Here is a 288,358-nt window from a genome sequence, read left to right on the forward strand (position 1 = left end):
ACTGTCTAGGTTTGTCGTAGTTTTCCTGCCAGTAAGCAAAGATCTGATTTATTGGCTGCAGTCACCATCCACAGGGATTTTAGAGTCCAAGAAGAGGAAATAGAGGGGGGAAAGTGGAAGTAATTTTTCATATACCACATGCTTATTTGAGGATATTTTATTTAGTTGGGGTGGACTTACTCAGTTTTCTTTAGTGACTTATTTTGGGAGGATTTTTAGCAGCAAAAAATGGATTGTGTTTCTGTAGGGGAAAGAGCCCAGTGTACCCTGTTTCTTTTCGCTGGATACTTGGTTTCTGCTTCTGCATTCCTCCTTTTCTTCCACTGCCTTGTTCTCTGGATGCAGTGCTTCATCAGAGCTGCCGCATCCAGCCCCTGCAACTCATGCTGTGAGCTTTCTATCAAGTACCCACCTGTGCTCAGAGTCTTGGCCTTTAATGTTGCACTTTCTCTTTCTAGAGATGATTTTATTGTTGCTTTTTCCAAGTCCTCTTTTCCTTTCTGCTCGTTTTCAGAGACTCTTAAACTTCCCCTTACCTGCTCTCCTGGCTCACAGGCTTGCCAACAGCAGGAGAGAAGTGAGAACTGTCAGATTTTTCCTCTCTACTCACTGGTAATTTGAAAGTTGTGGCGTTCGCTGTCTCCTAGCTACACTGAAGGCGTAAATCAGCTAACATTTCATTTACTCTTATTGAATCTGTCATTTCAATTAGGATATCAAATGCCTTTTAGGATATTAAGAATCAGATGGCCACTGTTGTTCTCCAAACCTGGCATTTCCTTTCTCAGTTTTTCCAGTAATTTTGCTGGTTTGTGAAGTCCCCAATTCCTGAAACCTATGGATTAAAAGACTCGGGTTTGGAGGTGAATGAAGACTCCGTGTTTAAGGAGGCAGGCTTCACTGAGAGGCTGTGGACTAGCTCAGTCCTTCCAGTCGCCTTCCTCTACAGGCAGCACTGGTAGGAAGTCAGCTTCTCATCTTGCTCTGGTCTTGGCACACTTGCTGTTATCTTGCAGGTTAGCAGTGGGAGACAGTTTTCTATTCTGAGAAAGTTCTAAGTGGCATACTCATGTTGGCTAAACTGGGATATTCCTGGGCTTCAAATTAAGCAATTATGTGTCTGAAAAGTCCAAAGGTCATTTCCAGCCCTCCAATGAGCTATGCAGACCAACTGTGATAAATGTAAAAGCATGCATTTTGAGTAAAACTTAGTGTTATTAATGAGGAGTAGGCCCAGCAGAATCAGTCTACCCTGGCTGTCATGAAATATCATAGACTGCATGGCTTATACAACAAAATTTCATTTTCTCACAGATTTGGAGGCTGGAAGGCTAAGATCAGCAACAGAAAAGAGGATCAGCAAAGAGAATGCTGGGAAAACTGTTGAACTTCAGCTATGTTAAGGAAGACCTAAGATAGATGGTCTCATTTGCCAAAATTAATACTAAAGGAGGGAGGGAACCCATGAAAGAAACACACAAGAATTTAAAAATGAATTTGCATACCATGCCTTTCAACTACAAGAAATAAGCAGAAGGGAAATGTTCTGAAGATGATTCTAAATAACATTACCTTGTAAATGTGCTAAAGTGTTTCACTCAGCATGAAATAATCAAGATATTTGTTTTGTTTTGTAAAGATGCTAAATAAGAGAACAGAATGCTTCAGAAATGATGTCTTATCACCTGGCACAATGCATGAAAAGCTACAAGTTATCAACAGGATATTATACTAAATGGAATTTGAAAAAAGAAATTATATAGATTGAATTCCAAATGAAATGAAGATTTAAGGTGGGGGCAATTATAGCAATCTATTTCACCTATTTTCTTGATCGACATTTATATTTGACCTCTTTTATAATGTTTATGCATTTCTCTTTTCTATTACATATTTTCCAGAAATTGTTTTAGAGCATTTTTATGATTTTGACAGTTTGACATTTATATTCCAAGCAGAAGTGCTAAGCTTTTTCAAGCATGTGTTACTAAGGTCTTTGAGAAAATAAACCCAGTCATTTGATACCACTGCAGGGAAATAGCAGTCATCTTTCTAAATCACATCAGCTATTCATAACAGCATATTTAATATCTCATTTCATCTACAACTACCCTACAGGGTCTGGCTTTGCGAATATAGTTGGAAAATTATTCTCCGAATACCATTATACTTATCAGCATATTTCTTATTTTCCTCTTTTTTTGATGGTACACACAAGCCCCCCATGAGTTACTTCCTCCAGACTCTATCCTTGAAGGAAACTGCTCCATTCATGGTCATTGCTAAAGAAAAGGGATCTTGGCTATTTCAATGTGACATTTCCCATCTACACTGATTGGAACAGGGGTGGAAACCTTATCCAAGGACAAAAATTACTGGGACTGGCTTTTGAGATAGCTGTTCTGTAGTACGTCTCTGCTCAACCATGGCCACTACAGCCAGGCCACTTCAATCTTGCTCTAAATTCTAAGCTAGGTAATTCTGAAAGTCAGCTGACCATGGGAAAGGAAATTAAAATGATACAATGAAGCTATAAAGCAGAAGAAGCACATACCAGCCCACGGTAGGAGGAAGCAGAAAGGATGAGGTGGAGAAAACCAATCAGAGGATAAATTGTCTGTAGTGGAAAAGTAGGTGTAGAAACAAAAATAAACAGCAGAATCACTCAAGTTACATTTAGCTGAAAATTCAATTGACTGCTATTGAGAGAAAATAATCCAATTCTCAGCCCTACTTTGGTTCTAGAATGACCTTTCAGTACTGCATCAAACTTTGCTCTGCCTTGCAGATATATCTCAGAGATATTGCAGGTTCAATTCCAGATCACCACAATAAAGCAAGTTTTTTTCATTTCCCAATGTATATAAAAGTTACGTTTATACTATACTGTAGCCTAGTAAGTGCACCATAGCTTTATGTCTAAAAGACAACGCACATGCTTTAATTAAAAAATACTTTAGTGCTAAAAGTGCTAGCCATCATCTGAGCCTTTGAAAGATGAAACTGTTAGTCATTCAGTCATGTCTGACTCTTCTGTGACTACATGCACTATAGCCTGCCAGGCTCCTCTGGCCATGGAATTCTCCAGGCAATAATACTGGAGTGGGTGGTCACTTTCTTCTCCAGAGGATCTTCCTGACCCAGGGATCGAACTGCGATCTCCTGCATTGCAAGCAGATTGTTTACCGTCTGAACCACCAGGGAAGCCCATGTGAGCCTTTGAGTTGTAATCTTTTTGCAATAGTAATATCACAGATAACTGATTATAGATGACCATAACAAATACAATAACAATGAAAAAATTTAAAATATAAAAATTACTGAAATGTGTCATGAAGATGCAAAATGAGAGATGCTACTGGAAAATTTGCTTGACACAGGGTTGCCACAAACCTTCATTTTATAAAACGTACAATATCTGTGAAGCATAGTAAAACAAGGTATGCCAGTAATTCCTTACTTCTTGAGGGGTGCCCAATATTTCTCTCTCTTTTAGTCATATCATGTAACAAATCCCCATTGCTTGGTTGTCGGAGTGAGCCTGGTTCTTACAACCCATATAGCCTGACCTACATTGCCTAATAGTAGTGTTTAAGTAGCTCTATTCGTGAAGCATTGGAATTTAAGTACTCAATTTTCTTAACCTATTATTCTCTTTTAATTTCTCTATTCCCCTCCCCCCACCTCTTTTTTTTTTCCTCCCCTGTAAGTTACCACTGAAGTAAAAGCTCTGTTTGTGAAGTACTGGTATTTAGGTACTCATTTATTTTTCTTGGAGAAGGAGATGGCAACCCACTCCAGTATTCTTGCCTGGAAAAATCTCATGGACGGAGGAGCCTGGTAGGCTACAGTCCATGGGGTCGCAAGGAGTCGGACACGACTGAGCGACTTCACTTCACTTTATTTTCTTAACACATTATTCTCTTTTAATTTCTCCATTCCCTCCTTTTTCTTTTTTTTTCGCTGATAAATCACCACTGAGGTAAAGGGAGGAAAAGAAGGTTGCCGGGGGCCAGCGTGAGGAATCCTGCCCGTGACAAGGTCATGCGGAAGGAAGCCTGACAAAACGCAAGGACGTGATTGGCTTCAGGGGTTCCCCCTGGAATTTCCTGAGCATCCACCCCCCAAGACCAGAATCTGCCTGCTTAACTGTGTTATGCTTTCCTCCTCCTCTTCTGTCATTAACAGGGGGCTGTCCCCACACCACCTTTTTCTGGAAAAAATTAGAGCTTTTAGATAATAAATCTCCTGAACATAATATGAGTGTTTCAATCCAAAAACCCCTCTGATGGCTTTCTAGCCTGCCTGCAGGACTCGTACAGCTGCGCATGTGATTGTTTGAGGCCTCCCAACTGCGACTGTGGGAGGCACAGGAAGCTTAAAACATCCTAGGAATATAGGGGCTTCCGAGGAGTCAAAATTATTAGAATAGGACTGATTAAAGGTTTCATTTGTTGAGCCAATGCTTGCTGCCAAATTTTCATATCTTTTATTTATAGATATAGTTGGTATATAGAAAAACAGGTAGTAGACCTGGTTTTAGCAACATTAGATCTTTGAGTTAAGTACTTTCTTTGTTATAACCCACTGCACCTTTGTTCTACAGGAATGTGACTTTATTTAGTACTTTGAGGGTGATGCAGAGTAAAGAAAAAACACTTCTAGGGAAAAGGAGTTTTCTGGTTGATAGACAATTACCCAGGAAGAGAGCCATAAAAATGTTAACAGGCCTCTTGGCCAGAAGATAATGTAAACCACCTGAGACCTTTTGTATACGGGAGGGTATGCAAAAAGAAAGCCTGGTCTCAAAGAGGGTCAGGACTGCTGCCCCTGCATAACTCTGCATATTCTATTATTTCTTTATGTACAACTTGGGGTATATAAGCTGATTTTGAAAAATAGTTTTTGAAGTCTTGCACCGATGCTGGGCTTCCCCATGTCGTCCTTTTCTCCCCTTTTCGGCTGAATTCCCATCTGAGGCATGGAGGCTCGCCATGTCTACTTACTTGCTCCAGCTTCTAAGATCCGTGAGAGAGGGAGCCCAAGGCGGGGCACTCTCTGATATTCAAACGGACGCCGGTGGCCTAACGTAGATGGTGCAAGCTCCTTGTCTGGAATTTTATTGGCTCTCCACGTATACCAAGTTATTCAGCCTTTTTTCTCCACTTAATTTTCCTACTATACTATTTCTTCCTAATCTAATCTTATATCTCTAAATTAATAAGTTTTTCCTCGCCAACGCCGTCCCTGCTTCAAATTCCCTGGATCCACCGGGGCTGGACCCTGGCAGAAGGTGGGCTGATCTGGAGAGTTATCAGCTGTAGAAGTCTCCTGACTAGTCAGAATTTCTTTTTAATTTAGAAAAGAATGGTCCCTCAATTGTACTTACCACTCTCAAATAAAAGACAACTAGATTTCTAAAAACTGTTTCTCATTTTTTCTTTTCTACCTAAGAGAAAAAAAAAATACAACAGGTACCTCCCAGGTAACAGAAATAGCACAAAGGAAAAACAATCCCCACCTGTTCCTTTGCCTCTTGTGTGTTCAAAAATACAGAAAGTGGAAAAATATGGGAAAATGATTTCAGGTGTTACTTATCTGTGATGAGTGGTCGGAAGGCTGATGTACATCATCCTCTCACCTTGATCTCCCTCCTTCCTCCCTTGAATCCATCATTCCCAAATTCAAAATGCCCAAGGAAACACTCCAACACTCATAGCTGCTTCTTGATTGGACACCCCAGTTATCTGGTCCTCAGAAACCTAGGTTCAAAGTCTAAAGCTGCACTTGTTGCTTCTAACCTTGTGTATTCTCTAGTATTTTCTAACAAGGCGAATGGTGTTATCATCTTCCCAATTGTATCTATTAAGAACATTAGGCTTCCGAGATGGTGCTAGTGGCAAGGAATATGCCTGCTAATGCAGGAGACATAAGAGACACGAGTTCAGTCCCTGGGTCGGGAAGATTCCCTGGAGGAGGACATGGCAACCCACTCCAATATTCTTGCCTGGAGAATCCCATGGACAGAGGAACCCGGCAGGTTACAATCCGTGGAGTTACACAGAATCGGACACAACTGAAGCAACTTAGTGTGCACGCACACATTAAGAACATACTAGTTTGCGAGTAGCAACAGGAGGGTTTTTTTTTTGTTTGATATAATAAGACTGTTTTTTTTTTTTAGAAGGCAGTTGCTGATGTTGGTTAAGTGACAACACGAGATTTTTGAAGTGGTTCCTTCAGTTGCTTCAGTGGTGGAGTCCAGACTCAGGGCAGGATGAAAAGAAGAGGGGTTGCCTTTCCTATTTTATCATGTAAAACAAGAACCTTTCCACGGCCCTGACAGTCTTCTACCTATAGTTTCATTGACCAGAATTATGTCATTGTGTCATGTGGTCATCTCTGCCTGCGAGGGAGTCTGGGAAAACAACCTGTCTTGCCTTGTGTTGGGTACGAATTTCTTCTCTTTGTAAAGGGGATTCTCTTAGCAAGAAAGGGACAAGGAAAGAATGTTGAGGTCCTTGCAAGATGGTGAGAAAAAATTTACACCTGGTTCAGTGGCTTTTTCAAGCCTCGAAATGTCTTGCATTTGACCTTTTTTAGAATTGCTCTTGCCACATTAACTCTAGGATTTACAGGGAGTTTATGTATCCTGGACCTAAGAAAAATGAGTTTCTAAGGACTGTAACAGTTCAAGCACCTGTACTTGTGTTGTGCTTGGTCACTCAGTCATATCCCACTCTTTGGGATCCCATGGACTGTAGCCCCCCAGACTCCTCTGTTCATGTAATTCTCCAGACAAGACTACTGGAGTGGGTAGTCATGCCCTCCTCCAGGGGATCTTCCCAACGCAAGGATCAAACCCAGGTCTCCTGCATTGCAGGCAGATTATTTCCAATTTGAACCACCAAGGAAGTTGCAAATGACTTTGTAAATGACTTTGGAGAAATTAATAACCAGTACTATGAGATGCAGGCTGTGCTGGAGAGTGGGCACCTGGGTTGGAGGAGGATGCTGGGTGACTCCTAACTGTAAAAACTGAAGTGACCCCAAAGTCAATGGCTTCCTTGAATGAAAATGGACACTCAGCTGGGCATCGGTGGGCACTTCCCCTAGCTCAGGCTCAAATCCTGAAATTTGCTCTTTGTCTGAAAAAAATTTAAAGCTACAGAGTTGTAAGAATTACGCAATAACATATGTCTATGTATCAATTTAATTGTTAATGTAACAATTTAGAATTGTTATATAATATATGATCATTATTGTTGAGTCAGTTGCAAACATTACAAGCATCATGACCCTTATCCTCAATACATCAATCACCATGTATCTCTAAGAGTAAATACATTCTCTTACATAACCACAGGTCAGTTATCAAATTCGGAAAATTTCGTATTGATTCCTATTTCTTAACAGACGGTCCATATTTAAACGTTGCCTCTCCTCCCCGTGCTGTTCCCTCCCTTCACACAACCCCGATTCGAGGGGCCAGTCAGGGATTATGAGTTGCATGGAGCTGCCTCATATCTTCAGTCTCAGTGATTATCTTTTCATGACACTGATATTTTTTGAAGATGGTGGGCTGTATGGAATTCTGTTGATTTGGGTATGTCTGATTGTTTGTTCATGAACAGACTCAGGTCTGCATTTGGCAGGGATGTTGTGGGAGTGATGCTGTGTCCTCGGCACATCGCACCCAGATGCACATGGTGTCAGTGGGTCCCATTGTTGGCCATGGTAACTCCGATAACTTACTCCCCTGCAAGGTACCCCTTTGCCTTGTGCAATATAAGTAATCTGTGGGAAATACACCTTGAAATTGTGTAAATATTTTATTTTTTAAGAATATTTAATCAACTGATCTTTTCCTGAATCAATTATTAATAAAGTTGGTTATAAAATAGTGATTTTTTAACTCTATCAAAATTTACGTCTTTTTATACCCTCCCTGTCCTGTTCCTTCCTTTCATCCTTCCCTTCCTCCCTCCCTCCCCTGTTTCCTTCTTTCTACTTTCTTTATATATATATGAATATACATATATTTGTGTCAGTATAGAATAATGGACCATTCTTGAAAGGTCTCTGTTACCCATTCTTCTCATTGTTCATTTTGTTGCTTAGATTGACCCCAATTTGGCCAGTGTGAGTCCCTTTATGCCTTCTCCTATTTCTTTTTTTATGTGTCTCATTTTTAAAGCATTTTTTTAAAACTTTCTAGCAAACAAGATACCCAAGGTTTATCTTGTACTGCTTCTTTCCTGGCTCAGAAATCATTTACTTCTCCAAAGAGAATGGTATTTAGAAGTGAAGGCCTAGGCGAGATGTGCTTATTGCATTTGCGATGTTTCAGCAGTCAGAGCTGGGAATTAAGTTCGTGTGTGTTTGTGTGTGTGTGTGTGTGTGTGTGTGTGTGTGTGATTAGTTTATATTTTTATCTTCTAATTCCAATGCAATATTATAGAATTCTTCTTGGCCATGTTTGTATCTCCCTTCTGCTACAAAGAAAATCCTGATTCCTAACAAAATCAGTGTTCATTTATTGGTGCCACCCTGCAGTAAACACAAAATAGTTTTAAAATAACTGAAATCCATGTCACTGCTATCAAGAAAACTATTGTTCAAGATACTTTGTAGTTCTGTTTGTCCTTCAGTCAGTCAGTTCAGTCGCTCAATCGTGTCCCACTCTTTGCGACCTCATGAATTGCAGCATGCCAGGCCTCCCTGTCCATCACCAACTCCAGGAGTTCACCCAGACTCACGTCCACTGAGTCAGTGATGCCATCCAGCCATCTCATCCTCGGTTGTCCCCTTCTCCTCCTGCCCCCAATCCCTCCCAGCATCAGAGTCTTTTCCAATGAGTCAACTCTTCACATGAGGTGGCCAAAGTACTGGAGTTTCAGCTTCAGCATCATTCCTTCCAAAGAACAGCCAGGGCTGATCTCCTTTAGAATGGACTTGTTGGATCTCCTTGCAGTCCAAGGGACTCTCAAGAGTCTTCTCCAACACCAGTTCAAAAGCATTAATTCTTTGGTGCTCAGCTTTCTTCACAGTCCAACTCTCACATCCATACATAACTACTGGGAAAACCATAGCCTTGACTAGACGGACCTTTGTTGGCAAAGTAATGTCTCTGCTTTTCAATATGCTATCTAGGTTGATCATAACTGTCTTTCCAAGGAGTAAGCGTCTTTTAATTTCATGGCTGCAGTCACCATTTGCAGTGATTTTGGAGCCCAAAAAAATAAAGTCTGACACTGTTTCCACTGTTTCCCCATCTATTTCCCATGAAGTGATGAGACCAGATGCCATGATCTTCATTTTCTGAATGTTGAGCTTTAAGCCAACTTTTTCAGTCTCCACTTTCACTTTCATCAAGAGGCTTTTTAGTTCCTCTTCACTTTCTGAGAAGGCAATGGCACCCCAGTCCAGTACTCTTGCCTGGAAAATCCCATGGATGGAGCAGCCTGGAAGGCTGCAGTCCATGGGGTCACTGAGAGTCAGACATGACTGAGTGACTTTACTTTCACTTTCACTTTTCACCTTCTGCCATAAGGGTGGTGTCATCTGCATATCTGAGGTTATTGATATTTCTCCTGGCAATCTTTATTCCAGCTTGTGCTTCTTCCAGCCCAGCGTTTCTCATGATGTACTCTGCATATTAGTTAAATAAGCAAGGCTGTATATGTGACAATATACAGCCTTGACATATTCTTTTGCCTATTTGGAACCAGTCTGTTGTTCCATGTCCAGTTCTAACTCTTGCTTCCTGACCTGCATATAGTTTTCTCAAGAGGCAGGTCAGGTGGTCTGGTATTCCCATCTCTTTCAGAATTTTCCACAGTTTATTGGGATCCACACAGTCAAAGGCTTTGGCATAGACGTAATATAGTCAAAGTCCTGTGCTCAAAGATTCCTTGGGCTTGTTCTGTTTTTGTTTTCCCCGTAGTTATGTTTTATCTTTGGTTAAGTTCACTTGTTTCTATTTGTTTTGAATTTTAGTTCTGCCCACCTCTTATTTAATTAGTTATATTTTTAAATATTTAAACTATTAAAGTAGTTTCTGAAATCTAAACCATATAATAAGATTTCAGAATTGTGCCGATGGTTATCCTGGATTTTTCTCTCCTCCGCAGTTATTGGATACTCTCTGTTGTATTTCTGATACTTTTCTGGGAAAAAATAAAAGCCATCATCAGCTCTCAGCTTCATTTCCTCAGTTGCCTCCTAGCTGATCTTGCCTCCTTTTGATACAGTAGTTCTGAGTCTTAGTTGTACAATCTTAGAATGGAATCATCTGAGGAACTCTAAAAATTACTGATGACTAGATTCCACCTCCAGAGACTGTAAATAATTATTCTGAAGAGGAACTTGGGCATTGGATTTTTAAAAGCTACCAGATCACTTAAAAACCACCAAGATGAGAGCCACTGGGCATCAGTGGTCTTCCATAAATGCACATCTCACCATGTTACATCCTCTGCTTAAAATTTTCCGTAACTCCACTGCCCACAGCATGAACACCTGACTCCCCAGCAGGGTGCTTATGATCTGGTCCAGCTTACCTCTCCAGCCAGATTTCTGTCCCTTCCCTCAGCCCTCCTTCCCTATGCTGTATGAGCCATCCAGACTAAATTGTTTTTATCCCCAGGAATCCACCACGAACTCAGTCGTCTCCAGACCTTGGCTGTTTCTTCTATTTAAACTCCCTTCATCTTATTCTTTATCTGGCTAATACTTACTCATCATTTGGGAGCCATCATAACTATAACTTTTTTCAATAACACTTTCCTTTCCCATTCTTTCCAACTCTGTTAGAAGCGCCTGCATGTTCTTCCTTGAATCCACCTCTTACTCTATTGACTTGTAAACTTTATGAGAGTCGGAGCCAGTCTGACTTCATCACTTGATAGCACCAGTACCTTGCACTATGTTTGGGCCACTCTGTCAATCACTATATGGTGAAATGAATGACTGAGTGAATAAGCAAATCCATTTGAAATGTATTGTTTTGAGAGAATCCTTTTGCGATAATCAAAAGCTGAAATCTCCACTGCTAATCCAGTGAGAGAAACAGGTAGTCTTGGGGTGAGAGTGTGGCAGGTGGGCAGATGCTTGACTGACAGGTCCCATTAGTTAGTCCGTATGATAATTTATCATAAAAAAGTATTTATGATGTCAAAAGACATGCCTTGGCTACTGTGGGTAAACATGAAATAATAATACCTGGGACATGGAATATTTTCTTTTCTGCAGAGCTCACAGGGTTCTTATGTACCAGCTCCCCAACCACCACTTCTTAAAATTAGGTAATAGAGGAAACTTTTAAAGATTATATGACTTAATCTTTTAATTTTACAGATGAAGATTCTGAAACCGGAAAAGTTGAGTAACTTCCCCAAAGTCATGCAGCTGGTTATGATCATAGATTTCTATCATTTTTCTGCTTAGTTGAAAATCTGACTCACTTCTCTAAATTTAGCATCCCACTTGGTAAATCTGTGTTCCTGACCATTACCACAGCTATATTTTCCCAATAGGTGGATGAGATTTTTCCTGATCTAACTGGCCCCCTAACACACACATCTGTAGAAATATGAACACAGTAATCAAGCCCTCTTGCCATCTGCTCTGAACATGCCCAACTCCCTGTCTCAATCCAGAGTGCATTTTTAAAGCTTTCTTTGAAAGGGCCTCGTGTTTTTTTCAGACATTGTCAAGAATTCATCTTGAAAATTACAAAACCAAAATATGTTGAGTAAATTAAGATCCATTTTCTCTGACAGCATTTGGTCTAGGCAATGATTGCAAAAGTTCCATCTGCATTTTATAAGATGCTTTTCTATGAGTACAGTTTCAATGACTTAATTTAGGAGTGTACTTCCGACGTGAATTTGACCATTGCTGTTTCTGCCGCAGACATATAGAGGCCTGTGGTCTTCAGGGCTTTTCATCAGAGCACCACGTCAGAGAGCATTCCTTTCTGTGAGAAATATTTGTTGTGGCAGTGTTCTCTCTCTTGGGATCATAGCTTTCAATCTTTTAAAGTGCAGTTTGTCTCAGAACTTTCATTTTTACAAGTTTTGAATTCCTTTTTATTGCCTTTTTTTATTTCTTTACTTTCCTAGACAGAATTTCTTGGAGTAAACACAGGGGAAATGGCAGCATTTTTCATAGGAGTGTGGATTTTTCATTTTTTTTTGCATGTGTGATAAGTAAAGGGTTGGCCTGGAAAGGAAAAGAAAGTATGAAACAGATAAAAAATACATATATTTGATGCCAATCTATTCCTGTTTCTGTGATCTCCCTTGTATTTATTAAAATATTCATTCAATAAGTATTTATTTGGTGCCAAGTGTGTGCCAAACACTGTGCTAGGTGCTTAATATTATATAATAGTATATTACATAATATACTATTGTAAAATCTGTCCATGGGATTTCCCAGGCCACAGTACTAGAGTGGGTTGCCATTTCCTCCTCTGGGAGATCTTCCCGAACAAAGGATCGAACTTGGTTTCTTGCATTGCAGGCAAATTCTTTATTGATTGAGCCACCAGGGAATCCCACATAAAATATAATCAGTTCAGTTCAGTTGCTCAGTCATGTCCAACTCTTTGTGACCCCATGAACTGAAGAATGCCAGGATTACCTGTCCATCACCAACTCCTGGAGCTTGCTCAAACTCATGTCTATCGAGTCTGTGATGCTATCCAACCATGTCTCTCTGTCGTCTCCTTATCCTCCTGCCTTCAATCTTTCCCAGCATCAGGGTCTTTTAGTACCATATTATTGTATTATAAAGATTGTATTTACATTTTATTAATTTAATAATAATAGTAAATATGTTAATAACACATTTCTATACATAAACTGTCTTTCTTGTATTACCATATAAACAACTGTATGAATTTCCAAGGGCTGCCATAACAAATTACTACAGACTGAGTGGCTTCATTAAACAACAGAAATGTACTGTCTGACAGTTCTGGAGGCTGGAAGTCCAAAATCGAAGTGACAGCAGGCATGTTCCCTCTACAAGCCCTAAGAAAAGATCTGCTCCAGGCCTCACTTGCTTCCAGCTTCTTCTAGTTCCTTAGCTTGTAGCAGAGTAACTAAAATGCCATTGTGTGTGTGTGTGTGTGTTTATGTACAAATTTTCTCTTTTTATAAGGACACCAGTCATACTGGATTAGGGGCCCACACTACTTCAGTATGTTCTGCTGTTCCTGCATGCATGCATGCTCAGTTGCTTCAGTCATGGCCAACTCTTTGTCGTCCCATGTATAGCCCCCATGGAGATTCTCCAGGCAAGAATATTGGAGTGAGTTGTCATGCTCATCTCCAGGAGATCTTCCCAACCCAGGGACTGAACCCAGGTCTCCTGCATTGCAGGCAGATTCTCTACATTAACACTGAGCCAACTGGGAAGCCACCTCATCTTAATTTAACTGATTGCCTCTGCAATGACCCTGTTCCAAATAAGGTTACATTCTGAGGCATCAGGGGTTAAGATCATATGAATTTGGGGAATACATAATACAAGCCATAACACCAAGTTCAATGCCACCTCTTTTAAGGCTATCTTTGCTCTATCCACAGTGCCCCCTAAATATATGTAAGCAACCTCTTTCTTTACCACTTCCACATGGTGCTTCATCTATAACGCTCATTTTACCTGAATGGATCATTTTGTAGACTTCATGTCCTTTACTGTTAGGACCCATGACTGATAACCATGGGTATCAGGACAGTGATACCTTGCACATGTTGGCACAGAAATATTATAAAATGAATGAATGAATCAACAACAAATACATATTCACATAGCTCTCTCCAGTTGGCAAATGTTTTCACCTATGTTGTCCCCTTTGAGCCTTAAAGTGAGTCTTTGAAGTAGGCACATAGGAATTACTATCTCCATTTATAACTGTAGAAAACTGAAGCCCAGAGGTAAATATCCAGTCTTACGTGGAATAGTGGAACTACATTAAAATCCTGGTCTCCTGACTCTGACTTAGAGCTTCTTGTCTCCTTATATTTTATCTCTTCTGGATATTTTTGTCTCCTCTGAATATTTTTATCTCTGAATCACACCTGGTTAGTGATCAGTGCTCACCCAAAGGCTATGGTTGCCCACGACTGTCCCTTGCTTTTGAGGCAACTCATCTAGAAGCTCCCAAAGTTACACTCTTAAACATGTCTCCTCCACTCTCTCTCTCTCTCTATGCATACGTATGTGTTTACATTTATGTATACATATCCTTCCTTGAGGTTAAGCCATCCAGAGAGTCCATATTGAATCAAAAATCCCTTTCCCTTTTAAAACAGAGTTTTCAATGCTTTATAAACAAAACATCTGATTCTGGGGATTTGGACACTGGAATAGTAAGAAAGAAAGAAAGTGAAGTCGCTCAGTTGTGTCCAACTCTTTGCGACCCCATGGATTGTAGCCTACCAGGCTGCTCTGTCCATGGGATTTTCCAGGCAAAAATACTGGAGTGGATTACTATTTCTTTCTCCAGGGGATTTTTCTGACCTAGGGGTTGAACCCGGGCCTCCCACATTGCAGGCAGACGCTTTACCCTCTGAGCCACCAGGGAAGTCAAACGGTAAGAGGCTTATGTTATGACAGACAGTGGTTACATGGTTTCAGTGATGTGAAAGAACTATTTCCATTATTACTAAAGACAGATTCAGCACCAAGCAGATTTCTATAGTTACCGTTAGCTCTAACTAACTCCAAACAGAAAATGTTTTTTCAAAGTGTTACATATAACATATACACACACATAATAGATATTGTTTATAATAACTAACCTTGAAAATTTGTATATGGCATTGATCTCTCTGGGATGGATTTAGACATAAGAACTAGGAGCAATGAAAACTCCTAGGAGCAATGAAAATGATGATAGAATATCAGCTTCAATAGTAAATGTCATGACATGGATAATTTTGCTTCATTCTGCTTCACTTACAGTATTCCAGCCTCTCTGTGAACTCCTACACAATCTTTCTGACTTTAAGGGGATTTCCCTTGCACTGACAGTGTACTAATGTTAATGCTAATTCATGTGCATAATGTTTTTACCGTTGACAGACTTTCACCACCTTATGTCATTTTAACCTTAAAGCTACTCTGAGATAAGCAACACTATCTTCATTCTGAGAAATGATCCAGCTTGCTCAAGAAATAAAGGATTGAAAGGGAGAGAATTAAGACTTGAACCTGGTGTACTGAGTATAAATTCTAAAGTTCCTCTGACTTTATTACCAAGTATATGCTTTCTCATTTCCTCACTTTTCATACATCTCAGCTCCCAGACTAGATCAGAACTTAGTCTGGTGTCTAGCAGAATACTCTGCACAGGATTTTGCACTGTGGAGAACATAGAAGGCTATGAGTTTTGAATTATAGGTTTGCTGGGTCACCTTAGACAAGTTATTTAAATCTCAATTTCTTCACCTATAAAATGGTGACCATACGATGTCCACATCATAGGATTTCAAGGAGAATTAAATGAAAAATTAAGTGTCAAGTCGTGTTGTTGTTTAAACTCTAAGTCATGTCCAATTCTTTGAGACCCTACCAGGCTCCTCTGTCCATAGGATTCTCCAGGAAGAATACTGGAGTGGGTTGCTATTTCCTTCTCTAAGGGATCTTCTGGACACAGGGATCTAATACATGTCTCCTGTTTGGCAGGCAGATTCATTACCACTGAGCCACTTGGGAAGCCCAAGTATCAAGTCTTAGAAGAGACCATAGTGTGATATTATTGTGTTATACAATTACCAAGCTGTGTGAAGTTGGGCAAGATACTTCATCTTGTTTAGTACCATTATCAGTAAAAATCAATTTGGAAAATATTAAGTATCTTGCAGGGATATTATGAGGCTTAATAAAATTACACTCGGAAAAGTGCCTAACTCAGTGTTTGGCGTACACTAGGGACTCAATAATTGTTAATCTCCCACCTACCTGCTTTCTGTCTTTCTTTACAGGTGAAATCAATAAATATTTACTGGATTTTCAGTGAGTCCTTTCTTGCAATGATTTTATGACTACTTTTTAGCGTTTCTATACATGGATGCAAGTGTTCGATATCAAGGTGACTTTGACTAACTGTTCGCAAGCTCCAAGTGGAATAAAATGTAGCATTCTCTTAGAGAGGCAACATAAAAGAATTTGGTAACCTAGTTCAGAGTAATTGCCCAGAAAGTGGCTCCCTGGTGAAAATCCCACGGACAAACAACAAGTCCATGTGTGACTTTGAACATGGACATTGGATTTCAAAGACAAGAATTTGTTAAACCAAAGAGGGCCTCAAAAACTGATTAACTGTTGGGAACGCCTATCAGAATTTACATAAAAATTGAACTTTAGAATATCTTTAAGCACTGATTCTCAATATTTAGTTCATTGGATCCGATGTATCTACTGGTAAAATAAAATCATAGTTGTTTTTTTCAAATGAGCAGGAATGCTTAAGTCAAAAATTAGGATTTTCCCAGTTTTACCTTCCACTTCCATATATTGTAAGTTTAGCTAACACTGCTTGCTTAGACTAGAACTTGACATATGATGATATGCAATTTATTGCACAATGATAAATTTAGTTATTTTAGTATATCATGAATTACTATTTAATGAATTTTCAGTATTTAAATATTTGAACAGTCAGAAATGCTGTTGTATAAAGACAGTTTTCTTAATTTGGGCATTGTACAGCAGATCAAAAAAAAAAAAAGGCAAATATTATGTGGTGTAAGAGTTAACAGGGGACCTGCTTTCTCAAAAGATAAAATTAACTTAAAACCATAACTGACTTTTTAAAATTTTTGTTTTGGGTTTGGGTTTTTATTGTCTGTTTCTTTTTGGCTATGTCACATGGCTTGCAGGATCTTGGTTTCTGACCAGAGATGGAACCTGGGCCCACGGCAGTGAAAGTGCCAAGTCCTAACCACTGAAACCACTAGGGGATTCCTCAGAATTTACTATCATGTCTCTGAGCAACAGTGAGCACAGAGCACTATCTCATTCATTTTTGCTCTTCTGGTGTCTAGAGCAGTAAGCAGAACAGAGCAGGGCCTCAACAAGTCTGCATCTTATGTAGAAATTGCATGTATTAAATGGAACACTTTGTTTCAAGTGTTCTCAAACAGTTTTTTCTAAGAGCCTTGAAGAGACCATTGCAAAGTTGGTTTCCCTCATTAATTTTTTTATTGTGGAATTCTACCTCTATTTCAGACTCAATACCACTCAGGAAACTGTCCTGAAAACTCAAAGCCACAGGAGAATTTCCTTTTCAGCCCATCTTATTTTACAAATAAGCACACACAACTGTGTCGCTGTGCAGTTTATACAAAGCTCTGTGTTGGGCCATGTTAGGCTGTAGGCTTTAGTGAGGTATTGTCCTTATTTTTAGGGAGTTAGTGTGGTGGGAGAGAGACAGATACACAGGCAACTAATTATATTGCAAGGCAGAAAGAAAAACTGCTGTGGTTAAAGTGTAAACAAAATGCTGTGGTTGCAGAGTGAAAGGAGTAATTAATTTGAGCCAGGAGGATCTGGAACAAGAAAGGAGAGAAACTAATATTTATTGAGGGCTTAAAAGGTGCCAAGGGCGGAGCTGGCCCTTTCTCTCAAGCTCCGAGAGGAGGTGATGTTTAAGTGAGCTGGAAGCTGAAAAGAGAGGGCTGTAAGGGTATATTTGGCCACTGGGACCATGTTGGGAAGGTGCGCCTTCAAGAAGCAAGGAGACTGTGGGAAGACACCCTGCCACTGGCCCCAAGGGAGGGGACTGGGGCAAGGAACAGCCTCAACTTGAGATGGTTTGGTGAAAAAGGGGGTTTATAAGGGGAAGCTGGTTTCTCTTATGTGAAGGAGATGGAGGGAGAAATTTCATCAAAGATTATGGCTCAGTGGTAAAGAATCTGCCTGTAAATACAGGAGACTCAGGAGATATGGGTTTGATCCCTGGATTGGGAAGATCCCCTGGAGGAGGAAATGGCAACCGACTCCAAGTATTCTTGCCAGGAAAATCCCATGGAGAGAGGAGCCTGGCGGGCTACAGTCCACGGGGTTACAAAGAGTTGGACACGACTAAGTGACAGAGGGTGCAAAGAATGTTGGTAAGAACAGGGCTTGGTGTGAGGAGAGGAGAAACAAAGGGAAGGAAAATTGAGAGGAAAGGCGGGGCCTGCTATTTGTGTTGGTGGGTGTGAATTATGGGGAAGGAAGAGAGCAGGGATTTGGGGGTGAACTGGGAATTGTGACAAGGACACATACGGGAGTGTCTATTCAGTGGGGATAATGATGCAGGCCCAAGGTTCCAAAAAAAAGCAAAAACTAGCGATGTATCTGCTTGCACGGTCCTCTTGGGTGCCTAGTGCTCTGTTGTGCTGGTGGCTGTTGGCTGGTCCCTGCAGGAGAGAGGGGCAAGTGTCAGTCAGTCAGCTTTCTCTCCAATCTAGAGCTCCCACTTTTAAAAACAAAAACTTCAGGCCACACTGGATCTTCGTTGCAGTGTGCAGTCTTCTCTTGTTGCAGTGCATGGGCTCAGTGGCCACATGGCATGTGGGATCTTAGTTCCCCAACCAGGCATTGAACCCATGTCTCCTGCATTGGAGGGCAGATTCTTTATCAGCGGATCACCAGGGACCTTCCACTTTCTAAGAGGACAGACTGTCATCACTTCCTGTCCCACACAGAGCCTAGGATGGGACTGGGCACATGGCAGATTTTCACAAACTCATATCTGACGCTTGGAGGGTAAATTTCAGCAAAGGCAAGAGTTGCAAAGAGTTGGACATGATTGAGCACATGTACACACAAAAGACTAGGTATAGACTTTTTAAAGTGGTAGAAATTTAGCCTGAAAATTAACCACACCATTACAAAGAAGGTGAAAACCATGGAAGACTTTATATTGAGAATGATTTCTAATGCCATGATTTTACAGGAAGGAAGCTGTGTGAATTGATTAACTTCTACAGTAATTTGTTGGCTGCTCATTATAGTCTCCTGTTTTGACTAATGAATACGTTTAGAGCTTCATCTCTGTGCAAGCTAAGGCATCCAGGCAGTTTGACTGTCTTAGAATAATTAGAGAATTTTGCATTGTCAGCCAGTGGGATGCTTACCTATCCCGGTGCGGCTTCACAGAGTATTTTTTTTCTATTTCCTCTTCCTTCCCTCATTAGTGTCTGTTGTGGAATTAAGCCCAACTCTCCAACAGATCACTATAAAACATTTTATAGACATTTATAGGACTGATCTGACTCAACTAAACTATTATTAATTTGCTAATTAGGATGGTAAGAAGACAGATTTTATTCTTATGTGAGATAATTTAGGGGAATTTATCATATTAGGGCTTAAAGATGTTTTATCTAATTTACTGGAAGGCTAAACCAGGAAAGTTAAATGTGTAATAAACATGCCCCCCTCAGCCCTTTTGTGCCTGTGATACACATTTATAATTTATAATGCCGCTCTTTTCCTCTGAGCCTGCATATGACTTCACAATTCTCCATACAGCCCTGAAAACAGCAAGAGGTTGGGACTTGACATGAAGGATGAACCAGACAGCTAATTGTTCCTACAAGACTGTAAGTCCCTCAGGGGTAGGAGGTCCAAGCCAGGACTCGACAAGCAAGAGACTCTTAATAAATGGCTTTTGGAATTAATGATAGAGAGATGGATAAATTAATGGGTGGGTGAATGATATTTCATTTTTTCACTACTGGTTCAGGAAAGCCTGTGGGATGTGTCCATCTCTGCATTATAGGGAACGTGCTTTGTATCACCTTGCGACTAGCTCACTGAATGATGTTGCTGGAAAAAAACTTAGAGAACATCTTTTCAGTTTTACAGAGATGAGAATAAGGTTCAGAGGAGGCATGCATCTGAAGCCAGGAGCCACTCTGCCATTTTCTACACCTTACTAACTATGAGACTTTTGGGGTCAATGTTGCCTCTTCATCTGTAACCTGGAGTAGGAAATGAAAACCCACTCCAGCATTCTTGCCTGGAAAATTCCATGTATAGAGGAGCCTGGCGGGTTACAGTCCATGGGGTCGCAAGAGTCAGACACGACTGAGTGACTTTCACTTCATCTGTAAAGTGAGAAGAATGAGCTTGTCTGCTTTTCAGGATTATTGTGAAGCTTTAACAAGATAAGGAATTACAAAGTGCTTAGTGTAGTGCCTGGTACATGGTAAATGTGAAAACCAAATGTTAACTTTCTCCTTTTTCCTTTCTTTCCATTAATATTAGCTGAACCAGTGATGGTACTGTAGGTAGTTTTATCATAAGATTTATCATATTATGTTATACTGTGTTCTCCTTCCATGTTTTCAATGAAGTGAAAACCTATGCTACCCGTGGATAAAGAGCACCTACTGTAGACTGATGACAATTTTACTTCCAGATGGGACAGTAAATGAAATATTTGCTTGGAGAGTTTGATTAATCTCTTATATGAAGTAATTAGCATTCCCTCTGACATTAGCCATTTGCAACTGCACATTGTTCCCAGTGTTGTCGAAAGTACATAGTAGGGCACACACTGCTATATTCAAAAGGGATAACCAACAGGGACCTACTGTATAGCACAGGAAACTCTGCTCAACATTATGTGCCAGCCGGGATGGGAGTGGGGGTTGGAGGAGAACAGCTACATGTTTATGCATGGCTGAGTCTCTTCCCTCTTCACCTGAAATTATCAAAGCATTGTTAATTGGCTATACCCCAACACAAAACGTTTTTGGTATTTAAAAAAATAAATAAAATTTAAAAATATATATAGTAGGTGCTCAATAAATGTTTATGAAAAGAATGAAAAAAAAAGGCTAAATGATTCCCATTTTATACACATAGAAACTAAGACAAAGAGATGATAAGAAATGGATTCTTATTAAACACAAATGAAACATTTTTTACATAGAAAATGTAAAATTACTAAATTCATTGTTGTTTTCTTTGAATAATCATCTTGCTTCATAATACATAACATGTTTCATAGAAAATACGTTTATAAAAGTTGTCTTTAAATAGTGCAGTGATGAAGTTTAATTTAAAAAAATGAGTGGGCTGAATTGTCCTTTTAAAAAACCCCAATGTTTACATTGTTTAGTCAAAGCTTCAGGTCAGTCATTAGCTGCTGGCGGGATGGGGGTGTAAAGAGGAGGAGAAAAAGGAAAAGCCTTAGTTGGCTGCACTGGTTGCCAGGAAGCACACAAGGATAGCATACACTCATGAAACAAACAAGGCCACGTTGCTGGGAAGCTGGTCATCAGAGGCACATGCTGCACTGGGACAGAAACCCTACGGCCGTGTCACCTCACACCTCAAGACAAGAAAACAGAGTTTAAATCCACGACATATGAATAAAAGCAAGGTTAGCCAGAGATTTTGAGAAATTGCTTTTCTAATGCATTTTAAACGAGTATTAGAAGTAGCATTTTGTGTCAGTTGCTATAAACCAGGGGGAAAGCTTTTACACTCTTGTAATCAAGCTAGGTTAAACAGAATATCGGTGGGGGGATGTTTTAAAGGGATTCAACAGTGGTCTTTGAAAATAAACTGGAATTAAGGAAGAGTGAGGGTCAAGAGCTTTCATTCCCTGCCTCTGAGCTTGAATTTTTTGCCTCCTAATTGAGTGCCTTGAAATATACTTTCATTTTGGAATTCGATTGCTAAGTTGTTTCTTTTCAAAGGCACCTCTTGAGTGAAAAAGAAAAGGAAAAAAAAAAAAACTTATATAGAGAGTTGAAGACTGCTGAAAAGAGGTGAAGCCATTATGAGTTGCCAGAATGCTACCCCTGGGTTGAACAAAGGGTCTCAGCCCCGGCCAGAGAATCTGGAGAAGAATTCACACGGTGCAACTGCAAAGGAAGATGCCAGCACAGTGCTGCTTGAGAAACAACTCACCCTGGGCGACTTTGTCCAAATACAGAGAGCCTTTGAGGTAAGCACTCATCTTATTTGCTGGAGAGTGTGAGTTGTTTGTGAAAGAGGCAGGGATGGAACAAAGACTTTTCTCTTAAAAGATTTTTTTGTTTTTAATAAATAGTTAGAAGGGCTTCCCAGGTGGCTCAGTGGTAAAAAATCTGCCTGCAATGCAGGAGACATAGGTTCGATCCCTGGGTCAGAAAGATCCCCTGGAGAAGGAAATGGCAACCCACTCCAGTATTCTTGCCTGGGAAATCCCAAAGATAGAGGAGACTGGCAGGCTAACAGTCCCTGGGGTCATGAAAGAGTCAGACACAATTGAGAGACACAACAAAAACAGGGAACTGAAGAGAATTAATCAGACTTGGATTTATTTATTTATTTTTTAATATAAATTTATTTATTTTAATTGGAGGTTAATTACTTTACAATATTGTATTGGTTTTGCCATACATCAGCATGAATCCACCACAGGTATACATGTGTTCCCCGTCCTGAATCCCCCTTCCTCCTCCCTCCCCATACCATCCCTCTGGGTCGTCTCACTGCACCTGGATTTAATACGAAGTAACTTTATCCATTGGTTCACTGGGTGAGATAAAATTATTTAGTATGAAATTGCTGCTACTGAATATCATTACCATCCAGGAAGGAAAATGAATTCCTGGACAATTTTTTTAAGAGATCAATGTATTTTTGGAAAAATAGAAAGTTATGATGCTAAGAAGAGGAAGCCAGATCTCTAGGGTGACTCCCAGTAATAACCCTATCCCTCTGGAAATGCAAATAGGCACCTCCAGGTATATGAGCTTCTCAGGTGATGCTAATGGTAAAGAATCCACATGTCAGTGCAGGAGACAGTAGAGATGCAGGTTTGATCCTTGGGTTGGGAAGATCCCCTGGAGGAGGAAATGCAACCCACTCCTGTGTTCTTTCCTGGAGAATCCCACGGACAGAGGTGCCTGGTGGGCTACTATCCGTGGGATCACAGAGTCAGACACGATAGAGCATGCTCCCACGCATGCACCTCCTGTGTGAAGACATTCTTCCCTGCCTCACCCTAAGCAACACGGCTCCTTTCCATAGCAGGTGGTGGCACTTCATTGTCCCAGATCTCCTGTGAGGAATCAGTCTGACACTCTTTCTTGCAAATATTGGGGCAGTGCCAATGAAAACAAAAAATTTAAATTTTAATTCTACATATAAACCTTAGGAATTTTAACTGTAAATGAATAAGTTCCTTCTCTCTATCTCAATTAAGTTGGAACTCTGCCTCTGTGCAGAATGAACAGCGTACATCAAAATGACTTTTAGCCTGTGTGCTGATAGGAAGAAGTACTCTTCCATGCTGTGGAATTTCAGTAGACATGAGCCTCCATCCTTTCTACTTCATTACACTTGCTAAAATATGCTCTCAGGGCTTCAGGATGTCCTCTGAGGGTGCTTGAGAATGTCATGTTAATTTGAAACAGACATACAATGTTTGGGAATACCACCTTGAAATTAATAAAGCATGGTGAAATCTAACCATTCTATTGCCCTGTAATTGGCACAAATTTTAATCTTTACCTACCCCCCAAAATAGTTACTAGCCACTGGAAAACTACTATACTCTATTTTGTATAACCTGTTAAATTCTATCTGTGTTGATAATGTCCCATTAGTATCAATCATCTCTTTTTAATAAACTCTATCATTTTTAGTAGGACAGACATGCTCTGCCCTATACTTTTCTCATTTTAATCTTCATGTTTTTGCAGTTCATCCAAACCCACTTGTCTGAAAAGACTTTTAGTGCTGCTCATGTCCAATGCCCTAAATGAATCTGGCATATTTTGATAGACATTGCAAACATTTTGACAGCTTAAGGGCATTCAGAAAAACGTAACCACAGACTTTGACAGCTTTGACTCTGGAATGAACAGAAATGTGGGCAGTTTTGTTCTGGTGCTCAGAACATGAAGTAGAGTGCTAGGGTCTGTTAGGAGAGTCTATGTTAAAAAGTCCATGGGTTAGAGAGTGAAACTGCTAAACTGCTACAAAAGGTTAGGGGTGGATGTTCTTTCCAAATTACTGATTAGTCTGGAGTGAACCAAAGTAAAATGGGACAATTCAATTTCAAGATCTTTTTTTTAAAAAATCTCTAATAAATGTTTCGAAGACTGGATCGCTTGTTTTGAAATTAAGCACTTTGAAGATCAGGTACCACTGATGGGTTGAAAAGGAGAAAGAGATTACTATTCAGAGCTTGCATGAACCTAGAGACTCTAATGACAGCGTTTAAAAAAGAAATTGAGCTTTGCAGGCTTACTTCAAGGAAAAGTGAAAGTCCATCCAATTTTAACAGACTCAACAGACAGAATGGAATGGTCCAATGGCAAACGTACAATCAGGAATGAAAATCAGGCCCTTGAGACAACACAGTTTCCACAAACAGCACAGACACCTAGAGAGGAATGGTGCACTAGATGATTTCCACAAACTCCCTTCCATCTGTCGTGAGGGATGGGCCCACAGGTCACAGGTGTAGATTGCCGTAAAAGGAAAAATTGCCCTCATGGGTTGTTCTGCATCATAGAACTCTGAAGGCAATTATTTGTAGTCCATTCATTAAAGACACACTCTTGGAATGCCACAATTCTGAAACTGGATCCTTTTATCTCTTGTGTTGTTTTCTTGTACCCAGATAGCTTATTTGGAGCTGAAGAGTCGTCAGGTAAAGTCCATGGCAAACATGTAAACATGGCAAAGTCCATGTTCTTAAATAGCAGTAGCAATGCTTACTTGAAAAATGGAAAGATGAGTCTTTGAATTGTGTAGTGAATGTTTCACATGTTTCCAAATGAGTTATTACATATCATATAAATCTTAGTAGTAACATTTAGAGATAAAGTGCTTGGGACTTCCCTGGTGGTCCAGCGGTTGAAACTTGGCCTTCCAAGGCACAGGGTGCAGGTTTGATCCCTGGTTGGGGAGCTAAGATCCCACATGCCCTCTGGCCAAAAAACCAAGACATAAAACAGAAGCAGTATTGTAACAAATTCAATAAAGACATTAAAAATGGTCCACAACAAAAAATTCTTTAAAAAAAGCATGGTGGGGGGAGAGTGTGAGTAGTGCTTACATTTATTGTTTGATGGCATAAATGAGTCAGATTCAGTGTTTAAGAGTCGGGGGTCAGACTTCTTGGATTTGAATCCTTGTTTTGTCACTGACAATGTGACTTTGTGCAAATCACTTAATCTCTCTAATAGGGTTGTTGTGCGGTTTAAATGAAATATTATCTGAAAAGCACTTGAAAGAGTGCTTGATATAGAAAAAGTGCTCAGTCAACATAGTTATTATATCTTCAGTGAGTAGAAATTGAACCACATGGCCTTTAATAGTCTCTTAACTTTAACACATACATTTCCCGCCTCCCCACCAAATTAAGCTTTGAATAACACTCACAACAATGCTTTTATATTCCTTTTGGTTGGGATAGGAAGTAGAAACAATGAGTTGCAAAGATACAAATTCACATAGAAGAGTACAAAAGCTCATCTTTTCATCTCTTATTTCATATTTGATTAGCATGTCAAAGATGTCAAGATATCTTGATCCTCTTCTTTAGAACAAAGAAGTTATCTAGACAGAAGTACTAGAAAAGTAACTATGAGTTGTTTTTTTTTTTCTTTTATGTGATGGTGTCCAAAAAGCCATATTTCAGTTGTATTAGTCATAGAACTGTAAAATGCTTGTTACCCAAACTTCCCTACTTAAAGAAATGATGTGCTCTCTGGATAGTCATATTATTTTAATGTCAAACATATTTTACATTTTCTTAGATACTTCAGTAGCCCCTTATTGTGTGAAGAAGGATGCCTATGATTTGCTGATTTTATAGGAAGCTTGAGAAGTAGAAATTAATGATCTAAGGGAAATGGGATTTTGGAAACACTGCATTGAGACTTGATATATTTTGATTTTTTTCCCCCAAGACTGTGGTTATGTAGGTTCTTGAATGTTTCTTTTCTTGACTTCTCCATGCTGATTTCTTCATATCAGGACAATTTGCTCTTTGATCTTGGAAACCTTGTTGCCTGTTTGGCTTGGGTCTGTAGTTTGCTACCCTGCTGGATTGGGTCCTCATCTGCCTCTGTCAGCCGCGCTGTCTGTAGCATCCCCGGTCCATCCTTTCTGGCCCTACCTTGTCTGCTCTGTGCTGCCATTTGCCCCGTTCAGTTCAGTTCAGTCACTCAGTCGTGTCTGACTCTTTGTGACCCCATGAATCGCAGCACGCCAGGCCTCCCTGTCCATCACCAACTCCCGGAGTTCACTCAAACTCATGTCCGTTGAGTCGATAATGCCATCCAGCCATCTCATCCTCTGTCGTCCCCTTCTCCTCCTGCCCCCAACCCCTCCCAGCATCAGAGTTTTTTCCAGTGAGTCAACTCTTCTCATGAAGTGGCCAAAGTATTGGGGTTTCAGCTTTAGAATCAGTCCTTCCAAAGAACACCCAGGACTGATCTCCTTCAGAATGGACTGGTTGGATCTCCTTGCAGTTCAAGGGACTCTCAAGAGTCTTCTCCAACACCACAGTTCAAAAGCATCAATTCTTCCGTGCTCAGCTTTCTTCACAGTTAAACTTTCACATCCATACATGGTCATTTGCCCAAGTCCTACTAAATCTTAGGCTTAAATAGCTTGAAATGAAGCTCCTAAACCATATGTAAACAGTGAGCTATTTATGCTTAAAGTAGGAAGGGCCAAAACAGTTCAGTGTGAGAAAGGCATGGTAAAAATCCCAGCAGGAAGTCCCCAGAGATTTTCAGGGAAGGTTCTCAGAACACACTTATCTTGGGGGGTGAATGGAATCTAAACACGATGCACTTGTGCTCACTTAACCTTGATAGACCAGAGAAGTTCAGGAGGTATTTGCAGTTCTGAACATTGTGCTTCAGGTATAATAAATGATTAAATCCACAGAATTCATGATGTCTTGATGCTTGATTGTCTTTATAAAAATTCCCAACGTTCTTGTCTACAGCAGGGCCTATGAACAATGCTTCCCTTGTACCAACAGAACTAAATTGAGAGTGCCGATGCCCTGCTGGGCAAGGTAGACTTTAAGGAATCCAGAAAGTCACTGTTATCAAAAATCTAATTACATACATTTACAGTTGCTGCTGCTAAGTCGCTTCAGTCGTGTCCGACTCTGTGCGACCCCATAGATGGCAGCCCACCAGGCTCCCCCATCCCTGGGATTCTCCAGGCAAGAGTGCTAGAGTGGGTTGCCATTGCCTTCTCCGACATTTACAGTTAAGTAAGTCATATTAACCCCCCCTCCAAACAAACAAACAAACAAGAATGATCTCGGTCTTCTGATCCTCCTGTTCTACCCCTTCCATCTTCACCTCCCAGACATGAGAAGGAGAAATTTCTTGACTAACCCGATTGATGGTGACAGTGTTAGTCTGTATTTTTAAAGTAAGCGGTGGGTGGGTGGGTGGTTGGGTAATCTATTAAAAGGATATGAGATTGAAAAAAAAGATTCCCACTTTTTCCATTATTTAGCCTTTCTTTTATATATATATATAAATTAGTTTATTTTATTTATTTATTTTTTGTTCATGCCAGTTGGCCTGTGAGATCAGAGTTCCCTGACCAGGTTTTGAACCCTAGCCCCTGGCATTGGAGGTCAGAGTCTTAGCCCCTGGACTGCTAGGGAAGTCCCTGTCCTTTCTAAACTCTAGGACTCTCCCAATTCATAAGGGACTTGCCTTCTCACTGCCCACTGTATCTTTGCTATTAATTTACCCAAATGGGCAGGCCTTCCTAGATGTAGCTCATGTTCCAGAACTCTTCTTACTTCTTGCTTCTTTTTTTCCTCTACCCTAGACATCACCATCCCAAATGCATAAATAAAACCATCCGTCTTTGTTTCACCTCTCCTCAGAACTGTTAGATTTTGCTTGTCTCTGTCAAAATATGATACAGTCCATGAAGATCACTTAAAAATTATTTTTAAGGTAGGACTGATAGTTAACAACTGTATAGTATGGTATCCAATAAAATTCTGATATTAGAAAATTTTACAGGGTGTGCAAATTGTGTAAAGTATATAATAACACATTCATGATAGAGGTTTATTTATCACTCATGTAGAGGGCAGATAATTCTAATTGGTAGCAGCTCCAAGTAGGGATTCTAATAGGCAAGCTCCTTCCATCTTCTGCCTTCAGGCTGGCCATGTGTCAAGCTAGTTATGGGAGTAAGAGCTTGAAGGAGCACATGGGGGAGGTTTCATGGGCCAAACTCCCATCTCTACTGAGAGGGCAGCTGGAAAGTGTAGACAGGCGTGTGCCCAGAAAACAGTCTCACTCACTATCCTCAGAGTGTAATGGTAGGAAAATTTACATCTCTCCTAATAAACCAGTGTGCTATATTTCATAGATTAAGGAAAGCTATGTTCCTAAGGACATATAAATGTCGATAAAGGACAGAAATGGTATGGACCTAACAGAAGCAGACGATACGAAGAAGAGGTGGCAAGAATACACAGAAGAACTGTACAAAAAAAATCTTCATGACCCGGATAATCACAATGGTGTGATCACTCATCTAGAGCCAGACATCCTGGAATGTGAAGTCAAGTGGGCCTTAGAAAGCATCACTAAAAACAAAACTAGTGGAGGTGATGGAATTCCAGTTGAGCTGTTTCAAATCCTGAAAGATGATGCTGTGAAAGTGCTACACTCAATATGCCAGCAAATTTGGACAACTCAGCAGTGGCCACAGGACTGGAAAAGGTCAGTTTTCATTCCAATCCCAAAGAAAGACAATGCCAAAGAATGCTCAAACTACCACACAATTGCACTCATCTCACATGCTAGTAAAGAAATGCTCAAAATTCTCCAAGCCAGGCTTCAGCAATACGTGAACCATGAACTTCCTGATGTTGAAGCTGGTTTTCGAAAAGGCAGAGGAACCAGAGATCAAATTGCCAACATCCGCTGGATCATGGAAAAAGCAAGAGAGTTCCAGAAAAACATCTATTTCTGCTTTATTGACTATGCCAAAGCCTTTGACTGTGTGGATCACAATAAACTGTGGAAGATTCTGAGAGATATGGGAATACCAGACCACCTAACCTGCCTCTTGAGAAATCTGTATGCAGGTCAGGAAGCAACAGTTAGAACTGGACATGGAACAACAGACTGGTTCCAAATAGGAAAAGGAGTACATCAAGGCTGTATATTGTCACCCTGCTGATTTAACTTCTATGCAGAGAACATCATGAGAAACGCTGGGCTGGAAGAAACACAAGCTGGAATCAAGATTGCTGGGAGAAATATCAATAACCTCAGCTATGCAGATGACACCACCCTTATGGCAGAAAGTGAAGAGGAACTAAAAAGCCTCTTGATGAAAGTGAAAGTGGAGAGTGAAAAAGTTGGCTTAAAGCTCAACATTCAGAAAAACGAAGATCATGGCATCTGGTCCTGTCACTTCATGGCAAATAGATGGGGAAACAGTGGAAACAGTGTCAGACTGTATTTTTTTTGGGCTCCAAAATCACTGCAGATGGTGACTGCAGCCATGAAATTAAAAGACGCTTACTCCTTGGAAGAAAAGTTATGACCAAACTAGATAGCATATTCAGAAGCAGAGACATTACTTTGCTGACTAATGTCCGTCTAGTCAAGGCTATGGTTTTTCCAGTAGTCATGTATGGATGTGAGAGTTGTACTGTGAAGAAGGCTGAGCACCAAAGAATTGATGCTTTTGGACTGTGGTGTTGGACTCTTGAGAGTCCCTTGGACTGCAAGGTGATCCAAACAGTCCATTCTGAAGGAGATCAGCCTGGGATTTCTTTGGAAGGAATGATCCTAAAGCTGAAACTCCAGTACTTTGGCCACCTCATGCGAAGAGTTGACTCACTGGAAAAGACTCTGATGTTGGGAGGGATTGGGGGCAGGAGGAGAAGGGGATGACAGAGGATGAGATGGCTGGATGGCATCACAGACTCGATGGACGTGAATCTGAGTGAACTCCTAGAGTTGGTGATGGACAGGGAGGCCTGGTGTGCTGTGATTCATGGGGTTGCAAAGAGTTGGACATGACTGAGCGACTGAACTGAACTGATGTTCCTAAGGATGCTTTATGTTTTGTCTCTGTTGCCAGGAAGTTCAAATTTAAATTTAGTCTTCAATTGATACAGTGATTCTTAACATAAAATTTTCTGAAACAATTATCTTCTGTTTTCACTCTATGATCCTTGTTCTTTTCTCTTGCTTTTAATGGTCTGATTGCCTATGTACTGTAACTGAACTCAAGTTCTGTCTGGAAATCAGTGGAGGTAAAAATGATGAATAAAAATTTAATGTCTTTGAAGTACGGTGAGATTTTACCAAATACCTCTGTAGGTATCGTGTGATTTGATCCTCTCCCCAGCCTGGAATCTAGTCAGGGCAGGTATTTTTATTTCCCATTTACACATGGGGAGAATAAAGCTCAAAGATATTTAATTGAGTTACCCTATAGAGCAGAGCCAGGGCCCTGGGGTAGATTGTCAACCTTCCAGCCCTTTGTATGGCAGGTCTCCCACTGGCCACCAGGCTCCCACTGACCACCAGGCACCCACCCTTTGGGATTTGCTCTAAGGAACAGAAATCCAATAGGATACGGACTTTAATAATCAAACGAACATGTCAAGTTAGTACCACAGAGACACTGTGCCTTGGTTACTTGGAATTAATGCAAATCAGCAAGTAATAAGTCCTATAATAAATCAATGCACAGAAGGGTGGAAGAATGAAAGGGAAGGATAGGAATAACTCATTGCTTCTTTATTACTTTTTCCTTTCTGAAGGCATTCAGTGGAGGCCTGTGAGAAGGTAAACAGGTAAAGCTTAACCTACAGCTGTATTCCATAGTACAGAGTGCATCCAGCAATTTCAGTCAATCCATCACTTGCTGACCAAAAGCAGCAGGTCAGAGCATTTCTCACTCCAGCTCCCTTAGAGGAATCAAAAAACCTCATTTTTGATGGCAGCAGAAAATCAGTGAACCCTGCAGGTGCCCCTCCTCATCGTTAAGGTAATAGCATGAAGACAAATTTGATAGCCCTGTGGTTGGCACAAACAGAAACGACAGAGGATGCTTTGGTTGTTTTGTCTGAATTGTTAGAATTCATGGGGAGGTTAACAAAGGATGCCATCATTGGAACACAAGCAAGTGAAGTTCTCTGTCAACACACATGAAAAATCGGCCTTCCTGAACACTGCTGCCTTTGTGTTGAATTTTGTGACAAGTTCTAACAGCTTCATGCCTTTTCTAATTTCTCTGTTTGCTTTCAGAACTGGCATTTATAAAAATTAATCTAGATCAGAGAGGGTGATGAAGAGTACTTTTGAGGGACAAACATTTTAACCTTAAGCTTTGGCCAGGATTGGAGTAGAGAAGGCAAGCAAGAAACTTGTTACAAAGGAGAAAGCAAGCAAGCAAAGCTCCCTATTGCTATTCATTTGTAGTATATCCACTTAGCCAGACCTTTACACCATGGGCTGTGTGCTTCCTCAGTTACTTCAGTCGTGTCCAACTCTTTGTGACCCCACGGATCATAGCCTGCCAGGCTCCTCTGTCCATGAGATTTCCCAGGCAAGAATACTGGAGTGGGGTGTCATGCCCTCCTCCAAAGGATCTTTCCAACCCAGGGATCGCACCGCATCTCTGTGTTTCCTCTATAGTAGGCGAATTGTTTATTGCTGAGCCACCAGAGAAACCAAGATGAAGGGCACAGCCTACCTTTTCAAATTTTCTAAAAATTAAGAAAGAAAAATGAGGAAAACAGACAATTGGAGAAATATAATTTGTGCTGTGTTAGCAAATATAGTTACACCCAATGATTAGACAAGAGCCCTCTGAATTGCCCTTCATGATTTCTGATCTTTCCCTGAAGCTCTGGTCAGACACAAGTCCCTTGGATCATTTTTTCCCTTCATCAGGTGTTACCAACATATTATGGAAAAGAGTCTTGTTAGATCTTGACTCTGGGCACAAGCATTCTCTGCTGAGGACTTCCAGGGACACAGTTTTCCTATATTCTGTTGCTTCCCAGGTTCTCTCTTCTTAATTCTTACAACCTCTGAGGCCTGGTTGTCACGCTGGTCTTTCTCCAGATCTGTCCAATATGGCGGCCTTGAGCCAAAGGTGGCTATTTAAATTAAAATGAAATAAAGTTCAGTTCAGTTCAGTCGCTCAGTCATGTCTGACTCTGCGACCCCATGAACTGCAGCACGCCAGGCCTCCCTGTCCATCATCAACTCCCGAAGTCCACCGAAACCCATTTCCATTGAGTCAGTGATGCCATCCAACCATCTCATCCTCTGTTGTCCCCTCCTCCTCCTGCCCTCAGTCTTTCCCAGCATCAGGGTCTTTTCAAATGAGTCAGCTCTTCGCGTGAGGTGGCCAAAGTATTGGAGTTTCAGCTTCCACATCAGTCCTTCCAATGAAAACCCAGGACTGATCTCCTTTAGGATGGACTGGTTGGATCTCCTTACAATTCAAGGGATTCTCAAGAGTATTCTCCAACACCACAGTTCAAAAGCATCAATTCTGCAGCACTCAGCTATGTTATAGTCCAACTCTCACATCTATACATGACCACTGGAAAAACCATAGCCTTGACTAGATGGACCTTTGTTGACAAAGTGATGTCTCTGCTTTTTAATATGCTGTCTAGGTTGGTCAATAACTTTCCTTCCAAGGAGTAAGCATAATAAAGTTAGAACTTACTTAAAATAAAAATTCAGTTCCTCACAAGCACCAGCCATGTTTAAAGTATTAAGTAAGTACATGTGGCTAGTAGCCACCACAGTAGAGAACACAGATTATAGAATATTTTCTTCATCAGAGAAAGTTCTATTGGACAATTAGAGCTTTTTCTTGGTATCCTAGTAGCTTGCCCCCTTTCCATATTTCTGGTCATATATATATGGCCAACAGGCTACTCTCAGCCCTTCAGTCCTCCCTGGAAGTATACCAGACTCTTCATTCCTTAGAACCTGGAGGCCAAACCGATTATTACCTCTGGTGATTGTTGGTGTTCAGTCAGTCAGTCATGTCCTACTCTTTGTGACCCCATGAACTGCAGCATGCCAGACTTCCCTGTCCTTCACTATCTCCTGGAGTTTGCTCAAACTAGTATCCATTGAGTTGGTGACGCCACCCAACCATCTCATCCTCTGTTGCCCCCTTCTCCTCCTGCCCTCAATTTTTCTAACATCAGGGTCTTTTCCAGTCAGTTGGCTCTTTGCATCAAGTGGCCGAAGTATTGGAGCTTCAGCTTCAGTCTCAGTCATTTCAGTGAATATTCAGCTTCAGCCTCAGTCATTTCAGTGAATATTCAGGATCGATTTCCTTTAGGATTGACTGGTTTGACCACCTTGCTGTCCAAGAAATTCTCAAGAGTCTTCTCCAGAACCACAATTTGAAAGCATCAATTATTCAGTGCTCAGCCTTCTTTACAGTCCAACTCTCACATCCATATATGACTACTGGAAAACCATAGTTTTGACTATATGGACTTTTGTTGGCAAAGTGAATGTTTCTGCTTGTTAATATGCTGTCTAGGTTTGTCATAGTTTTTCTTCCAAGGAATAAGCCGCTTTTAATTTCATGGCTGCAGTCACCATCTGTAGTGATTTCAGAGCCCAAGAAGATAAAATCTGTCACTGTTTCCACTTTTCCCTCATCTATTTGCCATGAAGTGATGGGACTGCCTGCCGTAATCTTAGTTTTTTGAATTTTGAGTTTTAAACCAAGTTTTTCCACTCTCCTCTTTTACCCTCATCAAGAGGCTCTTTAGTTCCTCTTCACTTTCTGCCTTTAGAATGGTATGATCTGCACATCTGATGTTGTTGATATTTTTTCTGTCAATCTTGATTCCAGCTTGTGAGATATCCAGCTCTGCCCCTAGAGATACCAGAAAATATTTTCCTTTTTACTTGAGTCTAAGACCCATTTCTCCACGTTCTTCTACCAGGGCTGTAGAGAATGGGGACATCCTTTTCTCTCAAAGGAATCCTTACCTCCCTCCTTCAAGCCCAGAGCTCACCCCTCCCCGCTGGTATTCAGTTAGGCTTACAGTTCCAACAAGGCAGTCACAAACTTATCTGACACTGGATGGAGTGTTACCCATATTGTCCGTTCTTGTGGCATTTTAGTTATTAAGAGTACTCCTGTTTTAGAATCTATCAAATGCCGGTGCCTCATGTTGAAATATTCCTGCTTCTCTCTCCACAATCTCCAGCTAACTCCTACTCATACTCCATGTTTAAATACCGCTGTCCCCAGAAAGCCTTCTCTATCCACCCTGGCTGGATTAACATCTTAATACCTATTACTGTCTCCTTTCCTCATAGCTCCTGCATGTTCTTCTCTTGTACTAATTGCAGATGCTCTGATTAAGTACAACTGGAGCCAAGCAGAAGGATCAGAAAGGCAGAAAGAAATCCGTGTGAGATCCCGGAAGGTGGAGACCCTGGGTGCAAATGAGATCATCTTGAGGAAAGAGCAGAGTGTCTAAGACTGGATCTTAGGGAAATCCTTCATGGGGATAAAGAAACAACTGGAGTCCTTACATACAATACAATACAGAAAGAGAAGCAGGGTTATTTCCTAGAAGATGAGGGAGGAGAAACAGGCAAACAGGAAAAGTTGGTGCAGCCAGTCATACACAGTTTCATTTAACAGTCCTTTTAAAAACAAGTTAGAATGAATACAACATCTTCATGGTTATAAAATCAAATTTATCATGTGAAATCCCCTCTGGCCCACCCTCAGTGACTAGTCGGGGTAACTACTTTCTTTTCTTTTTTGTAGTTGTGCTTTTTTTATTGTAATGGTTTTATTTTATTTTTTAATTGGAGGATGATTTCTTTATAATGTTTTATCACTTTCTGCCATACAATAATGCGATTGGTAACTATTCAATGCTGCATCCTTCCAGTGTGTTTTTTATTCATATCTACCCATATATGCACATATACATATCATATGTAGCTTAGTTTACATACAATGTTATTCACATATAATACATATTACATACTTTGTCATATTTTGTGCATTCAAGTAAAAGTACCATATAAATAGCTGCTAAACATGTTAAAAGATGCTCAAATTCACTAGGAATTGGATTTGAAGCTCTAAACAAGAAAGAAGACAGCCTTTTCATTCATCAGCTTGAAAAATATTAGAAAGATCAATGATATTTTCTGTTGGCAAAGAATCAGGGAAATGGACACTATTACTAAGATTATAAATTGTCAAGGCTGTTTTTTGTAGGCAATTTTCCAAAATATATCAAATGTTTACTTTTTGAACCAACAATTCTAATTCTACAAGGTATCCTAAATAAATTATGACAGGGGCAGAAATAAAATTTGTATGAAGTATTTATTGTAATATTGTCAATAAAATGGAGTATTTAAAATAGGCCAAATGTTCACCAATAAATTAATGGATAAATAAATTGAGGTATGCTTCTACTCTGCTATTAAAAAGAATAAGGAAGACACCAAATTACCAAGATTTGCTATTCAGTGAAAAGAAGAAAATAACAGAACAGTGCATAATATTATTCTAAAACAAAAAATGTGTGTTTTTGTGTATGTGTCAAGGCCTCAATTATGGAAAAATAGAACCATGCCTGTAGCAAGGTAAGGTATGCCAAATGGCTTTGTGGGCTTTTTATCTATACCATAGTTCAATGCAAAGATAAATGTTATTAAAATGTCGGTATATTTTAATAGCCTAAAGACTTGTTGCTACTATTTTCTAAACGTGTGGTCTAATGATGCTGACTTTAAAAGCAGGACCGTTTTTGGACTTTCCTGTGAATACAGTGGTTAGGACTCTGTGCTTCCATCGTAGGGGGCATGAGTTCAATCCCTGGTCAGGAAACTAAATCCTATATGCTGCTCTGTGTGACAAAAGAAAAAGATGAAAAAGTTAAAAAGTTAAAAAAAAAATAAATAAAAGTAGCACCTCCTCTAGATATGTTGTCTTAATATTAAGTAGTTTTCTTCACCACTTTCCTTTCACCGAGCTTTAATCAAGAGAGAAACTACAGAGACCTATTTTATTGCCTATATTTGACAGATGAGGAAACCAAATTCCAAATGAAAGGATTTGTCCAGGTCCATTTGAGTTGTTGGCAGAACCAGAATATCACCCAAAGTAGTCTGATATCTATTTCTGTCTGTTTGCTCTTAGTGAAGAATGCTAAACTTCACTCAAACTTACTTCTAATTTTCCAATGTTATTTCACACAGTGTTATCTTATAATTTGGGCTTTCTTTACTACTCTGACCCCCGCAAAGTGAAAGTCACTCAGTCGTGTCTGACTCTTTGCGACTCCATGGACTATACAGTCGCTGGAATTCTCCAGGCCAGAATACTGGAGTGGGTTGCCATTTCCTTTTCATGGGATCTTTCCAACCCAGAAATCGAACCCATGTCTCTTATGTCTTCAGCATTGCAGGCAGATCTTTATCACTGCACCACGTGGGAAGTCCAGTGTGGTGTATGTATATACACACACACACACACACATACATATACATATATGTACAGTGTCTCACTCCTTTCAGGAGACTTAATACAATATGACAGATGTGTAGCTTACAAACAACAGAAGTTTATTGCTCACAGTTCTGGAGACTAGGAGTCTGAGATCAGGGAACCAGAATGGATGGGTGAAGACCCTCTCCTAGGCTGTAGATGTCTTGCTGTATCTTCACATGGTGGGAGGGAGCTAGGAGAGGGCTAGGGAGCTCTAGATGTCTCTTGTACAAGAACCACTAATTCCACTCATAAGAGCTCCACATTCATAAACTATCACTTTCCAAAGGCCCCACTGCCTAATATCATCATGTTGGGCATTAAAATTTCAATTGGTGAATTTTGAGGGGACACGAATATTCAGACCATAGTACATCGTTTTACCTCAGTCATTTAAAAGTGAGTTCAGGCATAATAATAGTTTGCCCCTATTAGCTCAAAATATATCTCTTAAGAATAAGGGCCTTCTTCTAAATTTAACTTCATATATTACCTAATAAAATGTGTATATTAAAATTTCCCCATTTGTCCTACTAACGTATTTCACTTTTTTTAAAAATTACAGATCCTTTCCAGGATTACATATTTCGTTTAATTTCCTTTCATCAAGAAGTATAATCCTACTTTTTGTGATCTATCATGATATAGACATTTTTGAGGAGTCATGCCATGTCTAGAACATCTCACAATCTGCATTTTCTCATTAATTTGATTTAGGTACATTGTTAGATTTAGGTTCACCATTTTTGGCAGGAATACTTCTTAAGAAGTGTTATGTCTACCTCTTGAGACATCAGAGGCACAGCATGTTGCTTGTCCCATTATTGGTGATGCTATAAGTTGGATCCCTTGATTAAAGTGCGTCTACGAGGGGTTTTGGATTCCCAGAGGGCACAGTGGTAAAGAATCTGCTTGCCAATGCAGGAGACACAAGAACAGAGGACAGAGGAGCCTGGCGAGCTACAGTCTATGGTGTCATAAAGAGTCAGGCATGACTGAGTGACTGTTCTAAACATAGCATTACTCTGTAAAAAAGAGGCTTCTTCTTTCTCACCCCTTTTGTTTTCTTCCCTCATTATCACTCTGTCTCTGTATCTTGAGTATTACTACAACTCATGAATTCATTTATTCTATTCAATGCATTATTATCTATCATCATCATTATTCTTTCTGATATTGGAAATTGCCCCAAATTTGGTCAGTGTCAGTCCCTTCAAACCAGCTCCAACATCCTTTTTACAAATTTCCACCAATCTTTTAAGGCTTCCCTGTTGGCTCTAAGATGATAAAGAATGATAAAGAATCTGCCTGCAATTCAGGAGACCTGGATTCAATCCCTGGGTTGGGAAGGTCTCCTGGAGAAGTGAATGGCTACCCACTCCAGTATTCTTGCCTGGAGAATCCCATGGACAGAGGAGCCTGGTGGGCTACTGTCCAAGGGATCACAATCAATCTTTTATCACTTCCTTGCTTTCTGGCAGAGCTTCTGCCTAATCGTCAAGCTTGATCAACTGTGGACTTTGGTCAGTGAAGAGACACTGGTAAATACTGCCAGAAACAAGACTGGAGTTTTTCCCATCACTAATGTGGTGTGATCAGGCTACTGTGAAGTTCTGGGGAAGGGAAAGCTCCCAAAGCAATCTGTCATGAAGACCAAATTCTTCAGCAGAAGAGTGGAGGAGGGGATTGAGGATGTGTGTATATGTGGGGGGCTTTATCCTAGTGGCTTAAAGTCACACGGAGGGAGGTACATGAAAAGCTAAGTATTTATATATAATTTTTTTTGAGCTATGTTTCCCTTGGAATTTTCTCAGTGGCCGTGTCACCACGTGCCATCTTGTCTCCCATCTTGTCCACAGCCCCTGTCTGACGCTATTCTCTTCCCAGCTGTCTAATCAAACAGCAAAAACTACCAAATTATTCTTCTCTCCTTTAGAGCAGCTTGAACCTTTTTCTTTCTTGATTGATGTCTTTCATGTGCCTCAAGTTTCACTTTCCAACTAAAGAGTATCAAGAGTCTGAAACAAAGATATTTTGGCATCAAAATTAACTTGGTATATTTTATCTTATAAGAATTGGAAAGAATCCACTAAAAGATTTAGCTACAAGCGTTTATTCTTTGTAAGAACAGCTTCAGTGAAGGGGAAGGGAAAGAAGCTGCATTGCAAAGAGTGAGTAAGTTGAAGGAGAGATAATTGAAACAGTGAAGGAATGTGATTCCTTTCAGATGGCTGTTCGAAAGGAGAAGGGTGGGGCAGTGGCTTAAAGAGATGGGAATGGGTAAAATTTTTAACAGTTCAAGTAATTTGATTACGTTGAAATGCTAATGAAAAGGAGTCAATAGACAGCAAAAGAAGATATTCACTGAGGTGGTGGGGGAAGGACATATCTAGGAAACAGGAGAATTTCTGTTGCCACAGGAAGGAAGAAAGAAATGGCTTTAGATGCAGGTCAATCTCTGTGTGTATGCAGAAGACTGAGGAAGCTCCCATATGACTGATGCTCCCCCAACTCCCCTTTCCTCCTTCTCTCTATTCTCCTTCTTCATTTCTGAGAGTTAGAGTCAGATTTCTGTTAAGAATGGACATGGAAATGATGAAGTAGGTGTTTGAAGAAAGCAAATGAGTTCAGACAGGAAACATGGAAGGGTTCCTATTAGCAAAAGAGGGAGTTTTTGAGGTTGGAGATCATGTATTTTATTATAGGGGCACCATTCTGCCCATTTCTGTGATATTTGTTCAGCAACCTGGTTGCAGGCATGGAGAAGATGGTTTTCCAGGGCTAATGTTTTGCTGCACCTGGGATGGAAGAGTGACATCAAAGGAATAAGTGTTAGGGCCAGAGATTGGTTGAAGTATTGGATTTCTGATTTGAGAAGGATACTACATCAAGAAAAAGCTAATAATTTGGTAAAAAAAAAAAAAAAAAAATTGTCCTTTAGAGCCTGGGATGGAATCTTTCTCACTCATTTCCTGCTTACTTTGTTGATTCAGAGTTCATATGTATATTTTAAGTACCTCATCAGAAATCTTCAGTGTGAAATTGGAAGTATTAGTTTCTCAGTCGTATCTGACTCTGTAACCCCATGGACTGTAGCCCACCAGGCTCCTCTGTCCATGGGTTCTCCAGGCAAGAATACTGGAGTGGGTGGCCATTCTCTTCTCAAGGAGACCTTCTTTACTGTCTGAGCCACCAGGGAAGCTTCAGCGTTCTCAGTAAAAATCTTTTATCAAAATTTCACAAGGCGATTTGGGTATACACATTCCAACCTCATATTTTCCTGTTTTTGTTGTTGCTGATGAATGCGTTATCCTAGAGAGAATCAGATTCTGCTGAAGTCAGTGTATTTGTGCTGTGATTAAAGTGGTTAGAAATTAGAAATCCTAGATTCTAACCTTATTTCTGGCAGCAGTGAGCTATGTGACCTTAGAGAATTACTTTTAATTCTCTGGGCCTTGGTGTCTTCTTTTTAAATGAAGGTTTTGGTATAGATTCTCTAAAATTCCAGCTCTAATATGCCAGAAATTCATGGATGTGTGCAATTCTTTGACTCCATCTATGGGTTTCCAATTAAGAGACAGCAATTGTTTTTAAAAACAGTGTATGTTTATCCTACTGTATGGATATTTCCAAATGAAGATCCGTAAAACTCAAATGTCTCTTGGCAACACCATTCCATTGGTCAGGCTGCTCCCTCCAAGTTTTTAAGCTTAGTTAAAAGAGATGATAGTGATGACTTCCATGGGCTTAGAGAAAAAAGATATGAGCAGTTACACTTCTTAGGAATTATAATCTTTATGTAAAAGAGAAAGATTTATTGACTTTTTATCCTGAAGCTGCAATTCACTTCTAACTTATTTATTAGGTAGGAAATATGTTGAATTTTAGGGTATGATGTATGAAGCATGAAGAAAGTTGCTCAGTTGTGTCTGACTCTTTGCGACCACATGGACTATACAGTCCGTAGAATCCTCCAGGCCAGAATACTAGAGTGGGTAGCCTTTCCCTTCTTCAAGGGATCTTCTCAACCCTGAGATTGAACCCAGGTCTCCTGTATTGCAGGCAGATTCTTTACCAGCTGAACCACAAGGGCAGCCCATTTTTTGGGGGAGGGGGGGAGGTATGGGAGAGCTTAATTCTAAACCTTCAATTCAGTACAGGGGTTTCAAGGTTCGTGTCTTTGTTAGTCACAAAAATTTAACTCCATTCAGATTTCTGAATTCTTGAATCATTGATATCATAATGTAAATGAAAATTATAATCAACGAAGCAAGAAAAAAGAGCAGTGTGAACTTTGGCTGGCAGACTAGTCTCTTCTGTTCTGTTGTTCAGTCTCTTATGAATGTTCACTGGTAGATGAAAATTGCGGGGATGATATAAAATGATGCATCTGTTTTGAAATAACATATCTAATCTGCTCCAGAAGATGTTCACAGTGTTTGACAGCAAACTCTAATACATATTCATAACCAACACACTTTGTAACCAAGGGAAATTGAGGCAAGTGCAATGGAATGAAGTGTGAGGAAGCAGCATGCTAATTTTAAATTTAATTAGAGAGATGGGGAGAAAGATGCATTGAGATAGTATATCCTCATTCAGCTGTACTGAACCTTACCCAAAACTCATGCCACAAATTTGACAGAAAAAAATAATAATTTTGGTGAAGTGATTGATAAAACTAGCAGTTCCGGGGAAAACAAGATTCTGAGTTCCTACTACAAACTATTTTTTTTAATTTGTTTTAAATTGGATAATTGCTTTACAATAGTGTGTTGGCATCTGCAATGCAAAAACATGAATCAGCCATAAATATACTATTTTTTTTTAATGTAGAGAAAAAGAAGCCCTGCAGAATTCTTATCATCTTAAGAAAAACTTTTTTTTTTTTTTTTTCAGAGGAAAGAAAGATTTCTGGTCCATGAAAGATTTCAGTTCATGGAATGTCTTTGACATGTTTAAATTCTAAATTCAGTTTGAAATTAGGAAAAGCATTAATTACTGTGATTCTTGTGATGTTTTTACTTTTGGTAACCTACAACCACATGTCATTCAGTGTGATCAGTATGTTTGGGATCCTCACTGCAGTATACAGATTTGAAGAGCAGAGATCTCTGCTGTCTTATTCAGAGCTGGTTTGGCATGGATTAGACATTTTACAAATTCTTGTCCAATGAGTGAATAAATAAATCTACCTCATGCTACCTTGTATGGGCTACATGTTCAATATATATTAATAAATAGGTCAATGGGTAGGAGGATGGAAATATTTCTCTAAGTGACTTAAAACTCACCATTTGACATTAATTTTCAGAATCTGAAGGAAAATGCTTAACAATGGGTAAGGGCAATGAGTGTGACATATTAACCCACTATCAGTTTTGAAAAATACCCCAGATTTCTGACCAGATTGGATTGTGCTCTCTCCATAGTTTTAAAATTGTGCTCTCTCCATAGTTTTAAAGCAGAACTTGTATTCTTGTCTTAGGCAAGTCCCTGTTTACAGAATAGGAAAAAAGAAGAAAAATTATCTTTCTTTTACTCATTATAAAATATTGCTATAGGGAAAAGTTAAGGAAAAAACAAACATAAATAGCATTTCTAAGAGTTAGTGTTTTTTCAGAGAATTAAGTGTCTGGCTTGGGAATGTTTCGCTCTGTGTTGCCAGCAAGTAGGTCAATGCTCAGGCTTACTAGAACTATTTTTTAGAAACCAATCAGTGACTCTTAAAAAAGAATAAGAATACCCCAGCTTGGTGAGGGTCTTGCATGTAAGCAATATCATACTTTGTTAATGAAAATGTAAATTTGTTTGGTCTTTTGTGTGACGATTTGGCAAAATATACCAAAAGCTTTAAGAATGTGCAAAGTCTTTGAGCAGCACTTCTAAGGAATTTCCCTCAGGAAATAATTTGATAACTAAGCAAAGATGTATGTGCAGGAATGCTTGTTGCAGGGTTGTTTATTTGGAATGGAAAAGAACTGGAACAATTCAAGTTTTTAATAATGTGGAGTATAATTGTATTTCTTCTCCATAGAAGGTTGTGTGGCCATTAAAATGATGTTAAAGACAAATATATATTACACAAGGCATAGCTAGATGGTATGATATAAAATGGAAAAAGCACACAAGGTATACATTAATAAATCATGATACCATTTCATAAATAATGCATAAGTATTTCTGTTTCTGCCTAGGAAAAAAGTCTGGTAGGCTGATGGCATTATGGAGGATTTTAAATTTTAACTTGTCTATATTTTGTCTTTTCTATAGTAAACATGAATTATTTCATGCAAAAAGTAAATAATTTTAAAAATGTGTTGGCACACTCATATGTTCTAATTGAAAGTACACGATCTCTTCTTGATGAAAAGAAAGGGCTGTCAATTATTTTAAAAAGCTGTGTTTTCAGAAGTTTGAATTTAGGTTTAGTGCTCAATTTTTATATAAGTTACAGTGAAATCCAAATCTTGACAAAGCTGAAAAGCTGAAGAGAATTTTATAGAGTTCATGCTTTTTAATTTTTTTAAAGCTCACAAGGAGTGACTGTAGCTGCAGAAGATGCTTTCCAGGCAAAAGAAAATGATTTTTAGAATATTCTCTGAAAGGGATTCAGGAAGACAAGAAGACTTTTAAAGGTCTAAAGATGTGCTTGCTGAGATAATCAACCAGACATTCTGAGTATATTAGCTTCCTTGCAGGAACAGTTGGAGGCCTTTACTGGTTATTTTCTTATTCAGTCATTACATAGACATAGCAAAATAAATTTGTTGACATTATCTTAGCAAGGGCTGAATAAGAATATGTTTTTTAATAGATCGTTCACTCTTTGCTTTTATTAGAAGAGGAGTTCTAATAGATGCAGGGGTACTAATTTTTACTCAGAAAGATTGACAGGAGTGAAACTAATAGGAGTGAAAGGGTGTACTTTAAAACACTATGTGGTAGTTTTTATTTGGAAGTCCTACATTCAAGTTAGAACAAACTGTCTATGGGAAGACAGTTTTGTTAAAGCCATACTAATCACATTTTTAATTGAAGAGACAGAATTATTTTGTACTCTGTTTTACAATGAAATCTAATTTCCTAAATTCTTAATATTTTGCTAGCTATACTAACTATATGCTTGTGAATTTAACTTGATGTGGATGTCTTCAACAATAATAAATATTGCTTGAATAAAATCGTTTAAGGTGAAAAGTGTTCACTGCTGAGTCATGTCCAATTCTTTGTGATCGCATGGACTATAACTCACCAGGCTCCTCTGTTCATGGGATTCTCCAGAAGAGAATATTGGAGTGGGTTGCCATTTCCTTCTCCAGTTTAAAGATGGCCTTATATACATATTATTTTACCGAAGCCTTATAAAACCCTGGGAAGAGTATGACTAACCTATGGTCACACAAATATTATGTTGTAAATTCAGGCATAAAACTCAGATGCTAACTAAATTAGGACTAATTTAAGTACATGCCAAGCCATGCTAAGTTGCTTCAGTTGTGTCTGACTCTTTGTGACCCTATGGACTGTGGCCCATCAGGCTCCTCTGTCCATGGGATTCTCCAGGCAAGAATACTGGAGAGGGTTGCTGTGCCCTCCTACAGGGGATCTTCCCCATCCAGGAATTGAACTCATGCCTCCTGTGGCTCCTGCATAGTAGGTGGGTTCTTTACTGCTGAACTACCAGTGAAGCCCAATTTAAATACATATGTATATGTATATAAATGTTACTATATATAAATATAAATGTAAATTTATGCATACCTATATATAAACATATAAACATATATCCAAAGATGACTCAAAGATAAATTATTTTGCCACTTAGCACTGAACCTAATACAGATTGAGAGTTTGTAACAACTAAATCATGGTATGTGCAAACTCATTTTTAAAATAAAGGATTTTCTTCCTTCTTTCCATGAAATTATCTATTGCCAAGAAGATAGGAACTGCAGGCTCACCTGAAATTCATAGAGTGGCACAATAAATAGCTCAAGACAAGATAGGAGCTGCAATTATGGTGATGAAATGTCAGTGTTATATATGTGAAATAGTCTTGGTTGCTGAGAAGAGGTAAACTTTACTTTCACTGGACTCACCTAGGACAGTTTTATATTTGTGCCTCTGAGGAAGAGCAGCTGAAACAATGTGCATTTGTTGTTTCATATTAAGGCAAAAACTAGCAGCTGCTCCTACGACCACACTGGTCATAGAAACAGAGAGCTTCAGGTAACAGGGTGAGTGGACATATTCTTCAGACTCACTAAGATCATTTTTAAGACCAACTAGCTAGTGCCTTACACACACACATACACATAATCAACAAATGAATTTACCTAATTCTCAGGGAATAGTCATTGCTGGCATGATGATTCAATTTATAGCTCTTTTTCTTTTTTAAGATTTTTGATGTGAACTATTTTTAAAGTCTTTATTGAATTTGTCACAATATTGCTTCTGTTTTATGTTTTGACTTTTTTTGGCTGCAAGGCATCTGGGATCTTAGCTCCCAGGTCAGGGATCAAACCCACACCGCCTGCATTAGAAGGTGAAAACTTAATGACTAGACCACCAAAAAGTCCCAATTTATAGTTCTTTTATTCTTTAAACTCTTTAGCAGTCAATTGATAATAAATAAGGGCTCCTTTGGTGCTTAGTAAAGAATCTGCCTGTAATGCAGGAGACCGGGGTTCGATCCCTGAGTTGGGAAGATCCCCTAGAGAAAAGAATGGGGAATACCAGACCACCTGACTGGCCTCTTGAGAAATCTGTATGCAGGTCAGGAAGCAACAGTTAGAACTGAAAAGGGAACAACAGACTGGTTTCAAACAGGAAAAGGAGTATGTCAAGGCTGTATATTGTCACCCTGCCTATTTAACTTATATGCAGAGAACATCATGAGAAACGCTGGGCTGGAAGAAACACAAGCTGGAATCAAGATTGCTGGGAGAAATATCAATAACCTCAGATATGCAGATGACACCACCCTTATGGCAGAAAGTGAAGAGGAACTAAAAAGCCTCTTGATGAAAGTGAAAGAGGAGAGTGAAAAAGTTGGCTTAACGCTCAACGTTCAGAAAACGAAGATCATGGCATCTGGTCCCATCACTTCATGGGAAATAGATGGGGAAACAGTGGAAACAGTGTCAGACTTTATTTTTGCGGGCTCCAAAATCACTGCAGATGGTGATTGCAGCCATGAAATTAAAAGACGTTTACTCCTTGGAAGAAAAGTTATGACCAACCTAGAGAGCATATTCAAAAGCAGAGACATTACTTTGCTGACTAAGGTCTGTCTAGTCAAGGCTATGGTTTTTCCTGTGGTCACGTATGGATGTGAGAGTTGTACTGTGAAGAAAGCTGAGCACTGAAGAATTGATGCTTTTGAATTGTGGTGCTGGAGAAGACTCTTGAAAGTCCCTTGGACTGCAAGGAGATCCAACCAATCCATTCTGAAGGAGATCAGCCCTGGGATTTCTTTGGAAGGAATGATGCTAAAGCTGAAACTCCAGTATTTTGGCCACCTCATGCAAAGAGTTAACTCATTGGAAAAGACTCTGATACTGGGAGGGATTGAGGGCAGGATCAGAAGGGGACGACAGAGGATTAGATGACTGGATGGAATCACCGACTCGATGGGCATGAGTCTGAGTGAACTCTGGGAGTTGGTGATGGACAGGGAGGCCTGGCGTGCTGCGATTCATGGGGTCGCAAAGAGTCGAACACAACTGAGCGACTGAACTGAACTGAACTGAACCCACTACAGTACTCTTGTTTGGGAAATCCCATGGACAGAGGAGCCTGGCAGACTATAGTCCATGGGGTCACAAAGAATCAAACACGAATAACACTTTCACTTTTTGACTTTCAATAGTAAATAAATAATAATGTACAAATAAGAAGAAGAAATGTGTTGAACTCACATTAAATGACCCCATGTGGTATCCTGCTGCTGCTGCTGCTAAGTTGCTTCAGTCGTGTCTGACTCTGTGCGACCCCATAAACAGCAGTCCACCAGGCTGCCCCGTCCCTGGGATTCTCCAGGCAAGAACACTGTAGTGGGTTGCCATTTCCTTCTCCAATGCATGAAAGTGAAAAGTGAAAGTCCAGTCACTCAGTTTTGTCTGACTCTTTGGGAACCCATGGACTGCAGCCTACCAGGCTCCTCCGTCCATGGGATTTTCCAGGCAAGAATACTGGAGTGCGTTGCCATTGCTTTCTCCAGATAACAGCTCTAAGCATTAGTTATTAGCTCTACTTAGAGGTGCAAGCTGAATCACAAGCTCCTATTATGCAACCACACAATCTCCCTACTACAACTTGTGATACAAATAATACAATTGAATGAGTGAATGAATTCTAATCCTAGAGCGTAAGTGGGGGCCACTGATAAAATGAGAATTAATTGTTCAGTAAAAGTTAATGCATTTATGATTCTGAGCTTGAATTAAAGTTCATATATTTTAATTGTGCATTGAATTTATTAAAACTGGCATTGGATAGAATTAATAAACATAAATCTCACACTGATCAAGGTATAATGCTTCTTGAACAAGTTAGGATTTCTTAGTAAACAGCTTCCTAAATTATAACCAAATGTATGGCAAAATCATGGTTTTAGTTTCAGACCAAAGCATATAAAGCTAGCGAGTGAACAATCAGCATAGAATTGTCAAGGATATAGTACAATTGCACATATCTGTCAATTTCATAAATTGGAAGTATTTCTTAAATCTTCCGCCAGAGTATATTGGCAGTATCAATGTACACAAAATTATGAAGTTGATTGTATGTATTAATTTGGGGAAGAAAATTTATTTTTGTCCTTGTTTATGGTCTATTTGTAATTCCATATTCTAGAATGTAAAAAAGAAATTGCCTTGCTATTTGTCAGTCAAAACAGTTTCTTGATTGTAGAAATAAAAATAAATTACAAACTCACAGGGAGAGAATATTTTGACTCAGTGTTTTGGTTTTTTTGTTAAATGGATTAATAACATTAATAAATGGATTAATAACATCATACATTTGAGGCACTGATTGGTGTCATTATGTAATAGTTCAAAGGGCCAACATCTACTTAGCTTTCAGAAACAGTTTGCAGTTTGGCTCAAATGAAGTGTTTTTAGGTTGAAATTTCCTTCCGCATTGTTAATATCTGGGTCACTGAAAAATTTCCACCTATTTGAACTTTTAGATTAAAAAAAATTCAACAAAGACAAGAATGACGGACTTCTGAGTAGTTCACATTTGCGTTTTCCATTTAGGTCTGTGATCCATTTTGAGCTGATGTTTGTAAAGGGAATAAGGTCGGTGTCTAGTTCACTTTTTTGCTATATGAATGTCCAGTTGCTCCAGCACTGTTGAAGATGTTATCTTTTCTCAATTGTATTGCTTTTGCTTCTTTGTCAAAGATCAGTTGACCATGTTTGCTTCTGCTGCTGCTAAGTCGCTTCAGGCATGTCCAACTCAGTGTGATCCCATAGACAGCAGCCCACCAGGCTCCCCCGTCCCTGGGACTCTCAAGGCAAGAACACTGGAGTGGGTTGCCATTTCCTTCTCCAATGCATGAAAGTGAAAAGTGAAAGTGAAAGTGAATTCGCTCAGTCGTGTCCAACTCTTAGTGACCCCATGTTTACATGGGTCTATTTTGAGCTCTCTATTCTGTTTCATTGATCTAGTTTATATTCTTATGCCAATATCACAAATGTCTGGGCTACTGTCATTTTTTAATAAGTCTTGAAGTTGGATAGAGTCAGTCCTCTAACTTTGTTCTTATCCTTTAGTATTGTGTTATCTCAGTATTTAGCCTCTCCATGTTGACTTGGAGTCAGTTTGTCAGTATTAATAAAATGACTTATTGAGATTTTTATTGGAATTGCATGGAATCTATAGATTGTCTTGGGAAGAATTGAGGTCTTAGCAAAAGTGAATTTTCCTATCTATTAACATGGAATATTTCTCCAATTATTTATTCCTTGATTGTGCTGATAGGAGTTTTATAGTTTTCCTCATATAGATCTTACACACATTTTGTTAGATTTACATGCATTTCATTTTTGAGGATGCTAATGTAAAATGGTATTGTAGTTTTAGTTTCAAATTCTTCCTGTTCATTTCTGGTGTCTAGGAAAGCAATAGACTTTTGAATGTTAATCTTGTGTCCTACAGTCTTGCTATAATCACTTATTATGATAGTTCCAAGAGTTTTTCCATTGGTGCTGTCAGATATTTTACATAGATAATCATATCTTCTATAAACTAAGACAGTTTATCTTTCTTTCCAATCTTTATACGTTTACTTCCTTTTCTTGTCTTATTGCATTAAGTAGAGCTTCCAATATGATGTTGAAAAGCCATGGTGAGAAGACATCCTTGCCTTGTACCTGATCTTAGTAGGAATGCCGCAAGGTTCTCACTGTTAAGTATGATGTTTCTGGTTAAGCTGTATGTTTGTGGTAGATACTCTCTTTCAAGGTGAGGAATTTTCTTTCTATTATTAGTTTACTGAGAATTTTTTTTTTAATCATAAATTGGTGTTGAATTTTGCCAAATGTTTTTTCTTCATCTATTGATGTGCCATTTAACATTCATAATCATTTTCCTGAGACTGGCATTTTGCTATATCTACTGGCATATCTACTTTACAGATGAGAAAGTTAAGCCTCAACAATGAAGTAACTTTCTAGTAGTTCCCACATATCTGGTGAAACCAGGATTAAACCTACAATTGTTTGACCTGCTCTACAACATGCTGCCTCCCAGTGCTTACTGTCAAATCTGACCCTTCGGCTCTGAGACAGTAGGAAAACAGATTCTCTCACTGTGAAGCTCACCAAACTAAAAAACCTATCAGCATTAAACTACCATCTGGAATACAGATGGTTCTCATCATTGTCAGATTTTGTATTTGTGAATTGGCCGACTTGCTATAATTTATTTGGGTCCCCCAAATCGAAACTCAAGTCACCTTCATGATCATTCACAGACATGTCAGTCAGTCAGTCAGTTAGTCAGTTAAGTCACTCAGTGGTGTCTGACTCTTTGTGACTGCATGGACCGCAGCACACCAGGCCTCCCTGTCCATCACCAACTCCCAGAGTCTACACAAACTCATATCCATTGAGTCGGTGATGCCATACAACCATCTCATCTTCTGTCATCCCCTTCTCATCCTGCCCTCAATCTTTTCCAGCATCAGGGTCTTTTCAAATAAGTCAGCTCTTCACATCAGGTGGCCAAAATATTGGAGTTTGAACTTCAACATCAGACCTTCCAATGAACACGCAGGCCTGATCTCCTTTAGGATGGACTGGTTGGATCTCCTTGCAGTCCAAGGGACTCTCAAGAGTCTTCTCCAACACCACAATTCAAAAGCATCAATTCTTCAGTGCTCAGCTCTCTTTACAGTCCAACTCTCACATCCATATGTGACTACTGACAGACCTTTGTTGGCAAAGTAATGTCTCTGCTTTTTAATATGCTGTCTAGGTTGGTCATAACTTTCCTTCCAAGGAGTAAGCATCTTTTAATTTCATGGCTGCAGTTATCATCTGCAGTGATTTTGGAGCCCTCCAAAATAAAGTCTCTCACTATTTCCACTGTTTCCCATCTATTTGTCATGAAGTGATGGGACCAGATGCCATGATCTTCGTTTTCTGAATGTTGAACTTTAAGCCAACTTTTTCACTCTCCTTTTTCACTTTCATCAAGAGGCTCTTTAGTTCTTCTTCACTTTCTTCCATAAGGGTAGTGTCATCTGTATATCTGAGGTTATTGATATTTCTCCCGGCAATCTTGACTCCAGCTTGTGTTTCTTCCAGCCCAATGTTTCTCATGATGTATTCTGCATATAAGTTAAATAAGCAGGGTGACAATATACAGCCTTGATGTACTCCTTTTCCTGTTTGGAACCAGTCTGGTTTTTCATGTCCAATTCTACCTGTTGCTTCTTGCCCTGCATACAGATTTCTCAGGAGGCAGGTCAGCTGGTCTGGTATTCTCATCTCTTTCAGAATTTTCCAGTTTGTTGTGATCCACACAGTCAAAGGCTTTGGCATAGTCAATAAAACAGAAGTAGATGTTTTTCTGGAACTCTCTCGCTTTTTCAGTGGTCCAGCGGATGTTGGCAATTTGATCTCTGGTTCCTCTGCCTTTTTGAAAAGCAGCTTGAACATCTGGAAGTTCATAGCTCATGTATTGCTGAAGCCTGGCTTGGAGAATTTTGAGCATTGCTTTACTAGCGTGTGTGATGAGTGCAATTGTGCAGTAGTTTGGGCATTCTTTGGCATTGCCTTTCCTTTGGATTGGAATGAAAACTGACCTTTTCCAGTGTGTCCACTGCTGAGTTTTCCAAATTTGCTGGCATATTAAGTGCAGCATCATCTTTTAGGATTTGAAATAGCTCAACTGAAATTCCATCACCTCCACTAGCTTTGTTTGTAGTGATGCTTCCTAAGGCCCACTTGACTTCACATTCCAAGACATCTGGCTCTACGTGAGTGATCACACCATTGTGATTATCTGGGTCGTGAAGATCTTTTTTGTATAGTTCTTCTGTGTATTCTTGCCACCTCTTCTTAATATCTTCTGCTTCTGTTAGGTCCATACCATTTCTATCCTTTATTGAGCCCATCTTTGCATGAAATGTTCCTTTGGTGTCTCTAATTTTCTTGAAGAGATCTCTAGTCTTTCCCATTCTATTGTTTTCCCCTATTTCTTTGCACTGATCACTGAGGAAGGCTTTCTTATCTTTCCTTGCTTTTCTTTGGAACTCTGCATTCACAGCCATGTACAGAATGTCAAAGAGTTGCAGTCTTCCAGTGTGTCTATTTCATGATGAGATCAAACTTGAGGACACCCTGCCTTCTCTTATTTTTTAATTTATTTACTTTAATTGAAGGATAATTGCTTTACAATGTTGTGTTGGTTTCCTCCATACATCTACATGAATCAGCCATAGTTATACATATGTCTCCTCCCTCTTGAACTTCCCTCCCATCTCCAACCCCATCCCACCTGTCTCAGATGTCATAGAGAACCAGGTTGAGCTCCCTGTATTATACAGCAACTTCTTATTAGCTATTTATTTTACATACACACTTTGCCTTCTTATTCCAGTTCTTATAAAAAGGTATTCTATTTGTGCTCCACTTAGTGTAAAGTTTTTGCATTTTGAGCTTTTTTTTTTTTTTTTTTTTTTTTGGTGATTTTCACTTTTTAAAATGGCTCCCCAAGTGTAGTGTAAAGTTCTGTCTAAGTGCAAGAAGGCTATGCTGTGCCTTTTGGAGAAAATACATGTGTTAGATAAGCTCCATTCAGTTATAAGTTACAGTGCTGTTGGCCATGTATTAAATATTAATGAATTAACAATATATATTAAAATGTCTTTCTATGGAAACAGACATAAAACAAAATTACAATTTTACCAGTTGATGAAAATATTGTGACCAGAGGCTCACAGAAACCTAACCGTGTCTTTCCATAAAAGCCATCATTCAGTATCTGCTAATTTTGTGTTTGTAGAACATAACCATTAAAGTACATAACTATCACGAATAACCAAAATCAACTTATAAGGTTTCACTGTTTTTGTAATTGTGTGTTCATAGAGGTGACTTCTTGCTCTTGGATTAAAGTGTTCCCATGATACGATTTTACTGGCAATGCTAAACACTCCTCAGGGATTCATCTATTTTCTCTGAACTACTATATTCGTTTCTATTGATGCTATAACACATTACCACAAACTTAGTACATAAAACTCATAACTATATTATTTTACAGTTCTATAGCTCAGAATTCCAAAATGGGTTTTCCAGGGCTAACATCAAGCTGTGGTCAAGACGGTCTTCCTCCTGGAGACCCTCTGTTTCCGTGGCTTGTCCAGCTCTTAGAGGTCACCTGCATGCCTTGGTTCACAGTCCTGTGTCACTCTGACCTCTGCATCCACCATCATATCAAATCTCTGACTTTGCTGCTTCCCTCTGCCAATTAACAAGGACATCTGTGACTGAGGATGTCAGCTTGCAGATCTGTCAATTATTTGCTCCGCAGCCCAAATTCACTTCAGTATAACATCATTGTAAGGCAGAAGGTATTTTTTGCATCTTGGAAGAATTGCTGATGAGATTCACCCTTGAGGGTAGCACAAGATAGATCTCTTTCACTGATGTCTTATTTTTGTTCTTGTTTCTAGCCCTCAGAGCCCAGTCAAACTATTTGTATGTCCAGAGAAGAGTTTGTGCAGAGGATGACAGAGATTGTTGGTTGGGGCACAAAGGAAGAATATGGAGAGCTCTTTGATAAAGTGGATGTGGCCCAAGAGGGCTTCATTAATTGGGACAAGCTGACTTCATTTCTGCTGTTAACACTTTATGAGAAAGATGAACAAGCAAAGGCAACTGTGGTTCCCCAATGGAGAGACCTTGAATTTCTCCCAGTGAAACACAAGGATACCATCCAAAGAGTAATTTTCTTAAAAAGTTCAAGTCGTTATCTGACCATCAGTAAGGAAGGTTCAGTAGGAATCTGGGGAGAGAATTTAAAGCTGCAAGAGACGCTTCCCATCACTTCAGATGCCACCAAGCTAAAGCACCTGTGGGTGACAAGTATGGTTTCTCTGGAAAATGTAAACAAGGTACAGAGGCTGTATAAATAAATGTATTGCTTGTTAAAGGGGGGAAATGGTGGGACAAGACTCCTGATAAATAGCAAGTATAACACTAGCAGTGATAGAGAACTGCATTATTCCTCCATACCTTTAATCTGACCTGGAGGGAACACAAGTCAAGCTAAGTGAATTATTCCGTTTCCCAAAATATTTTTTTGTGTGCCTTTAAATGACAAAACTGGTGGTGACTCAGACTCTTAGCTCTGTCCCACATGAGGTCAGTACATTACTAGCTGATAAGACCTTTATGCCTCTGCAGTTTTTAACAGTCTGAAAGTATATACATTTATTTGCAGAGTTGAGTGGCTGTATAAGTGCAAGGCACAGATCAGAAAATTTCAGGAAACCGCTTATCTGATTTTGACTGCTGGATTAGTCAGTTTCTTAATTTTGATGGGTAGGACCCATTCAGTCCAGATACCCTCATGTAACCATACCTATAAGGAAGATAACATACTGAAAAGAAAGTCAGTTTCTGAGGGAATAATGCAGCTTAAAGAATCCATATTCTTATTATATTACATTAAACAGATGGTAAATTTTACAATGAAAAAATTAAAGTGCACACACAAGCAGAGATAATCCCATTAAGAACCAATGTTCACCCTTAGCCATGTCCAATTCATCTCCCCTTTATACTGAAATCCAAAATTCCAATCATTTAATCTGTAAATACTTCAGTATTTCTGAAAAATGTCTCTTTGGCATAATCATAATACCATATCACATTTTATATCAATAACAATAATTCCTTAATATAATGAAATATCCAGTCATGAATGTATTTCATTGTCTTATGATTTTTTAATAGTTTGTCATTTGTTTTGATAGTTTGTTTGAGTCAAGATATGAATAAGGTCCAAACATTACGAATGGTTGATACGCCTTTTTTGATTCACACATTTTCCTCCATCTAATTTCTGTTTTGTATTTTGTTGTTGTTGCTATTGCTGTTGTTCAAGAAGCTAGGTGTTTGTCCTTTAGAGTTTCTCACAGTCTAAATTTCTCAGACTGTTTGCACGGGGCTGTTTAACATGGCCACTTGCTCTCTGTATTTTCAGTAAATTGGTCCTCAAGTTGAAAGCCTTCATCGTTTGTATATTTTAGAAGAGTTGTTCCTCAGTCACAGGGCACAGAATGCCTGGTTCTTTCTCTTCTTGGGATGTTAACAGATATTATGGATTATTCTTAGATACATCCATTTATCAGGAGTTGCAAGATGGTGATATTCTAATTTCATCATTTCCTTTTTCTTTATAAGCTGGAATACCTCTATAAAATAAAGAAACTCCCCATTATTAGCTACTGTGTAATACAAATTGTTAACAAAAGCAGAATAAATGCCCAGGTCTTTCCTTTTATTTACCAGTATTTAAAATAATTTGCTAGTTTTCTAATGAGATGAAAAATGAGTGCTATATCATTATTGTTATCAATATCATTGTAAACTCATAGGTTTAAACAAATTTGATATATCTCAATACACTGAGTTATTATTCTGCCCCCTAAATTATACCATCTTTGGACAATGGAACTAATACAAGTTAACTGGAGTCTTTTCTGATATAACCCTATCTGTCTTTCAAAGCTTCCTCATTTCCTGGTTAGACTAGATGTTCCAGGATCATCTTGTATGTTTATTAGAGCAGACCCAGGACCAGCCATCTGAATGGCTCCAAAGAGCCAGATTCTTTCAAGTGGGGAATAGTATGTTCTACTGCCAAGAATCATCAAAAAATAATCATCATGAGCATTAGCTTTCTATGTGACATGCCTTGCTCTGTTAATCATCTCCAGATCACCTTGTTGTTCAGTTGCAAAGTGGTCTCCGACTCTTCGGGACCCCAGGGACTGCAGCTCGTCAGGTTTCCCTGTCCTTCACCATCTCCTAGAGTTCGTTCAAATGAATTTTCATTGATTCCATGATGCCGTCCAACCATCTCATCCTCTGTCACCCCCTCTCTTGCCCTCAGTCTTTCCCAGCATCAGGGTCTTTTCTAATGAGTATACTCTTGGCATCAGGTGGCCAAAGTGTCGGAGCTTCAGCTTCAGTCCTTCTAAAGAATAATCACTTTCGAGGGGATTTATTTCCACTTTAAGAAAGAGAGACTGGGCAAGGAGAGGTTGTGATATGTGCCCCATGCAATAATCAATATTGTGCCCCATGCAATAATCAATATTGCAAGATTTGTAAACCAGGGCGGCTTGATTCCGGAACCTGTGCTTCAGAATCTTTGCTGTGTCCCTAGTGGCAGTTGACATCATATTCAGTTCTTTCTTGCTTATCTTTCATCCTTATCTGATGTTAATGTTTAGCTGGTGTGGATTAAAAATGTTTCTAGTTTATCCTTTTTTTGCTATGTGTGTGTAGCATTCTGTGCGTGCGTGTGTACTAAGTTGCTTCAGTCATGTCCTACTTTTTTGCAATCCTGTGGACTTTAGCCTGCCAGGCTCCTCTGTCCCTGGGATTCTCCAGGCAAGAATACTGGTGTGAGTTGCTGTGCCCTCCTCCTAGGAATCTTCCCAACCCAGGGATTGAACCCATATCTCTTACATCTCCTGCATTGCTGGGTTCTTTACCACTAGCACCACCTGGGAAGCCCTTGTAACATTCTGTATTATCATGTAATGTTTGTGTTGGTATCGGGTAATGACTCTGTTGCACTGTTTCTGCTTTCCAGGACTGATAATTAAATCTTAGCCTTTCCTTTGTTCTTACATAGCTTTAACGTTGATATTTTTTTTTCTTCCTTTTAAAACAGCTTTGTTTAGGTGTGATTATACAAAATCCACTGCATATATTAAAAATATCCAAGTTGACAGATTTTAATATATGTGTATAGCTGTGAAAAATCAATAGTATGATGAAGATAATGAATGCATTTTTTTTACCCTCATATTTTCCTCGAGTAGTTTTGTAATCCTTCATCTAGCTCCTCCTTTTCTTACTTGTCAAGTAACCACTGGTACGCTTTCTGTCACTATAGACTAGTTTGCCTTTTCTCATCAGTTATGTAATTGCTTTATACGTGTATACACTTTTCTTTTTTGGTCTGGCTTCTTTAACATAATTAGCATAATTATTTTGAGATTCATCTATGCTGTTGGATATATGAGGAATTTATCTTTTATGGTTGTGTAATATTCCATTTTTGATATAACATATCCTCACCAATACTTGGTATGATCAAGTTTGTTTTTTTTCCTCTTAATTTTAGCCCTTTTAGTAGGTTTGTTGGAGAAGGCAATGGCACCTCACTCCAGTACTCTTGCCTGGAAAACCCCATGGACGGAGGAGCTTGGTTGGCTGCAGTCCATGGGGTTGCGAAGAATTGGACATGACTGAGCGACTTCACTTTCACTTTTCACTTTCATGCATTGGAGAAGGAAATGGCAACCCACTCCAGTGTTCTTGCCTGGAGAATCCTAGGGACAGGGGAGCCTGGTGGGCTGCCGTCTCTGGGGTCGCACAGAGTCGGACACGACTGAAGCAACTTAGCAGTAGGTTTGTATTGTGTCTTATTGAGGTTTGATTTCAGTTTTCCCTAATGAATAATAATGTTGAACATATTTTCATGTGCTTGTTTCCTACCTATATATCCTTTCCAGTGAAGTGTTCAAATTCTTTGACCACTTTTACTGGGTTTATTTTGTTACTATTGAATTTTGAGAATTTTGTATATATTCTATGTGCAATTATGTGATAGATAATTTACAAATATTGTATCCCAGTTTGTGCTTTTTCTTTTCATTCTGTTAACATCCTTTTTGATAATTTCATTTTCAGATTGTCCATTGCTAGTGAATATAAATAGGTTTATAAACATGATCTTATACCCTGCAACTTTGCTGAATTCATTTATTAGTTTTAATTGGTTATGCTGTTGTTTACTTTTCTTGCCTGATTTCCCTGGATAGAAGCTCTAGCATAGCGTTGAATACAAGTGGTGAGATTGAACATCCTTGTTTTATTTCTGATCTTAGGGAGAATACATTGTTTTTCACCATCAAATATGATATCAGCTGTAGATTTTTTTCTTCTTTCTTGTACAATCTCTTTATCAAATTTCTTTCTATTCCTGATTTGTTGAATATTTTTATCATGAAATGCTTTGGGCTTTGTAAAATGCTTTTTTGCAGGTATCAAGTTGATAATATAGCCTTTCTCCTTTATCCTTTTAATATGGTGTATTACATTAGTTGATATTTGTATGTTATCTAACCTGGCATTCCTGGTATTGGGAATAACATGTATATCAGAAGGATCTCAGATGAACTGAGTAACTCACCAAAATGTCCAAAGCCCTCACCTTAAATACCATCTTTGTGTTGATGTTGTTTGGTTGCTAAGTCATGTCTGACTCTTTGCAACCCCATGGATTGCAGCATGTCAGACCTCCCTGTCCTTCACTACCTCCCAGAGTTTGCTCAAACTTATACCATTGAGTCGGTGATACCATCCAACCCTCTCATCCTCTGTCAGACCCTTCTCCTCCTGTCTTCAGTCTTTCTGAGTATCAGAGTCTTTTCCTATGAGTCAACTCTTGATATCAGGTGGCCGAAGTATTGGAGCTTCAGCCTCAGCATCAGTCCTTCCAATGAATATTCAGGGTTGATTTCCTTTAGGATTGACTGTGATCACCTTGCAGTCCAGGGGACTCTCAAGAGCCTTTTCCAGCAACACAGTTCAAAAGCATCCACTCTTTGGCACTCAACTCAGCCTTTTTTATGGTCCAACTCACATCTGTATAGTGGAAAAACCATATCTTAGACCATACAGACCTCTGCCGGCAAAGTGATGTCTCTGCTTTTTAATATGCTGTCTAGGTTGCTAAAAATACCATCTTTAGGAAAGACCGAAGAGGGTGTTGGAGTGGTGGTTTGGTATTTCAAAGGGGATAAAGGCAATTTACATGAAGACGGAAAAGTAAATTTTGATGTACAAAGGTTTTCTGGGCCATACAGTGATGCTGGGACCTGGAGTAACTCTGATCTCTAGACCCTGAGTTTCTGCCACCACACACAACTAGCCTGTGGTCTTTGCAGATATCTCTGGTGATACCTCTGTTCTGGTTTTTGTCATTGTTTAGTCGCTCAGTCATGTCTGACTCTGCAACCCCATGGATTGTAGTGTGCCAGGCTTCCCTGTCCTTCATTGTCTCCTGGCGCTTGCTCAAATTCATGTCCATTGAGTCAGTGATGCCATCCAACCATATCATCCTCTGTTGCCCGTTCTCCTCCTGCCCTCAATTTTTCCAACATCAGAGTCTTTTCCCGTCAGTTGGTTCTTCACATCAAGTAGCCAAAGTATTGGAGATTCACCTTCAGCATCAGTCCTTCCAAAAAATATTCAGGATTGATTTCCTTTAGGATTGACTAGTTCGATCTCCTTGCAGCCCAAGGAGCTCTCAAGAGTCTTTTCTAACACTACAGTTCAAAAGCATCAGTTCTTCGGCACTCAGCCTTCTTTATAGTCCAACTCTCACATCCATACATGACTACTGTAAAAACCATAATTTTGACTTGTATGGACCTTTGTCAGCAAAGTAATGTCTCTGCTTTTTAATACACTCTCTAGGTTTGTCATAGCTTTTCTTCCAAGGAGCAAGTGTCTTTTTATTTCATGGCTGCAGTCAACATCTGCAGTGATTTTGGAGCCCAAGAAAATAAAGTCTGTCACTGTTTCCATTTTTTCCCATCTGTTTTCCATGAAGTGATGGGACTGAATGATTTGCATGTCTGCTTTTCATTTCACTAAATCCATCAGAAATGTTTTCTGATTTTATGCTTTGTTACTTTAGATAGCAGTGGCTTTTACAAGCAAAGAGATTTGTTTCTATGATCTACTGTTCAAAGAAGAATTTCCTTGTCAATATAAAATCCAAGGCCTGAAAGGAACACCAATTTGTATGGATTATTGGTATAACCCTCTTGATGCCAATGAGTCAATTCTTTGTTTTGGGGACATAACTGGAAAGGTAAGTGAGGGGAGGATAAGGTTGAACATTATGGATTCAATCATCAAACTATAGCTCAAAATAGAGAGTGGAATGAATGTGATCTCCTAATTGAACTGCTTTATAGATTACAAGGCCACATACCATGGACATGAAAAAAATGGACTAGGTCATAGTTCCTCTTCTTGCCTATGAAAACCAATCTTCACTGTGGTTTTCCTGCCTAGGTATAGACTCATTTTCTTTATTTAGGAAAAAATATTTCCTAACTTTTTGACCATAGGATGCTTAATCTATTAGATTCCAATGTTAATCAACATATAACATTAAATGTCTAAAGTTATGTCTTACAACTGTTTCATATTGATTATTCAGATTTTTATTCACAAGGTTTCAGGCTTCTCAGTAGTGGACTCCTTGAACATGCTTATTTCCTGTCTCAAGTGACAAAGCAATAGATGCATTAACGAGAGCAGCACCAAACCTCAGACACTGCTTACAGTGATTTCTGTTTTTCCATCAAATTCTATGACTCTGAAAAATGATTTTTTAATGAATGACATAGACAGAATATGTCTATGAATGCTGAAATAGTCTAATTTGAACAACTTCATTTCATAATTATGTAAGTTTTTCATCCTTACTGTTTTTAATGACAAATATATCATAAAAGCAAACAAATAAATGCCCTTGGTAATTGCCTTAGCAGCCTTGTAGTGTCATACCTTTCAATATAATTCCTGTGACCTTTAAATAATATTAAATAAATGCCTGTTTGTTCAATATCTATTTCTTATTAATCTTAAAAAACATAGACTCTTCTTTCAACAATCACCCTATACTTATTTATTTCTCTTGCAATGTCCCTCTCAAGGTTCAAGTAATTGCTTTCACAACGGCCTTGATTTCCCTTTTTGAGCGTCCTGCTGGTGCATGTGAAGATGAAGAAGCAACAGTGACCATTAACTGGGCAGAGCTGCGCCCTGGACATCACAAATGTTGCTATACACTAGGGCACAAACTTCATGACGGAGACTGGGTCAGGCAAGGTACTGAACTTAAACAGCGATGAAAGAAACAGTCACCTTAGCCTTCTACATTTGTATTTTTTCATGAAAATATTTCACATACAGTGTTCAAGTCTAGAAACTAATAATTGATTCCCAGGAGGCTCTGACCTGAACTCTGCTATCCCCTACATGCTAGCAGGAATTACTTCTTTCTTTCTAAAACTTATGCCTCACACAATTAATTCAGATGGACTGTGCAATCAAGAAATCTCAAGAGAGAAGAGAAAATGATCACAGAATCCATTTAACTTCACCCCAACTCTGATCCTAACCAATTTTGTCTAGTCACATTTGGATCTACTTAATAAAAGAATTTAACAAGAGCCCTTAAAACACTCCCTTGCTTTCTTTATTTTCTCATGAGAGGTGTATTAGTTTTACTGTTTTCAAAATGGAATCTTCTTAATTTTCTTTTCTTATTTCTCTTTTTTTTTTCTATATAAGGACTGAACTGCTTTGATCTAGAGTACTTGAATGGCAGTTCTCTGTGAGATAGGACTATGTTATAAGACAGTATCTATGGAAGGTCAGGACTTTTTTAAAACCTAGTCAACAATGAGTTTGCTAATTTTGTATTATGCTTAATTTTTATGAAATTTGCATCTGATGGTTTAAGATCCAAATGTGCAATATCTGCTCTGATATCTGTTTTGGTCCAGACACTAAGACTATGGTATTTTTTTCACTTCAAAACTATTACATAAACAATATCCAATGAAAAGATCAGATCAGTCTCATTGTTATATTACAGGTATGTTCTTAATGTACTCTGAAGAAGAGATAGTCAAAATGGACCCAACAATTGGCTGGTGTGATGGAACTAACTCTTTAATGCATGACCCATGATAATAATATCCCACATGATGAACTATAAGTTCTGCATTTTTTTCTTCAGTACAAATCATACCATGTCCTTTGTAATTTCTGTGCTGTGTTGTGCTTAGTCGCTCAGTCATGTCTGACTCTTTGTGACCCTATGGATGGTAGCCCACCAGGCTCCTCTGTCCATGGGGATTCTCCAGGCAAGAATAGTGGAGTGGGTTGCCATGCCCTCCTCCTCCAGGGTATCTTCCCAACCCAGGAAGCAAATCGAGGTCTCCTGCATTGGAGGCAGATTCTTTAACAGATGAGCTACCTGGGAAGCCCTTTGTACTTTCTACCTACCCTTAATTCTCACATGATATTAATCATGGGTAAACAAAAAATAAAATTTTTGGTCATCAACTATGTGTGACAGGCACAAAATTCTGTGTTATGTTTTCATAACATGGAAACAAGTAAGTACTAGAAAGTAAGAAAGTACTTCAAAGTGATGGAAGGTGTTACAGCTGCTTCCAAACAAGTATATATAAACTAAAGACTTAATATTTTTTGTGCTTTAAAACTGTCTTAGGCATTGGTGGCAATAGAACAAAGATAAATTATAGACTTATCTCAAAAAACTTAATATACAAATAAGAATGAAAGACTAACATAAGATAACTTGTTTAAACATTGTACAGTAGTACTGAAAATTAACTATTAAGTCATATAAACAAGCTTTTGACTCTTTTGGAATTTGTAAGCAGGAAAAGACATGAGGAAAAGCTTCAGGGGAGAGTGGTGGTAGTTGAAGGATGAATGAGGGGGGAGGAAGAGAGCACAGTGAACATGAGCAAATATAGGCAAGCAGGCATAGTAATGGCAGCAGAGATGGACATGAATAGATTAGAAATGGAGTATTAAGAAAAATACCAATGCCAAGGTCTAACAGGTATGTCTGTTGGAAGATCTTGACAACCAGACCAAGTTCACATTTAACAGAAAAATGAAACAGTGATGCACTGAAGGTTTTTGAGGAAATCTGTGCAGACTTGATATAGATAGCATTTAGGAAAAGTTTATTTAATAGTTCTGTCCCGCACAGATTGGAGGACAGAGAAAGAAACTGCAATCAAATTGGCTAGTTGGTCATGAGAAAACGGAAATGATAAAGCAAGGAGAGAAACAAGCAGCCTTTTGAAATGGGATCTTCAGAACTCAAGGTCTGAACTGTGGCGTGATGAACAATATTAGAGTATCTTATAATGACTTATAATGACTTCAATTCCCAAGGAATTACCACTGCACCACCTGGGGAACCCATGCTTTAATTGAGTTAGATTCTATTACGGTGCCTTCAAATTCCTAGATCTTTTGGTCTTGAGAGATTGCAGAGTGGTTTCAAAGGTGAGTGAGGCTGCCTCTGTGGTTCAGGTGAGCCAGCATGCCCCGGCCTAATGCCTTGGTGGGGGAAGCCTGGCAGAGAGCTGGTGTAGGCTGTATCCAGTGGAGCCACCTTAGAGAGCTGTGGCATGGGTGGGGCTACTGCCACAGCACGGACAGTAACTTTGAGGGTGACATTGCTATCCCAGTGGGTCTGGAAGGCAGATAACCAGACCAAGAGGGCTATTCTTGATCCATAATGTTTAATGGAGTTTTCCTTGTTAGGTTTTGTATTTACTTGAGACCTATCACTTCCTTTTTCCTCTCTTTTGGAATAGAAATACTTATCACATGCCTGTTCTACCACTTTATTTTGGAAGAATAGAACTTACTTGGTTCCACAAGTTCATAGCTTGGAGAAGGATTTGCCTCAGGATGGGTTGATTGTATCCTGAGTCCTACCCAAGTCTGATTTAGATATTTAGATGAGATTTGAATTTAAGACTTTAATATTGTTGTTGGAATGAGTTAAGACTTTCAGGACTGTTGAGATGTATTTTAATGTGATAAGGACATGAATTGGGGGAGAGGGCTAGGGGAAGAATGTATGGACTGGAGTTTTGTGTCTCCCCCCAAATTCATATGTTGAAGTCCTAATCCCAGTCCTCCCTCCTTATGATTGTGCCTTTGGGAGATGGTTAAGTCTTGAAGGTGTGGCTCTCATTAATAAGATTTGTTGTTTTTCAGTCACTAAGTCATGTCCAGCTCTTGAGACCCCATGGCTCCTGTGTCCATGGGATTCTCCAGACAAGAATACTGGAGTGGGTTGCCATTGCCTGCTCCAGGGTATATTCCTGACCCAGGAATCGATCCTGTGTGTCCTCCACTGGCAGGTGGGACAGGTCTCCTTTACTGCTGAGGCACCAGGACAGCCCCATGAATAGGATTAGTGCCCTTACAAAAGAGAGCCCAGAGGATTCTCTCACTTCTTCCCCATGTGAGGGCCCAGTGAGAAGAGGGCATCTGTGAACTAAAAAGTGGACCCTAACCAGGCACCGAATCTGTCAGGACCTTGGTCCTGGATGTCCTAGCCTCCCGAACTGTGGGAGATAAACTTTGCTGTTTACATTAGTAGGTCTCTACATTTTCTTATAACAGCCTGGAGTAAGACACTGGGCAAATATTATTAAAATATTTCAAAAGAAAAGAGAAACCAAGAGAAATCTTGCTAAATATTGGTAGGCTTCTTTTTGTAAGAGGGATAATTTATGGTAAAAAGAAAAAGGTCAAAGTGAGAAAAATACATTTACCAATAGTGTGTAGTTCACTGCTGCTGCTGCTGCTAAGTCGCTTCAGTCGTGTCCGACTCTGTGCAACCCCATAGACGGGCAGCCCACCAGGCTCCCCTGTTCCTGGGCTTCTCCAGGCAAGAACACTGGAGTGGGTTGCCATTTCCTGGTTCAATGCATGAAAGTGAAAAGTGAAAGTGAAGTTGCTCAGTTGTGTCCGACTCTTAGCAACCCCTTGGACTGCAGCCTTCCAGGCTCCTCCAGCCATGGGATTTTCCAGGCAAGAGTACTGGAGTGGGGTTTAATACTCTGCAAATGGCTGTTGCGGAAAATGTAGTAGAAGAGACAATAACTGAAAAAGAAGAAAGTAGAGTGTGTGGAAAGGTGAAGTGTCTATATAAGAGTCTCTCCTTTCAAAGTTGAAATTTGAAGCTCAGGTACCTCTGAAAGGGGATCTGCTTCAGTTTAAGGCAATGGATGACTGCCTTTCCCCAGCTTTAGTCACTGGGACTTGAAGCTTAACTACAACTGTTTCTTGGCTTCTTTGTAACTCAGGTGTTTCAGTATGAGACCAAGGAAGGAAGGTTGAAATGAGGAGGCAGAAAAAAAGAGGAAAGCAGGCTGGAGTCAAACACAGGACGTAGTAGCAATTATGCTCCTTGGTCTGCTAGCCTTGCTCTGTCAGGAGCAAGCAAATACTGATTGCTTTCAAGTGAGGCTTTTTTTGACCCCAGCAACATGAACTGATATTCTTAGACCTCCTCGAGGAATATGTTTACTGATTTCTGTCTCAGTGTGAGGAGGGAATATACAACAGACAAAAGAAGCTAATACATGGGCAAGCTTGGTAATACTATTTCACTGAAGCTAAGATAAAAGTATCTTTAAAACTGAAATATAAGAAATACTCACTTTCAGACATAAGGATATTAGCTTACTGCTTTAAGATAAGGTTCAGGTTTATTTAAAACTTTGAAGGAGAAAATGCCTTCATCTTGTCTGAGTGGTTCTGTGTTGTATCTTAATGGAAAAATAATTACCTTCTGAAATGTAAAGTAAGTGCAGAGTAAGTACAGAGATTTTGAGCAATAGTGGCAAGACATAAATGTCTTGAACCTCAGAGAATTTTCTCTTTATTTGATCATAAAGGATTGCCTTTTCATATAGATAGTATCATTGGAAACCTTGAAACCCACAGACTGGAAGTTCAGCTGTGGAAAAAGTGAATACTAAATTGCTTACAATAAATATGATTGATTTTCTTTATTATGTTGGAAGGCGTTTTGCCCTCTTTGTTTGACCATGGCTATGAGAAGGTACAAAACAGTTTGAACTGATAAAATCACTAATTGCTGAGCTGATTGTTGAGCTGATTAATGAAAGGATGCCAGAGAATTTAGAATACAGAAAGCAGAGTGTTTTCTTAGAGAGCCTTTCTAATTGATGGGGACTAAGTCTGGAAGAGAAGACAGATTTAGTGTCTTGCCTGTGTGTTTTTCCATTTCCCTACATCTACGTCAGTCCTCCAGACAAAAACGGTGCACCACAGAGTCAGCTGGAACATGCTGCCCTTCTGGGCAGTGCTCTTGCTGAGTTTAAAGCAGTTGAAATCAGCTTTGAGAGACTGGCCAATGTTTGCAGTAAAAGATCTCTTCCTGTAGATTGTCCCATAGTGTGGCAGAAGGGTAAGATCCATTGTAAGTCTAGTCTAGTATTTTGAAAATTCATTAAAAGAATGGCATTATTATTTTTAATATGCCTACCAGGGCTGAGTTAGATTTTTTAAAAATATAATAGCTAGCTTTATTCTTTATTATCTTTCCTCTTTGAAATGGTAGTTATGCAGAATGTAGAGAGACCCAGGATGGTCTCAGAGAATGGGACTACTACAACTTTAAAATCAGGAATACAACTGAAAATAAACTCCCTCAGACAAGACTCCTTCAGACAAGAGACCTTCCCTGATAGCTCAGTTGGTAAAGAATCTGTCTGCAATGCCAGAGAATCTGGTTCAATTCCTGGGTCGGGAAGATTCGCTGGAGAAGGGCGAGGCTACCCACTCCAGTATTCTTGGGTTTCCCTTGTGGCTCAGCTAGTAAAGAATGTGCCTGCAATGTGGGAGACCTGGGTTTGATCCCTGGGTTGGGAAGATCCCCTGGAGAAGGGAATGGCTACCCACTCCAGTATTCTGGCCAGGAGAATCCCATGGACTGTATAGTCCATGGGGTCACAAAGAGTCGGACACAACTGAGCGACTTTCACTTTCACTTCACTTTCAGACCAGAGACCATCAAAGAAAGTTCCAGGTAGGGAGTTTTCCTAGTCATATGACTCATAAAGTGAAAACCTGAAAAATGATCATAAGAATTCTTAGTTAGAAATGGCCCAATTTTCTACCCTGCTATAGTTCATGGGATCGCAAAGCGTTGGATATGACTGAGGGATTGAACTGAACTGATAGCTTCCATCTGTTGGCAGATGATAAAAAAGGGCCTCATTCTAACTTTGGAAAAAGCAATGGCACTCCACTCCAGTACTCTTGCCTGGAAAATCCCATGGACGGAGGAGCCTGGTGGGATACAGTTCATGGGGTCTTGAAGAGTCGGACATGACTGAGTGACTTCACTTTCACTTTTCACTTTCATGCACTGGAGGAGGAAATGGCAACCCACTCCAGTATTCTTGCCTGGAGAATCCCAGAAACAGAGGAGCCTGGTGGGCTGCCGTCTCTGGGGTCTCACAGAGTCGGACACGACTGAAGTGACTTAGCAGCAGCAGCAGCATTCTAACTTAATCTAAGTGCACTTAATAGCGTTACTTACTGAGTTTTTAGGTATCACTTTTCATCTTCAAATCACTTTTTCCACATAAACTAATTTGTATTACACAGTTATTTTGATAACCACACAAGGGTGAGGCTCTATGGTGGCAGCTTCCCTTAATGCCTTTTTTATTACTAAAGGGTAAGACAGAGGAACAGTTGAAAGTTAGCATCTTAAGCAATGGACAGATATGATCAAATTGTCTTTTTTATCCCTCAGCATATCATCTAAAAGTAATTTTAAATATTGTGCTGCTGCTGCTGCTAAGTCGCTTCAGTCGTGTCCGACTCTGTGCGACCCCATGGATGGCAGCCCACCAGGCTCCCCTGTCCCTGAGATTCTCCAGGCAAGAACACTGGAGTGGGTTGCCATTTCCTTCTTCAAGGCATGAAAGTGAAAAGTGAAAGTGAAGTCGTTCAGTCATGTCTGACTCTTGGCGACCCCATGGACTGCAGCTCTCCAGGCTCCTCCGTCCAGGGGAGTTTCCAGGCAAAAGCACTGGAGTGGGGTGCCACTGCCCTCTACCAATCCTCAAACTCACTGAGAATATTTAAAACAAATCATTTATTTTATCAGTTCTTTTCATCCCCTAGCTTGGTATTTTAAAAACTTCTTCATCATAACCCATCATTTCCTTTTCTCTCTTCAAGAAGTGAGGAACACATTTTTATCTACCAGGTAATTTGATTTCAAGGAAATGGTTTCACTTTCACCTTTTGCTCTGGCATTCTCAGGAACTCTGGCATTCTACAGTTTAACCAGAAACAAGTTATATCTTGGTTTAGAAACAAAGTGTGAATTGTTTGAACCTCCGGTATGTAAGACTACGGGTCCGTAAATGTCACTTGCTAGACTTTGGCCACCTCATGGGAAGAGTTGACTCATTGGAAAAGACTCTGATGCTGGGAGGGATTGGGGGCAGGAGGGGAAGGGGACGACCGAGGACGAGAGTTCACTCAGACTCACATCCATCGAGTCGGTGATGCCATTCAGCCATCTTATCCTCGGTCGTCCCTTCTCCTCCACTCAGACTCACCTCCATCGAGTCGGTGATGCCATCCAGCCATCTCATCCTCGGTCGTCCCTCCTCCTCCTGCCCCCAATCCCTCCCAACATCAGAGACTTTTCCAATGAGTCAACTCTTCGCATGAGGTGGCCAAAGTACTGGAGTTTCAGCTTTAGCATCATTCCTTCCAAAGAAATCCCAGAGCTGATCTCCTTCAGAATGGACTGGTTGGATCTCCTTGCAGTCCAAGGGACTCTCAGGAGTCTTCTCCAACACTACAGTTCAAAAACATCAATTCTTTGGTGCTCAGCCTTCTTCACAGTCCAGCTCTCACATCCACACATGACCACTGGAAAAACCATAGCCTTGACTAGATGGACCTTAGTCGGCAAAGTAATCTTTGTCTATGCTTTTGAATATGCTGTCTAGGTTGGTCATAACTTTTCTTCCAAGGAGTAAGCGTCTTTTAATTTCATGGCTGCAATCACCATCTGCAGTGATTTTGGAGCCCCAGAAAATAAAGTCTGTCACTGCTTCCACTGTTTCCCCATCTACTTCCCATGAAGTGATGGGATCGGATGCCATGATCTTCGTTTTCTGAATGTTGAGCTTTAAGCCAACTTTTTCACTCTCCTCTTTCACTTTCATCAAGAGGCTTTTTAGTTCCTCTTCACTTTCTGCCATAAGGGTGGTGTCATCTGCATATCTGAGGTTACTGATATTTCTCCCGGCAATCTTGATTCCAGCTTGTGTTTCTTTCAGTCCAGCGTTTCTCATTTTCAGGGTAGCAATACTTTATTTTGATTGTACTGTAATGCCATTATGGAATGTCCATGGATTTGAAGATATAATTATAGTGCTCTGTAGTATACTTCATGTGTTATACTACTGCTTTATTAAGTCACGTTATAATAACTCTTAGCATTTTCTGTAAACAAAGGGAATTGTTTCATTGAGGATGCTCCTGATAAGGATATTATCCTCAGATATCATACTGCTGGTACTTCTAGTAAAGTAGCTGGATTAATGTAGCAAGTGATCAGCAAACTTTATGCTCCTGAAATTAATTGCTCCCCAGTGAGTCTCAAAGGGGCTTCCCCAGTGGCTCAGTGGTAAAGAATCTGCCTGCAATGCAGGAGACACAAGAGACTCGGGTTCTACCTCTGAGTCAGCAAGATCCCCTGGAGGAGGAGATGGCAACCCACTCCAGTGTGCTTGCCGGGAAAATCCCATGGATAGAGGAGCCGTGTGGTCTACAGTCCACAGGGTTACAAAGAGTCGGACATGACCAAGTGACTGCACATGCATGCACACAATGAGGCTCAATGAATGTAATTGGTAATGGAAAGAACTTCAAATCAGATAATAGAAAAAACCTGGCATACATACAGCAGTGTGGCTTAGTGGAAGAGAAAGATTGTTGTTTGCTCTTCAGTTGCTAAGTTGTGTCTGGCTCTGCAACCCCATGGACTGCAGCATGCCAAGCTTCCTTGTCCTTTACTATTTCCCTCAGTTTGCTCAAACTCATGTCCATTGAGTCACTGATGCCATCCAACCATCTCATCCTCTGTCTCCTTCTCCTCCTGCCCTCAATCTTTCCCAGCATTAGGTTCTTTTCCAGTGAGTTGGCTCTTCACTTCAGGTGGCCAAATATTGGAGCTTTAGCTTCAACATCAGTCCTTCCAATGTATATTCAGGGTTGATTTATTTTAGGATCGATCTCCTTGCAGTCCAAGGGACTCTCAAGAGTCTTCTCCAACACCACAGTTTGAAAGCATCAATTCTTTGGTGCTCAGCCTTCTTCATGGTCCAACTCTCACATCCATACCTGACCACTAGAAAAACCATAGCTTTAGCTATACAGACCTATGTCGGTCAAGTGATGTCTCAGCTTTTTTTTTTTTTTTTTTTTTTTATGTCTCAGCTTTTTAATATACCACCTCGCTGGGTCATAGCTTTTCTTCCAAGGAGCAAACATCTTTTAATTTTGTGGAAAAGAAAGATGCAGTGGTACAAACGAAAAGCTCACAGCCAATCAGGATGGCACTCAGTCTCATCTCTGTCCTCAATTAGCCACATGACCTAGGGTGATATGGCTTTTGGGCTATTTCCTCATCAGTAAATTTGTGATATCTACCCACTAAAGATGATTACAAGATAAGGGCATGGTTTAATACCTGGTATCAGTTCAGTTCAGTTCAGTCACTCAGTCGTGTCCGACTCTTTGCGACCCCCCATGAATTGCAGCACGCCAGGCCTCCCTGTCCATCACCAACTCCCGGAAATACCTGGTATGGAAGGGATTAAAAAACATTACTCTAATAATACTTTTAAGTAATCCATAGCTTGAGGGAGATTACATGATAGGGGATGAACAAGAAACAACAGTCCAGGTGAATTCTGGGCTGAGTGGAGAAGTAGACCATTTTGGCCCTCAGCAGTCCTTTAGTGGGAGAAGGCAATGGCACCCCACTCCAGTACTCTTGCCTGGAAAATCCCATGGACGGAGGAGCCTGGTAGGCTGCAGTCCATGGGGTCTCTAGGAGTCAGACACGACTGAGAGACTTCACTTTCACTTTTCACTTTCATGCCTTGGAAAAGGAAATGGCAACCCAATCCAGTGTTCTTGCCTGGAGAATCCCAGGGACGGGGGAGCCTGGTGGGCTGCCGTCTCTAGGGTCGTACAGAGTTGGACACGACTGAAGCGACTTAGCAGCAGCAGCAGCAGCAGTCCTTTTGTGTTTCACAACGTTTCACAGCACATTGTTTGGTGAATTATTCTTCTGCCTGGAGCTCTGTGAGGTCTCTTTTCTAAAAGTCTCCTTTGCATGATCAGAGCCCCTTCTTTTTTCCTTAGAAATTGTGTTCTGATTGGCATTGACTAGTAGAAACTTGGCATCAAAACTCAGTTAAACTCATTTACTTTAAGAAGTAGAAACTAAAAAGAGAAGCCCAAACTCAGGTTCAGCTGCTCACCAATTGAAAGTCAATACTTGAGAGACAAGCGCTGGCAGGAAAGGAAGTGCCTTATCCAGGAAGCCTGCATCCTGGGGTAGAAGGTAGACTTGTGTTCCAGAACCAACTCCAAAGATTCTGCTTGGCCTTAGAAGATTTAAAGGGAAAAAGGAGACATAATCTCATTTAATTATTGAGATACGGAGTCAGATTCATCACTATCTCCCACTGCGTGCAGACTCGTGGACTCCTTGTGATCTTTCTTTAGATGCTGTCTTGTTCACATAGGGAGCTTGAGGGATTACGGAAGGGGAAGCTGGGGAATAGATCTAGTTCGCTGTTAATTACTTACCTTTCATTTCTATTTCTTTGATCTAAGAAAAAAATCAACAGATTAGACAAGGCACTGTGTGATCAAAGGATTTGGAAGGTGTGCTTGACCAGGAGATGAGTAGACCATGGGAAAGCCTGGTTTAAAGGTTAGTTACAATATAGCTTTTCTAAAGTGACAAGACAAAAGGAGCCTCCTGCAGAGAGTGGTTTCCTGCAAAGAGCTATTTCCTGCCAAGAGATGCTTACATGAGCATTGATTAACATAACACAAAGCATATGCATCATTAGTAATAGGAACATTAAGAATCATTTGAGAAAGCAGGTGAAAGTTTTGCAATCCCAAATTACCTTGTTGCTGGAGATTTCTCATGTGATTTCTTCAGATCTATTATTGTTGGGCTTCATGAATAGAGATGGAGAGGTTGGGAAGGTTCCTCAAATCCTGATATTTTATACAAACTTTTGTGTGTACACATCTTTTTGATGGAGAGGGTCTACAGCTTTCATCAGATTGCCAAAGGAACATTTGATCTCCCAAATTTTGAGAAAATGAAAGTGTTAGTTGCTCAGTTGTGTCCAACTCTTTGCAATCCTATGGATCGTAGCCCACCAGGCTCATCTGTCCACGGGATTCTCCAGGCAGGAATACTGGAATGTATAGACATTCCCTTCTCCAGGGCATCTTTCCAATCTAGGGATTGAACCTGGGTCTCCTGCATTGCAGGTGAATTCTTTACTGTCTGAGCCACCAGGGAATGGTTTAATTCTCTTTATACTCTAGAGTATAGGAGAGCCTTGCTCTTAGTAATGTATTCTAGTGTCTTGCTACTCAAAGTGTGATCATCACCAAACAGCATCACCAGCCACAACTGGGGATTGTTAGAAATGCAGCATCTTAGATTTTGTGAATGAATATCTGCATTTTAACACCAGTTTCTAGGTGACTGTTTTGCTTATTACAATATGAGAAGCCCTGTTCCAGTGGTCAAGAGATCAGGTCTGAATTTGTACTCTGGCTCTGCCAAACGTGAGTTGTCCTGAGCTTGGATCTTTAATATTGTATGCTATATAACATTAAACCAAACTCAGAGTCTAAATGCTTGGGCACCAGTCCAGAGATTGACAACAATCAGTTGTTGACTTTTGCCAAATCCTTGAATCTGCACAGGTGTCTGTTTCTTAGTCTATAAAATAAAGAAGTAGATAAGTCCTCTTTCAGTTCTGCATTCTGGAGTTTACCTTTTGTTTCCCACCCATGTGTTTTGTTACCGCTCAGACCGTAAAGAATTGCGATGCGGGAGACCTGGGTTGGATCCCTGGATTGGGAAGATGTCCTGGAGGAGGGCGTGGCAACCCCCTCCAGTATTCTTGCCTGGAGAATCCCATGGACAGAGTAGCCTGGCAGGCTACATTCCATGGGGTTGCAAAGAGTCGAACACAACTGAAGCAACTTAGCACGCACAAAGCACAACCATGTTAAGACATATATTTCATAGTGAAATAGCTATGAAATATGTTAAGTTAAGCTATCCACATGTCAATTGCAGTTGTTGTTTTAGACGCTAAGTTGTGTCTGACTGAGTTAGCTCTTCCCGTTTAGTTTATTGTGTACTATATTAAGTGTATTATATTAAGTATGTGATGCATATTAAGTGTATTATTAAGTGTATTGAGCTACAGTTCTGCCTCTCAGAATCCTTGCTTTTACTAATTTGGAAATATATATATTCATATATATGCATACATACATTTATATAAAGCAAATTAAATTTTTCCATCCAAAATCAGTTCAGTTCAGTCGCTCAGTCGTGTCTGACTCTTTGCGACCCTATGAATCGCAGCACGCCAGGCCTCCCTGACCATCACCAACTCCAGGAGTTCACTCAGACTCACGTCCATTGAGTCAGTGATGCCAGCCAGCCATCTCATCCTCGGTTGTCCCCTTCTCCTCCTGCCTCCAATCCCTCCCAGTATCAGAGTCTTTTCCAGTGAGTCAACACTTCGCATGAGGTGGCCAAAGTACTGGAGTTTCAGCTTTAGCATCATTCCTTCCAAAGAAATCCCAGGGCTGATCTCCTTCAGAATGGACTGGTTGGATCTCCTTGCAGTCCAAGGGACTCTCAAGAGTCTTCTCCAACACCACAGTTCAAAAGCATCAATTCTTCGGCGCTCAGCCTTCTTCACAGTCCAACTCTCACATCCATACATGACCACAGGAAAAACCATAGCTTTGACTAGACAGACCTTAGTCGGCAAAGTAATGTCTCTGCTTTTGAATATACTATCTAGGTTGGTCATAACTTTTCTTCCAAGGAGTAAGTGTCTTTTAATTTCATGGCTGCAATCACCATCTGCAGTGATTTTGGAGCCCAAAAAAATAAAGTCTGACACTGTTTCCACTGTTTCCCCACTACTTCCCATTAAGTGATTGGACTGGATGCCATGATCTTCGTTTTCTGAATGTTGAGCTTTAAGCCAACTTTTTCACTCTCCTCTTTCACTTTCATCAAGAGGCTTTTTAGTTCCTCTTCACTTTCTGCCATAAGGGTGGTCTCATCAACCAAAATAGTAAGACTGTTTCCAAGTTAGTTACTAGTAAGTTAGCTTGCCATTTCCAGCAGAGCCAACAATACAAATACTGTGGCTATCATGTGGAGAAAGAACTTTTAAAATAATCTTAAAATGAGAGCGGACATAAGACTCCTGTGTTACAGAAAAAAGGACTTCATTATTCACAGCACAGCAACCCCCATCAGTATCAGCATATTCATGTCAGTTCCCCTTGACAATCAGGTCTCACAGAGGCAAAGCAGAGAGTTACAGATGAATGCCTGCACAGTGGGTCATGTTACAGGAAAAGAACCCTGAGCTTATAGAATCTGAATCTCCTGCAGTGGGCAGGATGCATGCTGTCTTTGGCTCCAGAGTTATTTTTGGTAGTAAATTTGTCTGTCGTTTGCTACAGAAAAAGAGGCAGTCTCATATTCTAAGGTGTTTTCTATGCAAACACTCTTGACAAGATAGTGAGGAACAGAGTGCAGTCAAGGATTAGTTTAATAAGAAGTGTAAGAATTCTAGCAATCCCTGAGAATTGTGTTACAAGAATGTTAGCTGTTAATGCTGGATTAATAAACAGATCAGAAACATTTTCAAGAGCCGTTCTATTAAAACAACTTGTCTCAAGCTGTACGAAGTTACAACACCTCTCTTTGTGTGAGGCAGAAATTTGGGTTTGAGGTCAAATTGGACATCTTTCACCTTGGGGCACAAATATATTGTCTCAGACAAATGGGAAAGAAAACTGTCATCTAACCATGGAGGGCGTAGTGGTGAGAAGTTTGTGGCAGAGCAGCTGTGTCTTTTGGAGCCTGTGAGTCTATAGGAACTCACAGGTCTTTCTGACAAAAGACAACAGAACCATTTTTCTTGCTTGTGGGGTTTTGCTGCTCATCTAGTGTATTCTTGCCTGGACAATCCCATGGGCAGCGAAGCCTGGTGGGCTGCAGTCTGTGGGGTCGCAGAGTCGGACGTGACTAAACACGCATGGTCCTCTCGTGCTCCTAGTACTAGATCATCAGGAACAGGAAAACTGTCAATCGACCTGGACTTCTAGCTGTGAATCTTGGCAGAGCTTCAGGTCCTGGCCACCCCACTCTCAACCATTCTAGACCAGTCAAAACATAAGTAAACCTATGGTTTGGGCATGAGCTGGACCTTGAGAGTAGCAGATGTTTGCTCAGCTCCTGGTACTTTAGGCCCAGGAAGAAGAACTCAGCATTTTAGCCAGTTACTTATATCTCCAGAATCCCATGTAATTATTGTGATTCATATTGTTTCCTGTCATGTGTTCTAATTAAAATTTTTTAAGCTATCCTTGGGGTGGAAGAAAAGTCTGATTGCAGATTTTTTGGTAAGTTTTCACTCTAAGTTTTTGGGTGGGAGAAGGGGTTGGTGAGGTGTTTTCTAAGTGTCAGGTTGTATCATCATAATATGAATTTAATTTGTAACCTCATGTATTAAAATAATACTATTCTCCCTGTGTCTTGTGAGAAATCAACTAAAGATTTTCTTTTTTCTTTTTTCTTTGCTCAGTTACTTACAATGCATCTTTAGATGCTATTATTTCCAGTACAACCAGCAATACAAACACTGTGGTACTGGCCTGGAGAGAGAAATCCAAAAAGCATCTTAAAATGACATCCTTCAACATTGCCCAGGGCATTCATGCTTTTGATTACCACTCTCAGCTCAATTTAATTGGTATGTAAAATAAATCACGATAACTATGAGGGACTCCTGAATAGTCTGCTATGCATATTTGCATGCATGGGGCCTCTTCACCTTGTTGCTTTTATTGCTGGAGAGATCAGCTCGAGCAGCTCACATTTTATTACCTGAGAATGTCTGATAATGATGCGTTAAGATGTGCAGCATATATGAGCTACTTTGGGGTGAAAATATGAGAAAGTGCTCCAATGCTTTAATGAGACTTTTTCTCAGAATTGGTGGGGAATGTACAATGCCATAGAGAAAGACTATTAGTGCAGTATCTGCCTTCTGCCATCTTCTTAGTATAACCAAATGCTCAACCCAAACATTGGAGAAGAAATGGCAACCCCCTCCAGTATTCTTGCCTGGGGAATCCCATGGACAGAGGAGCCTGGCAGGCCACAGTCCGTGGGGTTGCGAATAGTTGGACATGGCCGAGTGACTATCACTCACTCGCTCTACCCAAATACACCATTTTCCTTGTTCATGTGCACACACACACACACACATACACTCACCAGAGAAATGTAAAATGTAGAACATTTTCTAATCACCTTTCAGAATATAACTTCTGATGCTTTTTGAAAATTTTCAGTCTTGTCCTTTAGCATACTAAGGGAATTTTTTTAAAGTAAATTTTTATTGGAGTACATTTGCGTTACAATATTGTGTTAGTTTCTGCTGTATACCAAAATGAATTATCTATAACATATAGATATCTCCCCTCTTCTTTGGATTTCCTTCCCATTTAAGTCACCGCAGAGCACTGAGTCGAGTTCCCTCTGCTATGCAGTGGGTTCTCGTTAGTTATCTATCTTACAAAGTAGTGTGTATATGTCATTCCCAACCTCCCAGTTCATTGCACACTCCCCTTCCCTACTCGCTGTCCATACACTTGTTCTCTACATCTGTGTCTCTGTTTGTACTTTGCAAATGGGTTCGTCTGTACCATTTTTCTAGAGTCCACATATGTGTTAATATATACAATATATATTTTTTCTTTTTGACTTACTCTACTCTGTATGATAGCCTCTAGGTCCATCCACATCTCTGCCAATGGCATAATTTCATTCCTTTTATGGCTGAGAAATATTCCACTGTGTATATGTGCCACATTTTTATCCACTCCTCTGTTGAAGGACATTTAGAGGAGAGTTCTTTTTTTCCATGTAAAGTTTAGCTGAGGAAATAAGCAATAAAGATTTTCAGGTGTTGTCTATTTAAGTTTTGAAAGCTGATAATTTGATTTATATGATATTAGTTCAAATATGAAAAGTGAGGTGTTATTTTTAAAATTGATAGGGTAGTTACAGAGAATGAATTCACATGGCCTACAGAATGGGTCTTATTGACCCTCTTTCAAAAGCTGTCATTCATATAAAGAGTACTGATATCAGCTAAGGGGCTGAATCTCTAAAATTCCCAACAATCATAGCTGCCATTCATGATAAAAGAGACTGACTTTGAATTCAGGGATATGCGAACAGCAAACTTTCAAGGAGGATTGTAGATTTATTAGAGAAAGCTGGAGGAGTTAGTGAATTGGGCTTAAAAGGACTCAAATAACCATTGCATTGATTCATTATTATTTCAGCTCCTTTGTACTGATCTCTAACATGTACCTGGCCCAGTGCTGGAATTACATGTTACTGTATGCAGTAATACTCAGGGTGAAATTTATCACATTAATTTCATACTGTGGAGTAAAGACTTGAAACAAAAGTACATTCAGTTCCTCTTATTTCTGTAACCCTGGGCTATTAATCCAAATAGGGGTCTGACATTTTTGGCAACTCCATAAATGTGAATAGATTCAGCTCTGCAGTTGGCCCTAAACATAGGAACAGCAGAGAGGGCTCCGCTGAATTTCCCCAGAACTGAAGAAGCACAGGCACCGTGCTCCCAGTTTCTGATGCACTCCCTGAATATAATTAATTTGTATTTTTTTTAAAGCCTTATTCTCTCAATAGAGCAGGTCAAACATATATTTCTGCTGCTCATTTGCTTACAAATTCTCGATTATTTACACGACAGTGAAAAATAATTGATTTCCTTATACTTTTTCATTAATTTGGAAACTTTAAATATTGTTTTAGTTCTCTCTTACTCCTGGGATAACTTTAATGTGATCTGCATTCCTATGCTGTGCAGGCTGGAGAGGGAAACCCTGGAACAGGGAGGAAGAATTTTCTGTCCTCCTGCTTGTGCTGCTGGTGCCTTTTAAAGAAACTGTTGTCCTTTTACCCCGTGCAAACCCATCTTCCCTACCCCTTCCATTTCAACTACTTCCAGTGATAGAACTCATGCCCTATTAGCCTGGACTGTTGCACAATGATAGAATTTTCCTTCCTTCAAAACAAAGGTGCATTAGTGCTGAGAAGGCTTTTATCAGCCTATGGTGATATAGTATGTGATATATCTCATTTCAAAAAGAAAGTGTTGTGGGGTATTCCTATTACTAAAACATTTTTTTTTTCTTTCTAATTCTGATTAGCAACTGCTGGCATTGACAACAAAGTTTGCCTTTGGAACCCCTATGTTGTCTCTAAGCCAGTTGGTGTACTTTGGGGTCACTCAGCCAGTGTGATAGCTGTCCAGTTCTTTGCTGCAAGAAAACAACTTTTCAGTTTCTCCAGAGATAAGGTAAGTAACAGTGTACATTCAGTTTATTTAGTTCTGCCTCCCCAGTTCCTACCCAAATCTCTCTTTGATTTGAAATTCCTCTTAGAGATGGTATAGACTTTTAAAATATAGTGACTTACTACCATGGTTTGGAAATCTATATTTTTTAAAAAGATATTGATGGTAACTTAGGATAGTCCTGGGCAACTGGATGAGTTATTTCATTAAAAAATTCCTCAAACCATGTGCTCATAAATTTCCTTATTATTGAGCTTTCAATGGGTTGTTTCGAATCACGTAGAGGGAGGAGCCTGGAAGGCTGCAGTCCATGAGGTCACAAAGAATCGGACACGACTGAGTGACTCCACTTTTCTTTCAATGGGTTGTTTTGAAAGTTTCCAAAGCATTCATTAACGCAATTTAAAAAAAACATAAATGGAAATGATAAATGTTACTTTGATAAGACATGGATGAATAGAATCACAGATGTAGGGAATGGACTTGTGGACACAGTGGGGGTCGGAGGGGATGGGACGAATTGAGAAGTGGCATTGGCATACATGCACTACCACGTGTGAAATAGATAGCTAGTTGGTGCTCGTAGTAAAGAACCCACCTGCCAGTGCAGGTAGATGTAAGAGATGTGGGTCCAATCCCAGGGTCAGGAAGATCCCACTGAGGAGGGTACTGCAACCCACTCCAGTATTCTTGCCTGGAGAATCCCATAGAGAGAGGACCCTGGCCGGCTGCAGTCTACAGGGTCGCACAGAGTCAGACACGACTGAAGTGACTTAGCATGCGTGCAGTGGGAAGCTGGTGTAAAACACATCTGTCCTCTGTGATGACCTAGAGGGGTGGGATGGAAGGGTGGGAGGGAGACTCAAGAGGGAAAGAACATGTGTGTGTGTATGTATATATATATATATGGCTGATTCACATTGTTGTACAGCAGAAACTAATACAACACTGCAAAGCAATTGCATTCAAATTAAAAAATATGGAATAGACACAATGAACCAGTGTTGCTTTGCTATTGAAGAGTCTCAGAAAGTTAAAAATCAAAGTTAATCTGCAGGATATTACATTAAGGAATTGCAGTTAAATATGTCTGTCCATTCTATTTAATGATATTGATACATATTCTATATGGGGGTGGAAAAAACATTGTACCAGAATCAGATAGTCTGGGTTATAGCCTGACCATATTATTTACTACTCATATCTCCCAGGTAAATTTCTTATTTCTAACAATTTGTCATTTGTTCCCCTATAAAGCTTCTGTTTTACATAATGCCTGACATAGATCCAGTAAATGTGATAGATTTCAAGAAACCTGATTGTGAGGAGAACATGGATAGGCTATAGACTTACTGGGGACAGCCTTTGAGAGTTTTTCAGTGACTCGGACTTTTAATTTTATTCTGAAGTGATACATGTATATGTGAAAATTAAATAGAATAAAATAGAAATTCACCTAAACTCCTTAGCCTCACCTTATGCATAAGGGGAAACAATGGAAACAGTGAAAGGTTTTATTTGGAGGGGCTCCAAAATCACTGCAGATGGTGACAGCGGCCATGAAATTAAAAGATGCTTGCTCCTTGGAAGAAAATATATGACCAATCTAGACAGCATATTAAAAAGTAGAGACATTACTTTGACAACAGATGTCCATCTAGTCAAAGCTATGGTTTTTCCAGTAGTCACGTATGGATATAAGAGTTGAAAACTGAGTGCCGAAGAATTGATGTTTTTGAACTGTGGTGTTGGAGAAGACGCTTGAGAGTCCCTTGGATTGCAAGGAGATCCAACCAGTCCATCATAAAGGAAATCAGTCTTAAATATTCATTGGAAGGGCTGATGCTGAAGCTGAAGCTCCAATACTTTGGACACCTGATGCTGACTCACTTGAAAAGACCTTGATGCTGGCAAAGATTGAAGGCAGGGGGAGAAGGGGACTAGAGAGGATGACATAGTTGGGTGGCATCACCAACTCAATGGACTTGAGTTTGAGCAAGATCTGGGAGTTAATGATGGACAGGGAGGCCTGGCGCGCTGCAGCCCATGGGGGTCACAAAGAGTCGGACATAATTGAGCCACTGAACTGAACTGATACATAAGTTCTGCCAAACTTGCTTATTTTAGTATACTGTGTATCAGACTGTAAATCTCCTTCACCACTGAACTACCAATTCCAGTTGATTCTGCCATCAAATATTTTCATCAGCTTCACCTCTCTCTCAGAAGCCACAGCTCTAATCCAAAATCTCATCTTCTTCTGAATTATTTCATCCAAACCATGGCAAAGTTTTCCTAGCATGTCTTTCTTCTTGCAAACTGGTCTCATTTCAGTCTGGCCTCCATCCTGCTAATTAAGTGGTTTGTAAGAAAAATTCTTCAACATCTTCTCTTACCCTCATTCTAAATATCAGCACTAAAATTCTTAAGCTTTTCTATAAAACTCGTTCTCAGACCAGGCCCAGCTCACTTCCTGCTTTTCTCTTCTGTTCATTTGATGTTGCAGCCTATCACACTTTGTTCCCACCATGCAGCCTCATGGTTCTGCTGTGTGCCTCCTCTCTGTCTTCATTTCCCTCTCCTCCATGCTCGACTGGCAAAAGCCTATTTATCCTTGAAGTTTCAGACTTTTTTGGAGTCTTTCATGCAGACCTAGGTGTTTGTTTCTGTGTGCTCCCATCACGCCTGTGTCCCTTCTTAGAGCATGTGTTCTGTTGTACTGAAGTTGTTAGTTTGCTGTCTTAAGCTGGGTTTTATCTTTTCAGCTTGTGTATTGGTATCAGTCATAGTGCTTTGCACCTCGCAGTGTTTGTTCAGTGGTTATTTGTTGACACTTTAAAGTGAAGACATATTACTGTGAATATCAAGTAACAAAGAAACTCAGAATGAAAACTTTTCTGATGCCTTAGACTTATTTAGTTGTTCTATTTCCTAAGATCTTTTAGCTCTAACTTCCACTATTGAATTTCACACAGTCTGACAAGTATACTTGAAGATTGTATAAGTATATTGTATCTTTCACTAGATTTTGAGTACTTAAAGGCAAAGATTATTTGTTGAATTTATTTCTTTGAATTTTTTTTAATTGATGTGTATTGTTGTTTATTTAGTCGCTAAGTCGTGTCTGACTCTGTGACCCTGTGTACTATAGCCTGCCAGTCTCCACTGTCCAAGGGATTTCCCAGGCAAGAATACTGGAGTGGATTGCCATTTTCTTCTCCAGGGCATCTTCCTGACCCAGGGATCGAATCTGTGTCTCCTGCATTTGCAGGTGGATTCTTTGCCACTGAGCCACGAGGGAAGCCCACCATACACATAGTAGGTCCTTAATAAATCTTGGTTAAGTAAGCAAATCTTTATCAGAGCTAAGTATGAAGGAAATAACAGATATTTTATTATTATAGAACTCCCTGAAAAGTGGTATACCTTTAGAAGCAAGTGGAAAAAAAAGTTCTTAAAATTAATTGCATATAGCTATCATTAATGTTAAGACTGCCTGGTCTCTTTCAAGGCAATTTTATCATCCTATTTTTGCTTTGACTTTTAAATCATTACCTTGTAATAAAGCTTGTCATGCTGTCTTTCACATTAGTCTAAATCCATTTCACTTTGATAAATGCATAATAATCTTAGCCTGTATGTCTTCACAACAAACAACAGGTTTTCAGCTACCAGGTTAATCTTTGGCTTTATTGTCATAAAATTCTGGATATTTTATAGGACTAGGGTTAATTTAGGGAACGGGGAAAATGAAAGAAAGCATTCTTTTTCCAAAAAGCCTTTGATTGAACCATATTTTGGCCTATGAATTGCTAATTAGAGGATTTTCAAATCAAAGCAATTTAGATCTAAATAACTTCCTCCAATAATGACCTGAGACTTCAATTCTTTTTTGGAAAACTGCTCTACTGTGCTTTCCAGTGATGATTAAACAATAAATTTATCTGTAGAATTTAATATTATAGTAAGCAATAGTCCAATTGCATTTTGTTCCTGAGTCCTAAATTGTCTCATAAAATGGTAATCACTGATTGATGGCATGGCCCTGCTGGGAACCAATAACTTGGTCATTTAGAGGAGGAATCACCATGGAAAGTAAAAGGATTTTCAAAGCCTCTGGGAAATACCTCCGCTGGGGGTTGACATTCCAACCAGGAAATCTGATTAGGCTTTTCTATTGCTCCTAACTCCTCTCTTAGGCTGCTCATCCTGATTTGGCCACCAGAATCAGATCAGTTTGTAACTTAATCTTTTGTCTGAGGTTTTGACTTTTTCCAGAGTGTGGTTTCTATACTGCGGTCCCAAGGTTGGTAAGGAAAATACAAAGGCTCTTGTGCTGGTGACTAGCTCTTACCTGTTTATCTTCCTTGCTCTCCTGTATACCCTTTCTCCTCATATTTCCTCAAAGCCAGTTTCATTTTGTTTAAATTGTACAAGTAAACAGATTAATGATCTTTTGCAGAAATTGCAAACGAGGAAGCAAGTTGGAAAAAAGTAAATATTCCTTTTCTTCATCCTCTTAAAATCAATTCCTCTTCCAAGAAATAGCTATTATTAACACTTGATCTGTAGAGTCTCACATTTTTATCATATACTTACATATTGTCTTATTGATATATTGCATTATAATATGTGGTGGTGTCATATTTTGTTATTTATGTACCATCTTATGTGTGTATACAAATTCAAAGTACTATTTATTATTACTTTTATATAAATGGCGTCACGTGATATATATATTTCTGCCACTTCCTTTTCCCTAAACCATATCTCCTGCAGATCTTTCATTATGAGTGTACATATACCTGATTTTTTTACCTGCTGCATAATAATTCATAGTATGGATGGTCAACCTTAATTATTCAATCACATGTTGATTATAAGAGATATTGTGTCTATGACACCTACACACACATGCATATACACATCTTTAAGACCACGTAAGTTGATTTCTTTGTAATAAGTTCCTAGAGATGAATTTCTAGAAATGATGCTATTGGGCCAACATGGATTCAATTCTTAAAGAATGGCTTAGATCCAGAATTATTGTGCCAGCTGGCATATTCATCAGAGACGTGTAAAGGTGTTTGTTTCCCTGCACTCTTGGTAATGGTGTTTGTATGTGTTGTGTGTGCTCAATCATGTCCGACTCTTTGAGACTCCATGGACTGTAGCCCTCCAGGCTCCTTTTTCCATGGAATTTTTCAGGCAACAACACCAGAGTGGATAGACATTTCCTACTCCAAGGGATCCTCCTGATCCAGGAATCAAACCCTCACCTCTTGTGTCTCCGGCATCAGCAAGTGGATTCTTTACCACTCTGCCACGTAACAAGATCCTTTGGTAATGACAGATACCATTAATGTGTTCATTCTTTTGTGAATCTAATGGGCAAAAAATTAGAATGAATTTCTTCAATTATTTACTGACCATTTCTATTTCTATTTTTTTATGGTGCATTATCTGATCATGTCCTTTATTTTCTTTTTCATGATTTAAAAAAATTTATTGATTTTTAATTGGAGGATAATTGCTTTAAAATGTTGGATTGGTTTCTATCTTACATCAACATGAATCAGCCATAGGTATACATATGTCCCCTCTCTCTTGAACCCTACCACTTCCCACCCCATCCCACCCCTTTAGGTTTTCATTGAATACCAACTTGAGCTTCCTGTGTCACATAACAAATTCCCACTGGCTATCTGTTTTACACATGGTAATGTATATATTTCAGTCCTGCGCTCTTAACCCATCCTATCCTCTCCTCCCACTGTGCCCATAAGGCTGTTCTCTATGTCTGTGTCTCTTTTGCTGTCCTTTAAATTCTTTATCTTATTAACTGAACTCAGGACTATTATCAACAGTTGTAGTTTGAGAAATAAATTGATTATCCCTTATTATATATGATGCAAGTATTTTGCCTCTTTCAAGCATACTGCTTTTAAGCTTGTTCATGTGAGGTTAAAAAATTATTGTATTTATTTATGTATTGGCTGAACTGGATCTTCATTGCTACTTGCAGGCTTTCTCCGTTTGCAGTGTGGGGGCCTCTTACTGCAATGGCTTCTCTTGTTACAGAGCATAGGCTCCAGAGCATGCAGGCTTCAAGAGTCGTGGCACATGGGATCCGTAGTTGTGGTCTAAGAGCTTAGCTGTTCCTCTACATGTGGGATCTTCCCAGGCCAGGGACTGATCCAGTGTCCCCTGCATTGCAAGGCGGATTCTTAACCACAGGATCACCAGGGAAGACCCGTTTATACGATTTTTATCATTCAAAAGTTTTAAGCTTTTGCAAAACTGAGTGTAAGAAATGATTTTCTTTATGGCTATGGATTTTGTATCTAGTTTAAGAATGTGTTCCACACTTCATATTCTACTTTGGTTTCAGCTAATACTTTTTTTATTATTGTTTTTTTGCATTTAATTTTGCAGTTTATTTTTGTGTAAAATTTTTTGTTCTACAAATGAGTATCCAAGAGGTTTTTGAATAATTGTTTTGAATAATTTGTTCCCTGGTAGCTCAGATGGTAAAGAGTTTGCCGGCAGCGTGGGAGACCCAGGTTCGATCCTTGGGCCTGGAAAATCCCCTGGAGAAGGACATGACAACCCATTCCAGTATTCTTGCCTGGAAAATCCCATGGACGGAGGAGCCTGGCAGGCTACAGTCCATGGGGTCGAAAAGAGTCCCACATGACTGTGACTTCACTTTCACTCACTGGTTTCAAATTCCATTTTTCTTATTTGAATTTCCATGTATACACGAATTTGTTCCTAAATGCTTTATTCTTCCCATTAGTCTGTCCTTTCTTGCATGCATATACCACCGTTTTAACCAGCCTAGTTTTCTGTATGCTCTGATGCCTGGCAGAGAAATTCCTACTTCTGTTTTTCTATTTTAATTTTAACAACCCTCTGGCATTCCAATCCCAAAGAAAGGCAATGCCAAAGAATGCTCAAACTACCGCACACTTGCACTCATCTCACATGCTAGTAAAGTAATGCTCAAAATTCTCCAAGCCAGGCTTCAACAATACATGAACCATGAACTTCCAGATGTTCAAGCTGGTTTTAGAAAAGGCAGAGGAACCAGAGATCAAATTGCCAACATCCTCTGAATCATCAATAAAGCAAGTGAGTTCCAGAAAAACATCTATTTCTGCTTTATTGACTATGCCAAAGCCTTTGACTATGTGGATCCCAGTAAACCGTGGAAAACTCTTCAAGGGATAGGAATAACAGACCACCTGACCTGCCTCTTGAGAAACCTGTATGCAGGTCAGGAAGCAGCAATTGGAACAACAGACTGGTTCCAAATAGAAAAAGGAGTACGTCAAGGCTGTATATTGTCACCCTGCTTATTTAACTTCTATGCAGAGTACACCATGAGACATGCTGGGCTGCAGGAAGCACAAGCTGGAATCAAGATTGCCAGGAGAAAGATCAATAACCTCAGATATGCAGATGACACCACCCTTATGGCAGAAAGTGAAGAACTAAAGAGCCTCTTGATGAAAGTGAAAGAGGGGAGTGAAAAAGTTGACTTATTAAAGCTCAACATTCAGAAAACTAAGATCATGGCATCCGATCTCATCACTCCATGGAAATAGATGGATTAACAGTGGAAACAGTGGCTGATTTTATGTTTTTGGGCTCCAAAATCACTGCAGATGGTGATTGCAGCCATGAAATTAAAAGATGCTTACTCCTTGGAAGGAAAGTTATGACCAACCTAGACAGCATATTAAAAAGCAGAGACATTACTTTATCAACAAAGGTCTGTCTAGTCAAAGCTATGGTTTTTCCAGTGGTCATGTGTGGATGTGAGAGTTGGACTATAAAGAAAGCTGAGTGCCAAAAATTTGATGCTTTTAAACTGTGGTGTTGGAGAAGACTCTTGAGGGTTCCTTGGACTGCAAGGAGATCCAACCAGTCCATCCTAAAGGAGATCAGTCCTGGGTGTTCATTGGAAGGACTGATGTTGAAGCTGAAACTCCAATATTTTGGCTACCTCATACAAAGGGCTGACTCATTTGAAAAGACCCTGATGCTGGGAAAGATTGAGGGCAGGAGGAGAAGGGGAAGACAGAGAATGAGATGGTTGGATGGTATCACTGACTCAATGGACATGGGTTTGGGTGGACTCTGGGAGTTGGTGGTAGACAGGGAGGCCTGGCGTGCTGCGGTTCATGGGGTCGCAAAGAATCGGACACAACTGAGCGACTGAACTGAACTGGCATTTTATCTTTCTAGGTAAATATTAGGATCAGTAGTCATGTTCCATGAAAAATTACATTAATTTTTGAATTGGATTTCCCTTGAATTTGAACGTGACATCTTTAAAATATTGAGATAACATATTCTATATTTTACTTTTTGCTTCTTTTAATGGTCTTTCCAGAAAAATTGTACACTAAGTTTCCATTCCTTGTTGAGGTTTTTCCTCCACATTTCAGAAGGCATCTTGTCATATTCTTGACTTTTATGGGGGTGTTTATAATGGGATATGCCCACTTTATATATAACCTATGCATTTAATTTTTAAATGTAACAATTCTTTTTTTCTAAAACATTTTTTAACTGCCTGTTAATTGTATATACTCTTTTGTTTTTTGCTCATTTGGGGCATTTTGACTTTTAGCTCTTTAATTTCATGTTAATTACTGCATTTTCTTATCAGATAATTTTAATACCTGTAGTCATTGGAGAACCAAATTTGATATTTGCTGTTCTGGTGATTCTCCCACATGGTGACATGTTTCCTTTTTATGTCTGGTTATCCTTTATTGTTACCTCATTTTTGGTTGTTGCTAAACTATAGACATTCTGAAGAATGAAATTGAAAATGCTTTCCTCCGGAGAAGATTTGTGTTTGTTTCTGCAGTATGGAAATAAAGAAAGCTATTGTCCTGAGGCTACTGCGTTTTCCTTTTTCATTGTCCTTTTAATTGAGCAATCTTGCTTCAGTGCCTCCGTTGTCCTGCTGGCCCAAGGCTTAGGCTCTTCGTGTATGCCTATTGTTCACTGTCTCCATATTAAGTTTGCTTCTTATACCTCTTTCTTCTTTTGGACCTGTGGAGATTGTCTGCAATCCCTGAAGATCCAGCAAGGCGACAGAAATTATGCTTTAGTCAGAGCTGTTTTTCTTTGAAGCAGGAAGGCCCCCTACAAAAACCTAGTCTGCAGTGATGCTTGAACCAGAGTTCCCTTATTTTAGTTGGTTTTCACTTACTTTCTTCAAAAAAGGTTGTTAGTATAAATATTGAGCTTAAAAAAGAAAGAAGTTTAAAGTGTTTATGTTTACTTTGTGAAATAAAAAAGGGACAGTAATCTTTGAAACACAAAGTTTGAAAACTTCTGTTTAAAGCCTGGGGAAAAAAAAACTGGTTATGTTTTTCAATGTTATGTGAGTAATGATAATAGCCAAAAAATCAATTTAACTGAAATTTTAAAATCCCCCAAATGAACTTTTGTTCTTAAAAAAGAAAGCTTTTGAAACAAAATGTTGATGTTAGTTAAATTTAGTGCTGAACTTGAACTGGGAAATTAGTGAGATTTTTTTCAAAACAATTCATAGTGTTAAGAAGCATTTTGACTTTTTCAAGGTCAGTGACAGAATACCAAACAGATACACAATAGAAATCTGTGTCTTAGAGCTGTATGTCTTCTCTCATTTTTATTGAAAATGATGAAAAAAATAGATGATAATGGCTATGGTAACAATTTAAGGGTGAATAGCACAAGAGATTTTAATTTCCAACTAATATCTTAAATTAGATCTCATCCTGGGGGGGAAAATGGCAAAAATATTTCTTAAAAGAAGATCTGTTATATAAGTTAAAAACACTAAGGTGTTCAGTAGAATACTTTTGCTAGTATATATCATGTCAAACAAAATTGCCTCTAAACATTCACTGATTATGCCTTTGTGGATTATCCCAAGGCTTAAATTCTAAATAAATAGACTTGTTAATACATAAAGGTATATTCAGAAGAGCCAATGCCCTCAGTTCCTGTTATCCTATTATCTGCAAGTAGGCTATCCATTTTAGTGGATTATCCTGGAGAGCTGAGCGGCTGCACTGCTGTCTTCAAAATCCCCTAGTGCTATATTCTCTTTCTGCCTCTCTTTCTTATTGTCATTTTATATCTATGCCTTGCAGGATTGCAGGACTTAGTAGCAAATGTTTGATGCAGTCAAACAAGTCTCATTTAGATACAGTTGTCTGGGGTCTGTCTTCTACTTTTTTCTCACTTTTCTATCATTATTAGGAAACTTTACAGTTTTTCCCCTAACCACTTTGAATTAAATTTGAACATGTTGCCAATATGTAAATAATACTGATTTGGTTTTAAAAAGTGCACTGAAAACAGATTCTATATCCATCCATACCTCTATTTGTGCACCCACCCTTCCATGAAGTTACCTGCTTAATAAATCTAATATTTATAGGATAAAAAAAGTTTTGTTCATTTATTTATTATAGTTTTATTAGGCTTCCCCAGTGGCTTGGCAATAAAGAATCCACCTCAAATGCCCAAGCCACAGGAGATGCGGGTTCGATCCCTGGGTCAGGAAGATGCACTGGAGGAGAGCATAGTAATCCACTCCTGTATTCTTGCCTGGGAAATCCCATGGACAGAGGAACCTGGTAGGCTCTGGTCCATAGGGTTGCAAACGTTATAGTTTTGTTATGTCTGTGTGAAATGATTCTGCCCATCTCTAGCAGGGAGCAGGAAGAAATTCCTCAGTAAAATTAGACTACGTTTCTTTACCCCAATTTTCACAATACCCCTTCTTGAAACTGCTTCCATTTTGTTGTTTTGGAACCTATAGATAATGGATTGAGCAATTTCAGTACATTCCAAAAAAATTGGCAGAATTGCAAAGCTGGCAGGGGCCCATTCTGTATAAACATGAGGAAACGGAAAGGTAATATAATACACCTAAACTGACAGACCCGAGTGGTATTAAAATGAGGATCAGGATGTCTGGAGTCTCCATCTTTGATTTCTAGTGCTAGTTATGATTCGTACGGGATTTGCTTTCATAATCCTGCATTATTAAGTGGTAACAAGATAAAGATTAAGTAGAAAGATGTCTTCATTATTATATGAAAAACTAAATTCTGCCTTGATATAAAATCACAAGCTTGGATATTTATTCCTCCTAACACTATAAAAATGGAGATGAAATAAAGAGCCGTGTATAAATCATTTCAAGGACTAGACTTAGTAAGTCTGTGTTTGGACAAACATCACAAGTTCTCAGGTATCGTGATGAAAATAGAAAGTGCAGTTTAGATGAGAATTTATGGAAAATATAAATTAAAAAATAATCATTTACTCAATAATAATTTTTAAGCCTGGATGTTTGTCCATTTCTTTATTTTCCCTACTAAGAATAAAGGAAACATCTCAAGATATTTGGAATGTAAAATGATATTAAATATACTCCTTTCTGAAATGTGGCATAATTCTCTTCCAGAAGTCAACATGAACATAAAAAAGAGGAAAATCAAGAATTCTCAAATAATAAATAGTTATTTAAGTGACATTTTGCAAAGAAAATAGAATTAATGTGAGATATTTTTCATGATTAAAGAGATATAGGCTGATTAGGGGAGCACAGTTATCTGGCTTTTAAAGCCAAACCACATGATATTACTTATTTAATTTATATGCAGAGTACATCTTGAGACACGCTGGGCTGCAGGAAGCACAAGCTGGGATCACTACTGCTGGGAGACATATCAATAACCTCAGATATGCAGATGACACCACCCTTATGGCAGAAAGTGAAGAAGAGCTGAAAAGCCTCTTGATGAAAGTGAAAGCAGAGAGTGAAAAAGTTGGCTTAAAGCTCAACATTCAGAAAACTAAGATCATAGCATCCGGTCCCATCACCTCATGGCAAATAGATGGGGAAACAGTGGAAACAGTGGCTGACTTTATTTTTCTGGCTCCAAAATCACTGCAGTTGGTGACTACAGCCATGAAATTAAAAGATGCTTACTCCTTGGAAGGAAAGTTATGACCAACCTAGAGAGCATATTAAAAAGCAGAGACATTACTTTGTCAACAAATGTCTGTCTAGTCAAGGCTATGGTTTTTATAGTAGTTATGTACAGATATGAGAGTTGGACTATAAAGAAAGCTGAGTGCCAAAGAATTGATGTTTTTGAACTGTGGTGTTGGAGAAGACTCTTGAGGTCCCTTGGACTGCAAGGAGATCCAACCAGTCCATCCTAAAGGAGCTCAGTCCTGGGTATTCATTGGAAGGACTGATGTTGAAGCTGAAATTCCAATACTTAGGCCACTTCATGTGAAGAGCTGACTCATTTGGAAAGACCCTGATGCTGGGAAAGATTGAGGGCAGGAGGAGAACTGGACGACAAAGGATAAGATGGTTGGATGGCATCACCAACTCTATAGACATGGGTTTGGGTGGACTCTGGGAGTTGGTGATGGACAGGGAGGCCTGGCGTGCTGTGGTTCATGGAGTCGCAAAGAGTTGGACATGACTGAGTGACTGAACTGAAAGCCAAGCCACATGATATTACTGATTAAGCTGAGAGAAAGAGGCCTTGTTCAAGGAGATTAGCATTGACCTTAAAAGCAAGTTGAGAAGCTAAAGTATAATACAATGGAAATACTTGGGAAATTAAAGAAAACTCATGCTTGAGCCCCATCCTCAGAGAGTCTGATTTAATTGGTTTTGGAAAAGGGCCCAAACATAAGCATTTTCTCAAACACCATTGGTATTTCTATCATCAAGATTAAGAATCACTATCATAAATTATGTAAGTATAGGAAAAATTGAAAATCATATGGGAAGTCACATGCCATGACATTATTTCTGGGAGGACGGAAACACTGTATTGCAATGGAGTATTACTCAGCCATTAAAAAGAATACATTTGAATCAGTTCTAACGAGGCAGACGAAACTGGGGCCTATTGTGGCAATGGAGTATTACTCAGCCATTAAAAAGCATACATTTGGATCAGTTCTAATGAGGTGGATGAAACTGGGGCCTATTATACAGAGTGAAGTGAGCCAGAAAGAAAAACACCAATGCAGTATAATAACACATATATATGGAATTATAGAAAGATGGTAACAATAACCCTGTATGTGAAACAGCAAAAGAGACACAGATATATAGAACAGTCTTTTGGACTTTGTGGGAGAGGGCGAGGGTGAGATGATTTGGGAGAATGGCATTGAAACATGTATATTATCATATGTGAAACGAATCACCAGTCCAGATTTGATGCATGATACAGGATGCTCGGGGCTGGTGCACTGGGATGACCCAGAGGGATGGGATGGGGAGGTAGGTGGGACGGGGGCTCAGGATGGGGAACACATGTACACCCGTGGCGGATTTATGTCAAGGTATGGCAAAACCAATACAATATTGTAAAGTAATTAGCCTCCAATTAAAATAAATAAATTAAAAAAAAGAAACACTGTGTTGTACATTGATGACAGTATATAAATGTTGTTGGCTTTGATTCTTAGCAGAAATAAAAATCAGATAGTTAAAGATGGAAGGGAACTTAGTAGGATCACTAATTATGAGAATTAAGTGTTCTTCAAGGGAAGGAGGGAAAGAAGAAAAGTAAAAATTAATTTTAAGAAAAATTAATAAAGTTACACATTATGATTTTTAAAAAGCAACTCTAGTTTTGATTGCTAATAGCAGGAACTCACGTGTCATAGAGTAGAGGTTATCACTCATCTATTTTTAATTTTTCATTTAATTGAATGTGACTAAATGTCACACGAAGAGTTGACTCATTGGAAAAGACTCTGATGCTGGGAGGGATTGGGGGCAGGTGGAGAAGGGGATGACAGAGGATGAGATGGCTGGATGGCATCACTGAACTGAACTGACTGAAAATCACTGCAGATGGTGACTGCAGCCATGAAATTAAAAGATGTGTACTCCTTGGAAGGGAAGTTATGACCAACCTAGACTGCATATTAAAAAGCAGAGACATTACTTTGTCAACAAAGACTGTCTAGTCAAGGCTATGGTTTTTCCAGTGGTCATGTATGGATGTGAGAGTTGGATGATAAAGAAAGCTGAGTGCTGAAAAATTGGCGCTTTTAAACTGTGGTGTTGGAGAAGACTCTTGAGAGTCCCTTGGACTTCAAGGAGATCCAACCAGTCCATCCTAAAGGAAATTAAAAGCATCATTTCTTCGTCGCTCAGCTTTCTTCACAGTTCAACTCTCACATCCATACATGACCACTGAAAAAATCCACAGCCTTAACTAGATGGACCTTTTTTGGCAAAGTAATGTCTCTGTTTAGTATGCTGTCTAGGTTGGTCATAACTTTCTTTCCAAGGAGTAAGAGTCTTTTAATTTCATGGCTGCCATCACCATCTGCAGTGATTTTGGAGCCCCCCAAAATAAAGTCTGACAATGTTTTCATTATTTCCCCATCCATTTCCCATGAAGTGATGGGACCAGATGCCATGTTCTTCGTTTTCTGAATGTTGAGCTTTAAGCCAACTTTTTCACTCTCCTCTTTCACTTTCATCAAGAGGCTTTGGAGCCCCCCCAAAATAAAGTCTGCCACTGTTTCCTCGGTTTCCCCATCTATTTGCCATGAAGTAATGGGACTGGATGTCATGATCCGGTTTACCCCAAGCATCCTCATTTCTGCAAGATTTCTGAAAAATCCTCATAACATTTTCTTGTGAATTAGATGAGATCTGCAATTGGGTAAATAACCTTGTAGAAGTTGAGGCAAGCTTTGTTTATGGAAGTGTTATATTTTTGGACTTATACTAGCTAAGATTTTTCATCAATGAGCTGGATAAAAACATAGTCATTTGATGAACCACAGCCTTCAACAAATTAAGAAAATATCTATTTACCATCTACTGTATTCCATGGGATATGTGGACAAATCAGGGAGGAGTTATCAGTATAATATAACTAGGATTCAAAATTTTATTCATATACTTTGAAACTAGAAAAATCCTAATTTTAGCTTACAGCATCAGATTTTTGAAGGTAGAATATTAGATGTTTACCTTGATTGTTTATTCATGGGAATAAGATTTAGAGTTTTACTCAGTCAGGACCTCAAGTTAAGGGCAAAGCATGTTGGAATAGCTTATTCAGCTAATGTAAAAATAAGGTGTTTAAAGAAGTCACATTGTCTGTAACAGTGGTTAGAACACACTTGAAATATTGGCTCAATTCTGAGCACTTTGCTTAAATAGACCCTTGGGGACCCTAAGATGTTCTTGTTATATATTGGTGAGTAGAGATATACTGTCTTCTATTGATGGTACATTAATTAATGTGTTCAGTTCAGTTCAGTCACTCAGTTGTGTCCGACTCTTTGCGACCCCATGAATCGCAGCACGCCAGGCCTCCCTGTCCATCACCAACTCTAGGAGTTCACTCAGATTCACGTCCATCGAGTCGGTGATGCCATCCAGCCATCTCATCCTCTGTCGTCACCTTCTCCTCCTGCCCCCAATCCCTCCCAACATCAGAGTCTTTTCCAGTGAGTCAACTCTTCACATGAGGTGGCCAAAGTACTGGAGTTTCTCAGCTTTAGCATCATTCCTTCCAAAGAAATCCCAGGCTGATCTCCTTCAGAATGGACTGATTGGATCACCTTGCAGTCCAAGGGACTCTCAAGAGTCTTCTCCAACACCACAGTTCAAACACATCAATTCTTCGGCCCTCAGCCTTCTTCACAGTCCAACTCTCACATCCATACCTGACCACTGCAAAAACCATAGCCTTGACTAGGACCTTAGTTGGCAAACTAATGTCTCTACTTTTCAATATGCTATGTAGGGTGGTCATAACTTTTCTTCCAAGGAGTAAGCATCTTTTCAGTTCATGGCTGCAGTCACCATCTGCAGTGATTTTGGAGCCCCCCAAATAAAGTCTGACACTGTTTCTACTGTTTCCCCATCTATTTCCCATGAAGTGATGGGATTGGATGCCATGACCTTAATTTTCTGAATGTTGAGCTTTAAGCCAACTTTTTCACTCTCCACTTTCACTTTCATCAAGAGGCTTTTTAGTTCCTCTTCACTTTCAGACATAAGGGTAGTGTCATCTGCATATCTGAAGTTATTGATATTTCTCCCGGCAATCTTGATTCCAGCTTGTGTTTATCCCAGTGCAGCATTTCTCATGATGTACTCTGCATAGAAGTTAAATAAGCAGGGTGACAATATACAGCCTGGATGTACTCCTTTTCCTATTTGGAACCAGTCTGTTGTTCCATGTCCAGTTCTAACTGTTGCTTCCTGACCTGCATACAGATTTCTCAAGAGGCAGGTCAGGTGGTCTGGTATTCACATCTCTCTCAGAATTTTCCACAGTTTATTGTGATCCACACAGTCAAAGTCTTTGGCATAGTCAATAAAGCAGAAATAGATGTTTTTCTGGAACTCTTTTGCTTTTTCCATGATCCAGCGGATTATGGCAATTTGATCTCTGGTTCCTCTGCCTTTTCTAAAACCAGTTTGAACATCAGGAAGTTCATTGTTCACGTATTGCTGAAGCATGTGTAAGTATAGTATTTTAAAATGTATGACACTAGGACTTCCCTGGTGACTCAGGGGTAAAGAATCCAGCTGCAATGCAGGAGCCACAGGAGACATAGGTTCGATCCCTGGGTAGGGAAGATCCCCTGGAAGAGCAAATGGCAACTCACTCCGGTTGTCTTGCCTGGAGAATCCCCATGTACAGAGGAGCCTGGCAGGCTACAGTCCATGGGGTCACAAAGAATCAGAGACAACTGAAGCAAGTTAACACACACAATGTTTAGGATTAAAAATACAATGGTTAGATTGGGTAAAGGGGATGAGAAAGGGAGAATAGGAGTGTAAGTAAGTATTTCTTTCAGAAGAGAGTGTTATTCAATGTACAATTAATATTTGCTCTATTCACACAGGCGCACATGCATGCACACACACACAGAAACAGCTATTATTTGGTGTTAGGGAGAAAACCATAACTCAGAAAGAGTCAAAGAAGGTTGTCTCTGAGAGTGGGGGTGGGGTGGGGGATGGGGGATGGGGACTTGGGATTGAGAGGGATGAATTGATTAAAAAAAAACCATTTTGATGCTATTGGATATTACACAATGGACATATCTTATTACATTTTTTAGAAAAAGTTATCAAGGCCTGGATGACCAACCTCCCTGGAGAGAAAATTAAAAAAAACAAAAAGACAAAGTGAGAGAATCAAGAGTGGGATCTACAAATGATGCTATGATTTAGAAGGAACTGGGGTCATCTACCCTGGACAAGAGCTGTATGAAGAGGCTTATGTAGATGTAGAGAAAGAGAGCAGGATAGAATCAAAAGGTAGAAGAGGAAGTCTTTGGCTTATCATAATGCTGTAGGAATTCCTATCCCATGGGATCCCAGGATCTGCATGGGAGATTCGTGTGTCTATGTATCCAAAGAAATTAGATGGAGTATTGTGCTCATATATGAACATGTGCATTTAAGAGGAGGGGATGGGCCATCATTTTCAACTGATTCTTTCCCCCAAAGGAGTATAACGTTTGAAATAGGTTAAAACTACAGGGTCACTTGCCTTATGGAGTAATAAACACTTGTGTAAAGAGGCCATCTGTTATAGATAATTTAGAAATAATTCTCACACTGGATAAAGCACACTAGTTTATTTGAAAGAAACTTTTTCTGCTCTAAGGTTCTAATATTTATATAATATAAAGGAATAAAATACATTTAATAATAAAACATTTATTGGGCACTTACTACGTACAGCTCGTCATGCCAAATGCTTGACATGGGCTCTCATTCAATCTTTATAGGGTCAGATTACATAGGTACCAGGCTTCCCTGATAGCACAGTTGGTAAAGAATTGCCTGCAATGCAGGAAACCCTGGTTTGATTCCTGGGTCAGGAAGATCCACTGGAGAAGTAATAGGCTACCCACTCCAGTATTCTTGGGCTTCTCTCAGCTGGCTAGGGGGTGGCTCAGCTGGTAAAGAATCTACCTGTAATGTGAGAGACCTGGGTTTGATCCCTGGATTGGGAAGATCCCCTGGAGAAAGAAGTGGCTAGCCACTCCAGTATTCTGTCTGTAGAATTCCAAGGACTGTATAGTCCATGGGGTTGCAAAGAATTGGACATGACTGAGTGACTTTCCCTTTCACTTTTCAGGTAGGTATCACATCAAAAATTCAGAGAGACAAAGAAACTTACTAGAGTTCACTCTGCAGTAAGGGACAGAGGCAAGATGACAACCGAAGAAGTCTGGCCCTAGAACTGGCCCGAAGCCCCCTTTGGAAGGGTTTTTCCCTCTCATTCTGACTCTCCCTCACTGAAAGTATTAGTCAACCAGTCATGTCCAACTCTCTCCAACTGTATGGACTGTAGCTCGCCAGGCTCCTCTGTCCATGGAATTCTCCAGGCAAGAATACTGGAGTGGGTAGCCATTCCTTTCTCCAGGGGATCTTCCCCACCCAGGTATTGAACCTGGGTCTCCTGCACTGCAGCCAAATTCCTTACCCTCTGAGCAGCCAGGAAAGCCTGATTCTCCCTCACTGAACTGTGTTACTTCTACTCCATGACTGACGGTGGCAACACTGGCATCTGCAGAGCTCCTCTTCCCATTTCCTTCAGTGCTTCTCCACGTGTGTGGCATTTTTGTGCCTTAATTGTCTGTGTTATCTGAACTTGGTTCCTTTAATGGACATCCCTGGTAACGCAGACAGTAAAGAATTTTGTTTCACAAAAAATACATATATTATCTATCTACCTACCTATTATCTATTCATCTAGCTATATAGAGAAAGAGATTGTATTCGTTTTCTTTTGCTACTTTGACCGATAACCACAAACTCAATGGTTTGCAACAGCACACCTTTTATGTTTTGTAGGTTAGAATGGTAGCCTGGGTCTCACTGGACTAAAATCAACGTAGTCACAGGGCTGTCTTCTTTTCTGGAGGCTCTGGAGGAGAATTTGTTTCCTTGCCTTTTCCAACTCCCTTGGTTCGCAGCCCCTTTTCTTCATCCTCCAAACCAGGAACACTGGTGGTGGTTTTAGTTGCTGAGTCGTGTCCGACTCTTGAGACCCCATGGACTGTAGCCTGCCAAGGCTCTTCTATCCATGGAATTCTCCAGGCAAGAATACTGCAGTGACTTGCCACTTCCTTCTCCAGGGGATCCTCCCAACCTAGGAATCAAATCCCAGTCATCTGCATTGCGGGCGAGTGAGCTACCAGGGAAGCCCTAGGCAGAGTTATCTTACATTCTGTAACTTTAATCTCCCTGTGGTTATATTGTTGTTTAGTCACTTCAGTTCAGTTCAGTCACTCAGTTGTGTCTGACTCTTTGTGACCCCATGGGCTGCAGCATGCCAGGCCTCCCTGTCCATCGCCAACTCCCAGAGTTGACTCAAACTCATGTCCATTGAGTTGGTGATGCCATCCAACCATCTTGTCCTCTGTCTTCCCCTTCTTCTTCCACCTTCAATCTTTGCCAGCATCAGGGTCTTTTCAAATGAGCCATCTCTTTGCTTCAGGTGGCCAAAGTATTTGAGTTTCAGCTTCAACATCAATCCTTCCAATGAATATTCAGGACTGATTTCCTGAGATCCTGGTTGGATCTCCTTGCAGTCCAAGGGACTCTCAAGAGTCTTCTCCAGCACCACAGTTCAAAAGTATCAGTTCTTCGGTGCTCAGCTTTCTTCACAATCCAACTCTCACATCTACACACGACTGCTGGAAAAACCATAGCCTTGACTAGATGGACCTTTGTTGGCAAAGTAATGTCTCTGCTTTTGAATATGCTGTCTATGTTGGTCACAACTTTTCTTCCAAGGAGTAAACATCTTTTAATTTCATGGCTGCAGTCACCATCTGCAGTGATTTTGGAGCCCCTCAAAATTAAGTCTGTCACTGTTTCCACTGTTTCCTCATCTATTTGCTATGAAGTGATGGGATCAGATGCCAGGATCTTAGTTTTCTGAATTTAAGCCTTAAGCCAACACTTTCACTCTCCTCTTTCACTTTTATCAAGAGGCTCTTTAGTTCTTCTTCACTTTCTGCAATAAGGGCAGTCTGTCTGCCCTTTTCCATCAGAGGGCAGACAGACTAAAAACCATAATCACAGAAAATTAACAATCTAATTACATGGTCCACAGCCTTGTCTAACTCAATGAAACTATGAGCCATGCCATGTAGGGCCACCCAAAGTGGATGGATCATAGTAGAGAGTTTTGACAAAATGTGGTGCACTGGAGAAGGGAATGGTAAACTACTTCACTATTCTTGCCTTGAGAACCCCGTGGACAGTATGAAAAGGCAGAAAGATAAGACACTGAAAGATGAACTCCCCAGGTTGGTAGGTGCTGATTATGCTACTGGAGATCAGTGGAGAAATAACTCCAGAAAGAATAAAGAGACGGAGCCAAAGCAAAAACACCACCCAGTTGTGGATTTGACTGATGATGGAAGCAAGGTCCGATGCTGTAGAGTAATATTGCAAAGGAACCCTGGAATGTTAGGTCCATGAATCAAGGCAAGTTGGAAGTGATCAATCAGGAGATGGGAAGAGTGAACATCGACATTTTAGGAATCAGCGAACTAAAATGGACTGGAAAGGGTGAATTTAACCCAGATGACCATTATATCTACTACTCTGGGCAAGAATCTCTTAGAAGAAATGGAGTAGCCATCACAGTCAACAAAAGAGTCCGAAATGCAGTACTTGGATGCAGCCTCAAAAATGATAGAGTGATCTATATTCGTTTCCAAGGCAAACCATTCAATATCATGGTAATCCAAGTCTATGTCCTGACCAGAAATGCTGAAGAAACTGAAGTTGAACAGTTTTATGAAGACCTACAAGACCTTCTAGAATTAACAATAAAAAAAAAGATGTCCTTTTCATTATAGGGGACTAGAATGCAAAAGAAGAAAGTCAAGAAACACCTGGAGTAACAGGCAAATTTGGCCTTGGAGTACAGAATGAAGCAGGGCAAAGGCTAATAGAGCTCTGCCAAGAGAATGCGCAGGTCATGGTAAGCACCCTCTTCCAACTACACAAGAGAAGACTCTATACATGGACATCGCCAGAGGTCAACACTGAAATCAGATTGATTATATTCTTCATAGCCTAAGATTAAGAAGCTCTATACAGTCTAGGAGACTGTTTTTACTCTCTACTAAAAACAAGACTAGGAGCTGACTGTGGCTCAGATCATCAACTCCTTATTGGCAAATTCAGATCTCAGTTGAAGAAAGCAGGGAAAACCACTAGACCATTCAGGTACAATCCCTAACGAATATACAGTGGAAGTGAGAAATAGATTTAAAGGACTAGATCTGATACACAGAATGACTGATGAACTATGGACAGAGGTTCATGACATTGTACAGGAGACAGGGAGCAAGACCATCCCAAGAAAAAGAAATGCAAAAAAGGAAAATGACTGTCTGAGGAGGCCTTAGAAATAGCTGTGAAAAGAAGAGAAGTGAAAAGCAAAGGAGAAAAGGAAAGATATTCCCATTTGAATGCAGAGTTCCAAAGAATAGCAAGAAGAGATAGGAAAGCCTTCCTCAGCAATCAGTGCAAAGAAATAGAGGAAAACAACAGAATGGGAAAGACTAGAGATCTCTTCAAGAAAATTAGAGATACCAAGGGAACATTTCATGCAAAGATGGGCTCAATAAAGGGCAGAATTGGTGTGGACCTAAGAGAAACAGAAGATATTAAGAAGAAGTGGCAAGAATACACAGAAGAACTATACTAAAAAGATCTTCATGATCCAGATAATCATGATGGTGTGATCACTCACCTAGAGCCAGATATCCTGGAATGTGAAGTCAAGTGGGCCTTATAAAGCATCACTATGAACAAAGCTAGTGGAGGTGATGGAATTCCAGGTGAGCTATTTCAAATCCTAAAAGATGATGCTGTGAAAGTGCTGCAGTCAATATGCCAGCAAATTTGGAACACTCAGCAGTGGCCACAGGACTAGAAAAGGTCAGTTTTCATTCCAATCCCTAAGACAGACAATGCCAAAGAATGCTCAAACTACCACACAATTGCACTCATCTCACATGCTAGTAAAGTAATGCTCATAATTCTCCAAGCCAGGCTTCAACAATATATGAACCATGAACTTCCAGATGTTCAAGCTGGTTTTAGAAAAGGCAGAGGAACCAGAGATCAAATTGCTAACATCTTTTGGATCATCAAAAAAGCAAGAGAGTTCCAGAAAAACATCTATTTCTGCTTTATTGACTATGCCAAAGCCTTTGACAGTGTGGATCACAATAAACTTTGGAAAATTCTGAAAGAGATGGGAATACCAGACCACCTGACCTGCCTCTTGAGAAATCTGTATGCAGGTAAGGAAACAACAGTTAGGACTGGACATGGAACAACAGACTGGTTTCAAATAGGAAAAGGAGTGTGTCAAGGTTGTGTATTGTCACCCTGCTTATTTAACCTATATGCAGATTACCTCATGAGACACGCTGGGCTGGAGGAAGCACAAGCCGAAATCAAGATTGCTGGGAGAAATAACAATAATCTCAGATATGCAGATGACATCACCCTTATGGCTGAAAGTGAAGAAGAACTAAAAAGCCTCTTGATGAAAGTGAAAGAGGAGAGTGAAAAAGTTCAGTCACTAAGTCATGTCTATTCTTTTGTGACCCCGTGGACTATAGCCTGCCAGGCTCTTCTGTCCATGGAATTTCCCGGGTAGAATACTGGAGTGGATTGCTATTTCCATCTCCAGAGGATCTTCCTGACCCAGGGATTAAACCCACATCTCCTTCATTGACAGATGGATTCTCTACCACTGAGCCACTGGGAAGCCCTGTGATGACACTGGACTGGTCCAAATCAACCAGGATTATCTCTCCATCTCAAAGGCCTTAATTTTACATTTTCCAAGAATTAGCACATGGATATCTTTGAAGACAATTATTCTTCCTAACACAGTTCAGTTCAGTTCAGTCTCTTAGTCGTGTCCAACTCTTTGCGACCCCATGAATCGCAGCACGCCAGGCCTCCCTGTCCATCACCGATTCCCGGAGTTCACTCAAACTGATGTCCATCGAGTCAGTGATGCCATCCAGCCATCTCATCCTCTGTCGTCACCTTCTCCTCCTGTCCCCAATGCCTCCCAGTATCAGAGTCTTTTCTGATGAGTCAACTCTTTGCATGAGGTGGCCAAAGGACAGGAGTTTCAGCTTTAGCATCATTCCTTCCAAAGAAATCCCAGGGCTGATCTCCTTCAGAATGGATTGTTTGGATCTCCTTGCAGTCCAAGGGACCTCAAGAGTCTTATCCAACACCACAGTTCAAAAGCATCAATTCTTCAGCGCTCAGCCTTCTTCACAGTCCAACTCTCACATCCATACATGACCACAGGAAAACCATAGCATTGACTAGACGGACCTTAGTTGGCAAAGTAATGTCTGTGCTTTTGAATATGCTATGTAGGGTGGTCATAACTTTTCTTCCAAGGAGTAAGCATCTTTTCATTTCATGGCTGCAATTACCATCTGCAGTGATTTTGGAGCCCCCCAAAATAAAGTCTGACACTGTTTCCACTGTTTCCCCATCTATTTCCCATGAAGTGATGGGACCAGATGCCATGATCTTCATTTTCCGAATGTTGAGCTTTAAGCCAACTTTTTCACTCTCCACTTTCACTTTCATCAAGAGGCTTTTTAGTTCCTCTTCACTTTCTTCCATAAGGATGGTGTCATCTGCATATTTGAGGTTATTGATATTTCTCCCGGCAATCTTGATTCCAGCTTGTGCTTCTTCCAGTCCAGCGTTTCTCATGATGTGCTCTGCATAGAAGTTAAATAAGCAGGGTGACAATATACAGCCTTGACGTACTCCTTTTCCTGTTTGAAACCAGTCTGTTGTTCCATGTCCAGTCCTAACTGTTGCTTCTTGATCTGCATACAGATTTCTCAAGGGGCAATTCAGGTGGTCTGGTATTCCCATCTCTTTCAGAATTTCCCACAGTTTAGGCTTTGGCATAGTCAATAAAGCAGAAATAGATGTTTTTCTGTAACTCTCTTGCTTTTTCCATGATCCAGCAGATGTTGGCAATTTGATCTCTGGTTCCTCTGCCTTTTTCTAAAACCAGCTGTAACATCAGGAAGTTCATGGTTCATGTATTGTTGAAGCCTGGCTTGGAGAATGTTGAGCATTACTTTATTAGCATGTAAGATGAGTGCAATTGTGCGGTAGTTTGAGCATTCTTTGGCATTGCTTTTCTTAATGCAACCATTTTTCTGAGGACTGAGATAAAACAAAATCCCTTCCCTAGAAGAGATTACAGTTGAGGAAATACTGAAACAGAGAAGGGAAATCCAAAAAACATGTGTTTTATAAGATAAGGACGAACAGTTAACAGCGCTATGGGGAGCCTGCCTGACGTTGAGGGTGAGCTAGAGAAAATTTGGTTAGAAAATTAGAATTATTCTTGACATAGTCCTATGACTCTGTTACTTTTCCTGCAGGTTTTGAGACTCTGGGATATTCAGCATCAACTGTCCATCCAGAGGATCTCTTGCTTTTTCCCCAAGAGTCAGGACTTCAGGTGTCTCTTCCACTTTGATGAAGCCCACGGACGACTCTTCATCTCGTTCAATAACCAGCTAGCTTTGCTGGCAATGAAAAGTGAAGCCGGCAAGAGGGTGACAAGCCACAAGAAGGCAGTCACTTGTGTACTTTACAATTCAGTCTTGAAGCAGGTAATGATGCTTTTCTGTCACTCTCCTAACATGTGCCCACATTCAGTTCCTTAATTCAATCGGGGGACAAATATAGAAAAGGAAAGGTGGGAAAGAAACGATTTAAGCTGTGTGCTTTTCTGCAATAATGTGTATTCGGGTGGATTTGGAGAGTAATTTCATTTTCAACCAGCGACCGCAGCAGCACTGATAGAGTTACTCAGAGGAAGTATTCCAGCTAAAGCAAACACAACATGGAATGCAATTGAACTTATCTTTGTTACCCACTAGTTTGGCTCTTGATGCCAAATGCAAGTGAACCTGGCTGTAAAATTCCCTTTTACGCACACCATCACCATCCCCCTGCATCCCTGTGGAAAGATCTGAAATATGCATGAAATGTAATTAGCAAAGATCCATTTTGCCGGCACAGTTTCGGCGAGTGGCTCGCTGTGGCAGGCCCAGAATGTATTCATAATAAAATGATTCTGTTAAATGTGCTGCCACTTGGTATGCAGCTCGAGTGTTGTTTGTCTCCCCACCACGTTAATGACGCTTTGCAGCCTTTGCTTATGGGAGCACTCCCTGCATGTCAATGAGAAAATGGGCTGCTCTGGAGTGGAGATGCCACAGGGACCACAGCCCTTCTTAGAGGACAGGGAGGGCCAGCCTGTGGGTATCCTGGAGGGAGTGGAGCAATCCTTTTCATTGCCCTTGGAGCTTAGTCTGTGGCAATGATCACCCCAGGCCTGACAGTCACCGAACAGCAGGAGGCAAGCCGACAGCCAGTATCCAGCTTATGGCTGATTAAACAATAACTCCAGCCCATTCTACTTTCCTTTCTGCAGAAGCTTCTGCATCCACGCAGAAATGAGTAGTTCAGATGGTGTGCAACGGGAGGAAAGGCCTTTGTTAGTAATGAGTAGTGTGTCATGTCACTGCTTCAAATACTGTGCTGGTTATTCTAGGAGATGAAAGTCCTTTACAAAACAATCCATTTCGAATTCCATCTGTGGGGGAAACATTCCCTAGTAAATGTTTTACTGAACTGTATGGAGGCAGCCAGTTAATTTGGCTCCCTGGTGGCCACTGAGAGATATATTTCTTTCCAGAAGAATGTTCTGCTAATTGAGATTTGCAGAGTTAAAGTGCTGAGTTTATGTGTAGATGTTATGATCATATATTGCCTGACCGTAAGATGAGCCATTTTCCATGAGGAATTCAGGTCTGGAAAAGAAAGTCTGGAATCTTCCACTTGGAATATGAAGATAAAGCCAAAATAACACAAGGATATGCCAGTTATAGGCAACAACAGAATATGCACATGTGGAATATTACATGCAAAGAATTTCTGTACAAATGAGTTGGATATTGATGCCTCTTTTATTTCTGAGGTCAAAAGTATAAATAATTAAATACAATGTTAAAGTGTGTATAAAGTACGTAGAGCTGTGTATTATACAGAAATGTTTCCTATTATCAGCTAAACTATGGAGAAACACTTTAACATTGTGTAACATTTATAATTGCAAAAAATATAGATTGCAGTCAAGTACAAAGGAAACAATATCACCCACAGACCCATCAGCCAGTGATAACTGATCATTTCAAAGTAGTTAGATAAAACAAATGAACTGTTTTGAACAAGTGTCAGGTGCCGGAATGAGGATTCAAAGATTCACATACCACAAAGTTTCTTCACCCCCATAGTTCAAGGAGATTCAGGTACAGAGAATCTTTCCAGAGCTCACTGCTGGGCAGGAGCTCATTACAAGGATTGTGGGGTGATATCAGGGGACCAGACACATGACTCTCACAAAAAAACAATGGAGTAGAGCAAAATGAAGAGAGGAAAAATCAAAGTGCTATCCTTGGAAAGAGGACCTTTCTGCCTGGGGCTGGGTGGGTGACAGTTTAGCAGAGCCCTGAAATCTCCAGTGGGAACCTCTGAAAGGAGAGAATGAAGTAGCTCCAGACAGATGGTACAACATGTTTAAGCACAAACAATGCATTTTTTTTCAGGGAGAGGGTTTATTCTGGAGTGACTAGTTTGTGGGTACTTAGCAAATATTGGGAGACTTGAGACAGTGGAGGGAGCTTAGAGTCAGATTGTGAATGCCATTCACTCAATGAACCAAGATCTAGTCTTTGAAAAATATAGACTTGAGGTTAGAACAGCAATTCTTACAGTGTGATCTCAGATCTCTGGGGAAGTCAGACCCTTTCAAAGGATCAAAACTATTTTCATCATAACATTAATCTGTTGTCCACTTTTTCCACTCTCATTGTTTCATGAGTGTACAGTGGTGTTTCCTAGAGGCTATGTGATGACTGATGGCACAGTGTGCTTTTGTATTTATGTGTTTTAACAATTTCTTTTTTTTTAATTTTTATTTTTACTTTATTTTAATTTACAATCTCAGTTTAAATTTCTAATATGGTAAATACATGGGTTTCTCTGTTTTTGTCTTTATCTCTATCTCTGTCTCCCAGATAAATAGAAGCTATTTGGATTCTTCAGTACTTTTTAGTAGTGTAAAATAAAAAGATCGAAGTTTTGAGAACACAGAGAGAAAAGAGAGCTCAAATGTTTGGCAGACTACGTCCTGTGTCTAAGCTTCGGTTTATTGATTTTCAAAAGTGTGTGTGTCTGTGTGTTGGGGGGCAGGCATAGACATGATATGGTAGCAATGGCTGTCTGCAGCATCACCTTGCTGCGTCCTGCTTCTCAGAGGTAGTTCTCCTTCCTCCCAGGCAGTCAGCCCAGGCAAGTCTCCCCGGTTCCCCCATACCTCTCAGGTTGAAGGGTGATGCTTTTAATACACCTCTTCCTGATTTACATCTTGATATTTCTTACTCGTTATTTTACCCATGTGACATATGAAAGCAGAAGTTGAAAAGAGTTAGAAAGGCAGAGAGATCCCTGAATAGGGCTTTGCCTCTGGCCCCGTGAGATGAGGAAGTGGTTTTTCCTGCCCCTCTTCTTTGCCACTGCAGTTCTTGCTGCTTAACATTCAGTTCTGGGATTCCTCTCTGGTCCTCTGACGTCTCCAGGAACATCTTCTGCCACACCTCTCTCCCTTGCATTTCTAGTTGTTATCCAGCTAAACAGTTACCTAAATTCTCACTTTCTCTCCTCCCATGTTTGATAAAAGGGGAAGATTCTTGTCTTTCACTTTCACATTTTCCTACAACTCCCAACACTCTTCTTTTTTTTTTTTTAAGACAAAATCTTTTACTTTTTTATTCAAGAGTAATTAAAATATAATAAAATATACAGGTCTTAAGTGAAAAAATTACCAAATCTGACAAATACATATACTCATGGAACATCTATCAAGATACCATTTCCATCATCTAAGAAAAGTCCATTCTGTCCCGTCTCAATCAACTGTATCCATTTTAGTTGCTTCTGCTGATATTTTGCATCCAGTGTTTATTTTTTTAATTTAATTTAATTTTTTAAAATTTTTTATATTTTTTTAAATTTTAACATCTTTAATTCTTACATGCGTTCCCAAACATGAACCCCCATCCCACCTCCCTCCCCACAACATCTCTCTGGGTCATCCCCAACACTCTTCTGAACAGCAACGAATGGTCAATTCTAGATTTGGTCGATTGTTGCTATTTCTAAATCTAAGTTCAAAAGGAACCCATGCTTTTTCAGTCTGCTGGTGCTCTTAGGTTATTTGGTTTGGTGTTTCATTGAAAGACTTTCCCTTTATCTGAATCGAATGAAAACATGACAACATGTTGTCATTTCAACACTTTGCTACACCTTATTATTATTTCATTCTATTTGGTCATCAATGAGAACTTCCCATTATTCCTATTTGAAAGTGACATGGCATATTTCTGTGACTCATCTTCCTGCCTTTTGGTACCTTCACATCCTAATCTAAGAAAGTGATGTTAAGCCACGCAGAGACGTTGAAAACAGACTGTGAGCTTTATTTCACTCAGCAAAGCTTACCCTCTCAGCTAGTGGCAGAACAAGTTGGGACAGGATGAGGGAGTCCTTGGAATGCACAATTTTGAAAGAATCAAAGTCACACAATATCCTGGAGATAGTTCTCATGAATTGTCTTTGCATAGAATTCTTTTTTTTTTTTTATGTCAAAAATAATTTTTTATTTTTTTTTAAATTTTAAAATCTTTAATTAAGTGAAGCTTTTCTTAAAAACCCATGATTGTTGGCGAACTTTAAAAATATGTTTGTAGATATCACATAAACTGAAAAAGAAAAAAATTCCTGACTTATTCTAATGATGTGCTTTTGTGAAACAGGTGATGTTTCAGTGCTTTTTGCATCTAGACATAGTTAGGCTAAATGTAAATAGGCATTATAAAATCTTAACAGTGATATTCACTATTTTTCCCATTGAAATAATTTACTTTTTGTAAAACAATACTTGCTTATTACAAGAAATTACAATAATGCTGTAGAGTTCAAATAAGGAACTAAATATTGCTGAAATATCATCAACATCTTCTAAATACCTCTCTGTGCATAGACTAGTTCACCTGAATATGGTTCTATAACCTACATTTTACTCTATGACATATTGGAATTAATTCCTTGTTTCTAATGTAGATCTCCTCCATCATTTTTAAAAAGCAGCACAGAGTCCCACTGTATGTGTATCATAATTTACTGATCCATTTGCCTTGATGAGCATTTTGCTGTTATGAATTTCTTTATGCATAAATTTATTCACACTCATGACTTTCTCTCTCTAAGGCAAAATCTTAAGAATGAATTTCAAAGTTAAAATATATGTATATGAGATAATTTAGTACATAAATTGCCTCCTGAATCTTACTATGTTACCCAGTCTTTAAGAGTAAACACATTAATCATATAAAGAGCCATGTCAGACAGCGACTGCCTGGCAGCCTCTGGCAGGACTCCTGCGATCTCTGATATTGCTCCTGTTATTCACCATGGGATGTTGTCTTTGAAAATTTGAAGATTAGACCTTCTTTACCTAGAGTCGTGTTTGTTTCTTGAGGACCAACTTTTACAAGAAACATGATGTCAATCATTCATTTAAAATGGGGTTAGGGTATAATTTTTTAGTGACAGTGCGTCGCCTGTCCTCTTTTCTGCACACGATTTTGGGGGAATTGTGATGTTTGAGAGTCTAACCAATTCAATACATAGTTCCTTTGGGAATTGTAAAATCTGAGTAGAGGAAAGTGGACAAGCTTGAGGGAAATTTATCTCCACTTTACAAGACATTATGCCTCTTTAGTGCTTGTATTTAGGGCGAAATCAATGAGTTTCTCCTTTGAACAGAATTAGATGAAGACGGATGAAAGCTTTCTCCTTGCCTGCTTACTGCTGGGCTTCAAGTGACCTGTGTTAATGTGGCTTTTCTTCACTGGTCAGATTAAGGCTGTACTTGGTTACATGTCGATACTGAGGCTATGAGCTCTGGTCACTTGCTGAAGACATAGGAAATGCCTTAGTCTTAAGGGTAGATCAAGGAACTCCCCTGGAGTTCCAGCGGTTAAGGCTTCATGCTTCCACTGTAGGGGACCCAGGTTCAGTCCCTGGTTGGGGAACTAATATTCTGCTTGCCAACATATATACACTTACATGTATGTGTATGTACATATAAATAGGTGTTTATTTAAAAGTGATGGCTTGGAAGGAATAACACATTTCAGTGTTACAAAACTAAAAAAGACAAAGGGTATACAGTAAAAATTTCCTTTTATCACTGTTTCTACCTACCAGTTTCCTTTGCTGGAAGCAACTAGTTCATGAGATCCATGAGAACCCTTTAAGGGCTGTTGTAGTCAAACACAAGTATATATGTATTTTTTGTCACAAATATGTATACTCACTTTAAAATAGATGTGTATAATAATTCTTAATATTTAAGAATATTAATTATGTGGTTTTACACAAACAGTAGTATGTTATATGCACAGCAACACTGCTCTGTACATTGATTTTCCACCTAACAATACAGCCTAATGATCATTTTATTTATCTCATTACCCAGAATATCCTCTTTCTTTTTGACAGCTGCATGGTATTCTGTTTAATGGGTATGCCAAATTTTATTAATCAGTTTTTATGGACATTTAGATTGCTTTCAGTATTTTTGTTATACAGATAATATAGTAATTTGAATGCACAAATTTTGGCACTAGTGAGGAAACCTCTGTAAGATAAATTCCTAGAACTAGAATTAGTGGGTCATAGACTGTGTGGATCACAATAAACTGTGGAAAATTCTGAGAGAGATGGGAATACCAGACCACCTGACCTGCCTCTTGAGAAAACTATATGCAGGTCAGGAAGCAACAGTTAGAACTGGACATGGAACAACAGTCTGGTTCCAAATAGGAAAAGGAGCATGTCAAGGCTGTATATTGTCCCCGTGCTTATTTAACTTATATGCAGAGTACATCATGAGAAACACTGGGTTGGAAGAAGCACAAGCTGGAATCAAGATTGCTGGGAGAAATAGCAATAACCTCAGATATGCAGATGACATCACCCTTATGGCAGAAAGTGAAGAGGAACTAAAAAGCCTCTTGATGAAAGTGAAAAAGGAGAGTGAAAAAGGTGGCTTAAAGCTCAACGTTCAGAAAACGAAGATCCTGGCATCCGGTCTCATCACTTCATGGAAATAGATGGGGAAACAGTGGAGACAGTGTCAGACTTTATTCTTTTGGGCTCCAAAATCACTGCAGATGGTGACTGCAGCCATGAAATTAAAAGACGCTTACTCCTTGGAAGAAAAGTTATGACCACCCTACATAGCATATTGAAAAGCAGAGACATTACTTTGCCAACAAAGGTCCGTTGAAGTCAAGGCTATGGTTTTTCCAGTGGTCATGTGTGGATGTGAGAGTTGGAATGTGAAGAAAGCTAAGCACTGAAGAATTGATGCTTTTGAACTGTGGTGTTGGAGAAGACTCTTGAGAGTCCCTTGGACTGCAAGGAGATCCAGCCAGTCCATTCTAAAGGAGAACAGTCCTGGGTGTTCTTTGGGAGGAATGATGCTAAAACTGAAACTCCAATACTTTGGCCACCTCGTGCGAAGAGTTGACTCATTGGAAAAGACTCTGATGCTGGGAGGGATTGAGGACAGGAGGAAAAGGGGACGACAGAGGATGAGATGGCTGGATGGCATCACCGACTTGATGGACATGAGTTTGAGTGAACTCCAGGAATTGGTGATGGACAGGGAGGCCTGGCGTGCTGCAATTCATGGGGTCACAAAGAGTTGGACACGACTGAGTGACTGAACTGAACTGAGAGTGTTTATGTCAGTAACCTTGATAAATATTTTCAAATTTTCTGTATAAAAGCTGCATTTAAATCAACCACATGATAAGAAATGACCCTTTCCTCAGGCTTTCTCATTATCACTGATTCAGCTATTTTTTAAAAGACTTCTTTTTTTAAAAACAATTTTTTAAAAGAACATTTTTAGGTTCACAGCAAAATTGAGATGATCTTGAAAATAGTTGGACATGACTGAAGCGACTTAGCACACATGAACTATGTTGAGTCCTCCTAACCATGAATCTGGATTATCTCTCATTTAAACAGTGTTTTATATCATTCATCAGAGTTTTGAAGTACACCTCATATAGATCTTATACATATTTTGTTAGACTTACATGTATTTCACTTTTGTGGATGTTAATGTACATTGTACTGTGATATTATTTTTAAATTTTACTTGTTCAGTGCTGCTTTATAGGAAAATGATTGACTTTTGTGACTATGTAACCTGTAATCTTGCAGTAATTGCTTCTTAGTTCCAGGAAATGTTTTTGGTCAGTTCTTTAAGATTTTCTGCACAAAAGACTGGGCTTCCCCAGTGGGTCAGTGGTAAAGAATCCACCTGCAACGTAGGAGACACGGGGTTGGATCCCTCTTTTGGGAGGATCACCTGGAGAAGGAAATGGCAGCTCACTCCAGTATTCTTGCCTGGAGAATCCCTTAGATAGAGGAGCCTGGTGGGCTAAGGTCCATAGGATCACAAGAGTCAGACACAACGGAAGCAACTGAGCATGCATGCATGTACATGGAGGATCATGTCATCTGCTTACAGAGACAGTTTTATTTCTTTCTTCTCAAACTTTATAACTCCCCTTCTTTTACTTTTCTTGTTGCATTATGCCAAGCTTCTGTATAATGTTGAAAAGGTATAATGAGAGGGAACATCCTTGCCTTGTACCTGATCTTAGTAAAAAAGCTGCGAAGTTCTCACTATTAAGTATAATAGTAGCTGTACGATTTTTGTAGATATTTTTTGTCAAGTGAAGGAAAGTTCCCTCTATTCTTATTTTATGAGAGTTTTTAATCATAAGCGGGTGTTAGTGCCACTTGCTATTTTTTTATCTGTTGATACAATCATGTGTTTTTTCTTTTTCGTATCAGTTCAGTTGCTCAGTTGTGTCCGACTCTTTGAGACTCCATGGACTGCAGTACACCAGGCCTCCCTGTCAATCACCAACTCCTGGAGCTTGCTCAAACTCATGTCCATTGAGTCAGTGATGCCATCCAACCATCTCATCCTCTGTTGTCCCTTTCTCTACCTGCCTTCAATCTTTCACAGCATCAGGGTCTTTTCTAAGCCATCAGGTGGCCAAAATATTGGAGCTTCAGCTTCAGCATCAGTCCTTCCAGTGAATATTCAGGACTGATTTCCTTTAGGATTGACTAGTTTGATCTCCTTGCAGTCCAAAGAACTCTCAAGAGTCTTCTCCAACACCACCGTTCAAAAGCATCAATTCTTTGCTGCTCAGCTTTCTTTATTGTCCACCTCTCACATTCATATGTGACTACTTGAAAAACCATAGCTTGGCCATAGGGACTTTTTTTGGCAAAGTAATGTCTCTGCTTTTTAATATGTTGTTTAGGTTGGTCACAGTTTTTCTTCCAAAAAGCAAGCGTCTTTTAATTTTATGGCTACAGTCACCATCTGCAGTGATTTTGGAGCCCAAGAAAATAGTCTGTCACTGTATACTTTGTTTCCCCATCTATTTGCCATGTCCTAAAAGATGATGCTGTGAAAGTATTACACTCAATATACCAGCAAATTTGGAAAACTCAGCAGTGGCCATAGGACTGGAAACAGTCAGTTTTCCTTCCAATCCCAAAGAAAGGCAATGCCAAAGATTGCTCAAACTACCGCACAATTTCACTCATCTCACACGCCAGCAAAGTAACGCTCAAAATTCTCCAAGCCAGGCTTCAACAGTATGTGGACCATGAACTTCCAGATATTGAAGCTGGTTTTAGAAAAGGCAGAGGAACCAGAGATCAAATTGCCAACATCCTTTGAATCATTGAAAAAGCAAGAGAGTTCCAGAAAAACATCTACTTCTGTTTTATTGGCTACACCAAAGCCTTTGACTGTGTGGAAAATTCTTAAAGAGGTGGGAATACCAGACCACCTAATCTGCCTCCTGAGAAATCTGTATGCAGGTCAGGAAGCAGCAGTTAGAAGTGGACATGAAACAACAGACTTGTTCCAAATTGGGAAAGGAGTACATCAAGGCTGTATATTGTCACCCTGCTTATTTTACTTATATGCAGAGTACATCATGAGAAACGCTGGGCTGGAAGAAACACAAGCTGGAATCAAGATTGCCGGGAGAAATATCAGTAACCTCAGATATGCAGATGACACCACCCTTATGGCAGAAAGTGAAGAAGAACTAAAGAGCCTCTTGAAAGAGGAGAGTGAAAGAGGAGAGTGAAAAAGTTGGTTTAAAGGTCAACATTCAGAAAACTAAGATCATGGCATCCTGTCCCATCACATTATGGCAAATGATGGGAAATAATGGGAACAGTGACTTTATATTTTTGGGCTCCAAAATCTCTGCAGATGGTGACTACAGCCATGAAATTAAAAGATGCCTACTCCATGGAAGAAAAGCTATGACTAGCATAAACAGCGTGGTGGAAAGTAGAGACATTACTTTGCCAACAAAACTCTGTCTGGTCAAGGCTATAGTTTTTCAAGTGGTCATGTATGGATGTGAGAGTTGGACTATGAAGAAACCTGAATGCCAAAAAATTGATGCTTTTAAACTGTGGTGTTGGAGAAGACTCTTGAGAGTCCCTTGGACTGCAAGGAGATCCAACCTGTCCATCCTAAAGGAAATCAGCCCTGAATACTCATTGGAAGGACTGATGCTAAAGCTGAAACTCCAATACTCTGGCCACCTGATTCAAAGAACTGACTCATCTGAAAATATCCCAATGGTGGGAAAGATTGAAGGCAGGAGGAGAAGGGGACGACAGAGGATGAGATGGTTGGGTGACATCACTGATTTGATGGACATGAGTTTAAGTAAGCTCTGAGGGTTGGTGATGGACAGGGAAGTCCGGTGTGATTCAGTCCATGGTTTGCAAAATGTTGGACATGACCGAGTGACCGAACTGATGGGACCAGATGCCATGATCTTTGTTCTTTGAGTGTTGAGCTTTAAGCCAGCTTTTTCACTCTCACTTTCATCAAGAGGCTCTTTAGTACCTCTTTGCTTTCTGCGATAAGGGTGGTGTCATTTGCATATCTGAGGTTATTGATATTTCTCCCAGCAAACTTGATTTCAGCTTGTGTTTCATCCAATCTGGCATTTTGCATGGTGTACTCTGCATGTAATTTAAATAAGTAGAATGACAATATACAGCCTTGATGTACTCCTTTCCCAATTTGGAACCAGTCTGTTATTCCATGTCCAGTTTGGTTTGCATACAGGTTTTTCAGGAGGTGGGTAAGGTAGTCTGGTATTCCCATCTCTTTAAGAATTTTCCAGTCTGTTATGATCCACACAAAGACTTTAGCCTTGTCGGTGAAGCAGATGATTTTCTTGAATTTTCTTGCTTTTTCTATGATCCGTTTGATGTTGCCAAATTTGATTTCTGGTTTCTTTGCCGTTTCTAAATCCAGCTTGAACATCTGGAATTTTTTGGTTCACATACTGTTGAAGCTTAACTTGGAGAATTTTGAGCATTAGTTTGCTAGCATGTGAGATGAGTGCAATTGTGCAGTAGTTTGAACATTGCTTGACATTGTCCTTCTTTGGGATTAGAATGAAGACTGACCTTTTCTAGTCTTGGGCTACTGCTGAGTTTTCCAAATTTGCTGGCATATTGAGTGCAGCCCTTTAACAGCATCATCTTTTAGGATTTGAAAAAGCTCAACTGGAACTCCATTACTTCCACTAGGTTTGTTTGTAGTGATGCTTCCTAATGCCCACTTGAGTTCACACTTCAGGATGTCTGGCTCTAAGTGAGCGATCACACCATCCTGGTTATCTGGGTCATGAAGATCATTTTTGTATAGTTCTTCTGTGTATTCGTGCCATCTCCTCTTAATGTCTTCTGCTTCTGTCAGGTCTATACTGTTTCAGTCCTTTATTGTGCCCATGTTTGCATGAAATGTTTCTTTGGAATTTCCAATTTTTTGAAGAGATCTCTAGTCTTTCACATTCTGTTGTCTGCCTGTATTTCTTTGCACTGATCTCTGAGGAAGGCTTTTTTTTATCTCTCTTTGATATTCTTTGGAACTCTGCATTTAGATGTATCTATCCTTCCTTTTCTCCTTTGCCTTTCACTTCTCTTCTTTTCTAAGCTATTTGTAAGGCTTCCTCAGACAGCCATTTTGCCTTTTTTTTGACTTCTTTTTCTTGAGGATGGTCTGATCATAGCCTTGTATATACATTGTTACTAAACTCTGTCCTTAGTTCTTCAGTACTCTGTCTATCAGATCTAGTCCCTTGAATCTATTTGTTACTTAGATAGCATATTCAAAAGCAGAGACATTACTTTGCCAACAAAGGTCCGTCTAGTCAAGGCTATGGTTTTTCCAGTAGTCATGTATGGATGTGAGAGTTGGACTGTGAAGAAAGCTGAGTGCCAAAGAATTGATGCTTTTGAACTGTGGTGTTGGAGAAGACTCTTGAGAGTCCCTTGGACTGCAAGAAGATCCAACCAGTCCATTCTAAAGGAGATCAGCCCTGGGATTTCTTTGGAAGGAATGATGCTAAAGCTGAAACTCCAGTACTTTGGCCACCTCATGCGAAGAGTTGACTCATTGGAAAAGTCTCTGATGCTGGGAGGGATTGGGGGCAGGAGGCGAAGGGGATGACAGAGGATGAGATGGCTGGATGGCATCACTGACTCGATGGATGTGAATCTGAGTGAACTCTGGGAGTTGGTGATGGACAGGGAGGCCTGGCGTGCTGCGATTCATGGGGTCACAAAGAGTAGGACACGACTGAGTGACTGAAATGAACTGAACTGAACTGAACTGAATAATCATAAGGGATTTGATTTAGGTCATACCTGAATGGCCTAATGGTTTTCCCTAGTTTCTTCAATTTAAGTCTGAATTTTGCATTAAGGAGTTCATGATCTGAGCCACAGTCAGCTCCCAGTCTTGTTTTGCTGACTGTATAGAGCTTCTCCATCTTTGGCTGAAAGGATATAATCAATGGTGATGTCCATGTGTAGAGTTGTCTCTTGTGTTGTTGGAAGAGTGTGCTTGCTGTGGCTTGTGCGTTCTCTCAGCAAAACTCTGTTAGCCTTTGCCCTGCTTCATTTTGTATTCCAAGGCCAAACTTGACTGTTACTCCAGGTATCTCTTGACTTCCTACATTTACATTCCAGTCCCTTATGATGAAAAGGACATCTGTTGTGTGTGTGTGTTAATTCTAGAAGGTCTTTTAGGTCTTCATAGAACTGTTCAGCTTCTTAAGCATCAGTAGTTGATTCATAGACTTGGATCACTATGATGTTGAATGGTTTACCTTTGAAACAAACAGAGATCATTTTGTCATTTTTGAGACTGCACCCACGTTTTGCATTTTGGACTCTTTTGTTGACTATGAGGGCTACTCCATTTCTTCTAAGGGGTTCCTACCCACAACAGTAGATGTAATGGTGATCTGAATTAAATTCACCTGTTCTGGTGAATGATATGATTATATTGTATTAATTTTATGATGATATTGCATTGATATGATGGTTTGTATGCTTCTTATGCTTTGTTGGATTTGAAATTATTTTGCTGAGTATTTTTGCCACTATGTTCATGAGGATATAGATCTATACTTTTCTCTGCTTGTATGTCTTTGTCTGATTTTGGTAATGCTGGTCTCATAAAATGAGCTTAGAAGTATTTCCTCTGCTTCTTTTCCCTGAATAAGATTGTATATAGTTGGCATAATTCCTTCCTTAAATGTTTTGTAAAACTCATTAATGAATCACATCTGCTGCTTTCTGTTTTGGAAGACTATTAGCTATTGATTTAATTTCATATATATATATGCCTATTCAGACTCCTTCTTATGTGAGTTTGGACAGATTATGTCATTCAACAAATTAGCCCATTTCATCTAGGTTATCAACTTTGTAAGCATAGAGTTGTTTAGCATACCTCTATAATCCCTTTAATGTGTATGGGGTCTTGGGTGATGTTCTCTCTTTGATTTCTGATGTTGGCAATGTGCATCATTTGTCTTTTTTTTTTTACTTAGCCTGGATGGGATCATCAACTTTAAAATTTATTTTCCTAAGAACAAGCTTTTGGTTTCATTAATTTTAATGCTTTTTTATTTTTAATTTCATTGATTTCGATTCTAATTTTATTTTTTCTTTTCTCCTGTTTATTTATATTGTATTAACTCTTTTTTTTTCTACTCTTGTGAGGTAGAATTTTAGATGATTGATTTTAGATCTCTTTCCCCCCCTAATATATGTATGTAGTGCCATAATTTTTCTTCTAAGCACTGCTTTCTCTGACTGGGGCTTAAAAGAAAATCTCATAAATTTTGATAAGGTATATTTTCATTTTCATTCAGTTAAAAATATTTTAAAATTTCTATTGATGTTCTTTCTTTGATCCATGCTTTATTTGAAAGGTGTTGTTTAGTCTCCAAGTGTTTGGGGGTTTTCCAGTTATCTTTCTGTATACATTTTGAGTTTAATTTCATTGTGATCTGCAATCAGACCCTGTATGATTTTTATTCTTTTAAATTTGTTAAGGGGTATTTTATGACCCCAAATGTGTTTTATCTTGGTGAATTTTCCATAAGAGCTTGAGAAAAATGTGTGCTTTGCTGCTGTTGGGTGAGATAGTCCATAGATGTCAATTATATTCAGTTGATTGATGGTGGTGTTGAGTTCAAATACATCTTTACTGGTTTTCTGCCTAGAATGGTTCTTTCCATTTCTGATAGAGGGGTGCTGAAGTCTCCTACTATAACAGTGGGTTCATGTATTTCTCCTTGTAATTCTACAAGTTTTGCCTCACATAGTTTGACAAAGGTTTCAGTTATATACACGTTGGTGATCATTATGTTTTTTTGGAAAATTAACCTGCTTTATTCTTAATAACTTTCCCTGCTTTGAAGCCTGAACATGAAGTGAAAGTGTCAGTCATTCAATCATGTCCGTCTCTTTGACACCCCATGAACTCTAACCCATCAGGCTTCTCTGTCCATGGTATTTCCCAGGCAAGAATACTGGAGCGGGTTGCTGTTTCCTCTTCCAGGGCATCTTTCCAACCCAAGACTGAATCCCAGTCCGTTGCACTGCAGGCAGATTCTTTACCATCTAAGCCACCAGGGAAGCCCACTTCAGAGCCTTCAGAGGACAAAGGCTCTGAAGTCTGGTTTTTCTGACATTAATACAGCTACTTCTACTTTATTTTGCTTAATGTGAGTATGAGATACCTTTCTTTATCCTGATCTGTAACCTCAAAGTAATACTTGTAAGCTTGTGGGAGCTCCCTATGACCAGCTCCTCAGAATTTTTGACTCTCAGACTTGTCCACTTTGAGCTTCCAGCAATCCATCAGTTACGGTTCTGATTTTCCTCTCTCAGCTCCGTTCCCCAGAGAGTTTTTGGTTCATGAGTTTCTGCTCTGGTAGGTCGTGATTTTCTCAATCTGCTTGTTGGCCTCTCCAACTTGGAGAGCAATGATCTGCCCTGTGACCTCATTTCTTGGAGTGGTCTAAGAAGAGTCGTTGATTTTTCAGTTTGTCCAGCTTTTTGCTCATTGTTAGGGTGGAATGAAAACTTCCAAGCATGTGGCATCAGGACCTGCAAGTCCAATGCAATCTCAACTATTTTTGGAAGTACCTTTTATTCTCAGCAATTTTTCAGAAGGAGGGAGGTGGTGAGGTTTTAGAGTCAGAGTTTCCCAATGATTTCCACTGAGCAAGTCATTTAATTTCTTTAAGCGAACTTTTATTATCTATAAAATAAGAATTTATAATACCTCCCGTGCAGATTTTCTTTAAAGGACAAAGGGTATCGTGTATAAAGATACACGGAACAAAGCAGGAGTAAAAGCTAAATAAAGACTAGCCAAGAAAAAGGGAAGTGATGCTTTTCTGACTTCATACCCTAGTCCCTGTGTGTGCCTGGTCATTTGGGGAATATTTTGAACACCTGAATAATGAGCACAGATGGTCAGACCCCGTGGCCCCTCTCCTGATTTACATTCCCTAAGCCTTGCTGGCCTCCTTGCTAGTCCTTGAACATGCTAAGGACACTCTGTCTCAGGGCCTTTGCATTGCTGTTTTCTTTGCCTGGAACTCTCTTCACCCAGGTATCTGTATGGCTCCCTCCTTCACCTTAGTCATATCTTTCTTCAAATAATTCCTCAGGGAAACCTCCCTGAGCCTCCAAGCTTGTACCCACTCCCAGTGATCTCTGCCTTCTTCTTGGTTAGTTTTCTCCATAATGTTTTTCACTCTTAATTTTGTATGTGTATGTGTGCATGCCTTTTTTGTCTTTTAGTTGTATTGATTCCAACCTTCCTCCACTAAATATAAGGGCAGGAATTTTTCACTGTTGAATCACCAGTGCCTAGATCTTGTGCCTTGCATACTGTTGTTATTGTTTAGTTACTAAGTTGCATCTGACTCTTTTGTGACCAGATAGACTATAACCCATAGACAGAGGAGCCTGGCAGGCTACAGTCCATGGGGTCACAAGAGTAGGACCCTACTTAGCGACTAAACCACCACCATCAGGCAGGAATACTGGAGTGGGCTGCCATTTCCTTCTCCAGGAGATCTTCCCGACCCAGGGATCGAATCTGCATCTCCTGCATTGGCAGGAAGATTCTTTACCACGGAGCCACCAGAGAAACCCTTGCATATTGTAGGGGTTCAGTAAACTCAAGGAATGAATCTAAAAAGTCCAATTATAAATTCATTTAGAAAGAGGTGATATCTGACAAATAAGATTTATAAATGGGGAATGACGTCCTTAAAATATTTGCATTCTTTGTCTGTACCAGTCCTCTGAGATATTATTATTCTCTTCACCTCACTATTTACTGAGTTGTAACTTCTAGAGATCTGATGCAAAATAGAAATAAAAGAGGTAACCTGCTTTATATTATGGGACTATAAACAGCACTGACTTAAAAAAAATAAAATTATGAACAGCAATTCAATCAAATGTCCTGATCCCTTGGTAGGCAAGCAACATCTGCTGCTGCAGTTCTGTAATTTTTGATTCTTCTTGCCTAGACCTACAACTTGAGATGCATATAAAATATAATAGAAGTGCTTATTGTTGTTGAAATAGCAGGAAGACATTCAGGGGGCATGGATAGCACTTCCCATCTCTTACAATTGTCTGATTGACTGTGACAGCTTCAGATGAGAGAGACAAAAAGACCTATATATTCCTAAATAGCTATTAACTCAGGCACATAAGGTGGAGCATTTCTCCATTGGAATGATTTGCTCACAAGGTCCATTTGCACTGAAGTGTAGTTATTAGGACCATGCTATTTTCTGCTCTGCAGATGCCAAAGCTCGGTCCTCAACAGTTAATGTCTCATCTGATGAGAAGCAGTCAGGAGTAAACTGAAAACTTAAAGGGACTTGGTATCATGAAAATGTGGCATGTAAATGTGATGCCAACACTTATTTCTGGGTTTTATCACTGATAAAAACATTTTGCTATGAATACTGTCTTCACCGTCCGATAGTCAAACCTCTTTATCTGCCAAGTGATGCGAAACACACTTCTCTCTCACTAGACTTTGAAGGTCTTTTCACTTGTCTTGTTATTCTCGCATTCTGATATTGTCATAGTGAGAGTAGATTCTGGTTAATACTGGGGGTGTGTTTGTGACATAGTCAGTCCTTATATTTCAACACATGGTTTTCCTGAAGACTGCGCCTTAAGGCAGATTGCCATAGAATGAAATCTGACTGGCTGTACACTGTTGTCATTATTGATTCGGATTTCATGAGAAATTGTGAAATGAGTAGAGAAAGGTGCTGAAAAGTGATGAATGGTATTTTGGGGCTCAGCCGGTTAAGGCAGAGGAAGGGGAGTATAAAGCATCAAAAAGCGAAGGTTCCTAACTCCTGATTGAACGTCTGCATTAGATAAAAGCGGTGGGTGGATGATGAGATGCTTTGCAATGTGAATGAGGCCAGTCTTGAACAAGTAAGCACATCTTTCTTTGAACATAGTTTACTTTCTTTTTCTTTGTTTTTGTTTCTGTCAAAGAATACTTTTTAGTGAATGCTTAGTATATAATAGATCAATGAATATTTTTGAAAAAATGGTTCCCAGGTGGCTCAGTGGTATAGTATCTGCCTATCAACAGGAGATGCAGGTTTCTATCCCTGGGTTGGGAAGATTCCCCTGAAGTAGGAAATGACAACCCACTCCAGTATTCTTGCCTGAGAAATCCAATGGAGAGTAGAACCTGGTGGGTTGCAGCCCATGGGGTCTCAAAAGAGTCAGATATGACTTAGTAACTAAACAACAACAAAAAATTCCATAACCTTTCTTCAAAGATCATTATCAGAAATTTCCCTTAGGGGACATCTGTATACCTAAGGCTGATTCATGTTGATATTTAACAGAAAATAACAAAATTCTATAAAGCAATTATCCATCAACTAAAAAATAAATAAATTAAGAAAAAGAATAAGGGCAATTAATTAAAATTTTTTTCACTTGTTTGGAGTATTATGTTTTCATGACTTTGTCTTTAATGAATACAATTCAAAGTCTTAAGCAATTGTGTGCAAAATCTTGTATGATATAATTTTAAATTTCAAGCTTCATCTAAAAACCTGGTTTCTAAAATGTAACTGTCTGCATTCATTCTCATGGCTGGAAGAAACCAAGTCATTAAATATTTTTATTGAATTGGTTTGGATATGAAAAGTGACATGAATTCAAATAAGAGGTCAGGTTATTAAGCTTAAATAGAATAGTAATACTAGCTAACTTGTATGAAGTATTTATTGTATGATATATACTGTGCTAAGTGCTTTACAAGTATTTGCTTACTTAAACCTCTTAAAAACGATTTGAGGGATAACTATGATTCTCTCCAGTTTATAGGTGAGGAAACTGAAGCTTATAGAGATTAAGTAATGAATCCAAGTTTAGACACTGACATTTAAACTCAAACATACTGGCTCCAGGCCCAGTGCTTAACCACCGGCATATTGCACAAACCAAAGCAGATAGAAACAGTTACATGGAATGATAGCTAAAGTGTTGCATCATATTATTATGAAGATCCAGGTCATTTGACTCTAGGCTATGTGGCAGTCTGGATGGGAAGGTAGTTTGGGGGAGAATGGATAGATGTTTATGTATGACTGTGTCTCTTCAGTATTCACCAGAAATTGACACATGATTGCTAATCAGCTAAATACCCTGATACAAAATAAGGTAAAAAAAAAAAAAGAGTTTGTATAAATTGGGTAAGTATGGATGTTCTGTTCAGTTCAGTTCAGTTCAGTCGCTAGGTCATGTCTGACTCTGCGACCCCATGAATCGCAGCACACCAAGCCTCCCTGTCCATCTCCAACTCCCGGAGTTCACTCAAACTCATGTCCATTGAGTTGGTGATGCTATCCAGCCATCTCATCCTCTGTCATCCCCTTCTCCTCCTGCCCCCAATCCCTCCCAGCATCAGTCTTTTCCAATGAGTCAACTCTTCGCATGAGGTGGCCAAACTAGTGGAGTTTCAGCTTTAGCGTCAGTCCCTCCAATTAACACCCAGGGCTGATCTCCTTTAGAATGGACTGGATGGATCTCCTTGCAGTCCAGGGGACTCTCAAGAGTCTTCTCCAACACCACACTTCAAAAGCATCAATTCTTCAGCGCTCAAGTTTCTTCACAGTCCAACTCTCACATCCATACATGACCACAGGAAAAACCATAGCCTTGACTAGACGGACCTTTGTTGGAAAGTATTGTCTCTGCTTTTCAATATGCTATCTAGGTTGGTCATAACTTTCCTCCCAAGGAGTAAGTGTCTTTTAATTTCATGGCTGCTATCACTCTGCAGTGATTTTGGAGCCCCCCAAAATAAAGTTTGACACTGTTTCCACTGTTTTCCCATCTATTTGCCATGAAGTGATGGGACCAGATGCCATGATCTTCGTTTTCTGATGTTGAAGTTTAAGCCAACTTTTTCACTCTCCACTTTCACTTTCATCAAGAGTCTTTTTAGTTCCTCTTCACTTTCTGCCATAAGGGTGGTGTCATCTGCATATCTGAGGTTATTGCTATTTCTCCCAGCAATCTTGATTCCAGCTTGTGCTTCTTCCAGCCCAGTGTTTCTCATGATGTACTCTGCATATAAGCTAAATAAGCAGGGTGACAATATACAGCCTGGACGTACTCCTTTTCCTATTTGGATCCAGTCTGTTGTTCCATGTCCAGTTCTAACTGTTGCTTCCTGACCTGCATACAGATTTCTCAAGAGGCAGGTCAGGTGGTCTGGTATTCCCATCTCTTTCAGAATTTTCCACAGTTTATTGTGATCCACACAGTCAAAGGCTTTGGCACAGTCAATAAAGCAGAAACAGATGTTTTTCTGGAACTCTCTTGCTTTTTCAATCATCCAGCGGATGTTGGCAATTTGATCTCTGGTTCCTCTGCCTTTTCTAAAACCAGCTTGAACAGCTGGAAGTTCACAGTTTAAGTATTGCTGAAGCCTGGCTTGGAGAATTTTGAGCATTACTTTACTAGCGTGTGAGATGAGTGCAATTGTGTGGTAGTTTGAGCATTCTTTGGCATTGCCTTTCTTTGGGATTGGAATGAAAACTTTTTCCAGTCCTGTGGCCACTGCTGAGTGTTCCAAATTTGCTGGCATATTGAGTGCAGCACTTTCACAGCATCATCTTTCAGGATTTGAAATAGCTCAACTGGAATTCCATCACCTCCACTAGCTTTGTTCATAGTGATGCTTTCTAAGGCCCACTTGACTTCACATTCCAGGATATCTGGCTCTAGGTAAGTGATCACACCGTCCTGATTACGTGGGTCGTGAAGCTCTTTTTTGTACAGTTCTTCCGTGTATTCTTGCCACCTCTTGTTATCTTCTGCTTCTGTTAGGTCCCTACCATTTCTGTCCTTTATCGAGCCCATCTTTGCATAAAATGTTCCCTTGGTATCTCTAATTTTCTTGAAGAGATCTCTAGTCTTTCCCATTCTGTTGTTTTCCTCTATTTCTTTGCATTGATCGCTGAGGAAGGCTTTCTTATCTCTCTTTGCTATTCTTTGGAACTCTGTATTCAGATGCTTATATCTTTCCTTTTCTCCTTTGCTTTTCACTTCTCTTCTTTTCACAGCAATTTGTAAGGCCTCCTCAGAGAGCCATTTTCCTTTTTTGCATTTCTTTTCCATGGGGATGGTCTCGATCCCTATCTCCTGTACAATGTCATGAACCTCCATACATAGTTCATCAGCCACTCTGTCTATCAGATCTAGTCCCTTAAATCTATTTCTTATTTCCACTATATAATCATAAGAGATTTGATTTAGGTCATACCTGAATGGTCTAGTGGTTTTTCCTACTTTCTTCAATTTAAGTCTGAATTTTGCAATAAGGATTTCATGATCTGAGCCACAGTCAGCTCCCAGTCTTATTTTTGTTGATTGTATAGAGCTTCTCCATCTTTGGCTGCAAAGAATATAATCAATCTGATTTTGGTGTTGACCAGCTGGTGATGTCCATGTGTAGAGTCTTTTCCTGTGTTGTTGTGCTGACAGAATGCGGTCCACTGGAGAGGGAATGGCAAATCACTTCAGTATTCTTGCCTTGAGAACCCCATGAACAGTATGAAAAGGCAAAATGATAGGATACTCAAAGAGGAACTCTCTGGGTCAGTAGCTGCCCAATATGCTACAGGAGATCAGTGGAGACATAACTCCAGAAAGAATGAAGGGATGAAGCCAAAGCAAAAACAATACCCAGTTGTGGATGTGACTGGTGATAGAGGCAAGGTCCAATGCTGTAAAGAGCAATATTGCACGGCAACCTGGAATGACAGGCCCAGGAATCAAGGCAAATTGGAAGTGGTCAAACAGGAGATGGCAAGAGTAAACATTCTACATTCAACTTTCTAGGAATCAGCAAATTAAAATGGACTGGAATGGGAGGATTTAACTCAGATGATCATTATATCTACCACTGTGGGCAGGAATCCCTCAGAAGAAATGGAGTAGCCATCATGGTCAACAAAAGAGTCCAAAATGCAGTACTTGGATGCAATCTCAAAAACGACAGAATCATCTCTGTTCATTTCCAAAGCAAACCATTCAATATCGCAGTAATCCAAGCCTATGTCCCAACCAGTAATGTTGAAGAAGCTGAACGGTTCTATGAAGACCTACAAGACCTTTTAGAATTAACACTCAAAAAAGATATCCTTTTTATTATAGGGGACTGGAATGCAAAAGTAGGAAGTCAAGAAATACCTGGAGTAACAGGCAAATTTGGCCTTGGAGTATGGAATGAAGTAGGGCAAAGGCTAATATAGTTTTGCCAAGAGAATGCACTGGTCATAGCAAACACCCTCTTCCAACAACACAAGAATATGGATGTTAGAGATATTGATATAGGTATAGATATGTGTTTGTGTGTAGAGATAAATAAAATTCAAGTCTATTCAGGAAAAAAAAGAGTCTCCATTCATTCAGTCTAACATCTGCTCAGCCTGAAGTGGAACCACCTGTTAGTTTATTAAATTGTATTAAATTGTAGAATTAATTCATGTGGAAATAACAGAGGAGGGGGAAAGGAGGCTTTAATTCATACCAAAGGGAGGAATGAACATATATATATATATATATAAAGAAATTATGTTATAGTTTAATAATGGTAATTAAACACTGAAGCTACTTTTGGTTCACTGAGAGAAAATGTGTAGCATAGATATAGTTTTACATCATTTAAGAAATTTTCTGATTGAGAGCTGCAATATCAGGGGGAAAAGGGGCTACAAGAGCTCCCATGCAAATAATCAGTTCTTTGTTGAGGCATAAAGATTGTTAAATGGTGGCCCTTTCATTCAATCCTGCTTCTTTTTTTGCTTCTGGGAACTACTGCCTTAGGTGAGCGTCTCTACCTGGAGTATAACATCAGCCTCTGAATGGTCTTCTCACAACCTGTTTGTTTTCTGCACTGTTGCCAGAGGTATCTTCACAAACTAACTAATAAAAAATGCACTTCTTCTCTCCTCCTTATTAGAACAAAGAAATCATTCTTAATTTTATTTTGAGTCATACATGCCACTGATAACCAATGAGAGATATGAACCCTTTCCCAGTTAACAACAACAAAAACTTTATACATGCTATTATTCTCTGACATTGCTCACTGAAGAGTTCAAACATCTGTTGCTAGTGTGCATCCTCACCTGATAATCCATCATTTATCTTATTGTCTGCATTCTGGCTTCATGACACTTCTTACTGTTTCTCATGCTTGAAAGAGACTCCAAGTTCTCTCTTCTAAGCATTTTAACTACCTAGGGTACAATGATGAAATAGAGGAAGGCTTTTGATGTGTTTGTCATAGAAAGTCTAAGATTCAAACCTTGTTATAAGCTTGGGAATGGTACTTAGCTGATTAGAATCTCTATTTTATCATGGTAGAAAGAGAGTGATAACATAATTTTGCAGGCTTTGTATAAAGGTCCAGTGAGATAATGAATGTAAAGGGCTTGGCGCTCACTGTCCCTACCGTCAATCCCCGATTGAGCCTCCTTACATTTTATCCCCATCCCCCACTCCAGTGAATGGATTTGGAGGTTTACTCTTTGTGTCCCCAGATCACGGAGTGCTGATACCTCTGTACTTGTAAGATTTGGGGGCATTTATTTATTTCTTGTCTGTTTCTCTCTCTAGCCCAGTAGCACTTGACCCAGGCTGCATACTTAAGTAACCTATATAAATTCCACTGCTGGTCCAATTAGTCCAATTGGTCCAATTCCAACTCTGGTCTGGTCTGAAATTGTGATTTTTAAAGTGATTCTAGTGTACAAGCTTAGGCTACAGGCCCCTTGAGAGCAGAGATTCATCAGTGAAGCTCCACTGGTGCCCAGTGGATGTTCAATGAATGCCTGTAGGGTGAATGAATGAATGAGTGAATGAGTGAATACATGCATAACAGCCAGTTTCCTAGGTCTTCTGAAAATGCATTTGATAAATTTTAACCCATTTAATTCTGAAAACGTGACACTCTAGTTTAACAAATTCCTGATAAGTTTATATTTATATATTGTCAATCAATATGTAAGTGGATAAAGTTATGCTTTAAATTTTTAAAAAATCTAGATATTGCTTCAGGCAATTTTCTACCTACATATTTCTATGTTCAGTGGTCTTTTGTTTTTTCTTTCATTCCTTTGCATCCCTATGTCACATAAACAAAGTAATTTTAACCTGTAAATCTCTTAAAGGGCATCTAACTACCTAGAGCTTGAATAAGCAGTCTACTTGACACTGTTAAGTTTCTTACTGTGGGACTATTACATGTAATCCTATCCTTGCATTTGTTTTCTTGCCTTCTTTTTGGAGTGTATATGCAGATTTATATTCAGCCTTCCTGGATTCTTTGTTTTTAACGACCCATCGATAATTATGTTGATTGTGAAAATACATGCAGTACCTTGAGGGAAGGAACTAATGGCGTTAGAAGCAGTAGTTCTAGCAATCAGCTGGTGTGAACTTTTCCCCATAATGGCGGGTGGTGCTTTCTCTTCTGAATGCTAAATGAAAGCTGATATGTAATAAAAGGTTTATTTTCATAGAGTGAATAGTGTCAGAGCATCATGACTGATAAAATCAACTTTCTCATCGAAATGTAAAAGATTTATATGTTTATTTTCAGAAGTATTCGATTTCAAGATAGTCTCTAGACACTAAGCTGAACAGTGGGTAAGGGAAGAAGATTCCTATCTTTTCTGATAAAGAGAATCATGACTTCATTACCTCAGTTCTGGCCTAGAAATTGAAACGTTATCAGCTTAACAAAAGAAAGCAAATACATTACAAAAATGTCTCTAACTGTTGGTGGAACTCACTAGCGGAAATGCACAGGCTGGATATTTTGATTGAAATAAAAGCGGTGAATTCTGGGACTATATTTAATTTCTCTACAATGTTATTTTCTCATAGGTAATCAGCTCTGATGTGGGGTCGACCGTTTCCTTCTGGATGATAGACACTGGGCAGAAAATCAAACAGTTTACCGGTTGCCATGGCAACGCAGAAATCAGCACGATGGCCCTAGATGCAAATGAGACGCGGCTTTTGACTGGCAGCACAGATGGGACCGTAAAGGTGCGAACACAGTGACGCTTCTTTATCCAGATAGGAGGGGGCTAAAACATTGTGCGAGGAGACACAGCTTTGGCTATATCTGTGTTGGTAATTTTGGTCTTGGAAGAAAAGAGATGAGACAAGGAAGAGCTAAATAACTCAAACCATCTAATAACAAAGCTGTTAGGAAAATAAACCTCTGTGGAAAAATGAATAAATGATTTTTATGAATAAATTATTTAGAATCAAAGCACAGCTTGTCTTACTCATTTCAGAAAGCCTTTTCCAGTGTTCTGGATAGAGGACCACTTTGGGGAATAAGAGGCCTGAATACTTTTCATGTGCTTTAGCTAATGTCTTTGGTTTCATTTTTCTCAGTTTATAAACTGAGAAATCAGGGCAAGTACATAAACTTTTAAAATGACATGAATGCAAGTTTTTCAGAAAATGAATATCTTAAAATCAACCTATTTTGTAAATTGTATTTTTATGTGAAGGTAAGTATCAATAAGATAGTAAAGAAGGATAGTAGGAAGAACAATCATAATCTTATTTATTATCCATCCTAAACTAACATTATTTTATCCTCTCAGTTATCAAATTATTATTAATTTCTTCTGGGAGGAAAATGCTGTATTATTTTGCAAAAATCATCAAAATTTCAGGTAAAGCTAGATTCTTACAATCTAAAATCATGCCCACTCTCTGCTCGCCTCAGCACTGAAAGTGATGACAGTATCAGATTGGGATGACTTGTGACACTTTGAGACAACAGAAGACAGTTTCCTGAATAAGCTTTGAATTGTTCTTAAGTTTCTGTCATAAGTGGGATCAGAAGGCTATTAATTAGAGGGACCTCCTGTGTTAGGGTGTACGATGCATTCAGGTAGACTGCTGGGGATGGTAGTGGAAAGCTACCTAGATATGTAGGTAGGTAGTGAGTGAGTGAGTGACAGTCGCTCAGTCGTGTCTGACTCTGCGACTCCGTGGACTGTAGCCTGCCAGGCTCCTCTGTCCATGGAATTCTCCAGGCAAGAATACTGGAGTGAGTTGCCATTGTAGGTGGAACATTGTGGAATTTGGGGGCAAGTATGTAGGAGAATTCTAGCCTGCATCGGTCACTGTGAAGCATGCTGCAGTGAGCATCTCTGGAAATTAGCAGACTGTGACCTCTGGGAAGGATAATGGCTTGAGGTATGGACTTGGAGCATGGGTTTAAGTCAAATAACATCTTCATGGGAGAAAATGGTTAAATGTGTGAAGATAATGGGATAATTCTAATCCCAATAGTCAGGTGGAACAAAATAGAAGTAAATGGAACTGGGGTATTAGACAGTGACTTAGGCAAAAAAAAAAAAAAAAAATCGAAAAAGTGAGTATCCCACATACCAGTCCTTGGATATAAGGCTGGACTGAAAAAAGAAGGCAACGGATTAGACTGTTTTTGTCCCTATGTTGCAAAGTAACTAGTCATAGAGTCCAGGGTAGGGCAGACTTGTAGATGGTTGCAAAACTGGTCCTAGTTAAGGGGCTTGATAGGATCTGGGGACAGTCAAATCTTTATACTACTTTTCTGTGAGTATTATTTTAGGTGGGCTTTATAAGAGCCCTGTTTAGAGGAAAACAAGGTGACGTGGGTGAAGAGCATGTACACTCCTCAGTGTCTCAGCTTGAGTCCTGACATCTTATAAGCTAATGTGAATTTAGTTTTACAATCACAGGTTTTGAAGGTACATTTATCTTTATCACAATAGCGCAATAGAATTCTGAAATCTGGCAACTTCTGTGTAGGATGCATAAATCAAGGTTGGGCTGCACAGGCCATATTCTAAAAAGAAAAAAGAATGAATGATATTTTTCCAATCACATTTATAATTTAGAATCCCAAATCCAGTACTTATGCAATCAAAGATTTAAAAGTATTGCCCTATTTATCATGGTTTTCAAGTTTCTGTTTTTAAATTAATTGTTTTGAATAATATATGCACACAATAAAATTTGAAGCCTAAAAGGTATATACAGTGAAAAGAAAGTGTCTTTCTCACCCCTGTTCCCTTCTCATCGCTTGTGGCTACCAGTAGTACTAGTTTCTTGCATATCTTTCTAGGCTGTGAGCATTAGACTGATTTATATGAAGGCAAACAACAAGAATAATATTAGTTAAATTTTATTGCATATTACTATGAATCATGCACTGTCCTAAGCACTTTACACACACACACACATACACACACCTCTATATGCTGGGTACTATTATTATACCAGTTGAGGAAACTGAAACCTAAGGAAATAAACAACTTGCTGAAGGTCCTATGGCTGATTGGCTTTGGACAGAGTTTGGACGATTGGAAATGACCCATTCTTTGTAATAGTTGCATTATATGCTACTGTGGAGATATTCCATATTTGGATGTTCAATTCCTTGTTAATGAGCAATTAAGTTGATTCAAATTTTTAGCTGTTATGAACAATGCTTGCAGAAAATCCTTTAAAATACATAATTTCACATATGAGTATCTCTGAGTAATGATTTTCTACAAGTTGAAATTTTGAGGCAAAATGTATATGGATTTTCATCTCGATAGAATGTGCCAACTGCCCTTTGATGATGTACCAACAATGTTTCTAGCAGGGCTTAGTTTTAACAGCTAATTACTTTCTCTCTTAAAGTGAACCGATTGGTCAACATCCTTATCCCACTGCCTGAGGAGGTAAACTAGAACTGTTTGTGCTTCTGTGGATGTGGGTCAGGTACCCACTGTCAACAGGAGGTTTTATTGGCAGAAGATAGGAAACCTAGGACATGATGACTGTGTTTCAAGCTCTGTATTATATGTTTACAATTCCAAGCATCCCTGAAATAAAGGGATAAATGAGGAAATCAAAGTTTAGAAAGATACTTGGAGAAAGAAACAGGATTTTGACAGACTCCAAAATGAGGCTTTTCATGTTTTTATACTGCCTCCCCCTTAAAAATATACACTGATGTATTGCCTTTGAATCAACTATTATCAGAGTAGACTGATAAGGTTACAAATAGAGTAATAAACATATGAGATAAATTTAAGTGGTGAGAAGGCTTTAATTATTCTGTGTCTAAGTGAATCAAGTGCAGAACGTAAACAAAAAAGTGTAAAATAATCCTATTACATCTTGCTGCTGTACTCACTGAGAAGACATTTTCTTTTCTTATCTCAAAGCTGATTTTAACTTCTCATTTAAAGGTCTGGGACCTCAATGGCTGTTGTCACCACACACTCAATGTTGGGCAAGCGGGAGCTGTGGATATTTCTCACATCCTGGTTCTTAAGAAGACAATCCTAGTTACAGGCTGGGACAGGTATGATAGACTTCATGCAAAACTGTAGGAAGGTAAAAGGAGAGGGTTTTATAAATCCCCTGAAAAAGGGAACGGCTACCCACTCCAGTATTCTTGCCTCGGAAATCCCATGGACAGAAAAGCCTGGTGAGCTACAACCCATGGGGTTGCAAGAGTCAGACACGATTTAGAGACTAAACCACCACCACCGCCACCACCACAAAAGAAAAAAGAATCCAAAAATCCTGTTTTCTGAGTCTTTGACTGATTTAATCCTAATTCTGAGTCTTTAACTTGCTGGTGACCTTGATGAGTGAAACTGTTTGGAACTGGCTGGATGCTTAGTGAATAAAATATTTTAAGATCATATAGCTTGAGAGGCTTTGAGAAGTGTTTAACAGCGCTTTCTCCGGCTTTAAGAACCTGTCTTTTTCTTTAACCATTTCAGATAGAAACATAATACCGCTTCCTGAGTGTTAAATCTGAAACTTTCCCAAATTTTATAGTCAATAAATTCTTAATGTATAAATGTCATTCCTTCAACTGTAAAAGGAACTGTTTCTTCTTCTCAGCTTCAGTTTCAGTTGCAGCACAAGAGGGGAGCAGCCTGCTGAAATCTGTGTTAGCACCTCCGTCACTTCAGAGTAGAGAAGGGCCTTTCACATTTCACTTACTGTATTCAAAGAGCAGTTTTTCCATTTCATTATAAAGAAAACTACTTTGTTTTCCTCTTTTCCTGAGAGAACTAACGGATCATAAACAGGGCCTTTTCTATGGTGTTGTATAAGCCCTAAGAAAATTGAAGTGTGATATGTTTCAAAAATACATTGTCCATAAATTCAACAGTTCAAGAAATATCGCTCTAATAGGTAATTTGCCCAAGATTATTCACTATAGAAATATGATTGTAATGGTTTGAAGCTAGGATTAAATCAAATTTTATACCTAGAAAATAAGTAATATTTATTTGGGGATTTTTATCAAACTTAGGGAAGGGTTGCGTCTAACGCAAATGTGAACATACTAGACTAGACTAGAGAATACAGTGGCACACAGAGCTTAGTTTTCAGAGGTAGTTTGACTATAAGGAAAGAAATTATAGCTCAGATTGTTCTACTTGCTATTAAGAACTAATTTAATCATCCTCACCTTTGAAAGAAAACTTCTTCATATCCATGGGAGCAATCATGATCCATCAATGACTCATAACTGCTCCGGTAGACTATGGCCTAATGCTCTCTGTAATTAGGCTATGGCAATGAATAAGTGGAATTATCTAGTATCATGGCAGAGTAGATGTGTAGTATACAGCCAATTCACTTTAATTTTGCACATATCAAAAAGAGCTTTAAAAATTAATGTGTTGGTTAAAACTTTGGAGACACCATTTTCTTAATCATATTTTGTAGACATCCATGGTTAGAAATTAGCATCAAATGTAAGGCTTCTTAAAAAAATTGGTCACAGGGTTGCATTTCTAAAGATTAGATATATAGAGTAATCTAAAAGTGATTTAAAAAGAACACCCAATGATCTGATCTGTATTGCAGGTGATCACTTTCTGTAACCCTGGGGAGGAATTTTGGGGGAGATTGAAATGAGTGGAGGAAAACATCACTCTTCTCATTTTTCTCCATCTTTTCCACCTTCCATAAGGTTGTCAGGACTTGGATCCTGTAGTTGGAATTGAAAGTTGAATGACTATGTTCCCAGTTATATTGTTTTACTTTCATATTGATGAATTTGAAAATGATATTTTTATATTTTCTAAGCAAGATGTCTTACATTAGGATGGATTTTGGAAGATCTTTGCAGGGAGGTTTTTTTTTTTTTAACCAAGAAGCATTTAACAAAAGAGGCAAGAAAACAGATAAGTTGTTTGGTATGTCTTGGGGAGGATAGTCCATTAAGCCAACTCCCTAATAATTTAGTGACTTGAGAAGAAATAAGTGGGAGTTTGAGAGTCTTTATTAAGCTTTCTTTAAAATCCAGAGGAGGCTCTTAAGTTATACTGTAACTTTAACTTTAGGCTTTATTTAAATAAAGAAATTGGTCCGATAATTCTGTCCAAGATGGAATAGAAATTACATTTATTGAATTCGGTACATAAATATGCCATCAATTTCTTTTATTCATAGAGCTTTGTAGTATTATGCAATTTACATACATTATCCAACTTAATCCTTAGCTTCATCTTGGAAGGCAGGCAATATTCTGTAGATATGTCTAATCTCTGTCCTCAGCTCTTATCTTTCTAAGCTCACTCATTTGTTTGCTTGCTGGATGTATCTGACTGTGATCCCAAATTCTTCACATTCTAAACTGAGTGTATTATGCATGAAAGTGAAAGTGATAGTCATTCAGTCATGTCCAATTCTGTACGACCCCATGGGCTGTAGCTTACCAGGCTCTTCTGTCCATGGAATTCTCCAGGCAAGAATACTAGAGTGGGCAGCCATTCCCTTCTCCAGAAGATCTTCCTGACCTGGGGATCGAACCCAGGGCTCCTGCACTGCCGGCAGTTTGTATATAGTCTGAGCCAACAGGGAAGCCCATTTTACTCATTTCCTTTCCCTAAACCTACTTTTCTCTTAGATTCAGAGCTTCAGTTAATAGCTAGACATCCTAGTCATCTACCTGGTCATCCTTCTTATCCAACTTCACAGTCAAGTAGTCACTAAGCCTTATCTCTTTTCAAGTCCAGATATTGTTTTCAAATCTATTCCCAATGCTACTAAACTGTATACTCCAGAGCATCATTTCTACGTACACGAAGGTCACGGCCTTCTCACTTGTCCTTTTCTCTAGTAAATGTCTCTCTTTTACCTCTTAAATAGATTTGCTCATTTAAATGATTTCTACAGTGATTTCTTTCTAGAATACCATTTATCTATGTCACTTCATTGGTTCAATGTCTACAACAAAAAAACCAAAGCTCCCTGTGTCCCAGACCTATTCTGAGCTTCATTTGTACACTCCATTCTTGTGTAAATTCTAAACTCAAATAGAAACCTGCTGTCAGAGTGTTCCTATATAAGCCGTACCATTTCACACTCCCGTTCTCTCCCCTTATCTAGAAATCTCTCTCCAAATATTTATCATGTAGTTAATGTTTATTCTTATCTGAAGTCTCGTTCATATATCTTTTCTACCAGAACCTTTTTCTTTCCTCCTATGGTGGAAATACACCCCCATTTGTCTTTGTGCTTTCTAATTTCCTGGACTTTATTTAACCTAGAATATAACTATTGAACATTAATATGTATGTATATCTAATATATGCTTATTAGATGTTATATGATACTTGTTGAATGACTTAATTAACATTTATTGAATAGATAGGAAATCTGAAGATTAAAGAGATTAATTACCCATGGACACACTCCAAATAAGAGGAAAACAGAATTGATATTCAAATCTATTCTTTCATTACAATAAGCCAGAAAGCCAAGTATTACCAATTCTCTTTCACGAAGGAGGAGGCGAGGCTTGATGAGTAACCTGGCCAAACCTAGTAGGCAGCTGAGTTAAAAGTCTATGCCAAAATGCATGCTTTTTCTACCATTCCTGAATTACTGATGGAGTCACTAAATCATGGGAGATCAATTGCATTCTTTTAAAGAAATAATTTGCCTAAGTTGATCAAGTCAATCAAAGCTAATGAATCAGTTTTGTGTATTTGAAGGGAAAAAAAATACCACATATTATCAACTTAATAATACCTCAGAATTTTATCTTACCATAATTTTCCCCTTTCCTTTCCACAAATATCTTTAAACTGCACCTAGATGGAAAACATGGAGTTAGGAAACATGGTGTGCTGAATGTGAAAAAGCAAGATTCCTTCGCTCAAGGGCATCATGTTCTCATTGAGGAGTTGATGCATACAAGGCAGGATATGGAAAATGCCCCTTTCTGCTAAGCAAGGCCTGAATCAGAGAGCCCGTTAGGTTGTTTAGGAATATGACCATTCATATCTAGAGGTTACTTCCACCAGAAAAAAGAACCCAAATTCAGAAATTCTACAATATGTTTCCCATCATCGTAAGCAAAATGTACTGAGAGACAAAGCTGTAAATTGACTTTGCGTCAGTTAAAAAATGCTCGGTTAAATACCCAACCATGTTTATGTTGGTAAAACTAAGTGAAGAAATGATGAACTACCTTTGCATTTGTTAAGTAGTCATATAATATGTATAGTTCTGCTGAAATCAAATAAATGATCATAATGAAGTTTAAGATTTTATCTTATTTTTATCTTAAATTTATGCCCTGAAATTTTATGATTCTATATTTACAACTCTCTATAAAAATAAAAATAAGTTCTTCATTTATTTCTCTTCTTTCAGTTAAAGGAGAAAACTTTGTTTGTGAATGTTTTATGTCTGTAAAATATATAAAGACTATAAATATGTATATATAATATATAAAAATATAAATATAGAAAAGAGAATTTTCATATAATTTCAAATAATTCTGAAAATATGATGGATAGTAGCATTCTTCACAGAATTCTTTAAAAAGTAGGTACTCAATAAATAGCTGTAGATATAATTCTATTTCTAAAAGTATTTTTTAAGGGAATTGAAATTAGGAATTTGAAGTTCCTCAACAATAAAACTTACCTATCACAAAATATTAAATTCTCAAAATAATTGCCTTGCTAAAGAACTGTATGTAATCTTATATATGACTCAGTCATTTTTTATTATTAGGATGAGAATCAGAATGAGCATTTCCAAAGCTGTGACTTATTCTGGATAATCTTGCTGGAGGCTGGATGGGGGCGAGTATGTGTGAAATTCACAAATAACCCTCAAGACTAACTTTGTGATGGTTTCAGTATCCAAAATTGGGCTCCACAAATTTTAGGAAAAAGCATGAAAAAATAACTGATTTATTTTGAACTCATTCCCTACGTTTGAGATAACCTTTTTATTCTAAAAACAATGTATATGTTCTTTTGGACTAACAAGACATGAACAATTAACCTCTGAGGGAACAGATGTGTAAAATGCGTGTCTGATTTTGTGACCCCATGCACTGTAGCCTGCCAGGCTCCTCTGTCTATGGGATTTCCTAGGCAAGAATACTAAAGTAGGTTGCTATTTTCTTCTCCAGGGGATCTTCCTGACTCAGGGATTGAACCCATGTCTCTTGCATCTTCTGCATTGCTAGGTGGATTCTTCACCCAACTGTGCCACTGAGAAGCCCCAAGAGAACAAATAATTAACTTTGTTCTTTTGTTCTCAATGTGATAGTTTCTACATGATACGTTTTGGTAAAATTCATTATCCTATCTCATTCATCCTAAAAGAGATTATTTTTTAACACATTAAAAAATTTATTTTTGCCTCTTGCCAGGCAAACTAATTTTGCTTTCTCAGAACTGGTCATTGCATCTAAATTCTGAATTAGAGATAAGGCCGTCATCAGAAGAACACAGTGACTCAGTAGCAGTCCTCCCAGGACTTCAGATGTGAGGTGTGGAATGGAACTAGTAACCTCCTTCAATGTCAGAAAGAACAAATCTCTCAGACTCTTAAAATGGCCTAAAAATTGGCTCGTTCTGCACTTCAATTTTACTCTTGGCAAAAGTACAAACTTAGAAAAAACTTATCTTGGAAATGTACAAAGTAAGAAATACAGTGTGGATTCTGAAGGTATTTTAAGGATAACTGTCATTTCAAATGAAAGTTTCAGGTTAGGTTTTAAGGGAAAGTTGGCAGCTAATTAGCTTCTCACCACTGTGACACACAAGGTCAAATATCAGAATGGCTACTTTTTATACCATGTTATGAAAAGGATTTGTGCTTTGGGGTGTACTCCTTAAGTATATCCAGTTAAAACGGTGGCTTGGCAAAGAAGACAACTGACATTAACTATTGGTGGAGAGATCATAGAGGAGATATAGGCTGACCTCTTCCATCTCACTCCCACCTTCATACTCTCCCTTTTCAAAAGGTAATCTCTTCAGTCAAACATACCAATAGGTAAAGAGGAAATTTAAAATATACACATATAAAACTCTTACAAAATTCATGACAATTTCAGAACTGCAAATTACCTTACTTATACTATCTTGTCTTGCTAAGCCTTATATTAATACTATTAAAATAACATTAATATTAGATTATTGATTTAAAAAGGAGAGTAATTCATATATCGATTCAGCAAATTTTTATGAAATGCCTATTATTTTTTAGGTACTATTTTGAGTACTACTGATGCTGAGAGGGAAAAAACAAAAGCTTTGCTCTCTTAGAGCTTACTTCTGGTAGGAAAGACAGAAAAGAAGCAGACAAATAGATACAGATCCCAATATCACATAATGATAATGTAATCAAAATGATGTAGGTGAGGAATGAGAGACTCAAGGAAGTCTATAGCTTGGGTGGTCAGGGAGAGCTTCCCCAAGGAGGTAACATCTGAGCAGAGAATTTTTCATCTGATCATTTGAAAATATTTATTGAATATGCAATATGTTTAGGTCACTATGATAGGGTTGTACAATAAAACACGATCCCTGTTTTCTGTGAACTTACATTATAGCAGAGGAGCAGAGACTATATAATATGAATTAAATGTTGCGAGTAAAATGTAAATTATGTAAGAGACCAGAAGAGGGATATATTTCTTTCAACACTAGTTATCAAGGAAGCCTACAGAACAAGATAGGATTTAATGAATGGGTGTATAGTCAGGTAGTGTGGGTATGTGTGCGGAAGGAAATCCACGGAGGGATGGAAGAGCCCACTGTGAATAAAAACAAAGCAGCTAGAAATGCAAAACGTATTCAGAGAGCAGCAAGAATACCGCCTAAGTCTTCTCGAGCGGCACAGGCGGTAATGAATTCACCTGCCAGTGTCCAAGATGCAGGAGACGCAGGTTCAATTCTTGGATCAGGAAGATCCCTGGAGGAGGAAAAGGGAACCGGCTCCAGTAGAAACCCTGGAAAATCCCATGGACAGAGGAGTGTGGTGGGATACAGTCCATGGGGTCGCAGAAAGTCAGACACGGCTGAGCAACTAAACACACACACATACACACACACACGAGTACTGATTGGCTTGAACATGAGATGTGCTTCAGAAACAACCTCTAAATACTCGTAACAGCTTAAAATAGCTCCTGCAAAGAAGGAATCTATTGGAAACCTTGTATTCTATCTATAAAATCCAGGCGAACTTTTCTTCTATTACATTTATTCATCTATCCTTATTTTAATATAAAAATACTTTCTCCCAAAATCTTCGAGTGAAATGAACACTTAGGAAGGTGTATCAGTTTTACCTGTGGTTTCCAGTAGCCCTGTCAAACATTTAACTGGGCATTCACATTTTACTCTGAAAACCAAGGACAGAAGAATAAAGGGAAACATTCTAAAAGAGTTGATTGGATCCAAATATTATTGAGTCTCAAATAATAGGTCCACACATTTGATTTTTGTCATGTAAGAAATGGAAAACCTAACAAATATTTTTTTTAACAGGATATTAGCCTTATCTTTTTGATCATGCTGTTTCCCTGTACTGCTTGGAGTGACTTCCTCTTCCAAATCTTACCCATCTAATAGGGTTAGGCTCTGTAAGTTCTGTTCGCTATAGCACCATGAGCAGGGACTTTCATGGAGAAAACAAGAAATGTTTGTAGAATGAATGTATATGAAGAGCTCCTGAATGAAGTGATTAATCTGGTAGCAGGATGAAGGATGCACCAGAAGTGGGTAGCCTAGAGACAGTGAAATTTGTTAAGAATCCTTTACAATTTTTCAGCCTTGAGCTAGTGAGTGCTAAGCTAGGAAACTGTCGTTGATTATTTAAAATAAAGAGGAAGGAATTAATATATAACATCACAGAGGCAGAATCTGAGGATTTTATTTGACTAAGGAAGAGAAAGACAAGCAAGAATTTGGAATTCTGGTCTATTGATCAATTTTGAGAATTTGGTGAATCCTCCTGTGGAGGGAAGGTAGAAATTTTAGATTTTTGATATTAGCTGATGGAAACTATAATGGAACTGTCAGCTGTCAAGTGAGAACAACTCCACACTGGAAAAAAGTCATGAATGAAGACAGATTTAAGAGCCACGTGTATAGCAGTGAACTGGAAATTCACTGGTGGTGATTACAAAACCCAATACAAAAATAATACAAAACCAATACAAAAATAATACAAAAACCAATACAAAAATAATACAAAAACCAATACAAAAATAATACAAAAACTAATACAAAAATTGATGCACAAGCCCTGCACAAGCCCTTTTGATGAGAGAGCGAGGGATGGAGGAATGATGGCCAACAGTGTCCATATTGAAAGGTGAAAGAGAGAGTAGGAAGGGGAAACAGAGTACAAGGAGTGAAAGGTCAGGGAACAGGAAGAGAAACAGTGCATTTTGCAACAGAAGAGTTTCCAGAACAAACTCATCCATCAGAGGGTGAGGAGTCGGTAGGGCAATTGGAGACCTTTAGTGTGAGTGAAACAGAAGCAAGGTTTCAGAAAAGTGAAGAGAGAATGTGGGTGGAGACACCAAGCCTGGAGTTACAAATGCCCCTTTGAAATGAGTGTGGCTCTAGAAGTGGGGAGAGGCTTGCCAGAGGCTGGTAGCCAGAGTTCAATCAAGAGGAAACAGGATGGTCCTATAACTTGATGCCTCCAGTATGTAATTTTTAAGCTCCCCTTCTCCTCACCAGGCATCAAGCATTTCATTCTCTGTCCTTTCTGATCTGTCCTCAAATTCACCAGTAATGCATCAGGATACTGACCTTTAAAAAACTATTTCTGTTGAAAACATCTCTGTCCTCCATCCCATTCCTTTGAAGCTGCATTTTCAAGTGTTCCACAAACAGTTCCTCAAGATACTGTATGAGGAAGGACTCTGTGGTCAAATACGTCTGGAAAATGCCACAGGGAATATAAACATGTTAAATATCCTGGATGAACTGATGAAAAGAAACTTTAATGATTTTGTCTAAACTATCCAATAGTATTTGTTCACAGACTCTACTCTTTTGTATTGTTACTGCCACGAAATTCTTAGTGGTTCCACTTTGGAGACATTTTGCTTTTAGGGTCTTGGTGGTGGATGATTAATCTGATAAATGCATACATGTTTGGTATTAATGATTGTGAAAGAAAGATTAACCTTCTGATATTCATAATTGACCCAGGGAATTTAAGAGAGACTTCAAAAAGAAGTTCAGTGCTGGGATTTAGCCTTATGGATGACAAGTAGGGATAAAGTTTTGGATAGCATCATCTTTTTTTTTATTTTTAAAAAATATTTATTTATTTGGCTGTGCCAGATCTTTGTTGCAGGATCTTCGATCTTTGTTGTGGCGCACGGGATATTTTTTAGTTGCAGCAGGCAAACTCTTTAGTTGCAACATGTGGAATCTGACCAGGAATGGAACCCAGGCCCTCTGCATTGGGAGTGTGAGTCTTAACCACTGGACCACCATGGAGGTCCCCAGCATCATCTTTTAGACTTCTCAAATCATGCTATTCAGCTGTGGGATGGCTACTCCATATCTATATCACTTTTATATCCACGGCTAACTGCTATATCCTTTTTTCACTAGGGCTATTACTGTGTTTCGACCTCAGAACTTCAATCAGTTTTCCATCCAGCCTGAAGAATGGAAGGGAGGCATTCAACACCATGATGATATATTATGTGCTGCATTTTCACCTCCACAAACTCTTGTTACAGGTTACTTGAATGTTCACTTGACAATCAGTGGTATAGTTTCCTTTGCCTCCCTTTGAAAAAGCCTTTTCTCAACTACAAAATGAACAGGTTTCTTAAAGAAGCTGTCCTTGTACTTTAAATCTGGTCCTTATTTCTAGGGCTGTACAACAGTGGTTACATGCATCAGCTCTGAAGCCTGGCTACCGGGCTTCAGATCCTGGTTCTACAACTTGCCACTACCTCATATTGAGCAAGTTATTTTGACTCTAAAATACCATTTTCTCTGGCAAATAATAATTTATCAGCATGTTGGTTTATAGTGAGGATCACATAAGATAATCTGTGTATGGGTTTAATCCAGTGCTTACAATAAGCCCATCAGTAAATACTAGCTTTCATTTTCATTTTCCTTTTCTGAGGAGCAACCTCAGGGTTGTTGGGTACAAATCACACTTCTGTAGCACTCAGATGTTTCATAACAGGAACACCCTCTGGGCACAGTTTACTCTAAGTAATGTTGGTTAAAGACTGGTCTCACAAAAAGTTTATAAATCCAAGCTCTTGACAGGATCCATGGGCATGCTTTGATGTGGCATATTAAAGAGGATCAGAAGTTTTTGAATTACTTCCAACCAAAGAAAACAATTTATAAAGACAGATTGCACCATGAAATTATAAAATCCATATTTTGACAGCCTGATTTGTTTTATAGGACCAAAAATGTCATTTAATTAAGAGGAATGAAAAATTACAGGAAAAGAGCTTGGATATCTATGAAGTGTTACCATATGAGGTTTCCTGCTTTATCTACACTTAGAGTTTTGTTGTTTTCAGAACTTCCAGGAGGGCCAACTCTGCAGCTGAATTTGCTCTATAGCTGCTGGAAGTCTACCCTGCAGCACATACCATATACTGAAATATGATGAAAACAAGTATCGCTGTGTAGTTGATATTGAAGTGTCATAAAATACCATTGTAATTGGGGAATAAATAATCTCTTCATTCACGTTCATTCCTTCAATCCTATGTGAACATGCTCTGTCAAACACTTTGCAAGTGAAGCATTTTAAAATGTTAAGAGAAGGTGGATATTCCCATGAACAGCTAGCCCGTGGAAGCTTATCATCTTGGGCCAGTTTGTGAGTTACACAGGTTGCCTCTCCAGGACAATACAGAGTGCAGTGGGCATTACTCTCTTCTCTCTCCAAATCCCAAGGAGGACACCAACAGTACACAGCGCTCAGCTCTAGTCTTTAGCTCTCCTCTTGATGTCGGCCCTCTGCTCACTAGCGAGCTCTTCTCCCGGGGCTGCTGAGAACAGCGGTCTGGGCATGCACTGCTCCTTCTAAAACCAGCTTGGTCAGACTTAGCCTCACTGTTTGGACTTTTTTATGTTTTCTGCATGGAACAGTATGAAAAGACTGGTGTAGGGAAAGTTCTAGGATTGGAGAAAGCAACATTCAATAAAGAACATAAAAGAGAAAAAATAAACAGAACACACACAACAAAAGAACAGATGTAGGAAACAGAAACCTAGAAGGAAAATTCGTCTGCCCTCAATAATAAACAAATAATACAGTAGTTATTAATACTATTTCAGTATTTGTAATATTCTAGGCAGTAGGTGCTTTTCATTTGTCAGAGCATAAATTTATTTATCAGACAAATAAATCTATTAACCCATTTTTTAGGTGAGGAACTTGTGGCATCAAGTAAAGTTAAATAACTTGCCAAGGTTACACAGCTGGTAGGTGGTAGAACCAGGACTCAGATTGATGAATTACAAAGCCTTTATTCTGAATGCTTTCTTATCACACACACACACACACACACAAAAGATATTACAATAATCTATCAAACTTACTGAATGATATTTTGTGAAGTTTCCAATTTTTAAAGTTTAATAAAAACACTAACCCATGGCAGATTCATGTTGATGTATGGCAAAACCAATACAATATTGTAAAGTAATTAGCCTCCAATTAAAACAAATAAATAATAAATGCAAAAAAAATAAAAACACTACTAATTACTATTCATTCATGTCTCCAAATATATAGAGAAAACTTACAAAGTGCCAGATTCCATGTAAATTATTATGATAATGATTTCTTCTAATTGTTCTTGCTCGTATTTTCTATCTAACTTTCTGGTAATTTCTATTCTCTGTCTTGGCTCCTGTAGGGAGTTATGATGGAGAAATTGTTCTGTGGAACAACAGCACAGAAAATGCTCACTATGTCCTTCACCCTGATTATCAGAGGCTGCTAAAATCAAAATCGGGTGAGTGCAAGTTTGAAACTAAAATAATGTGGGCTGGTTGTTTGTGCATGGGCCTGCTGCAGCTTGCTTCTGAATTATAGATGATTGGCTCTAAGCGCCAGGGATTAGTGAGACCGTTGTCTTGTCAAAGTGACTAAAAAGAACCTTGAGATTTACTTGGCTTAGCAGATTCTCCATGGCTTGCTGTTCCTTTTCTTTATGCTACATCAGCATTTCTGAATTACTGACAGCGGGGAACAGGACTCTCATTTTTATCTAGTTTATTTTTTGCCAATAAGCCTTGCCAAATTGCCTATGAGTGAACCTTGGGTACTCCTTCGTAGGAAAATGGGAACTTGTGTTCACTTGAGGCTGCTCAGGCTTAGTCTAGAGCTTGTATTAAATATTATGCCACCTGGAAATCTTAAATTATTTCTTGCTTTAGAAACCTGTGTGGAGCATTAGATGGAATTATATTGTATTTTATGGAAGTTTAGCAGAGCAGATGAATATTTTATGCTTAAGCAAAATGTCTTGACAATTGCCTTTCACATTTTATTTTAGTTTCCCTAGATACTAAAGGTTTTTCCTTAGACTAATTTATTTGGTAATGAATCTGTCATACCTCATGTGCCAGTGAAGTTCTGTTGTATCAATTGGATAAACTCACAGAGACAATTAGATTAGGAAAGGACTGGTCTTCAGATACAGTTTTGCGTGTGTGTGTGTGTGTGTGTGTGTGTGTGTGTGTGTGTGTGTGTGAAAAGCTGAGGGAGTAATTTGTTAGGAGGAAGAAAACTAACATATGAAATTTGGAGTTTACTTGGCTGCAGGCATGAAACTCTGACTTGCTTTATGTTTTCAATACAAAGAGCTCATCATTAGGGTTCATTTGAATCCTCCATGGAGAAAGTGGAATTCTGCCTCTTTGGTGCATTGGCCCTCAGGGGAATAGTCTTGTTTTCACAGCAGACTTCATTGTGGCTGTGATTAAAAACACAGAGAGACAAATAGAAAAGAAAAGCCGATAATGTCAAATTTTTAAAAGACACAAGAAGCATTGCTGTTGATTTCTTGCTTTGAATGTTTGAAGATACCTCTGTATAAGTGTTTCATAAGTATGTTCAGACTATTCATAGATTCAGAGATGAATATCCCCAGTTTTTATTAGTGGGATGTGAAGATGATGTCATTAGATCATTGAAGTACCATTAAGGATATCCTTTTCAGGGTAACTCACTAACAAATAACATTGCTTAAAAATGATGATTTAAATACATAGTTATTATATCTCAAGTTCATTAAATTATTTGCAAGCTTAATATTAATGATTAATAAGTTGAAAATGGCATGATATTAGGATCACATTTGTCTTGAATATATCAGTATCTGTAAGATGTTATCAGGGTCTACAAAATGAAGTCCCTATTAATTCATGTCAAAGGAAAACAAAGTAAACTTATATGGAGTATGAGAAACAAAAATGGGATCAAACAGTCTGTGAAGTTGAGGCTGAGGAAGTGAACTGCAGGGGGCTCTATGGATATTGACTGGAAGCGCATTGTAAGACTTGCTGGAATCATCAGAGACTGTGATGGGGTGGCCTGTTGTTTTTCATAAGTGTTTGAAGAGAAGATGTTTCTATTCATTAAGTCACCTGGCTTGTCTCTATCTCAGATGCAGGGCCTCAAAAGCTTCTTGGTGCTGGGAGGAGCCCCTCTACCCACCCCACATGTGACCAGGCTACCCTGAGAGCCTGTTCCTTTGAGATGGACACTGAGTGCAATCATGCTGTTATGAGGCTTTGCTTCCTTGAAGCAAGAAAAAACATCACAGGGACAGGTAAAATATATATTTATATTTTGACTATAGACTGCTTTGATATATTGTAAAATGGTGGGACAGGAAAACCTAAAGAAAGTTCAGTCTGATTTGATCTAGGTCTTGTAGAGTTTGACTGCACCTAACAAACAGGCAGGACCAGATTACAGAAGTCACAGGCCACGGCCAACAAGGTTAAGGTCAGGAGGATGGGTCCAGGAGCAGAAGCTAGACCAGACTCCACCAGGAACTCATACCATGTTGTGTATGTCAGGATCAGATAGAGAAAAACTCTGGGTAACAATCAGAAATGAAGAAAAGCTATGACAAACCTAGACAGCATATTAAAAAGCAGAGATGTTACTTTGCTGACAAAGGTCTGTATAGTCAAAACTATGGTTTTTCCAGTAGTCATGTATAGATGTGAGAGTTGGACCATAAAAAGAGCTGAGTACCGAAGAATTGATGTTTTTGAACTGTGGTATTGGAGAAGACTCTTGAGAGTCCCTTGGACTGCAAGGAGATCCAACCAGTCAATCCTAAAGGAAATCAACCCTGAATATTCATTGGAAGGACTGATGTTGAAGCTGAAGCTCCAATACTTTGGCCACCTGATGCAAAGAACTGACTCCTTAGGAAAGACCCTGATGCTAGAAAAGATTAAAGGTGGGAGGAGAAGGGGATGACAGAGAATGAGATAGTTAGATGGTATCACTGACTCAATGGACATGATTGAGCAAACTCTGGGAGTTGGTGATGGACAGGGAAGCCTGATGTGCTGCAGTCCATGGGATTGCAAAGAGTCAAACATGACTGAGTGACTAACCTGAACTGAATCTAGCCATGGCATAGAGATTTGTCAGGTATAGGGCTCAGCATGGGTTTCCCTGGTGGCTGAGATGGTAAAGAATCCACCTGCAATTCAGGAGATCAGGGTTCGATCCCTAGGTTGAGAAGACCCCTGGAGAAGGGAATGGCTACTCACTTCATTATTCTTGCCTGGGAAATCCCGTGGATAAAGAAGCCTGGTGGGCTCCAGTCCATAGGGTTGCAAAGAGTTGGACACGACTGAGCCACTAAGTACACAAGCACAGGGCACAGCATGAAATATGCTCCAAATATATGAGCCAAAGCCTACATGGGTTACAAGAGTTGCATCTGAGAAGACCACACTGGCACATGTGATCAACACGGGCTAGGAGAAAATAGAGAGAAACTCGGAGATTGGAAACTAATCTGAAATTTGAAATAGCTGCTGCTAATTGCTGATCCCAGGTCATGAGAACTGCCTGCTCTTTGTCTTAATATTTTTGGTGGGGGTTAGTAGGTAATGCTTTGGGTGTCTATACCAACTGTGCATCCTTTTCAGAATAAGTCTGGTTAGAGCTGCTTCTAAGATACATGCTAACATATGATTTGCCACAGTTATATGATATTAAAATAAATGAAATAACTATTTGCTTAATTTCCTTTTTGTCTTCAGTGGTGATGTAAATGTGGTATTGATGCAGCTTGCATCTTCCCAAAATAAAAATCTGCTTCTGAAAGCAATGCATATTTTTCACTTTTCTTCTAAAAAATAATTTTTTAATTTTAGAAGTGTTTTTTCTTAATGTTAGGAATCTAGATCTATATGTATTATATGATTGAAAAAAGAAATAAACATATCTGAACCCTGTTTTCTATATTCAGTTTCTCATATTCAATTTGAAGATAGAAAATCTGCATGATTTTCATGTAAAATTTTTCTGCATTAAAAATCAATAAACATATATACCCTTATAGAGTTCTAGAATCATTGTGGAATATTTAGAGTAGACCTTGAAAAGGTTAGAGTCTAAAACTTTCTATTTTCCAGAATGTACATATACTCATAAAATGAACTGTTATCCTGAAATTGCTCTCATTTCCTCAACACTAATTCTTCTTAATGTTATCAGTATTACCAAATTGTTTCCACTGAGGCGGCTATATACCATTATTTCTACCTTAAACAGATATCATTGTTAATAGGCAGCTCATTTGTGAAGCAAATTGAAAGTCATCTACAGATTTATCAAATAATAATAGGAACCTTGCCACAGAAGAATAATTTAGGTTAAAGTACTTCTACATGCGTATAAAAATGGAAAATGAAAAGGTTAGTTCTAGGCCTATGAACCAAAAAAGTGTTCCATAAGGACTTACAATGAATTCTTGATGAAAGATTAAAAAGCAAGCTCATAAGTAGATTTCTAACTATATGGTTGCACAGAGAAACCCATAGCTGTGCTACTGTAACTATACACATATGCATAGTGAGGAATTTTACTACTTTGATATGTGTGTCCAATGGGTAGTTAAGAAAGATGGGTTTTCTGTAATTGGAATATTATCATAATGTTGAAATTAATATTTTGTAAGTTTGTCTGAAGTAACAAATCAATTTTATCAAAATTTTGAAACCCAAATAATATCAAAATAATGAATGAAGGAGTGGTAACTAGATTTTATAGACCATCTTACGTATCCTACCTCACTTAATACTCAGCACAAACCAGTGAAGCTTTCATAGGGCTTTTCCCAGTGTATATCTGAGAGAATCAGAGTGCTGGGAATTGATCGCAGGGCTATTCACCTGTCCGATATCCATATGCTTTCAACAAGGAAACTGATGAGGAAGTTGTTTCTTGTGTTTGTAGTTTCCTAATTAGGTGTTCTTGTATACCAGAGGGAGCCAACCTGGTATCATGTGGAGGATCTGGGTATGTCAGATTCTGGGATACATTTAAGAAGCAACTTTTGGCTGAATTTTTGGCTCATAGTGGAGTTGGTTCTATTATTATGTCTACTGATAAATCAAATCGATACCTCGCCACAGGAGATCTGGAGGGGTGGTTAAAAATCTGGAATATAGAGGTATGTTGAAAAAATTCTCACATTATCATTATAATTTTTGATTGTCTTTTATTTCAGATAATTATGAATCAGGTCTTGTCTATTTCTAGATAAAGGAAGAAATATTCAGTATTTTAAAGAAAACTTATGTATTGATCAGAGACTTCTTTAATTCATGGAGAAAAATAGATTTTTCTCAATACTGAAAATCCTCTATTAATATATAGTCAGGTCAGTTTCCCAATTTAGGAAAGCAATATTGTTAGTACGGTACTACAGCATTGTTTGAGAATAAATAGTTCAGATATGCCTCATTTTAAATGAGAGAGTAAACATAATCTAAGTAGTGTACTGGCCTGTTATCTAACACTGTTATCATCCTGAGTTTGTTTGTTTTTTTTTTGTGTCACTGATTACCTGCTCAATTTTCTAATAATACTATAAAATTGTATAAAATGTGACTACCTATACATGTTAAAGTTCATTCACTTTATCTAATAGCTGACTTTACTGCTTATATTTTTCCATCCTTCCATTCCCCGTCCTTCCTTTCTTTCTACTTCTCAAGTTAGTCAAATCAGTTAGAAACCTTTTTTGGAATGTGAATACCATTTTTCTAACCTCTGTTATCATGAGCTATTCTTTTGCATTTGTGTTACAGATTGCTGTTTCTAAATGCACCTTTGTTCAATTTCTGTATCGGACTTAAAAAAAAAAGTGTTCTATCACAGTAGTCATTTCATATTTGGACATTTTTAGAATTCTGGCATGTCTTTTCATTCAGGAGTACTGTCTTAATCCCAGCAAGAACAAACTGACACAGGCCCCAACTCTGATAAGATCGTTCCGGCCTCACGAAGACTGGATAAGCTCCTTAGAGATGTGTGAGCTGGGCGGCCGCTCGCTGATTCTCTCCGCCTCTGCAGACTGCAGCGTTCGTGTGACTGATGTCTGTGGTGTTCCTGTCCAGATCTTTGGTCAGGTAGAAATATTGCTTCTTTACTATTCTAATATTTACTTGACATTTAGTATGAACTTGGCCTGGTTTCCATTTGAATCTCATCGGCTAGTAAATTTCATTAGTCATGAAAGAACTGACTTGATTTTTGCAACTATAGCTCCAGGCCTCCCTTATTAACCATGGCAGTTCCATCAAGTAGAGGACACTGGAGACATGGAAAGATGGGGGACCTAAGCAGCTTAAAATACGTAAGGATTTCTGAGCAAAATTTCTCCGCCAAAATAAGTGGATCTCTTCAGTTTCAAAATTCAGTAGAAATACAGTGTGGATAATTGTACTGCATTACTATAAAATAGATAAATGACTGTGACACTCAGATAATAATCAGGCAATAATCAAATATAGAAAATTAAAAAAAAACAAATCTTTTGTGTTCATTGTCTGATTTATTCCTGCCAAAATCACATTCATTAATCTTTTCTGAGTTTGTCCTATTCTAAGGTCTCTATGTGCGTGCTATGTTGCTTCAGTCATGTCTGACTGTTTGTGACTCCATGGACTGTAGCCCACCAGTCTCCTCTGTCCATGGAATTCTCCAGGCAAAAATACTGGAGTGGGTTGCCATGCCCTGCTCCAGGGGATCTTCGTGACCCAGGGACTGAACCCTCTTCTCTTCTGTCTCCTGCGTTGGCAGGCGGGTGCTTTACCACTAGTGCCACGTGGAAGCCCTACATGAGTTATTTCATGTAATCTTCATAATTGCCTGTCCCATTAGGGAGGGATGCTCATTATTCCCATTTTACATATGAGGAAACAGAGGCACAGAGAGTGTGAATCAATTGCTGAGGTCACAGACACTAACAAGTGGCTTTGAATTCAAGCTGTCATTTCACAGCTCATGTTTTTAACTTCTTCCTCCCATGAAACTAAGCTCCGATTTATATGAGCTTACAAAAAAATGGAACCAGAGGTCTTGAAAGAAAGAAAATATTTATTATCTCATATTTCTTTTTTCCACTTGTTTTCATGGGAACTCAGTTCCTAGTCCCTTTTGTTTGGGGGACAATATAGCAGTTTGTTCTATTTCAACCAGTACTGTTCAGACATGGTGGTAAGAGCTCACCCTGGCACTTCAGTTTCTGCCTGGCTGGTTGACTTAGTCCTAGTCAGCAGCCTTGAATGCCACTCTCATGCCCTGAGTATGGCGGTTCCCTTCATGCTGGAAGACAAAGTCTGTTGGTGTTCTTTTGTGGAGTCAGCTTGAGGACGTCAACCCGTGCTGCCCCAATTCCATACAGCCCTTGCAGACGTGGAGGGCGGTGGTAAATCAGAAAATGATGGTAAATTGGTGGGTGGATTGGCTGGGTAATGTGGGAGTTGCCACGTGACAGCCAAGAGCTGAACAGCATCTTCTGCTCTGTAAATAAGGCAAGTGCTAGACTTTTCTCAGCAAAAAGAGTGTCTGTGTGGGAGCTCAAATGGGTGTGTGGGCAGTTGTGGTGAGAGAGACAGCATGGGGCGCGGCTGGCATTCTGAACATAAAAGGAGTTGAAAAGCTGGCAGCTCTAGAAGTTACTGCAATCCTGACATTGCTACGAGGCCATGCCGCACGGGCTCTGGTAAAAGGAGGTGCAAAGAAACAGAGTCATCAGGCAGGTGGTGTCTGGAGCAAAAGTACCTTGTGTGTGTGTGTGTGTGTGTGTGTGTGTGTTAGTTGCTCAGTTTTTTCCGACTCTTTGGACCCCATGGACCTTAGATGATGCTAAAGCAAGAAATAGGACTGTTTTAGGTATGGGTGCCACAAAAACTGTGTCCAGAAAGCACAATCTGTGTGGAAATTTTATTAGAATTAAGAAATATATGCTAGTAAAACTGTTCATTTGTATACCTTTGGTCGTTTTCCTTCGTTGTTTTGTAGTCTTTTGTCTTTCAAAGGAGTTCAGCCTCTAAAAGCCTCCGTGAAAACAGTTTGGTTTTATCCCTTCTGTTCAAGATAGCCCGGGTAGTTTTAGAAAGTAAAGGCTGGCAAAGCAGAGGACAGCTGGGTTTTCTAGTCCCTTCTGCCTGAGCTTTAATTTTTTTTTTTTTTTTTGAGAACTCACTTTTATTAAGCTCTTGGATATGGTGCTGCTAGTTTCAAGGGCCATAGGAGGCAGTGGGAGGGGAAGGACATAAAATGGAGGGGAGGAAGAAAAAGGAAATTAGTAGATAACTGGAAAAAAGCAACAGTGAATGTTCTTCTCATAGTTTGAGCAGAGGCATGCTTTCACAGAAAGATATGGTAGGCAGATGGAAATACTTAGATAAGAAGGGACTCCATTTGTAAATATGACTAAGGTCAGAACAATTTTTTCCTGATCCAACTTGGTTTGTATAGCATAGTGACTTTTGACCTATATTTGAATGTTGCATTTGTCTTTTAGTTGAATTAATTTTGGTCTAGTAGTTATAAAAACAAAAGGAAAGGCAATCATGTATTTTAATTTCCTTCATTAAGGCTTCATCTTCCGATCGCATTCAATATGATTAACATATTCAAAATTTCATGTAATTGCGGTTCAGTAAATTTCATGAAAGAAGTTTTTTTTCTTAAAAACTGTGAATCAGTTTTACAACATAGCTATTGATCTGAGGTTGGTTTCCAAGTTAGATTTTTAAACGTAAGTAGTATGCTATGTCTATTTCTAGAGTTGGAGAGATGGAGTGGGGATGTTTTATCTGTGGAGATACATTTATCCCAGGAAACTGTCAGACGATTGTGGTATAAAAAGAAGTGAGGTGGTCTGTGTGCTTCTTCAGTGTCCGTCACAGCACTGACCACTGCTGTGCTCTGCAGGGTTTGTGTTCCGGTGCCCCCTCCTCAGCTGATGCTTCTGATACTCAGTGACTTTGATTGACCTTATTCACCCAGTGTTTAAAATTTAAGTTTCCCATGTTTGAACATGAGTTTTCATATAAGATCTGTATTTCTTACTTCTCTCGGAAAAGAACATATGTCATTCCCTGAGAGTAGCTATGGCTCCCTTAATGGAAAATGGGCTTACTCTAAGTCAGTGTAGCCCCATCTTTCTTTCCCTTTTGCTTATGAACACTGAGGCTGAATTTAATTTACTATTTATTATCCTATATGAGACCTGATCATTCATCGACACTATATTCCTGGGCCCTGGAGGCATTCTGCTGTAAATCCTTCTGACAAAGGTTGAGCAGTTGCAGGTGAGATATGCTGGGGATCCCTAATGTTCCCTCATCATACAGGCCGTGTTCCCTGAGGCGTTCCTGTGGATGCAGTGTGAGCTGGTAGAAGACAAATTATAACTTCAGAAAATTTCTGTTTGCTTCTTATGATGCATTCCTTTCTAATTTTATTAAACTTACATGTGTATGTTCCATCTCCCTTTTAAGACTGTAAGCTCCTTGAGAACTTACCTATCTCCTTCATTTTTGATGTCCTGAGGACTTCAATAAAGAATCTAGCACGTTTAGTCACTACACTCCTGCCCCAGTCTTTGCTACCCCATAGACTTTGGTCCACCAGACTCCTCTGTCCATGGGATTCTCCGGGCAAGAAGATGAGTGGTTGCTATGCCTTCCTTCAGAGGATCTTTCTGACCCAGGGATCGAACCTGCATCTCTTATGTCTCCTGCATTAGTAGGCAGGTTCTTTACCACTAGCTCCAAGTGGGAAGCCCAAATGTTCAAGGAAAATACATTTTATAAAAATAAATCTCTCTCTCTCTCTCTTTTTTTTTTTTAGGAAAAGCATTGGCAACTTGAAAACTGTTTTTCAGTTCCTAAAAGAGACACTAATTTAATGGGAAATAAGATTCAAGAGAAAAGCATAAAGGAAATTCCTTTATTTTCTGAGGAGGAATCATGTTTAGACCCATCAAAACATTCGCTAATTGATAAGAAAACATACAGGTTAGTACATCTTCCCTGTAAAGGGTAAAATTGGCCCCCAGTTCCTTCTATGCTCTGGGGAATGTCTAATGACTACCTCAGGATTTCGCTCACATTCTGGTCATTGGTAGATGTGCGTGTGTGTGGCAGAGGGAAGAGCTTATATTCTCAGGCTGGTGTCTGATTCTTACTTCTTGTCTCTTTGTAATGATTGATTTCTATCCTGTCTTCTAGTCTTCTGTGTCTACTCCATCATCAACCTAATTTTGGAAATAACCCTTTTCTTCAAAAGCAATGTATGTGTGTATGTACGTACGTGTCTATCTAGCTAGCTACCTCTCTTAGAATGTATGTCAGATTTTACTTCGGGTTTTGGTAAGGCACACAGATATTTGTGGGCTTCCCAGGTGTTTCAGTGGTAAAGAATCCACCTTTCCACGCAAGAGCTGCAGGAGACGAAGATTCGATCCCTAGGTCGGGAAGATCCCTGGAGTAGGAAATGGCAACCCAGTCCAGTATGCTTGCCTAGAGAATCCCATGGGCACAGGAGCCTGGCAGGCTATAGTCTATAGATTCAAAAAAAGTTGGACATGACTGAGCATGCCTGCACTCACAGAGGTTTAGGTGACAGAAGTTCAAAGAGCTTAACTTTGAATATTGAACATCACTCTCATTCTACAACTTCTAGCCTTTCCTTCCTGCTGTTCAGCCATTTCATCTCTTCTGCCACTCAGATGGATCTCATTCTTACATTCTTCTAACTCTCTAATGCCAGGCAGTTTTAATTGTTTTTTGTTGTTGTTGTTGTTGTTGGTTTGTTTTCTATATTCTTGCTAACTCATGGTCTCATAATTTCATCTTTTGTATTAAACAATTTGTTTTAGAAAACAATTTTATTCATTGTATTTTCTTTGATACAGTTGGTATTTCTATTACCATGTGACTCTATTATTTTTTTAAGCTCTATAGAAAAATTGCATAGAAAGTAGAGAGTTCAAACATACTCTGCCCTCAGCCCATACAGTGTCAAATGTTAGTGTGGTACATTTGTTACAATCCATGAACCAATGCTGATACTTTATTATTAACTAAAGTCCATAGTTCACATTTAGAGGGTAAAGTTGAGCATTCTCTGATGACACTACCCAGAGACCTCCACCTTGCACTTTTCTAAATTAATGCATTCTTTGACCAAACTCTTGGGACTCAACCCCAGCAGTTGGGGTTTTCCTGTTCTAGTCTCCTCACACTGGCAGCCTTGCCTCTTGCATAACTTCCCTTGGGTTAACTTCTGCTTGGCCAATAGGAAACCCGCACATCCTTCCCACCCCAGCTCCTCGACAGTCACTCCTCCTCCTGCTCACTGGGGCAGTTTCAGTCATAGTAGACCTTTTCAGATATTAATTCACTGGTCCATTGTGTCCCTTAAGGGTTATCCTGGTCAGCAGATGTTTAGCTTTTTGCTTGGCTTATGTGAATGGAAGCTCAAACTGAGGGGAAGCGTCCCTCCTCTTCCATGAGGGTGGGACTCAGTCCTTACCTGTGACTCTTTCCAGTGCAAGTCTCTCTTAGAATTTCTGCATCCTAAGTCTTTTCTTGTCGTAGAGTGGTGGTTGATCTGAGCATCACAAGACCAGTTTTGGAGCCACCTTCCTGACAAAGGGGGCGAGCACAAGGAATTGATCTAGCACCTCACTTTGAAATGTGGCAATGCTGTCTACCTCTTAATTAATTAATTATTTTGCTTTCAGACTTTTGGGACCTCTGTTAATAAGGAGGTAGGAGGAAAAAAAATTCCCTTTTAAACATCCTGTTACACTAAATTACCCTTTGGTGTTTGTTCTTCCGTTTCCTTGAATTATGGCTTGCTAAAATGTCAAGTGGCATTTTGCTTTTAGGCAGAAGAATGTTTCAATAGAGAAATATAGCATGACTGATCCTGTACAAGAATAGAATGCTGAGAATGGAAAACTTGGTGTATGGTAAAATGCCCCCACCCAGCCACCCAACTTAATCAGGAAATAAAGTTACCCCCGGGTAACACCAATGGATCATCATTTCTCTTTCTGTGACACTTCCAGAAGAGTGAATCCAAAGCCCACAGATTCTTGTTTATTTCAGCCAAATACTAATTTCCCATTCCTTGTGACAGTCTCAGTTATTTAATTTTAATCAACCTTTCCTTAGAGTTCAAAATTAGCCTTTTGAACTCTTTACTTCTTTTCGGACTTCTGTCTCATCTTATTGCCTTTCCTGTTGTCCCATGACACTCGTCTTCTGAAAATCAGTGCTGATGTGTAGACACTTAAATTCACAGATTTCTCTTAAAGCAAGAGCTTTGCACCTGCCGGATTAGATAAGACTACAGCAGAGAGATCCTCTTACCTTTGCTATATATTTCTGTGGGCCTTGGGAATGGTTTCTGGCAGTAAAGATCGAAGATATCCCTGTTTACTGCATCTTTTCAAGTGACAATACAAAATATCTGTGATCTTTAAAACTTCTGCCTTTAATTCAGATGAGTAGTTGGCATAATTTAAAAAATTTGTAGTAAAGAGATAGTAAAGAATAATGCCATTTTGAAATTTTTGAACTAATTGGAAGAAAAAAATTAAAAACATATTCTTAGAATTGACTTGGCAAGTACAGCCCTGACTTCTCCCAGAAACATGTTCATGAATCCTATGGAGAAAACCTACAAATGCTATACAACTGTCAGATGTAAAGTATCTTTTGTGGTCTTCATCCAGTATTGAAGAGATTATAGATTACCTTTTACCTAGGAAAATATTATTCTGGAGAATGTGCCCTATTCCTAATCGGATCAGGAAATCCAAAGAGAAATCATTCCAGTTCTCTTCTATATGCAAAGTATGAAAGAAAAGTAAACACATGAAAGAATTTAGAGAGACTAAAAGGGGAAAAGCACATTTGGGTATGCAGGTGAGGAGATGTTTAAGTGGAGAGGGAGGGAAATAAGAGAGATAGAGATACAAAAAGAAAAAGCCAATAGGAAATAGAAGAAGCAGGAATAGTGAAGGAAAACATTAAATCATGTAAAGCCATGTTCTCACCTTAACTCCTAAGATTCTCTTTCCAGGATAAAATCTTTGCATTTATTATGTTCTGTCTTGTACATAAACATCAGTTTTCCATTGACTTAAGATATTTTATGATATTATGTGTGAGAAGAAGGTAGGTGGTAAAATGTCATCTTCAATTTAAACCTGAGGAGATGAATGAAGATGAGTATGGAGTTATGGAGTTTAACAGAGAATAGGAAGTTCTAACGCTTAGTTAACAATTAACCCAAAGAAATAGATTTTCCCTTTCTGTAGTTTCTACTAAAGTCATATTACCATCAGAAAATGGAAAAAAAATAAAATGACTAAAAAGATAAAATACAGAAACAAAACCACAGTGTACATGCATTTTTCTTAATGTATGGCAATATTTGGTTTCTGGACTCACACGAAAGTACTCTAATCTAGATAAATTACAGATAAAATGAATAATTTAGGCAATATAATCTTAGAATATTTCTTTATCATGAAAATAATGCACGTCCATTAGGAGAAAAATTGGAAATACAAATAAGCAAGACGAAAAATATGAAAATAAATCATTAACCGCAAAACCACCACTAACACTTAAGCATTTCACGCTTCAGGTTTTGTTCTGAGCATGCTACAGCAACTAGACAAATATGCATTTTATAAAAATGAGGATGTAGTATACATAGTTTGTAACCTGTTTTACAACCTAAAAAACATACAGGTAGTACATTTCTATGTTATTTAATATGAGTGTCCCCAGATATCAATATTTGTGACAACTCCTTAGGAATTATTATGTAGCTTTCTAAACATTCTCTTCTTTTAAATATCTAAACTGTGTACAAGTTTTAACTGGGAACATTTCTTTAAATACCTTCATGCATACGTGTTAGAATACCTGACCACATTCATCATTAGAATTATTTGAAACGGAGATGTTGAGTCAAAGTTTTGAAGGTCTCTGAGTCTTGCTAAATTGCTGTCTCAATGATGTGTGGGCTCTACCACCAGCAGGAAAGGGAAATGACTGTGTCTGAACCAACACTGCATGTTGTCATTGTCTTAAAATTGTTGCTCTGATAGACTGTCAGTGTTTTAAGTTGGACTTTTAAATTATTTGTGAGAATAAACATTTTTCACATGTTTATTAATCTTTAATAATTCAGTAACAAATTTGAAAGAGGTATCTGATGTCTGGTAGACTAATTCCCAATCCAGCTGTAAGAGAAGCATATTCCAGCCGTATCTTGAATAAACCCTATAGGCTATACTCACGATCGTACAGATAGCCTTCTCTGTTATTGAACCACTCTTCATTATAGAATGACTCTAATGGTAAGTCAGACCTATCCATCTGAACACACTCTGATCTTTCTTTATTCTTATGCTAGGGCAACAAAGAGCACTCTGTCTTTGGAGTGCTCCAGAGCACTCCATCTTCTATGATCTCACACATTTTTCTTTGGCTACCATTAAAAAAATATTTATGGTGAAAGGATTATTTATTAGAAGCCCGGGTAAAAGAATTAGTTGAGAAATGAAACATAAATTTCCATTAATTTCTCAGTAAGTTTGTATAAAACAGAAGGCACACTTACTGATTCTTAAACATATGAGATGATTATGTACTAAAGTCCATATTATTATTAGAGGGTAACTGATAGTATTATTGTATGCTTAATTTTCTAATTATTCTGCCAGGAGAGCTTATGTGGGAAAATAGGAGTAATTGTAAATATAAATAATTTAAGTATAAGATTAAAAAAAGAATATTAGAACTGACTGCATACACAGGTGCTTAGTCGTGTCCGACTCTGTGTGACCTTATGGACCGTAGCCCACCAGACTCCTCTGTCCATGAGATTCTTCATGCAAGAATACCAGAGCAGATTCTATGCCCTCCTCCAGGGTATGTTCCCAATCCAGGGATCAAATCATCTCCTGCATCGGCAGGCAGGTTCTTTACTGCTGAGCCGTTGGAGAAGCCCCAGAACTGACTTTTGGGAATATTGGAACACCTAATTTGAGTGGTAAATATTGTATTATTCTGTCCTAAAGTGATAGTAGTCAATACTTATTGAGCTCTTACTGTATGGTAGGCGTTGTTCTAAGGTTTTTATGGTTTAGCTCATTTAATCGTCACTATAATCCTTGGCTATGTATGGGTGTGAGAGTTGGAGCCTAAAGAAAGCTGAGAGCTGAAGAATTGAAGTTTTTGAACTGTGGTGTTGGAGAAGACTCTCAAGAGTCCCTTGGACTGCAAGGAGATCAAACCAGTCCATCCTAAAGGAAATCAACCCTGAATATTCATTGGAAGGACTGATGCTGAAGCTGAAGCTCCAATACTTTGGCCACCTGATGTGAAGAGCTGACTTACTGGAAAAGACCCTGATGCTGGGAAAGATTGAAGACAAGAGAAGGGGACACAGGAGGATGAGATGGTTGGATGGCATCACCAACACAATGGACATGAGTTTGAGCAAGCTCTGGGAGTTGGTGATGGGGAGGGAAGCCTGGTGTGCTGCAGTCCATGGTGTTGCAAAGAGTCAGACATGACTGAGCAACTGACTGAACAGAACTGAACTGATAATCCTTGGTGGTATCCACGGTTGTGATCTCCATTTCATAACTAGGAAAGCAAGACAGAAAAAAGTTAAGTGACTTATACACCATAAGAGGTGAGCCAGGGACCCCAAAGCAGGCTCCAGAGTCAATACGCTTTGCTGTTGCTCTCTTCTGCCTGTGCAACGATCAACATGTGACAGTACTGAAATTTTGTTGGTCTCTGAGTCAAGTGATCAAATGTTTTGTTAAGCACCTGCTATGGGTAAGCAACCACTCTAGGCACCTTCACTTCCTTTAATGCCCAATAGGGCACTTGGGAACTTGACACTCATCATTCCTCCCTTGTACAACCAGCACTGAGAGATGGGAAATATGGTCTCTCCTTCTCATAGAACTGATGGTGAGGATACCAGAGTCCATAGTAGGCCCTCATCTTGCATCACCCCATAAGACATTTTTGCAAAAGTTTTAAACTCTATCTATGCTCTTTATTAGCTTCCCAGGTAGAGAACCCCCAGGCTAGTGGTAAAGAACCACCACTTCCCCCGCCCCCCAGGAGATCCAAGAGATGTGGGTTCAATTCTTGGTTCAGGATGATCCCCTGGAGAAGGAAATGGCAACCCACTCCAGTATTCTTGCCTGGAGAATCCCATGGACAGAGAAGCCTGGCAGGTTACAGTCCATAGGGTTGCAAAGAGTTGAACACGACTGGAGAGACCAGCACATGCACACATTCTCTTTATTTGGCTTCCGAGGTGGCTCAGTGGTAAAGAATTTGCCTACCAATGCAGGTGAGGTGAGTTCAAACCCTGGGTCAGGAAGATCCCCTGGAGGAGGAAATGGAAACCCATTCCAATATTCTTGCCTGGAGAACTCCATGGACAGAGGAGCTTATAGCCCTGACAGGCTGCAATCCATAGGACTGCAAAGAGTCAGACACGACTGAGCATGCACACCTGCGTGCTGTTTATTACATCCTTTAGCTTCTTTGTATTTGTCCACTAGGAATACTGGAAACTTGGTAGTATTCATCTCTTTCCAGTTCCCTGTACATTTTCATAGTCACCGTTTTCCCAGAAGTCTAATGTCTTTGCAAATGAAGCAATAGGTTGGCCTTTGTGGTTTGGGGGAAAAGTTCTACCTACCTTCAGTCTTTTGGATGGCAAAGATTTCCTTTAAAAAAGTTATAATTCCAAATAATTTATGTAGATGCTCCCCCCAATCAAGGAAGTAGAGCTTAACTTTCCTCTTTATCTGCCTTCAGAGAGTATTGTGTAGACATTAAAGGAAAAAGTAACTTTGCTGAGACCTGGCAAGCAACCTTGGCCAGTTGATAAAGTTTACATCAAACAGTGGTAAGTCAGGTCAATAGTATGTGCCCTTGATAAACTGTGGGCTTCCCTGTGGCTTAGTTAGTAAAGAATCTGCCTTCAATGTGGGAGACCTGGATTCGATCCCTGGGTTGGGAAGATCCCCTGGAGAAGGGAAAGGCTACTCACTCCAGTATTCTGGCCTGGAGAATTCCATGGGGTCAAAAAGAGTCTGACAGGACTGAACGACTTTCACTTTCACTCTGATAAGTGGTAATGAACATAACACTTCACCTCTCTTATCTTTCTTCCAACAACTCATAATCCCCATCTAAGCATTAGAAAAGCATCAGACAAACCCAAATTGAAGGAGACTCTACCAAAAAACTGACAGGTGTTTCTTAAAGCTGTCAAGGTCATCTAAAACAAGCAAAATCTGAGAAATTGTTTTATACCAGAGGAAACTAAGGATTCAGAAAACTAAATGTGATGTGGGATCCTGGGACAGGAAAAGAGCAGTTAGAAAAAAGGGGAATCCTAATAAAATACTACTAATAATGTACCAGTATTGATTTTGAAATTGTGACAAATGGTAATATAAGATGTTAACAATAGGGAAAATTGGGTGAAGGGGTTCCAGAACTCTCTACTGTCTTTACAAATTTTCTGTTAATCTATAACTAGTCTACAATGGAAAGTTTACTTTTAAGCTCATTAAATTTGAGAGATAAAGTCAACTAGGATAGAGGAAAAGGAAGGAGGGAAATTAATGTTTATTGAATACTATTATTTATTAGACACATCACTCAGCATTCATCCTTCTTACCTCCTTTAACATCACAATAAGAATTACATGCAGAGCGGGAAATTGAGGCTGAGAGGATAAGAAACATCTCAAGGGTCTATGAAAAAGTGAAAGTGTTAATCACTCAGTCGTGTCCAACTCTGCGACCCTGGGAACTGTAGACTGCCAGGCTCCTCTGTCCATGGAATTCTCCAGATCAGAATACTGGAGCGGGTTGCCATTCCTTTCTCCAGGCAATCTTTCCAGTCCAGGGATCGAACGCGTGTCTCCTGCATTGCAGGCAGATTATTTACCATTACGCGTGTCTCCTGCATTGCAGGCAGATTATTTACCATTTGAACCACCAGGGAAGCCCCGGAGTTCTATAGCTGTTCAGTATGTAACAAAATTGGGAATAAAGATTAGAAGGGGGAGTAGTAATCACAAAGGGTTAAAGGATGCAAAGAAAGGAGGCAGAAGGAAGAGGGCAGTCCCTGTGACTCTCAACAATTTTGTGAAAATAAGGATGTTTTCTGACCAGACGCTTTCCAAGAAAACAATAATTTTTGGCAACATGACTTGTAGCTGTTAAGGCTGAGGTCTATGACAGTAAATGTTAAATATATTTGAAATCATTTCCTGTTTGCTGACTGGAATTATATACCACCATGTAATGGTTTTACTTCCTGTATTTTATTGATAAAAACTTTTTCTGTGGATTTAAGCTAATCTAAAGTTTTCATGTAGATTCATATGACAAGCCTCAAAAATACTGAGTTATTTTTTTCTTTTTTGCATTTTGGATACCATAAGTGAAGATGCAGGCATAATGATGGATAAAAGAACTTTTGATCAATAACACTAATTAGCCCATATAATTTACACATAGGGCAAGGATAGTGTGCATTTCTGTGACATTTTGAGGACGGGACTTTTGCTTAACTGACTCTCCTTCTGGGACCTTTGCTTAACTGGCTTCTCCTTCTCTGTGACTCTTCCTCTTTTATACCATCACCTGGCTAGGCCTTTTACTCAAAAATGTAACTTGATTAGTGTAAACAAATGTCACTACTTAAGTCTGCAGGATAGAGATTTTTGTTGTTGTTGTTAAAGGTATATATTTACAGCCAGAAAGTGTCTGTTCATCCTTTGTGGTTGATTTTTATTTCATCATAAATTGTTTTCTTCTAGTGTCAGACCTTCAGAAGTCATAAACTTAGGTGTGAAATATATGGAAAGAAATGTTTATAAGAAAAAAACACATGACCTTTACAATGGCGGAATTATACAAAAATCATGCAGTAAGTTATCACTGTTGATATATTTTTATTATGTTATTATTTTATAGATCATTACAAAGAAAACAAATAACTATGCTATGTGCCAGGAATATTGGTGGTGGTGGTTTAGTCACTAAGTTGTGACCAACTCTTGCAGCCCCCAGTGGACTGTTGTTTGCCAGACTTCTCTGTCCATGGGATTTCCCATGCAAGAATACTGGAGTAGGTTGCCATTTCTTTCCCCAGGGGATCTTCTTGACTCGGATTGAACCAGGAATGTTGGTATTTCATAATGAACCTGAATAAGGTCTTGTGATCTCCATTGAATAAAGGGAAGACAAAGAGGTTCAGAGATGTTGAGTGACTTCTCCAAGCCTTCACAATCAACAAGTGGCAGAAGTGTAAAGTCTAAGCCAGAAAACATGTGGAAAGTGCCCAGTATAGTTTCCAGAATAGAGTTGGCACTGAAATGTTAATTTTCTCCCCTAAGTGTTTAAAAGATAAAAATAAAATTAAAACTTTTTTTTCTCTCAGAAAGCCCCAAACCACACAGAACAGTGTATTTTTTATTTTTATTTTTTAGTTTTGGCAGACTAGATAAAGAATTATTTTAAAAACTAATTAAAACAAAAAAATTATTATCATACTAAAGTGTATTATTTAGACGAGTAAGCTCCATCATATAACAAGAATATTTCACTCACTACAAATCTTTTGTCACCTTATGTCCAAGGGGGTGCTGCACTTTCATAGAGCAAATATGCTAATTTCTGTTGAAATTTTTGCTGTCAAAAGATACATTATTATTTGTTAATAGTCAATGCATATTTATAAACTAATCTGCTCCATAGGGGTTTTGCCAAGATTACATGAAATAATTATATGTGAAGCACTTAGTGCTTGGCATATTATAAAAACTCAATACAATTTTATTACTAATATTATTAATTATTATTAGTATTATACCTTGGAGCACAACTTTTGGAATGATATATGTTTGAGTAGATGTCCAAAGTCTGCCATTTACCAATGATACTTTACAGGTTGTGAATATTTCTCCTTTGGTTTGACATACACTTGTTCTCAAAGTATGTTCTCTGGTCTACCAGAATTAGCATCACTGGAAACTTAGAAAGGTAAATTCTGGGGCCCTATGCCCACCCACTGGAGAAGGAAATGGCAGCCCACTCCAATATTCTTGCCTGGAAAATCCTATGGGCAGAGGAGCCTGGCGGGCTCAGTCCATCAGATTGGAAACAGTCGGACATGGCTGAGCAACCAAGCCTCCCCACCCAACTAAATCAGAAACAGGAGCGGTGCAAGTGGTTTATGCTTGAACAAGCCCCGCAGATGACTCTGATATCTGGTATGGTTTGAGAATCACTGACATAGCTTGTCTCTGAGTAGATGCTGGTTACAAGACAACAGAATGACAAAAGCAGTTTTTACCCTAGAGCTAACAATCAAGAACACACAGAATCACATCTTTCTAATTAACCATTTTAGTTCCTCAACCTGGGATCCAACCCATGGCCCCTGCAGTGGAAGCAGAAAGTCTTAACCATTGGCCTGCCAGGGAAGTGCCTAGAGTCCTGACTTGAATTAAGTTTTTGCAGACTCTATTCCATTTGCAAGGGGCTTCCCCAGTGGCTTAGCAGGTAAAGAATCCACCTGCAATGCAGGAGACACAGGAGCCTTGGGTTCAAGCACTGGTTGGAGAGATCCCCTAGAGAGGGAAATGGCACCCAGCCCAGTATTCTTGCCTGAAAAATCCCATGGACAGAGGAGTCTGGTGAGCTATGGTCCATGGGGTTGCAAAAAGTCAGACATGTCTTAGCGACTAAGCACACAAGCATTCCATTATCCATTTATCTCATGAAGCAAAAAAAAAAAACCAAACAAAAAAAACCAACTTTCCACTCTGTCCAAGACTGTGCTTGTAAAGCCACAGTTACAAGTCTTCCTTCTCATTATCTCATCATGTGAATCATAGATATACTAACACAGCCCTGGTTTACATTATAGCACAATGAAATTGTACCTGCATATTCAAAATTTTAGATATGTTGTTAAATTAAATACTGGAAAATAGGTTTCACCTCACAAAGCCTGCACTTTTCTTGCAGAAAAAAAGAGAAAAGGGTTTTTTTCCAAAATTGCAGAATACTCATTTTCAAGGGAAGATCACAAAAGAATACAAAATGAAAAATAAATGAATGGGGAGTCTTGAGTTTCTTTTCGTCCCTTTGAATAAAAGGACCATGGCTTTATCTTGAACAGCTGTGTTTGGAGGGTTTGCTGATCACTGCAGCTGTACCAGCTGAGTAACAGGAAGGTTAAATTAAAAAAAAAAAAAAAAAGAAGTTAACTTGGAAATGTGCTAGCTCTTTCTGAGGAATTAATGATATTGTACTTTTTTTTTTCCCCCATCCTCCCTTAAAACCTGCTGTTGTGAAGGCAGTTTTAGGTCATTAAGCATTGGAACGTTGAAAGAGCTACCTGAAGTGAATAAACCAGCTTTTCTTCTAGACCCTGAGAAATACTTTAGGGAAGGCCCAGAGGAGCAGTGTCCCCAAATTCCAGAGTTTCCATCACTTTCTGAAAGTAAGTCCTCAACCACTGTACCACTTCCATCCTTTCTCCCCAGGAAACTCAACCGATAAAGAAAACAAAATGGAGAAACATGAAGGTGACACGTGTTCGCCTTGTAGATGGCGGTGAAATGAAGTGTGGTTTGACTGTTAAGATTTATAGCTTAGTTGCTGGTCAGTGCTCACAGAAAGGACAGCTAATGGGCTGAAATACATAAAAGGAATATTTTTATTTTGCCACTTTTCTGAAGTCAGAAAGCCATAAATAATATGATTCTGCTATGAATGAGAACCCTTCCCCCCTGCCAATAATCTGAATTTTCAAATCTGATACCAGAGAAAGAGACATCCTAAGGCTGCTTCTGAACAGAATCTCTGACAATCTGGGTTTGTTCTTTTCATGTGAAACTCTATAAATGGCGGCTACTTAAATTGTATTGTCTTAGAGCCTTCCAGCTGCAATGCTAGGCTAATGGGATGAGAGGAAAAGAAAGCTTATCTTAGAACATAGAAGTGAATGGTCTCTGAACATTTGGAAACAAGATGTGCAAAAGAATGCTCTATTTTTTTCAGATTGTTATAGGCTTCCAAGTTTCTAAGAACTTAAAGAGTAATTCTGTACAAACATCCTACCCGCAAAGAGGGACGCAACGGGAGTGCAGGCGATACAACCTGCTACTCGGCTAGGCACGCGGAAAGCATATGGACACCGCAGGGAACTCATTTAAAATAATTAATGAAAAGAGACATTTTCAGCTTGTAGTAGTCAAAAGATCAGAACTGCACTCTAACCATCTGAGATCTGTGGTTTTAAACTTTTCAAATCCTCTGAGATTGGGATTCAATCCTTGAGAAATAATAACCCTTGTAGGAAGGAGGCGTTTATGCTTACACTTGAGGACGTTTAAGCCTCTTGTCTCTGCTTGCTTCCCTATTACAGCTGGTCAACATTTGTTTGTTTGTTTGTTTTTAATTCCACTTGTAAGCAAGGTACAGCTGCCATTCCTCACCACTGTATTTCCACTCTAGTTATTATCAGCTTCCTTTGCTTTTTCTCAGTTTCTCTTTTTTAAATCTAGCATTTATTTGCTCTCAGGAGGATCATCTGTGATACCTGCTCATTTCCCTTTAAAAACATGAATCCATAAATGGTAGGGCTTTAAATAACTTTTAGTTCATTCGACAGGGCTTTCAGTCTATCAGCCAATTGCTTTTTCCCCAGGATGATTCATTTTCAAGAATAAACATGGGAGGACGTATCTTGTACTGCTGAGTCACAGGTGGAAGAGAATTTGGGGAACAGTGAGTAAGAAAAGATCCAGGGAGCCAGAACAAAGTGTAAAGGCAGTTCAGACATAGAACATGTACCCAGGAGGAAACCAAGATGGAGCAGAGTCAGAATTGAGGCAAGAGAAATAGGAGAGGAAGAATGCAGAAACCTGAGAGTCAGGAAGTAGGAGAAAGAAATGATGAGCGCAGCAAATGATTCTCCTCAGACCCAGGAGCTCCTGTGTTTTTGAGGAGCCTTGCACATTCTGCAGCAGGAAAATTCTCCTTTGTTTTCAGACAACTGCTCGTCATGGGCAGGGAGGATGTGTAAGGGAAGGTGAGGGTGAATGACTGGTTGGAAATACCAAAAATGCAAAGAAACCTCTAATACATTTTCAAAGTTCAAAGAGAATTTTTTCTCCCAGATAATATAATTTTTCTTGTAATTTCCACACGATTTAAAAAAGATGCTTGCTTTCTTTTGCTCTTCTATTTTATTCTTCAGCTTTTCTTTCTTTGCTCCCTTCTAAATATTTCTACTCATCTGCTTTCTCTACAAGGAAAACAGTTCCTTTTTGAAAAAGTTTCACCAACTTGAGAGAGAGACAGATATAAACTATTGAGGGTGACGGAACGCATGACGCATGACACCACAAATGGCTTCTGTGGAAGCACCAGGCAAGAAGGCAGATTAAGTCTGTGCTGTGTTGTGCTTCACTCATGGCCAACCCTTGGTGATCCCATGGACTGTAGCCTGGCAGGCTCTTCTGTCCATGGGATGGAACCCAGGGATCGAATCCAGGTCTCCTGCATTGCAGGAGGATTCTTTATGGTCTGAGCCACCTGCCTGGGGCATAATGCTTCCCAGGTGGCCTTAGAGGTAAAGAACCCACCTGCTAATACAACAGATGTAAGAGAAGCAGGTTCAATCCCTGGGTCAGGAAGAACCCCTGCAGGAGGCAATGGCCAATCCACTCCAGCATTCTTGCCTGGAGAAACCCATGGATAGAGGAGCCTGGAAGGCTATAGTCCATGGGATCCCAAAGAGTTGGATATGACTGAGGTGACTTAGCACACATGGGGCATCAGAAAGAATTAGTTCAAATTTCCTCTGACTAGTAGTGTTAGTTGCTCAGTCATGTCTAACTCTTTGCGATCCCATGGACTATAGCCTGCCAGGCTCCTCTGTCCATGGGTTTCTCCAGGCAAGAATGCTGGAGTGGATTGCCATTCCTTTTCCCACAGAATCTTCCTGACCCAGAGACTGAACCTGGGTCTCCTGCATTGCAGGCAGATTCTTTACCATTTGAGCTACAGGGAAGACCCTGTGGACTTAAAATGGGTAGGAGTTCAAAGGGTGAGGAAGGAGAAGAGGAAGTCTAGACCAAAGAAACGTAAGGAAAAACGTAAGGAAATCAGGAGTGAAGTTGGGCAGATGTCCAAATGATTTCAAGCTGGCTGCAGTGGGTGACTTCAGACAGTGTCGTGGTGACTGAGTTTGACACAGATGAATAGAGTTGAGTTTGGAAGGTGTTGAGTTTGAGGTACTGGTGTGCTAGTTAGAAACAAAGGTCTGGAGAATGCCCCAGGATTGTCACATGCTCTGCATAATAATGGTCTTCAGCTAGCTGATACAGAAATCATGTCTGCTCATGTGTGTATTTAGCCTCCCCGGTGAATAGTGAATGCCTTCTCTGCTGGCACTTGTGCTGAATGGTGAAGGGACAGAGCTGACATGTAGAGGGACAGCCTTCAAAGTTCTTGAAGATTAGTTGGGGAAATAGATAAGGAAACAAATCATTATGTTGCAGGAAAGGGGACCTCTTCCAGGGCCTGAGAGTGGGCTCTTGTCTAATACTCAGAAATGAATTGTCTGAGGAGACATGTGTGCTGACAAAGGAAGAGACTTTATTAGGAAGGTGTGCCCAGGTGGAGGGCAGGAGGGTAAGGGAACCCAGGAAGACGGCCTTGCCATTTGGCTCAAAGTGGTCTTATGGTAATGGGATTAATTTCCGGGTTGCCTCTGGCCAATCATTCTGACTCAAGGTCCTTCCTGGTGGCATGTGCATCACTCAGCCAAGATGAGTTCCAGTGGGAAGGATTCTGGGAGGGTGGAAGAATATATGGACCGGCGTCTCCTTTAGACCTTCCCTGTTGATGGTGGCTTGTTGGTTCCATGTTCCTTACCAGGACTTATGGTTATTATGGTGCTTGGCCAGGGTGGGTGGTTTTAGTTAGTGTTTCCCCCTGGCAATTATGTTTTATAGCAGAGGCTATAATAGTGGTAAGCCCTGGGCACTGTGGGACCACATGAAGATTCATAGATGATTCTCCAGAGAAACCAGATCATGCCTGAGCTAAATAGTAAAAGTTAAATCAATATTATTCAGATTTAAAAAAAAGGAGTATATATTTCTTGCAAAGGAGCAGTGTATGCAAGGATAAGGTGGTATGAGCAAGATGGATGGTGTGTGCTTAGGGAGCTATGTGTAGCCCCTTTAAATGGCTGGGTTCTAGAAGGAACATGAGAATTAAGGCTAGAGAGGCAAATGGAAGCCAAAGCATAGAGCGCTTGGCTTGCTGTGCTAAGGACTTTGGTATTTATTTTACCAGAAATGAGGAGACATTGGAATGTTTTAGTCAACTGTTCTGAATTATCCCATTTTATCTCTTCTATTAATTCTTCAGTTTTTACATCAATTTGTTTTAATCATTATCCTTTTAATGATTATGATAAAGGTCACAATACTCTTTCTTGTGTCCTTTAGTTCTTCTTGGGGTACTAGGCTTCCAACTAGGATTACTTTCCTTCATTCAGAACGCTCTGCAGTAGTTCTTATGTCTGACGGGTCTGATGGTTAATCATTTTCCAGGCTTTTTGTTTCTGAAAGATGTGTTTATTTCATTTTGTCTTTGAAAGGATATTTTCACTGGATTTAAAACTCTAGATAGCAGTATTTTAAAGATATTATATCATTGCTTCCTTGCTCCCATTGTTTCTGTTTATAAAGTTCCACTCTTCATACTATTGTTACTTCTTTGAATGTAATATTTTTTTCTGACTTTTAAAGGTTTTTCTCTTTATGCTTGGTTTTTAGCAGCTTTATCATGCTGGGCATAAATACACTTTTCTCAGTATCTATACTGCTTGGGGTTGATAGGAATTTTTGAATGCATCTTTCTTCAATGTTGGATAATTCTCAGCTATTATCTTTATTTCTTTTCAATCATCACTTTCCAGTCCTGCTGGGATTGCTATTACACATATTTTGGACTTTAATTATATCACAAATGTTTCCTGTGTTCTTATATTTCCACTTTGTTTTCCTCTCTGGGCTTCATTTTGGATATGTTATATTGATTTATCTTTGCATTCACTAATCCTGTCTCCTTTGCAAGTCTTTTAAACCTATGATATCAGTTTCCATTGTTAGATTATATTTATATATGTGTGCATACATACATACATTCAGTTCTAAAATGCCATTTAAATCATATATATATTCTAATTCTCAGTTGAAAATACTTATTACTTATGTTTTAAATTACTTTATGTCATCCATTTTGTCCAAATATTCTCTGTTTTCTTTAACATATTTATAATTTAAAGTCCTGGCCTGCTGACATCAATATCTGGATGATCCTTGGATCTGCTTCTAATATCTATTTTTCCTTTTTGGTCACTGGTCACATTTTATTTCTTTCTTGCAAGTCCTATAATTTTATACATTTTCTGGCACAGTTTTTTTTAATTGTATGACAGAAATTGTGTAAAAGATCTATAGGTAATGAAATTAATGTTATTTTCTTTCCTTAGTTGGGCGAACAGCATGAAGTGTGACTCATGTTAATTCAGTTAGGAACTGAGTTCAGTCAGAGCCGGGTTATGGCTGCAGTTAGACTTTGATTACTTTCAGTTTCAAATGTTTGTTTAAGGCCTCTCACGGTAGTGTAGTCACTGTCTTCGAAGCACTATAAGACTGCGGGAAATGTTCATCTGCCTCCCCAGTCCAATTCACGGCCTCCCACTCCATCCCAGCACTCAGATTGAGTCCTGTGGGGAACCCTGGGCACAGTTACAAAGTTCCTCTGGATTTCAGTCCGCCACATCAACCCACACGGTCATCCAAAGCTCTTCTGATTTTCCTTTCCCTTTAGAAAAGTCTCTTTGTCTGTGCAAATCTGTTTCTTAGCAGCGCCTGGACAGGATTAATCCCCAGAGGGAAGAAAAGATTTGGCAATCTCAGCTCACCTGAGAAGGTTCTACCGTCTCATGTATTTTAATTTGGTAATCTTTGTTTCCATAGCCCTCTTATGGCTTTAAGAATATCATTTCTGTAATTTACCTTTTTTTTCTTCTATCTAGTCTAGTGAGAAGGATGACCTGGGGCTACTTATATCCTCCCCAGAAACAAAATTCCTTTTGAAATCTTGAAACAGGAAAATGCCATGTCCAGGTTTGCATTTTAGAAAGCTTTCTGGAAACTGTGTGGTGGATGCATTATAATGGGGCTAAACTGAAGGCAGCAGATGTATCAGAGTTGTGGTAACTTGTATGACATCAACTACCTGCTTTTCCACATTCACTTTGCCTTTTACTAGTTGTTTATATCTGGATAAATTATATAACCTACAAATTCTCAGTTTTCTCATCTGTTGAATGGGAGCAGTGGTGCCTGGAGTTGTATGGATTAATTTTAGCAGTGACTAGCCATTAATAAGCATAAATGGTAACTATTATTATTTTGAAGATAAGGAGACCCTGAAAGGAAGTAACTAATTTGAGGAGTGTTGCAGAGATAAATGAAAGGATTATGTGCCCTGGTGAGATGTTAAGACATGTATGATTGTCAGGTTTCTAGCTTGGATAACTGTGTCAATAAAAGAGGCAGTTATTGAGAGAGGGCTTATAGGAGGAAGAGACGGTATAGAGTTAGTTTCAGACTATGTTGAGAAAGAGGTACGTGTGGGTCATCGACCAAGGAAAGTTAGCACTTTTCCAAGAAACTGTCTATAGTAGGGAGGAAAGACAAAGACCAATAACTGAAAAGCCACTATAAGTCAGGAGAACTACAGTCAAGGCATGTTTTAGAATTAGTTTTATTTTTTAGTTCATTTTTTTCTTCTAATTTTAGATAGAATATATGCACATTGTAAAACCCTGGCTAGTAAGAAGTAAAGATATTCTAAAGAACACAGCAATAGGGAGTCTAAAGAGCAGCCACTACTTCCAGGCCTGAGTTAGATGGGGAAGATGCCCGCTAGAGCTGAGACCCAGACCTTGCGGGAGTGGGTTCATCCTCGTTTTATTGGATGGCAAGGTGGCAGAGCTGCAGGTGGAATTTGCAGAAATCTGTCCTCAGATTCTCTCCCATCCACAGGGGGTGCAGAACTCACTGCAGAGCCATGAAGGGGATGAGGGGAGGCTGTCACAGGGAGGAATCACACTGGTGGCCTTCCCCTTGCCTCCTGGGGTATTATGGAAAGTCGTTCACTGGATGGTGGCACACAGGTGGCTCTCTGCAGCAGTCACCTGAGAGCGTGACAAGGGAAGCTGCTGGTTCTGGAGAAGCCATACTTGCATAACAAGAGTCTGGAGCTGGAGGAGACACGAGAGGAGCTGGGTCCTGGGGAAGCCATGATGTAGGTGTCTAGGCTGGAGGAGCAGCCCTGTAGGAGGCTGGTGAGAAGCACCCACTTAGAGAGAAATCCAGTGTCCCTCTAGTGCCCTCTAGTGACAGAGCTCAGCATCATCCCAGCTGTTAAAGGAGAGCATTTACAGGACTCTGGCCCATTATCACCTGGTGCTTAGTGGTAAAGAACCTGCCTGCCAATGCAGGAGACCTAAGAGATGTAGGTTCTATCCCTGGGTCTGGAAGATCCCCTGGAGGAGGGCATGGCAACCCATTCCAGTATTCTTACCTGGAAAATCCCATGGACAGAGGAACCTGGAGGGCTACAGTTCAAGGGTGGCAAAGAGTCAGACACGGCTGAAGCGACTTAGCATGCTGGCACAGACCATTATAACACAGCAAGCAGTGAAGGATAGAATGGGAACTGAGGAGCAAAACATTGGTAGTTGGCATAGTACCCTGTTCCCTGGCTATTCATGCTTTTTATTCCACTCCTGTTCTTCACATTATTTGGTAAACTTTGAAATCACAGTCATTATTCCTACTAAGTTATAAGGTGTCAATGGTTATGGTTGTCTTTTGAATAAAACCTGGAAGACTCAAAGCAATAAAGATATAGTAAGGACCAAATTTCTAGCATAAGCATGGCTTCGAATCAAGACTACCATTTGCTACCTGTATGACCTTGATCAGGTCAATTAAACTCTCTATGCCTTAGTTTCTTCAACTAAAAATAAGCATCATATTTGTTACCCTCCCCATAATGTTGTTGTGAACATTAGCACAGAGCCTGTCACCTAATCAAGGTTTAATACATTTTTTTAATTGATGATATTATTATATCATCAATAAATAGGTTTATGACATAGGGATTATTATTGCCCCTATTTACTATATAAAGGGTCTCTGGCATAGACTCTATGGCATAGAAGAAGAGTTTAAATAATTTATCTAGTTTTGCATAACCAGTAAAAGGTGGATTATAGTTGAGAAGAATCCATGTTATTCAGACAGGTGTCCATGTTATTAATATTTCCAGATGCAGCCCCTCTTGTTCAAATAGTGATGAAATCACAATCCCTGGGCAACCTATTCTTATGATGATTTATAAAGCCAGCTATTTCACTTAATATTGCCTGTTTTTATCACTTTCATTTAAAATTGTTTGTCCCCTTTTTCATAGGAGGCTATTGAATTTGAAAATGACTATTATAAATGACACTTAAAAAATTTCTTAAAAAATCTCAATTAAAAAATCTTAAAAAAACTCAATCACCAATATAGTCCCCCCTCCACATTATCATTACAGAGTCTACCTTAAGTCTTTGCACTGCATTTTACATACATTCTTGAAATCTCCATAATTACAGTGTTTGGAAGGTTATTTGGGGATTGTATGATGAGAGGCATTTTGCCAGACTTACTTTCAACACTCTAAACTATTATTTTGGAACTTGGGACAGTTTTCAAACACTTCGTAACCCCCAGGTGACTTTTTAATCTTACCTACTGGGTTTTTCAGTGTTCTTCTGTATTTTCTTTCTTTCCCTTTCAAGTTGAAACATCTTTCACAATCTCTCTTTAGCTTCCAAGTTGTTCCCTGTGGGTTCTCAAACAGCTTGAAACCCCTTTTTGATTTGCTTTATTCAAAAAACTGGAAGCTACTTAGAAGTGTCTCTGGGTCAGAGTTTGTCAATAAATTCCCCAGAAGTCATTCAAATTGTACTTATAACATCTCTAAAACTGCCAGGGTAGAGAAAATGCTGCATTAATGATACCTCGGGTGAGTTGTTTTGTTGTTGTTGTTGTTCTGTCAAAGACAAAATGCACAGGATAAGGTAAGAGATAACTGTATTGAAGCTATTGCAAGATGAAGAATATTCACTCAAAAGGAATATCTCAAAAAAGGAAGGGGGCTTGAGCTGTTATAGAGACAGGTCAAGGAATCCATGAGTCTTATCAGACTTGTGAGGAGGGTGGAGAAGGCCTTATCGCAGAAGGAGAGAGAAAAGAGTGGTTCTTTGCCAGAGAAAACAGAGGTTCATCTGTTTCCAGAACATGAGAGAATGTGACTTTCTTAACTGCCTTCATGTTCTGGTTTTACAGGATTCAGGTAAGGTTCAACGTTGTTAGCCACCTCACTTTTGTTCAAGATGAATGAATACCGCTCATTGTTGGACAACCCAGAGGTGATCATGAGTTCTCTGGGTGGGGCAAAACAGTGTCGAAGAAGTCTCTCTCGGGGATTCTTGCTGGCATTGCTCCAGCAGCACCAGTTGAGCCCGGTGTTAGGAGGGAGTGGCAAAGGTCAGTTGTTTCTAAGCCTGGGAGGTCCTGACAGCAAAGGAGAGCTGCAAGGCAGCCTAGCGACTCGGACTGTCAGGCTTTAGCTCTCAGCTTTAGACAGATGTGAGAAGAACTGAATAAGTTTGGAGGACTGTAGTTAGATACTGAAGAAAACTAGAAGAACTGAAAACCTGGTTCAGCTCAGTTCAGTTCAGTTCAGTCGCTCAGTCGCGTCCAACTCTTTACGACCCCATGAATCGCAGCACGCCAGGCTTCCCTGTCCATCACCCACTCCCGGAGTTCACCCAAACTCATGTCCATTGAGTCAGTGATGCCATCCAGCCATCTCATCCTCTGTCATCCCCTTCTCCTCCTGCCCCCAATCCCTCCCAGCATCAGAGTCTTTTCCAATGAGTCAACTCTTCACATCAGGTGGCCAAAGTATTGGAGTTTCAGCTTTAGCATCATTCGTTCCAAAGAACACCCAGGGCTGATCGCCTTTAGAATGGACTGTTTGGATCTCCCTGCAGTCCAAGGCACTCTCAAGAGTCTTCTCCAACACCACAGTTCAAAAGTTGGGGTTGATAATTTGTACAAGATAATAGCCTCTGACCCAGTTTGCAGGTAGGGTACCAAAAGTGGTGTTTTCAAGGAACAGGAGCAAGTCAGTTAAAACTCTATCAGATGAGATAGAGTTTGCATATCCACGGCAACCTACAATTTACAAAAAGGGGCAAAATAGTTCAAAAATAATGAACTCAGCTAGAATCTGCCTACTCAGAAGGATATGCTAGAGTCAATACTGTCAATACTGGGTTTTCATTGCTCTCTATAGTTCTATAGGTAAGACATACACATATAAAATCCACCTTGCTTTATAATACAATCTTAAATCTAGTATCAGTAAAGAAAAAGAATCTGATATTATGGCAATCTTCTTACTTGAACAAATAATTAAATACAAGGAGAATATATTTATCGATATATTCAGTTTGAGTAAGAAATAAGAGATTTCTACATGTTATTCATTCCAGGAAATTTTAGATAACTGAAGGTCCAGACTGAGCATAAAACTCAGAGACATCTTAGAAGGAAACAAGAAATCCTTCCTATTATATCTTTACTTACATGATAGCACCATAAATTGAGTCCTACAAAATAGAAGTCATTAACATGTGAAAAACATTTTTTAAAAGATTCAACAGATGGTTCACATCATATGTCATCAGGGAAATTCAAAGTAAAAAAGAACAATGAGTTATCACTATGCACTCATTAGAATGGCCAAAATCTAGAACATTGACAGCACCAAATGCTGGTAAGGTTGTAGGGCAACTGACCAACTGTCTTCCAAAGTGGCCATACAATTTTGCATTCTCACCACGGGGAAAGAAGCTAATCTGTGCAGGTACACACTGTATGATTCTCATGATTCCTACGCTTGAGATTCTGGAGAAGACACTGTTGTTCATCTGATATATAGCTAGTCTTCAATCAGGGGGCAAAGGGGAGATCAGATGACAAAAGATTAACTTTGCTTTATTAAAATCACTGAATCATTTTATTTTCATGAAAATGTTTGAATAGCCTCATGACCACCACATTTTTCATCATTTTTAAAACACCTTTTGGTTATCATTATTAACAAATCTTGTTGGGCAGCCAACTATAAAATAAAGTGATCAATGTATAATGTCACATTTTCCTGAGTAGGAAGTAGAGACTGTAAATGTTTACTGATAACACTTGATGTTAATTTTTAAGGGCAGGTGTTATGGTTAGTGGATGGATATACAGATTTGTGACATGGAAATTCACCCTTCTATTACCATAACAGAGTTCCTCGGGTCTCTGGAATATAGGAATTTCAAAGTGTGAGTAGTGAGCCTGCCCCTTTACAAGCCTGGAGAATCTTCATTCATTTGTTCATTTATTCAACATATACATATATATATATATATATATATATATATATATATATTTACCATCTTCTAAATACCAGACACAATGCTGCATGCTAAGCGTGTATAGGATATAAAGGCAGACATGGTCTGTGCACTTATTGAATTTATCACCTAGGAGCAATAACTAAATAACTGAATATAAGAAGGTACAATTGGATAGTTATATTGATAAAAGGCGGCTTCCCAGGTGGTGCTTGTGATAAAGAACCCACCTGCCAATGCAAGAGATGTAAGAGATGCGAGTTTGATGCCTGGGTTGGGAAGATCTTCTGGAGGAGGGCATGGTAACCCACCCCAGTATTCTTGGCTGAAAAATCCCATGGACAGAGGAGCCTGGCAGGCTACATAGTGTTGCAAAGAGTCAGACACGACTGAAGCGACTTAGCATGCACACATTAACAAACGGTATGAAGAAAATAAAGCAAGATAATGTGATGGGATGTGACTAGATGCAGCATCAGTGAAAGTCTCTCTGATTGTTGAGCTGAATCCTGAAAGATAAGAGGAAATAGTTCTTCAAACAATTGGGGGTAGAATATTCCAAGGATGGGAACAGAAGTGTAAAGCTACTGAGGTGGGGACAATGTTGGTGTATTCTAGGGACAGAAATGTCAGTTTTGCTGGAGCAGAGTGAGAGAGATGCTTGTACGGGGCATGAGATGAGGGTGGAGAGGGTTAGGTATCAGGTCACATGGGGTCATGTAGCCTGGGCAATAAACCTGGGTTAATTTTAAATGTGAAGGAAGTCTTAGAAGGCTTAAAGATGGAATGTGACCCAATGAATCCAAATACATTGGCTGTTACTAACCCTTCTGAGTGACCCACTTGCCAAGATTACAAGTAAGTTGTTGGACCCAAAGGACAAGAAGTTTGAGGCTTGAGGTTCTACATGACACCTATATGGGAACTTGAAGGTGCTTTAAGATAAGCTGCATGTTTGAATAAATATAAATTTTCTTTACAAGGAGTATCTGACAGATTCCAGTCACAAATCACAGGAACCTTGATAAATAGTCTACTTGTCTCCATAAGAACACTTCATCCTTCACAACTGTTCTGCCTTAAACAACACACTTTATGGCAAGTGTATCCATCAGGGTTCAGGGAAGCCAAACTAGCAGGTCCATATATTGAAATTTATGACAAGGAATCACCTTATGGGGTTGTGAGGTCTGGTGCAGCAAGTCCAAGAGGCGTAGGGCTGAGTGAGGAAGGAAGCTTATGGGTAGATTGAGCACAGGCTAAAGCTGTCATCCACAGCAGTTAAAACAGGAAGAGCATGGAACTCCGTGGGCACAAGCAGAAGCCTTTGTCCAGCATGCTGGCATTTCTTTTCTCTCATAAGGAAGCCTCAGTCCTGCCTTTGAGGTCTTCTAACTGGCTAAGTCTTGCTTTCCCAAATTATCCAGGATAATCTCCCTACTAAGAGTCCATTGATTAGGGACTTTATATTGGCAAAATTTCTTCAGAGCAACACCTAGATTAGTGTTTGATTGCATAACTGAGAAGAGTCTTCGGAAGTCTGTAATGAAAACGAGTTGTCACAGCAAGGTTAAAGATATTCTTTTATAATCTTAAAGAGGTTCAATAAATGGATAATGGTTTCTTACATGTATCGTGATCCATGGCAGACTCACTCATATGCAAACATTATGCCATGAATCCAGCAGGTGTTGTTACTCTGAATAGCAAGATGAATTGAGGACAATTATTTATTTAGAAAGTATTAGGTTAATGGCATGACTTTTGCCACATAAAGGAGCTTGTCACTGAAGCTAATGTAGGTTAAGTTATATAAGTTTTATCCGCAAACACTCCTGTGAATATTAGGAGTTACTAATCACTATGGTGGCTTAGATGGTAAAGAATCCATCTGCAATGCAAGAGACTGGGGTTCAAGCCATGGGTCAGGAAGATCCCCTGGAGAAGGGAATGGCAACTCATTCCAGTATTCTTGCCTGGAAAATCCCATGGACAGAGGAGCCTGGTGGGCTATAGTCCATGGGAGCGCAAAGGGTTGGGCACAGTTGAGCGACTAACCCTCGCCTTACCTTATCACTTCATGGCAAATAGACAGGAAGAATGTGAGAACACTGCAGATTTCATTTTCTTGGGCTCCAAAATCAATGTGGATGGTGACTGCAGCCACGAAATTAAGAGATGCTTGCTCCTTGGAAGAATGGCTATGTCAAACTTAGTGTTTTAAGAAGCAGAGACATCACTTTGCTGACAAAGGTCCATATAGTCAAAGCTATGGTTTTTCCAGTAGTCACGTATGGATGTGAATGTTGGACCGTAAAGAAGGCTGTGCGCCGAAGAATTGACACTTTTGAACTGTGGTGCTGGAGAAGACTTTGAGAGTCCCTTGGACAGCAAGGAGATCAAACCAGTCAATCCTAGAGGAAATCAGTCCTGAATATTCATTGGAAGGACAGATGCTGAAGCTGAAGCTCCAATACTTTGGCCACCTGATGTGAAGAGCTGACTCACTGGAAAAGACCCTGATGCTGGGGAAAATTGAGGTCAAGAGGAGAAGAGGGCAACAGAGGATGAGATGGTTGGATGGCATCACTGACTCAATGAACATGAGTTTGGTCAAACTCAGGGAGATAGTGATGGATAGAAAAGCCTGGCATTCTGCAGTTCATGGGGTCACAAAGAGTCAGAGGCAACTTAACAACTGAAAAACAGCAACAACAAGGAGTTTTAGGGTGTTCTGGGTAAAGAGAGGAAGTCAGGTTGCAAGCAGGGATCATTTCCAGGTAAACATTTCAGGTGCTTTTTGTAAAAGAAATCTGAAGATGAAAAGGACTCAGCTCTACAAAGCTTCCGGTAATCTGTTGAGATTTATTTTCTCATTCTAAATACATAGCCACTTTTATGAATAATTTTGTATTTGTAATTTTTTGTTCATTTTCTTAAAGAAAACTCTCCAAATTGTAAGCTCCAGGCCCAGGAAATAGGTATCCAGCCTTGCATATGAATTTTTTATCATTTGTTTTTTAACTCAAAAATAAATAAATAAATAATCCCTGACAAGAACTTACAAAGGCCTTTTGGTTCATTATTGGTTGAATGGTCCCCCAAACCAGTCAGTTACAAGGAAAGTTCCCCATCTAGTTTTGATATATCTCAGTAAAATACTAGCGTTTATTTCAGAAGCAACATTTTTGCTTTCACGGTGGTCCTCAGGAGAATTCTGAGACCTTCAGAATGCCTTGCGATGCTACAGTGCTTACCTGCAGGCACAGAGGACAGAATCAACTGCGAACTGGCAGGAATCCACACCATCTTGTGTTGCTGGTATTAGGGCAGTGGAAAGTGTTTTCATTTTTAGCTTTGCTTATGAGGTAGGTCCAGGTTGCATTTTATCTTATTAACAAAATATAGGGCTTCCCTGGTGGCTCAGTGGATAAAAGTCCACCTGCCAATGCAGGGGACATGGATTCGATCCCTGGTCAGGGAAGATCCCACCTGCCTTGGGGCAACTAAGCCCAGGTGCCACAACTACTGAGCCTGTGCCCAGTAGCCCCAACCAGCTACTGAGTCCATGTGCTGCAGCTGCTGAAGCCCACACATCTAGAGCCGCTGCTTTGCAGCAAGAGAAGCCACTGCAAGGAGAAACCCATGCAGCACAACTAGACAGTAGCCCCTGATCGCCGCAACAAGAGAAAGCCTGCATGAAGCAGTAAATACCCAGCGCAGCCAAAAATAAATAATTAACATATACACAGATTCTTATATGAAAAACAGCATATGTTCCTACTGGTCAAATATTAGAACATATATAACCTTATTCAGTAAGAATTCTCTATCCCATGATGCTGAAGTTTTCACTGGACTTGTAATCTTTTTCTTTATTTTTATTTGGGGGGTTGTTATGCATTTGTATTGGTAGTACTTTTATAGTCAGAGGTTTATATAATTCTTCTAGCACTTTATTTTCTAGGACAGTAACAATTAGATTCATGTTGACTGATGATAAAATGAACATGTTTCTTCATTCTCCTCCCCCTCTTCTACCACACCGTTTTGTTCAATAATATGATCTTTGTGCTTCTGTTAAATTTGCTTTTGCTACTATTCACTTGACTTGTTGGTTTAAGTCCTTTGTCTCTCAGCTGTTACTGAATTATTAAGAATGAAACTTCTTTCTTACTTTCCCAGTTTTTGTTAATTGTATCTGGCATTCACCTTCTAATTTGTCATCTGAGGCTACGCTGTTTTAATTTCACTTATACATTTAAATTCCCATATCTTTCATAATTTTCCACAGTTTATTGTAATCCACACAATCAAAGGCTTTGGCATAGTCAATAAAGCAGAAATAGATGTTTTTCTGGAACTCTCTTGCTTTTTCCATGATCCAGCGGATGTTGGCAATTTGATCTCTGTTTCCTCTGCCTTTTCTAAAACCAGCTTGAACATCGGAAGTTCATGGTACACGTGTTGCTGAAGTCTGGCTTGGAGAATTTTGAGCATTTCTTTACTAGCGTGTGAGATGAGTGCAATTGTGTGGTAGTTTGAGCATTCTTTGGCATTGCCTTTCTTTGGGATTGGAATGAAAACTGACCTTTTCCAGTCCTGTGGCCACTGCTGAGTTTTCCATTTGCTGGTATGTTGAGTGCCACACTTTCACAGCATTATCTTTCAGGATTTGAAATAGCTCAACTGGAATTCCATCACCTCCACTAGCTTTGTTCATAGTGATGCTTCCTAAGGCCCACTTGACTTCACTTTCCAGGATATCTGGCTCTACATGAGTGATCACACCATCGTGATTATCTTGGTCATAAGGATCTTTTTTGTACAGTTCTTCTGTGTATTCTTGCCACCTCTTCTTAATATCTTCTGCTTCTGTTAGGTCCATACAATTTCTGTCCTTTATCAAGCACATCTTTGCATGAAATGTTCCCTTGATATCTCTAATTTTCTTGAAGAGATCTCTAGTCTTTCCCGTTCTGTTCTTTTCCTCTATTTTTTTTGCATTGATCGCTCCAAGGCTTTCTTATCTCTCCTTGCTATTCTTTGGAACTCTGCATTCAGATGCTTATATCTTTCCTTTTCTCCTTTGCTTTTCACTTCTCTTCTTTTCACAGCTATTTGTAAGGCCTCCTCAGACAGCCATTTTGCTTTTTTGCATTTCTTTTCCATGGGGATGCTCTTGATCCCTGTCTCCTGTACAATGTCACGAACCTCCATCCATAGTTCATCAGGCACTCTATCAGATCTAGTCCCTTAAATCTATTTCTCACTTCCTCTGTATAATCATAAGGGATTTGATTTAGGTCATACCTGAATGGTCTAGTGGTTTTCCCTACTTTCTTCAATTGAAGTCTGAATTTGGCAATAACCAGTGCATGATCTGAGACACAGTCAGCTCCTGGTCTTGTTTTTGCTGACTGTATAGAGCTTCTCCATTTTGGCTACAAAGAATACAATCAGTCTGATTTCAGTGTTGACCGTCTGGTGATGTCCATGTGTAGAGTCTTCTCTTGTGTTGTTGGAAGAGGGTTTTTGCTATGACCAGTGCATTCTCTTGGCAAACTCTATTAACCTTTGCCCTGCTTCATTCCATATTCCAAGGCCAAATTTGCCTGTTACTCCAGATGTTTCTTAACTTCCTACTTTTGCATTCCAGTCCCCTATAATGAAATGGGCATCTTTTTTGAGTGTTAGTTCTAAAAGGTCTTGTAGGTCTTCACAGAACCATTCAACTTCAGTTTCTTCAGAGTTACTGGTTGGGGCACAGGCTTGGATTATTGTGATACTGAATGGTTTGCCTTGGAAACTAATAGAGATCATTCTGTCATTTTTGAGATTGAATCTCAATACTGCATTTCAGACTCTTTTGTTGACCATAATGGTTACTGCATTTCTTCTGAGGGATTCCTGCCCACAGTAGTAGGTATAATGGTCATCCGAGTTAAATTCACCCATTCCGGTCCATTTTAGTTCTCTGATTCCTAGAAAGTTGACGTTCACTCTTGCCATCTCCTGTTTGACCACTTCCAATTCGCCTTGATTCATGGACCTAACATTCCAGGTTCCTATGCAATATTGCTCTTTACAGCATTGGACCTTGCTTCTATCACAGTCACATCCACAACTGGGTATTGTTTTTGCTTTGGCTCCATCCATTCATTCTTTCTGGAGTTATTTCTCCACTGATCTCCAGTAGCATATTGGGCACCTACTGACCTGGGGAGTTCCTCTTTCAGTATCCTATCATTTTGCCTTTTCATACTGTTCATGCGGTTCTCAAGGCAAGAATACTGAAGTGGTTTGCTATTCCGTTCTCCAGTGGACCACATTCTGTCAGACCTCTCCACCATGACCCGTCCATCTTGGGTGGCCCCACAGGGCATGGCTTAGTTTCATTGAGTTAGACAAGGCTGTGGTCTGTGTGATCAGATTGGCTAGTTTTATGTGATTATTGTTTCAGTGTGTCTGCCCTCTGATGCCCTCTTCCAACACCTACCGTCTCACTTGGGTTTCTCCTACTTAAACGTAGGGTATCTCTTCACAGCTGCTCTAGCAAAGCACAGCCACTGCTCCTTACCTTGGATAAGGTTTCTCTTGAGAAATCTGGTCAGGAAGCAACAGTTAGAACTGGACATGGAACAACAGACTGGTTCCAAATAGGAAAAGGAGTACATCAAGGTTGTATATTGTCACCTTGCTTATTTAACTTATATGCAGAGTACATCATGAGACATGCTGGGCTGGAAGAAGCACAAGCTGGAATCAAGATTGCTGGGAGAAATATCAATAACCTCAGATATGCAGATGACACCACCCTTATGGCAGAAAGTGAAGAGAAACTAAAAAGCCTCTTGATGAAAGTGAAAGAGGAAAGTGAAAAAGGTGGCTTAAAGCTCAACATTCATAAAACTAAGATCATCGCATCTGGTCCCATCACTTCATGGGAAATAGATGGGGAAACAGTGGAAACAGTGTCAGACTTTATTTTTTGGGTCTCCAAAATCACTGCAGATGGTGATTGCAGCCATGAAAATAAAAGACGCTTACTCCTTGGAAGGAAAGTTATGACCAACCTAGATAGCATATTGAAAAGCAGAGACATTACTTTGCCAACAAAGGTCTGTCTAGTCAAGGCTATGGGTTTTCCAGTGGTCATGTATGGATGTGAGAGTTGGTCTGTGAAGAAAGCTGAGCACCGAAGAATTGATGCTTTTGAACTGTGGTGCTGGAGAAGACTTACAAGTCCCTTGGACCACAATGATATCCAACCAGTCCATCCTAAAACAGACCAGCCCTGGGTGTTCATTGGAAGGACTGATGCTGAGTCTGAAACTCTAGTACTTTGGCCACCTCATGTGAAGAGTTGACTCATTGGAAAAGACCCTGATGCTGGGAGGGATTGGGGGCAGGAGGAAAAGGGGATGACAGAGGATGAGATGGCTGGATGGCATCACTGACTCGATGGACGTGAGTTTGAGTGAACTCCGGGAGTTGGTGGTGGACAGGGAGGCCTGGTATGCTGCGATTCATGGGGTCGCAAAGAGTTGGACACAACTGAGCAATTGAACTGAACTGATACATTTAAATATTAAATACATTCAATGCTCACCACCATGTCTATTTCCAAATTTTCCTCATTCATTTCTCAGTTTATTTTGTAGTAATTTCCTGAAAAGTACTGTTGGGAGCATTAAACCCTGAAATCTCCACATGTTGAAACTATTGGTAGTTTTCAGATTTGAAGGGCAGCTTGGATGTTTGTAATATTGATACCTCGCTTGCTTCTCTTGTGGAAGTTGCTCTGTCTATTGTCTACTAGTATTGATCCTTGCTATGAAGATATCTAATATACGACATTTATTTCTCTTCAGTTGAATGACTAGGTCATTTAGGTTGGCTCTCAAGTGATTCTGTCTTTATCTTTAAAAATTAGTGATTTTGCTATTGTTTTTGACTATTCTGAGTCTATTATTTCCGGCACAAGGTATGTCTTTCCTCCCCCCTGAAAAAAACAAAAATTAGATTTTTTACTTATATCTTTTTTGCCCCCAACTCCTCTTTCCACTAGAGATATCACCAAACTCCATCTTTTCCACAATTAAAAAAAAATTGTATCAGGCCAGTAACAAGGATTGCCTGTCTCTAAGCTATACAAAACATAAAATTATACCAAGAAATATCAAATTTACCAGCAAATAAAGGGATCGGAATTTTGGAACAGTGAAGACATATTAATAAAACTGTGATTAGGTTTGGAACTAAGTTACCAAAAATGCAGAGGCAAGACTGAAGCTTCATTGGAGCTTAAAAGTTCCAAAATACGTGCTATGGGCTGAATTGAGTTTCCCCAAATGCCTAGCCCCCAGCATCTCACAATGTGACGCTGTTTGGAGGCAAGGCTATTAAAGAGGTGATCAACAGCAAGTCGTTTCAGTATGGCAGGCTGTCTCCTATTTGAGGGTAGATTTGCTATAGAATGCTTTAAAATATTTCTGCTTACATTTTCTTTCTTAAAGACTTATCCCACTTATGCTTGCTGGATCTTTTTATCCGCATTTCTTATTCCCCTCTAATTTGTTCTTTTAGGTTTTCATCTTCTCGTATTTGTTTTCCTCACTCGGATACTTTATGCTTCCCATTGTGTTACAGCAGTCTGTTTTCACTTGCGGTATTTTTTTCCCCTAAGTTCTGCCAGTTGACTTTTCATCATTTCCCATTGTGTCTTCATCTCTTCCCTGAGTTCTTTCACTCTTGCTCTGTGATCTTCCATACAGAGATAAGCACTTTTTTCAATTTTTGAAATTTAATTGTCTCAAAATTCTTAGTAACAATATTTGTCTACTGGCAACATGTTCCTGGTGGTGATATTTATATTGATGAGTTTTGCTGCTCTTTTAAAAATTTGTTTTAATTTGGTTGATAATATATTTGTGTCCATGCTATGCCAGTGTTTTTTAATTTACCCTTTTAATTAATTATCTTTATTGAGGTTGGTTTTCATAAACTTGAAATTTGTAGCAGGTCCCTGGCCGAGCGCCTGGGACGTGCAATCAGTGTGGCCTTCAAGTTTTACAACCTGTAGAGATGGTCTTCTTTTAGTAAAATATGGCTTGTAGGTGAGATTCTTTATTTAGTCCTGCCTCATATGTTTCTCTGAACCACATGAGAGCTTGGGGAGAGCTTTTGCTTCCAGCTTCCAGCCTTGTTCACCCCGTGTAGCATCCATAGATATAAATGAAAGATACAGTGTTTGGACCTCAGGGTGAGCCCCTCATCTTTAGTGAGCCTCTCTTTGCCAGCACTTTCTGAAATGCTGCTGCTCTCTCCATACTTAGCAATTTATCTTTGTGATTTCTGTCCAGTTTCTGCTGTTTGCTGCCCTTCTTCATGGTTTGTAGGCTGCAGGTTAAGTCTACCTTGGAGTTTTGCTGAACATAGAGATTGTTTGTGAAGTTATTTCCTCTTACTTTCCTGGTTGTTCTTGTATAATATCCAAGAATAAAGAGGGCAAGATACTGACATTTGTAGTTATGTTTGTATGGGAAGTGGAGAGTTTGGGTTTTCTTTTTTTTTAAATCCAAATGTATAAAGATGCTTCAATACTGTGAGGATTTTTTAATGTTTGTGTAATTTCTTTGTTTTGTATTTTTTGGCTTAGTATTTAAAGTGGCCCTCAGTCCAGCTCAAATATCATTCTACTTTATATATCTTACACTTCTGTTAGATCTTTCTGAATTACTCAGTGGCCAGAAGAGCAGCTCTCTTTCTCTATACTTGTATTTACTTTGTCCCCTGTAGTTGGCTTTCCTTTTCTCCCTTGCAAATTTTTCCTCATCTCCATAGTCCTTGCTATCAGTGATAATTCTCTCTGGGCCTCAGGGTCTATCTCAAATAGCATCCAATTCTTAAAATCTTTTCTCTGATCTCTGTGTATTGTTACAACCTCATTATGTGTTTAACCACCATTTACATTGCTCATATTTTCTTAGAGCAGATCCTATTATAGATGATATTTTGGTTATTTGGCTATAGCTCCCACTTTCTACCAGTGGGAAGGAAGCCTGTGACTTAGTCATATTTGTGCCCCATTTATACCTGAGCATAGTACATAAGGTATATTCAATAAGCATTTGTTAAAATGACAAAATTTAGCAAAAGGCCAAAAAAAAAGTTTTTGGAGTGCAAGGCGCAATTTCCTGCTGCTTCTCACTAACACATATAACCATTCATGGGGCTAATTTGGCTGTCTTCTGAAGCCACAGATCCCTGCAGACTGAACTATCCTATAAGGAGGTAATGGCAGATGTGCTTGTTTAGTCATGCAGTCACACTGTGTTTTTGGTTTTAATTGTTTGATTTCAATACAGAATAATTTGTTCTTTGCTTTGTAAGAGTCCTTGATTGTTGTTAAGTAGATGAAAAAACAAAAATGGAAAATGCAAGCCTCTTTAGTCTTTTCCTGTTAAATGGTAGATCTCTATCATGATATAAATACATTAATAGATGAACTCTGTTAAAATTTAACTTTTACATTTAAACTGAATTAAAAGGAATAGCAGAAGCTTAAGAGAAAATTTTCCCAGGAGACTCTTTGTTTGAAAAACATCCACATTTCAAGAAGAAGTGAAATTTGAAAATTTCTCCCCACTAGTTCATATAATTTGATCTTTTACCAAGCACAATTTATATGTCATTTTCTACACCATTTTGCAGCATTGAAGGCAATATTTGATGAGAAAAACCTGTTTCCCAAAGAAATTCTGGATCATGAAAGAAGAGCCAAGCAGTTATGTCAAGAAACAAGTAGTGAAGTGAAGATAAAAAGAAATAAGAAACCATTGTAATTGAAAGAAAAATAAATATTTCATCATCTCATGAAGTATGTATATAAAATTCACAAAAAATGGAATCAAGAATATTGCTCCTTTCTTTTACTCTATATTTGAACTCTAGGAAACTTCATTTTGAAACAGTGTTTAAGTGCTGCTTTTATCCATCACATTTCAATTTCTCTCCCTTTTTAACAGAAAAATACAACTAAAGAGGAGACAATAGCAACTGATGTCTATTCTCGTGTTGTTATATAAAAGTTCCAATTTTTTTTCTAAACAATTCCAGAACAAAGTGTTCTAACCAGTCACACTTCTTGTTGCTCCTATAGACAAATACGTTTGTTCAATTTTCATTGTAAAATCAATTTGTGTTGAAGTTAAATATGTACTGACACAGTGAATATAAACTTGACTAAGAAAAGCATTCAAGGTTATTTATGCTGTTTTGGTTTTAAAAAATGATTCTGATAATGCAATTAAATCTTGTCAGTAACAGCTATTACTATTAATTTTTTAATGACCTGGCCATCCTTCCAGGTACTTATGGAGAAATCACTGCATATGTTCTATACTTTGTCATGTGCTGTGCAGCACTTAGTCCCTCAGTTGTGTCCGACTCTTTGTGACACCATGGACTATAGCCCACCAGGCTGCTCTGTCCATGGGGATGGTCCAGGCAAGAATATTGGAGTGGGTTGCCATGCCCTTCTTATACTTTGTTATACTATACTCTAAAATTGAGTGGCATAGCACAACCAAAGAGGCCTCAGGGAAAAAATAGGAGACTGGGTTGTATAAAAGACTCATTTTATGTGGAAGGTCAAGTAGGGACTATTTGGTTTGGCTTATGAAAGAGAATTCATGGGAGATACAAACTATTCTCAGATATTTCAAAGCTGCCTTGAAGAAAGAGAGTAGAAGTAGAACTGATGGGCACACTTGTAAGAAGGCAGATTCTGGAATTGCTTCCTAATCCTTGTTAAAACTTGAAAAGATTTATTTCCCCTTTCCTCCCCATCTTCATTTCTCATCTTCATACAGAATTATTGGCAGCAGTCCTGCCGCATGGCTAGGAAAGAAAGTAGGAGGACCCGAGAGAAAACCCAGCAGAGATAAACTGGACCCAAGAGTATGGGTGGGGGAATTTAGTGGGAAAGGGTATTAACAGATGAGAAGGAAGAGGGTTGAGCAGAAGCGATGACCAGCATAGTTGGGAGATTAGTTATGTTGTAAATAAATATTGAGTAAATAAAATAAATAAATTAGTAAATATATTGAGAATAATGAGAGCCAAGTATCTCACTGTTATAGAAGGTATTTATAGGACTTCCCTGGTGGCTCAGTGGATAAGAATCTGCCTGCCAATGCAGGGGACACTGGTTCAATCCCTGGTTTGGGACAATTCCACATGCCGCAGAGCAGCTCAACCCCTGTGCCACAACTACTGAGCCCACACTCTAGAACCTGTGAGCTGCAACTGATGCTCTCATGTGCCGCAGTTACTGAGGTCCCTGCATGTTTAGATCACATGCTCTGCAACGAGAGAAGCCACTGCAATGAGAAAGAAACCCAGGCGCTGCGAAGAAGAGTAGCCCCCACTCCGCTCACCGCAACTAGAGGAAGTCCATGCAAAACAACAAAGACCAAGTCAGCCAAAAAAATAATAATAAATAAAGGTATTTATAAAATTTGAAAGGAATAAAACTAGAAAGAACCTTGAGATTTGGGCTTTGGATTATAGATATCAGTTTGAACTCATGATTTTAGCTAACTAGTTAGCTAGATAATAGAATGAAATTTTTAGGAATACTTCAAAATTGTGATTGCAGCTTACTTTCAAATGATTCACAAAGTACTAATTACAATGTTTATATATTTATATACATAAAAACACATCACATGTATTTATCTACACATACACCCATATGTATATATATAAAAGGAGAATAGTGGAGGACACAGGAGCCTGGCATGCCGCAGACCACTGTATCATAAAGTGTCGGACCCAATTCAGCAACCAAACAACAGCAACAATGAAAGGATAAAGAGAGAGAGGGAGAGAAAGATTAGGTATATAGATAGAGCACATATATGTGGTGAAATGTTAACGATTGGAGAAACAGAGAGAGGGGGATGGTAGTTCTTTGTATTATAACAGCAACTTTTCTGTAACTTTAAGGTTCAAACTATTTAAAAAAATGAAAGTTTGCCTTAGTACAAAGGGCTCCTTGACATGTTAAAACAGAGGCTGAATAACTCTCACAGGGAGTTGGCAGAGAAGTCTTGCACTGGTTGGGAGGTTTGATTGGATAATCCATCATTTCTAACTTAAAGCATATGATCTATGAATCATAGATTGGTGACAATACAGTGGAGTGAAATTTGAGCCTTATTTCCAGAAATTTAAGAGAATATTAAGATGTTAAAGAGATGTAATATGGGTGCCAAATACTTTGAGATGTTCCCTTTCCACATCCATCCATCTGTATATCTACCCAACCAATTATCGAAGGCATGTATGCAAGGCACTGTTTTCCAGACGAGCTTTATGCATATAAATAGAGTACACTTCTCCTGCCATCAGTTTTCTGGAGTGAAGGCACATAAAATGCAATGACTCTAAGGTGAAAACTGAGCGAATCTTCTAGTTTTTCTATTGTAATTGTAAATTCTTTTATTAGACATATTTTATACTGTTTTCAGCCCCGGAGGTGACTTTGTTTGAAGTGATGACTCTGAAGTAGCCTGGTTCATGTAGACAGAACTTCTCTCTGTAACCTACTATGTGTTCATGGCACTATGCTGTGTGTGACCCTATTCCATCCTTAATTAATTCAGGGCCTTTTGTATAAAAGGAATTAAGAAGGGCTTTCTCACAAGTATATTTAATGAGAATAGAGCTTTTAAGAGTATGAAAGTCTCTTTTAAGGCTACTGTTTTTAATAATTTAGAACAAAAACACAAAAGGAGAAAATAAAAAGACAGTTATGTCTTAATGTCTTATATCTTACAGAAACTAATTGTGCTAGGCAGGTAGCAGGGTCTCACCTATCAAATGTTAATAGAACTAAGACTTTATAAGTTGGTTCTGAAATTAATATTTAGGTTCAATTATTTAAGATCCATTTTTCTGCAGTGAAAGAACTTGTTACATTAAAATAGGATGTGCCATAATTTTCAATGGGCTGCTTTGTTTGTGCTGTGTAGACTTACACTAAATATAATTTGACCTATTCTTTTTACAGAACATTTCCCTCTTATCATTCACAATATACAGAGCAAACTGACAAAGAAAAGAATGCCTGAAATTAATCCATGCTTACATGGAAGAATTAGCTTATATGTCCTTTACTAATGAGAGCATTTGCTTGTGGGTTTTTAGTTTAGAATTAAATATAATTTTACTTAAAAAAACTATAAGATGCTAAGAAAGATAATGAGATTGAACCTGCAACCCTTGCTGCTCTTTTTTATACATATTAAAGTGTATTTTTACAGTGGGAATAGTGATACTGCTCAAATTCATAGCAAATGCCCTGGCTTTCACTAATGAATTTTTCTCTGATGATCTAGGGGCAAATAGAGTTATGGAAAAAGCAGATTTGTGAAAAATTTTAAAGATTTTCAGCAATATTTTATGGACAACTGTGGTATCTTTATTGTCTATTAAAAGAGCTTAAACCACGAAAGAGAAATTCATGACCGTTGTTTTTTACTCCCCAAGAGACAGGAAAATATACAATCTGCTTGAACTGCTCTATCATAAGGTTCTCACCGAACAACTTCATTAACTGATCTTACTAACACAGACTGTCTGTCTCTGTCATTGGAAGGAAAAGTAATGAGCTGTCCTTGGGTAAATCACATTGTAATCTGAGTAATGTACAGACATAATAATTTGGTAGCCAAGGGTATTTGTGATGGATATTTGCTGGTGTCACTGCATGGGTAGAAGAACATTGATTGAATGATAGTCTTAGGCATTCAGACTTATTTTTGAATTGCAGAGTAGAACAAGAGGCATGATAATGTTGCTAAAATTAAGAATTTTAGTAAATTAAGAGATCATGTTCTTTGTTATCAGGCTTCTCAGTCCTGAGCTATTGCCCTGTTAGGACACTGAAAGAGGTTAACAGCATTCTTGCAGAAGTATTTTTTTTTTAAAGAATTTTAGAAAGGTATTTACATTCACTGTATTTCTTTCTCATAAGCTTATCAGGAATAATATTACATTTAGTGATCAATAGTGAATATTTGTTTAATTGAAACTAGACTAAATTTTCCTTTTCTGAGAGGCCTCTGATAAATAAACCAATGTGTTTAATATCTGATTGCCATTGATGTGATTGATTTGAATTAGAAAAATGAGATCAAAACCCATTCAATTATGTATACATTTTAATTGATAACCTGTTTGTAGAGAACATCATATAGGATTTTAAAACCATTAAAAATAACACCAATGTTTATTATCAAATTATTTATATTTAATAATATTATCTTGATAATTTGGTAAATCAGTAATCTTAATCTGGTCTTTTTGCTCAACATAAAGACTGTATTTCTTCAAGATTCACTCCTTTTCCTAAGGCTTCAAATGGGACTTGTATCCGCAGGAAACTCTTCTGACTATTGTATAATTTGATGAATTGTTGAGTTCTCTGTAAACACAGCAGTAATTTGTTTCTGGATTTTGGATTTGATTTAGCTTTATTCTTTTCCTTATAGGCATTCTGAAATATTTATGATGGAATACACTGGTAATCTGATGTGAGAGTCCTATAAAAGACAAAAAGAATTAATTACTAGCAAATTTACAACCACTGGCACATTCTTCCACATTTTGTTTCTACTTACTATGTGTGTGTGTGTTTGTTGCTCAATCGTGAAATAATGGATGAAATAATAATTCAAACTTAATGATTTAAAAAAATTCTATTGTTTTCTCCCTTGTTGCTTGCATATTTCATAATTGATCATTAACCTGGTCATGTTAGTCCTTCTGTACAAATGTGAACACCTGCTTTGGTTTTAGAGGAATTAATTGGGCAATGTTCAAGATAAATAGAGTTGGCCTTGTCTGATCAGGTGTTCTATGTACTAGCGTTTCCCAGCAGGCACATTTTAACTGTAACATCACAGTGAGTAATCAGAAGCCAATTTTGGGGTAAGTATCTTAAAATTAAATAGCTTTTGAATGAAGTATGTATGTAATAACTTTGACCATGAGTGTTAATAGAGGAATGGTGTTTCAATTCATGTTGGTGCAGGTATAATTTAAATGTATCAAATTAACACATCGTTTTATTTTCCTATAAAGACTAAAGTTTCCTTAAATTTTCACTATCAGTTTGAAGGTCAGATTCTTATAGAACTGTTCATCAGGTTGCTTAGTTCACCAGTCCTTCATGTTTTCCGATGAGGTACAATCTGAAACCCAATAAGGTAAGTGAATTTTAAAATCATATTTTTTTTCATGAGTTTGTAGTTTATTAAGTGCCTAAAATTTTTCTGGGAAAACAGGTGCTCAGAGGATATATACTTTAATTATTAAGATTGTTAATAGGACAACTCCCAGATTCTGCTACTAAGGAAAAATTGTATCCTTCATAATATTGTTTATTACTCTAATATACACCAAGTACTTAAATGTGTGCCAAATAAATTGCCAGTTTATGACTTAAAATATTAGTAACATTTTGATGACTTACATATCTACAAACTGATATTTCAGTCAGAAATCTTATAAGATAATGAACATATTAGAAAATGATACACAGAAATTATTTATTTTATATGTAAAACTTCTTTTACACTCTAGCTTTTACTATTATTGTTGTACTACCAGTCACAAGCTGATATACTGATTTAATTCTCAATAAGGCATTTGCTTGATAGCATATATTTATATTTGCAGTTTGTTAACATGTTATTTTCTGAAAACTGTTCAGCTTGCATTTTGAGGGTTTTTTCCTTTGCAAGTTGTATATCTAAGCAAATAGAGTTTAACTACACATTTCAGAAAAGAAATGGAAATATCTAGATAATGACTTTATAGCTTAGTTTTGGGAAATAATTGACTATTAGTATCTTTATGTATGGAGCTTCTCTGGTGGCTCAGATGGTAAAAAATCCACCTGCAATGCAGGAGACCTGGGTTTGATGCTCAGTGTAGGAGACCCAGGCTTGATCTCTGAGTCAGAAAGATCCCCTGGGGGAGGGCATGGTGACCCACTCCAGTATTCTTGCCTGGAAAATTCCATGGACAGAGAAGCTTGATGGGCTACAGTCCATGGGGTCAGAAGAGTCGGACATGATTTGGTGACTAAACCACCACCATGACCATCTTTATGTATAATGGTGATTCTTAGTGACTCAACCATTTAGGGGTCATGGAAGCCTTCCTAATAGTCTGCAGAACACTAGAAATATAGTTCTTCATTTTTTAAATATAAGACTAATAAAACATTATTTCAGAGGTTTTCATTTTTTCCTCCAATAGAGAGTTACTTCCCAAGAGGTTTAAACTAGGAGTTACTTAAAGCTACTAAAATACATTATTTGTAAAGTAAAAATTAATGTTACTTAAATTTAAAATAGTTTAAAAATTAATTTAAAATTTCATTTAAAACACTTAAAATTTCAAGTACTTCAGAGTCAGTATTCTCCTGGAATCTGCAGCAATATGGCAAAAATCATTCTACTCCAGATGTAATGAGATGGTTGGGTTGCCTGCAATTTTTGTGGAGAGCGTTTTAATAGGGTGTCATTAGTGTTGTGAATTGGTTACAGTTTTCAGTTGCAACTTTCTTATATTTGTTAATTTATTTGTCAAATTATTCTTTGATTTTTTAAAATGCTTTCTTATGTTGTTGCTCTACTGTTTGTATTTGATTGCAATTTTGTTTCTTTATAATTTTTTTCTGAGCTTTTTTTATTTGTACTTCCCTTGGAAAAGTGTGAGGTGGGTGTGGGAGTTCTTTCATCCTACAGTAGCAGGATTCTATAACGTGTGAGACTTGTTACTCTAAGAAGTTAGCCAGATTACTCAACTGGCTTAGAATACTTTAACTTCCTAATGTTATATGTTCAAAACCACACTGGAATGTATTCAGTTTTTATTCCATTTCTCCATTTGTTCTTTTACCTGTTTTAGAATCATCTGGACAGAAGTTTCCCTTGATATCAGAGTCACAAGTGTCTCATATAAAACCATGGGAAAAGATGCAAAAAAGTATCCTATAGCTATTCAGAGATAGCATTGCTGTTGATAATGTTCCAGAATTATAATTTCTCCTTTAAGTAAAAAAAAAAAAGCTGCAATACATTCTATACTGCTTGTTGAATGCATGTAAAAAATGCTAATAGCACATGACCCATTTCTCCTAATAGATGATGCTTAGTCTGAAAATTTGCATTAAAATAATTTCATGGTAGTTTGTTCCAATAAGGCGGAAAGTTCTAATAGGTAGAAATCTTTCTGCTGAACTTACTATGATAAACTCTGATTATTTTAAAAAACTAATAAATTTTGAATTAATGAATGCACAGAGGTCAAAATGGATAAGATCCTGCTGTGGAGTCTTCTATTGACTTTTTCTGGAAGTCAAGCCTCAAGCCCCTTGGCTCAAAGAAATACCGAATTTGTAGTGGATCTTTATCAAGCTGTTGGTTTATCTCATAAGAACAACATCATAATTTCACCTCTTGGAGCAACTTTGGCCCTTGGAATGATACAACTGGGAGCAAAAGGAAAAGCACAGCAGCAGATAAGACAGACTTTAAAATTTCAGGACACCTCAACGGGTAAAATTCTTCCACATGATTGTTTACACTGGATAAGATCTGGGCAAATTTATTTTTAAATTATTAGAGAAGCTAAGGGTCATACAACTTTAGTAAATTTTGAAAGTTATGAAAGGTATAAAATTACAATATGGAAAATTTTAAATGCAAATAATTATCAATGTAAGCAATTTTATTGTTTCTTAAGGAAAATATTACTAAAATAATTTATAAAAAATTGATTCTATATACATAAAAATTGTGACTATGTCTGTATATTTTCTTCTGGCCTGTTTTGGCCAGTTTTCATTGAAATCATGGTGTGTATGCATGTGTGTGTGTATGAGTGGGATATACCCATATATATACACATATATTCTTCCACTAGCACTTCCTGTGTTTTGATTGTTTTTTTTCAATTGCTTCAGAGTATATTTTTAATTGCTGCATTTTATTGTCTCTAGTGGAAACATCACTGCATATTTACCTAATCCTTCCTCATTAAATAGTTTCCAGTACTTCTTTTATGAAAATGCTTCAGTAACCAACCTCACCCAGAAATCTTTGTGTGTCTCTCATTATTCTGTAGGCTTTTAAAATATAGCTTTTTAATTGAAATGTAACTTTTTCACTTATATGAGACCAAGAAAAAGCATTTATTTATACAGTTTCAAAGCTTATTTAATAGCTTCTAAATATTTTTAAAAGAATCACTTACATGAGTCATCAGAGACCCTTTTGTGTACGAGCAGTTGTTATCTAGTCTCTCAATGGCCTACGTGAGATACTGTGGAGATGCTTTAGTGCCGTTATCCCATCTTAAGGTGTGGCTGTCCATCTCCCTAGCTATCTTGTGCTTCCAAGTTCTTCAATGATTTGAATTATAAACTTTTATGTCACTGTCAAATATATATCCTATAGAGGCAATATACAGATTTTTTATTTGGGTATTTAATTACTGTAACTGTAATTAATTTCAGTATGTCTGCCCTAGCATAGAATAGTTATTGTTTAGTTGCTAAGTTGCGTCTGACTCTTTTCGACCCCATGGACTGTAGCCCACCAGATTCCTCTCTGTCCATGGAATTCTCCAGGCAGGAAGATTGGAGTGGGTTGCCATTTCTGTCTCCAGGGGATCTTTCCAACCGCGTCTCCTGCATTGCAGGCAGGTTCTTTTTGCTGAGCCACCAGGGAAGCCCAGCATAGAGTAGTTACATTTAGGAAACTGTTCTCCTGAAGAAACAATTTGCAAAGTTCTATTTGCTTCATTTTAAAGGCAATTTTACATAGAAAAGAAACTGGTGGTAATGAAGTTGCTTGACAGAGTTCTCCTTTGTGGATAATGTAAAATGAAGTCACTGTATTCCAGATTTAGTCTTCATTGTCTGTGTTAATTTCAGTAAATCCCACGACACAGTCCCAGAAACATTTATATCGCATGATATTGCTTTGAAAAGTAATAGAACACTCATGAAAATATGTAAAGTTGATTCCATGATAAACTAGCAAAATTAGAGCCTTTGAAATTTAAATTACTTTAAATGAATCCATCTTATAGAGGAACATGGGAGTCTTAACTCTGGATTGTGAACATAATAATAACAATGCTAAAACTATCAAATATATATAGTGTACCAGTCACTGTTTTATGTACTCAGTATACTTTATTTTATTTACTCTTCACAATTACTCTGTGAGCCAGACATAAACCTGCTATACAGATGAGGACACCAAGGCAAAGAAAGGTTTAGTAACTTGCCCAGAACTGATTCCAAAAATGATTCACTGAGGGTTATAGATCATAAGAGCAACAATGAAAAATTTAATATTTTCTTTGAAAGAGTATATATGCATAATTAAACATTAACTTTGTAACATACATAACAAAATCTACCAAATTTGTTATCTCTTGTTGTTGTAGTAGCTGTTCAGTTACTCAGTTCATGTCTGACTCTTTGCAACCCCATGGACTGCAGCATGCCAGGTTTCCAAGTCATTCACCATCTCCTGGAGCTTGCTCAAACTCATGTCCATCGAGTTGGTGATGCCATCCAACCATCTTATCCTCTGTCATCCCCTTCTCCTTCTGCCTTCAATCTTTCCCAGCATCAGGGTCTTTTTTAATGAGTTGGCTCTTTACATCAGGTGCCCAAAGTGTTGGACCTTCAGCTTCAGCATCAGTCCTTTCAATGAATACTCAGGGTTGATTTTCTTTAGAATTGACTGATTGGATCTCCTTGCTGCTATCTCATACTTTGTTAAAGGAGAGAGAGGTGCAGATGGTGGATAAGTGCAAAAAGAAAAGGAAGACCAACCAAAAAGGGAGAAAATATAAATATTAAACTCTGGAAAATTTTTAGAAAGAAGTTAAGAAGGAGAGCAGCAAGAAAAAAGTGCAGGAAGATGAAAAGAAAGAGATGCAAAATGATTTCAGGGTAAAACAAAGGGTGCAACAGATGAGAAGATAGTGTCTGGCAGGGCCATACTCAGGGCAAAAAGAAAAATCAATAATTATGATTTTTCCTTTACTTTAAATGTTTATGTTTTGTTCATATGGATTTCTTTGTGTTAATATTGATATTTAAAATACATTTCAGTAAAATATTGTTTATCCTGATTACTGAATTTGTTGCCATCTCCTTAAACTTTATGCCATAATGAGGGTCTCATTGACCCATCTTGGTCCTGGCCCTGCCTTCAGTTCCCTCTGATTGTCAAATGGTGCTATCTGTTGAATCAGGCTATATTTACCTTCCTGGCTATCAACCTGTTTCATAACCTGCTTATTCTGCAGATGGGCTTAAAGCTCCTGGCATCCTACCCACACTTACTCTTCTTTCCCCATTGCTAAAACAATCTGTTCAAAATTTACCTTCTCCTTTTTACTGAGCATCTGATAATACTCCATTTTGCTTTGCTTCTAATAAAGCTGCTTATTAATTGAAGACTAACTTTAAGGTGTTTCTTTATTCTAAGCAGTTTATGAAAAGAGACCTGCCATGAACTCCTGGGTTAGTTATGTGTCCAAATGACCCTGTGATGGGGCACCTTTCAAGCTATCTTATCTCTCTGGATTTTAGATTCTTCATTATAAAATGAGTTTGGATTAGATGATTTCCATGGGCTTCCCTCCACTCCAGTACTCTTGCCTGGAGAATCCCATGGATGGAGGAGCCTGGTAGGCTGCAGTCCATGGGATCGCTAAGAGTCGGGCACGACTGAGCGACTTCACTTTCACTTTCCACTTTCATGCACTGGAGAAGGAAATGGCAACCCACTCCAGTGTTCTTGCCTGGAGAATCCCAGGGATGGCGGAGCCTGGTGGGCTGCCGTCTATGGGGTCACACAGAGTCGGACGTGACTGAAGTGATGCAGCAGCAGCAGCAGCATGGGCTTCCCTGGTGGCTCAGAGGGTAAAAAATCCACCTGCAATGTGGGAGACTTGGGTTTGATCCCTGGGTTGGGAAGATACCCTTGAGGAGGGCATGGCAACCACTCCAGTATTCTTGCCTGGAGAATTTCCATGGACAGAGGAGCCTGGGGCTCTACAGTTCTTCGGGCCACAAAGAGTCGGACACGACTGAGTGACTAAGCACTGCACGGCACACACGGACCTTTTAGCTAAAACCATCTATAGTCCTATGGCTGCCTTTCTTTTCATCTTTGGATCTCTCACATTGTACACACAGTTGGCCTTAAGGCTTTCAATAGCAGGAGAAGTAAACGTGTACTAAAATTTAGAACTTTTTTGGAGGTCTGGTACAACCAAACCAAAAGTCACATTCACCCCATGACCTGTAGGATTTCCATGGCTCTATTTTAGGAAATGAAATAAACTTACTGCTTATTAGGAGCCATGTATATGTATTCTTTTTGATCTATGCTAAAAGAAGCTATTAATCTGTAAATTAAATTTATAAGGCAGATAACTTTATATTCTCCAAACTTGTGCTATTGGTAATATTTTTTCATTAACTTCTGAGTCCAGCAATTTATCAAAGAGCAGCTGACTGTCATACAGTCTTAGACCTAAAGTACATGACATAAATTTATTTGCTCTGACAAATGAGTTGGAACTATTTTTTTTCCTCCTCTCATTCTTTCTCCCAATCCTTTAAAGATGTTCATAAATTATGAACTTCTGAAAATTGGTTTCAAAGTTTGCCATTTTATTCCTGACTTTAATTAATTCTTTTGGAGAAGCTCTCATGTCTTCACTCAGAAAGTCATCTTGGTAACTTTTCAGCTATTGAGATAATATTTCAGCTTCCAATAGCAAGAAGTGATTGCATCTGAAATAATTGTATAAATAAGTAAAATAGATTAACATTCTTCATTATGTAAGGAATTCCAGGGTTGTAAAGAATCACTGATATTCTTCAGATCCAATCATATGGAAGAAAATTTTTGTATCTAAAATTGTTTATGTCTGTGTCTATATCCCCATGAATGGAGAATCATGGAGTTTGAAATGTAATGCAATATACCTTCCGAGTCTGTTCTGTGGTTATGTAGGCTGAATTTGCACAAGAGAACTTTCCCAGATGGCTCAATAGGGTTTGACCCCTGGGTTGGGAAGATCCCCTGGAGTAGGAAATAGCAACCCACTCCAGTATTCTTGCCTGGAAAATTCCATGGACAAAGAAGCCTGGAGGGCTACAGTCCCTGGGGTCACAAAAGAGTTGGACACAACTGAGCCAGAACAAAAGGACAAGTGGGGACTGAAATGTGGCCTTCACTCAGCTGGACAAAATATGAGGTAATGGGGATGCTATGCCCCCACAAGCCCCCAGTGAGAGCACAACTTATTTGCACAAAGATGTCCTATGGGCTACTAGCTCTCTGATATTAATACAATGTTTACACACACATGTACACATCTGATTTCCAATAGACACCTCATAGCAAGTTCCTCTCAGTCTTTTATTCTTTATTCAGTGGACATTTCCCAATGATGAACCGTTTGTGTTTTCTTCAATAGAGATAAATTGCATGCAATCAAATTTTAAGTTGTGAAAGTGGTATTTTCAGTATTTAGCTCAAAATAAACAAAGGCTCTGAAGACCTGTGGATTTGAAATACAGTTCCCAGATTTAATGATTGAGTTCCAAAATTAAGCCAGAAGGAAATATAAAATATTGGTGCCCTCTGGTAATAAACTGGAAGACACTGAGCAGCAATCAGAGCTGAATTCTTTCATAGCACATACACCTTCCTGACAACACTGTAGTCAGAATGACCCGACGATAAATAAGTATAGGCCAACAGTGATTCTTAGCTGACTCTATCAGATGCATTTGGCTAGTGGTTATAGTTGGAATGGTTCAATATTTTTACTGTTCACATAGACAACCAAAGTATAGAGACTTATGAACCTGGAAAAATAGGCAATTCTGATCCTTAGCATTTCTAGAGATGATTACAGCAGTTACCTCATAAATTTCAAAACTTGGATAGGCACAGTTCGTCATAAAAGAGCAATTCTTCCTTAAACTGAAATAAAAGTAGTGTTGAAAAGGATTGTTCATCACTGTCCTAGCCCCCATCAACATTCATTAGTATTCCTCTCTCACAAATATCTCATGTTATGCATAGGATGAGATTCCAAAGATACCTGTCCAACAACTAAGAATGAGCTAAATTTGACTATAAAGAGGGAGTTTCTTTCAACCTTTTTGAATGCATATTCTCATTTTTGACAAATTTCAAATTTACATGGACAATTTTTTTCCTGTAGGAGAGCTGGTTTCTCTACAAAATGCATATTCCACAAGAGATAAATGCTTAAAATATTTATACTAACTTAGAAAATGTCATTAGTTGTACCTTAGGCTGCTAAAAAATGGTGATATGAATCAGAGTGCTTAGAAGTAAAGCCGAGAAGCTGTTGTTTTTATGTTGTTCAGTATGTCAGTGTACATTATAATTATTTTTCAGGAGAAGAATTTTCTGAGCTGAAGTCATTTTTCTCTGCCATCTCAGAGAAAAAACAAGAATTTACATTTAATCTTGCCAATGCCCTCTACCTTCAAGAAGGATTCACTGTGAAAGAACAGTATCTCCATGGAAACAAGGAATTTTTTCAGAGTGCCATAAAGCTGGTGGATTTTCAGAATGCAAAGGCTTGTGCAGAGACAATAAGTAACTGGGTAGAAAGCAAAACAGATGGTAAAGTTTCCCATTTCCATAAAGTCATTATTTGCCATTGTATTCATGGTTTTTAATATACTAAAGAATGATTGAATATTTTCCTATTAAATTATGGCTCAGAGGGATCAGTTCCTCTATTTTGCTTCCCTGTTATTCAAATTAACACTGAATTGTAAAATGGAGAGAAATTGTAAGCAGCTTTGAAAAGTATACAGATTTTTTTTTGGACAGGTAACCTGATTGAGAATTCTTACTGGAAGAATTTTAATAGTAATCTTTTATTAAAGTGTGTTTTTTTAAGTATGACAGCAGGAATAATATCTTTGGCCAGATAAGACTTAAATCTATCAATTTCAGATGCTTTCTTTCCCACATACACTGTAAATAATTAACACATATTAGTTGGATGTGTTAATGTTTCATAATAAACATTGATAGTTCTATCATAGAGTTGTAATCTAAACTTTTAAGTATAAGCTAGCAGAGATTCCAAAGGCACTACTGAGAGACATAGTAGAACACAAGTTCAAGCTCATGCAGATCTGAGTTCAAATCCTGACAAGTTCTAAGCCATTCCCCATTTAAAATGAGGATACTATTATAATGTTTCAGGATTATTGAAAGATTAAAAAGAATGTGTGTGAAGAGACCAGTATATATCAGACCCGCAATTAATAGCAACTTGTTTCTTCATTCATTCATTCTGCTATTTAAGCCAAAAAAATCTGTGATGTGTAAGATGAGACTCTGTTTTACATGGGGAGCCTCCGACGGAGAAGCATAAGTTGAAAATGTGAGATGGGTATTGTGAGCACTCTTCACAGGCAAGTACTATTACTGGGATACACATTAAGAGCATCTGTAGACAGCTCCATGGCACCTGATTATGCTGTTGACTCATAGCTTTGAAATACTCATTAGGCATAAAAATCAGAGACTGATTTTTTAGAAGAGGAACATCACATTAGCAACTCCATTCTTATCCTTTCTGAATGGTCAATGGCTACAGATGCAACAGCAGAGAATTTGAGTGGACCACTAATTTATTAATTCTGATTGACTTGCTGAAGAACTTTGAAATAAAGTTTGAAAAATAACAACAGATATGAAGAGATACTTGATTTTGTTCTTTCTGTCTGAAATGCAATTTACACAAATGATTTCACCAAAGAGCAGCCATTGCTAGGTCTGTCTAAATTTATCTAAGATAATTCCGTATCTCCTGTTTCCTAATGAAGTCCTGTTTGTACCTGTTTCTTTGTGAATATTTAATAAATCTCCTCCTTAACTCCTCAAAAATTGCCAAGTTTAAATGATAAAACACCCTATTTTTAATTGATTAGCAAGATAAATTTTTGTTTTAATTTAATTTAAAGCAGTTTTTTTAATCACTGTTGCCTGTTTCTTTCTGCCTCTTGCTCTATTCTCTCCCCAGGAAAAATTAAAGACATGTTTTCAGGGGAAGAATTTGGTCCTCTGACTCGGCTTGTTCTGGTGAATGCTATTTATTTCAAAGGGGATTGGAAACAGAAATTCAACAAAGAGGACACACAACTGATGAATTTCACTCTGAAAGATGGCACAGCAGTCAAAATTCCAATGATGAAAGCTCTTCTGAGAACGAAATACGGTAATATGAAAAAAAAATCACACTCTAAAGGACAACTTTGGGAATTGCTAAGTATATTAATATTTTATTTTCTCTGTTTCAGGTTATTTTTCGGAATCCTCCATAAACTACCAGGTTTTGGAATTACCTTATAAAGGTGATGAGTTTAGTTTAATTATCATACTTCCTGCAGAACACGTGAACATAGAAGAAATGGGAAAGCTAATTACTGCTCCTCAAATCCTGCAATGGTTCTCTGAGATGCAAGAACAGGAAGTGGAAATCAGCCTTCCTAGGTTGGTAATGTCATTTTATCACTCTAGTTCTTATGTTTTCACTTATAGACGGATTTCAATAGCTGGCTGAAAGATAATTAATGTTTAAAAAGTCTATTGACAAAAATAAAATGAAAAACCCGTTAGGAATTGTTACTCTACTTTATGGATACAAAGCAGGTCTGAACATTGCCAGCACTGTTTTGCCATGAGGAGGATAGAATTTAAGTACTCAATATTCTCTGAAAGGAATGAAGAAATATGTCTTCAAAACAGAATGCTGGGATTAAAAAGAATTATTACTCTTTTTATTATACAAACTTATTTTTCTCTAACATTTTTTTCTCTGGTTGAAATTTAAAATATTTTATCTTCTCTTGTGTTTAAGGAAAATAAAATTCCCAAGACACTTGTGATATTATACAGTTAAAAAAATATGTGGTTACCTTTGATAGAGGGTGCTCTCTATTCAGTTCAGTTCAGTTCAGTGGCTCAGTTGTTTCTGACTCTTTGAGACCCCATGGACTGCAGCATGCCAGGCTTCCCTGTCCATCACCAACCCCCAGAGCTTACTCAAACTCATGTCCATTGAGTCGGTGATTCCATCCAACCATCTCATCCTCTGTCATCCCCTTCTCCTCTTGCCTTCAATCTTTCCCAGCAGCAGGGTCTTTTCCAGTGAGTCAGTTTTTCGCATCAGGTGGCCAAAGTATTGGAGTTTCAGCATCAACATCAGTCCTTCCAAGGTATATTCAGGGTTGATTTTCTATAGAATTGACTGGTTGGATCTCCTTGCAGTCAAAGGGACACTCAAGAGTCTTTTCCAACACCACAGTTTAAAAGCATCAATTCTTCAGCACTCAGCTTTCTCTACAGTCCAACTCTCACAGCCATACATGACTACTGGAAAAATCATAGCTTTGACTAGATGGACCTTTGGTGGCAAAGTAATTGGTCATAACTTTTCTTCCAAGGATCAAGCTTTTTTTAAATTTCATGACTGCAGTCACCATCTGCAGTGATTTTGGAGCCCAAGAAAATAAAATTTCTCACTGTTTCCATTGTTTCCCCATCTATTTACCATGAAGTGATGGGACCAGATGTCATGATCTCAGTTTTCTGAGTGTTGAGTTTTAAGCCAACTTTTTCACTCTCCTCTTTCACTTTCATCAAGAGGCTCTTTTGTTCTTCTTCACTTTCTGCCATAAGGGTGGTGTCATCTGCATATCTGAGGTTATTGCTATTTCTCCCAGCAATCATGATTCCAGCTTGTGCTTCATCCAGCTCAGCAATTCTCATGATGTACTCTGCATATAAGTTAATTAAGCACAGTGACCATATACAGCCTTGACATACTCCTTTCCCGATTTGGAACCACTCTGTTTTTCCACGTCCAGTTCTAACTGTTACTTCTTGACTTGCATACAGATTTCTCAGGAGGCAGGTCAGGTGGTCTGGTTTTCCCATCTCTTGAAAAATTTTCCACAGTTTGTTGTGATCCACACAGTCGAAGGTTTTGGTGTAGTTAACAAAGCAGAAGTATATGTTTTTCTGGAACTCTTGCTTTTTCAATGATCCAGCAGATGTTGGCAATTTGATCTCTGGTTCCTCTGCCTTTTCTAAACCCAGCTTGAACATCTGGAATTTCACAGTTCATGTACTGTTGAAGCCTGGTTTGGAGAATTTTGAGCATAGCTTTGCTAGTATGTGAGATGAGTGAAATTGTGCGGCAATTTGAACATTCTTTGGCATTGCGCTTCTTTGGGATTGGAATGAAAACTGCCCTTTTCCAGTCCTGTGGCCACTGCTAAGTTTTCCAAATTTGCTAGCATATTGAATGCAGCCCTTTCACAGCATCATCTTTTAGGATTTGAAATAGCTCAACTCGATTCCATCACCTCCTCTAGCTTTGTTTGCAGTGATGCTTCTTAAGGCCCACTTGACTTTACTCCAGGATGTCTGGCTCTACATGAGTGATCACACCATCATGGTTATCTGGGTCATGAAGATCTTTTCTGTATAGTTCTTCTGTTTATTGTTGTGACCTCTTTTTAATATCTTCTGCTTCTGTAGGTCCATCCATTCCATTTGTCCTTTATTCTGTCATATTCCTTTCCCAATTTGGAACCACTCTGTTTTTCCATGTCCAGTACTAACTGTTCCCTTGGTATCTATAATTTCATTGAAGAGATCTCTAGTCTTTCCCATTCTATTATTTTCCTCTATTTCTTTTCATTGATCACTGAGGAAGGCTTTCTTATCTCTCCTTACTATTCTTTGGAACTCTGCCTTCAAATGGGTATATCTTTCTTTTTCTTCCTTGCCTTTAGCTTCTCTTCTTTTCTCAGCTATTTGTAAGGCCTCCTCAGAGAACCATTTTGCCTTTTTCTTTTATTTTCTTGGGGATGGTCTTGATCACCACCTCCTGTACAATGTCATGAATCTCCATCCATAGTTCATCAGGCACTCTGTCTATCAGATGTAATGCATGAATATGTCACTGTATAATCATAAGGGATTTGATTTAGCTCATATCTGAATGGCCTAATGGTTTTCCTTTCTTTTTTAAAGTCTGAATTTGGCAATAAGGAATTCATGATCTGAGCCACAGTTGGCTCCTGGTCTTGTTTTTGCTGACTATATAGAGCTGTATAGACTGTATAGAAGGTGTATAGACTCTATACACTGTTTAGACTGTATAGAGGGTATATACATATATATATATATACACACATATATGTATAGACTGTATAGAGGGTGCTCTAACAGTCATTAAATTATAAGTAGGATCCTAGGATAATATTTATTATTGGGGTACTTATATATATATTTAAAACTTCTCATTTTTATACAATTTAAAGGTTACTTTCCATTTATAGTTATTACAAAATATTGGGTTCATTTTGGATACAAAATGGACATCACAATGTCATATCTCAAGAAACCATCATTATAAACACTAACTTCTTGATATCATGATTCTGGGAGACAGGAGAAATTTCAGAGCAAAAGACGTGTCTAAATAACTCTCAATCTGAACTTTTAAAAGGAGAGATGTCTAATAGATTATTTTCTGTTCTGTCATTCCTAAATTTTTCTTCACACTTATCAGGGCGTGTGTGGTCTGTGCCCTATTTTCCTGGCTCTCTGTCTCTCCACCTGCTTGACTTTTCTTTCTGTTTGCACTTGACTAGGATCTAGTCAGTTGTTTGAATCGTACTGTCACTAAACATTTGACATATTTTTGTCACCTGTCTTTGCTCCTTTGTAATTGTCTCTTCATCCTGAATCCTGAATCTACTCAAAAAGTCTCTTGAGTTCCTTAACTACTGGTTTTGTTAAGCAAAAGCTCCAAAGCAGTCACTCTGGCCTCCCTTAGGCTGGAGCTTAATGATCTATCTTCAGAGAATGTTCTTTTCTGACACTCCACCAAGACTTTACCTCTGCTCTGCGGGGACTGCTTCATGGTGATCATCTTACTTCAAAGGTATGTCTCAACTCCCTGTTTCTCAAAGAAAACAATCTATTATGTAAACTCACCTCTCTACACTTCATCTCAAAAATTGTATAAATCTTTGCTAAACTTCTCTTCTCTATCTTCTTTGATACTCAGGAGAAAGAAGTATCCTATGCTTTCTTCACCCTAACTCTGGGCTCTTGATCCACATATTTTTAACCATCCTTTTTTATTAAAAACCTTTCTTTCTTTAACCCCTCTGGCATTACTTTTATTTATTTTTCTCTCTTTCTGTGAAATTTTCCTGCTCCCTGACTTACACATTTTTTTTCTTTCTGTCCCCAGATGATGTTTACCAGATTTCATTTTCAGAAATTTCCTATTCCTATTCTTTCTCTTTTTATTTTTGTTCCTTATATTTCATGTCTCTAATATCCAACTCTTAAGTTCCAATCTCTCTTCTAATTCTCTACTGTCTATAAATCTCTCAGTTCAGTTGCTCAGTCGTGTCCAACTCTTTGTGACCCCATGAGTCGCAGCACGCCAGGCCTCCCTGTCCATAACCAACTCCCGGAGTTCACTCAAACTCATGTCCATCGAGTTGGTGATGCCATCCAGCCATCTCATCCTCTGTTGTCCCCTTCTCCTCCTGCCCCCAATCCCTCCCAACTCTTCGCATGAGGTGGCCAAAGTACTGGAGTTTCAGCTTTAGCATCATTCTTTCCAAAGAACACCCAGGACTGATCTCCTTTGGAATGGACTGGCTGGATCTCCATGCAGTCCAAGGGACTCTACCTGGATGTTAGTTGGTCTTTCAGAGTATTTTTTTTAAGCTCCTACTATGTGCCAGACATTAGGTATATATTGGTGTATGTGACAGATAATTTGCTTATTAATCATAGAAATAATAATTTTTGAAATTGTTTATTTTCAAATTTACATCTCTCTCTCTCTTCCCTTTAGGAAGGTTAATAGAAAAGGACATACATAGAAAGCCCTGAGTTTGAGGAGTATCTATACTATGTACTAGCAGTGGGGTCTTAGGAGAGTCACTGATGTTCTGAGTTGTGGTTTTATTAGCACAAAATGGAGATAATGGTGTCTATAACCAAGATGGCTTCAGCTATATCAGTCTAGATATCAAATGTCTAGGTAGGAATCTGGTAAGTTCCAAGATCAGTTGACAATAGAAAATATAGGCTTTCACCAGAATTCCTTTCTCTACCACATTAGGAATCCCCACAGAAGTGGTTCATAGTTCACAAATCCATCTAGACTACTGCGGTCTGGACAGCCCTTTTCAAACTTCAAGACCTGTTTTTAGACTCTCCAAACTGTAGCCACGTTTCTCATACAACTTCTCCCATAGTGTGGCCACAGACTTTGCTTTTAATTTCTCCAAGACAACTGCTATGAGTTGAATTATGTGCTTCTCAAATTTGTATGTTGAAATGCTAACTTCCACTACATCAGAATGTTTTCTTATTTGGAGATAGAATCTTTGTAGAAGTAATCAAGTTAAAGTGAAGTCATTAGGGTGGACTCTAATCCCATTTGACTCCTTTATAAAAAGGAGAAATTTAGAGTCAAAGATACACAAACAGGGAAGGTGTTGTGAGGAGACACAGGGTGAAGATGGCCATCTACAAGTCAAGGCGAGAGGCTGGAATAGATGTTTTCCTCACAGCTCTCCGAGGAAACCAATCCTGCAGTTGCCTTGATTCTGAACTTCCAAACTACAGAACTGCAAGACAATGTGTTTCTGTTATTTAAGCCACATAGTTTGTGGTAATGTGTTAAGGTAGCCTTTGGCAAGTCTATACAAGTAAGATCAACTTTAATTAAGTAAAGCCTGCTGCTGCTGGTGCTGCTAAGTCGCTTCAGTCATGTCTGACTCTGTGTGACCCCATAGACGGCAGCTGCTGAAATCTAATATGGGGCTTCTCTGGTGGCTCAGACAGTAAAGAATCTGCCTGCAGTGCAGGAGACCTGGGTGGGGAATCCCTGGGTGGGGAAGATCCCCTGGAGAAGGGAATGGCTACCCACTCCAGTACTCTTGCCTGGAGAATTCCATGGACAGAAGAGCCTGGTAGGCTATAGTCCATGGGGTTGCAAAGAGTCAGACATGACTAATACCACTAAAATACAATAATAAAAAGGGCTTATGAGGTGAAAAGTAATTTAAAACCTGTTTCCAGGGGTGAATATTCCTGGTGTAGGCCATTTCTTGTACTTGGAGTCTTCTGTCTGTTACTGTCCTTAGCTTACCATTATCATGATGTCAGGGCTCACTAATCCTAAAGGGATATCTTTCCCATCTCTATCAGCATTCAGAATCCTCCAACTTTTCCCAGCATAAAAAGAAGATAAGCCAGATTTTCTTCCATCCCCTGTTAGGCTAGATTCCTAGTTACGATTAGAATCTATGGCAGTAGAGTTCAACCCTTGTTACAAATTCCAGACACCAAAGATTTTTTTAATAATGTGGTGGTAGCTTCCATTACATTATCTCATTACATATGTCTATTCACAGCACAAAGCCTAACAAGTAGAAAATGCTAAATAAGTGACTTATTATCTTTGTTTGGAAGATATCTGCTCAGCCAGTACCAAATGAGAAAGATTCCTCTGACTTTTTAACTTTCATCCCTCCTATTTCCTTGGTCAGGCCCTTCTCCATGGTGTCTAACCAGTATTTTCTCATTCATCCTTCAGGGTTCCCTTAAATAAATTACATGTAGGTTTCCCAACATATTCAGTTACAATCAACCATTCCTTATTTTTATTTCCATAATACTTTATGCAGATTTACACTATAGCTTGCATTACATTGCATTTTCATTTCTTCATCACATTCCTGTCTGTCTTATTAAAATGTGAGTTATGTGACAGTGGCAGTCCAGAAGGTCAGTGGACTTATGGTCCAGTCCATAGGACAGTGTCTTGCAACATTTTGGCTTCCGAAGTCCCTAACACATTTCATGGTGTGTATTAATAGTATGGTCTTCCCAGGTAGTGCTAGAGGTAAAGAACCCACCTTCCAATGCAGGAGACATAAGAAATGGGAAGATCCCCTGTCAGAAGGATGGCAACTCACTCCAGTATTCTTACCTGGAGAATTCCATGGACAGAGGAGCCTGGCTGGCTACAGTCCACAGGGTCACAAAGAGTCGGACACAACTGAAGTGACTTAGCACATGCACACACATTAATAGTATATGCTGGATAAATATTATTGAGTTAAATTACATAAATATAGTCAAAGAGGTTCTATGTTATTTCCATTTATCTAATTTTAAATATCTCAGAAATCAGAATTTAATTTCTTAGTCACTCTCGGATTCATTCCTTGTGAGGATCTCAGAGAGGCCATCCTCCTTCCCATCCACGCAGCATAACGAATGATAGGATATCAGTTATTTCTTGAGAAACTTCCCTCTAGAGAAATAAAAATGAGATTTTTAAAATTCACAAGACTGAAAATTCTGTTATCAATTATTCAGTCACATTAATACAACATTACATTTAAAATGTATTCCATTTTCTCTAAAAGGATGAGTCTTCTGATTTCTTAAAGGCATGATTTGCTTATGTGTTAAGTTCATGAATAATTTTATTCTATCAGGATGCATGTATTGAATTAAGGTTCCTAAGTGCTCAGATCATGGGTTGAAAGTTCTGAAATACATTTCCCTCAAAATGCTTTCTCTCAATAAAAAGAAAATTACCCATTCAAAATATGTGGTCAGTGCAGAAGAGGAGAAGTTGTACAGGCTCAATAAAAACTTTTGGGTGAACTTACAATTTTATATTTTATTATTCAATGCTGTGATCCTTTTATATTTGAATGAATAAATTATGGTTTCAAACTGATAGCTAAAGATTTTGACAAAATAGATTAGTCAGCTGTATTAGTTTTCCAGAGCTGTTGTAACAAAGTACCATAAACTAGGTGACTTAACATAAGTTTATTTTCTCAAAGTTCTGGAAGCTGGAAGTCCAAAATCAAGGGGTCAGTAGGACCATGCTTTCTTGGAGATTGTGTGGAATTTTTCCTTGCCTCTGCCTAGCTTCTGGCTGTGGTTTATCATCCTTGGTATTCCTCTTCTTGCAGAGCCATCATGCCAATCTTTCCCTCATGTGGCCATCTTTCTCTAAGTGGTATCCTCCTTTCTTGTAAGTTATATTGGATAAAGAACTGGCTCTACTCCTGTGTGATCCTTTGATCTGAAACAGATTGCCAGATGTTTCTCCTGCAAAGATAGGTTTATTTGCAGTCAACAGAATTTCACTTTGGAATCTGTAACTATGGCAAGCCACATGCAAGTCCTCCAAAGGCAAGGGAAGGAGAATGATTATATATAGGAGAAGAAAGTTGGGAGGGCTGTAGTAAACAAGGAATCCATGAGGTTTCATTGGCTGAGTCCTTCCCAGTAAGGAAGAGGAGTCTTTCTTCTTCTGGTTGGGCTCTGCTATTATCTTCACAAAGCATGTAGGCTCCCCCTTCTGATGTCCCAACTTTCTTTAATTGCTATTTTTGTCTATTAAAATTTTCACATCCTCAACCTAATTATATCTGCACTTCAACACTTAACACCTACTGTGCAAAATTTTGTCACTGTAAAAATAAATAAACAAATGCATCTTTGATGGCAAAATTCAGTAAATGTCATGAAAAGAAAATTAATCATAAGAATGCTTGTATATAAGCAACAGTAGGCAAGAGTGTGTGGATGATTATAATTATTGTTAGAGACAGTATAGAAACAGTTCTTCCTCTCTTTGATGCATAACTCATTTAGATTTGAGGCCAATAGGACAAAGCATAGTCTAAAAACACTAGGATGGTTTCTATGTTTACTATTTGTAACATATGGGATACCTAATTTTAGACATTATTCTGCAGTTGTATACTAATAATCACATTATGTTTTTCTAAGTTTAATATGAAATTGTATAAGCGTCTTAATAGTTAGATTTCCTAGGCTGATGAGTCTAACACACCCTTATTATGTATCAGATTCTTCACTACATAAGAAAAGGTTTGAGATTGTGTTTTTATGATTGTGTATATGTGCAAAGTTGATCATTTAATACATGTAAATAAGGTAAATAAGCAAGAAACTTTCATCTACATCCATTTTAACTTTGTAAAGCATTTAATATTTACATTTTGATACAAAATGCTATAATTCTACAGTCTGACTTGGCTATAAATTGTATTCCACAGATAAGGAAACTGTCAGTCAAAAAGTAAATTGACATTCAGTTAAGTTTTGGGAGACAGGTTAGCTCTCATTTCCCTTGGTTCATATCCTCATGATACTATTAGTTTGCTACTTATTAGAAAATGTATTTCCTGTTCAAAAGCAGAGATTGACTGGGACCCCACTATGAACAATGAACTGAGACATGCAAAATGATAGACGGGATTCCTATTGAGAAGATAGTTGCCACTTAGGTGAGCCGGTGCAAGATTTGCACAAGTTTACTAATAATTAAATACTGAAAGAATGGTATAAGTAAGAACTTCGAGGTTCATGGAAACAGAGAGGAGAGAAGGGAGAGGAAGCACCAGAGACTGGAACTGTATAAACAAAGGCTTCAGTGAAAGGAAGGATTTGAACTAGGCTTGTTGTAAACTTGTTGAGTCCGAAGCTATGCCTATTTCCTTTCTTTGATACCATCACAGTGCATGCATCTGAAAAATAGTAGCTGCTCAACTTGTTGCTTTAATTTGAATAGCCATGATGTTTGGGATGTGTTAGAGAGGGAAAGACTGAAGCCCAAAAGATGTTAAGAAACTACTGCAACAATTCAGGCACTCCAAAGTGAGTGCTTAAGGGAGCAGCTTCACTGGGAATGTAAATGGCAGGTGAAGCAGAAAGACATTTATTGAAGTGTATGACTAAGTACATACATACGGGCTAAGAAGAAATAGATTATTCTGAGGTTTTAAGTTTGACTTTATAGGAAAATGAGAAGATATTGACTTATTTTCTTCTTTCGTAGCCGTCCTTAATCTGGGCACCACGGACTTCTAGGATTGTAGAATAGAATTCAGAGTCCCTGAGGCTGTTGAAATTATTAGCAAGTTTATGAGTATTAGGGAGAGTCTTCTTAGTTGTCATTAAGTTTTTGGCAGTCTGAGTCTTTGAACTTGCTAAATACTATACTTGTATTCAAAAGTATAGTGATAACTGGGATTCCCTGGTGGCTCAGACTATAAAGAATCTGTCTATAATGACAGTCCATGAGGTTAGAAAGAGTCAGACATGACTGAGGAACTAACACTATCACTTTACGTTCACTTTCATAGTGATGACTAAGCAAGAGCCGCAGTTCTTCAAAGAAGCATCCCTCTTTAAAAATATTGACTGATGTGACATCTCACAGTATCTTTTATCAACTGTTGAAACAAGATTATGGAAAATAGAACATAATATTGTAGACCACGAGCTTTGTCATCTCCTTACTGAAAAACTGTCTTGCCTAAGATTTTTCTCTTACTGTTAAATGAGAGACTGACAATACCTGCCTCTTAGGGTTGTTGTGAGGAGTATTATGAGAACGCGTTTGCTGCATTTTTAGTACTCAGTATATCTTATATTGTTGGTATTGTTTATTATTATTATTCTCATTCAGCTTTAAACTTTCTTGACAATCCATTATAGTGGATTGCTTTCCCTGTTTGCCATGTCTCACTTAATTACCACCATAAATTTGATAGAAATCTATTTTTAACATTTAGGTTACAGTTGAGATGTAGACAGGTAAATGCCTTGCCAGAGGTCATACAGCTAGCAAATGGCAGAGTCAAAATTGCAGGAGTCAGGAAACGCTTGCGTAAAGTGGGCAAACATGAAGGAGGGCACAGAACAGAGCAAATGTCCAGTGACATGATGAGCAGCTGGGTAAGTGACGTGAGGCAGCGGTGCCACAGAGACTCAGAAAGAGATCACACATTCCATAGGACATCATGTTCTTGCTGGGCCAGTAATCCATCCCAGGTTGGCCAGCTTCAGCTCTCTGAGTGCACGAGTGTGAACAGTGTGTGGGTGAGAGAACATGACCTCAGGGAAAATGAGGTTGGGTGTGAGAGTAGATAAGTTATGACCAGCTGCAGTGGTGATTACAAAGGTTCATTTACTTTAATCTATCATACACTGATACAAAGCAGAATCCAAGTTTACATTGAACATTGTCCAGATAGGTTTCCTATGTGACAGAAAGCATTTTTAATTCAGCTCTCAAGGCCGATAGAATATTTTACACACACACACACACACACACACACACACACACACACACACACACGAAAGTGATCAGAAACTACTATGCCCTCACATAATAGTCCAAGTTGACCACTGTCAAGGATTGTGTTATTTTTTATCCTTGTGGGCAGCCCTAAGACTTGGTTTGGTTGTTTCTAAGCCTGAACCTTTCAGTGATGGCTCAAGGCCACTGTATCAAAACTGGGATTCCAAACAATTAAGGATAGGGACCTTGAAGGAAAACAGCCAAAGACATTTTGTCATATAAGAGTCCTGTGTATAAAGGAGGAGAGACAATAGAAATCCATAGTAGGGCCTGCAGACCAGGAGTGAATCCTTCTTCAAACAGAAATTCTAAATTGTTATCCTTTGTTTTCTGCAGCTTGAACTTGTATGCGACCACTTTAAGCACAATGGTTGCATCTATGGCAGTAAATTGCTGCCTTTTAAGAAGGTGTTATAATATTTACATATGCTAAAACTTTCATTTCATGATTGCTTACTTGGTAATTGTCTATTGAGTCTTTTTGCTGTTCATTCTTTAAGCTTTAGCTGTATTCTTTTGACAATTTTAGAGGAGGGTCAGGGAAAAGAAAGAAAATGAACCACATTTAGAATAAATATTAAGATTCACAAAATTTGGAGGAGGTACATAATTAACACTATACATATATGTATTGGGGCTTCCCAGGTGGTGCTTGTGGTATAGGACCTGACTGCTAGTGCAGGAGACATAAGCGATGTGGTTTGATTCCTGGGTCGGGAAGATCCCCTGGAGAAGGGCATGGCAATCTGCTCCAATATTCTTGCCTGGAGAACCCCCTGGACAGAGGAGCCTGTTGGGTTATTGCACAGAGTCAGACACAACTGAAGCGACAGCACAGCATAGCATATATATGAATTGATCGAGATTATGATTTTGAATTATATTTTGACTAGAAGGCAGTGGAGGTTAGCACATTAGCTTTAATTGGAATGGACCTGAGTTTGAACGCTAGCCCTGTCTATCTTGTCCTTGGAAATCAACCTCCTCAAAACCTACACTTTCTTATATGTTAATGGGAATGATAATGCTCACTTCCCAGGGTTTTTTTGTGAAGATTAAAAACTATAATCTATATTAAGAACCTAACACATGGAAGTACTAATTCACACCTGACTGTTCATGGCTCCAATAATTATGGCTAATTAGAAATTGGCTGTAGATTATATTTTATTAAATGGTTGAATAGGTTTCTATCTCTGTAGGTTTCATTGCACTATATTATGAGTAAGACTGTTACTTAAATGACTCTCTGGTATAATTAGGCCTTATTAGAGGTTGTAATAAGTCTTGCAGTATTCTTGTCATTATTCCCAAATCACTGGACTATTATACTAAAGATAGTCAAGTTACAGATGGACTAGAACATTTATCCTCCACCTTTTAGAAGCCCATACTCCATTCTGTAAAAAAAAAAAAGAGTGTGCTAATTAAAACAGAATAAAAGCACAACCCCAAAGTCTCAAAACCATCATGCTACATATTATCTTTCTTAGCAGGAAGTTAAAAAGAAGTTGAAAATGATTGGCATAAAACAAGTTATTTTCATTATCAGTAGGTTTTAATGTGCACATTGTGAGTTGTGCCACAAGTATGCACAATTATGCTCTGGAATTATGCAATTCCAGTTAGCTAGGGTTCTGAATGAAATAACATCTTCCAAAAGTACATAATAATTTGCCAAGAAATAATTTAGGCCCAGTAAATTTTTGCTACAGCATGTTCATTGTTTTAAAATTTATAATTATTATAAGAAGCTTGTTCAGTATTTGGCAATTAAAAAAATAATCTAATTAGACTGATTGTGCAAGCTAATTTCTAGCCCCAGATGTGAGCCTGTTAGCTAAGCAAGGTTCCTGTGCTTAAGCAATCATGTCTGCATCCACACCAGAAGGTACCAACCGGGCAAAGGTCCAGCAAGGGAACAGACAGAGCTCCTGGGGCAGGAACCACGTCCTGGGATTTCCCTGAAGTCGGAAATAGACTTTGCTTCCTGTTGAAGGACTTTATACTCTTTTCTTTCATGAACCAAATTTCCAATCTTGTTATAAAATGTAGATAGATGCTTTTAGCATCTATAAAGTCAATAATCTAGCTTTTTTTTTTCCTTCCATTTTATTAAAATGGAAGGTGAGTCATAGATTGCAGTTAACATGGAATCATAGAAGGTCAGTGCCTGAGAGGATCTTTGAGATTCTTTGGTGAAGTTCCCTCTTCAGGCAAGTGATGCCTGGAGACTTGCGTAGGACCTAGAGTCTTAACTTAGGGCCTTGCATTAGAAGTATTGGCAAGCTCTTTCTTTTTTTCCCCTCCTATAATTTTTCACTCTATTTTACTGGAAAGAAACTTAGTCCCCCTCCCCCTTCAGTCTTTTACCTCTTCTACAGGGCTTATTGGAAAGCTAGATATGTCTATAAATTGAAGGAAGTCACATCAGCTGTGACAGTGGATATGAAAGGCTCATAGGCTGCTAATGCCCCCTTTCTGTACCTCAGTAGCCAGCGATCTTTTTAATGAACTGTTGGCTTCTGTTTCTGCCTCATCTTGGATCTTGGATGCCTGCCAGGAACCATCTTGGATGATGTGAAAAAAAAACCAAAAAACCTGAGTGTGTACAGTTGCTGGAGGGAAGTTTTACAGTTCTAGGGAAGAAGCCGAATAATCAAAAACTTAGAACTCTTACCCTGTTTTGTTGGGTAATTGTTACCTCAAAAAATAGAGTATTTTCTTCTCCTTTCCCAAGTAACCATTTATCTGGGAAGCAAGTTATTAGCAATCCAAAATTGCTCAGTGGAGTAGTGGGGAAATGGTGTGAAAAATGAGGATAATGAAAACAAAATATTTTACAATAAAATATCTTCCAACTCATCCATTTTATTAAAAAGAAACCCTTTTGATAGCTAATGTGTACAATGTTTCACAAATTTTCCTCTTCATTTTTTTAAGCAGATTTAAAATAGAACAAAAATTAGACTTCAAAGAAGCTTTGTATTCACTGAATATAACTGAGATATTTAGTGGTGGCTGTGACCTTTCTGGAATAACAGGTAATATGAAAAATTATTCTTATATTATCAAGTAAATATGTCCTCTTAGAAACTGTGTTAACTGACTGATCTTAAAACTGAAAGAGCATTTGGCCCCAGAAATGTCATCGTCGTGTCAAGCTGTCTGTAAACAAGCGCGCTATTTTGCATTTAAGTAGTTTTACCTAATGAGAGTCAGACAGCATGTTAGAATGTTAGATAAGCTTTCTAACCACACTTACAATGAAACGTTGTAGGAAAAGTATTATATGGGGCTTTTATTCCAGCTCTGTTTGTATTTCCTTATCTGAATATTGGGAATTACAAATTTGAGGCTCTCATCTAAGCAGAGCTAATAAAACTCCCTGTTTGCAAATGTTAATTTGGTAATATTAGAGGCCGTGAAATAGGCATCTGCAAGCTGTTGGATGACGAACACAGTCTAGAAATTGTAAGGCTGCGGCTTGTAGATTTAGCTTGAGACTGACAACACATCAGAGATGGAGCTTTTATACTAACTGGCACTTGGGAAATTGTGCATGGTTAAGATGCTCTCTTTCACAACAAAGCCCAAGAGACTCTTTATTTCTCATCCTGGCAGTACCTACTAGTTCAAAAATAACTAAAGAGAAAAAAAAAATGGATGAAGAGGGACTAATTATCCCGCTATTTTAAATTCTTTTAAATTCAGTCTTCTGTTTTATAAAGAAAAATAAAGTCCTAATGATACAAGCTTGTCTGTTTGATGGGGTTGGATATCCTAACCTAGAATTATTGTGTATTCCTATATAAAATGTGGGCTTTGGAGAGGTATTCATTAACTTATTCACTTATCAATTATGTGGGTAAGTGAACAGAATGAATGAGTTTTCCTGGTGGAGGAGGTGGGTGGGGTACACAGGTGACATAGATGTTCATTATCACCTTCACACATGATTTAGCTGCCTGTTCTCACACTGACAGATAGATCTGACTTCTTTGACAATTTCATCAGCATCAGGAATGAGGCAGTCAAAATTAAATACCGCAACAGGATTCTGTCTAAGTGTGACCTGGAATGCAGCCACCTTACCAACTTGAAATAAACTGAGCCATTTTTTAAACACCTCTTCCTCTTAAATTTCTTCCTGGCCTTCGGAAGCTCACTTGCTATATCTTGGGCATTTCAAACAGCCACTTGCTCTGCAAATTCCCAGCAATTTGTGACTTCTATAAAATCTCCTTTTACATCAATAAAATAACCCAAAATGCTTTATAAGAGAATTTGTATAAGAGAATAACCCTGAACAGAAAAGAATAAGTGTCCAACATTTTTTGCTCTGAGTTACCTCTTTGAGTTGATTTAACGACTTTGGTTCTGTCTTATTGCTTGATATAGAACAACCACAGCCAAAGCTGGCACTATTTCTAGTCTTTAGGAGAACAGTGAATTAATTCCCTGCTATTAGTACTTTTTGTGCAATAAGCATTTGCTAAAGGCTGTTGTGGTGGTTCAGTGATAAAGAATTCACCTGCCAAGCAAGACACGCAGGTTTGATCCCTGGGTGGGGAACATTCCCTGGCTAAGGAAATGGCAACCCACTCCAGTATTCTTACCTGGGAAATCCCAAGGACAGAGTAGCCTGGCTGGCTACAGTCTGTGGGGTCTCAAAGAGTTGGAGATGACTGAGTGACTAAAACAACACAAAGGCTACTGTGGATCAGTCCAGTGCTACTGCTATGGGATATTTACACAAAAGAGACACTATCTTATACTCAGATCGTCCACAAATTTGAATGAAATGTTTTTGAAGGAGTTATTTTTGCAACTTTTAGATGAATATTTGACTTCTGTCACCCTTAGTAAAATATTTAGCCTTTCTGAACCTCAATTTTCTAATCTATTAAATAAACAATATATCCCAGTGGCAGAAATAAAAGGACATATATAAATCACCTTGTTCAACATCTGTTATATAGAAGATGGGCTTCCCTTGTGGCTCAGATGGTAAAGAACCCACCTGCAATGTGGGATACCTGGGTTTGATACCTGGGTAGGGAAAATCCCTTGGAGAAGGGAAAGGCTACCCACTCCAGTATTCTGGCCTGGAGAATTCCATGGACTGTATAGTCCATAGGGTTGCAAAGAGTTGGACATGACTGAGTGACATTCACTATATAGTAGATACTCAGTAAATGTTAAATGCAAAAAGAAAATTGAGCAAATGGCACATTAATATTTACTTGCACATCTTCTAGCAAAGCTACTGGAAGTTTCTTATCCTCTTAACTTGATGAAGACATGCTTAAAATCTTCATAGAGAATTAAGGGAAGAAATGATTACAAAGGTATAGAAATCAGTGAGTTGATGAAGTTCAGATCCTGTGTTCTAATCTAGCATCTTCCAGGTCCTGTTCTTTTTCTAAGACAGTGCCCCCTCTGTAGAAGATGGAATACAGAAGGTCAAATTGCTCACTATACTAGCCAAAGGCTCATTTGGTTTGGGGCCAGTGGTAAACTGCATGCATGAAATTCTCCACTCATTCCCAATCTGCTATTTGGTCTTCATTCTTTGTATGGGCCGCTCAGTCATCTACTCTGTGCTCTGTATGGAAATCCTTATTCTAGGCAGTTGTGGGGAAAAAATGTGCTTATTTGCATGACCTAAAAAGACCACACTCCTGCATTTTAGTTTAACCACGCTCATGATATGGATGCCCCCCTTTCTCCATCTGAATTGTTTCTATCACTGGACATATTCTTAAACATTGATTTATTTATTTGGCAAGTATTTATTATAAGTCAGCTAGCTATCTGCCAGGCAATTTTCAAGAGCTGAATAAAATCCACAAATTCCCTCTCCTAATGATGTTTACATCTGTTAGGGCAGATGGACGATTAACAAGTTATTAATTAATTAAATGATGAGGTGATAGATGGTATGAATTAACTAAAATAGAGTCATGGGATAAAGAGATTAGATCAGATAAGAGCAGAATTAGACACGGTGGAAAGAGAAGATTGCTTTGAGGAAGTGTCATTTTTATTGACACCTAAGTAACAGGGGACCCAATCAGGGTAAATTCTGGGAAAAGGGATTTTAAGCAGAGGGACAGATGAGACTAAAGCCTTAATGCTTGACCTTGTAGCTGGAGCTATTGGGTGAGGAAAGGAGGGTAGGAGATGGGATCAGAGGTAATCAAGGGCCCAGACAAAGTCATCACACACACAGTCTGGAGTTATTTTTAGGAAGCCATTTTTTATGCAAATCACCCTTTGATGACTTCTCTCTATCTTGCCTGAGGGGATTTACTTTTCTGTAAGCTGTCGGAGATGGTTCCCCTTGACTAAATTATTTCTTCATGAAAACATTAGTCACACAATCATGTCCAACTCTTTGCGACCCCATGGACTGTAGTCTGCCAGGCTCCTCTGTCCATGAGATTCTCCAGCCAATAATACTGGAGTGGGTTGCCATGCCCTCCTCCAGGGGATCTTCCTAACCCAGGTATTGAACCCCAGCCTCCTGAATTACAGAAGATTCTTTACCACCTGAACCACCAGAGTAGCCCCTATTTCTTCATAAACTCTTCTAAATTCGGTTGTCTTGATGGAGTCCACCTGCATCACATCAGCTTTCTCTCTCAAGAGGGACAAAACACTTTTATTTCCTCTCTCTTCAAGTGTTAAGGCTCGCCTTGCTTTCTTCCACCCTCTCGCCCTCACTGAACCCACCACCACCTTTCTGTTGCTTCTGTGAGGATCGTTGTCAGGTCTATCTGGTCTTGCCGCAGCAGGGACGGCAGATGGCCTCTGAACTTCCGGTTTCACTTCCCCCTTCTCAAGGAGATGCTCCACAGGTCGCTATATCAGAAAGGCTTCACACATACATCAGTTTCACCGAGGGGATGAGTGGGGCCTTCTCTCTCAGCTTGTTTCCACAGCAGAACAAAATGTTGTTAGGACACTGTCTTACACTGAGAAATTTGACAGGTTTTAAAGCCTAGCTCTGAAGTGGTTTTGGAACAGATGACACAAAAGCCCTATAGACTTTTATCACCTCACCAGTCTTGAAGGAAAGTAAATTTTGTTCTAAACTCAGATCAAAACCCAATACAGAATTTAAAAGGCAAGTTCGCTTTGAGGTTGAAAACATAGGGTGGGATTAATTCATATCTGTAAAGCCTTTTTCATCTTATCTGTAGACCATGACGAAAGGGAGCAAAACCCTTGGTCCACTGAAATATTTCACTTAGTGGGGTACCTGACTTGTGGTTGATCCCCTTCTATCTATACCTTTCATATCTGAGCTAAACTTGGTCTCTTCATGTTTTCTCTATATCATCTCTGCAAGAACTAAACCTAAACCACCTTTATCTCTAGAAAATTAACCAACTTGGAAAGATTTTTTTTTTCCCTTTTTCTTTGTTCATTTGAAAATGTAATGGGATCCAATAAGTAATGGTTCTGAGTTTTAACCCTTAAATGCACTTTCATGTTTTCTAACAGATTCTTCAGAGGTGTATGTTTCCCGAGTAATGCAACAAGTTTTCTTTGAGATAAATGAAGAAGGCAGTGAAGTTGCAACATCAACTGGTAGGACAAATGATGTCACAGGAAGCCAGAAGGAAGGAATGGGGAAAATGAGCATGAGGATGCTGGCACTTTGTGGCTCTCTGACCTCCTTTTCCCCTCCTGCTGTTCAGTACACTATAGGAAGGGCAAAGTGGTTATTTAAGCTATTTATGCATCTGTGTGGCTGGAGTTTAAGGCAAAAAAAAAAAAAAAGAGAGAGAGAGAGAGAGAGAGAGAGAAGGGACTGATATCTACTGATATCTATTTATTTGTGAACTGGATTACCTGCCCAATAGCAGTCAGGCTCAAACCTGAAGTCATGATTGCTCAGGAATATTCACTCTTAAGTGAATTCACTCATTTCATTCTTCCTCTGTACTCTTAGTTCCTCTTTTTCTAATTTGATTCTTGTTGTTGTGTCTATGGCAGTGGCTCTCAAACTTAGCTGCGTGTGAGAGTTGGCTGAAAAGCTTTTACAAATTCTGTGCCCAGCCTAGAGTACTGAATATTGAATACCCTAAAATATTGAATCAGTATCTCTGATGATGAGATTTAGCCTTCAGTATTTTCTTACATTTTCCTAAGTGATGACAATGTGCATTAAAGGTTGAGAACTACTGCTCTCCAGCGACTTGCAGCTTATCCTTGGTACTATGAGTATAATGCATAGACCAGCAGCATCAGCATCATTCTGGAACTTATTAGAAATGCAGAAGCTCGGGCCCAACTCCAGACTGACTGATCCAGCATCTGCATTTTCCAAGGTCTCTTGGTGACTTGTGTGAACATTACAGTTTAGGAGCCGCTCTTTGATATCTCCTTGAACAAGTGGCATTTTGAATAGTATCTATGCTGCATAAAAGTAATACTCAACAAATAATTGGAGAAAAAGCCTTAAATTCAGTTAGAAATGGGAAGGCAACTTTAATGAATTCCTCGTAAACGTATTTTAATTTTTCAGACTCTTTGGATTTTAGCCAGTATATAAAAGATATATCCTTTTAAATAGTCATATTGTTAAATTTATATCCACATTATTAATTTCTTGATTAATTTATAATGCTATGTAATGCCAATCAGAGAAGGCAATGGCACCCTACTCCAGTACTCTTGCCTGGAAAATCCCATGGGTGGAGGAGCCTGGTAGGCTGCAGTCCATGGTGTCACTAAGAGTCAGACACTACTGAGTGACTTCACTTTCACTTTTCACTTTTATGTATTGGGGAAGGAAATGGCAACCCGCTCCAGTGTTCTTGCCTGGAGAATCCCAGGCACGGGGAAGCCTGGTGGGCTTCCATATATGGGGTTGTGCAGAGTCGGACACGACTGAAGTGACTTAGCAGCTAGCAGCAATGCCAATGGATTTTGACTTCTGGGTGGGGCACACTGGGCTCCCTACTGTTTTGTCATCTCCTGAAGTGCTCCTGTATGGGCTATTATAATCCTTAGAGATCAAAGGTGGTATTGGGATGAAGTTGCTAGTTCATGTAGACAAATTTTCCACTTGCTTTTACATAGAACTGGAAGAGTCCTTATAGATCATTGTCTGATCCTCTCATTATGTAGGTGATAAAACAGACCCATGTGTGGAGCGGTTTGCCCAAGGTTATATTAGTAAGAAACAGTAGGGTTTGGACTGAAACCATATTTCCTGACTTCAGGTTCAGAGATCTGCCGTAGCCCAAGGCCTCTTGTTTTTAGTATAGAGTTCTCTAAGAGGAGGTAACAATCATTAAGGGATCAGCAGTGACCCTGATGTATCACCTTTATTAGTGCAAGTATTTTGACTTTCAGGCATCTTCTCAGTGGATTTACAAGATACCTGGATAGGAATTAGGAGTTCAAACATTATAAAGTAAATTATCTAATGTAAATAAAAAGTGAGCAGAAAGTTACTGCTTAAAAGATGACATTTTCAGCTGCTTTCACTAAATTGAATCTAGTATCTGGCTTTCTTCTTCATTGAGCATAAAGTGTGAAGTTAGAATTATTCCATGAATAATCCAATATCTTTCCTCTGCTCTTCAATTTTTAGATTTATTCCAAATTTCTCTGTATTTAGAAAATGGTTATTTTTCCACATGTCAACTCCTCAAACAAAAATGGCCTTTCCTGTCTACAAAAAATATTGTGAATATTATGGATATATTTTCTTTACTGATCTTTAAATGTGAACATGTAAATAACTCTTGTCTCTATTTCATAGGCATAAACACACCAGTGATTATGAGTCTGTCACGGAATCAATTTATAGCAAATCATCCATTTCTGTTTATTATGAAGAATAACCCAACAGGTACCTTTTTGAGAATTCCCTGGGGGAACTGTATAAGTTCAATAGACCTAGTCTATTGAATCTGTTAGAATCTTGCTGTTAATCACAGTCTGTTCCAGCTGAATGACAGTCTGAAATCATTTGTTCTTTCCATTTATTGAATTTATTTTAGTTTTTTCCAAAGTTTTTTAGTGACTATTTGTTGAGTGCTTGTTTTGTACTAGGCATTATGTTTTAAGAGATGTCAGTGACCTATTATAGATCAGTACTAGTAATAGTTGCCAAGATAGTTTGTATAGGTGCTGGTGATGTTAAATACCAATCTGTACAGGTAACACCATTCCAATAAGTCAGATATTTGATGAATAAAGCCGTAGAAACTCAAAGAGAGTTGTGTAGTTTGCCTAAGTTCATACAGCTGAAAAGTGGCAGAGTGAAAATAAGACCTGTTTGTCTCAGAAGTCAACTTTCTTTCAATGGGAGTAGAACTCGGAATTTGCACAGTTGTGAAAGGTTTCCTAGGTAGATTCCAAGAATAAGTGACTAGCTATAGGCTCTGAGTGGCAGGGAGGGATCAAACATTATTCCAATTCCCTAATTTGGGCAATTCTAGAAGATTATGCAGTTAGGTACAAAAGGTGAGGGTAGTAGTCATTTGGACTGGCATTACAGACATGGTGGATGCATAAATGCAGATGGTCTGGATAGATGTTTTTGCATCTTATGAAATGAAAGAGGCCAGAAATGTGTATACTGAGGAAGCTTTCTTTAAGTATATATTTAGGACTCCTCAGGAGTCATAACCTGATGACTGTATACCACTGGAAAAGAGATAATATCTTACTCATTTTTGTATCCAGCTCAGAATTTGGCAAAGTGCCCTGCACTTAATATCAGTATCTCTAGAGATTGAACGTTTGGACTTGGGTCCAAGGACCAGTTTAACGAACTAATAATTCTAAGACAAGTCACTATACTTTCTAAGCTATATTTTCCCACCCTCTATTTGAACATAATATTCGTACTTATGTCATGCTGTGCTGTGCTTAGTTGTGTTCGACTCTTTTCAATCCCGTGGACTGTAGCCAGCCAGGCTCCTCTGTCCATGGGGACTGTCCAGGCAAGAATACTGGAGTGGGTTGCCATGCCCTTCTTCAGGGGATCTTCCCAACCCAGGGATCAAACCCAGGTCTCCTGCACTGCAGGTGGTTCTTTACTCTCTGAGCCACCAGGGAAGCCTTTATCTCATAGAGGTAAATAAAAGAATATATTAAGCCTGTGACAGTGCCTGGCACATGATGTTCATTGTGAATACATCAATAAATATACATACAGGAAGGAAGAAAAGTGGAAAAGTTTCTCTAAATGAATTGATTTACATGGAGAAGAGACATAGTTAATTTCAGAAACTGAATCTGTTAGTTTAACTAGCAATACTGATATTATTTACCCCCTAAGGGATATATCAGTCTCTTTTTTTAGGTTGTGTAAAACTAATGCTGAATGACCATTCTGAAAATTACATCTTGGAAACAATGGGACAGTTTCTGATTTGCTGAGGCTTCAATTCTATAGGGGATGAATCAGTGTTACGACATAGTCTATGTCATTTGATTTACACATCCTTAACCTTAGGATATCTCTAATTTCTTACTATTAGTATGTAATTATTGAGTATGCAGAACAGAAAGAACTGAAGCTGCACTGGGCATCAATGCTCAAGGAAATATGGCATTTAGAATAATATCTGACTCTTTATTTTCCAAGTTGATGACTGAGGGGCAAAGGATATGTAATAGCTATCAGTTAAATTGTAGTGAAAATTCAAATGAATTCACTTATTTACTTATTTGTGATAATGCTTAAGTGTCAGGCCCTTAATGACAATTTCCACTGTTTTATGATCTTTATTGTAATGAGACTTTCTAAACTAGGGTTACTCCCCTAAAGTATTGTTTCAAATGAATGGCCACTCATTTATAGGAGGCTGTAAATTGTTGCCATATATAATGTAGAATGGCCGATTATCTTAAGACAATACTCGTTCAGTGATTTATTTATTTTTCCTTTCACAAATGAACTGAAGAAATCTTTGGGATTAACGAAGCTGGTGATTTACCAGTGAACTACCAAATGGCATAATGATTTATATAAAATATATTCATTTGACAGTTCCTGAAGTATGAGAATGAATGCTTTTAGTTTTAGTAAGACCAATTTTTACCTAGATTTTAAAATTTCCTTTGGTAAAACAACCTTCTTATGTAAAATCCATACATTACTTATATTTTCCTATCAGTATTTAACTTCCTATTATATATACATTTCAGTATGCTCATCCAAACCTTTTACTGAGCCAAACTTCCAGAGAAATGAAGAACAATTCTTCTTCTTTAAGGATGAGGGTATAGGGCAGCACTACAGACTTTCTGAAGAAGGTTGTGAAAAATGCTACATGAAATGTGCCATTTTCCAGAAAGTAGTGAATCATGGATTTGAAACTGACAGTGCTCCATACATAACAACAAAAAAATGTTGTGTTTAGAATTTTTTCAGGTCCTGGGTTGAGGGGAGAAGCAGACTGCAGGGTATTCATTAAAAAAATCTTTTTTTCTAGGCTGTTAGCTTTGGTTATGCTATTGTATTTTTTAGATTATGAACTAAAAAACTGCTTCTGACAGAGGTGTTTTATAGCTATGTTATTAAATATGAGGGATACCTCTTTAAGAAGTGGGCATGAAAAGTGGAAACAACAATGAATCTGCTTCAGCCTGCCTCTATACCCATTGAAACTATGTCAAGGAAGATTTAACTAATCTGTCCAGTTTAGTAGTGAGTAGACTGGTGATTGCTTGTAGACTTAATTCAAAATGTGGTTCTCCTTGGTCAGAAAAGCAGATTGAAAAGACTTGGACAAATGGCTTTTATGTAATGTCGTATACTTCTGATAGTTTAAAATTTTAAACTATTGTCTTCAATTTATGAGGTTACTTTAAAAATTCTTCAAACAAGCATTTCTGGTAAGCATTTTAATGCCATAGAATTACAAATATATAAGAGTTATTGTTGATTCCTCTTGTGACAAAATGCAGTATACAGCCTGGGGAAGTTATTTATGTTTGCATATCTGTCTGAAAAAAAGGAGTATTTGTTTTCTTGTATTGTTGGAATTATTTTGAGATTTTTGTGACAAAGTATTATTAATTATAACCATAAAAAGAAGAAAAAAAACCTGCTAGAGATTATGTCTATTTCTGTGTTAACTGGCTTTTTTAAGACTGTGTCTTTGGACTGAACAATAAAGAGTTCATGAAGAAGGGCTGTTCCTTTTTACTTCATTTCTGCCATTGTTATTTCAATACTTGTAAGTGTAATGTTCATTCACTTTAAAATTATGCAAAATTTTATTTTGTAACTTTTGAAATGAATCCTTATTACATATGAGTTTAAAGGAGATAACCCAAAGCAACACGACATTGAGCCATTCAAGCCATTTTATTTACCTTACCCTAGTTGGCAAGAAAGGTGAATGGTTTTTGACATGTCATTTATTTCTGTTTTGTCCTCTAGTTCATAGTTCCTTTTCACTTGAAAAACACAGAATGGCTGGAAACAGGTGTTTACATTTATGCTGTATACTATATCACTTTGGTGAGGATGTAAAGTATGAGAGATGTGAAAATATTGCCTTTAGCAATAAGCTCTGATTCAGAGCTGAAGGAGGGGAACTGAGAAGCTGCACTTTTAACCCCAAGGGTTTATATTACATGCATAAAGAGATGACTGCTAATGCCTAAATTTAAAGCGTTTCCTATGCTCATCGCCATTTTATCACTCTACGTTTGCCTGACTGAGTCTCTATATTTAGAAGAACACCTCTCTGTCACTTTAATTTTGCTTTCCTTTATGAAAAACAGAACTAGTGCATTTTCCATGACAAGCTGTTGTGGATGTTAATATGCTTCGCAAATGATCAAAAAGTGATTGATAACGATACAGTCATCTATTTTAGAGAAGTGCTATTTTTGTTATTAGAAGTGTTTGTTTGTTATTAGGCATTATCAGTTTACTGTATAAGTAAAAAGACTAAATGGCTTGTTAAAACATTAAGAAAAATTGATTATTATCATTTTTTTCTCCAGAAATTCCTAAAGATCTTTTTTTTCTTTTCCTAGATTCAATTTTGCTTATGGGAAGGGTGACAAATCCTGACACCCAAAAGATGAAGGGGAGAGATTTAGATTCACTGTGAATGGAAAGTGCAGCCTCAGAATAGAAGGTTATTCCTGGAAAATAGTTGACCGGCAAAATATCATCAACTATTTTTCTATATATCTTTTTCTGTCTTAAACAGTGGCTGTATTAATCTGTATCGATGAATAAATGAAATTCTGCATTAAGTGTTTTTGTGCTTTCTGTATTTTTATAAAGTATATGTGAATAAAAAGCAGTGAACTTACATAAAATATTAATATATTAGAATAGTCTATCTATGATATCTTAGATATAAAAGTCCTGTCTTAGATATCAAAGTCTCTATATTCCTACAAAACCAAACTATCTGACTCCCAAGTATAGCACCTTCATCCAGACCATGGGGAATTGAGTCAAGAGAGAGTGCATGTTCTGGTACCTCTCTGGGGTGCCACTTGAGATACCAAGATCCGGTACCTATGATAGTAAATGAACTTTGAGTATTTAGTTTATTTTAACTTGGCATTCCATGTGTTATGTTTAATAGTTGCCTTGTTTCAATACATATCAATTTGTTCTTGATTGATGCCTTAAACCTGTGAAGGAAAGTAGAAGCAACAAGAACTTTTTAATAAAGCTTTCCTATACATGAAATTGGCAGCTAAATTAGTGTAATTTAGGAGCCTGACTGTCCATGATTTTAAAACACTGAGCTAATGGAAGATTAGAGCCAAGATTGTAATCTACAAACATGAAATGCAACACACTTCCTCTGATGTCAGATGTAAATACCCCCAACAATACTACTTTCAAATGACTTCGTATAACATTTCACAGTTTTTCTATTTTCACGTTAGTGATGTAAAGTGTCCTTTTGTTTGTGCTGGCAATTCTCTGCAGAGTTTAATGATAATGGCTTCCCTTTGTTGAGCCCTGATTTTGTGTCAAGGACTGAAGTCAGCACTTTTTGGACATTATGATAAATGCAGGAAAGATCCATGAGCTACTATTACCCATATTCCTGATGAAGAAACTGAAGCTCAAGCACAATATAAGCAGTCAAGGACGCATAACAAATAAGTATGGAGTCTTTACCGTATTTCAAAGTTTGAGCTCAGGACTGTCTGTATCAGGAGACTGTGACCATAATCACTGAGTCCTTTAAAGTAGTGTAGATTTTCCCCTGAAACTTCATGCTGTCTGGTCTCCAATGTCTAGATGTCCGTCTGTAGCAAAACCTAGAGCAATACTCAAGACCATATGAAGAGAGCTTTACAACGAATTGTGATGGCTTCAAACCATAACATAATCAAAAGTAATGCTAGCTTTCCTAGACTGTAAACTGCATCTTACTTAGATATAACACAGTGAATGCTAATATATATGTTAGTGATATATCACGTTTGTTCTTCATCATGGAACTGATTTTAAAATATGTTTGCTTAATTTAGGAAGAAGAGCACATATTAAGAGGACAGTAGTTTTATTTTCAGGTGTTTTTCTTGGGTTAGGTAAATTTATACATTCTCTTCCATGTGTTGCATGTTAATCTGCTCTGGACATTCATTCATCCCTTCCACAAATACTTACTGAGCTTCTATGTTCTAGGCACAGTTGTCTCCAACTCTTTGTGACCCCATGGACTGTAGCCCGCCAGGCTCTTCTGTCCATGGGATTTCCCAGGCAAGAACACTGGAGCAGGTTGCCATTTCTCTCTCCAGAGGATCTTCCCGACCCAGGGATCAAACTTGTCTCCTGCATTGCAGGAGGCGTCTTTACCACTGAACCACAGGGGTAAACTAGTAAACAAAACTGACAAGGTCTCTGACCTGACCAAACTGACAATTTACCAGTGGTAGAAACATAGTAAACCAGTGGAAAAAATAAAGTCGATAATGAAATAGCAAGGAATTTATAACATCAAGTAATGTAATAAAGTGATTATCCAGGTTTCACTTTAAGTGTACGTTTTCATAATATGTTCCTAATATATACGCCTCTCTTAAGTAAGATCTGTTAAATGTCTGCCTCAGTTTTCCCACTGTGGAGTCCAACTTTGCAATGTTGCTGTTTTCTCTGCCAATTTCATTCTCTACATCTGGTAGGCATTACTTGCCTTACAAAAGGAGATGGTTTAATCTCCTTATAAAAGAGAGTAGCCTTCTGGTGTGGATTCAAGCTTAAAATATCTCCTTTCCCCATTCTAGGCACATAGTTGCCAGAGCACTTCTAAGATTAAAACCTTAGTCTTCACCCTCATTGCAGTTAACTCAGTGGTTATTATAGTTACATATTACAAAGGTTAGAAGTGTCTGGAATGTATTTATAATATATGTGTATTTATTTATTTATGAAATAAAGTAAGTATGAAATAATTTTCTCTGCCAAGCTATATGAAACCATTAAGATTCACAACAGTATAAAATATATGTGGGATAAAAATATTTTCAAATTAATAACTCTTATAAAAGCCTAATACATTATATATATAAGCTTAATATATCATATATATATGACATAATTTCAAAGTTATTAGGAATTAGGTTTCATTGACTTCACACAGTTATAATACATGGGATATTTTAGAACACAGAGTCTATTACATTAGGAAATGGGACCTGGGAGATCAAAGGTCTGAGACAATAAACAATTTCTATTTCAGGGGTGAGGTTTAGAGAAGTCTCTTGAATTGGTTAATAAAAACCTGGAAACCTTGAAAGATACAGAGAAAACTTTAGGGCAAGTTTTATTAGAAGCCAGTGTTTTGGACCTCTGTAAAGAAGATATTTTCTCTCAGGATGGCATCAGATACACCCTATATGGGGTAAGTTGAGATGTGAGTCCTGAGGCCGACTCCATGCTTAGAGTGGGAAAGGGGGTCTACTGAAAGTCTGCTCGTAAGAGCACTATTTCTCCCTGTGGTTTAATCACTAAGTTGTGTCCGACTCTTGCAACTCCATGGTCTGTAGCCTGCCAGACTCCTCTATCCATGGGATGCTTCAGGCAAGAATACTGCCATTTCCTTCTCCAGCGGATCTTCCTGACCCAGGATTCTAATCTGGGTCTCTTGGGTTGCAGGCAGGTTCTTTACTGACAGAGCTACTTTTTTTCTGGCTCCTTGTGTGATCATCTCTTAATCTGAACCCAAAATTTAAGAGATCAAAAATCTAGTTTCCATCTCTTTTTTGATGCCTCAAGTGACCACCTTAATGTTATAATATAAAGAAAATGAAAGATGATATATTTTTCACTAACATTATATTTTTAGCCTGTCATCTCAATTTTCTGGAACTTCAGTGTCCTCATTTGTACAGTGAAGGGTTGGACGAATCCTATTTAAGTTCCTTATTCCAAAGTCCTATGTTTGTAAATTTCAGGATTTCTCTACAAAGACATGTTTGGAATTATGTCTTTTGAGTCAATATTGTTTCTATAAGCAGTGTTTTTACATAAATGAAGCAGAAATCCAGGATGCACTAGAGATTTGGTTCATGATACTATCTTTAACTATTTATACTTATTTCTTTTTATAATTCTATTGGAGTATAGTTGATTTACAACTTTATTAGGTTTAGGTGTACAGTAAAGTGATTCTGTTATTCATATATGGATATTCGTTCTTTTTCAGATAGGTTATAAAAATGATAAAATTTTTTCTTCATAGGTTTGAGATTTAAATTTTAAAAACAGAATGCACATAAAACAATCTTACTACTGTGGCAGAGACTCCTCTCTATTGAAGGCTTTTGAGCGTGGTTTTGAGATGTTGCTGGACAGTGGGAGCCTAGCTGAGCACCTCATTTCACCTATCATTGCATTTTTCGAAGTGGAGCCTTGTAGTTAGTTCTCCTTAGTGGAGTTTGAGTGGAGGTGAGTGTCACTTGTGAGTCTGTTTCTGACTGCTCTCTTCTCTTGTTCCAGCTAGATGCAAATGCTCAAGGCCACCCTAGAAGTCCTATTTAACAGAAGACAGAGGTCTGCTGGCCTGGGTACCTTTGTCATCGTATGTTATAGATCTTGCTGCTGGGTCCAAAGCCAACCAGAAATACCAGCTTGGGACTCATGTAAGCAAGAGTTAGTTCCATTTTCACTGGAGTTAGGTTGTTAGTGACAATGGTGAGGGTTGATTTGGTACTTTTAAAGTGCTGATTCTACAAAGTAGAGAAAGCATGTGGTGTAACTTGAAATTGGATGCAAAAACAACAACAACTCAGACATAGCAGGCTGAAAGCAGCAGAGTTTGTTAAGCTGTGGAACTCTTTGGTAAACTGTTGCTTGTGATAATCTGGAAAGCAGACCGTGTGTGTACAGACCTAGTATCTAGCCAGAGATGACATTTCACATCTCTCTTGAACTTGGTGGAGTACTGGGTCAGGAAGATTCCCCTGGAGAAGGAAATGGAAAAATTCCAGGACTCTTACCCGAAAAATCCCGTGGAAAGAGTAGCCTGATGGGCTACAATCCATGGAGTTGCAAAGAGTCAGACATGACTGAGAACTAAGCGTGCATGCACACGCACACACACCCCAAGTGGAATATGAGCAGAAATGTCACCTGTTCCCTCTGGCCACAATGATTAGGAAGCAAGTTTGCCTACTTATCTTTCTCTTTTGTCCACCCTGTTTTCTGCATATCAACTCTTAGGATGAAAATGAAAACCTTAGAAGACAACTGGAAGATGGCTTATCTCTATCAGCCTGAGTCCCTGAATGATTGCATAGATCACAACCATTCTATTCTCTGTTATATCATCCTTGACCAGAGATTCCCGCACTGTACTAGGGGCAAGAAATACACCATACAATGCTAAGCCATGTTAAATAGGTAGATAGAACTCACAAAAATAATATAATGTTTTCAATACATACGTTCCATGTGTTAACTTGTAGTGTATATTTTCTCATCCTGGCGCTTGAGACTTGGTAAGACGATATTCTGGAACGCTATTTCATTTTGCCTGATTCATGAAAGAAACTCAGGAATTATCCAGCACATTTTCTCTAGCAAATTCCTCATCCCTGTGATAAAAGTGTATCTTTACCAAAAGAGAGAAAAGAATATAAAATACAGAAAGCTCACTAATGGGGTGCTTTTCTGGCTGCCACACAACTCTCTTAGTAAAAAAGCAACCTTTACCTCCTAGTTACTCTGTGTGTGTGTGTGTGTGTGTTTGTGTGTGTGTGTGTGTGTGTGTGGGTGGTGGAGATAGGGGCTTGGGGGTTGAGGGTATCTTTAAAGATTTGTCCTGAAATGTTTTTGACTAATATAAAAAGTAGGCATCCTTTGCTTGCTTGCAAATGATAACTTAAAAGCATGTGCTCAATGCTTCAGAGAAAATGACAAAAAAAAATTGCAAGTATTAGATCTCAACAATCATTTTTGGAGATAAATACACATTATTTTGGATAATAATATACATATTATATTTGAATTCTTCAGCTTGTCATGGTTTATATCACATTATTCATATTCTTTGTGTCCATGAAAATATATAGGAAAAAACATTTCTGGCGATTAAGTTTGTTTTATAATTGAGAGCTTATACTCACAGAGATCTTACTATCACTAAGTAATGTATATACAATATCTTATATAATCCTCATATTTCTCTTTCACCCTTTGTAAAATGATAAAATTGAAATCAAAATATTAAGACACTTTGCTCTAGGGCACATGTGGAGTATAAATAACAGAACTGGTATTTGACTTCTGATACATCTACCTGCCAATGCAGGAGACACAGGAGATGCAAGAAACTTGGGTTCTGTCTCTGGGTGGGGAAGATCTCCTGGAGAAGGAAATGGCAACCCACTCCAGTTTTCTTGCCTGGAAAATTCCAATAGACAGAGGAGCCTGGCAGGCTACAGTCCACGGTATCGAAAAGTTGGACACACAAAATTCCTGGCTTCTCTGACTCCAGACCTCACTTTTAATTACTAAGCTAGTACTTCTCACACTTCGATTGCATCAGAATCATCTGGAACCCTTGTCAAACCAGATTGTTGGTTCCTGCCTCCAGGGTTTCTGATTTGGGAGGTCTGGATTGAGTCCTAAGTATTTACATTTCTAACAAGTTTTCAGATGGTGCTGATGCTGCTGGTCTGGAAACCATACTTTGAGAACCACTGAAATAGGATATACTTGCTTCTCTTCTATGATCTTTTATTTTTACTTTTTTTCTGCTATACTCAGAATGACCTGATAATCAGTATGATCAGAAAGGAACCACGAGAACACATGATTTAAGGAAGAAAGAGGTCAATGGCAAAAGATTACATTAAAATCCAAATGAAAGAAGGTAAATAAATTGCAAAGGTGATGATTCCTCATTGCATGAAGAATGGATGCAAGACTGCAGCCAATATTTAAAGTCTCTTATAAACTAAGACCAGATTTCTAGACTAATCTTCACTCATCTGTGCTTGGTCATCCAGCACTTCTACAATCTCTCACCTTGGGTGGTATCTACTAATGGATACCAAAGGATACCTCCTCTGCCTAGAAATGCTTTTCTCTCCCTTCCTGCAAAATCTGTCGAAGGTCTAGTTGTGCTTCAAGATTTAGTCCAAATAGTTCCTTTCCTAAAACAGCCATCCAAGTCTCTCTTGATGTCTACTTCTTCCCACCAAAATTCTTCCCTGTATCTTCAAAATTATTGAGTTGTTCAGATAACAATGGGTCCAGGAAGAGTTGCGTGTTTTAATTGCACGTAATGAAATTTCATTCATATTTGTTTCCCATAAGATTTAGGAGTCTGCTGCATACTGGTGGTTGCTGAGTGCTGCTGCTGCTGCTAAGTCACTTCAGTCATGTTTGACTCTTTGCAACCCCATGGACTGCAGCCTACCAGGCTCCTCCATCCATGGGATTTTCCAGGCAAGAGTACTGGAGTGGGTTGCCATTGCTTCTCTGGGTTGCTTAGTGAGGGCTCATCAAATCCAAGTAATTAAAGAAGATTGTTCAGTTCAGTTCAGTTCAGTTCAGTTCATTTCAGCCACTGAGTCATGTCTGACTCTTTGGGACCCCATGAATCGCAGCACGCCAGGCCTCCCTGTCCCTCACCAACTCCCAGAGTTCACTCAGACTCACGTCCATCGAATCAGTGATGCCATCCAGCCATCTCATCCTCTATCGTCCCCTTTTCCTTCTGCCCCCAATCCCTCCCAGTATTGGGGTCTTTTCCAGTGAGTCAACTCTTCGCATCAGGTGGCCAAAGTACTGGAGTTTCAGCTTTAGCATCATTCCCTCCAAAGAACACCCAGGACTGATCTCCTTTAGAATGGACTGGTTGGATCTCCTTGCAGTCCAAGGGACTCTCAAGAGTCTTCTCCAACACCACAGTTCAAACACATCAATTCTTTCGTGCTCAGCTTTCTTCACAGTCCAACTCTCGCATCCATGCATGACTACTGGAAAAACCATAGCCTTGACTAGATGGACCTTTGTTGGCAAAGTAATGCCTCTGCTTTTGAATGTAATATCTAGGTTGGTCATAACTTTCCTTCCAAGGAGTAAGCATCTTTTAATTTCATGGCTGCAATCACCATCTGCAGTGATTTTGGAGCCCCAAAAAATAAAGTCTGACACTGTTTCCACTGTTTTCCCATCTATTTGCCATGAAGTGATGGGACTGGATGACATGATCTTCGTTTTCTGAATGCTGAGCTTTAAGCCAACTTTTTCACTCTTCACTTTCACTTTCATCAAGAGGCTTTTTAGTTCCTCTTCACTTTCTGCCATAAGGGTGGTATCATCTACATATCTGAGGTTATTGATATTTCTTCTGGCAATCTTGATTCCAGCTTGTGCTTCTTCCAGCCCAGCATTTCTCATGATGTACTCTGCATAGAAGTTAAATAAGCAGGGTGACAATATACCATCTCGATATACTGTTTTTCCTGTTTGGAACCAGTCTGTTGTTCCATGTCCAGTTCTAACTGTTGCTTCCTGACCTTCATATAGGTTTCTCAAGAGGCAGGTCAGGTGGTTAGAGTCACCAATTCAGGTATATATTTGCCTTATCAGACTGTATGAGGGCCCCCCAAATTATAGATAATTGTATAAAGTAGAATCTTTTGACTATGAATAATAGTGTTTCAAAAAAAAGTCACTTAAAATGACAAAAATTTACTTCTGTATCAGATCAAAGCAGGCTGGAGGTTGTCAGTCCCCAGCTGATACAGAGCTCTCATGACTGTACGAGACTCAGCCTCCTTTAGTAACTCCATCTCTGTGGTGGTGTATCTTAGCTCAGGCCGCATCAATGAGATGCTGTAGATTGGGTAGGTTAAACAGACATTTAATTCTCACAGTTAGTGAGGTTGAGAAATCCACAATTAAAGTGTTCCCTTTACGTAATATGACCTTGTTTTCTACTTGCTTGTCAGCTGTTTAATTACAATGGGCTGTGATATTGTCTTCACTGGATTCCTTCTGCTTGGGGTTGTTGTCCTTATTGGATTCATGGATTAACATCAGATTTGAACTTTTTGACCACTATTTTTCCAAGCATTTTTTTTCTCTCCCCACATCTTCTGGACTTCCACTGCCTGTAGATTAGCTGCATTACATCACTCCACAAGACACTGTGGCTTTATGTTTTTCTTTATAAATTAGCGTGCATAGATTCTATTTTAATGTCTTTAAAGTTCAATAAATTTTTGTTCGGCAGAATCTAATCTTCATTGAATTCCATCCAGTAAACTTTTTACTACAATTTTTAGCTCTAAAAGTTTCATTTTAAAAAATATTTTCCGGGCTTCCCTGGTGGCTCAGTGGTAAAGAGTCTGCTTTCCAATGCAGGTGACATGGGTTTGATTCCTGATCTGGGAGGATCCCACATGCCTCAGAGCAACTAAGCCTGTGCACTGCAACTATTGAGGCTGTGCTCTAGAGCCCCAGAGCTGCAGCTACTGAGTCTGCACGCTGTAGACCCTGCACTCCAAAAGAGAAGCCATCACAATGAGAAGTTCACACACCACAACAGAGCACACCCACTCACTGCAACTAGAGAAAAATCCACACAGCAACAAAGACCCAGCACAGCCACAAATGAATAAAAGTATGCTTGAAAATCTTCAATTTTTCTCTGGTTTTTATTTAGGATTCCCTTTAAATCTTTAAATATGTTTATAAAAGCTATTTTGAGTCCTTGTCAGTCCTATTCACTGTTATTTTAGGGTCTACTTTTCCATTGGTTGATTTTCCTTTAATTGACGGAGGACATTTTCTGCTTCTTTGCACATGTAGTGATTCTGATTAGATGCTGGGCATTGTTAATATTGTTATTATATTTTGCCGCCTGCCTTTAAAGAGATTTGAGTTTCATTCTAGCAGCTCTAAAATTACTTGCAGATCAGCTTGATATTTTCAAAGCCAAAGACAGGAAATTCAGTTAAGATTCAGAAAATAATAACATGAAAGGGAAGAATGTGATTTATGTGTGAAAGGGTTAAGTCTTCAAAGAACTGGAAACTTCTTACACTGTTTTCCCTGCTGATAGTTAAAGTCAATATAAATAGTTTTTTATTTAGTTTTATATCCATATTTTCTCATCTTGTCTCCACTTTGGAAAAAAAAAGTCTAGAATTCAACAGAGAATATGTAGATACATATTTTTCCTCCATATCTCCTGCAATTTCACTGCAATCCAGAGAGGCTACTTCTCAGGCTATTTCCTGACTTTAACATCACCTTGAAGAGTGTGCATGCCCAGAGTGGAGAAACGAACAAGAAGGTAACTTTAGATACCTTTGTAAATATCAAATTTAGTGTGGAACTAATCACCTAAGAACAGACAGAATATGATTAAGTAAGTTTGACTCTGGTGCATTTTCAAAAGATTGTTAACAGATGCAATTGAGTTTGATCAAATTATCTAGAGATTATTGAAGAAAGATAATTTGGAAGTTGGGGTATTTGAATTTTCTCAAATACACCAAATCACAGAATATATTCTCCTTTTAGAGATGTATCAGTTCAGTTCAGTTCAGTTCAGTTCAGTTCAGTCGCTCAGTCGTGTCCGACTCTTGGCGACCCCATGAATCGCAGCACACCAGGGCTCCCTGTCCATCACCAACTCCTGGAGTTCACTCAGACTCATGTCCATCGAGTCCGTGATGCCATTCAGCCATCTCATCCTCTGTCGTCTCCTTCTCCTCCTGGCCCCAATCCCTCCCAGGATCAGGGTCTTTTCCAATGAGTCAACTCTTCACATGAGGTGGCCAAAGTACTGGAGTTTCAGCTTTAGCATCATTCCTTCCAAAGAAATCCCAGGGCTGATCTCCTTCAAAATGGACTGATTGAAACTCCTTGCAGTCCAAGGAACTCTCAAGAGTCTTCTCCAACACCACAGTTCAAAAGCATCAATTCTTCGGTGCTCAGCCTTCTTCACAGTCCAACTCTTACATCCATACATAGAATTCTGCAATTCAATTTTGATTAGTATATTTATTTATGTACTTCTTGTACCAGGAGTGTGTGTGTATATATAAATAATATATACTTATATATGGTAAAAAATCGGAGAAGGCAATGGCACCCCACTCCAGTACTCTTGCCTGGAAAATCCCATGGATGGAGGAGCCTGGTCTGCTCCAGTCTATGGGGTCGCGAAGAGTCGGACACAACTGCGCGACTTCCCTTTCACTTTTCACTTTCCTGCATTGCAACCCACTCCACTGTTCTTGCCTGGAGAATCCCAGGGACGGGGGAGCCTGGTGGGCTGCCATCTATGAGGTCACACAGAGTCGGACACGACTGAAGTGACTTAGCAGTAGCATGGTAAAAAATATATCAAACTGAAAAATGCTAGAATAGTCCAGCTCTATACGGGAACATTCAAAAGAAAAAGTGATGCTAATCTTTGAAGAGATTTAATAAAGTAAGTTGCTAATTTATTCATTCTGTCTACCTGATAATGAAAAGTTAACAAACCAGCCCACTATATGAATAGATAATGTAAGCTTTTTCAGATTCAATTTAAATTTCACCAAAGTATATTATGCATTGGCAAATTTAAAGTAGGAAAGTAATTTCCCCTTCAGAAATTAGTAGTGTAAGATGCCACAAATATGTGAATTTGTTCAGATTAGTTAAAAGCCACAGCAAAAAGCTTTGTTTTTGAAAAACTGTTTTATATTTTATGTTTTGACTCTTAATATTGTAATTTTTTAGTGTTTGGCTGTACCTTTCAAAGTATGGTCTGGGAATCCTTGGGAGCAACTGAGACTACATGAGTTCAAGCTATTTTCATAACAACATTATGAAGTTATTTGCCCATTTCACCCTCAGTCTCTCACGCATGTACAGTGAAAATTCCATGGGATGTGGACAAATGACATAATACTGCAACAGACTGAATGCAGACAGATGCAAACTATAGCTGTCTTCTATTAGATGAGATATAAAAAAGGTATGAATAATGTAACGATATGCTTCTCTTTCCTGTAGTTTTAAAATTTGGAGAACAGTTTTTTAAAATAAAAATACACTATGTAACACATCATAGATGTTTATTGTCATTTTATTTATTTTGTAAAAACATTTATTTATTTAGTTGGTTGACCTGGGTCTCAGTTTCTGCACATGGAGTGCTTGATCTTTGTTGCAGCATGTGGGATCTTTAGTTTCAGCATATGGGATTCAGCTCCCTACACCAGGGATGGAACTGAGGCCCCCAGCATCAGGAGCATGGAGTTCCAACCACTGGACTACCAGGAAATTCCCATATTATTGCCATTTTAAACTGAATTAATACAATTATTTTAAAAATCATTCTTTTTTTCCTCTAGTATGAAAAAAAACCTTTAAATATTTAAAATTATCTTAAAAGTGTGATTTTTAAGTGTAGATACCTTAAAGCTAAAATGCTTACAGACCCCTAGCATACATGTACATAAGCCACATGGACATGAGATAGTTAAAGATTGTGCCATATGTTCAGTTATGTCTGACTCTTTGTGACCTCATGGACTGTAACCCACCAGGCTCCTCTGTCCTTGGAATTTTCCCAGGTAAGAATACTGGATTGGGTTGCCATTTCCTCCTCCAGAGGACCTTCCCAACCCAGGGATCGAAACCATGTCTCCTGTGTCTCCTGTGCTGCAGGCAGATTCTTTACCCGCTGAGCCATTAGTGAAGCCCCTAGTTAAAGATTACAAAAACAAAAACAAAAAAATGAGATGAAAAATCAAGAGTATATGACACTGTGGAATAGGTACATCACAGAGATATGTGTATAATGTGGATAACTATTTCATCTCAGTCCTGTGGTTTTTTTTTTTTTTTTTTTTTTTGGTCCTACCAGAAAAGGAAACAGAATAGCTATACAATCCTATATGTAATTACAGGATAGACTGACTGCAGAGCATGACTCCAGAGCAGATACTGCTATAGGAAGGGCAACAGAGAATTAATACAATTAAAAAATACATGAGAGTGAATAAGATGGCTGAGGAGTAGGTGTACGTGGAGTACATCTCTCTCCACGGATACATCAGGAATACACCTTCAGACACAGAAGTTCATGCAGAACACCAGCTGAGAGTGGACAGGAGTACCTGACCAGTGGCAAATAATATACAGAACCACACAAAACTCAGTAGGATGAAGGAACTCGGGAGAGAAACAGGAGTGTTACTAGAACTGGACCTGCCCTCAGTGGATGAAGGAACTAAAGCAGGGATCCGATCCCCACATCAGGGCAGTTGTCTGAATCAGAGGAGAAACATTTAAGGCTGAGAGTGAAACAGCTGATCTGTGGCAGCCTAAATGGAATGAGAATCAGACAGTCCTTGCCGCAGCCATACATACCCTGGACTGGGATGCAGGTCCCCTAGAAGGCAAAGTGGCTGGGAACTGGAGCCATCTGGGAGGAGATTGAGGTGGAAATGCCTGTGGAGGAAAGCCAGGCAGTCACGGAAGCAAGGCAGTACTGCTGAGTCATGCATAGGGGGTGGAGCCATCACCATAGCCTCTCTCTCCCCACACACCTTCATGGGCAGCTGAACAATAGAGAGGCTGGCCCATCAAGAGCCTGAGGCATGGAACTACAGAGTAGGACTCCACCCATGGTGCCCCTTTAAGGGCCTGATGTGTTGATCTACAGAGTAGGACCTTAGCCTCGGGGAGCCCTCTATGTACCTGACATGATGAACAAAAGGGACCCCAGGCGAGGGAGCCCTCTAAATGCCTGAATGGGTGGAGCTATGGAGAAAGAGTAGCCAAAGAGTCCTTCTGATTGCCAGCTACCAGAGGTTCAAAAAAGACTCTAATAGGGCCATAACTCCAGCAGCTGAGGCAGTCCGTGTTCCTGCACACTTAGTGACGCTAGGGTCCCCGTGACCCAAGCAGCTGTGCCAAATTCATGCTCAACCCTCACTGGGGCAGAGCTGCCACAGGGAAAAAAAAAAAAAGTCTTGCATTGGTCTTGTCCAACACTCTGTGACCCTGTGGATTGTGGCCTGCCAGGCTTCTCTGTCAGGGGGGTTCTCCAGGCAAGAATGCTGGAGTGTATTGACCAATATTGGTTGCCATACCCTTCCAGGGCACTATATTTCCTGCTTCCCTAGCTACCAACACCCCTGAGTACCTGGTGCTGCCAGAATCCCTGAAACCCAAGCAGCTGTACTACCTCCACACCTGGCCTTCACTGGGGCAGACCCAAGTCCTTCAGGGCAGCCTCAGGAGAAACCCCAGTGGACAACCCACATGCAGAGGTGGAAATAAAACCACAATTGAAACCCAGGGGCAGTGCGGCTAAGGAAGAAGATCCAAAACCTTCCCACCAGCTGTACAAGCTGCAGATTAAAGTCACATCATCAACTAGGTAGACTGTTTACAGAATATATAGAAAGACATTGAGAGTTCCCACAAAAGAAAGCACACTAGTTCTGACAGCTGTGGACAGGGCATTGGAGGCAAGAATACACAGGACTAGGACCAGATTACAATCTGAGCTGCCCCCACAACAGGTCCAGAGACTAGCACGGTGTTGGAGGGCATCCTAGGGAGGTGAGGTGGGCTGTGACTCCCAACAAGGGAAAGGATCCTGACAGCAGCGATTCAAGAAAAACATTTATTATTCTCATATTTTGACTTGTTCTATAGTTTCTTTCAGATTTTTCTTTTCTTTTTCCCTTTTCCACCTCGTGTTGTAGTTGTTGATTTTATTGGCACTATGAAATCTAATTAAGCTTTTGAGTTTGTTTTTCAATCATGCTTTTTATTGTTGTTATAAACTTCTGCCTCTACTTTGGTCTTTTGCAGTTCTGTGGAGTTTTCTTTTTTTTTTTTTTTCCTTTCCTCTTCCTTTTTTCTTTTTTTTTAATTTAAAATTTTTAAACCTATTATTATTTTTTCTACATTTATTCTTTTGTTTGCTTTTCTCACTGTTTTTTTCCCCTTCATTAATGCATATGAATCTTCTTTATCTACCTCTATTTAGCTTTGCATATCTATTCTTTCTTTCTTTCTTTCCTTTCCTCTCAACATATTTGTTACTTTTGTTTTCATAGCTTTATCCCCCAGTTGGCACCTTGCTTTAGTTTTGTTTTCCAGTTTGTGTTTTCCAGTTAGTTTTGTTCTTAACTGGTAGATATAAGTTTTTGTTTCCTTTGTTCACTGGGTCAATCTATTGCACTTTATTTTTGTTGGACTGTTTTGATTTTGCTTATGGATATATATGTATATATTTCATTATTTTAATTATTATGTGCATGGTTTTGTAACTTCCATTTGCCTGGAGTTCATCTTTGGTTTCTCATTTTTGGGTATGTGTTTTAATCTCACTTAATGCCATAATACACCGCTTGTGGAATCATCGTTCCTGACCAGAAATCAAGCCCTGAGCCTATGAAGTGGGAGCACTGGCTCCAAGACCCTAGATTACCAGAGAACTAACCCTTGGAAGTATCAAATAATAAGAACTCCCACAAAGGAAACCACTTGTATACAAGACCTGGCATCACAAACCACCAGTAACAACCTGTGCAGGATGCCTCATCCAAACAACAAACAAAGCAAAAATACAAATACAATCATCAACCAACAGGATTACCACCTCACTCAGCCTTGCCCATCAGAGGAAAAACAAAACAAAAACAACAACAACAAAAACTCAGCATAAGTCTCATCCTATACGAAGCTTAAACAAATCACTGCACCAACCTTAGTGGGGGCAGAAACCAAAAGGAAGAAAGAATTCAACCTTGAAGCCTGCAGAAAGGAGACCTCAAACACAATAAGTTTAAAAAAAAATAAAGACAGAGAAATACTGCACAAATGAAGGAACAAACTAGAAATATAGAAGTCCAAATAAATGAAGAGGAAATAGCAAACTACCTGAAAAAGAATTCAGAATAAGGATAGTAAAGATGATAAAAAACCTTGAAAACAAAATGGAGAAAATGCAAGAATCAATTAACAAAGACCTAGAAGAACTAAAGAATAAATACACAGAGACAAACAACACAATTACTGAAACTAAAAATACTCTATAAGGAGTCAATAGTAGAATATCTGAAGCAGAAGAACGAATCAGTGAGCTGGAAGATAGAATGGTGGAAATAACTTTTGAAGAGCAGAATAAAGTAAAAAGAATAAAAAGCACTAAAGATAGTCTCAGAGACCTCTGGGACAAGATCAAACAAACCCACATTCAAATTATACCAGGAGAAGAAGAGAAAAAGAAAGGGTATGAGAAAAATTTTGAAGGGATTATAGTTGAAAATTTCCCCAGTATGGAAAAGGAAATAGTCAATCAAGTCCAAGAGGTGCAAAGAGTCCAATATGGGATAAACCCAATGAGAAACACGCCAAGACACATACTAATCAAACTAACAAAGATTAAACACAAAGAAAGAAAATTAAAAGAAACAAGGGAAAAGCAACAAGTAACATACAAGGGAAACCCCATATGTTTAACAGCTGATCTTTCAGCAAAAACTCTGCAGGCCAGAAGGGAATGGCAGGATATATTTAAAGTACTGAAAGGGAAAAATCTACAACCAAGATTACTCTACCTGGTAAGTCTCTCATTCAGAATTGATGGAGAAATCAAAAATGTTTCAGACAAGCAGAAGTTAGCAATTCAGTACCACCAAACCAGCTTTACAACAACTATTAAAGGGACTTGTATAGTCAAGAAATACAAGAGAAGAAAATGATCTACAAAATCAAACCCCAAACGATTAAGAAAATTGCAATAGGAACATATATATCTATAATTACTTTAAATGTAAATGGATTAAATGCTCCAACCAAAATACACAGATTGGCTGAATGGATACAAAAATAAGACCCATATATATTCTGTCTAAAAGAAACCTACTTCAGACCTAAAGACACCTACAGACTGAAAGTGAGAGGATGAAAAAATATATTCCATGCAAATGGAAAGCAAAAGAAAGTTGGAGTAGCAATCCTCATATCAGACACAATAAACCTTAAAATAAAAAATATAACAAGAGATAAGGAAGGATACTACATAATGATCAAGGGATCAGTCCAAGAGAAAGTCATAACAAATGTAAATATCGTGGCAGTCAACATAGGAGCACCACAATACATAAGACAAACACTAACAGACACAAAAAGAGAAATTGACAGTAACACAATAAAAGTAGGAGACTTTAAGACCCCACTCACACCAATGGAAAGATCATCAAAACAGAAACTTAATAGGGAAATACAAGTCTTAAATGATACACATTAGATGAGAGGGATCTCATTGATATCTTCAGGACATTCCATCCAAATGCAGAACACACCGTCTTCTTTAGTGCACATGGAACATTCTCCAGGATATACCACATCTTGAGTCACAAATCAAACCTCAGTGAATTTAAGACAATTGAAATCATATCAAGCATCTTCTCCAACCACAATGCTTTGAGACTAGATATCAATTACAAGGAAAAATAAGCTATAAAAAATGCAAACACATAAAGATTAAACAATACATTTCTAAATAACTAGCAGGTTAATGAAGAAATCAAAAGGGAAATCAAAAAAATTTCTAGAAATAAATGACAATGAAAACACAACAACTCAAAACCTATGACATGCAGCAAAAGCAGTTCTAAAAGGGAAATTTGTAGCAATACAATCCTACCTCAAGAAACAAGAAAAATAGACAACTTTACCCCTAAAGCAACTGGGAAAAGAAGAACACCCCCCCCCCAAATTAGCAGTAGGAAATAAATCATAAAGACCAGAGCAGAAATAAATGAAAAAGAAATGAAAGAAACAATAGTACAGATGAACAAAACTAAAAGTTGGTTCTTTGAGAAGATAAACAAAATTGACAAACCTTTAGCCAGACTGAAGAAAAAGAGAGAGAAGAATCAAATCAACAAAATTTGAAATGAAAAAGGAGTGGTTACGACAGACGATGGAGAAATACAAAGGTGTACACTAATATGAACAACTATATGGCAACAGAATGGGTAACTTGGAAGAAATGGACAGATTCTTAGAAAAGTTCAATCTTCCAAGACTGAACCAGGGAAAAATAGAAATTATGAACAACCTAATTACAAGCACTTAAAATAAAGCTGGGATCAAATATCTTCCAAAAAACACAAGCCCAGGACCAGATGGCTTCACAGAAGAATTCTATGAAACATTTAGAGAAGAGCTCAGTTCAGTTCAGTTCAGTTGCTCAGTCATGTCTGACTCTTCGTGCCCATGAATTGCAGCACACCAGGCTTCCTTGTCCATCACCAACTCCCGGAGTTCACTCAGACTCACATCCATTGAGTCAGTGACGCCATCCAGCCATCTCATCCTCTGTCGTCCTCTTCTCCTCCTGCCCTCAATCCCTACCAGCATCAGAGTCTTTTCCAATGAGTCAACACTTTGCATCAGGTGGCCAAAGTACTGGAGTTTCAGCTTTAGCATCATTCCCTCCAAAGAACACCCAGGGCTGATCTCCTTTAGAATGGACTGGTTGGATCTCCTTGCAGTCCAAGGGACTCTCAAGAGTCTTCTCCAACACCACATTTCAAAAGCATCAATTCCTTGGTGCTCAGCTTTCTTCACAGTCCAACTCTCACATCCATCCATGACCACTGGAAAAACCATAGCCTTGACTAGACTGACCTTAGTTGGCAAAGTAATTTTAATGCCTCTGCTTTTGAATATGTTATCTAGGTTGGTCATAACTTTCCTTCCAAGGAGTAAGCGTCTTTTAATTTCATGGCTACAATCACCATCTGCAGTGATTTTGGAGCCCCCCCAAAATAAAGTCTGACACTGTTTCCACTGTTTCCCCATCTATTTCCCATGAAGTGATGGGACCGGATGCCACGATCTTCATTTTCTGAATGTTGAGCTTTAAGCCAACTTTTTCACTCTCCTCTTTCACTTTCATCAAGAGGCTTTTTAGTTCCTCCTCACTTTCTGCCTTAAGGTTATTGATAGTTCTCCTGGCAATTTTAATTCCAGCTTGTGCTTCTTCCAGCCCAGTGTTTCTCATGATGTACTCTGCATATAAGTTAAATAAGCAGGGTGACAATATACAGCCTTGACGTACTCCTTTTCCTATTTGGAACCAGTCTGTTGTTCCATGTCCAGTTCTAACTCTTGCTTCCTGACCTGCATATAGGTTTCTCAAGAGGAAGGTTAGGTGGTCTGGTATCCCCATCTCTTTCAGAATTTTCCACAGTTTATTGTGATCCACCCAGTCAAAGGCTTTGGCATAGTCAATAAAGCAGAAATAGATGTTTTTTTTTCTGTAACTTTCTTGCTTTTTCAATGATCCAGCAGATGTTGACAATTTGATCTCTGGTTCCTCTGCCTTTTCTAAAACCAGCTTGAACATCAGGAAGCTCATGGTTCACGTATTGCTGAAGCCTGGCTTGGAGAATTTTGAGCATTACTTTACTAGTGTGGGAAGTGGTCAAACAGGAGATGGCAAGTTGAACACCAACATTCTAGGAATCAGCTAACTGAAATGGACTGGAATGGGTGAATTTAACTCAGATGACCACTGTATCTACTACTGCAGGCAGGAATCCCTTAGAAGAAATGGAGTAGCCATCATGGTCAACAAAAGAGTCCAAAATTCAGTACTTGGACGCAATGTCAAAAAGGACAGAATGATCTCTGTTCGTTTCCAAAGCAAACCATTCAATATCACAGTAATCTAAGTCTATGCCCCAACCAGTAACGCTGAAGAAACTGGAGTTGAACAGTTCTATGAAGACCTGCAAGACCTTTTAGAACTAACACCCCCCAAAAATGTCCTTTTCATTATAGGGCACTGGAATGCAAAAGTCGGAAGTCAAGAAACACCTGGAGTAACAGGCAAACTTGGCCTTGGAATGCAGAATGAAGCAGGGCAATGGCTAATAGAGTTTTGCCAAGAAAATGCACTGGTCATAGCAAACACCCTCTTCCAACAACACAAGAGAAGACTCTACACATGGACATCACCAGATGATGAACACCAAAATCAGACTGATTATATTCTTTGTAGCCAAAAATGGAGAAGCTCTATACAGTTAACAAAAACAAGACCAGGAGCTGACTGTGGCTCAGATCATGAACTCCTTATTGCCAAATTCAGACTTCAATTGAAGAAAGTAGGGAAAACCACTAGACCATTCAGGTATGACCTAAATCAAATCCCTTATGATTATACAGTGGAAGTGAGAAATAGATTGAAGGGACTAGATCTGATAGAGTGCCTGATGAACTATGGGTGGAGGTTCATGACATTGTACAGGAGAAGGGATCAAGAGCATTCCCATGGAAAAGAAATGCAAAAAAGCAAAATGGCTGTCTGAGGAGGCCTTACAAATAGCTGTGAAAAGAAGAGAAGTGAAAAGCAAAGGAGAAAAGGAAAGACATAAGCATCTGAATGCAGAGTTCCAAAGAATAGCAAGAAGAGATAAGAAAGCCTTCCTCAGCGATCAATGCAAAGAAATAGAGGACAAGAACAGAATGGGAAAGACTAGAGATCTCTTCAAGAAAATTAGAGATACCAAGGGAACATTTCATGCAAAGATGGGCTCGATAAAGGACAGAAAATGGATGGACCTAACAGAAGAAGAAGATATTAAGAAGAGGTGGCAAGAATACACAGAAGAACTGTACAAAAAATATCTTCATGACCAAGATAATCACGATGGTGTGATCACTCATGTAGAGCCAGATATCCTGGAATGTGAAGTCAAGTGGGCCTTAGAAAGCATCACTACGAACAAAGATAGTGGAAGTGATGGAATTCCTGTGGAGCTATTTCAAATCCTGAAAGATGCTGCTGTGAAAGTGCTGCACTCAATATGCCAGCTGCTGGGGTCCAGCCCCGGTGGATCCAGGGTGATTCGAAAGTGGGGACATAGTCGACGTCCTTGGAATAATACATATTTAGAGATTAGAAACGGATACTGTAGTAGGAAATATTAGTGGAGAAAAAGGGAAAAACGGGGAGCAAGAAAGAAGCGACATGGGGGAATCAGTCTTTCCAGAAACTGATCCCATTTCTTTATTTTTGGGTTTGCTTATATACCTTTTGTTACACATAGGGATGAATACAGAGTCACGCGGGGGTCAGCAGTCCTGACCTTTATCAAAATCAGGTGCCCTTAATCACATAAAAAGGTCTTAGGGATTTTACATCATCTTCTGGCCATGAGGCCTGCTGACATTTTATGATCCTTTCTTTCTGATAACCAAAAAACTTATTTCTTCCAAGGGTGTTTTTTCTTAAACCAGGCACCACCCTCCAAATAAAGTTACATTCCTATAGGGTGAGGGTGAAGTGAGTTACAGTAAAGAAAGGAATTTATTTAACCCAAGGTTAACATGATTAATCTTAAAGGTTAATGCTTATCTCTCCTATATGCTTAAAGGTTAATACTTATTTCTCCTATATGCTAGTTATATTCATTATAAGGGCAGAGAACATGGAGATTTAGCAGCAAACATCAGCCCAACAAATGAAAATCCTTTCACCAATGCTCCCCTTAAGATCTATTTAGTCTTAAGATAGTGATAAAGTTACATTTTTACATAGCAAGGACACTGATTTATAACAAAGTACAGTGATATATTACAAAAGAGAAAATTCATTAACTCAAAAAGTCTAGTATTGCTAACCTTAAAAACTACTATATTTCCTTTTCTATATTCCAAATACATTGATTAATATATTCCCAGGTGCCTAAGGATATGGAGGCCTGGCGGCAATCATTGACTCAACAATGAGAAAAGCCCTATGCTAATTAAGACTCTCAAAATACTCCAAAACTCTCTGTGCTGTTTATGGTTGAGAGGTAGTAAACAATCATGAGTATGGATAATCCTGTCACACAAGCTAGTCTGTCAGCAGAGAGGTTTGACCTAAGACACCCTTGTCACACCCAGGGCAGGGAATTAGCAGCAATTATTGGCACAACAAATGAAAAAAACCTTCATCAATATAATTCCTAGCCAACCCACTATACTGACAATTTCCCAAAACAATTTGCCTTTAGTAAGTCTAAAACATCTCGTGTCTCTCAGGTTGGGAGGCTGTAAACAATCACTTGTGGCCAGAGGAACCTATACAGGTGGGCTAGATAACCTTCAGAGGAGTCCGTAAGCCGAAACGCTCTTGTCATACCCAGGAATTTTTATTGCCTTGGAGTTGCACGTTTACCCCTTTTCCAAGAGAAATGGTGATGGGGGAGATGCCCCGTAAAGGCAGAGGTGTAGGTGAGAGCATAAAACAGACTCTGGTTTGGGGGGTAGATGCTCGGGAACAGGGGGTTTCCTGAGGTTTGATCACGCCTTTGCGTATGCCAAGCCTCCTTCCTCATGACCTTTGCCATCAGCAGAGTTCCTCACGCTGGCCCCCAGCAGCCAGCAAATTTGGAAAACTCAGCAGCGGCCACAAGACTGGAAAAGGTCAGTTTTCATTCCAATCCCAAAGAAAGGCAATGTCAAAGAATGCTCAAACTATTGCTCATTATTAGAGAAATGCAAATCAAAACTACAATGAGATATTACCTCACACCAGTCAGAATGGCCCTTATCCAAAAGTCCACAAACAAAAAATGCTGGAAAGGGAATGGAGAAAAGAGAAAGAGAATGTTCTTGTACTGGTGGTGGGGATGTAAATTGATACAGCCACTATGGAAGACAGTATGGAGATTCCTTAACAAACTAGGAATAAAAGCACCATATGACTCACAATCCCACTCCTAGGCATACACCCTGGGGAAACCAAAATTGAAAAAGACACATATATCCCATTATTCATTGCAGCACTATTTACAATAGCTAGAACATGGAAGCAACCTAGATGTCCCTTGACAGATGAATGGATAAAGAAGCTGTGGTACATATGCAATATTACTCAGCCATAAAAAGCAATGCATTTGAGTCAGTTCTAATGGGGTGGATGAACCTAGTGCTTATGAAGTAATTCAGAAAGAGAAAGATAAATATTGCATCAGTCAGTCAGTTCAGTCACTCAGTCGTGTCCGACTCTTTGTCACCCCATGAATCCCAGTACGCCAGGCCTCCCTGACCATCACCAACTCCCAGAGTTCACTCAGATTCACGTCCATCGAGTAGTGGTGTCATCCAGCCATCTCATCCTCTGTTGTCCCCTTCTTCCCCTGCCCCCAATCCCTCCCAGCATCAAAGTCTTTTCCAATGAGTCAGCTCTTCACATGAGGTGGCCAAAGTACTGGAGTTTCAGCTTTAGCATCAGTCTTCCCAAAGAAATCCCAGGGCTGATCTCCTTCAGAATGGACTGGTTGGATCTCCTTGCAGTCCAAGGGACTCTCAAGAGTTTTCTCCAACACCACAGTTCAAAAGCATCAATTCTTTGGTGCTCGGCCTTCTTTACAGTCCAACTCTCACATCCATACATGATCACTGGAAAAACCATAGCCTTGACTAGATGGACTTTGTTGGCAAAGTAATGTCTCTGCTTTTGAATACGTTATCTAGGTTGGTCATAACTTTCCTTCCAGGGAGTAAGTGTCTTTTATTTTTTAATTTTAAAATCTTTAATTCTTACATGCGTTTCCAAACATGAACCCCTCTCCCACCTCCCTCCCCATAACATCTCTCTGGGTCATCCCCATGCACCAGCCCCAAGCATGCTGTATCCTGCATCAGACATAGACTGGCAATTCGATTCTTACATGATAGTATACATGTTAGAATGCCATTCTCCGAAATCGTCCCACCCTCTCCCTCTCCCTCTGAGTCCAAAAGTCCGTTAAACACATCTGTGTCTTTTTTGCTGTCTTGCAAAGTGTCTTTTAATTTCATGGCTGCAATCACCATCTGCAGTGATTTTGGAGCCCCCCAAAATCAAGTCTGACACTGTTTCTACTGTTTCCCCATCTATTTCCCATGAAGTGATGGGACCAGATGCCATGTTCTTTGTTTTCTGAATGTTGAGCTTTAAGCCAACTTTTTCACTCTCCTCTTTCACTTTCATCAAGAGGCTTTTTAGTTCCTCTTCACTTTCTGCCATAAGGGTGGTATCATCTGCATATCTGAGGTTATTGATATTTCTCCCGGCAATCTTAATTCCAGCTTGTGCTTCTTCCAGCCCAGCATTTCTCATGATGTACTCTGCATAGAAGTTAAATAAGCAGGGTGACAATATATAGCCTTGATGTACTCCTTTTCCTATTTGGAACCAGTCTATTGTTCCATGTCCAGTTCTAACTGTTGCTTCCTGACCTGCATATAGGTTTCTCAAGAGGCAGGTCAGGTGGTCTGGTATTCCCATCTCTCTCAGAAATTTCCACAGTTTATTGGGATCCACCCAGTCAAAGGCTTTGGCATAGTCAATAAAGCAGAAATAGACGTTTTTCTGGAACTCTCTTGCTTTTTCCATGATCCAGCGTATGTTGACAATTTGATCTCTGGTTCCTCTGCCTTTTCTAAAACCAGCTTGAACATCAGGAAGTTCACGGTTCACATATTGCTGAAGCCTGGCTTGGAGAATTTTGAGGATTATTTTACTAGCATGTGAGATGAGTGCAGTTGTGTGGTAGTTTGAGCATTCTTTGGCATTGCCTTTCTTTGGAATTGGAATGAAAACTGAACTTTTCCAGTCCTGTGGCCACTGCTGAGTTTTCCAAATTTGCTGGCATATTGAATGCAGCACTTTCACAGCATCATCTTTCAGGATTTGAAATAGCTCCACTGGAATTCCATCACTGCCACTAGCTTTGTTTATAGTGATGCTTTCTAAGGCCCACTTGACTTCACATTCCAGGATATCTGGCTCTACATGAGTGATCACACCATTGTGATTATCTTGGTCATGAAGATATTTTTTGTACAGTTCTTCTGTGTATTCTTGCCATCGCTTCCTAATATCTTCTGCTTCTATTAGGTCAATACCATTTCTGTCCTTTATCAAGCCCATCTTTGCATGAAATGTTATAGATAGATAGAGTACCTGATGAACTATGGAATGAGGTTCATGACATTGTACAGGAGACAGGGATCAAGACCATTCCCATGGAAAAGAAATGCAAAAAAGCAAAATGGCTGTCTGGGGAGGCCTTACAAATAGCTATGAAAAGAAGAGAAGTGAAAAGCAAAGGAGAAAAAGAAAGATATAAGCATCTGAATGCAGAGTTCCAAAGAATAGCAAGAAGAGATAAGAAAGCCTTCTTCAGTGATCAGTGCAAAGAAACAGAGGAAAAGAACAGAATGGGAAAGACTAGAGATCTCTTCAAGAAAATTAGATATACCAAGGGAACATTTCATACAAAATGGGCTCCATAAAGGACAGAAATATTGCATACTAACACATATATATGGAATCTGGAAAAGTGGTACTGAAGAATTTATCTGCAGGGCATCATTTCATGGGAAATAGATGGAAAAACAGTGGAAACAGTGTCAGACTTTATTTTTTGGGGTTCCAAAATCACTGCAGATGGCGACTGCAGCCATGAAATTAAAAGACGCTTACTCCTTGGAAGGAAAGTTATGACCAACCTAGATAGCATATTCAAAAGCAGAGACATTACTTTGCCTACTAAGGTCCATCTAGTCAAGGCTATGGTTTTTCCAGTGGTCATGTATGGATGTGAGAGTTGGACTGTGAAGAAAGCTGAGCACCGAAGAATTGATGCTTTGGAACTGTGGTTTTGAAGACTCTTGAAAGTCTGTTGGACTGCAAGGAGATCCAACCAGGGGAGATCAGCCCTGGGATTTCTTTGGAAGGAATGATGCTAAAGGTGAAACTCCAGTACTTTGGCCACCTGATGTGAGGAGTTGACTCATTGGAAAAGACTCTGATGCTGGGAAAGATTGGGGGCAGGAGAAGAAGGGGATGACAGATGATAAGATGGCTTGATGGCATCACTGACTCAATTGACACAAGTTTGAGTGAACTCTGGGATTTGGTGATGGACAGGGAGGCCTGGTTTGCTGCAATTCATGGGGTCGCCAGGAGTCAGACATGACTGAGCAACTGAACTAAACTGAACTGAATGGAGAAACAGCAATAATAGAGAATAGGCTTATGGACATGGGGAAAGGGGAGGAGAGGGTGAGGTGTATGGAGAGAGTAACATGGAAACGTATATTAGCATTATGTAAAATAGCTAGTCAATGGGAATTTTCTGTACGTCTCAGAAAACTCAGACAGGGTCTCTGTATCAACCTAAAGTGGTGGGATGTGGAGGGAGATGGGAGGGAGGTTCAAAAAGGAGGGGGTATACGTATACCTATGGCTGATTCATGTTGAGGTTTGAGAGAAAACAACAAAATTCTGTAAAGCAATTATCCTTCAATTAAAAAATAAATTAATTAAAAAATAAAACAAAACAAAATACATGGATGTGTATTTCTTCCCCTGAGGAAATATAAAATCATTAAAATTGTTTTGTAGAGAAGACATATTAAGAGAAAAGCAAGACTAATCTTTGTCTACTCAGTGTTTGCAGAGTTCTTTACAGGGTAAATTAGAAATTCAAGTAATATTTAGTCAAGGCGCTCTTTGGCTACAGAAACTCACCATACTGAAACAGGAAAAAGGATTTAGGAATAGTTTGATTACCAAGGGAGAAACTGTAACCAACTCTCAGGAAGGATGAGTACCCAGGAGTAACCAACATCTTGTTCAGAGTGTTATTAAATTACCATCCTTCTTTTTGAAACACTGTTTTCTCATCTTTGCTTTTCTTTGGGATCCTGATAAATTCATTTGTCTCTGTAAGTCAGCTTTTTTGCTGCTTCATGCATACAGTTAAGTATATAGTAAGTTCCCACATAAGTTTCCATATTCACAAGCCAACCTACCAGCAGAGGCTGGTTAACATCATTAAATTTCAGTTCCAGATTATTCCAGTTTGTAATAATCTGATTAGCCCTATTTGGGTTATATGTTCAATCCTGATTAAGATAGTTATTGTCTACAGATATTTAGGGGCTAACATTCCTAAAGGAACATAAATTAGGTCTCAGAGAAGAGACTTGAGAGCTGGACAAACACTTCCTTTCACTAAAAGTAAGAGAGATGTAATTATATTTTACAGATTTCTACTTATATCTAAGTAACTTAATTACCTTACTCAGAGTCTCAGCCAGTCATGAAACCAACCCATAGTCACTGCAGCTTTAGTAACTAGCATAATCACTTTTTTTTTAAACATATAATTGTAGGTAACTGTTTTGGTGTAAGGCCCCAGACAGTTCGCTTTATGAAGCTGGGGCTCCCTAAGCAATTGCTATATTATAATGAACTTTCCCTCTTTAGGCACCAGACTCTCACCTAAACTAATCAAAATCTATGTATAAATGGGGGCTGATGCAACCTGAGAAAATAACTGTGGATATCTGTAAGTCTGAAATGGACTCCTGGAGTTGACTTTAAGCATTGGGAACCATGGTTAAAGTATTCCGTTCAGAATGTTCTTTTCCAGAATGCCTCATCAGTGTTGGTGATGTTAGAACTACACCCAACTGCAGTCATAAAATGGAAGGTCTAAATGCCACTCCTCCCTTACAGCCTGACTCAATGGGACATGCCCCATTTGATCTGACAGACAACTGTGGACTCCTTCTAGAATAGCCAAAAAAGCTATAAGGAATGTGGTCCATTCCCTTTCAATCCTGCCTAGAGTATGCTGAAAAAAATCCATCTCTCTTCCTTGACTATGCACTTTTATTCCTCTAGTTAAAGGGAGCAATTGGGAGTGGTATTCAAGGTTGCCTGTATTATCAGTACTGTCTTATGTGTCTCTATGTAAGTACACACTGAATTAAAGGGGAAAAAAACACATTTCTATAGCTCTACACTTGGGACTAGAAAGTCAGATCTTAATTAGACTAATTTAGTAATGAGGGCAATATGACATATGCTGCAGTGATAGTTCTTTTTATAAACAATTCTTTTAAAATTCTCATTTCCAATGCATATCATAGGTAAGCCCGAAATTATTTCTTCCTAGTTTTTCACCAGTCTTGGGGATCTGACTTGATGTGATCAATCCCCATGCCAGTGTATAACGTAGCTCACAATATACATGCTCAAGAGGGTCCTTTTCCATATGTTAAGATCAGGCGGTTGTATTAGGAAAGACGACCAGAACCCAACTTACAAATCTCCTGGTTGCTTACTGCTGCCTTAGATTGGCTATCACAATTAGACCCAGGCAAGAGAGTTAGTGTCCCATGATATAAACCTCCTCTGACCAAGGAGTTAAAAGTCTGCAAAACTAAGAGAATGAATCCATCCAGAGGTTGGAACCCTCTCATTTAGATCTTTTAGACCATGCTTTAGATACTCAAAGTCCTAGAATTCACTTCCCAAACAGTCCCAAGCCTTCTTTCCAGGCGAGCGTAGGTCACTGCTGAGAATCTATTTTCTCCAGGAACGGTTGCACAGCTAGAGAGACCATCTTGAGACCCAGGAATGGGCCAAAAGACTGGTGTTCACAGGGTGGCAGATGGAGACTGGCTTTACAGGGTGGGATGGGTATGCAACCAGGCTCCCCGCAGAGTGAGGCAGAGGCAGAGTGGAAGAGAAGAGAGTGGGTTACCTCCTTGGGGATGAGGGTCTGGTTCTCTTCTTACCACCATGTTTTGCTAAAGGAACCCAATTAATTCAAGAATTCAAATCTCCTTCCAGGTTACTATGAAAGTTTATTTATTAAGGTAAGAGAATGGATGCTTTTGAACTGCGGTTGTTGGAGAAGACTCTTGAGAGTGCCTTGGACTGCAAGGAGATCCAACCAGTCCATTCTGAAGGAGATCAGCCCTGAGTATTCTTTGGAAGGAATGATGCTAAAGATGAAACTCCAATACTTTGGCCACCTCATGAGAAGAGTTGACTCATTGGAAAAGACTCTGTTGCTGGGAGGGATTGGGGGCAGGAGGATAAGGGGATGACAGAGGATGAGATGGCTGGATGGCATCACCAACTCGACGGACATGAGTTTGGGTGAACTCCGGTGATGGACAGGGAGGCCTGGTGTACTGTGATTCATGGGGTCACAAAGAGTCGGACATGACTGAGTGACTGAACTGAACTGAATGAAGAGAATAGATTTGCTTCCCTTAAAATTTTGGCTGGATTTACAACTTTTATTTAAAAGTTGTAAATATTAGACATATTTGTATGTAGGCCTCCATTTGACTCTTCACAGTCACCTGCAAATATTTGCAGTCAGCTTGCTCAGATTCTTGAGAGCTTCCAGACCAAGAAAATGCAAATGCTTTATTAATATTTAAGCACTTCTATTTTGCCCTAACTGCATAGTATCCTTCTTATAGGCTGAGCTGGACAGAAAGAGACAAAAATGAAATCCTCTATGATAGGGCAGCTTCAACCAGACTCAGATCAGGCAGCTTGTTTACGTCTCTACCCACCCCATAGCTATGTATCAGCCCTTTAAATTCAATCTTCAAAAGCAAGAGAAGGTGAACCTACACTCAGACGGTCAGAGCATCTGCCTACAATGCGGGCGACCCGGGTTCAGTCTCTGGGTTGGGAAGATTCCCTGGAGAAGGAAATGGCAACCCACTCCAGTACTCTTGCCTTGAAAATCCCATGGACGGAGGAGCCATGGATGGATGCTACAGTCCATGGGGTCGCAAAGAGTTGGACACGACTGAGCCACTTCACTTTCAGAGAAGGTTGAAAGAGAAAGGGATCAGTATAAGATTCAGAGAACAGCAGACTAAAACCATTCTGTATCTTGAAATATATTTTCTCTATCTACACCTCTCTCTGATTTCTTTGTGAAAAGGCACTGAAATTTGCCATCAAGGTATTATTTGTCTCTCTTGGGCATATATTAAGTCAAGAAACTGCAGGTTGAGTATATTCTTCTATGACTGATTTTGCTCTTATGATCAAGCCCAGAACAAAAATCACTTTCAAGAGTTGTTATAGATGGGTGCCTAGACTTGGCAGACCAAATATACAACTGAAGCTAAGACCATTGTGTAGCGCAAAGAAATGCTCTCATGTGGTATCCTTTAGAGAATAATGCTGAAATGAGGTCCATACCTGCCCAGGTGTGCCCTAACTCATGCAAACACAGCCTTCCATGAGGGACCAGGGAGATCCAGGATTGCTTTAATACAGCATCCAAACAGCAGCATGAATGCTAAAGATTCAAATGTCCTATTATTTTTTATCTGGTAAATTTCACAGTTTTTTTCCTCAATTTAATTTTACAGCATTTTTTATTAAGCCTATAGATATCTCACCATTCGTGTGATTTTATGACACCCAATATTAAAGTACAGTTCAGAGGTCAATAAAGTTAGCAATGTCAATATTACTCACTGATGATCTCCTGATGAACTGCCATATTTTCTGGCAGATCAGAATGTGGATATATTAACCATATGGTTTGTTTTCTGGCTTGATAGTATATACATCAATGCAGCAACATTAGTGCTCATAAAGCCTAACCTTTGCAGGGCTCACTCTGTGTGTAAGCAGGTTAGGTGGCTGCAAACCTCTCCTACTCCTAATATTGTAAAACACCGACTCCCGTACATGTCATTGCACTGAAACCAGTGCTAAATGCTAGAGCTAGATAGACATGGTTTTTCCCTTTGAATCATTAGTGCTAGGAGAGTAACAGATGTGTCTGACTTGCTACGGTGTGGGGAATTCTTGTAACAGAGCTGCTCCTTGTCATTAAGTAACTAGGTCTCTGGACCACCTGTGTTAAAAATGCAAATGCAAATGAAACTCACTGGTCTATTAACATCTGTATTAGTTAGGTAAAGGCTTAATAGCTATAAAATATAGTAGGTATCAAACACAAGGACTTTAAAAGATCTGCCATTTCCTAGGAAAAGTCTTCATCTCTACAATACAGGCTGAATTGCAGACAAGTCCATATTCTGGCTGGGGGCAAGTGAAAAGAACAGATGTCTAGGGCAGGCAATTTTCCTTTAAACTAATGAGGTAGAAATTGCACTTATCACTTCCATAAATATTCCATTGATGCTAAGTAAGTCACATCCCAGCTGCAAAAGAGTCATAGCAGTGGTCTAGCTAGGTAACCATACACTCAGTTTGAACCATGTTACTGTGGAACTGACTTTTTGCGGCCCCACAGACTGTAGCCCAACAGGCTCCTCTGTCCACGGGATTTTGCAGGCAAGAATACTAGAGTGGGTCGCCACGCCCTCCTCCAGGGTATCTTTCCAACACAGGGATTGAACCCATGTCTCTTGCGTCTCCTGTATTGGCAGGTGGACTCTTTACCAGAATAGGAGTGTAGATTTCGATAGAGCAGCAGCAATATCCACCACAGAATCATTCGGAACATTTTTGATATAGTTAATTCAATAAAGCAGCTACTGCTTTAGAGAAATCTTGAAAGTATGGGACATACAGCCAGAATATTCGTAATGGGAAGACAGTGAGTAAGCCCTCCGCAGGCTAGTTGGGGCTGATTGTGAGTTGGGTATGAGGAGGCAATTGCAGTTGCCTGAAATAAGTTTAGGGGAGAATATAGTAGCAAAGATAAATTCGGAGGCACTAGGAGGGATCACCTTGGGGCACAGTGGAGATGTTACACTGAGCTGGTAGGACCAGGTCCGGATCTTTCCAGAGCTGTCTGAAAGCATATCAGTAGTTATAGCACATGGATAGGGGCTTCCCTGGTTGTCCAGTGGCTAAGACTCCCCGCTGGCAATGTAGGAGGCCCAGATTCAAGCACGGGTCAGGAAACTAGATCCGGCATGCCACAACTAAGACCTGGTGCAGCTGAATAAATATTTTTTAAAAGCATGGATAAAAATAATAAAAAGCTTGTATATTATTTTCACAAACCTTATTGAACCTGTATTTGCCTCAATGACTGGAAAATTTATATAGGTACAGACATCACCTTTGGGCATTCCTTCTATATGAAAATGTTTTAGCATTAATTTGAAGATCCTCTGGAGAAGGAATACTCCAATATGCTTGCCTGGAGAATTCCATGGACAAAGGAGCCTGGCAGGCTACAGTCCATGGTTTGCAGAGAGTAGGACATGACTGAGCGACTATCACTTTCACTTGCCTTAGAAAAATTCATTTTAAAATAATGCATTACACTTGGAGAGATCTAATATTCTTTCTTTCTGGTATCATTATTTGGATTATGTTAGAGAAATTAAAAAAATAGAGGGTTGTGTATTTATACTTACACTTTTGAAGTTTTTGAAATGCTGGATGCTGCTGGGATTCTGTGGTTATGTGATGATCTGGCGCCACCCAGCAGATCAGTCGAACATTGATTCAGTGGGCACTTAGGGCACAGAGTGGAGTGAGCAGGCAGAAGGCACTCCTAGTGGGGGACTGGGTGGCAGAACTTTGAGCTTCAAAAGCGACAGCCTGTCTGCCCTTCGTGTTCTTGCTCCTGTCAGTGGGCAGAGAGGCCATTCAGGAATTCCTAGGAGAAAAGTGATCTCTTGAGTTAGATTATTATTTTTCAAATACTGTCTTACCCACAAAATGAAAACTTTTCCAACTTGCATAATTCCTTACCCTCTTTGCAGAAATAATGTTAGTGTTTAGGTCTTGGTTGCCACTCATCAAAGTCCTTTCTTCTCTCTTCTTCCTTTCCTGGAGATCAAAGTAGAAAAACTGAGAGAGCTCCTTGATTTGCAGTGAAATCTGAAATGTAAAGACCTTTCCTAGATATATCCCTGGTGTTCATATCAAGGGTTATTTTAAGGAGAAACATATGAAAAGGTTTTTAATTTAGATTTCTTCTAACGTCTACGTCTTTTCTACACACCCTTTCAATCTCATGAGCTCCCTGGAAAGTGTTTCCATTGTATGAAGGTGTGTTAACCTGTCCACTGTTGGGAAGAATGCAAGTTGGCTTTTGCCCAAATTGCCTTTGAGTGTTTATTGATATTCTTCCTATAAATGTAAGCTTTTCCTCAATGCTTCACACAGAGGAGCTGCTTATTAAAGCCTGTTATCAAGGGCTAATTATATCTGAAGATGTCACTTAGGTTGAAAATCAACATAACATAAAGGGAGATATGATAAGCTCTTTTCCAGTTGGGAAGACTCTATTGGTTGCTTAAGTGGGAGAAAGTGACTACGACATCTTTCTCACCATATACTTTTTAATCGTTGGTGACAATGATTCACTTCTTCAATTACTACTTTCAGGTCAGGAGTTCCCATTCTGTTTAAAAGTCAAGCTCCCAAAAAGAACAGATACTAACTCTTTCTTCACCTTATCTCTCATTCAGTCTGCAATTCAGTGCCATGAGGTTTCCGTCTCACCACTTCATGAAAATATTCGATTAGAGTTCAGGAGTGATCTCTATTCCCCAAATGAATGAATGTGCTTTAGTTTTCATTCTCTTGCAACATTTAGTTCCCTTGGACACTATCCTCATCTCAAATTAATCTCTCTTTTTTATGTGTGTGACATATCATTTCATTCTTTCCTTGTTTTTTTTTTTTTTTTTTTTTTTGGTTTGTTTTTTTGCTTTTAAAAAAATTCAACAGGAACATAGAATGCCAAAGAGATTGTGTCAAGTGGATTCCTAATTAGTGTATTATTATTGTTGTTGTTGTCATTTTGGTCACACCATGCAGCAAGTGGGGCATGGGAGCTTAGTTCCCTGACTAGGGACTGAGCCCAGGCCCCTCGCAGTGGAAATGCAGAGTCTTAACTATTGGAACACCATGTAAGTCCTTCTTTCTTTCCTTCTTAGTCTCCATCTCAGGATGGTTATCTTCTGTCTACCTTTTTTAATGACAGAAATCAAGAGTTCTGCCACTTCTTTTTCTCATTGAGCTTTTTTGACAATTCCAATGAATTCAATCGCTGCAATCGTCTCTAACTGGACCTCTTCCCTGTTCTCCAAACACATTAATGGAACTCTGTAAATGACAATTACTGTCATTTATAGTATTAACAAAATATTTGTTAAGAAATATTCACAAGATACTTACTAAATGAGTGACTAAATGACTGAGTGAATGAATGAACAGTAGCTGTCGCGCTTCAGTTAAGTTTTCAACAGCTTTAGCTTTTACTTGGATTATCTCTATAAATTACCTTTTCTTGTATCTGAGATTTGCTTATTCTCATCAGTTTAACAATGGCTCTTAATACAAGGTTTTGAATGTAGCCACATTGACCTATGACAATACCCTGAATATTTAAGAACAATATATTTCTGGTGTCTCACTTCTCAATTTTTTCTAAAAGGTTGTAAATATCAGATATCTAAAACTAAACTTTGATGTGCTATCATAACTATTTAGATAAAAAAGGGAAGGATTTACAGTAAATACCAACCAGCAGCGACTATAAACATTCATTAAATTTTTATATAATTGATGTAAACATATTACATAATAAATTCACTAGATATAGAAAATATTTCTTAGCTAATACAACATACATAGCACTATTTATGGCCTGTAATTTTCAAGTTTGTAAAAACCCATACAATATTTTTCTGAAGAACTGCGGGTTTTTAGTTTCCACAGTAAAAGCATGTTACTGACTATGTTATCGAGTCCTTCAGAGAATCTTATCCTTTTTATGTTTGTCTTAGACTGACTATAGTCTACCTGACATTTCGAGATAAAATCAGTTTGCATTTCACAGTTATAGTCAAGTTATCCCTTTTTGCTATGATAAAATATTGAAAAGAAAAAAAAAACCCAAAACCTTGTAAGGCATCCTGACACATCTACACATTTCTAAAAAATAAACAAAATGAGAATCTGAGAGCCTACAAATCAATTTTCTATTGTAGAGATTCATTATTTGTTATCTCGCTTGACTGAACAGCTCTATGGCTGAACAAGAATTAGATCTCATTCATTTTTTCATCTTCTTAGAGCACATTCATGCAACACGGTGCCAGGATGAAATGGGCCCACTCTCAACCATGTGGATTTTTCTCTTATACAACAGGACGCCACTGTTGCAGGAAGGGGGACCTCTTCCAGGGCCCGAAACTGGGCTCTTGTCTAACACTCAGAAATGAACTGTCCAAGGAGACACATGTGCTGACAAAGCAAGAGATTTTACTGGGAAAGGGCACCTGGGTGGAGAGCAGTAGGGTAAGGGAACCCAGAAGAACAGCTCTGCCTCGTGGCTCGCAGTCTCGGGTTTTATGGGATTAGTTTCCGGGTTGTCTTCGGCCAATCATCCTGACTCAGAGTCCTTCCTGGTGGCGCATGCATCACTCAGCCAAGATGTTATTGAGAGGGATTCTGGGAGGTGGATGGACACATGGTATCTCCTTTTGACTTTTCCCAAATTCTTCTGGTTAGTGGTGGCTTATTAGCTTCGTATTCCTAATTAGGACCTCCTGTCATAAAACGACTCATGCGAATGGTTACTAGAGAGCCTGGCCAGGGTGGGCGGTTTCAGACAGTGTGCTCCCCCTAACACCACCAGTCCAAATGTGCTTTGTTTCTTTTCTCCCTAACCTCGTTTCTTGATTGTCCTCATCTGAAATTTGCAATTTGCTGAGTTTAAATTCATTCTCATTTTACATGCAAACACAACCTTCTTTTTTTGCCAGTGAGTTTCCGTTTAGTATTTAGAAAACCACATAAAATTTTTCCTCCCAAATGCTGCTGATTCAGCAGGGCATTTTTCCTTTTGAAAGGCAAAACCATTTCGAGTGAAAGTTCTCCTAAAGATGATTTGTTTTTTCTTAGCCTTATAAGTTTTGTCATGGTCTGCATTTCTCTTGGAATAAAAGGCTCCCTCCTGCCTTTCCCCTTTATTTATTGTCTGCTGTACTAACAATAGTTTTCTTGGAAGCAGAGAAATTTCTTACCTTCTGACTTCTTGCTGGTCAACACAACTCTTTACTTTGACATGTTACATTGGGGAATGAAATATTAATATATGAGACTAGGTACTGTTTCAAGGAAGACAAAGTAAGGAAATAACACATATCTAATAATTTTCTCTTGACCTGGGAAAGGAAAAGTGTGTGTGTGTGTGTGTGTGTGTGTGTGTATGATGTGTGTGTGTCTGTGTGCGCGTGCGTATGTTAGAATGGGAAAGGGAGTAGTTTAACATTTCCATGAGTCATCCATACAGTATACAAGAGGTGACTGGTGTATCTTTGCAGACCTAGGGCATAGCTCTTCCTCAGTCAAATGAAACTTGGCAATTTAATTGGTGGCTTGAAGGGAAAAAAATGAAAAATGCCAAGAAATTGAAATGAGGGAAGACCAGTGAGATGTAGAAGTTTGTGGAAAGGGGCCAGATTTCTACCAGCAAGAATCTCTGTGCTTAAAAAATATCTCATCAGTTTTACAGGCAAGTAACTGAGTTTCTCATGTTTATAAATGAGATCCTCAAGAATTTAATGAGTAAAAAAAAAAGGTAAGCAGAGTTATGCTTACCATATGAGACTACAGCACATTGCCTTCCTCCCGGTCTTTCCTCTTCAGTAACAACAACCAAATCTGACACTGTGATATTTTATTTAAGTCTTGCAAAAAGCAGAGACAATTGGTGATAGTTGAAATCATTTGAGGTCATTTTGCTATATTTCAGTCTTCTTTACGCTTTGCTCTTTGAAAAAAAAAAAAAACGACAACAAAGATTGCTAATGTTATTTTTCCAATTAAAGCGTTCATTTGCAAAACCCTAATGACTTTAGTGTATCATCATCATTGTGTTCATTTTAAAAGGACTTTGCCATTTGCACACTCTCAATCATAAATCATAAATATTTATAACATGCCCAGGCATTCATGACTAGTTTCAACAAGATGTGCGTGCGTGCATGCTAAGTCGCTTCAATCCTGTCTGAATCTTTGTGACCCTATGAACTGTAGCTCACCAGGCTCCTCTGTCGATGGGATTCTCCAGGCAAGAATACTGGAGTGGGTTGCTGTCCTCCAGGGGATCTTCCTGACTCAGAGTAGAACCCACGTCTTTTATGTCTTTTGCATCAGCAAGCAGGTTCTTTATCACTAGAGCCACCTGAGAAGCCCCTTCAACAAGACAAAGCAAAACAAAATAAGCTGCTAATTCTTAAAATAGGTCAAATCTGTGCATAAAATATAACAAGAATCTCTAGGTTTGTGAATCTCAATTTTGCCTACTTATTTGAAATTGTGTATGGGTCCATTTGGATATCACTTTGACATATACATAAATAAACACACATACATATGAATGTGTATACACATATATAAAATATTTCTTTGTATACAGATAAAATACATTTCAAATGTGATCGAAATAAGATTTTTATGGAATTTCTTTGTTAGTCGTGAAGTCGTGTCTGACTTTTTGTGACGCCACAGACTTTAGCCCACCAGACTCCACTGTCCATGGCATTTCCCAGGCAAAAGTACTGGAGTGGGTAGCCATTTTCCTTCTCCAGGGTATTATCCTGGCCCAGGGATAGAATCCTCATCTCTTGCATTGGCAGGCAGATTCTTACAACTGAGCCACCAGGGAAGCCCATGGATAGCATATCTTTTCAAATGTTGATGAATGGTCCATCGGCCTCAGAATTATCTAACGCTTCCATTAGATAATTGGCTTCTTAAGCTTTGTGCCATGGGATCTTTTTTCCCTTAATCCGTAGAGGACTGGCATTTCTGTTCTATGATCTGCACAATGAAACAAGTCTGCTAACCATGGAGATTAGGTGTTGCAGCAATGTCAAATGGTTCAGAAAATTTCTAGTCCCTTTCTCTCGTTACCTTCCTTCTCCCAGGACTGAACAAACATTTTTTCTAGTTCACACTGGTTCTTTGAGTCACACTGAATAAGCAGGCTTGTGAAGGTCCTAATTAGTCAGGACTTCATGGGATGAGCTTAAAGGATTGACATTGTTAACAAGTCCCCGGGTAATATAAATGCGCTCTAAAATTTAAGTATTATTGCCTTCAGATAAATCTAAATATTGTCATTTCTTTTAATCACAAACTCAGGGAACCTAATAGCAATTATAGTACTTCATAGAGCAAAAGAATTTGTATGTAGTTGGGAATTTGCTCCACAACCAAGCACATGTTCTCTCAACCACAGTCATATTAGCTCTCTGATAGTCAGTGTCCAAGCACTGCACTTATCTTGTATCATCTGAAGACCCCCATTCTTTCTATTAGACACATTTGGTCTTCTTTTTTTTTTATTTTAACTTCCTTGGATTTCAAAGTATTGCATTAGATGATTCATCTCTCCATCTGCATTTCTTTTACTTATTTTTCCTTGCTAATTATGTGCATTATTCTGGCTCTAAGTTTCCCTGGTGGCTCAGTGGTAAAGAATTCACCTGTCAATGCAGGAGACATGAGTTCAGTTCTTTTGTCAGGAAGATCCCCTAGAGAAGGAAATGGCAACCTACTCCAGTATTCTTGCCTGGAGAATTCCATGAACTGAGGAGCCTGGTGGGCTATAGTCCATGGGGTCAAAAAAAGTCAGCCATGATTTTCAACCTTATCTCTGTTGTATATTTTGACACATACTTTATCCCTCAGTGATTTTATCCATTGTGGTGACTTCCTTCTATCCCCTCTATATGAACAATCCCAGTTTCTCCAATTATAATTCTGTGTATATTCTTTCCATTACTCCACTATAAGATAAGCATTCTTCAAGCTCTTTTTTCTTTCTCATTTGTCCACATTACTTTGAACAAAGGTGTCCAGCACATAGCATAAGTATGTATCATTAAAACACTCACCAAATACAGTGCTTGCTACTGTTTTATGTATACGACCTTGTCTTCCCTACTCTTTGTTGACTGAAAGACCAATAATAGAATATATTACACTTTGAAGTGGTAAAGGATGTTGTCTTAGTGATACTTAACATTGTCTAGGAGTTTGGAAAAAAGTCACTTTGAAACAGTTTCCCAGGGTTCTTTTTTTCTGATCATAATAATTAACAATATCCTTGTATTTATTACAGAGTATAGATCCTGTAGTCTATAGGTCTCTAGGAGATTCTGATTCAGTAGATCTGATGTGGGACCAGGAAACTTTAACAAACACCCCAAGAAACACACATGTAAGGTGTCTTTCATTCAAATAGTCTAGAATTCTATTGTAGACACCTGGACCGTGAGGAATATATCTTTAATGGCTGTATCAGAGTTAACATTTTACTGAGAATAGAAAGGATATTCAGTGTTGATTTAATTATTCATTGGTGAGCATTCTGATAGATTCCCAGCCTTCAATTCATGTGCGTAGTCTACATGCCATAGTTCACACAGTTTATGCCAGTGTTCTTTCAGATGTATTGCCAAAAAAAATTATTGTGATTTTCAAAACATTTCACAGTTTACAAAGTATTTTTATTATTTGCTCTGTTGAGAACTTCATCCCAACCAGATGAAGTTGTTAAAGCACTATTACTGATATTTTACAAATGTGAAACTTAGGGATGTCAAGTGGAGAAGGCAATGGGACCCCACTCCAGGACTCTTGCCTGGAAAATCCCATGGACGGAGGAGGCTGGAAGGCTGCAGTCCATGGGGTCGCTGAGGGTCGGGCACGACTGAGTAACTTCACTTTCACTTTTCACTTTCCTGCATTGGAGAAGGAAATGGCAACCCACTCTAGTTTTCTTGCCTGGAGAATCCCAGGGACAGGGGAGCCTGGTGAGCTGCCGTCTATGGGGTCGCACAGAGTCAGACACGACTGAAGTGACTTAGCAGTAGCAGCAGCAGGGATGTCAAGAACCAGCCCTTTGTACACTCAGCTACTATATCCAGAATCCAGATTTGAATTCAGATCTTAGGATTCTTAACTCTATGATCTTTCTGTGGTGTCAGGCTGTTAACACTAGTAATCCTGTCTATACTTACTGTACACCAAGCAGAAGAAAATTCACAGCCTTATTCCTGCATAAAAAGATCAGTATTATGGGTGAAACCAGCTAGGACCAAAATCGATAACAATTACATACAAAATGTGAGAACAAAAGAGGAATAATACTCAAGAATTTTTTTTCCTAAGAAAAAATTTTAGCAATTCCTAATTAACCAAAGAAAATACCTATCCAGAATAATCTGCAAATTCCTGTATCTCATCATTTTTCCATTATAGCCTTTGCCTTCATTCTTCTAAATGGCAAGGGAAGGTTGGGGAAGTGAATACTAGGGAGTAAGTGAGAAAATCTTAGGTCTTCTTTCAGAGGGTGAATCAATCGGAATTGAAAGGATAATTGAATCAGAAGCTAGTTTTGATACGTCTTTATTTCCTCCTGTGGCTCAAGACTGAAATTAACTGATGGCTGGATCCCCATCTTCTTTGACCTTCCCTCAGGGCGATGCTTTCACATGTGGTCCAGGGACCACATTGCAGGTACTTGTAAAATTCTTGAGGTCCACCTCTTATCCGTTAAATCAGAATTTCCAGGACTGGGTCCTTGATATTTATGCACACTTGAGTCTGAAATTCTGCCAGAGAGAGATTAACCTGCTTTTGTATGCATGTACAAACCTTCTTGAGAGCTAGTTCCCCATGGAGAAATCAAACTTGTGGCAACTTTTTGTAGCACGTATTAGAATGGATGAACATTAATGAAGCCTTGTTTGTTTAATGCACGTAGCATTTTGTCTCAGAGGAGTTGAAATATCAGACATTTATCTGGCTTTTTTGATGGCAGAAAAAACGAGTTTGAGAGGTGAAAAGACAGAGCAGCATTTTTTTTTCACTAAGCCAACTGTTATTTTCTATTTAATCTCATTAATCTGCATATTTCTTGGAAGATAAGCAACTATGTTCTTTGACAAGATTATTAAATTCTAAATTGTATGCTACTTGTATTAGATACAATCAGAAAAGAGAATAGCACCTAAAAAAATACTTTCCAAACAATTTCCAGTGGGAATAAAATATTTTTGTCTTCAAATAGTAAATATTGCTTAGTCACAAGCTATATAAAACTGGAGAAAATGTAAAAAAGATAAAGTTGAGAAATGTTTTAAAATGTTAAGCTATGGTACAACTCCACCCAATGGATTTCTGTTGAATTTCACTTGGGCTGAGAAATACAATATATATTACATGCCATTTGAATTTATATTTGATCACAAACATTTGATCATAATTATGTGAAAATTAAATGATTAGTGATATGGATAGAGAAAGGGATGGAAAAAATACATCCAGATATAAATAGGTTGTGATAGATGTGGAAAATTTGGAGTGAATATATTTTCTATTTAAAAATAATGTTTCTACATTTTTTACCTATCTGCCTATATCTATGTATCTATATGTAAACCTAATGGTGAAAAATGTTGATAACATTAAGTGGAAGAAAGAAACATTTTACAAAGTGCTAACGGGCAGGTTTTAGGACCCATCATCTACACGATAAAAAGGTTATACTGTTTAGATCTTACATCATGTTTTTAATTGGTTGTGACTTGTAATCTAATAGTTCAATAAAAATAGAAGTGAGATAATTGCATTTTACTTCCACCTTTTCCATTAATTTGGTTGGCTCTTATAGGCCAATAATTTAATATCTCTACTTCGGTTTCCTCTTCAGTGAAATGAGGACAACCACATTAGATTTTCTTTTTCTTTTAACTTTAGCATGAAGAATTAATTGAGGCAATGGCTGGAGAGAATTGGAAGTATATGAAGAAAATATTCATTAATATTCTGCAAGGTAGTAACATTACTTAATTTCTTGGACCATTATGGAAATACTGTCAATCTGATATTCTTGAAAACTAAGCCCAAATAAATAATGCTAAAAAACCCAAGATTGTGATAAAATCAATAAAAATGAATAAAATGAGTGGCAATGGAGATTTGTTTAACTGAGCATGAGAAATAATTGGATGAATTAACTTCATGAATCAGTTAAGACTTAAGCTGCTAAAAATAAATTCAAATGTAGTGGCTTAAATAAGAAAGAAGTTAAATAATTTTTCCTTTTATGTAAGAGTCTGTTTGGAAATGAGTATTCAGATTGGCGACTCACTCACATTCCATTGGTAAGAATTTAGTCAGACAGCCATACCTAGCTTTTAGAGAGGCTGGGAAATGTAATTCCTAAGTAGTTTACTATATTACCAGGGAAAAAAGGGTAAAAGAATTTTTTGTTTTGCTTTAGGTTAACATGCATTATGCTAGTGATGATATATTTAGCTTAGGCTCTGAAAGTAGTTTGTGAAATCGCTGCATCACCAGATAGAAACCACACCTTAAATTTACTCTCTAGGGTATCTCATCTCATCCCTTGCTTTAAATTCCATCCATATGTTGATGATTCCAAAAATTTATATTTCCAGCTTTGATTATTGCTGAAAATATACTAGAGTTACAGTGAATAGTTTGCTCATCCACCACTTGAATGTCATATCAGATAATGGCACCAATATCCATCCAAAATCTAGAAGCCAGATTAGATTTTTCCCCATTTATGTGAAAACAATCTCTGAGTTTCCACCCTCACTTTCTTCCATTTGTAACAAAACTCTGGGTTTTAGATGGACACCTGGTCTCCCAGCTACAGAGTATATTTTCAGCTTCCCTTTGCAGTCAGATGTGGTCACATGACCAAGTGCTGTTTAAAGGGATATAGACTGAAGCCAAGCAATTTCGAGGTCATGTCCATAAAACAAGTGGTGGTAAACTGAATTGTCATACTTGTACATAAATATTTATAGAAACTTTATTGTAAGAGATAAAAATCTAGATACAATCAAATGTTCATTAAAAGGTGAGTGTATAAAAAATTGTGGTATATCTATCAAGCGAAATGATTCTCAGCAGCAAAAGGGAACAAACTGCTGATAAACACATCAACACACAAAAGTGTCAAAAACATGCTGAGTGGAAGAAGTTTTACACAAAAACATACAAACTTTATATTTACACTTTTAGTAAATTCAAGAATAGAAAAAATTATTCCACAGTGGAAGAGAGCAGATCACTGACTGTTTGAAAGTATTAACTGCAGAGGCAAACAGGAGCTTTGGGGAAATGATATATATTTTCTGTATAATGATTTTAGTGGTAGTTATGTGCACATATTTATTAAAACTCATTGGATGTAAACTTAAAATATGTGTATTTTATTGTACTGTATGTGTGTGTGTGGTGTGTGCATTCAGTTGCTTAATCACGTCTGATTCTTTGTGACCCTATGGACTGTAGCCCACCAGGCTCTTCTGTCCATGGAATTTTTCAGACAAGAATACTAGAATGGGTTACTGTTTCCTATTCTAGGGGATCTTCTTGACCCAGGGATTGAACCCACTTTTCTGGTATTTCCTATGTTAGCAGGCAGATCCTTTACCGCTGGGAAGACCACTATATATATCAGTTCAGTTATATATATATATAGTATATATAGTGGTAGCTCAACTGGTAAAGAATCCGTCTGCAATGCAGGAAACCCTGGTTCATTTCTTGGGTTGGGAAGATCTCCTGGAGAACAGATAGACTACCCACTCTAGTATTCCTGGCCTTCCCTGGTGGCTCAAGTGGTAAAGAATCCACCTGCAATGTGGGAGACCTGGCTTTGATCCCTGGGTTGGGAAGATTCCCTGGGGGAGGGTATGGGAACTTGTTCCAGTATTCTTGCCTGCAGAATCCCCATGGACAGAGGAGCCTGGTGGGCTACAGTGCATGGGGTCACAAAGAATTGGACATGACTGGGCAACTAAGCCAGATGTATGTATGTATGTATGTATGTATGTATGTATATATGTATGTGGTATATATATATATATATATATATATATATATATGGACACAGCACTATATGTGTATATACATGTATATATATTGATAAATTTGGATGAAAGAAAAATGACCTTGTTTAGAGACCAAATGGTAAAAATTAAAAATCAATCATGTTGAAAAGAAGTACTTCGCAGAACTAGAAATACAAATGGCCATTAGAAAATGTTTAAACTCACTACGAAGTAAACAAAAATTTAAGATTTGCAAATTTATGATTTTCTCATATCAACTGCTACAAAAACAAACAGAAGATTCTGATATCTGGTCTGATGAGCTTCTTCTGGCAAGAAGTTTGGAAGTCACCATTCAGTCCTAACAACAAGTAAAAAGCTGAGAAAGCGAAAAATCAACAGTGTTTCTTAGATCCATAAGAGAAATGAGGTCACAGGGCAAGCCACTGCTCCCCAAATTACAGAGACCTATTAGCAAATACAGAGAATCACAACTTTCTGGACCAGAAACATCCTGGGGAACCAATGCCAGGGTCAGGAAATCAGAGCTGTGATGGAAGAATTTCAAGAGGTGCAGTGTAGACAACTCAGAAAATAAAAACTCCAGAGGGACCCAGTCGCTGGAGGGACCCACACTTTTGTGTGTTTTAACTTCTGAAATGTTACCAGGTTCTCATAGCGAATATTGGAGGAAAACCCCTCAAGCTTTTGGCAAGGGGAGGGGAAAAGTTATTTTAGAATATACCAGAGCTTTCAGTTCTTCTTCACATCTACCCTTAGGAACAGTTATTTAGTCAGAGTCTAACCTGCTGGGATTTTTGCGGAGTCTAACCGACCTGGGGGAAGGGAAATACTCAGCTCCAGATGACGGGTCATTCTGTCCCAGCTGAAGGGGAGGTAGGGCGACTGAGAAGCGTATGGGACGTTCACAGTCCAGAGTGTTAAACTATGTGAGGCAAAACTGGAAAAACTGAAAGCAGAAATATACAAGTTGATTATTATGGTTGGAGACTTCAACACTTCTCTATCTGAAATAAACAAGTTCAGGAGGCAAAAAATCAGTAAGGACAGACTGAATTCATCAACATCATCAGTCAGCTGGATATAAAGGACATCAATAGACTGCTTCATACAACAAGGGCAGAATGCACATTCTTCCAAAGCACACATGGATTTTCACCAAGATAGACCACATTCTAGGCCATAAAATACACATTAATACATTTAAAACAATAGAAATCACACAGTGTCTGCTCTCAAACCATAAAGAAGCTAAACTAGAAATCAATAATGGGATGATTGCTGGAAAAATCTTCAAATACTTGAAGATTAAACAACACACTCTAAATAACACATAGGTCAAAGAAGGAATATAAGCAAAATGAAAACATATATTTTGAACCAAATGAAAAATTAGACACAATTTATCAATAATTGTGGGATGCAGTGAATGCAGTGTTTAGGAGGGAAATTTCCAGCATTCAATGTATACATTGGGAGAATGTAATACCTATGGGACCTAAAATCAATTATCTAAGTTTCTACCTTAGGAATCTAAAGAAAAAAATAAGGCAAAATTAAATCCAAAGTAAAAAGAAGAAAAGAAATGATAAGAATTAAAACAGAAATCAATAAAATTGAAAATGGAAATCAACAGAGAAAATAAGTCAAACAAATAGCTGGCTCTTTGAAATGATCAATAAAATCAAAGTCTCTATCTAAGCTACCTAAGGAAAAATGAGAGAACAACTCTATGTCCACAGATTTGACAACCTAGATGAAATGGACCAGTTTCTTGAAAGACAAAATTTGCCAACACACACATAGTAGACTATCTGATAGGCCTGCTGCTAAGTCACTTCAGTCGTGTCCGACTCTGTGTGACCCCATAGACAGCAGCCCACCAGGCTCCCCCATCCCTGGGATTCTCCAGGCAAGAACACCGGAGTGGGTTGCCATTTCCTTCTCCAATGCATGAAAGTGAAAAGTGAAAGTGAAGTCACTCAGTCGTGTCCGACTCTTGGCGACCCCATGGACTGCAGCCTACCAGGCTCCTTCATCCATGGGATTTTCCAGGCAAGAGTCCTGGAGTGGGATACCATTGCCTTCTCCTATTAAACAAATGAGCCAATAATTAATAAACTTTCAAAACTGAAAACAACACGTTTCACTGGTGAATTCCACCATACATTTAAGGAAGAAATTATACCAGTCTTGTACAATTTCTTTCAGAAGGGCAGCAGAGGCACTACTTTAATTCATTCTATGAGGCTAGCATTACCCTAATAACAAAAACATGAAAAGGACATTATAGGAAAAGAAAACTATCAACTAATATCTCTCATGATATAAATGTAAAAATTCCATCTTTGGATCCATAAATATTGGAGATCATCCTTTTTCCTCAACTTCTACTCTAATTCCAAGTCCACTAATGAATTTGTCATATAGATATTTGATCCTTATTTTCATTTTAATTCTGCTATCTTGTCCTAGGCCAGTAATATCTGCCTGAACCAGGGTCTCCTGCATTGCAGGACTATTCTTTACCAACTGAGCTACCAGTGAAGCCTCACTATGGCTATTGCCTCTTAATTAGTCTCTCTTTTTCCAACCTTGTATGACTGTCATTTCTTTTATCCCATTTCTACTTCTCCTAAGTTCCTTTCAAGTTTCAACTAATGCTGGCATTTTCAGATTCTCGAAACTTCCATGGGCTTCCCCTATGGCTCAGTAGGTAAAGAATTCACTCTTCAAGGCAGGAGACTCAGGAGATGTGGGCTCAATTCCTGGGTCAGGAAGATCCCCCTGGAGGAGGAAATGGCAACCCACTCCAGTATTCGTGCATGAAAAATCCCATGGATAGAGGAGCCTGGTGGGCTGCAGTCCAAAGAGTTGCAAAGAGTCAAACACAACTGAACAGCCGAACAGCAAACTTAGCACATTCTGACTCCTCATGGGGAAGTTTGCAGGTTTTTTTTTTTCCTACCCACAACATGCCCTAATTTTCTGCACTCCCCTGATCAAATCTGGAGTTCCTACTCAACATCTGAGTCAAATCAAAATCATTTAGGCTAAGAAATTTTTCTTGAACTTTCAACTGTTGTGTTAATTTCCTTCCTCTGTGCTTCTATAGTATTATGTTCTCACACAGTTTTAGTAATTAATATTCTGAGTTTCTTGTCTGTATCTCCTGTCTTTTCTGCAATAGCAGAATACAAATTTATCCTGCTCATCCTTGTAGCCATTATTTATCCAGGTAACTGGGACAAAATATGTTCTCAAGAAGTATTTGGTTGATGTCTACACCTTCATGAAAGCTAGCTACATTATATACATATGGTTTTTTGAATCATTGCAAAGATGGATAATACATAGGTCATGTTAGCTCACAGTAGGCATAAGAATGGTAAGTCTAGTTTGTTCTGCAGTGGAGAGAGTTGCGACAATTCCTTCAGGATGTTTTGGGAGCAACTTCTGCAAAAGGTAAGGCTGTTATAAAATGTTTCACAAAATCCAATGAAAAATCTGCCCTTGGGGATCAGAGCCATAGAATAAAGTTGATGAAAGAAAATTATTGTTAGACATCTCATGTCAAACAAACCTAATAACTCTTGTTTTGTGCCTCCCAGCTTGAGCGCATAAGAGAAAAAATGCAAATTTTCCAAATGAAGTAGAACTAACAGTGCATAAATCTCAAGAAGACAGTAGATACACTTATTAAAACTTGGCAAAGATCAAAATGAATGTCGTTTTCTCAGAAATGTCAGCTTTTTTCTTTTTAAGATTAGCTTTTTCCTAAAGCTACATCAGTTATAAATAATTGTCTGCTACAAAACTAGCACTGCTAAGCTTAAAGAAAATAAACTAAGAAATTGAACTAATTAAAAAATAAACAAAAGGTTTTTATCCTTTTTTGATAGAATGGCTTCAAAATATGCCAAATGACCTTCCTACCCTTGTATATGTAGGAATATTAATTTAAAATTATGAGAGACATGGATTAATGTTCAACCATTGTTTAAAATAATTCCCTGGAAATCTAACTTTGGACTTATAAAAGAAGTAGGGGCTTCTCTGGTGGCTCAGGTGGTAAAGAATCTGCCTCCAATGTAGGAGACGGTGGTTCAATCCCTGGGTTGGAAAGATCCCTTGGAGAAGGGAATGGCTACCTATTCCAGTATTCTTGCCTGGAGAATTCCATGGATAGAAGAGATTGGTGGGCTACAGGATCACAGGATCACAGGATCACAAAGAGTCTGACACGATCGAGTGCCTAGTTACTTTAGTACTACAATTCTAACAGGCATTGTAGTCAAGATTTTTTTTTTTCTGTGCAACTGAAACTAAGCTATGCTAGTTTAAGTAATAAAGGGGAATTTAAGATTATTAGAGTATATCATGGAACCCAAAGGCTAGAATGTCGCTAGTTCTCAGGAAAGGGAACACTTCTATAAAATTCACTCCTTTCTGTCTTTTTAAAATTCCTTTTGTCTTCCATTTTTTTTCTTTCATTTTTTTTTCTTTCATTTGTCCACATGGCAGAATATTGCTAACCCAAGAATCACTTTCTCAGTCTCAAATCTACATTACCACAAGAAAGAATCTTGTTTGAATTTATTTATTTATATACTCTGTCCACTAAATCATTACCAGCGTGGCCCAGGATTGTGCAGGAAAACTCAAAAGCTCACAAATTGTTGGCTTCAAAAGCTCACAAATTGTTGCCAGGCAAAGGGAGGGAAATGAGGGGCAGATTATGGGTATCAGTCAGTCAGTCAGTCAGTCAGTTCATTCCCTCAGTTGTGTCCGACTCTTTGTGACCTCATGAATCCCAGCATGCCAGGCCTCCCTGTCCATCACCAACTCCCGGAGTACACTCAGACTCACGTCCATCGAGTCGGTGATGCCATCCAGCCATCTCATCCTCTGTCATCCCGTTCTTCTCCTGCCCCCAATCACTCCCAGCATGAGTCTTTTCCAGTGAGCCAACTCTTCGCATGAGGTGGCCAAAGTACTGGAGTTTCAGCTTTAGCATCATTCCTTCCAAAGAAATCCCAGGGCTGATCTCCTTCAGAATGGGCTGGTTGGATCTCCTTGCAGTCCAAGGGACTCTCAAGAGTCTTCTCCAACACCACAGTTCAGAAGTATCAATTCTTCGGCGCTCAGCTTTCTTCACAGTCCAACTCTCACATCCATACATGACCACAGGAAAAACCATAGCCTTGACTAGATGGACCTTTGTTGGCAAAGTAATGTCTCTGGTTTTGAATATGCTATCTAGGTTGGTCATAACTTTCCTTCCAAGGAGTAAGCGTCTTTTAATTTCATGGCTGCAATCACCATCTGCAGGGATTTTGGAGCCCCCCAAAATAAAGTCTGACACTGTTTCCACTGGTTCCTCATTTATTTCCCATGAAGTGATAGGACCAGATGCCATGATTTTAGTTTTCTAAGTGTTGAGCTTTAAGCCAGCTTTTTCACTTTCCTCTTTCACTTTCATCAAGAGGTTCTTCAGTTCCTCTTCACTTTCTGCCGTAAGGGTGGTGTCATCTGCATATCTGAGGTTATTGATATTTCTCCCGGCAGTCTTGATTCCAGCTTGTGCTTCTTCCAGCCCAGCGTTTGTCATGATGTACTCTGCATATAAGTTAAATAAGCAGGGTGACAATATACAGCCTTGGAGTACTCCTTTTCCTATTTGGAACCAGTCTGTTGTTCCATGTCCAGTTTTAACTGTTGCCTCCTGACCTGCATACAGGTTTCTCAAGAGGCAGGTCAGGTGGTCTTGTATTCCCATATCTTTCAGAATTTTCCACAGTTTATTGGGATCCACACAGTCTAAGGCTTTGGCATAGTCAATAAAGCAGAAATAGATGTTTTTCTGGAACTCTCTTGCTTTTTCCATGCTCCAGCAGATGTTGGCAATTTGATCTCTGATTCCTCTGCCTTTTCTAAAACCAGCTGAACATCAGGAAGTTCACGGTTCACATATTGCTGAAGCCTGGCTTGGAGAATTTGAAGATTACTTTACTAGCGTGTGAGATGAGTGCAATTGTGTGGTAGTTTGAGCATTCTTTGGCATTGCTTTTCTTTGGGATTGGAAAGAAAACTGACCTTTTCCAGTCCTGTGGCCTCTGCTGAGTTTTCCAAATTTGCTGGCATAATGAGTGCAGCACTTTTCACAGCATCATCTGTCAGGATTTGAAACAGCTCACCTGGAATTCCATCACCTCCACTAGCTTTGTTCGTAGTGATGCTTTCTAAGGCCCACTTGACTTCACATTCTAGGATGTCTGGCTCTAGGTGAGTGATCACACCATCATGATTATCTTGGTCATGAAGATCTTTTTTTTTACAGTTCTTCTGTGTATTCTTGCTACCTCTTCTTAATATCTTTTGTTTCTGTTATGTCAATACCATTTCTGTCCTTTATCGAGCCCATCTTTGCATGAAATGTTCCCTTGGTATCTCTAATTTTCTTGAAAAGATCTCTGGTGTTTCCCATTCTGTTGTTTTCCTCTGTTTCTTTGCCTTGATTGCTGAGAAAGGCTTTCTTATCTCTCCTTGCTATTCTTTGGAACTCTGCATTCAGATGCTTATATATTCCCTTTTCTCCTTTGCTTTTCGCTTCTTTTCTTATACTTTATTGTTATTGTTTTTCAGTAGCTAAGTTGCGTCTGACTCTTTGTGACCCCATGGACTGCGGCACGCCGGGCTTCCCTGTCCTTCCTTATTTCCTGGAGTATGATCAAACTCATGTTGATAGAGTGGTGATGCCAGCCAACCATCTCATGCTGTGTCTTCCCCTTCTCCTCTTGTCCTCAGTCCTTCCCAGTATCAGGGTCATTTCCAGTGATTTGGCTCTTCACATCAGGTGGCCAAACTGTGGGAACTTCAGCTTTCCCATCAGTCCTTCCAATGTATATTCAGGGTTGATTTCCTTTAGGATTAACTGGCTTTTCTCCTTGCAGGCAAGGGACTCTCAAGAGTCTTCTCTAACATGATAGATAGTTCAAAAGCATCAATTCTTTGGCACTCAGCCTTCTTTATGATCTAACTCTTACATCCATACACTACTACTGGAAAAACCACAGCTTTGACTATTATCGACATTTGTTGGCAGCAAAGAGATGTCTCTGTTTTTCAATATACTGTTTAGGTTTGTCATAGCTTTTCTTCCAAGGAGTGAGCATCAGTCTTTAGATGGAACCAAAAAATACTAACCTCATATTAAATTGGAAAGTGTAGAGAAAAACAAAATAAAATAATTTTTTGTTTAAATAGATTTTTTTTTTCTAAAAACCTCATCACCTGAATTTTCTCTTTGCCTGCTCTGAACTTCTTCACCTAAGCTGAGTGTAGGTTTATTTATATTGGCAACACGTTTCAGAGACCAATGGCAATTCTTTTTTTTTTTTTTTAACAATTACTTTAGTGCATGCTTCTCAATGGTAAAATATGAATGACACTGAGAATAACTGAGAATCACATTAATACATTCATGCATGGTGTCATGTTCATTTGTGAGGACCTTGCAATGAACACTGCAAGATAAAAAGGCCAAGTATTGGTTTCATATCCATCTATTTTAGGTATGGTGGATGAATATCTCTATGAAATCCAGCTCCTGCATAGTTTTTTGAATGCTCTTGGGACATTTTTAACTCCTCCTTTAGCTGTGCTTACTCTCTATATGTTGATGGCATGACCAGACACTCTAATATACATGACCCATCACTTTCCCTACAACTCGACCTAATTTTACTTTTGAGATAACAATTGGAAACAATAAAAATATTTCTGATCGCTATCTCAAGATTACAAACTTGAAAAGTGAACTCATTTCTGTGCCATCTCTGTGGTCCTCATTCTGTGAACTGTTCCCTCTTTGACATCCACGTTTCTTCAGTCTTCAGATCCTGCTGGAGTTTATGAAATCCCCTTGAATCTCTTTCCTTTGGCCTGTGCCCTCTGCATCGATTTATTCCAGACTCATCATTTCTATGTTAGACTAATATAACCATACTTTAAATATGTCTTTTTCTCTCCATTTTATCCTTTGGCTCTATTTGCATTTCACCATGCTGAGATGACTACTTTGTTTTAAAAAAAATTTTGTTGTTTCCACTGTGAACAGTGTAATGTCTGAGGTGCTTTTAAATTTGACTCTAGCACAGCTTTTTAATCTTATCTCCCTGCCATCTATATTATGTCTGGACCAACCAGAACTTCTGGCTATGCCACACATGTCTCTCTCCCATACTTTGTGAATATAGTACTTGCTACATTACATATTAATTATTTGTGATCTCTTACTTTCCTTAGTAGACAATGGGTTCCTCAAAGGCAGAGATACAGCCTTTGTTCCTGTTTGTATCCACTTTTAGGCAGTGTCAACAATAGAGCAGGTGTTGAATAAACACTGGTTGAAAACGACATGCCCATTGAAAAAGCTTATATATTTATTTTTCAGCTGGGAAAGGACTATACATTGAAGGAAGCAGGAATTTATCATATGCCCTGATGATTTTCCTACACTTGTGAAACATCAGTAATCATTGCCTTGTGTTATGGAAATTCATTTGCTGAAGAATTCTATGCCATGGGTGACTGCCAGAAATTACAATGCTGAGAAACATTACAAAAAGGACCATGTCACACCTTAACTATAAGTTTCTTCTTTTTCCTTTTTTAGTCCTTAAGGTATGTCTAAATACATTTATACCATACTAATTTATGTTTTTAAAAATCTTTTTGTAATTTTATGTTGTCTTTAAAGCTTGGCTATCTTTGACAATTTGAAAAATCCCATACATATGTAATAGGATGTTATAGCCTCTGTCTGCCTGGGCATGAGGAAAGTAGATGTTCCATTTCAAAGTAAGGCTAAATTTCAGGACTTGCAAAAAGGAGATGATAGAAAATCTGTTTTATAATCCTGATTTGATTATCAGCTTCTGCCTGTAATAAACTTTGGGGAACCAAGAGTGGAGTGGATATTGAAAGAGTACTTTTGATGTTTCTGCTCTGTCATGTGTCCCATCTCCCTTCCGAAGAGGAAAGCTTGGTACCCACTATCAAAATATAACTTCAGAAATTAAGACCATGATGTTCTATAAATATATTAATAGAATTTACATGTTTATTTAATTCATAAGGGAAGGAACCACCAGGATGGTTAAACTGGTTCAAAACCCTAAATGCAAATGATGTGAAAATTTTAGATGGAAAAAAACCTACCAGTTAATATATTACTTCACAGAATGAACTTTATGGCTAGTAAATGATACTCACACAAAGGAATATTTTCCTGGAGGATAAGATAACCTTTGAGTGGGCTTTTAGAGTGTATCTGAAATGACATGTAGTTATTCCTTTAAATGATTTCCAAGTTTCAGACAAGCTTAAATGATGTCCCTGACCATCATTTAAAGCCTGGCAAGATGTACATCAGTGGGTCCGTGCAGTTGGGGACACAGTGGGCTAGTTTTATATTCCATCTGAGGAGTCAGAAGTACAGCTGCTAGGCTTGAATTTTGCTGGTGTTTGAGGCAAAGAGAGATGACCATGCTGGCTGTCCTGCTTTCCCACAGTGTGGCAGGGAAAGTATGAGAGAGCATTTTCTGTAGGTCTGACATGGAACATGCAAAAATGTAAGAGAAAGTAGGTCATTTAAAATTCTCTCCAGGAGCACCACTGAGATCCTGCAGAGAGAAACAGAATGATCAGTTGATGCCTAGGCGTTCAGTAAGCAAAGGTCTAAGAATGCACAGCGTGCATCCAGAGCAAGGCAGGTAAGAGGTCCTCAGCGGATGTGGGGGGTGTGTGGATGTGATCTCTGGGGAATGATATGTTTTCAACACCTGTGAGGCTCACACCAGGCAAGGCAGGACCTTTTTGTTTTAACCCTTACCCTTTCCTGTGATCCTAAGGTAGGCAATCAGTAACACTAAAACATGAATGGATGATGCAGAATGGAAATCCAAGCTTTTCTTAAGGGTTCTGTGACTCCAGGCTTTCCTGCATTCAGGAGGCCCAACCACTGTGAAAAAGAAAAGCCTTAGTGCTAAGTCACATGTGGAGTTTTGACAATTATGTGGGGCTGAACCTTTTTATTACTCATCTAAGAGCTTTTATTACCTGTGAGGGACTAGGAAGTCCTGAGAACGGCCACAGCTTTCCTCCAGATAGTGCCAACCAACTGCAAAATAATGTTACTTGATGAGTTGGGCTTGCTTAATGGAAGTTATGTGTTTGTGTGGTGTGTGTGTGTGTGTGTGTGTGTGTGTGTGTGTGTGAGAGAGAGAGAGAGAGAGAGAGAGAGAGAGAGAGAATGAATGTGTCTTTTCAAGCATGACCTTGCAGTTATTTTTTGAAATCAGTTAGGTCTGTGCTCTCAATTTCTTCACAGTTAATTTTTATCTTTTTAAATTGACTATCTCCAGTTCAGAAAACTTGCATTCAGATTTTGTCTTCAGATCAACACAATAAAGCATGGATTTGCCAAAATCCTCAGGAATACCATTCCCTCTTTTGATATAGACGTGGCAAACTATTTGCAGAATAGTGTGTCAGTTTTGCTGGTATGTCAGTTAAATGCACTCTGCTTCAGCAGAAAGGATATTCTCTCTCTAGAGGTGTTACTCCTTTTACATGTTCAGTTTGTCACGAATCATGTTTTGAAAGACAAGCACATCCTGTTTTCCACTTTACGATGTAACTTGGCATGGGGTTGTTTTTTGGCTCTGTTTTGCTTTGCATAAGCGTGCATGAACCAAGATATTTTCCTAAATATAAGTATGATAATGTCCATCTAAAGTTTTTGAAAAGTGCCAGAATAATTCATACAATATTTTTAAGAGTTTAATTTTCTATTGCTCCATCAATATGTTGTAAAACTCATTTTTGAAGTAAAATCAGTGCTGTACAGAAGTGAGTAGGGTTTTTACACAACAGACTGCTCTAGATTGGGTTGGAATTGAAATTTGTTTACTGCCCCCTCTGTCTGGAATGCTTCTTGCCTTGACTGCTGCATGTCTTCCTCCATTATTCAGAGACTTCTCTGAGAATCTAACCTAATTTGAACTCTTAATTATTTCCTATTTCTTGATCCTGCTTATTCTTCAAAGTCCCTGACCACTAATCATATGTTTGTTTATTGTCAAATAAAATGTACATTTGACAACAGGAGGGACTATGTTTTTCTTCACAGCAGTATTTTCAGAACCTGGAACAATGTTTTCAGGACCTGGAACTCAAGAAATATTTGTTGAATAAATAAATAAATGAATGGATGAATGAATGAAGAGAAGAATGCTAGAAATAACTTTCCAGGCAATTCAAAGAGCACAGCTGCCTGAAAAATACAGTCTTGCACAAGAAACTTCTAGTAGTATTACACATTCACTTGAAATTTGTCATTGCACTAGATTTAAAGGAAGGACTTGGTAAATTTATACCATGAGCACTAAGATAACCACCATAGCTGCAAAATTACCACTATTTTTCAACCATTTAGCATCTACTGTGGTTTAGTGCTAAAAACTTAAATACATTGTTTCATTTAATCTTTCATGTTACATCATATGTGGGCTAAACCAATGGTTACCTTATGTAACCAGTTAAACTGGGACTTACAACTGACTCAAGATCCCACAGAAGGTGAATTGTGGCAGGACCAGGATTCAAGCTCAACTCTCCCCTCATTTCTAAGCCCAGACATAGCTGCATGGCTATCATTGTCTTTTCTCATCTATGCTGGTTATAATCTTATACTGTTGAATCTACCAAGTGAAAACATTTGATGTGTTCTTAAATAGATATTGACAGGCACATTAATGTGGAAAGCAGTGTTGCAAGAGTTAGTATTTCAGCTATTGCTGAGGAGTTGAGATTATTAGTCCAGTAATAAGATGCAGTGTGGATAAACTTAGACATTTTTTAGACTGACTGCAGAACAAACCCCTGAGGGCTCAGACGGTAAAGAGTTTGCCTGCAGTGCAGGAGACCTGGGTTCAATCCCTGGGTTGGGAAGATCCCTGGAGGAGGGCATGGCAACTCACCCCAGTATTCTTGCCTGGAGAATCCCCATAGACAGAGGAGCCTGGGGAGCTATATTGTCCATGGGGTCGCAAAGAGTCAGACATGAATGAGAGACTAAGCCCAGCTCAGCAGAACAAACCAGACATCCTACTTGCAGCGTAAGTAAAACCAGAGATTAGAAACTACAGCATATTTCCTGCTGCTGCTGTAAAAACAGAGATTAAATATTCCTACAGCATATTTAGGAAGCCAAAAATAAGTTTACCACCGGTGACTCTCTGGAAGGGAAAAGTTGAGAAGTGTGTTGATTCCCTCTCTCTCTCTCTCTCTCAACTATTACACCCCCGCCCCCATGTGTCGTATATTTGATATAAGGAAAAGAGCGTTTTAGGCTTGTCAAAGACTTAGATTCTATTCCTGACTTTGCCCATAAGCAACTGAACAGAATGTATGTGAGAGTTCTAAACTGCTTGGGTTAATTCTTCGTGAGGCTGCCATTTGCTAGCTCTGTAATTTTGTGCTGTTACTCAAACTTTCTAGAATATAGCAGGGGCTCAGTGTTAGCCAACTGTTACCCACTCGGGCACAAGGGTACAAAGCTTACAGTACCTGCCCTTGAACCTTTCTCTTTCTCTTCCGCTCTCTCCTTCTTCCTCCTATTCTAAAGGGCTCTCTTGCTCCCTCTGCGGGCCGACGGCCACAGTACCAAGCCTTTTGGTTGCTATGGGTACCGAGGTAACGCGGTAACCAAGGAGACCAAGGCGGAAGCTTTGGGCTGCTGGCTGCGGCTTGCTAGGGTGACGCCGACGTCTGGCGGCTCCAGGTGGGTCGGCTGGCTGCGTTGGCGGCGGGCGGTGGGCTTCGCAGTCGGCTTAGCGGGCAGCGCGCTGGGTCTGGGTGGTGCAGGAGCGGGCGGGACCGCAGGAAAGGAGACTGGACTCCGGGGAAGCTGGGGGAGGGGGGGGTGTGCAGGCCCAGCAGGTGTTAGTTGAGCACCTGCCCTGTGTCTTACACTGGGCCAAGCACGCGGGCCGCAGGAAGTGGCCTGACTTCCGGAGTTGAGCGTCTTTTCTCCAAACAAAAGACTTTTCAGGCAGTGATGCTATTGGATTCATGAATGAGAGTGAACCCCAGATAGTGAAACTTGGGGCTTCTTCACATCACTTGTACCCTTTCTATAACGCAGACTGAAGAATGAAGTCTTTTGAATCTTGAAAAATTTGGTTCCCTGACAAATCATTTTCACGCCCCTTTTATAACCTTCCTTCTGTCTGGGCAGTCACATGCAGGCGCTTCATTCTTAGAAGTCAACTCTTCCCAAGTAAAGATCTTGGTGAGGGGTGACAGATTCCTGAGAAATCTGAAGCTGTGGAAGTTTTTTCTTCCTCCAGTCAGCATTAGAGGAGCTCAGATATATACGTTCACTTACACGTGTTTATATATGCAGAGGTAGCAAGACGCTGAAAAAGTATAAAGTTGGCTACCCAGGATTAGAACTATGCTGTTTATGGAAGACGAAACACATACACACACAAACATATGCACACACACCCAAACATACACACACACACCCAAACATACACACACACCTACCTCTGCTTCCCTCTAGCACCTTGTCTAGAGTGCTAGAGGTCTGTCCTGACCTCCCATAATATTGCCAGCTGTGTCACAAATCAGTTATTTGAAAGAATCTCGGTCCTTTATTTCCTTCAAATCACTTAATACTTCCCACAATTACTTGCTTTTAAATTTTTTCCTACCTCCATCAGAGTGTAAGTTTAATGAGGGTTAGTACTATCCTTGCCTGGTTCACTTTGTTCCTCAGTGCTTTACCTGGTATATGACACATGGAAAAAAGAAAACAAAATGATCTGTTGAAGTGGAAAAGAGGGTGTGTTTGTTTTAAATTTTTTTTTCTGTTGGGTAGATTATTCATTGAATTTAAAGCAGTGGGAAAAAATTAAATACTAAAAACTGGCACGTTGTTGGAGAAGGCAATGGCACCCCACTCCAGTACTCTTGCCTGGAAAATCCATGGACGGAGGAGCCTGGTAGGCTGCAGTCCATGGGGTTGCTAAGAGTCGGACAGACTGAGCGACTTCACTTTCACTTTTCACTTTCTTGCATTGGAGAAGGAAATGGCAACCCACTCCAGTGTTCTTGCCTGGAGAATCCCAGGGACGGGTTTAGCCTGGTGGGCTGCCGTCTATAGGGTCACACAGAGTCGGACACGACTGAAGTGACTTAGCAGCAGCAGCACATTATTACTGATAGTACACTGTGGGCACTCTACTAATTGCTGGGGATTCAAAGTTCAGTGGTAGGTCTGCCTTCAAATATTTGGGATACTTGGGGAAATAACCTTTATATAAGCAAAGCAGCAAAAAAATAAATAACACAAGACAACATATAGTAGCAAATGAGTGTAATACACATTATTACACATGTTCTTACAGGACAGAATCTCACTTCTAATGGAAGAAACTTTCATGATAGAGGTGGCCTTTGAACTGGGCACTGACAAAATAAGGGTGGTGAGCTGAAAAAGTGGAAAATAATGCATAAGGCTTAGGAAGGTTGGAATGTATAATGGAGGATCTTAACTACTAAGCAGAGTAGCTAGGTATTTTTTCCTTGTGTTTGGGGGGAACTATTTAGAGACTAAATACATGGGAGCAATTTGACATGCACTAGGGTTTCAGTGGTGTCTAAATAAATTGCTGTAAAATTTAGAAAATAGTTTTGGTTAAACAGTTCTTTTTATGACAGGTTAAGTTACAATAGTGGGAAAAATTTGAATGATATAGATTAGTTATTTTAAGTTGTAGATTTTAAGTCCAAAGAGGATCTAACAGGACTGAGAATAAAATCATAATTTCTGGTTTGTCACCAATCTTTGATGGGTGCCTTAATTTTTCTAGGCCTGAAAGATATTCACAAGAGAACACCTTGGATAACAGTGGCATGTATGAGAATGGATGGGAGAAATAGACTATCAATATATAAAAGGACTTAAGTTTCTGAAAGGTATGGTTTATAAAGTTATAACATTATATGTAATCATATAAAGTTTTTGTTGATATAGAAGTAATAATAATTACCTATTACTTTATTATTGTGCCTTTCAAATGACTTTTTAAGCTCCAGAAGAGTTTAAGTCTGCCCCAGAGGCTCATTTTGTTAAAAACAGACTTGAAATCAGAGCAGCTATGAATAAAGCAGAGCCTTACTGCTCCCCTCACTCACTTCTCAAGGTAGTTTCTAAAACTACCCCTTTCCCTGAACCCTGAGCTCTCTGAAGCCCTTTAAGAGCTCACAGCTTTATAGCCACGAATCAGAGATTTTGTTTGATATTCTGCAAATTAGGGAGGAGGAGGAGGCCCACAGCATCTTACACTGGATAAACAAAGAGGCTCAGACCCCTGTTACACAAAGGTCTCTTGAGTGTAAACTCGGTATCTTTTAATATTATCATTTTTATTTTATATAAGAAATATATTAAAATGTAGTTCATTTACAGTGTTGTGTTGGTTTTCAGGTGTACAGCAAAATAATTCATATATATATATATATATGCTCTTTTTTAGATCCTTCCCATTGTAGGTTATTACAAGATATTGAGTATAGTTTCCTGCGCTATGCAGTAGGTCCTTGTTGGTAATCTATTTTGTATATAGTAGTCTGTATATTTTATCCTTTCTCTTACCCTTTTCCTTTTGGTAACCATAAGTTTGTTTTCTATGTCTGTGGGTCTCTTTCTGTTTTGTAAGCAAGTTCATTTGTATCATTTTTTTAGATTCCACATATAAGTGATATCATATGATGTTTGTCTTTTTTCCTCCCTGGTGACTCAGTAAAATTTCTGCCTGCAAAGAGATGCAGGTTCGTTCCCTGGGTCAGGAAGATTACCCTGGAGAAGGTAATTGCTACCCACTCCAGTATTCTTGCCTGAGGAATTCTATGGACAAAGGAGCCTGGTGGGCTACAGTCCACGGGGTCGCAAAGAGCTGCACACTGCTGAGCGACTAACACTTTCACTACTTCACTTACCATTATAACCTCTAGGTCCATTTCATTCCTTTTTTATGGCTAGTAACATCCCATTGTCATTTTCACAGAACTTCTTTTCAGTTTTAGAAATTATTTTAAAAGGATATCTTACCCCTTGATGTAAAGCCAAACTTTTTCAGTTTTTTGTAAAGGGACCTGCACATAGAAGGTAAAAAAAGGGTGACTTGGGTACCATTTAGTGCTGTGAGGGAGTGCCTAATTATCTTAATTGGCTGAAATATTGAATGCAGCCATGATATTAATCCCTGATTTGCTTTCAGAGCCCATGGTAGGAGAAAATGACATGTACTTATTTAGTAGGCCACTCAAGCACAAGATATTATGTTATGGATGTGTGTTTATAGTCCTTTCTTTAGCTTTTAAAAAAGGTGTTAATTTTAAAATATTATATATAACATAATTATATTTTAATATTAAAATATATTGCATATGTAATATATATGTATTTAAAATAAGGATCATATCAGACAGATAAAATATTACCATTTTTTATTAATTTAAGCAGTTTTAATTAAATTCATTTTCATTTAATATTTCTTGCTTGGGTCTTTAATTCTTAGTACTATGGTAAGCATTTTAATCTATTCCAAACAGCTTGCTTATTAGACCCCTTTAGTGTGTGCTAAAGTAAGGAAAAATCCTTATTTATTGACTTTTAAATCTTCAGGTCTAAGATTATCTGGATGGTTAGAAGAATCAACTAACCTTAGAAAAGATAAGTTTTCTGTTACATGAAAACAGTGGTTTCCCAAATAGCCCATTCTGCCAATGGTGTGATGGTAAATTGTCTTTGCCGAGGGCAGCTTTTGAATACTTTGAGTTTCCATTAGTAAATTTCTTGTTTCCATTTTGTGGTGGCAGGCCTAGATCTTTGGATTGCTTTCCCAAAGTGGGAACTTATGAAAAAGGATGATTTAGAACATCATAGGCTGGAGGATTCCCTTTTCTCCACTTCCTCTCCAGAATACATTGTTTGTAGATTATTTTGATGATGGCCATTCTGACTGGTGTAGGTGATACCTTTACCGTTGTAGCTTTGATTTGCAGTGCTGCACTCAATATGCCAGCAAATTTGGAAAACTCAGCAGTGGCCACAGGACTGGAAAAGGTCAGTTTTCTTTCCAATCCCAAAGAAAGGCAATGTTAAAGAATGCTTGCTCAAACTACCACACATTTGTACTCATCTCACACGCTAGTAAAGTAATGCTCTAAATTCTCCAAGCCAGGCTTCAGCAGTATGTGAACCGTGAACTTCCAGATGTTTAAGCTGGTTTTAGAAAAGGCAGAGGAACCAGAGATCAAATTGCCAACATCCGCTGGATCATGGAAAAAGCAAGAGAGTTTCAGAAAAACATCTATTTCTGCTTTATTGACTATGCCAAAGCCTTTGACTATGTGGATCACAACAAACTGTGGAAAATTCTGAAAGAGATGGGAGTATCAGACCAACTGACCTGCCACTTGAGAAACCTGTATGCAGGTCAGGAAGCAAAGTTAGAACTGGACATGGAACAACAGACTGGTTCCAAATAGGGAAAGGAGTACGTCAAGGCTGTATATTGTCACCCTGCTTATTTAACTTATATGTAGAGTACATAATGAGAAATGCTGGGCTGGAAGAAACACAAGCTGGAATCAAGATTGCTGGGAGAAATCTCAATAACCTCAGATATGCAGATGACACCACCCTTATGGCAGAAATTGAAGAGGAACTAAAGGACCTCTTGATGAAAGTGAAAGAGGAGAGTGAAAGGCTGGCTTAAAGCTCAACATTCAGAAAACAAAGATCATGGCATCTGGTCCCATCACTTCATGGGAAATAGATGAGGAAACAGTGGAAACAGTGTCAGACTTTATTTTTGAGGGGGCTCCAAAATCACTGCAGATGGTGATTGCAGCCATGAAATTTAAAGACACTTACTCCTTGGAAGGAAAGCCATGACCAACCTAGATAGTATATTGTAAAGCATAGATATTGCTTTGCCAACAAAGGTCCATCTAGTCAAGGCTACGGTTTTTCCTGTGGTCATGTATGGATGTGAGAGTTGGACTGTCAAGAAAGCTGAGCACCAAAGGATTGATGGTTTTGAACTGTGGTGTTGGAGAAGACTCTTGAGAGTCCCTTCGACTGCAAGGAGATCCAACCAGTCCATCCTAAAGGAGATCAATCCTGGGTGTTCATTGGAAGGACTGATGCTGAAGCTGAAACTCCAGTACTTTGGCCACCTCATGTGAAGAGTTGACTCATTGGAAAAGACTCTGATGCTGGAAGGGATTGAGGGCAGGAGGAGAAGGGGACAACAGTGGATGAGATTGCTGAATGGCATCACCAACTCGATGGACATGAGTTTGAGTGAACTCTGGGAGTTGCTAATGGACAGGGAGGCCTGGTGTGCTGTGATTCATGGGATCGCAAAGAGTCGGATACTACTGAGCGACTCAACTGGACTGAACTGAACTGAACTGAATAATGAGCAATATTAATCATCTTGTCATGTATTTTTTGGCCATCTGTCTATTGGTGGGAATGCAAACTGATGCAGTCATCATGGAAAACTGTATGGAGATTCCATAAAAAACTAGGAATAAATCTACCATGACCCAGGAATTCCTCTACTGGGCATATGCCCTGAGAAAACCACAATTGTAAAAGACACATGTACCCCAGTGTTCACTGGAGCAATATTTACAATAGTCAGCACATAGAAGCAACCTAGATGTCCATGAGAGACGAATGGATAAAGAAGTGATGATGCTTTTATACAATGGAAAGTTAGCCATAAAAAAGGAAAGCGTTTGAGTCAATGTAGTGAGGTAGATGAACCTAGAGCCTCTTATACAGAGTGAAGTCAGAAAAACAAGTATCATACGATAACACATATATATGGAATCTAGAAAAATGGTACTGATGAACCTAGCAGAGAACAGGCTTGTGGACACAACAGGGGAAGGTGAGGGTGGGATGAAC

General features: G+C 38.9%; 2 protein-coding genes across 3 annotated transcripts; both read left to right on the forward strand.

The window, feature by feature from the left end:
* WDR49 (WD repeat domain 49) lies at positions 21,273–186,055 on the forward strand. The gene is made up of 19 exons (XM_005675370.3): positions 21,273–21,400; positions 21,720–21,970; positions 52,763–53,203; positions 59,038–59,214; positions 60,068–60,242; positions 74,945–75,112; positions 77,616–77,764; positions 102,296–102,529; positions 126,969–127,133; positions 130,337–130,452; positions 140,015–140,145; positions 142,309–142,407; positions 144,064–144,228; positions 146,918–147,105; positions 147,869–148,066; positions 151,803–151,969; positions 160,855–160,964; positions 163,401–163,547; positions 185,385–186,055. Exons 2-19 carry the CDS (start codon positions 21,803–21,805, stop codon positions 185,513–185,515), a joined length of 3,129 nt encoding a protein of 1,042 aa, XP_005675427.3. The 5' UTR covers positions 21,273–21,400; positions 21,720–21,802; the 3' UTR covers positions 185,516–186,055.
* On the forward strand, positions 190,496–226,358 carry SERPINI2 (serpin family I member 2). Of its 2 annotated transcripts, none has more exons than XM_005675359.3 (9): positions 190,496–190,670; positions 193,055–193,309; positions 199,226–199,456; positions 200,874–201,068; positions 201,151–201,343; positions 215,046–215,143; positions 219,612–219,698; positions 221,884–221,973; positions 226,128–226,358. In XM_005675359.3, exons 2-9 carry the CDS (start codon positions 193,063–193,065, stop codon positions 226,202–226,204), a joined length of 1,218 nt encoding a protein of 405 aa, XP_005675416.1. In that variant the 5' UTR covers positions 190,496–190,670; positions 193,055–193,062; the 3' UTR covers positions 226,205–226,358. The 2 variants fall into 2 exon arrangements, with proteins under 2 accessions (XP_005675416.1, XP_013819908.1); XM_013964454.2 differs by lacking the exon at positions 190,496–190,670 and adding an exon at positions 190,827–190,948.

Source organism: Capra hircus, chromosome 1 (genome assembly GCF_001704415.2).
Source record: "Capra hircus breed San Clemente chromosome 1, ASM170441v1, whole genome shotgun sequence".
NCBI lineage: Eukaryota > Metazoa > Chordata > Mammalia > Artiodactyla > Bovidae > Capra > Capra hircus.

Bases quoted from the DNA above. Each gene is read 5' to 3' on its own strand.
- WDR49 (XM_005675370.3), top strand. From the start codon at position 21,803: ATGAGTTGCCAGAATGCTACCCCTGGGTTGAACAAAGGGTCTCAGCCC. The intron at 130,453-140,014 runs GTATGATAGACT...TTTTTTCACTAG, and splicing joins CTAGTTACAGGCTGGGACAG to GGCTATTACTGTGTTTCGAC. The intron at 147,106-147,868 runs GTATGTTGAAAA...CTTTTCATTCAG, and splicing joins TAAAAATCTGGAATATAGAG to GAGTACTGTCTTAATCCCAG.
- SERPINI2 (XM_005675359.3), top strand. From the start codon at position 193,063: ATGGATAAGATCCTGCTGTGGAGTCTTCTATTGACTTTTTCTGGAAGT. The intron at 199,457-200,873 runs GTAAAGTTTCCC...TTCTCTCCCCAG, and splicing joins GGTAGAAAGCAAAACAGATG to GAAAAATTAAAGACATGTTT. The intron at 215,144-219,611 runs GTAATATGAAAA...GTTTTCTAACAG, and splicing joins TGACCTTTCTGGAATAACAG to ATTCTTCAGAGGTGTATGTT.